At 39.8% G+C, this 243,793-nt stretch overlaps 3 protein-coding genes and 3 long non-coding RNA genes across 24 annotated transcripts; 3 read left to right on the top strand and 3 right to left on the bottom strand.

The window, feature by feature from the left end:
- Positions 1-18,951: 18,951 nt before the first annotated feature.
- Positions 18,952-41,657, top strand: PRDM1 (PR/SET domain 1). 4 transcript variants are annotated; one of them, XM_005596848.4, is made up of 9 exons: positions 19,457-19,661; positions 20,963-20,969; positions 21,055-21,121; positions 21,229-21,482; positions 27,940-28,059; positions 31,420-31,672; positions 36,612-37,720; positions 38,155-38,283; positions 38,668-41,657. In XM_005596848.4, the coding sequence occupies exons 1-9, from the start codon at positions 19,600-19,602 to the stop codon at positions 39,238-39,240; spliced, it is 2,574 nt and encodes an 857-aa protein (XP_005596905.1). In that variant the 5' UTR covers positions 19,457-19,599; the 3' UTR covers positions 39,241-41,657. The 4 variants fall into 4 exon arrangements, with proteins under 4 accessions (XP_001501874.2, XP_005596905.1, XP_005596906.1 ...); XM_001501824.6 differs by lacking the exons at positions 20,963-20,969; positions 21,055-21,121 and having other exon boundaries at positions 18,952-19,661; positions 21,234-21,482; XM_005596849.4 differs by lacking the exons at positions 19,457-19,661; positions 20,963-20,969; positions 21,055-21,121 and adding an exon at positions 20,722-20,956 and having other exon boundaries at positions 21,234-21,482.
- A 10,870-nt stretch (positions 41,658-52,527) lies between these two features.
- LOC138915808 (uncharacterized) lies at positions 52,528-72,517 on the bottom strand. The gene is made up of 2 exons (XR_011422118.1): positions 72,355-72,517; positions 52,528-53,355 (listed from the first exon to the last, which is right to left on the bottom strand). It is a non-coding gene; the product is annotated as an uncharacterized lncRNA (long non-coding RNA).
- A 6,020-nt stretch (positions 72,518-78,537) lies between these two features.
- LOC138915809 (uncharacterized) lies at positions 78,538-109,204 on the bottom strand. The gene is made up of 3 exons (XR_011422119.1): positions 109,060-109,204; positions 96,841-97,004; positions 78,538-79,067 (listed from the first exon to the last, which is right to left on the bottom strand). It is a non-coding gene; the product is annotated as an uncharacterized lncRNA (long non-coding RNA).
- On the top strand, positions 105,528-120,203 carry LOC138915810 (uncharacterized). Its single transcript, XR_011422120.1, has 2 exons — positions 105,528-105,601; positions 118,140-120,203. It is a non-coding gene; the product is annotated as an uncharacterized lncRNA (long non-coding RNA).
- ATG5 (autophagy related 5) lies at positions 110,895-233,012 on the bottom strand. Of its 16 annotated transcripts, none has more exons than XM_005596851.4 (9): positions 232,735-232,873; positions 223,871-224,036; positions 215,080-215,207; positions 206,833-206,911; positions 189,064-189,226; positions 169,304-169,357; positions 165,886-165,980; positions 130,533-130,650; positions 110,895-113,105 (listed from the first exon to the last, which is right to left on the bottom strand). In XM_005596851.4, exons 2-9 carry the CDS (start codon positions 223,976-223,978, stop codon positions 112,969-112,971), a joined length of 882 nt encoding a protein of 293 aa, XP_005596908.1. In that variant the 5' UTR covers positions 223,979-224,036; positions 232,735-232,873; the 3' UTR covers positions 110,895-112,968. The 16 variants fall into 16 exon arrangements, with proteins under 16 accessions (XP_005596908.1, XP_005596907.1, XP_014589823.1 ...); XM_005596850.4 differs by having other exon boundaries at positions 232,730-232,869; XM_014734337.3 differs by lacking the exon at positions 232,735-232,873 and adding an exon at positions 232,480-232,549.
- On the top strand, positions 231,200-233,523 carry LOC138915670 (programmed cell death protein 7-like). The gene is made up of 3 exons (XM_070222804.1): positions 231,200-231,311; positions 232,544-233,123; positions 233,285-233,523. Exons 1-2 carry the CDS (start codon positions 231,200-231,202, stop codon positions 233,119-233,121), a joined length of 690 nt encoding a protein of 229 aa, XP_070078905.1. The 3' UTR covers positions 233,122-233,123; positions 233,285-233,523.
- Positions 233,524-243,793: the final 10,270 nt, after the last annotated feature.

Consider the following 243,793-nt stretch of genomic DNA (forward strand, 5'->3'; position numbering starts at 1 on the left):
CATTTTAGAATTTAGCATTTCTCAAGATAGGACAACAAAATCCGTATAATTTTAGGAACCCAAATTATAAATACGATGGATGTTCAAAAAGCGGCGTTCTTCTGCTCCTTGTCTAATTTTTAACTTTTTTCTAATCATAAAAGTGATATTCTTTCTTTTTTCAAAGATTTGAAAAAATGCAGAAAAGAAGAAAATGAATAGTATTTTCCTCAACTACTTCTTTATTAATATTTTATGTATTTATTTCTAATCTTTCTTTAGATATATATACACATTTTCACCAAAAATCATTATAGCAATATGAGCTATGAATCCTAGTATTTTCTCCATTACTACATATCTTCTGCAACACTGTTATTTATTATAAAATTAAGACACATCTATTAGAAAATATTCTAACCATACATGTGGGCATTTATTAAGCACATCCTGTGTGCCAGGCCCTTTTCCGGATATTTCGTGTGTATTAAGTGATTTAGTCCTTACAACTTTGCAGTGAATTTAGTGCAATTATTGACTCCATTTTGTTGATGAAGAGAGAAGAAGAGAAGGTAATTAACTTGCTTGAAGTCAGATAGCATGTAAATAGTAGAGACAAGATCTTAACCCAAGCAGGGTGACCTCAGAGCCAATTCTCTTAACTGTTAGCCCAGTGATCTCATATAATTTGCTTGTATAAATAGTACATTTAACCTATTTTATATCATTGATAATTTGGCTGGTTGTTAATTTTCTAATATTATAAACAGTGCTTATGGTCAATAACCTAGTGGGTAGGTCTCTGAGTATATCCACAATTAGTTCCCTAGAATAAATTCTTACAAGTGTAACTTCTGTGTTAAAATGTATGTGAGTTAGCATTTTGAAAAAGCTAAATAGAATTACCCCATGACCCAGCAATTCTACTCCTAGATATCTACTCAAAAGAATTGAAAACAGAGATTCAAACAGATCTTTGTATACCAATGTTCATAGCAGCATTATTCACAATAGCTAAAAGGTAGAAACAACCCAAGTGTCCATCAATAGATGAACTTTTTAAAAAATGGAATACATGAATGGTATATACAGATAGATAAACAAAAGGTAATATAATCATACAATGGAATATTAGTCAGCCATGAAAAGGAATGGAGTTCGGACTTATGCTACACGTGGATGAAGCCTGAAAACATAATGGTAAGTGAAATAAGCCAGACACAGATGAATAAACACTTTATGTTTCTGCTTGTATCGGGAACCTAGAATAGGCAAATTCAAAGACAGAGAGTGGAATAGAGGTTACTAGGGCCTGGGAGTTGAGGCTAGGGGGGAATGGGGCCTTACTGTTTAATAGGCACAGAGTCTCTGTTTCAGGTGATGAAAACGCTTTAGAAATAGATAGTGGTGATGGTTGTACAACTGTGTGAATGTCATTAATGCCACTGAACTGGACACTTAAAATGATTGAAATGGAAAATTTTGTCATACGTACATATTTTACCACAGTAAAAAAAAAGTATGTTTTTCAAATTGCCCTGAATCAAGATTTAGTACATGTTCAGCTATATTATTTTTTTAATTTAAAGCAGTTTTTATATAATTTATCTAAATTATATCTGACTTATTTTGCATAGGTAAATATAGTCACAGTTCAAAAGTCAAAAAGTGCCAGAAGTTGTAGAATGAAAACTACACACACCCACAGCTACCCAATTCTCTTCTGCAGAAACAACAACTGTTTTCAGCTTCTCATGTAGCTGTATGAATATGCGTGCGAAGTATGCTTTTTCATGCGCTTTTTACAAGCCTGAATAAATGTTCCCTCTCCCATCCATAGTGATACAATTGAATGTTGTTATTAAATGGGCTGGGCTGAGCTGCGGGGTTGGGCCGAGAGATGGACACCCTTGTCTGCAAACAACGTGCCGTCTTGGGGTAATCTTTCCAACTCTACATATGATGATAGCCTAATGTCACCTCCTGCACAGATAAAACAAGCAGGCATTTTCTTTCCCCGCATAAAGAAATGAACACTATCCTCTCTCGTTTATTTTCTGATGAAAATAGGCAGGTCCTTTAGGAATTTGCACTTGATGAACATTCTCTGTTTGGAGACCGTGGTATGTCCCCTACCTTTGACCATTGTTATGTCAGCACGGACAGAGCCTTCCTCAGCCACAAGTGACTTCCCATCGCTGACCCATCTTTGTGCCTGATGGGCTGGCAGCATGGGTTTTCAGAAGGCACACAGGAACACGGGGCTAAAGACTTCAGATCTGGCACTAGCTCTGTTTCCACTAGCCACCACCTGTGGCAGGTCACTTAGCCTCTCTCATAGATGAGGGAGGAGATGACTGCGGAGTGTCTTCTTGGGTCTAGAGACGACTAAGTGTTTGGTAGCTTTGAAAATGTCCAACTAGTTAAAAGACTTAAGTCAAAACACGTGCAGCTTTGAACAAATTCAGTGACTTGATTTTATATAACTCGCAATAATGTCTATGTTTAAAATAAACAAGATAATAGTTCCTCATAATGCATAAATGAAGATACTAAAACTGCTTTATGATGCAGAGTTTTTTTTTTTAAATCAAGGTTATGAGAAATTGTTTACAGACTTATGCAACTCCAAAATAAGTGTTAAGAGGAAAAAATGGAAGCATCTTTAAAACTGAGGGAAAATATTACAAGTTTTTTTCTTCCAGCAGCGATGGATAGCTAGACTATCCTTTTATAACTGTACCTGTCATGGAGAGAAAGCAAACGGGAACCTGAGTAAAATGCCCAGTTTGTAAATTCAGGTCACGTCGTATCTCACGTCGGTAGGGAATGACATTACTCTTCCATAGTTTGGCAGCCCTCTTCACTGCTCGGACACCATGGAGAAAGAGACGAGCTTCTCAGATACTCTAAATGACGCGTGCCAAACACGTGGAAGGTAAATCCCCTAATTCAGTCCGTTCTTCCAGCATTCCCTGGCAGACAGCCAAGCTAAATATTTCTGCTGGATAAAAAATGCACTCTTGTGCGCTACACTCTTAACTGGTTGCCTGACTTCAGTGGAAGGGGTTGTCTCAGTGAGGAGAATGGGAAATGAGGAGTTGGCTTCCAACCGCCTGTGTGTGTTTTTTCACCTTAAGATATTTCTCTAAGCTATTTATGGGCTGTGATTGGATTAACTTATGCTTGAAGGAAGGAGAAAAATTGGAAAATAGATTTAATGCAATTCTTCCCTCTCCCCTCCCACCCCTTCCCCCTCAATTTGTTTTTAATGATTATCTTTTCAGATTTCCTAGGTCGCTGTCATTTTGTGTCTGATGCACGTTTTTTTAGCTAAATCAATTTTCAAAGGCTGTTACATTTGGTCGACTAAGAGTCCCAACATATGGACCAGCGGCTGTGTGTCAGATGGGGATTACAGTTAATTGTAATTTATGACAAAACTGCTGACTTCATTAAGACTAATTAGAGGAATAGAATTGGGAATCAGCATTCAGATATTCTCTTCTAATTGTTTCAGATTTTATTTTTTTGCATAAAAGACAGGACATTTTTATTGTATAAAGAATCTAAATGGAATGCTATCATAGTTCAGCTTTACATCTTGCTTTTTTCATCCAGTGGTGTATTATGAGATTCTCTCATATCACATTTACTTAAAACCTTTTTTAATGGCTGCATAATACTCATATCCTGTGGCCGTATCATAACCTATTTTCAATTTCTGTAAATTTGAATATTCAGGCTATTTCCATTGTCATAATTGTACACTACATTGCAATTAATGTTTATATAACTTTATTCAAAGTATTTTTCTGTCACTATATTCCTGTAAGTATAATCATTTGGTCAAAGGTTATGAATCTTTAAGGCTCTTGGCATATATTGCTAAATTTCTTTCCAAAAAAGTTATGCCAACAAAGTATAGTTTGTAAATATCTAGACGTTTATATTTAACTTAAATTTTCAAGAATTTCCATATTTTTATATTTTTCTCTATGTAAATGTTGGGGGCATTATTAATATTTGAAAAATTGCCCTATGGCATAGTACTTCTGTCATTTGTTCATTTGATAAACGTATTGGGCTCTGGCTATGTGCTAGGTACATGCCATACTCCCAAAAATAGTTTTTGCTACTTTCAAATATTTATTCTTAAGACACTCTTCCACTCTGTTTCTTTGCACAATCATGATTTATAATAAGTTTGAACCATCTGCATTAAGAATACATCTTGCTATGACCATCCGTTTATCTTCTATTTCTGAGAATGATCAGAATCCAGTTTGATCAAAGCATTAATATAAAGGCCAACAAAAAATTAATACACGAAGATGACAGTACCGACCCACTTTGAGTAGAGTGTTGAATTCTGAGTTGATTTTCTGGTATTGGGTGTTGCACTGGTGTTTACCCACCCACACTCTTGGTGGCGGTTTTCTTTCCCAGCCACAATAGTCATCCGTAACTGGAATGAGGGGCACAATCTGTGACCACAGACTCAAGCCAGCCTAAGTGACCCCAGCAAGTACAGAACGCATGCCCTTGGCCTCACTGCCCCAGTTCTTCGCTAATAGCCAAGGTAGATTGTCTATTACTCGGTGATCAACCCGAGCCATACGTTCATATGCCATTCTTGTGAGTGTTCCACAACCACAGTACATTTTCTTCACCAGGGGAGGATTGTGGAAGATAATATTTTAAGTGTAAATATAATCTAAAAGGTGGGTGTCTGATTAAGTAAAGCAGTTGGTTCCTGAACTTGGCAGCACATTGGAATCATCTGAGGATCTTTAAAAACTAGTGGTGCTGGCTCCCAGGCCAGCATTCTGATTTAATTGGTGTGAGGTGTGACCTGGGCACCAGGATATTTTAAAGCTCCCCAGACCATCCTAATATGCAGAAAAACTTGAGGACCACTGAAGGCTTTGGTGCGGCGTGTTTCAATGGCCTGTTATCAGTGGGTTCCATTCATGGATACCCTTGCCTGGGCTTCTGTCCACACCAAGTTATAGACAGGGGCTTTCTTTGCCTACTATGAGGAAAAGCTCTCCTTCATACTAATTAGCTATTTCTTTAGGGGCGGGGAAAAAAGGAGAGAAGTGAGGAGTAAATTCACCTTCTGAAGGGTAGCAACAAACTAACCTGGAAATTATTCTGCAGGCATATTTTGGGGAGTCATATTTGGGTCTTAGACAGAATTTCAGATTATAAACGAGATAGTTCTGGGAATTGTGACTTTCTTTGTCCTCTCTACAATACAGAGCAGCACACAGTTGGGTGTGCCTCGCTTGCAGCTCAAGTGTTTCACGTTCCCCAACTGCAACTCTCCTATTCTTTGTTACAGAGTTTGACTATTGGTCCAGTGCCGGAAGGGAGAGTGGGGAGGGAAGCAGAGAGAGAGAGAAAGGGAAAGAATAATTCCCTCTTCCTTCCCACAGCTAGTTAGTCCCACAGTTAGTCTCTTCTCTGAAACCCAGCTCTAATAAGAAGCAAGACCAGATAACCAGATTTCAGCATGTCCCATTCGGGAGCCTGTGCCCAGATGTGTGTGCGGCTCCTTCTGCCGTTTGTGGTGCTGTCTGCGTGGGGGAGCTGCGAGAGCTGCAGGACAACGCTTCTGCTGTGAGCCCTGAGTAAATGAGAACAGAAATATGGTGGGGCGGATTTAGCTCTTCCCTGGAAAGGGGATGGTTTCAATACTCCCACACAGACTTCCGGGGGATGCTTTGAAGGGAAGCTTATGCCAGCAAGCCTTTGAGCTTCCCAGGAAGATGTGGCCTGTGTTGTGTACAGATTTGACTCTGGTGGGCTGGGGAAGGGGAGGTATGCCCATGCTACAAGGGCAGAGTAGAAGGGATGAGAACTGGCTGCTGGACGTTCTCTTCACTATGAGGCAACCAACAGGAGTAGACCAATGAAATCCCAGTGATAAATGAATTTGTGTGCCTGTGTGCACATGTATCATTCTAAACCCACAGTTTCTGTCGATTTCCTTTTGATGGCTTATGTTGAGGTCAATATTATATCATAGCATATCATAATATTTCTTCCATCCGAAAAATGATTAAGCAAGGCCGGCCCAGTTTGTGGGTTCAGTTCCCAGGTGTGGACCTACCCACTGCTTGTCAAGCTGAGTTGTGGCAGGCGTCCCACATACAAAGAGTAGAGAAAGATGGGCATGGATGTTAGCTCAGGGCCAGTCTTCCTCAGCAAAAAAGAGGAGGATTGGCAGTAGATGTTAGCTCTTCCTCAAAATAAAATAAAATAAAATAAATAAAGTAAAATAAAAAATGATTTAGCCATTTTGTTGTCCCTGTCTTCTAGTCAGCTGAACAGTGTTAAGGAACTATTATTTTCATATATTGCTTTGCCTGGATAACATGTGGCTCAATATCTTATTTTTGATTAAAAATCATTTGTGATTTTTAAGTTTGCGTGAAAAGAGAAAGGATTAAAACTTAGTAACTGACTTCAACAAATATATGTGTTGAGCCACAATCGGTCACTATCCATGGGATTGTGTGGCCCCGTGGCCATCTGAGGAAGGAGACCTGGCTCGAGCATTGACCGTGATGCAGGTGCCACTCCCATGTCTGTGTCCCTCAGGGCCAGGTGTGACTTGGAACTTGGCATTTTTCAGATCTTAGAGAGGTAATATTGATGCCTATACACAGTGAAGTGTCTTATTCAAACCTTAGTGTTTCTGCAGCAGAAAACAGCATAAAGATTCACACTGTTTGAGGCAAAGATGACAGCCAGTCTCCGGTCAGCAGCGACGGGAGGCGTGCAAGGTTTTGGAGGAAGGCAGGACCATGGGAAGGCTGCGATTCAGAAAGTAATTCTAGCGACCATGGTGTTGATGAAAATTGCAAGGGAGCGAAACTGGAAATGGAGAAAGCAGTTAGAAGATCATTGTAGTATCTTAGTGATGGGACTTGGTGCATGGTGGCGGGAATAAAAACTAACAACTTTCCATTTTCAGTGCTTTGGGACTCAAGGATTGCAGATAAGACGCTGTAGACCTATGCCACTAACTAGGTGACCAGAAGAAAATTACATTCGCTCTCTAGGAGTCAGTTTCTTTCCTGTGAAATTAAGAAATTAGATCAGGTTTCTAGGAAATGTAACTTTCCATGGACTGGATGCTCCTGAACTTCAGACTCAAATTGCTAATTGCTCTCAGCATTCTGTGTAATAGTTTAAAAATACATTAGTAATGTGTGTTTGATCGTTGGTTAAATAAAACATAGTATGATATGTGCACTTTGAAATACCCCATAGCAATTAAAAATGATGTAGATATGGGAAGATGTTCACATTAGTAAGTGAAAAAACGGGTTATAAGACCCTATTTATTGTTTCCATTTAAAGAAAGGTACTCGGATAGACTAAAAAATCTATACCAAATTGTCGGCAATTCTTGGGGTTCACTTGGTAGCAAGGAATAATAAACCCATGTAAACTATCTCAGGTAGAAAACTTTTTGGTGAGGATTTCTGAACGAGACACACCAGGTCATCTCATGGACATCTAAAAGCAAATCCAGTAAAGTTGCTGTGATGCTTTAGGAAATATTCATTTCTTCTTTATTTACAGAAATTTTACCGTGAGCACTGATTACTTGTGTATTAAAATAGAAGAGTAATTTATTTTTAAATGTAAGTTTTTAAAACTTTGCCAGCTGAATATTTCCTTTATCCTTGAATCACTCTTGATTCAGTTCCCAAGTAGAACCTTACCTCTGGTTTGAGTTCTGCTAATAACTATTTGTTGTTAAATTCAATGAACGTGTCTCAGATAACTCTACATATGAAAAAAAGTACATGTTTTTGTATAATTCCCTCTTACCAAAGCATAGGTTTTATAGTTCGGTATTATATCCTTTTACCTTTTAGATCAGAATGTTTATTTTATGGAGTCAGTCTTTCAAGTTTACTAATTGTTAAAAATAATTTTTCATAGTTCAGAAGAAATGTGGACAATCAGAAAAAAATTGAAAATATTTTAAAATTGCAGCTCCTTTTTGGTTCTTTACATCGTCAGCTGCTTCAAAACAATTTATTAACCCAAGTACGGTGATATAGAAGAATTCAGTTATTGGCTGACCACTTACAAGTGCTCTTAACTAACTTCACTCAACCAACTTGCTGTATGTTTTATCTCCTCCGAGGCCACTGACTTTTTACTCCCATGCCTTTCTAGTTGGCTCCTCTCTAATATTCCTGAGCATTTCTGCTGTATATTTCCTGATTTGTGTGCTTACCATGAGTTGTTTGTATTCATTCCCCAACTTGATGATGCTACTTGTAATTATATAATTTAACTAAATATTATATAAATCAATGAAATGTAAGTATTAAGAGTTGGTTCCAATAAAACCAAGTTGAACTCTTTGGAAAGACTTGGTAAATACCAGTTGAAGGTGAAAACAGGTGTGGATGAAGTAATTATGAAATATTGAGGGAGTGACATAAATCTAGGAGGATTTTGCACTCCGATTACTTGACTGAAAGGCAATGCATTATGGGAGGGTTTATGCAGAAAAGACGTTGGAGACTGCAGAAGGAAGAGGTTCATTCTCAAACAGAGACCTTGGTCCTGCATCAAAGATGGAGAAATTGACATTCATTAATATGTTGTAGGTTTCCAATACAATGTTTAAGGTTAGTATTTATCATTTTTTGTGAATCTCTGAATTTAACTGTATAATTAAGAAACTGTTGGTCCCAATTACATTGAATAAGAAAGCATTACTGTATTGACTATTGACCAAATTTTTTTTTTTAAAGTAATTTTGATCATCATTACAGAATTTGGTTTGTATTATCAATGTCTCTTACTATATCAACATATCTCAGTTTTAGAAATTCTCTATAAACCAAATTTTTATAAATTGAGCCATATTTTTAAAGCAAGGACAATTTACTATTTAAAGGAGTCCTTCAGTGGCTTCATTTCTAAAGCAAACAATTTTCAGAGGTCTTCATTTCCTATACTAACTTAGAGTTCTAGAAGCTAAAGTAATATAGCTAGCTCTGGCTCTTCACAAGTTCTATGTATTTTGAGACAATTGAATTTTTATTGCCAGTGATCTGTGTCATTCAGAATAAAGACACAATACTTAGCAACAATGGCTTCTTGGGGAATCGAAGAGATAAAAAAGCTTTACATAGCCTTATATTAACCACTAAATGTCTGTAGTTCTGATAAATGTCTTCCCCAGCCCTCAGAGGCTATTGTGTTTGTTTTCCTGTAGGATTATCCCAGTTTTAACACACAGAATTTATTACTGTCAGATGCTCATCAGGACTTCTAGTGGAAAGGAGATGTAATTTTAATTGAAAGTAGACTGTCCCTTTTTTTTTTTTTTAAGATTTTATTTTTCCCTCTTTCTCCCCAAAGCCCCCCAGTACATAGTTGTATATTCTTCTTTGTGGGTCCTTCTGGTTGTGGTATGTGGGACGCTGCCTCAGCGTGGTTTGATGAGCAGTGCCATGTCCGCGCCCAGGATTCGAACCAACGAAACACTGGGCCGCCTGCAGTGGAGCGCGCGAACTTAACCACTCGGCCCTGGGGCCAGCCCCTAGACTGTCCCTTTTTAGGTAGAGTTGCAGAAAGCTTCTTTTTCCTTCATCACCATGCTCTTATTCCAAAAGTCATGGAGTTGTCATAAAAATCACTACAGGTAAAAAAATCAAATTAAAGCATATAAGACTCCAAAAACATGCTCAAATTCTTATGTAGCACAAGTATTGAACAATAAGCAAAACATTGGAATTGTGCTGCATTTTTTTGGTGTACAGAAAAAAGAATTTACAGTGATAGTGACTGAAAAAATTAGACTCGAGATCATAGTATTTTGTGTAGAAGGCATTCAGGAAATTGGGTGGTGTTGATTATGTTTACATCAATAATCTTCCATTTTAAAAACTGTTTACTTATTAGAAAAAAATGAAGCATTTGTCTCTGAATCATTTAAAACTCTATAGCACTGGAAAAAAATAATCCAAATTAGATTCATTAGATCTGAATTAATATCTGAGGAAGGCATAATGGTTAGGAAAATACAGCTGAAATGTAATGGTAATTTTAGACTGTAATATTTAAGATGGGGAACTGTGTTACTTACACACAGACGGATTGTATGCAAAATGGTTGCATAACTTATTTATCTTTGCTGTAAACTGCTTTGCACATCCTAAAACAATTTTGCAATCAGAATTATCAGCCACCAAGCAGCAAGGAGTTTGTTTTGGTAATTGCTCTTGTTAAACCTAATTACTGTGGGGTGGAGTGGCTGTGCGGGGAGGAAGGCCCAAAGACTGACTGGGGAAAATTCTAGGAAGAGGTCCAGTACTGGGATGTGCACCCGTATGAGAGTGGACCAAAGCAGACCCCACAAGAACAATGTAAATCACTGATGCTTGGAAAACTGTTCCTGTTCATTTTTCAGTTGGTGAACTTTTTTTCAAGTGCTATTGTCAGAGGTAGGTTCCTCCCTTCTCCCATAAATATGTACACTTTTTTTTGAGGAAGATTAGCCCTGAGCTAACTACTGCCAATCCTCTTCTTTTTGCGAGGAAGACTGGCCCCGAGCTAACGTCCATTTCCATCTTCCTCTACTTTGTATATGGGACAGCTACCACAGCATGGCGTGCCATGCTGTGCCATGTCCGCACCGGGGATCTGAACCGGTGAACCCAGGGCTCCTGAGAAGTAGAATGTGCAAACTTAACCCCTGCACCGCTGGGCCAGCCCCAAATATGTACATTTTTATGTCTGAGGCGTCTACCCCAGAACATTTTTTTAAGTTCCAACAACAAGGGCTGAGCAGCAATATATGCTTTCTTTAGAAAAAGAGAAAGTATCTCCAGAGCCTGCCACACTGCCTCATTCAAAGGTGGGACCTGAGAATGATTTGTTTTTGTTTTTGTTTTTTGTTTTGGTGAAGAAGATTCACCCTGAGCTAACATCCATGCCAATCTTCCTCTCTTTTTTAGCATGTGGGCCCCCGCACAGCGTGGCCACTAACAGAGTGGTATACATCTGCACCCGGGAACCAAACCTGGGCCACCGAAGCAGAGCACATTGAACTTAACCACTAGGCCACCAGGGCTGGCCCACTGAGAACCATTTTTAATGTGTTCCTTCAACACATGTTAATCAACCATCTAATACAAGCCAGGCTCTGTGCTGAGTGCTGGGTCTTCAAAGATGCCCGAGATTGCTCTCAGGCCAGTAGGTGCCAACCACAGAGGCAGATCCTCATTTGGTGCATGGATTCATTGGCATGAACAAAAAGTGGTACACATGAGGAAATGGAGCCCAGAGGCACAGCCTGGGCTGGAAGCCGGGTGTCCAGGGTGTCCAAGGCCGTGCCTAGTAGTGTTACCATTTCCCAAAAACTTCTTAGCAAAGCATGTACTTCAATAACACAATATTGTATGTTGACTGCCACTCTGGTCTTTGCTGATCGGGACTTCTAAAATTAAAAATATTTCAAAGTATGTCCAAAATCATATGCATGAATGTGTAAGTTTAAAATGCACAACAATTTTAAGAATCATTTCTCACGCTGTGTTTTCGTTCATAATGGTATTTTGGAAAACCTTGTCTCCTAAGGAACGGAGGAACATTATCACTCAAGAAAACTTTTGTTCAATGTGGCAGAACAAAAGGTTCGTAACTTGAACGTTTTTATATTGTTGTATACTAGTCGTTAATGAAATAGAGGTCAGTAAGGAAATAAACCTTTGATTTGTTTAAATATATTCTGGGTAGAACATCAAGATGAATTGGTGTCACTTGTCTGATGAGTGAAGAGCTTGGGGAGAACACTGAGTTAGGGAGTGAGGAAACTAGGCTTTGTCCTTTCTTGGTGGGTAAATGTGTTTACTTTTTTCCACTGGTATTTATACTAGTTAATGTGTTGCACCAGATAAATCTACTTCCTGAGTCCATCTTTCAGCGTGTTCTCCTCTCTTTGGAGCTGACAAATGGTTTGAGTTTGACACAGTTTATCAGTTAAGCCCCTGCTGGGGGCTGCCAGCCGCTTGCTCAGACTACTGCAGAAAAAAAGTGAGTCATCTGCAATATTTTGTTCCTAGTCCTTCTATCTGGAGGAGGGCACATCACTCAGGGACACACTCCGATGGCTGTGAGGAGTTTTGCCTCCCATAGCACACATGTTTCCAGACGAGCTCCTAATCATTTCTTGGTAGGGTCACCATAAAACTGCATCAAATAAGACACAATTTTCAATTTATTAAAAGACAAAATTAACCCTATGTGATGCTGAAGGGCACTGAAGATGCCTTACATCCGCCTGGCACTGAATAAACATGTCCCTCAAAATGATGGCAGTCCCCCACTTCTTTTGATGGGGGCAGGACAGCAAGCAGGTGCCTCCTTCATTTCATATCGATGATTCTCAATTTAATGTTCATTCACACTAACGAAAGACGATAAACTTAGGTTAAACAGTGTGAGAAACTGAGTGGGTCACACAGAACTTAAAGTTTTATTTTTTAACCTTTTTATTATCAAATCTTTTTTTAACACTAAAAGGAATGGTGTGATGCACCCTGTGACCCAGTTCAACAATGATCAACTCAAGCCCTGGCTTGTTTCATCTATACCCTAAGCTATCCCTGATGATTTTGAAGCAACTCCCAGAGAGCATGTAATTGTTCCCATAACTATTTGTGTATGTATATCTGAAATACAAGGATTTCTTTTAAAATCAACCAATACATTATTATTACATAATTACTGTTAATTGCAAAGCTGTATTTTTTTGTTTGTGTGAGGAAGACTGGCCCTGAGCTAACATCTGTGCCAGTCTTCCTCTATTTTCTATGTGGGATGCCCCCACAATGTGGCTTGATGAGCAGTGCTACGTCCACACCCGGATCCACACCTGCGAACTCCGGGCCACCGAAGCAGAGTGCATGAACTTAACCACTACGCCACCGGGCTGGCCCCCAAAGCTGTATTTTTTTAAAGACAGATTACTGCACACTCTTTAGACTACTGAGTGGGGAAGGGTTGGAAGAAATGGCTCTGTAGAGATTTTTCAATTGAAAAATAAGCCCTAGGGGCCAAAATTGGATTGCAAAGATAATTTTGCTCCTTTCGTAGTTTCTGGAAGGAGAGTACACACATGCAGGCAGGCACCAATCGGGCATTTAAAGCTCCGTTGCTTAGATAGAATTACATGCTTTGGGGTGCTGGGTGAGAATGATCGCTTTCCTCTGAGTAGCTGGTGGTGGCAGCGTAATTAGCAAGACCTCAGCTACAAATAGAATCACCGAGGCATACACTCTGCACACACGAGCGCATGCAGATTTGGCAGCTAGCAGTAATCTGACAGTTGGATCCTAGGTGTGCCCCGTGCCACTTGTTGAGCCTAATGCGAAGCGTGGTTTAGTCACTGGTGCGCCCGTGAGCATGATTAGCTGTTGGCGATTAGTGAACTGTCTGAGGCCCCGAGTTATTGATTTGGCTGCAGCCTTCTGTTCCACCACCCCGCTCGCTCCCCGCCGACACCCTTCCTTCTCCTCCCCTCCAGCTATAAGGAAGAGGAGAAAAGAAAAAGAGGAAAAGGGGTCCAGATGGGAAGAATGCTGAAAAGATCCTGTAGGAAGTAGGTCAGGTACTTGGGAGATTAGAGTGGGCTGCTTCATCCCTGAATGCTGGAGCCAGGGACAAGTAGCATACAATTAGGAGGAATTAGAACAGCAACAAGTAGCTTGGATTTATCAGCTTTAATTGTCTATTGTCAGGCCAGAGCTCTCCTCCCGAGGATCATGGTGGCAGTCTACATCCTAATACTGTTAATGGACCTCCACTGTGGGATTATCTCTCCTAAAGAGGGGCCTGTTCTTTTAAAAGGAGCTATTGGGAAGCCAGCCTGAAAAACACCGAGCTGTTGCTTTCTCTGTGATTGGTCCCATTCTAGGGTAATGCAGTGTTGCCCTTCTGTCCCCGGGGGCACACCTTAAGGGGGAAGATGCCTATTGAAAATTAACCCCTGTGCCCCAGCTTCCCAGTAGGCACTTGCAGGAAACAATGGGGTTGATGGAGACCAGATAAGCCAGGGCTGAGGGCTTCAGAATCTCACACTATCTTCCTGTTAAAAGGTTTCCTGGCTTATTCTTAGTCAACATTAGAGAGTTCTTCAAAAGATAAGGTGTCTATTAAATGAAGCCTGTCATTGTACTAGAGGCCTTCTTTCCTCCGTCACCTCTCAACCCCTAGGTGGAGAAAAAGGTGTTAAAGGGACCAATCACCTTTCTCCAAACCCAGGTACTGAATTTGGTTGGCTTAATTTTATTCATGTCACCACCAATTTAGCATTTAAAAGGTTCTTCCAGAGGCGCATCCCCTCGCTCCCTTCCCCAGCCCACCTGTACCTTAGGCCCAAGGTAGGTACTTCTTAATACGGGAGGATTCAGTCTGGAAGTCTGGCCTCTCAGAGGTAAATCTGGAGAGCCAAATTCTGGCTTTGCTCTCAGTCTGAGCAGCGGCCTGTCTGTGGGTTGGCATCCGCCAGGTTCCCAGTTGTACATAAGATCCAGATATCAAAAGCGGGGCCAGGAAGGGTGACCTTTCTGCTCCTGATATCTGGCCTTCAGTTTCCTCAGCAGGGAAATGTGGTGTTGGGCTGGATCTGTGGTCCTCAATTCAACCCTTTGGAGCAGAATTCAAGGACAGGAGGCGCATCTGTCTTTAAACAAATTACGGAGGTCCTACCTCTTTTCCCTTCTCCCTCTTTGGTGAGGAGGTTCAAAGGATTTCACTGTTAACCTTTATAATTCTGTCTCTTTCTCCTAACTCATCCTGGCATGTAAAAATCAAACCTCTACAATCTTGACTCTTTCCTTAGAAAAGAAGAGAAGAAGTCAGTGCCGTTTTTTTAATAAGGAAGAATTCCTCCTCGCTCCTTTGTGAAACATTCTGTGGTTTCGGGGATGCAGCCCGCGCCCGACCATGGGGCACTTCTTCTGTTCCGTGAGGAGAGCGCCTGCCCACGCTGGCTCTCCCGGCCTCTCAGCTGCTCTTCCAGCTGCTGTTTCTGCTCATCCTTTCACCTTTGTTTTTAAGCCAACTCACCTCTCTTTCATCTTACTCTAGTAAAACTCTCCTATCGACAACCTCCCTTTTTATTTCCGCCTTGGGTCCTTCGGTTTCTCAGTGTGGCCTCTCCTCCCACTGAAAGGAGGGAGCATGGTCTTCCTTCTCTTACGTGGAAGCCACTCTCTCTCCTCCCTAAATAAAGAGAAGCGGAAAGAAAAAGCTGGGTTTCAGAATGTGCACTTTCCCTGGCGGCTCCTTCCTCCCTTATGTACAGTCCACATTTTGCCTTTTGTTAGGTCAGTTTTACTGCTTTTTTCCCACCAAAAGTAAGATTCGAAAATGTGTTTTGAGTTCAGAAATGGTCTTCCTTCCCATGTCCTTCCCCACAGGCTTTTCAGAAATTTAAATCCCCCTCTTGTCTGAATAGTCACTAAAATAACAACATAATCAGGAAGAAAAAGAAATCTTGGAAACCTACTTTGGTTTCCCCACACATCATAGGAAGTGATTATAATTGCTGTGATTTATTAAGTTGGTGGATGTCAAACTCAGTGAATAATTTTAAAATATATAAATGATTCAATAAGAACACAAACGTCTGTCTAATGAGGGGCTAAAAAGACACTCAGGTACAATGACACGCAGGCGGTTCTGTAAATGCTGAGACCTCAGACATCGTGTGGGTTCTATAAAGTCCTCCGGCTGGTACTTAACAGATCTTTATTCCCAGGGAGGCAAGGGAGCTCAACTTTGGTTCTTCAGTTTACTTAGTTTTTGTTTCCCTTATTTGGGAAGTCAAAACACTGACCTCACTTCAAAACATCCACAGCCCCCTAGGATCATCAAGGTTTAGGCCCTGAATATGTTTGTCCAAGTGTGGGGATGCTGAGCTGTGTCAGGGGAAGGCAGGCTTGTGCTATTTTTAAATTGACGCAATACATCATTGACACATATCATACACATATCATACCAGTGACACACACGCTGCATTGTAACATAGCATGTGTCATGCATACATTCTCTCTCACTCACACACGTACTTGCTCTTCTTGTCCAACTTTAGAAAAAGAAGGCAGCCAGAAAGCCATGCCCAGCGATTTGAGTAGAAAAGGCTGTTAAAGTTTAAAAACCAAGTGTCCCTCTCATTCTCAGCCTGGCTTTGAGACATGTGGGAGGGTTTCAAAGCCGAGGTGCCCCTCTTTCAGAGCTCCAGCTTACAGTTGGTCCCCAAATGTTTACCAGCGTGAAGATGCCTAACTTACAGGAAGTGGGAAATGGGTGTGGGGGGTAGGGTGGGTGGGTGGGTAGGGAGTGGAGAGAAGAGGGTGGGGGGGGTGTTCTCTTGATGTGGTTAGTCTGTCATTGACCTTGTTTGGGTATAGCAGGAGTTGAATTAGAAAATGAAAACACATTTCATCTTGGGCACATTTCATCCTATTTTTTACTTTCTTTAGGAAAAAATAATTTTTTTCTTCCCAAGGGGAGTCGGGTCTCCAGATTCAGTGCTCAATTTCCCTTCATTCTACAATAGTCTTCCTCTGCAGTCTCTGGCCGCCTCCATTGCGATTCCCAACCCACCCGAGGAGAGGACGGACCCAGTAGCTGAGACGAAATGGCTTGGGCTTGCTCTGCATCGTGCTGATACGATCAAAGGGAATAGCCGGGGGTTTCTGAGAGCCCAGCTATTTGGATCATTCATGATTTGCTGCCATTGTGAACACTCTTAATGCGAGAACTCTGCCACAGAAATGCTGATTAATAAAGGTAACTGAGGGTTTTTTTTTTTTTGGCGTTCTAACAGGGAGGGAAATAATATAGTGACTAAAAATGCACCAAGTTATTACTTAGAAACAAACATTTTGAGACTTCAGATTCCAGACAGTGGCAGCCTCAGATAGCTCTCTCTGTGCAGCTGTACGGATGCCAACGTCTCCCTGCTTTAGTCAGCATTCTAAATGCAATGCTCGGGCCTTCTAGAAGGAGCGAATGAAGTTCAGAAGGTCACCTCCTTTTCTTCCCCTTTATAATTTTTGTGCTGGACAATACCTAAATGTGGCTGTGTACATGCTTTTTCTTGTTATGGGGCATGCCTCCTTTCCTTTTGTCCTCCTTTGTTGCATTTTTCATTTTGAATTACATTATTGCCTATCCTTGACTGCTATAATTGCAATGAACGTGGTTGGGTGGTTTTTGATAATCATTTTGAGACAAGAAGCAAACATGCAAAGAACTTTATATTCCAACACCCTGTGTCTCAAAATTTACTTAAAGTTCCACTCGTGGCCTTGTCCAGCTCAGCTGGAACACCTGGAACTAATTTTAGGGTGGCCTGGCTAAGCCCCATACTGGTATTTGAAGTTTGTGTCCTCCTTAGACTCAAGCCCGTTTCGCCACCTCTGAAGGTGAGTGCAGGCTGATATTAATTAACAGTGAGTTGATTCACTGGCATCTTCCAGTCATTAAAGTAAATATTTGGCTTGAAATAGCTTCTTCCCACCTCAAATATCCAACTTTTTGCCTATTCCCTTACTCCATCGGGGTTGACTCACCAGCCCTTGCATGGTGTATGTGGCCTAAGAACGGAGTTTGCTTCTAAAAGGGAAGTGAAATACTCTTTCACATCTGCAGGCGAGACTGTTTGAACAGCAGGCCGGCCTTGGGTATGACTACATTGTTTTTCTGTCCATTGTGGTGCTGACTCAGCGTCAGTTAATAAAGCCTCTCAAGAAGGCTGGATTTCTCTTGTTTAATTATCATCTTGGAGCTTTCTGAGAACTCTTTTAGGAATTGTTCATTCCGTTTCATACCCCCAGCACATCTGCCCCCTGAAAGCCCTGTTTCCTCTTGGTGCTAGCGTCCCCTCTGGCATAACGTGTCATAGCAGGTCACCAGGCATTAAGCGGGGAGTGTGTGTTACTTATGTCCCCTAGTGGGAATTTAATTGTTCTGTGCTACAGAGGTGGTGGGAGGACTTGAGACACAAATACCATTTCCTGGCAAATAATCTTTTGCCTCCCCCCCCCAAAAAAAAATTCTAGGAAAGTCTCCTAAAAGAGAGAAAAGAAAGTTTAAAGATAAACAGACATATTTTTATGACGGGATTGGGCTTTTATTTCTCTTTGTTTTGTTTCTTCCTGTAAACAAATACTCCAATGTCCACTTCATTGTATGACTAAGTTGGTATCATTAGGGTGGCACTGAGTGTGTGGATGTGGGTGTGTACGCACACGTGTACTTAAAATGTTAGAAAAGACAGTGCAGCCTAAGTTAGAAGGAGGGATGGTTTTAAAAACAAGCAGGAAAAGTGGGAGACTTGGGTCTCAGTGATCTAAACAGTAATTGTAGTGGGGTGCTTGCTATAAATGGATCCTTTACATCATTGTTTCTCTGAATTAGAGGATTCCTTGCTGAAGGCACAAGACCATTGAAGGAAGTAAAGCATCTGGTTTGTTTTGTAATGAGAAGCAGGAATGCAAGGTCCACGATCTTAATAATAAACAAACAGGACATTGTATGCCATCATCACAGGATGTCCTTCCTTCAACAGAGGACTGACGGGGGCTAGAGGAAAAGCCGGACAGGGCTCCGAACGAGCCCCACTAATTGCTGCCTCCGTCTGCCTTCCACTTGTTAGTGACCAGTTCAACATTCCCTTTAACTGAGACCGGTAATGCTCCACACTCCGCGTGCACGCTCCTCGGAAGTCTGGCTTCGGGTCTTGGGGTGGAGAGAAAAGGCAAAGAAATTGTAATCTGTAGGATTATAACTTTTTCCTAATTCCCTGTTTACTAAATAGTTGAAAGAGGGAAGTTAGTTCTGCCAAATTCGAACGGACGTTAGTTAGCAGGAGAAAAGGAAGCTTACAACTTTTTTTGTGCGAAAACTTATTTCATGGGCAACAGCTTGAGGACCAGACAGCTACATTTTATTACATTAGACGCAAAAATAATCTCACTTGCTCTTTTCAAGTAAGTTTTGTGTATTCGGTAAACTGTGGATTGGAAGCGAGGAACTAGAACATTTTTAGGTCATTTTCAGGCTTCCCTTGATTTAAGGAACGTGCGCCCCCTTAGAAAGCCTCAGGAGGAAGGAGGGCTGTCTGGAGTATTTAGAATACAATACAGCCCGAGTCAACGTTGAGGTTAAGCGCCTTCAAAGGGAAGTAGGAAGATTCCAAGTAAATGTTGAAATTCACATGCGGAGAGAGGAAGCTCTGGCGGCGCGCAATCCGGGGGAAAGCCCTGGGCTGAGCCAGGTGCGGCCACGCCCCCTCTTCAGGCGCTGGTGGGAGTGAATCAGAGGGATGGGAAATCAGCAGGGAGGGGAAAGGAGCCGCCGGTCTGGTTAACACAGACTGAAAGTGCTGCCGTGACACTCGGCCCTCCAGTGTTGCGCAGAGGCAGAGCAGCGCGCAGCACCTGTCTGCCGCCGACAGCCGGGACGCGGGCGCCCGGGCGGCCGTAGAAAAGGAGGCACCGCCGAGGTGCGCGTCAGTCCTCACCCGCGGGGGGACGCGGAGGAAATGCGGACTGTGTAGCGATGAGCGACACTCATCTCAGATGTTGGATATTGGCTTGGAAAAACGTGTGGGTACGATCTTGGTAAGGAACTTGATCTTGTTTTTAATTCTGAAATTGATCTGAAAACTTTTTTTTTTTTTTTTTTGCTGCTAGCGTAGTCTCAGTAGAAACCAGAAATGCTTCTGCTTTAGGGCACTTAGAACTGTCAAACATTTATAAGACTTTTTTCCTTATGAATCATTAACCCTTTCAGTTCTAGGCATCATTGTCAATTCGTTGAAATTTCGGTAGTGGCTCCTGCCCACCCCCCCGTCATACAAAGTAACTACGCCGGCTTGGCTTCATTTTTAAATTTTGTTTTATTTTAACATTTATTTGGCATCATGACTCTGTATGTTGGAACTAAATACAAATAAGCTTGTTTACATTGTAACTGAGGAAGGACAACTTGGCATCTGACTTTTTTTAAAAAAAGAGCATGATGTTTAGGGAAAAAAAATAGAAGAATGTAAAAGCTACCTTGAAGGACTTCACAGAGTGTGATGTTTATTCTTAAGAGGAGACGTTCTTACATGGGGATGATACCCATGTTCCTACTTTTTATCAAACATATCTATATGGGAAAACATTTCAGAAGTTGTTCACCTTTTTTTCCTTTGGAAAGCACTTTTCCTGCGTGTGAGGGGGAATTTGCCGGAAAATCCTTATCAATTTTCAAGTGGAAGCTCCTGGTAGTCTTCTGTATTTGTTACAACTTTAGTTACAGTAAACTGTAACACATCAGTGACTTCTGGGAATATGTCCACTTTCAGATTTAAATGGAAAGTGCTATTTGTAGCTGAGGGCTCCTAAAAGGAATTCTCTCCAGGGAATTCTATTGAACCATTTTGTGTTTTGTTTTTGCTTTTTCCATTTGTCGTCAGATGCCCACAAGTCAAAGAATCCTCGGGGAGCTTTCCCCCTTCACCCATTCTTCCTCCTCTTTTCCTGTGGTCCAAACGCTTTCTGAGAGGCTGCAGCTCAGTGATGCTGGCAGGATGCAGCCCTTTTCAGTGTTCCACGCAAGAGGATAAAAGAGAGCGGCAGCAGGGGGGGTGGGGGCACGAGTTGTTTTGAAAGTTGTTTTGCGTTGGGAGCTGGTGGGAAAGTTCAGTCTTCCCCATTTGGAAAAGGCAGGCTGGGTTCCGCTCCTGCACCACACGCGCTTTCCATTTTTAGCTTCATTCAGAGGCAGACAGAGCTCCTTCCTCTTCCTCTCCTTGTTTGTGACACTTTTCTGAGGCAGCTTTTCCATAGCGCTGAGGGTCTGGCGGCCATGACCCCAGGCGATCTGGGACATAGGACTGAGCGCCCACAACATTTTTCTGCTGTGAGAGGTAAAGCCAGGGAGTGTTGAGGTGGTTCTGTTCATTTTTTTTTTTTCTTTCTTCCCCAGTGAATTTGCTACACTTTTTTTTTTTTTTTAATCTAAGAGGAGCATTTTAAGACCTTGCTTCTTCAAGGCAATCTTCTTTATACGGCTTTTGGCTCTTACTCAACTGTACCCAGCGCTCTGCATCTGCTTTTAAAGTCTCCAGACTACTGTGTTAGTCATAACCTCTCCGAGGGAGCCACAGGACAATGGGGATTAAAGGCCTGCCTCTTCTCTTCCAGGCTGCCCCGAAGTGTAGTTTCAGTGCTGTGAGGTTTCAAGAGTTGGCAGAGGGGACCGAGGGGACCATGAAAATGGACATGGAGGACGCAGATATGACTCTGTGGACAGAGGCTGAGTTTGAAGAGAAGTGTACATACATTGTGAATGACCACCCCTGGGATTCTGGCGCTGACGGAGGGACTTCGGTCCAGGCAGAGGCATCCTTACCAAGGAATCTGCTTTTCAAACATTCTGCAAACAGCAAAGAGGTAAGCCTCTGGTTTATTGCTGTAGAAGATTGGCACCTGCCCCCAAATCTCCCTTCTTGCCCTTGAGGCCTCGTATATCTGTGGCAATCTGTAAGTATCAGTAAATAATTGATCACTTAATTCACCTCTTTCATTGCTTTCTCTTTCCCTAAGTTGGTCCCCTTGCACTTCCTCCAGCTCTCTGCTGTTCCATACTAATTAGTAAACAGTTCAGTCTTTTGGCAAGTTGACACGTCTTGGAAAAGCTGAACTACAGCACGGGGTGGGGAAAATTGTCAGTGAGCTTCCAGAAAGCTACTGGCCACTCTGGACTCACTGGCCCTCGTCCCGCCATTGTACAATAGCTTGTGAAAGAGAAAACTTTTTCTTAGAAAAAAAGTTTTTCCTGTTTCTTTTGTCTCCTTTTGGTCATTAGATGGCTTTATTCTTTTTAATGAGCCAGCTTTATTAGCTGGGTTTCTAAAAATATTCTCCTAACCTTGACGTGTTTATGAACTGAAGTGATGGTGTAAATCAAGAAGAGGCTCATGTAAAAGTGTCCTCTGAACGGGTGAGCTCAGAGCCAACCACCGTTTGTCTGTGGCTGCTCCTTTCCCCTGGCCAGGCTGGCAGGCCGATTCCTTATTGGCCTCTGAAGTGGGTGCACTCTTTGTTGTTTCAAAGGGGCTGAAACCCCGAACTTGGAATGAGCAAAGGATTTGTGTTTACCCTTTTATATAATGATGAGAGCGAGGCGTGATGTTTAGCTGTGAAATAACTTGCAGAACCACCTCTTGTTTTGAGAATTCAGCTACTGTAGGGGCTCTTAACTTGTCTACTACTGGGCTCAGTTGAAGGAATCGACCCCTCTCCATTACCACAGGTCACTGTCAGCTCCATTACTGCCTTCAGAAAGTAGTGGAAAGGGGATCATTTGCTGTCAGGATTCATAGTTTGATACTAGGACGATTCATTCCAGCTGTATCAGACCGCTTTCCTCCTTCCCCAAGAAACAGCATTTGAAGGAGTCGGGCAGCCTGTTTGGGAAATACCGTGTCTCTTTCCTGTTTGTGTGTCTGAGTTCAGTGTTTTTAGTTGGGGGGCAGACTTCAGCTGTCTGAAATTAAATAGAGCAACTCTGCTTTGAGCTTCATTAAAGCTCAACCTTTTTTTTTTCCTGCTGGGAGAGTGGAGGCAGATTTTATAAAAAGCAAAATTTAAGTGTGTTTGTACATGAACGTTACCAAAAATTGAACCCCAGAGGTCAACCTTAATTATACCTCTTTCTGAAAGTAACACTCTTCTCAGTAGAAAGTCTCTTAATATGTGGCCCATGGAATCAATGTAGGATTTGTTTGGGTATTTAAAGTTTGGCTGTGGCTTTAAAAGTTGTAGTGTGTTTTTTAGCATATCGCATTTGACCAGATACTGGTTTGTTCGTAGGATTCATTTGTGCTGTGTTGCCCTGTCCGGCTCATTGGGACTGAAATAAAGACCTCCATTCTGTGGGTCATCTTTGCCTTTTAATTCTATAATGTTCTTATCCTCGGTTCAGCTCTTAGCTTAAGTTTTTCAATTTCCATCATTCTACTTAAAATCATAATTAAGGGAAGTAATGCCATTGGATCACTTGGTCCAGGGTTCAGAAAGATAGTCACTTACTCAAAGTGTACAGTGAGAGCCAGAGGCCAGACTTGGAGCAAAATTCTTCTGACTTCCCCAGCCACTGCTTCTTGATTATGCTACACTGGCCCCTCTTGGTGTCACTGTGGTTTTATTTATCGTCTTAACATGTTTCAGACTGATCCTTTATTAAGCTTGGTTTTTTTTTTCTGTGCACACGTAACTCCCTATTTCAGTGTATTCAGCACCCAAAAAGCCACACAGTGCCTATATTCCCAAAGACGGTCCTTCAGAACGAACCTAGTAAGAAATCAGGGTTCTCTTAGCCTATTTTCCCATACTTTGTTTAACTGAAACACTTGAATAAAATAGTACATCTTCAGTCCCTAATCATGAAAACAACCAGAAAGCCAACTTAAATGTCATGCTGTCTTAAGCTTACTCTGGAATTTGTACCTGTGTTTTTTTGTTTCTCCTTTCTGCCTTTTTGGACTTTGGGAAAGGACAGCTCCCTTAAGGTGGTGAAAGAGGATTGTGGAATTGAGCCATCGAGATAGCTGCAAACCAGTTCTAGAACAGACACCTTCAGGATTGATGAAATGTTTACTGTATCATTATTCACTTAGCCCTTTCAGTCCCACGAGCTATGGAAATAGGAAAAAAACCTTCGTACGTGTAGTCTTTATCTGACTGATTTATCTTGCCCTTCTTTAAACGTGTTCATTTAAGTAGCAGAAGAGGTTACATTATGTACTGTTGTGCTGACAGACTTGGGGATTTTTTTTTAACAAGACCATTTTTCATTATGAATTTGTGCTATGTGTCAGCACCTTTTTTTTTTTTTTTTGGTTTAAAAACAAAACATACAGACCATATTTCTGATCTTGACCCTCATTTTTAGATTTGGTGTAGAATCGTTCTGTACTTTTAATGAGGTGGTTCTTACTTCCTATTTCCAGAACTCAAACCAAATATAGACATACTATTCAAAACGTTTAAAACTTTCTTAACTGATAGGTTATTCTTCTAGGGGGATTTTCCCCTTGTCCTCCTGAAATAATCTTCTATGAATACTTGAATACAGAAAGATCAAGTTAAACGCTTATATTTTAGAAGCAGTAGCCCGTACTGAGGTTGCTTGCATTCACGAGGCGCTGTGGTTCTGTGAGTCTGACCTCCTGAAGTCGTGTGGTGAGAAACATCAGGCCCACAGGCGACTCACTCAGTGTCCATTTTGATTGAAGTCCATTATTAACTCAAGCCATCTGTAAAAAGTATCTCCCCGTAACATACAATTCCCTCTTCTTCATACTGCCTTTTATTTGGGAGACAAACTACTGATGTGTTACCTTGTTTCCTTTAATATAAAGATAATTAAGGAGGAAACCTTCCAAAAACATCTCGATTCACTCCACCCCTTTTTAAAAAATGGGGTGAATTACAGGCTGAAGTCTTAGTCCACCACAGAGTTGTAGTTATCTCAATGCAAATATCCTTATATTCAAAATAGAATTTTAATGGAATGAGTCATTTTTATGAGGGGGGAGACTCCGGGAGGGGGGAGAGATAGCTAGTAATTAAAATGGTCTTAAGGTAATTTGGGGTGGGGATGTTCCTACCACATTTAGACCTGAGTGATGTTTCTGCTTAAAACCCACTGCTCTGTGTGTGTGTGTGTACGTGTGTGTGTGTGTGTGTGTGTGTGTGTATAGTAGTCCCTCAAGGAGGAATTTGCTTTAAAAAAAAAAAACATATTCTCCCTGCTTCTGACTTTCATTCAGCATCCCCACTCAACCTATTCTAAGTTGTGAAATCTTCATTTTGTAAAATGGAAAACAAGCCCTGTTTTTGGTCTGGAAGCCACAGACGTCAGGGTGTGTTCTGTCACTGAAGCCATGATGGAAACAAACCTGCCCAGGTGGCGGAGGGGTCAGCTCCACACAGAATGAGCACCGTGTAGGAGCTGGGGACAAGGGAGTGTTGAGGCCCCCATCTTCTAGCTGATAGGTTTAGGGAAGGGACACAGCATCCTGTCCCCAGCAGTCATTCTTTAGGACCCTGGTCAGTTCCAGTGAAGTTTCCTTTCTGAGCGAGGTGAACACGTTCTTAATTCGTCTTTTTAGCACTGCAAAATTCAAGGCACACTCCAGGCCCCTCTGTATCATGTGCTTGCTCCGAGGTAGAATGTTGCTGGCTAAGATTCACGTCTGGGTCTTTCCAGGCCCAGAGGGAGAGCTATGACTTGGTCTTCCGCTTCCCATTACAAACAACCCCAGTTCCTACGCCCCTCCACGGTTACCTGGTCTTAAAGTTGCACCTCTTATGTCCTCTTTGAATAATGTCTCAGACGTGGATGTGAGATGAAGTTGTTTATTGTGTATTGGAGTACAGGCTGGGAATGGGTATAGATGATGAATAAGCTACACAATTCCTTCCAACCTCAAAATTGTATGATTTCGTGTCTCTGTTTATCCATATGTGTGAATTTGTATGTACCTTATGGCTCTGTGTAATAGGAACTTAAAATATTAGGGTTCTGTCCCCTTGTAAAGATAATCTAATATCGAGGCTCTTTTATTTGTTTGGGGCTTGAGGATATTCATAGACCCCTCTTCCACCACAGACCCTCTTTTTAATTGTTCTCCCGTCTTGCCTGCTGAATTGCATTTGTAGGGTGATGAATGGCAAGAGCTATTTCTAGCACTGCCTCGTAGCTTCCCCTGTGATGGGCCCATAGCAGTGCTCAGATAGGTGTTGGGTGGCTTATGTTTTCCACAAATTCATTTGTAGGAACAAGATTCTAGTTGACTTCTTTTTGAGCATGAGGAAATGTTAATGTGCTTCCTTAGTGTAAGATTGATAACTGAAGACCAAGAGGCTCGTAGGTTAAAGAATGGCTATTCGGAAGAAAACCCTGAGCTCAATGTAATGCTACCTGTTGGTAATCAAGCTCTGACTCCCGAGAGGCTGTCTGCAAGAGACTGTAATTTAAAACAAAGTTGATGAACCAGTTGAGTACCTTTCTTAAAATTACTGCTTTAAAGTGGATATGTTGAAAATATCAACTGCTAATTATTGGCTCACCAACAAATGACATTATTTGTTTTTCTTGTTTGTCATTTTAATATTATGGAATAATCAGTCAAATATGAATGCCAAGTGATTTGCGTGTCATAGAAGTCAATTCCATGAATTTTTCCAATTAATTAGGTTCAATAATGTATCATAAGCAATGAGCCTCTGAATTGCTAAGTCTGCTTCAGCTCTAATATCTGCTTTTATCTCAAAACTATTCTGAGGTACTCCTGTGCCCACTAGTTGTACTGCCAACAAATACCAATAACGACAAACTGTTATCGAAAGGGCAGATAAATGTAAATGAATGCAGAGGAGGAGGATGAAATGAACATCTGCTTTTTTCAGCTCTCTGCCAGAAATTCATAAAGGACCAAAAATAACACTCTAGCTCACCAACCTTGTTTCAACTTGTGTTAGGTATAGGAAATTTGCTTTTTTTCTGTCTTTCCAGTCGGGTTATGCTCCATTGGCTTGTATATTGCATACTAAATTGTTAGAAAAAAAATCATTGGTTGATAAGAAATGTACATGAGAAAGACTGGTCTGACACAGCCATGTAGGTGTGCTCAGTCTGTATCCGTTTTAAACAGGGGTTTAAATTCTTGATTTCATGGGTATCAGTGTGTATCATAACCAGAATTTTGGATTCCACTGTGGACATTTATTGATTGGAATATTTGGGCCTACTGTTTCAGGTACACAATTACATAGGAGCCACCAGGGATAATAAAAACTGGAAATAAATATTATCTTTTACCTCCCCTCTTGGTCCATTTCAGTAAGGTATTCAGTACGTAATTCATAGGCTGTTTTGGATGAGAAGAATATAAAAGTGGAAAAGCGAGTGAATAAAAGCCAAAACAAAACTAACTGCAAAATGTTGTAAAGGGCTCCTTCCAGAGGAGTTCTTCTGAATAGTGATGAATTGCTTCCTGATTCGTGGTTGGTAATTTTTTTTTACTCCGTTAAAGAAATTTACGATCAAGGAGGAACCAGCATAGTTAACATGTTTCTTTAGTAAGGCCCTACAAAGTCAAAATGTGTGATACATCCAGTCTGAGAAGGTCATTTCCTTAGATCTTAGAACCCACAGCTCTCCTCAGTATAAATTTCATTTCAGAGGAAGACTTTTGACCACTGTTGAGTAGAAGATGCTAGAGAGGAACAAAGTTACTTGGAAGACCTTTATTTGTTAAAGAGAATGTACAAGCTATGAAAAAAAAAAAGCCTCATCTGGAATGAAAAAAATATGATAATGTGTTTGGTTTCTGGTTCCTTAGGCCTTTGTGGAACAACCAAAGAGCGTTATTTTGGTTTCTGAGGTTAAAACTATTTTATTCCCCTCAAGTACACTGTGTTTATGGTTTGAGGGAGAAGGAGAAATAGGAAACTAAGAGCGGACTGAAAAGGTCAGATCTTGACGGTCCTATTCTGCAGTATCTGACTGTTACTCTAAAACAGAATAGTTACCCTCTCTGTTCTTCTAGCATAGAAAGTAATAATAGAAATAAAGGACCCTCAGTCACTGGAGAATAATCCTCTAGACTATTTTAATGCTTGGTTGAGTATTTGCTTATGATCTGGAACTTTAAAAGGTGGTCTTCCCTAAGGTGAAGCTCTTTGTTAATTATGTAGGCACCGTTAATGCCTGCTCTCCCTATCGTAATTTCATCATTGTTGGTTGAATTGCCACTTGACGATTCCATTTGTTGAAATAAAAAGATTGGTTAATATCTTACAGCTAAAGTAATTGTTTTGTATGTTTTACCCCCTTTAGGTTATTGGAGTGGTGAGTAAAGAATACATACCAAAGGGAACCCGTTTTGGACCTCTAATAGGTGAAATCTACAACAATGATACAGTTCCCAAGAACGCCAACAGGAAATATTTTTGGCGGGTAAGTAGGGAAAAATGTCCCAGACTCATTATGTATTACGGAAAAAAGTGGAGCTAGAATTGCTGGGTCACTTCCTTTTTCAACCTGTCCTGGGGCTCACCACAAGTATTCAGGGTCCCCATGGGCATAGGGAATTCTAAGCATGATGAAACTGGTTAAATGTCTGGTCCTGGAAACAGAGCCTATAGGTAGGTGGTTAGGGCTAGAGATATGGACTATATGTGAATCTTAATTTTTGCAATTCATTAGAGCTTTGTGATGAAAGGAAACAGTTTGCTGCTTGCTTCAAGGGAAGGCTCATTTGCATTTCTCTGCAAGGAAGTAGTAATGAGTCACCAAGCCTTAGATGTCGCCCCTTCTTGATTTCTTGCTGAGTTAACTCTAATTGAATGGAAGAGTAATCATAAATAAATTCTCTTGAAAATATAAGTGCCATTAAGGAAGGATGGGTGGAAGATGGCACTAGGGGAATGGAAATGGACCACAGGACTAGTCCTGTTGAAATGCATCTGCACCATAAAACTATTGGATTTGACAGTATGTAGGTCACTCCCATAGCAGAAGGACAATGCTTACGATCATCCAAGATGATAAGCTTTCCTATAACATCCAGCCAAAAAGTCTGGCCAATACAATTTCGCTTGGAATATCAGGGTTAGAACGGTGGACTAATTAGACAGAATCCTTGAGTAAAAAGATCCTGAATTAGGAGTGAGCAGAGAAAAAACCAGACTGCTTTCCATCTTCCCATAGCTCTCTCTAGGATATTCAGTTTCCTCAATTGAAAAATAGAGATATGCTTACTACATTTAAAAGTAATTTTTTTGTATATACTTGCCTAAAATGTACACGACTACTAGGGAACCATTATTTGAATTCTTTTAAGAAACAGCTGCATGTTAACAACAAAAATTGGATTATACTTACTTTGGTCAATATTTACCTAGAACGTTTATGTCTTTTGGACAACTATCTTTATAAAAGACTTCTGTTTGGGGATCATTCAGAAGCTATTCCTAAGAAACAAGATTTTTTATAATCCAGGAAGTTTGTGTTTTTAGAAATTTATTTTACTGTTTACCGAGCAAAAGAGAGGACTCAGAATTGTTCGCTAAGAATGGTGTGCTCACAATTTTTTATTTAATGACTATTCATGCTTAAAATATATTTACTACGTGACTTATAATGGGCAAAATGTAAATGAGGGCATTTTTGCCTTTATTGCCAATAAAGCCTTCTCAGAAATGAGCCATGGAGGTGTGTAGCTCTTGGCATTAAAGGTGTGAATGAAGACACTCCAGGGTAAGTCTCATTAATGCATGATCATTTTGAAAAAAGGCAAGAATACTCGAGACCCTCCTATCTCTGTCCCAGTGCCCTGGTACCTTAAAGATTGACTGTAAGTAAGTGAAATGCTTTCCTTGGGAGGATTTATTTGAATCAGTCTTTCACATGCAAAGGATACTGTAGGAGATAACTTCCCACATGTTGTTAAAAGCATCCTGATCTGGCTGGCAGGAATATGAACATCTGTTGTGAGGAAAGAAAAAGTTTCATGCAAATTACACAGTCAAAGAAGAGAAGGGATGTTCAAGTTGAGAAACCAGTGACATTTCTTGTAACTGTACTATGAGTCAGCACGTTTTTAATCTTCCTGATAATATATGGAAATGCAGTGAGGTGACAGGGAGCAGTGTTTATTTGACGTATGCCTTATTTTATTTTCTGGTGGGTGTGTGCGTGTGTGACTTCATGGCATCAACATTTCTGTTTTTAAACGAGTATACAGTAAATTGTAGTCCGAGGAAGGCTGACTGGAATCAGCATACCCGTAGCTTTAGAAAGCAGTTTCCGCCCAGCGAAGAGTGCAAGAGAGATGGAACCCCGTGTTCCTGGAAGTTTGCACATCAGAGTAAACAAACTTGATAGCAGAATTCACCCAGCCTTGTTCCATTTTCTCTTAACAAAACACACCGCAAAAGCTCTCACAAGCTGCTTTGATGAAGCCACATGTATTTCCCCCTTCACAATTTACAGGAAGTTACTCTTAAAAGAAAGTGATTCTGGTGTTTACTGCGCGTGTTAAAGGGACAGAGTTCCTTTTCGTTTCTGATAACGTTGGAGTGAAAGACAGCAACGATTTATAGACTGACATAGTCAGTATGTGACTAAGGATAAAGCAGTAACCTGCTGTCTGTCGGGTTAGAGCAAACTTTCTGCTACGAACAGTGCCCAACTACTTGGAGACCACAAGTTGCAGATAACCAGGTATTGATTATATGGAAATATCTTAAGTCTGAAGAAAAAGTGGTAGGTCTTAAAAAGAGGGAGAAAGAGAAACTTTCTGTGGAAGGGGAAGGAGTTTATAAAGTAGTTTCAGTAGGAATGTGTATTTTCATTTTTCCTCTTCTTACCTCGCCTTTTTACCCAGTGGCCTGAGTGCATCTGTTAATCAGAAGGAGTATTACCATAGGGCAAACTTTGATTTCTTGATTTTGCGTTGCCTTTTCTTTTCTTGCGACGTTTCTTCCTATTTTTCCAAAAACTCATGCCTGTGGCTCTGAGTGACATTTTAGCCAACCTCCTCACAGATAAGAGGGTTCTCTCTCCCCTTCTTTGACTTGAAAGAAAAGCACAAGGCCCAACCTGTTTATCAAGAGGAAAAGTGACTTCTCAGTAGACTGTCAAACTCTGGCTTCTGGCCCGGTATTCACTTTGTTATGGCAGGTGAAGTTCACCTTTGCCCCACCCAGTGTTTCCACAAAAAGGCCAGGTTCCAAGTATTCATATGAGCAAGTGTTACTTGTGGACTTGGAGGCTTGGGGGTGGAGGATGTTTGCATAGTTGAAGCCTTGGGCGGGGGTGTCAGAAACGGCAAGTACAGGGGCCATAGAAAAGTGGAGACTCGGTGGTTTGACGTACTCAGTCGGCTTGGTCTTCTACCCAGTGACTCAAAGCATTCAAAGTCAGCATAATCAGAACTGAAGTTGGTAGCGTCGCCCATTTGCCATTCTTTGCTCTGGCAAAAGTAGTACTCTGCGGTAGTTTAACCCGTCTGAAGCAGCTCCTTAAATGAAATCTTGTGTTTCATTCTTCTGTTGTTTTCCCCCACACGTGAAAAGACCATAAAACTGAAATGGAAAAGGTAACTGACAAAATGTGCCTTACCTGTTTCCGCCCTCATTTCTGCTGATTCAAGACTACTCTGGCTAAACCGATTTGGTTCTTTTTCTAGCTAGGCAACAGGGGACCAGAAATCACACAGGGTACTTGCCGTGTTTATTCTTCGAGGTGCCGTGGAAGCTTTCCATTGCTTTGGGTCTGGCTTTCTTTTACACGTGTGTCTTCTCTTTGGGACAGATCTATTCCAGAGGGGAGCTTCACCACTTCATCGACGGCTTTAAGGAGGAGAAGAGCAACTGGATGCGCTATGTGAATCCGGCGCACTCTGCCCGGGAGCAAAACCTGGCTGCGTGTCAGAACGGAATGAACATCTACTTCTACACCATTAAGCCTATTCCTGCCAACCAGGAGCTTCTTGTGTGGTATTGCCGGGACTTTGCGGAAAGGCTTCACTACCCTTATCCCGGAGAGCTGACAATGATGAATCTCAGTAAGTGGATTACAGAACAAAAAAATAAAAAATGCCAGCAATGTCAGTTCTGCCCCTATGAGCTAATAACATGTTGTTTAATTATATGGCTTCATCTGTTTAGGCCAAGTAGGTGGCTTAAACTAGGGACTAGGAAGAGGAAAAAAATTTTTTAGTCCCTATTCCCTATTAGGAAACTTGATCATTTAAAAAATCTTAAGAGCTACTCTGAGTATTTAATTCAGAAAGTTAAAGGAAGGAAATAAACGTCCAATTCTAATCTTTTCAAAAGGGGGCAGGGAGGGGTATAATGGAGATTGGTCCTGACACGCCAAGTATGCAAGCACTGCCGCGTGTACCACAGACTGCCTGGTTTGTGGTAATTTGCTGGTGCTTAAAATGTGCATTGAAATAATGTAGACATGCACATTTGGTTATCAAGTTATAGTCTGATGTGGAACATGTGAGATTGTTTCTAGAAAAACTCACAGCTATAATTTTTTCAAATATTATTCTAAATGGGTAACTCTAAAGATTTTCTATCTTAGCTTCCTTCCTTATGGTAAAAACCTAATCATCTGATCTCCTGATCAGTATTACAATAGCCGCCTATCAGTTTATCTTCACAAATTCTCAGTTTCTTAGGTTTATAACCTTTTACTTTTTTATTTGGTTAAAGTTGCTATCATGACCTCATTGCAAAGGGCTACTTTATTTTAGTCATTCTCGAGTGATCTCCATGAATGACTTAAGAATTACCAGAAAATTCCAACCTGTTGTAACTATGGTTGTGTGTTCTCAGACTACTAAGTTTTAAAGCAATTTTAAACCTTAGCTCCTTTTGGTTTAAAAGTTTCAGCACTGAAATGCTGAAGTTTTTTGTAACTGTTTTGATATCATTTCAAACTTGAGAAGTTGCAAGAATAGTGCAAAGAATTCCTACATAGTCTTTACCCAGATTCATCCATCGTTGACATGTGGTCCCATTGGCTTTATCTGAAGGCTAAATTGTTTTAGGTCACAGATCACCTTTCAGACATTTGGAATGAATGTTAATATTAACATAAATTAGAATTTTGATTTAAACTTTAGGACAGGTTAACAAACCAGTTCCTTATCCTCGTTGGGTATAAGCCAACCCTATGGCTACTTGGCGCTCGTCCCACACTACCTAGGTCTCCCTGTGACCTCGAGACTGTGTTTGTAGTTCTCTGAAAAGCTGGGGCTATTTATGAAAGCTTAAGGAGCTCCCCCATAGAATCACCTTTTAAATTTGTGTTCAAGCTCCTTAGACACACACACACACAGTGCACCCTTGAGCGTCAGGAAGAAGTCTTAGAATATTTGGAGACAAACTGTCTTCCAACATGAGCACGCTGGGTATGATCAGGCCCTGGCCAAACGTGGTGGTTCCTTTCCCTCATCTCTTCAGTGCTCCCGAGAGTCTAGGTCATTCATATCCCTAGTTCCAGGCATCCCAGAAGCCCTTCAGCTGTTTCACCATCTGGATGTGCCAGGCCCGGTGCTGAGGGCCTGGTGGTGAAAGACAACTTATCTTCCAACGGGGCATCCCGCAGGAAGATGTGCTGCTCCCTCCTGACTTTCTCAGCACTGCAACTCACTTCCTCTGGAGGGTCTCCTCACGTTCCTTCAGCTTAATCATTCACAGCTTCAGAGAAAGTCTTTGATTTTTTTTTTTTTTTTTTTGTAAGCAGTAGCTCCACTTGAGGTGACCCATCTCAGTGACTTTGCACCAACCACGGAGCTTTTTGTATACTCCCTCCCTCTCTGCCAATCAGAGAAAGATTTTAAAGGCCTTGCCTTTTCCTCCAACAAAAGGCTTTGCACAATATTTTAAGATTTGAGTGCTTGTGCTTTGTGTTCAGAAGCCACTTTCATGTCTACTGTTCAGTGACACCTTTGTTCCCTCAAATAGCCCTTTTTGTTTATGCAGAATTTTTTCTAAATGGTGGTTTAACGTTTTTTGGGACTTTCATTGTCTGGTTTTCCTAGTAAAGAATGAGAGTTAACAATAACCAGTCACATTTAAGCCAACACTCCTGCTGCCGATTGTGAAACCAGTTGTCTTAGGTGTGGTAACTGATGATTGAGACTCCGATCAGGAAAATTTCCACTATTTCATCAGGCCTAATAGGTAGATTGTGTCTTCCAGTGAGTTGTGTTAGGTTTCTGCGCTTCAAGCACAACCGAGTTCTGTGCCAGAGTCTCCGTGGGCACTTCTAATGGCCATGATGGTTCAGTCGGTAGAGTTTGAGGACAGATTCAGAGCAAACTGAGGCCAAGGAAAATAACTAGCCAGAAATCACAAATTGGCATTTTTTTAAACAAAAGAAAAGGAGTAAGATCTATTAAGTTTGACTGCTACCCCACCAAGTTTTTTGGTATTTTTTTTTTCCTATCTATCTAACTAGCCCATCTAGAAAACAGTTGACCAAATTATAGACTTCTAAATGTTAATCTGCTTTCTCAGTTTCAGTTGAAAACAGACTTTGTTTTGCCTACTGCAGAACTTCTAGGTTCTTTCTTGTAGTCTTGGGGGTTCTTATTATAGATCGAAAATGTGAGTCGGCATAATTAAGCCATTCAGAGCCTTCAGAAGCAGTTCACTCTTGAAATGACTCCGTCCGCCTACAGCCATTTAAGATTTAAGAACAAAAACAGATCTTGATTTTCTTTTTCATGTTAACTCAAGCTGCTGCTGAGTGGGAGAGTCAGAAATGACACCAGCTCCGCTGATTAGTCAGCTGCTGAAGGAGGATTTTTTAAAATGTGCCTTCATATAGACTCCATGATTTCCACCTCAGAACATCTTAGTGGGGCTAGCGTTTCCCCCAGATAGTGTCTTGGAAGAAGATATAAATTTATTTTTAGGAAGGCGTGAGAGAGAGCAAACATGTATTGTGGGTTTCCTATATATCGGGCACTGTGCTAAATAAATACTTTGCATAGAAAATTGTAAATTCCGGCTTTCTTGCTTCTTGGCCTAATCGTTAGCTTTGTTTCAGTTCAATAATCGAATTATCGAGGTGCTTAGTAGGGACACTTGACTAAAGAGAGGGGGGACAGTGCTGTGGATGGACTTAAACTTTTTCCTTATGGCTTTCATTTGTTGAATTTTAGAACTAAGGGAGTATTGAAGCCACAGGAAAAGTTATGAGACTTCAATGTAATTTGCCACATAAAAATGGCAGAAAGTTATGACGGTGAAGTTTCTGTATTTTCATTTTATTAGGGAGATGTCTTTTTTTTTTTTTTTTTTTTTTAACGTGGGCCTCTGTGGATGTCTCCAAATCATTCTTTTTCACCTCCATAAAATTCCTTCCTCTGGCTGTGAGATGCCTTGCCTATCATTTTCCAACTCAGTTTCTCTCTCTTTACCATTTCAGCTTTAAAAAACAAAAGTGACAATTTGAACTTCCTGCCTGCTGGGCCTCACTGAAAGACTGATATTGGCCTGATAAGGGGGTATTTATTTTGGTTTAGTGGCTTCAGAAATCCCTCTCCCTCAACAAGCTTTCCATCACTGCCCCCATCGGCATCTTCCCTGATAGCATCCGGGCCCTGTTTATTCTGGGGCTGCTGGCTCACCCAGGAGTAACTGATAACAGCAAGCAGGAGATAACATTCTCTGCGGGGCTCTCAAACTGGAATCGAATCTCTCAAGCCTGTCAGCCTAGAGAATAGATTTGAAGAGTTCAGAATCTGGAGTTCCACAGGGTTCATTTCTAGACCTATCAGATATCAAGCCTGGAGTTCTTTCTCAGTTTAATCAAACAGGGACTTTTTTTTTCTTAAGACGACAGATGGTACTTTTACAGAGGCTTCAGCATGGTCTCCCAAACCTGTCCTCTTCTAATGCTGTGGCCAAGACCTCTCCTGCCTCTCAGGGCATCCGTACACACAGATGGGGATGCATTCAACCTGCTCCTCCTCCTCGGGCAGGCTTGCAGTACCTGCCCTCCAATAACCACGGCTCCGTCCAAGCAGGCTGTATTTTGCTTTTGATTGCCAGGGCAGGCTGAGCCGGGATTTTTGGGCTTTCCCTGCTCTGACGGGTGTTTTCCTGAAGGCATCGTTTGGTCTGGGTGTTTGCAGAGGCAGGGCTGGCAATGGCCTGGAGAGCCTGGAACTCTCCTCCTCTTTGCTGCTGTTCCTAAATAGTATACTTACCAAGTAATAATATGCCATCTTTTGGAATAAATGCTTTCATCTTCGCTGCCTGTTTTCTTTGGTGCTCTAAGTAATTGAACTGGCTTGGGAAGGGCCTGTTGTGGTTTGGCACGGATGACTGTGTCACGCCTTATGATTCCAGGGGACAGCATTGCTGGGAGCCTGGTTAGAACAGACAAAGCCTTGATGAAATTCTCATGTTGTCAGCAAATCAGGGGGAAGGGGTAGCATCCACGTTGCTAATCTATTTGGCACAGGCAGTTTGAATAGGCTTTTATCAAATTCGTATTAAACAAGAATCAAGGCGAAAATTGATGACTGCTTGTTACTTGAAATGAGTCTTAATCTTTCACATCTAGCTCGCAGAGTGCTAATTTCCTTTAGGTAAACTGTGAACATCAGAATGACTTTTATGAACCTATGACACCCCCCACCCCACTATTTTTCCACCTCCTTTTAATGGAAGTGCTCCTGTTGTGGCTTGAACAGCACTTTTCTATCATAAGGTTTTTACCAGCGGAAACGAAAGAGTCCAAATAGGGCTATTTGTTCGATCGACGCTGTCATTGTCCCCGTTTCACTGAGAAGCAAATGGAGCTGCGTTTTGGACTGAGTGGCCCCGAGCCCTCTAGAATGAGGGGCTGGTGAGAAGCCAGGTGTCTCTTGCTTGTGGCCAGCTGGGGCCTAAGTTTTGCCCGGAGTGAGCAAGATAGGCAATTTCACTTCAGTTCTCTCCGCCCCTCTGAGTAACCACCCTTCTTTCTTTCAGCACAAACACAGAGCCATCCTAAGCAGCAGAGCACTGAGAAGAATGAACTTTGCCCAAAGAGTGTCCCAAAGAGAGAGTACAGCGTGAAAGAGATCCTCAAACTGGACTCCAACCCTTCCAAAGGAAAGGACTTCTACCGTTCGAACATTTCACCCTTCACTTCAGAAAAGGACACGGACGACTTCAGGAAAAACGGGAGCCCCGAGGTGCCCTTCTACCCACGGGTGGTCTACCCGATCCGGGCCCCTCTGCCTGAAGACTTTTTGAAAGCTTCCCTGGCCTATGGGATGGAGAGGCCAACTTACATCACTCACTCACCCATTCCGTCCTCCACAACACCGAGTCCGTCAGCGAGAAGTAGCCCCGACCAGAGCCTCAAAAGCTCCAGCCCCCACAGCAGCCCAGGGACCACGGTGTCGCCCCTGGCTCCTGGCTTCCAGGAGCCCCGGGACTCTTACAGCTACTTGAACGCTCCCTATGGCACCGAAGGTCTGGGCTCTTACCCTGGCTACGCGCCTCCTCCCCACCTCTCATCAGCCTTCATCCCCTCCTACAATGCTCCCTACCCCAAGTTCCTCTTACCCCCCTATGGCATGAATTGCAATGGCCTGAGCACCGTGGGCAACATCAACAGCATCAACAACTTTGGCCTCTTCCCAAGGCTGTACCCTGTCTACAGTAACTTCCTCGGGGGAGGCAGCCTGCCTCACCCCATGCTCAACCCAGCCTCGCTCCCGAGCTCGCTGCCCTCTGAAGGAGCCCGGAGGTTGCTTCAGCCCGAGCATCCCCGAGAGGTGCTTGTCCCGGCGCCCCACAGTGCCTTCTCCCTCACTGGGGCCGCCGCCAGCATGAAGGACAAGGCGTGCAGCCCCACCAGTGGGTCCCCGACTGCGGGCACAGCTGCCACGTCGGAGCACGTGGTGCAGCCCAAAGCTACCTCAGTGGCGATGGCAGCCCCCAGCAGTGATGAAGCCATGAATCTCATTAAAAACAAGAGAAACATGACTGGCTACAAGACACTTCCCTACCCCCTGAAGAAGCAGAATGGCAAGATTAAGTATGAATGCAACGTCTGTGCCAAGACTTTCGGCCAGCTCTCGAATCTGAAGGTAGGCCTCGAAATAGAGCAGTCCAATTGTCTGCCAGGCCCTGTACCAGTGAGTGTAGATACATGTGGTATTTAGCTTCCTTTCCACAGGTTATAAATTGCATTTTCAACGGCATGAGACCCAGGCTGGGACTAGTCAGTGTGGCTTTTACTTTCCTTTTGCCACTTCTGGCTATGTGGCTTGGGACAAGTTAGTTGTTTTCCCCTGAGTTTCTTCTGGATAAAAAAATCATGGGGCTAGAAAATCAGTTGAAAGTCCCTGCTAGCCAGTGACTTTTGTTCCTTCAGCTCAAACTAAACAAAGTGTTCTGTTTAAGACTTTGTCTGGATGCTTTTCTTAAGATGTTTGCATCATAAGTGCCTGAGTCCTTGAACAGAAATGGTCGGGCTCCCAGCCGACTGAGAGCAGAGCTAACGTGTGTGGCTTCCTTCCAGGTCCACCTCAGAGTGCACAGCGGAGAACGGCCGTTCAAATGTCAGACTTGCAACAAGGGCTTTACTCAGCTCGCCCACCTACAGAAACACTACCTGGTACACACGGGAGAAAAGCCGCATGAGTGCCAGGTGGGCCGTGTTTTCTGGGTAGAACCCTTGACCTTTGTAGAAAATGTCTGAGGAGTTGCTCTCCCGTGTCATGTAGCTCATAGCTGAAACCAGAGCAAGGATCCTGCCCTCCCACAGGCTGACAGCCCTGTCCCTGCTCATGAACTGAGATAATGACACAGCCATCTTCCAGTGGGTGGAAAATGGTAGGGGAAATAAACAGCACCTCGTGCTCTGTGTGCCCACGTCGCCTTGTTTGCTTAAGGCCACACCATAGGTGCCACAGGGAGGCGTCTCGTGTCCCTCGTTGCTGGGCGTTGGTTGGCAAGCTTGCCCCTCCCATTGGCATCTCTTAATCTTCTGGTCTTCCCATCTCCCTCCTTTGCCCCGTTTCCCCATATGTAGGTTTGCCACAAGCGATTCAGCAGCACCAGCAATCTCAAGACCCACCTGCGGCTTCACTCGGGAGAGAAACCTTACCAGTGCAAGGTGTGCCCTGCCAAGTTCACCCAGTTTGTGCACCTGAAACTCCACAAGCGCCTCCACACCCGGGAGCGACCCCACAAGTGTGCCCATTGCCACAAGAGCTACATCCATCTCTGCAGCCTCAAGGTGCACCTAAAGGGGAACTGCCCTGTGGCCCCGGCCGCGGGGCTGCCTTTGGAAGACCTGACCCGGATCAACGAAGAGATCGAAAAGTTTGACCTCAGTGATAATGCCGACCGGCTCGAGGACATGGAGGACAACATCGATGTGACCTCTGTGGTGGAGAAAGAGATTCTGGCTGTGGTCAGAAAAGAGAAAGAAGAAACTGGCCTGAAAGTATCTTTGCAAAGAAACATGGGGAATGGCCTCCTCTCGGGGTGTGGCCTTTATGAGTCATCAGACCCGTCCCTCATGAAGTTGCCTCACAGCAACCCACTACCTCTGGGACCTGTAAAGGTCAAACAAGAAACAGTCGAACCAATGGATCCTTAAGATTTTCGGAAAACAAAAAGTGTTTTGTTTTGTTTCTTAACTTATGACTTGGCAAGTCAGGGTGCCTATGGCAAATGCTTGTACATAATTCCGGTTCTGCACAGCTCTCCTGATGGCAGACGGTGTCCCCTCACCTCTCTGGAATTAAAGAAGGAACTCCAAAGTTACTGAAATCTCAGGGCAAAAATGAGGCAAAGACAATATATATACATATTATATATACTTATTTACATCCCCATCTATATATTTGAACCTGTGTATTTTGAATATTTGTGTGGATATTTTGCATAGCCTTCCCATTGCTAAGACTATTGCCTAGCCATAATTATTTTTTCAATGATAATCCTTCATAATTTATTATACTATCTATCATTCAAAAAGCAATAATTAAAAAAGTTTACAATGACTGGAACAATTCCTTGTAATTTGAGTATAAATGTTATATTTTTGTCTTGTGGCCATTCTTTGTAGATAATTTCTGCACATCTGTGTGAGTACCTAAGAGTTAGTGAACAAATACATTACTTCAGTCCACCTCCCTCTCTGATAATGCTTTGAAAACGAGGTGTTGGTATGGCCAGAGTTAGACAGTTGATGTATTAATTCGTAGGACTGTAATATATGAACAGCATTGTATAATTTGGGGGTATGTGTGAATTACCCAATAATAACTTTAGTAGAAGAAACAAGAAAGGGACTCTTGTATGTTTCTGTAGATAGTTGAGATTTTTTTTTTTCCCAGCCACAGATTTACCAGAAAGGTGACAAGAAGGCTTTGCCAACCTGTCTTCCTCTCCAAAAAGCAGGGCCACCCCCCTCCCAAAGTCATGTGACCATCCAGGGCGGTCATGGACTTTTGCATCCCAATGTATTATCTGAAAATGTGAAGAAGACAAAATGCCATGTTGAAAATCACTGAGAAATGTTCCCAAAGCACAGGTGTCATTGTATGTGTGAGGTTCGGGAGCTTGAATCTGGGTGTTGTTTTTGTTGTTGGTTTCTTGTTGTTGTGTCAAAGTTGCACAAACATGGTGCTTTACCAGGAAGGATTGAGGTAGATAGGCCCAGGCCACACTTTAAAAACAAAAAAAAACGAAAAACGGGTATTCTCGTTGTCTTAGGGTCAAAGCGGGTAACGAACATTCCTATCCCCAACACATCAATTGTATTTTTTTCTGTAAAACTCAAATTTTCCTCAGTATTTGTGTTTTTGCATTTTATGGTTAATTTAATTGAAGACGAGAGGGCATTGCAAAGGTGTTCAACAACAATTACCTCATTAAGTGTGTCCAGTAGTGCAGGAAATGATGTCTTACCTAATGATTTGCTACTAGAGGAAAGTAAGTGTGCTCCAGAAAGACAGAATGGGTCCCATTCTATCTTTTACTCTGCTAAGCCCAAAGATGACCTGTCAGCATTCAAGGTGTAGCAAAGAATGATGTATATTTATAAATCTATTTATACCACTATACCGTGTATATATATAATATATTTATAACCACTTAAATTGTGAGCCAAACCATGTAAAAGAACCTACTTTTTCTAAGGAAAAAAAAATCGAACCCTTTCTGAGACTTTGCTTAACGCTCAATGACCTCACAATCACATTGGGGAGCTTGGGCACCCCCTTGCTGGTGTAAGAGACCCCAAAACCTTGTTGCAAAAGTGGGGACCGCGTAACAACCAGGGAGAAAGAGATCCGTTGCTTTTTCCTATTAAAGACGATCTAAGATGGCTTTATTTTTGTCTTGCCACATTATGATTATGTGTCCCACCCAACTCACAGGAATAAAAATCCCAGTATTACTCCCTTAACCACTGTAGCTTTTCTCTCTCCCTCTCCCTCCTGCGCACGTCACTGACCAATCACTAATCAGCGTGGTTCATAGAGTCAGCATTTTGTTCTTGGCGACTCAGGTCAACCTGCAGAAAAGAACAAACAAATTTAGGATAACCCAGGGAAACCTAAGAGCCTTACCAATCTGTAAGTTGCAAAACTGACAATTTTTTACGTATCGGTGTTTGACAAACGCAGTCCTTAATTGTAGGTGAACCAAAGCAACACACACTGACACGGACACCAAATACTTTCTATTCTCAGCCACTCGTTTGTTCTCTTTTCTCCCTTGCGGGCTTTCTTACGTGTGGGAATTCCTACCAAGACCTGCACAGTGGCTCGAAACCTGCCTCTCTTTATCCTCTGACTTTCCCTCATAGGCCTCTTACATGTGAACTTTGAGCCCACAATTAACAGTGGTTTTGTTTTTTTTTCTTCTACTCAAAGTTAAAACTGACCAAAGTTACTGGCTTTTTACTTTGCTAGAACAACAAACTATCTTATGTTTACATACTGGTTTACATTGTTATTTATGTGCAAATTGTCAAAATGTAAATTAAATATAAATGTTCATGCTTTACCAATGCTTGTCTAGTGTCTTGAGTGAAGGGCCAGTGAGCGACATCTTAACCACACCGAGAGGGTGGCCCCAGAACCAATTTTGAAGGTGACACAATTTGCCTCTTTCCCACCTCGCCCACCCCCCAGTGATGACTCCTTCATCTCCCACCTCCATCGGGGACTACACTTGGGAGTGGTCTAAAGAGTTGATCTGTTGTCTCTGTCATAACAGCATAAGATTTTTCTTTAATCATGAAGTGTTCTCTAAGGAAATATTCCAAGATGGGGAAGATTTGTTTACTTTTGTTGGACTTTTGTTTGTTTTACTTAGTTGGGCCTGGGGTGGCGGGAAGGTTAGGAAGACTTGAATCAATTCCAGAAATGCCTTCCTATGGGGCACTGTGTGCCAGTGTGTGTGTGTGTGTGTGTGTGTGTGTGTGTAGACTGAGTCTGCTCAGGGGTGAGGGGCCTTGGGGAAGCCCTGGGAAGCTGAGGCGAGGAAGACTGCCCATTAGTGACAGCGTTTTCGCTTCAATAGCAAGCGCTGAACGCGCCACAGGGAATAAGATCTTTTGTGCTTCTGCACAGTCTTCCTGCCTGACATCCCTTGGTAGTTTTTTTCCTTCACGTCTTGACCCGGAAAGTAGATACGCTACTTGTTCATTTAAAATGAATTTCAAGAAAGCTTCTATTTTACCAGAATCTGGGCATTGTTAGTGCGAAACCCAGGGGTCACGGTGGTCTTGCTGTGCAGTCCCGATGGTCATGTGGTGAGAATGGGTCTACTTTCTTGTCCGCTGATGCTCAAGCAGAAACTGTTCGAGCAGAAACCTGTCTCCAGACACAAATAAATTTTGAGCCTCATTTGGCAGATGTGAGTAAGAGATGCTTCTAGAAAAGTGTCACTGCCCTCAACGAAAAAAATTAAAAAGCCCTTTGCAAATGGTTTTCGTACTTACCGTGTCATCCGTTACCAAGTTCGTTATTCCATGCCCCTCCTAACTGCAGTTAAGAAAATAATGCTCCTTCTTACATTCGGATACTCAAAACTGCCTGATTTTCTTTTTTAATGTTTTTTCTTTACATTCACTTAAACATCTGTGCCAAGAATTTGAAATGTTGCCAACATATAACTGTGGAGTTAAGAAAACCAGAACCTTATTGTCATAAACGTGCCAAATGGTGCTGGTTGTACTACTAAATTCTACAGAACCATTATGGTAATAATTTTTCAAAACAAAGCCCGATAAGATCCAGAGTGTAACCGTTACTGCCATAAATCATGGTTCTTTATTTGGCAAAGCATATCTTTTTTTCTTGAGAGTTATATATCTTGGGAACACTTGTGGTCTTAGCTGTTTAATGAAACGTTACATCAAAAGATAATATTCACTGGGAGTTCAAGCTGACATCCATGCTGTTGGATCCAGGCTTCATGCTGCTGTTTGTAAGGCAAGGCGAGACCGAAGACATCATGTTTTTCTGAGTTTCTCCTTAGAATAAAAGCTCTGTTCAGAAATGATGCATTCAATTCTCCACCATAAGGGAGTGTACAGAATATACGGTTCCATGGGAGTTTATGGGCAAATTTCTAGATTTTTTTTCCATTAGGGGACAGGAAACCAATTTAGTACCCATAAGTTTAAGTGAGTTTATTTCTTCGTGTGTGTGTGTGTGTGTGTGTGTGTGTGTGTGTGTGTGTGTGTGTGAAGCCTTCTTTAAAAGGAGATAATGGGAAAAGGCCAGAGCAGAGAAATGAAAGTAATTAGAGGCACATGGTGGAGAATTTCTAATGTAAAACCAGGCCTCTAGGATAATCTGATCTAGAAAGGAAGGCTGTGCCACAGGGGGGTGGCAGCTAAAAGAATTAATAAATGGGAGAGAAGTTACATAGAATGTGATCACTGAACCAATCCAGAAGACACTGCTATTTCCTTTAGGAGAACATGGAGCTCTTTGTCCATTTCATTATCAACTTCTGGCCAGAAGAAATCAGGTCATTCTGGGCACGGCTACCTCTCGAGTCCACTTCTGGGTGTCCTGCAGCTGCAGGAAATGTTTCAGGACTCAAGGATAAGCCTTCTATCACACCCTTTTTCAGGCTTCAAGTCCTCAGAACCCCCACGTCCATTTGCTCAAAGTGATGCTGACAGCAGCTCCTTAAATAACTGAGAAGTGATTTTAATCTCAATACTGTCTTAATCGTGTAATTTAGGCCAAAAACACAGCAAGATTCCAAAAAGTTATTTTTAACCTGATTTATGCAAATAGTCTCCATGCCCAGTTTCACAGAATACCATCAACTAACACACTGTCTCCTAGTTTGTTCTTCCTTCCAAGTTCGACAAGCAGTGAACCAGAGTTGGCCATGTACACATTTCTTTCTCTCTGAATTTAAGATAGAAGCTTTTATTTAGCATACATGTGAATGTAGTCACCTTGTCGTTTTCTCCTACCCTCATCAAGAAAGAAAGAGGAAGTGACAGATAAGTGCCAATGGGTAATTTTGGTAAGAAATTCTTCAGTGTGTTAACAAAAGGCAGTTGTCTCATGGAATTGTGGCAAAACGATTTTAGGTATCTTAAGGATTCACCTGGGGATGATAGCAACCAGCTGTTCTCCCCTGCAGTGAAGAGCAAAGCGAAGGAAATGAAATTAAACCATACCAGAAGGAACTTTGGTTTAAATCACAAAGGCTAACACCTACCTTTAGGGTTTGTAACGCAATGGGTTCCTTTCTACAGGAAGGAGGGAGCTAAGTCTCCTTCCTGGGAGGGTTTAGAGAAGACTCAGCTTGTTTGAAAGCACAGGATGTACAAGACGTTCTGGCAAGCCCTTCCTAAGTCTGTAATTCAAAGATTTCTATCAACCTTAGAAATGATCAAGCACGTGGGGACAAGATAGATAAAAGGCTTCAGTAGAGAACTTGAATTTTCTTAATGTTCCTGAGGCCTCCTAGGAAACTATGTGTATACGTGGAAGACATCTGGAGAGCTTGTCTAATTCTAAGGAAGAGTCCGTGATACCATGAAATGAAGTGTACTGTATATTTTGTAAAATATTTGAACATATATTCCATATTTGAGTTCTTCCCAGGTATCCCAAAGCGGGATGGAAAATGAGACATGGTACCACTGTCACCTAGCACCTGGCACTCTGCTAAGCTACCTCCAGGCTAGCAGCCTTTCAAGGTAGTTACTCCTTGGGAGTGAAGGGACCATCTCCACGTTCCCTCTTCCCATCAGCGTGGTTTCCCTTGAGTTCTGTGTCCCATACACACAGGCAAAGGAAGTGGGACACAGCCTCATCCCCTTCCACGTCACCCTTTCTTGCCTCCCCACTTTTAGTATAAATAACCTGATAGTAATTTGCTATGAGACCACTCCACTAAGGAGCATGAATGGGGTGATTGAACTCCTTCTTCAGTGGCTCCCTGGACCAGAGTCTGGAAATACACCCAAGCTAGGAACTGAGGTTATGAGCTCCTGATCTGGTGGAAAGAGCAGTGACCCAGGGATTTAGAACTTATTTCCAGTCCTGGTTCAGCCCCTAGCAAACTGTGTGGTCTCAAGAGAGTCCCGGAACTTCCCTGGGCCTCCGGTTTCCTGATCCATAAAATGAAGGAGTCCTTCCTGGGCTATCTTTCCACTCTTTCGGAAGTATTACATCTCTTCACGTGCTAAGATTCCATCGTTTTCTCTTATTTCCTTTTGGTTTGTTTTCCTTGGAACTCTGACTGTTGCTATAGGCAGATATTTGTAATTTAGAGAGCAGATGTCAAAGAAAATGGAAATGAGGGGCAGGCTTATATGGAAACAACTATTGTGGCTTCTTTTGGCAAAAGAGATTGGACTCACAGAGGTCCTGCTAATTTGTGAGAACCATGAACTTTCCCCAGGAATTAATATGCTCATCTGAAAGGAATCAAGATTCTTTTAATGGAAATAATGGCTTGTGCTTAAATAAAACCTCTGCTAGAGTCAAGTACCGTGAATTCTAGGATGTTTAGTTTAGTGGGTTTTTGTTTTTTCTTCTTCGTCCTTTTTTTTTTTTTTTTCAAGGAAAGGCATGCTTGTAATAAGACTGGGAAAGATTTAAGTTTGTGGCCACAAAAAAAGGCAAGAAGGACAAAAATACCGGCAGCTCAAGAAGAGAATGAGAACCCGATGAAGAGAACCCAAGAAGACGTTGAAAGGAAACATTCTGGTTAGCAAAGCAGTCGAGGCCCCGATGCTGTTTTAACGGTTCAAGGTTTAAAAAAGGGAATAAAGAAACATAAAGCAGAGAGAGGGTGGGGGAGAGAGAGAAAGGTTAAGCCAAGACAGAAACTGTGAGTAGATAGATGTGAAAGGGCCTGAAAATAAGTGAAAAGTGAAAAATTGCTTTATGAATAAACCGTTAAAAAATAGTGAGTGAAAAAGCAATTGTGCTTCCAGTTATTACTGAATCACAAGCTCGTGGAAGCCAGAGGCTGACCTGAGCCACGGCTCCGTGCTTAACCTACATCGCAGCAGTTGGTGCAGGGCCGTTCCTGTGGGCGGACACAGTTTTCTACTTGAGTGTCAGTTTCATTGTGGTTGTGCTCCTTCACAGACACATGTGGGCCATTTTACCGCCTTGAGCACAAAAAACATGACTTGGTCATCTCTCCAACCTGCTGACGCTACAAGGCAGGTGACATCCTTCGGAGGACACACAGGGCACGGACAAGCCAAGAAGTTAAGGTCAGGGGATGGTGAACAAACCTTCTGACAGAAGGAGAAGCCAGGAAGTTAATGAGGCCTGAAGCCCCAGCCAGCCTCTGCCTTTTTCTGAGTATGAGAATGTGATTTCCTACCCGGGGCTCCTCGTCATTCTGGCGGTGTGTTCCCACAGGGACACAGTGGCCCTCTCACTGATGTCTCCTGTGCCAAGAGTCAATAGAATCCCCTTCTCAGGAACGCGTCTGGGCTCAGGCTAGCAAATGAAATGCCAATCATAGCAGGACTGCCTCTAGTCCTTGCATACTTGAGGACGGCCTGGCAGCACGGGGAAGTGAACCAGTTCTACCAGTGGCAGCCCGCCCTTCCAGCCTCTGGGAAGAGGAATGAGGAACGGAAGTGCTCGGGCACCCACCAGAAGACAGGTCAAACATCATGAGGAGTGGGAGAAGCCATCTCCAAAGCTGCAAGTTTGCTCCCTTCTCATTCCGAGCATAGAATATACTTCCATACCCAAACTGCCTGCACACAGCTCACTCTCTATTATCTGCTTCAACAGAAAGGAGGTGGGAGATGGGAGGTCACAAATTCCAAGCTAACTTGCATAGGAGTGCTTTATTGGTCAGCACTGGCCCTCCCTGAGCACACCCTCAGTCTCCCACACACTCCAGGGAAGCAGGAGGCCTGCCAGAGTTCTAGGGGCTAGAGTAAGCCAGCCCAGGGGAATATTGGACCCCAGTGGCCCATGGAGCAGCTAGCCCATCCACATAGCTGGCTACCATCAAAGAATGAGATACCATTTTAATGTATCTGTTTCATTTTTATAACCAGGGTAAGAATGTAGATCTGGCCAATGGGACTGAGGTTTTCTTCAAAGCCCCACACAGCTCTTGGTATCTGCTCTTGCTGTTACTGCAGGAGGTACCTGGCCTTGTGCTGGTGGAAGGTTTAAGGCAACAACGTACTTTCCTCCTTGGGTTTCTTCACGAAGGAGGTAGGTAGGGTTGGGCTTTGAGTACCTCCATCCAAAAGTGGGAATATCAAAGCATGGAAGGTCAGGAGAGATGCCCAAGCCACCTGATAAGTTCCTGCTGGACATGGAAACTGAATCTCAGCCTCCTGTGGTAGCAGATCAGACAATGCTGCTATTGCTAAGCTGGGCAGGGCCCCCAGGAGTCAGTGATGTGGTTCGTACTTAGGGCAGGCTTGCCAAAACAGCAGAGTTTTATAGCATTAAATTATCCTCTTTTGCCTTGTCAGGAGCTTGACTCTTAACTAGTTTTGCAGACATTTCAGAAAAGAAAGGAGGAGATAGGGAGTCTTAGAGAACCATGGCCTACAATGGCTCCCCATTATTCTGAATCCATCCCACTTTGAACTGCACACAACCATTCACATCTCTGAAGCTGAGCGCCTTCCAGATGCCCCTTTACTGAATGGTTTCCATCACTCTGGAGGTGGCCAGGTCCCCTGCAAAGAGCCAGACTGAGCGAGCATTTCCGTGTGTGTGTGCAGAAGAGTGGGTGTCAGGCTTCAGTGGTTCTGTGTCAGCCTCAAGTCAACAGTGTTCCAAAGAGGAAACAGGCACAGAGCTAACCCCGCCCTGTGAGAGCATGCCTCAGAGACCTGGCAGTGCAGCTGAAGGACAAGGTGATCCTCAGATAGAAGACACTGGACAACTGCAAACATTCAGCTGCTATTTTGGATAGAGTGGCTTTAAGTCCATTCCACTTTAAAGCATGGAGAGTCTGTGTTTTCTACAAAGAAGAGGAAACGTATCAACAGACATACTTGCTGCTTCAAGTGCACATAAAAGCTTTGCTGCTTCTGAGTTGAAGGAGGTATGCCCTCCGTTTTAAATATTGCCTGTATAGAGCCAACCAATGTCTCTGGAGGCAGAGATGAAAGTTGAGAAACAGCAGTCTGTTCTACGTTTTTCTTCCCAAGCAATGTAACCCCCACCGGCAGGATTCCTCTAAGAATTATCTGAAGATGTTCAGTATGCCCACCTGTTACACAGCTTTTGTTACCAACAGAAACCCTCCAAGATTTATAGTCGTGTTGCTTCAAATTGGTAGTTTTTGTCTCCTCTCGTTTCGACCTACACATGGATTCCAGACTGAAAATTGCATTAGCTGAAGCAAACCATTCAGCCCGTCTTAGATAGGTTACAGCTGTCTCAACCCTCCCTCCAACGTTAGTGTAATAACATAATGTATTATTGTCCATCTACAGCCTGAAGAGTTATATGCTCTTAAGAGGATTGGCTGGAAAAAAAAAATAAGAAAGAAAGAAGGAAGGAAGGAATCTTTTTAAACTAGCTATAACTTAGAAATAAAAGAAGCATCTTTTAAATTCAAGTCCAAATCTTGTTCACATCAGAGAAATGAGAGTTCGGAAGGGATGGAATGGAGACAATCATTTGCTAGTAGGGGTCTCAGCCCCAGTTCTCTGTGAGTTCTCCTGAGGGCCATTGGATGCTTGGTGGGCGTCTGCAAAAGAGAGGCATATATTTCTGAAAGACCAAAAAAAAAAAAAATGCAGGGTAAAAGCCTGTACTGAAGGTACACAGACTTCCTTCCGTACTTGGGTTTTTCTCCCTTCTAAGGGGTGTTTGAAAGTTTTTCCTGTGCTTCTCACTGAGAAGAAACCACATCATGTCTTTTGTCATCGTCTTTGCTCACCACTGGAGACCCTGGTGGTTAGACAGGGAAAGTCCCTTTCGATGGTGCATGTGGGGGTAGAAGGTGTTGGGGGCAGACAGAGAGGGTGGTGGGGAGAGGGGAGAGGAGAGAGCGTTAAGGTTTCCTCTCTGGCCTAGAAAGTGTACCCACCCCGGCTGGACTCTTCAATCCTCAGAGCATCTAAGCATATCTTCCTATGCCCCTGATCATCTCGGGTGATGCAGGAAGAGCTCGTTAAATAAAGGAAAGAACGTTCACTTCAAGAGCTCCGTGGTTCTGGGAAAGTGGCCACACAAAAGTGGCCACAGTGACCTCTGTGTAGCCTGAGAGTAGCTTATACCTGACTTCTCCACACTCGTCCCCATGGATTGGAAGGATGCGAGAGGTCAGGGCACGGCTGTATATTTGGTTGAGTGGTTTTAGGGCAGTCTCTGTAGGGCCATTTCTTTTCTTTTCTTTTTTAATTATAGTAAAAAAAAAACCACGTGACACAAAATCTGCCATCTTAACCATTTTGTGTTCGTGTGTGTGAGGAAGATTGGCCGTGAGCTAACATCTGTGCCACTTCCTCTATTTTATGTGGGACGCCACCTCAGTGTGGCTTGACAAGCGGTAGTAGGTCCACACCAAGGATCCGAACCTGCGAACCCAGGACAGCCAAAGCAGAGCACATGAACTTACTCACCGGGGAGGCCCCCCTTCTTAACCATTTTTAAGTGTACAGTACAGTAGTATTAACTATATGCACAATTGTTGTGCAAGAGATCTCTAGAACTTTTTCATCTTGCAAAGCTCAAACTCTGTACCCATTGAACAACTCCCTTTCCCCCACCCCCTCAGCCCATGTGTGGTGACATTTCCTGATCATGCTACTAAACATGAATGCTTTTCTTCGGTTAAATCTATAAACTTGATTTCATACTAAGACCTGTTTCGAGTTCACGCACCAGCCGACCTGTGTGGGGAGCAGTGCAGATTCACTCTGCCATGAGTATTCATCACTGGCCGTGGATCACGTTCCCAAATGCCTGTGCTCAGCACTCCGGCTGGGCTTCCGCACTTTATGGAGTTGTTATCTGCACCACCAAACCAGTCAGGAATGAAAATAACAATCAACTCCTTGAATGTTTACAAGCCTCCTGGGCTATTGCACATGTAATTTAGAGCTGCCATCTTGTCTCCCTCTCTCGCTCAGTGGAATGGAATGTCCTCTCCAGCAACTTGGTGGCTTTGGGAACATGGGGAGGAGAAGGTTCCTCGCCTCCAATTTTCTAATGGAGCCTGGGTTGCAGTCATCTTTGGTGGCAGGTTGTTTGGGTTCTCATTGCTCTGTGACGCTTCCTCATACAAGTCAGTCCCAAACAAATCCTCCCAGCAGGTTGTCCTCAGAGCAGGAGGCAGGCAAGTACTCTCACCCAATCAGCACAATCAATTTGTCATTCCCTGAAAATAGAGTCGTCCCTCCAGTCTGCCCAGTTTCCCCCCCCAGCACTTGGTCAGTGGGGATGGAGAGGAAGGCAAAGCCACATTCCAGGGGGAGTGGTTCCTCCGAGGGCGTGTTGTGCCTCGTGCCTGCAGCCATCATTGAAGTGTTGTTGTTCCATGAGCTCTGGAATGTCTCTGGTCATTTACAGCATGACCATGTCACTCCATAAATGACACTGTCCACCTTCAAGGCCTAGAATGAAGTTGGCTTGTTTTTCAATAGACTATTTTCTCCCACCCAGAAGGAAGCTTCCAGGCTTTTAGGATGTGCTTCTTCCTCTGAGACTCCTAACAGAATGGAAATTCAGGGAAATGAAGCACAGGAATAAAATACAAATCACCCTCCCATAGTTGTGCAGTGCTTAAAAACACACTGAACGATTTGACCATAGTATTGGCAGATAAAAAGCTTTCTAGAAATTAGCTGGGCACTTCTTAGAGTAACTTTTCGTCTTCTCTCACTCTGGCCTTGACTTTTTTCTTCTTTGGTTCATTTCCTTCATGAGATAAATGAAGAAAGCAACAGATTAAGGTTCCAAAGAGCATGAGTCATGAGTCATGTCTATTTTTTCTCTATAGTATTCATTTAAATGGCATTGTTCCAGTAGAAGAAACAGAAAGTAAAAATGTACCTTAAACACTGATTGAGGTGCTTCTTAATACAATCGTAACTATGAAAATAATGCCTTGCATTTGATTTATAATGTATAAGTTACTATGGTCTATTATGGTCATTTTCTCATCTTTGTCTCGTTTTCTCTTCGCAAATACCTTTTGAAGTAGGTTGTACTATCCCCATACAAGATAACAGAGGCCCAGAGAAGTCAAATAAATGAGGTGATGCAGGAAAAAAACCTTAACCTGGTGCATAGAGAAAGTACTCCAAAACAGTAACTATTCTTTAGTGACTTGCTTAATGTCACCCAACTAGTAACTATGACTGGAACTTTCCTAAACCAGGGCTGATAACCTCTCCCTCCACCTCAGCACAGCGGTCTTAATCCACAAAATACAAGAGATGTAATTTTAAACATATTCCGGAACCTCCGCTTTATTGTGCATTAGCTGTAGACGTAGAGAGTTTCTTGAGGATTCACTAAGTATAATTCACATCGTCTTGTGTACTTTTCACCCATTTCCCCCCAAGAAAACAATGCTAAGAAAATCTTCCCTACTGTTCTTCTTATTTTTAAATCCTTTCATCAGATAGGTTGATGTAACATATAGATCCTGAGTTTTGGGGTGGTTCTGTCTCAAATTGTGGGTTTTTTGATTCTAATAATGAAAGATAAATCCAGTGTTTTTACTCACGCATTCACTCATTTGTTCATTCAACAAACATTTATTGCCTGACTATTGTACTTCAAATACTGGGTCAGGTTGTGGGTGAGGCTCAGGGATGAATAAGATGAGGCCCTGATCTCAGAGAGTACCTGCCTCTGGAGAGAGAGCTACGCACAATTTGATTGATGTTACTGGCCTCCTTTAAACAAAGTAGTTCTATTAATATCTGCTACGAGGGATCAAATTGAATTAGAAACACTAATTCCTAGTTTTGATTTTGTAGCATCTAATTTCACAGATATTCTGGGGATCTTCTGCATATAATTCACCTTTGGCTCAAAAAGACTATTGAGTAAGAATCATGTGCATTCTGAGTATATTTCAGTTTGGGTGTCTACTAGAAAATTCTATGTTCACTGTGACCTTTGTACTAGGCCCCATGGGGCAAAGCTAGAAAGAATATCAACAAAACGTTGTTAAATCTGGCTATGCTTGCAAGAAATATTTTTGAAGTTTTGTTATAAATCAATGATAATTAGGAGCAGGTGGTTGGCCTCTTGAAATAGGACTACAGTATCATTTCTATACAGATCTTCAGAAACGTGAGTTTCTGGATAAGATCGTAAATAAAAAGAGCTCTAAGTTTTTTTTTAAACATATATAAAATACTCTATGCTGAGATCCTAGGTTTTGCTTTCAACCGTCCAAACATCTCATAAGGATTTACAAAATCATGTCAAGTAATTATTTTATTTTGAAAGAATGCACTCCCAGAACAACAGCAATAATGGGGGGGCGTTGGTGTCATGAAGCGGAAAGAGCACTGTACTGGGGGGGAGTATGGGGGACAGGTCACCTGGGTTTATTCCTGGTTTGGCCAGATGGGTGACTTTAGCAAGAGGTGTAACTCTCTAGGTCTATTTCCACATCTGTAAAATGCAGCAGTTAAACCAGATGACCTCTAAATCTATCTCTACAAATCAGTGGATATAAAAGCTTGTTGCTCATTTTAATAAAGCTGTATTCATGTTAAAAGGGTTTGTTGAAACATCAGCAGGTGACACTCCCTTCTAGCCACTCTGCCCAGCACGATGTTTTGGTCAGGCTGGCAACGGAAAACAGGATGGCATTGCCCTGTAGTTCTTGGCTCAGAGCTTTGGGAGGTATTGATGACTCAGCACGTGGCTCTCTGCCCTGTGGGTCAAGGTTGCAGGTGTCCAGGTGGGCCTTGTTATGAGGGAGCTCCCAGCACTTTGGGTGAGACAGGAACTTGAAATGTGGACCATTTATAACCACTCAGATTCCAGGACACTTTACTCAAGCTTAGGAATGTCAACTTCCATCCCTTCATCAAACTGCCACGTTGGATAATTATGCTTCTCAAACTATTCTTGCATTTCACCGCCGTGGGGCATCCACACTTCCTATCCCTTGGTGTTGTGTAGTTTGCTTGTTGTCTTCCAACCCATAAACCTGATGGCAAGGCTCTTATTGGTTGAGGGTAGGAATAAGAGTGAATTGGAATATTCTTCCTAGACCCAGTGGGTCGGCTCTTTCAAAGTCACTAAAGAGAAAAAGAGAGAAAAAGCAAAGAAAATAAGCAATCTAACACTCTTCCCAATTTGAGGGCAAAGGAAACTTACTACTTCAAAAACATTGGTGTCAATATCAGATTCATTCTAGGTAGGTAGGGATCTTGGAAATCCTGGAAAAGTTTCACAAAGATTAATACAACACTTATTTGTATGGAAGACTATTTCTGTTTTTAGGGGGTAATAAGTTGCGAAACTACAAAGCCGTATAATCTTTAAGCTATGAGATGTTGACATAATTGTTTTGAGATCAACCAATCAGACCACACATTTCATGCTACCAGGTTACAATGAGTGTTCATTAAACATCATGATAACAACGCCCTCCTTGTTGGCTAACAAAGGGGCATTCTCTTCATGTATCACTGATGACAGCAGATGTGGCACAGTTAAAGTCATCTACTCATTCCTTCTTTTTCCTGATTTATTCCAGAGCTTTCATATGGTCAGAGATCATTTTTCCTCCTCCCGATTTTTTCTCCTTCTTCTCTGCCTTCTCCTTCCTCTGGGCTGAACTCGATTTCCTTATGTGAGGAAATCTCTCCCTACTGACGAGTCAGGCACTTTGGGCTACACTTCCCTATTCCAGGTCACTGGGACACCGTTTGATGAACTGGAGTCAAGACTTACCAAGTGGAATTCCTATAGCTGGAGATGTCTGTCTGCCTCCCTCCCAAGATGACCAAATTTTCTAGAAGAGTATTTGCTTTCCTTGCAGAGCTAGCCAATGGATTTCTCTCTTCTAAGGGTGTGTGTAAATTTGGAAAAATATTTCACTTTTGGAACATATTCTAAATATCTGCTTTTATTTTTGTCTATTTTATCTTATTGATGTTTCCTATGACTGATGGGTTCTCTGTGATTTGGGGTAAGTCATTTAACCTTTGAATTACCATTCACTTATCTCTAAAGCATCATGGGCACAACAGAGGAGCTTCAATTCATTCATCCAGTATTTAGGAAACCCAAACAATATGCATGATGCTACATTTTGTGTTTTTGGAGACACAGAACAGCACAATGTCTGCTCCTGTTCTCTAGACGTTTACAATCTAATTGAAAAGTTAGAGATTTACACATGAAAATAAAACCAAGAGCTCAAGGCAACACATGCTAATGCCCAATAAGACAATGTTGTATGTACAAGGATATTCATTGCGGCATTGTTTGTTATAACAACATTTTGGAAAATGTCTAAATGTCCATTAATAGAAGATTGATTAAACAAATTATGGTCATCTATACAATGGAATACTGTGCAGCTATTAAGAAAAGAATGGGGTGGCTCTACATGTACTAACGGAAGAACTCCAAATACGGCTTTAAGAGAAAAAAGTAAGTGTGTAATAGTACGTACCGTGTTACCATTTGTGAAAAGAAAAAATAGGAACGTGTATGCAAAGTCTTATATACGCATTGAATATCTTTGAACAGACGCACAAGAATCTGGAAAAAAATGAATGCCTCTAGGGGAGAGATGGAAGGCTAAGGAATGGGGTAGGAGGAAGACTTACTTTACTTTCAACATCTCTTTTCTCGCTTTTGAATTTTGCACAAGATACGTATATTACCAAATTTTCTAATAAATAAAATATTTAAGGGGCCAGCCTGGTGGCGCAGCAGTTAAGTTTGTGTGCTCTGCTTCAGTGGCCCAGAGCTCACCAGTTTGGATCCTGGGTGTGGACCTACGCACCGCTTGTCATGCCATGCTGTGGCAGGCATCCCACATATAAAGTAGAGGAAGATGGGCACGGATGTTAGCTCAGGGCCAATCTTCCTCAAAAATAAAATAAAATAAAATGTGCCCTAATCCTCTGGCCAGTTCTCAACAGTGAGGCTGGTAAACATTAATGAGGGACAAATAAAGAACTTTTTCCATAGAGGTCTGAAAATGGAGTGAATTCTCTGCAAGAGCTTTTGAAATAGTTCTGCTCGAAGTTGTACAGCTCTGTCCCCTCAAGTCAGTTCCAATCTGATGCATCTGACATGTAGAGCAGGACAGAGAAGGGGTTTCTATGACCTGATGCTACATTGGACTTGGAGTTTTAGGTCACCGGTTCAACATGATTACTCAAAAGGATGTGGACAGCATTGAGGGAGGAATTGGGGAACAGGAGAGCAAGCCGGAAATGCCGTGAGCAGAAGATTCCTCCTTCCCTGAGAACCTCTGCTGACTCTGTCATCCTTGTGGGTGTCCTCTGTCACCTGGACATGTATGGCCAAGAAGAGGACAGGCAGCCCTGGCTCCTGGCATAAGAAGGGTCATGTCTTCTTGTTTCTAAGTTCTTCCTGGCACATTCCCAGAGGATGTGGCAGCTTATCAGACCTTTGTTACCATCTATGATAGCACTTCATAGACTAATAGCCTCTCAAAGGTAGGAGGGACTCTGGAAATTATCCTCACTCCTTCACCTTAAAGTCAGGCCATGGGGAAGATGACCCATCCAGGACACATCAGGCATCAGGTGCAAAGCTGGGACTATCCCCTTGGTCTTCTAACTCTGAGTCCAGTGTTCTTTCGACGACACTCCATGTAGTCATGGTCACCGCCATCCCCCATCCCCCAGCCGCTAAGGCCATGACAGCTGTTCCTCCAACACTGATGAACACTGTGAGGGAAAACTCCACGAGTCAGGCTCAGGGCTTCCCCAAGGCCAGCCTGCTGAGACAGGTTTTGGGGCCGGAGTCAGGGGACCAGGAGGTTCCCTTTTCCTGCTGGAGAGAAGGTGGGTCATCACAGGGACCTCCCAGCAAACAGCCAGGACAGGACTCTTCCGGGTACCCACACTCCCAGCAAACAGCCAGGACAGGACTCTTCCCGGTACCCACACTCCCAGCAAACAGCCAGGACAGGACTCTTCCGGGTACCCACACTCCCAGCAAACAGCCAGGACAGGACTCTTCCGGGTACCCACACTCCCAGCAAACAGCCAGGACAGGACTCTTCCCGGTACCCACACTCCCAGCAAACAGCCAGGACAGGACTCTTCCCGGTACCCACACTCCCAGCAAACAGCCAGGACAGGACTCTTCCAGGTACCCACACTCCCAGCAAACAGCCAGGACAGGACTCTTCCAGGTACCCACACTCCCCCCTCCATGGATCGAGTCCAACCTAGAAGTTTCAGCATGTCAACTTTTATCGATGATGGGTTATATAAAACCTCCTACAGTCTCAGATCTGGAAACCACAGTACAGGAGTACAGCAGTAAGAAAACAGATAACTTTTGTCCCTTTTTTCTGGAGGAAAAAAATTAAAAAACCTCAGTAACTGGACTAACTTTATAAAATGTAATAAGGGCCAATGTCCTCATCAGTGTAATACCCTTTTTCTTTCTGCTCTGCCTGTGCCTCCCCCTTGTCTATGGGATCAAGTTAAGTCTCTGGGCATCAGAGCCCACAGGGTAGGATTGGCAAATGCCTCATCACTCCCGGGCACTGACCTCTAACCCTGCTGACTGTCTCCCCTGTGTAGCTCTGAGGCCCTTTACTTTCTATTTACTAAAATGAATTTCCCCTTTCATGATGACTTCAGAAAATGGACTCTGGACTTAAAGTTTATAAGGACAAGAATCAGCCTATCTTCTTCCTGGCTGTGAATCACTGCCTCTTCCCACCCGTTTGCACAGACACCTGAGTTAATTTAGTCTCATCTAATTCCTCCTGCTGTTTTCAGTGGGACTTCCGCCACCTTGGCAGCATGAGTCAAAATGGGATCATCCTCCTCATCTGACTACTTAACGAATTGAGGTATTTATTTGGAGCTGAATGTTTACAACGAAAGTCACCAACCATCTTGTTTTTTCATGTTTTGACAGCCCGGAAGCTGAACAGCAGGAAGAAGGCCTCTTCATTCCTGTTTAGAAGAGAAGGATCTTGTTGCTTGACTTTTCTTGACTATTGTCTGGCTTTCATTGAAAGCTTTGGAAGTTCTACCCTATGTCCGGCGTCCCAGGTCTTGATGAACAAAAAGGAGTCAGCACCTAAGTTAATCTTCCTTCTTCATTTCCAACCACAGCTCAAGGGTTTTGCTGTCTGTCTTTGGAAATGACTCAACTAACAGATGGGGGTGGAAATCTGCACCACGAAATTAATTACGCCGCGTCTTCAGGCTTTGTCCTCTCATTTACTGAATCGTGTTTAATTAACAACTCAAGACTGCACCTCCTTGCAGATGAGTTTGCATTTCATGAGATCATAAAATTAAAGAAAAAGTCTGCCAAGCTCACTGCTTGTTATAGTCCTTGTCCCCGGCCTGACCCTGATTACTTTCATTTCTGACTCCTTCTCGCTAGGACTTCCCTGCACATACTAGGAGAGTATTCCGGAAGGGACAGGGAATTCTCACTGCTGCTAAGTCACCTTCGGAGAACTTTCCTTGTTGGTTCTATTCCCAGGCCTGATTTTACTACCCTTTCATTTTGTCTTCGTCTTTTCTACATTTTTATTTGCTGGATATTGACACATCATGGAGTTACCATCAGTGTTTACATTACAGTTCTGTTTTAGGTAATGGTCATTTTACAAGTAGGCACAAACAGTCACAAAGCATCTCCATGGCTTCTTTCCTTCTTCTTCATTTTTACTTTCCCCTTTTCTTTTTTTTTTCTTTCACCGAAGCAAGAAGAAGGCGGGGAGGAATTTACTCTTGTTCTGATCCAGAACCAGCCTTCTCCCTGCCTACAATTAAGAGTTAGTGCTTACCAAGTGCTTCACAAATGCCAGTTCATATAACAGCTAACAACCATATGCTTGGCCCATTTTACCATGGAGTGGGTCTGGCTCTCAATACTGTGCTATGCTGCCTCTCACCTGTGTGCTGTCCAACCACCTCTTGACCAATTATAACACACACACACACACCCTTACATTTTAAAGTAATTCATCTGATGTAATTTGGATACATGGATGTTAACTCCCATCAATAAGTTGACATCTTTGAGTCTGAGCATTGTCTCCTGTGATGAAGTCTGCTGTGGAAACCACTAAAATGTTGATAAATGAAAAAAAAAGCAACATAGAACTCAAAATATAACACAGAATGGTTACACTTACCAAAATCATTTAAGTTATTTTGTTGGTCAGACTTCATCCACTCAGACCACTGGCCTCCAATCCACCAGACAGTCATCAAAGTTCACTGCTAACCCCGGTACTTGGGTTGTTAGCTGAGCTCCTCATTCAGAGTCACTTAGATTCTATTTACTCTGACTTTCTACACAATTCTAAAAGGGCCAGGGGACTTCTTTCCAGTCCATAGAAGTCTAGAGACAACAGATCAAAAGGCAGAGCCAGATGGAAAATGCTGAAAACCTGCACCTTGGAGTGGATAGCAGAGGTAGCTGATACCTGAATGGACAGGAAAAGAGCTTTACAAAGGCATAAATGGAAGACCATTTAGTGTAGGAGTTGATAGCCTGTCCACGGCTGCCCTGACATCGAGAAACACAGTCACTGTGTTCAACATCTCTTCCCCAAGTCACCAAAACAAGGACAGACCACAATTAACTAAATCACGCCGAAGAGGTTCACAACTTTTTCAAGGCATTCCTCTACATGATAGTTAAAGTTTCATTGCCTAAAGGATATCAGTAACACGAAGATAGTGAAAATGACTCATTCGCCAAGATTTCTGGATGACCAAGTTTTACTTTGTGTATTTACATGCAAGTCATCCCAGAGATAAGCCACACTGTCACTATTAAACTAGTTTCTGATTAACATAATTTTATATAACCGAGTGACAGGTTCTCAGATTATGAAACACTAATTAGCTTTGACTCCATGCGTCTCTAAAGCATGCATGACTATTGCAGGAGACCCTGCATTTCTGCAAGTACAGGTTTCGTGAATGCTTCTGGCAAGAGCTGGAGTCAGCCTGGCTCTGTGGTTAGTTTGCATACATGAAAAGTCTGGTAATCTCTTTGGAGGGTTGGACTGTGTACAATCCTTTTTGCATAATGATACTTTACTTCCTAGATTATAAAAATGCTATTTTCCTAGGAACTGGATTTGTGGCATATTTTTGTGCAATGATTTAACTTAATTCCCCAGGTTCGAAAGGAACCTGTCAGTTATGAACTGACTAAATAAAATCCCATGTTTCAAAATCAATAGAATCTTTTTATTTGCTCTTCCAATCTACACACAGTCAAAAGCCCAACATAATTACCACCCCAGTTTTTGGTTAAGAACATTTTAAAACTTTCTATTATGGAAATTTCTAACCATCCACAAAAGTAGAGACAATAGAATAATGGACTTTTATATACCCACCATGCAGCTTCAACTATCATCAATACTGTCTCAGTCTTAAACAGTACGCCTTAGTGTGCCCACATGAAACTCCTTCTATTTTAATTTCCCAGCAGGCTGGAAATATCTGGGGCTGGCCTCCAGCAGAGCAGAGCAGCCAGGCATCCAACCATGAGGTGTGATTGGATGGATGTCAAGGGCTCTTCACCCCACAGATGATGAATGCGATCATTAGTGACTCATTCTCAGTTCTAGCTATTTCTCTCTCGCACTCTCTTTCTCTCCTTTTCTCTTTTAAAATACAAATTCTCCTGCTGGGAGGTGTGACTGAAATTCCTAAAATCTAGTTGGTTTAACCAGAATAAGTTGGTTTTATCAAATATTTTTCCACTATAACAGAAGATTTGGGAGGGACTGACAGGGCCCTGAAATGGAAAAAGGGAATAGAAGACTGTGAGGTAGGAAATCCAAATTCTCGGAGCCATCCAGGATTAGTCCTGGTAGTATTTCCTTTAAGCGGCTACATTGGAAAAATTTATTATTGCAACATTTTTATTACCAGTGATCAGGATTTGGGAGTGGTAGAAAGTCCTTTTATTATTTTTAAAAAATGGTTTAAATCTACACCATTTTAAAATACTTTTTAGTTAAGAGGACGTTCAAAAGTCGCCAGCCACCTCTGTTTTGAGCAGCTGTGACAACTGGTTAGTCACCATAGGAAGAATCATTTCGGTGGTCCTTTTCATTTATGTTTTGTGAAAAGCGGTTAGCAGGACTTTTTCAGGGGGAGCTGGACAAAGGTGGTCTCTCTCCATGTTTTAGGACATCTCTGCTGTGGGCAGTGGACACATTGTCAGAACAGCCAAAGAGGAAAGAGATTGAGTTCTTGGCTGTCACTCTTTGAGGTTCAGTATTCTAAGAGCAGCTCTGATGGACTGATGTAGACCTGACTGAGATCAGCCTGTGACAGAGCATCTTGGAACTCTGACCCACGAGAGAAATGAGAACTCGCCATGAATTCTCGTTGAGAACTTTACCATGAGAACTCACTATGAGTGAGGAGGAGTCTGAAGTGGTGACCCAGACTTGAGCCTGCTTTGTTTGGGGGAACACAGATCTGTATAGAACCTGTAGCTGGTATCAGAACTCCGGGGGGTGGGGGGGGGTGACGGTGTATGTTTGTGTGTATATGTGTGTGAGTGTATGTGGTATGTGTCTGTGTGTGCTGTGTCTATGTGTGTGTGTCTGTGTCTATGTCCGTGTGTGTCTGTGTGTGCATGTGTGCGAGAGAGATCTGGGAGCATGGTGTCACTGATGGCACTCCATTTTGTTGTGGAGTAACTGGTTTCCCAGAGGTGTGTTATGGAACCCTCCAGCCTCAAAGGGCACATCTAAGCTCTAGGTGCAGCAAAGGTAATAGAGGCCACTTTTTAAAATCAACGGGACCACAGGCAGCAACAACACATCCCAACATCTCTATATCAAGCAACAAAACCAGGGTAACAGTGCTGGGACTGAGCAAACCTCTTGGTTCTTAAAATTATCACAGAAAGAGACAGACTCACAGGCAGGAAGGAAAGACAGACTCACAGACAAGACGGGGGCTTTCTTATTAGTTTTAATGTTAAAAGAGTAGTGATCATTTTGTAGCTCAAACTGGTAAGGCAGAACATAATGGTCACAAATACACGACAAGGAAAAAGATTCTAGGCATGTTTATTCATGTGTTAATTGTTATTCTATGGTGTGAGTTTGTAGTAGATTTTTTGTTTTCTTCCTTATTCTTTTTTGCGTCTTTTAAGTTCACTTTCTCTAATGCATTGTTGGCTATTTTGAAAATATAAAGACAACAGGAGTTTTGTTTTTTAACCCAAGTACCTGCCAGGGTGGAATCTGCCCCTCCCACCATGTCTCCTGTATCCTCTCCCCTCTCCAGGTCCCCACGACAGTGGGCACTCACTACCAACGAGCAACTCTAGCAAATCCAGAAAGTTCGGGGTGACAGCAGGGTGGGCAGTTTTGATGGCAGACAATAAGTTTTGGGGAACAGGAGAAGCAAAATGTCATCTCCAGGGCAGATCAGGAGGCAAGACTGACAGTGAGGGAAGCGAGAGGTAGGAACGGAGGGAAGGGTCAGGGCCGGTCACTCCCAAAAGCGCTTCTCGAATGGGGGTGACTTTGCGCGAATCCCCTGGGGCTAGGCAGAGTGCAGATTTCTGTGTCTTACCCCATTCCTGGTTTGGAAGATTTGCGGTGAGGCACAGGAATCTCTAGGTGATTCTGGCCCTAAAATAGCCTGAAGGCCTCTCTTTAAAAACTGTTGCATGGCCCAGGGAGCCCACATGAAGGAGAAAATGCAAGTTCTGATTTCATAAGATTGCCTTCACTTTAATTCATGGAACACCTCACAGCAGCGAGCAAGAAACTCACTCGTTCTGGTTCCACAGAAACTCCTCGTGGACGTGGATGATGTCATGCTGTGTCTCAATGGGTGATGGTGTCACCTTGGTTCCTGCTCCGCATGCTCCTTGGCTGACAACCCAAGGGCGGGACACCATGACTTTGACAGGCATCACCCACCATACTCCCCATATGCTCACCATCAGGACACCTTCCATGTGGTGTCTGAGCCACACAGAGGGTCGGAGCCATCATTTCCCTTTCAGTGCCCTCCCTTTGAGGGGAGGGTCTTACTGGAAGCAGTAAGTAAGCATATTCTTTTAGATGTGTCACTCCTCAATCAAAGTACTCTCTCTACTGAGTAAAATCATCTCTATGGAGTTGGGAAAAATTCACAGGAAAGGACTGCCATCGAACGCCTTGCACAAAGCCTGGCAGGAGTGGGCCATAGTCCACAGCCTGACTCTTGCTTGCTGATCTGCTAGGCACTTCTGAGTCCTGAACTACTGGGCAAAGATGTGGAAAATCACTGACTACATGGCTTGGAAGAGCCAACCCACTTCCAATATTTCGTCACCAATAATCTCAGCCTAGAATTCCCTGAGCAGCCCCCACGTGCTGAGCAACCTGGTGGGTCCTCCTGGGGAGGCAAGACATGAGTCTCGTCAACGAGCCTCCTCTCGAGGGGGAGAGCAAAAGCTAAGGAGAGCTGAGTTAGGCTTCTCCAGATCACTGTACTTCTTCATAGCAGTTACCAAGAGAACGATTATTTGTGTCACTATTTCCTGACTAGACAATAGACTGGGGAGGTAGAAGTAGGGTCTGTTTCTGTATCTCCAAAGCCTAGTAAAGTGCAAGACACATCTCAGCCTTCAATTCACGTCTGTGGAATGAATGAATGACCCATCAGCTGGGTTGAACTGTGTGTGGGATGGTGGGAAAGAGAGTGAGAGAAGGAACTGGGGGCCAGAGCACCGAGAGCCTGGAGTCCTAATGAGTTTGGGATTTATCCTTTGGACAACAGAAACTCATCGAAAATTTCTGAGCCAAGGAGTCCCGTGGTGCCCACCAGGTTCAGGAAGACTCACGTGCAGTGAGGCTGACGGCTGGAAGAAGGGGGCCTGCAGACAGAGCGGCCAGGGGCAGCTGTTCTGGGAGGAAAACAACACCTGGAACTCCTCGCCAGGAACTATCATAGAGTCGTGAGCCGCGTAAGTGGGTTTTCAGCCACTTCTGCGTTAGAAGAGATAACACTACTGGAGCTGTTTTTGATACACCCAAGAAGTAGAATTGCCTAGACACGTTTATAGCAATTTTTATATCCATACATGTGTGCCTATGCACACCCACCTGGAGTTAAAGAAACATTGCCTAGCAGTGCATTCCTTCCCATTAACTCTTTCAGGACTTCAAGGTATCATTTAGTTCCTAGAAGAGCCAATTTTCCAAACACACACTCCAGTGCCCTGAGTTAATGGGTACACGTCTCACTCTCGTGGAATATTTTACTCACTCTGGCTCAACAGATGATTATTATGGCTACTATTAATGTTGGGCCTAATAATAGCCACAGTAATAAACATGTTTCTTGGGGGCCACCACATCGATAGCAATTATAACCTAAAAGAACATAGTCCCCAGAGACCTATAATATAAGTTAATCAGGCAGTCAGGAAGGACTTTTTTTTTTTAACTTTTTTCCCTTAATCCCATCTTTATTGTGTGGATGAAGCCTCAGCCTTAAGGCCATGTTCTGGAGCTAGTTCAAAAAGGCCAGGTAGTGGCATTGTGGTCCCAACAGCCTTGTGAAGTAATGGCTAGTGTCTCACCCCAGGCCAGTGCTGTCCAATGGAAATACAATGCTAGCCACACGTCCCTTTAAATTTTCTAGTAAGAGGAGCCAGCCCCATGGCCTAGTGGTTAAGTTCAGCACGCTCCGCTTCAGCAGCAGGGGTTTGCGGGTCCAGATCCCAGATGCTGACCTACATCACTTGACAGCCATGCTGTGCTGGTGACCCACAAATAAAATGAAGGATTGGCACAGATGTTAGCTCAGGGTTAATCTTCCTCAAGCAAAAAAAAAGTAAGAAGAAACATGGGAAGCAATTTTCATGTTTTATTTAACCTAGTATATCCAAAATATCATTTCAACATATAATCAATATGAAAATGATTCATGAGGGACCAGCCCCATGGCCTAGTGGTTAAGTTTGGCATGCTCCACTTCGGTGGCCTGGGTTTGGCTCCCAGGAGCAGATCTACATCACTTGGTGGCGGCCATGCTGTGGCAGCAACTCATATACAAAATAGAGGAAAATTGGCACAGATGTTAGCTCAGGGCAAATCTTCCTCAGCAAAAAAAAATTCATGAAATATTTGAAATTCTTTTGTTGTTGTTCTAAGTCTTGAAAGCTGGTATATATTTTACACTTATAGCACATTTCTCTTGGAACCAGCTACATTGCAAGTGTGGCTACTGGCTGCCATGGTGGATGGCACAGGTGGAGCCCCTCTGGGAAGATGCTGGTGTGTCACCCAGGAGAGAACTCGGCAGGCCAGCGACATGAGGAGGCCCCCTTTAAGCACTAACCAGAGGAATTTAGTACTGGGAAGCAAACTCAGGGAAAATGTCCAATGCTTGCGCCTCCTGGTGCCAGCCGAGCAGAATAAATGGTTTTGGGGTAGAGAAGGGTCAACGTTGAAAGAAGTGTTGGGGCAAAGAGGGGAGAGAAAGCGGGGGAAAGCCCTTTTGTTGGTTCAGAGATTCTGAGAGTTTGCGCATCTAAGTCACGCTATTAGGACTCTGGGCAGTCAGGGAAGAGGGTGACAGGCCCAGGCAAAACCAAGAGAGGAAGAGGAAGTGAGGCGGCCCAGGGGGGATTTGCTACGCCCGCATCTGGTGGGGAGGGATTACCGACATCAGGGCTTCCTCAGGCTCAGGAGCTTGCCAAGGAAGGAAGGACCAGAGAGAGACTCATCTGAGGGCTGAAAGGAATGCCACTGAACAACCCGAGGGCAAGCGCAGACTCACGGGCTTCCTGAAACACGAAGACGCAGGTGAAGCCGGTGGTCCAGTGGCCACAGCTCCAAGCGCCCTATCTCCAGGGAGAAGACCTTGGTGGTGGTGGTGGGGGGGGGGGGGTCTAGTCTCCCCTCCAGCTTCCATAAACAAAATCTGAAATAACACATTGTAAAACAATACAAATTATGTCAGACGAGTCTAAGTGATTAAATGTGACAGAGAGGTGCGTAACAGAGAGTGGCTGCGGATTCCCCCATTTTCTGTATCACTGCCGTGAATCAGCTTTGAGACTCTGAGTAATGCAGGGCAGGGCCACCACACTTGGGCTGCTGTTTTCTAAAGAGAACTGGGATCTTTCCCAAATTTCACAGGTTCAGCCAGGGATCTCAACGCAGGTAAAAGTGCCGCATCACGCCCTGTGACCACAAGATTTGCCTTCTGCTGCTTGGGAGGAATTTCCCTGTCAAAGGCCACAAGTGTGAAGTGAGGCTTTAGAATTAGGCCTTTTAAAATGAAAGCAGAGTAGCAGGGTCACAAGGCATTGACCTTGGGGACAGAGACTTTAGGTCAAATGTCAGCCCATAAACTGTTCAGATGACACACAGTGTGGGCCTGCTAGACTCATCTGGTTCCCCTGATGCCAGTGGGACCGTTGGCACGTTCACACAGCTGGTTGGTGCATTTAGGTAGCTCTCTGTTTTCAGGCCAATTTCTAAAGAAATTCTACATTTCTGGGCTTTGGGTTGTGACTGACTTCTTGAGAGCCCAAGGGAGACTCTTCAGTCTTGCAGTGCTGGGGGTCCCACGCAGAGGCCCACTTAGTGTTATTAAGTTATGTTATGTTAGTGAGGCACCCATTCCAGGCCAGATTGCTTGGGAGTCACACATGTGGGAAACACACAGGAGAAAAACGTGGTCATCCTGGGTCTGCCCCACTCACTTCTCTCCCACAAAGGAACCGAACTCCGCTCCTCGACTGCGCAGAAAGTGGGACAACATGTGTTGGCTTAATGGGCTGTATCTGTTGGGATTCTGAAAAGCCTCATGCGAAGGACAGGTCTCTCCTAAGCGACGGTGAAAAATGAAGTCTGCAGCTGGCGATGAAGAAGCAGGCCAGAGGAAGTCTTGCTGCAGGGAACCTGGCTGACCAACAATTATTTTTTATGACATGGCATACATTATGATGATGGTTTCATTTCTGGTTATTACCCTCTATTAAAAAGCATCTTGAGTATCATGATTACGGGGGCATCTTATTCCCGCCTCAGGAATCTACTCTCATATTTTCAGCGAACTGTTGTTTTTCCTGGATGTATTATTATTATCGTTCTTGTTATGTGATTATATAAACTGCTAGCTGTGATTATGTAAACTGCTGGTTGTCAAGTAGCTTTTTTTATTATCCATTGCTCACAACCCCATTGCTTTGAGGTAAACAGAAATGGGGTGATGCCCATCCAGGGCACAGAGAGGTCAAGCACCCCCGAAAGTTCTCTCCTGGCAGGGGCTCATGTCCTAGACTAGGGTGCTAGCATCTCCCCAGGGGCCAGGGGTGCCAGAGGTATTCCTCTCCACCCCCTCCCCAACCACCCTGCCAGAGCCAGTCTTGGGAGATGTGAGCGAATGAAGAACAACAATCTGCCCAGAGTGGTGTCACCTCCATTTAGTTCTGGGGCCAGCCCTGGTTCCATGTGCCAGGTCAAGCTGGTGCTGGAGTTGTGTTGTGGGTCCCTGACACTATGGTTTGAGTGACCTAACTAGTGACAGACAGGATGGCCTGGATTGGCTGTGCCCCAGAATGAAGAGTCAGAACTGGGAACCACAAATGCGCCTGAATCTTGAATTGGAATTAAAACACTGTGCGCCATTGCCACCTGGCTCTCCCACCAGTGCCTCCCTCAACATGTCTAACCTGAATGTATTATTTTTACCCCCAAGCCCAAACGTAGCATCTACTGAATTCTGTCAGTGGCATCTCTCTGCCACTCAGGAGAAAAAAAACTTAGAATTATTTTTAAATAATTTAATTTTGGGGGGGCCGGCCCCGTGGCCAAGTGGTTAAGTTCGTGTGCTCTGCTGCGATGGCCCAGGGTTTCGCCAGTTTGAATCCTGGGTGCAGACATGGCATGGCTCATCAAGCCATGCTGAGGTGGCGTCCCACATGCCACAACTGGAAGGACCCACAACTAAAAAAAATACACAACTATGTACTGCGGGGCTTTGGGGAGAAAAAGGAAAAATGAAATATTTAAAAAAATTAAATTTTTAAATTAGAAAATTACACGCTTTTGCAAAAAGAAAATGCAGAAGCTACTAAAGTAACAAGTAAAAATGTACTCCCTCCCACAACACTCCATCCCACTCCTCAGAAGTAACACTGTTAACAGTTTGGTATGTATCATTCTAGATTTTTTTCTGTGCAACCAAGGCATGTTTTCTTTTGATGTGGTTATTATCTTTGACATTACCCTTGCTTCCTCCTAATATCCATTAGTCATCAACTCCCACTAATTTTTCCTTTATGTTTCTCACATCTGTCCTTTCTTTCTGTCCAAATTCCTATTGCCTTACACTTAGAATAGCAGCGTTGCATTGTGAAGTGAGCAGGGGCTGTGGAACCAAATGACTTAGGTTGTAACGTGCTAGGATGTAGTAGGTGCTTAATAAATGGCCACAATTAATGTTCTCTCCTGGGTGGCCTCAAGAACACACATTACAATTCCCTTCAAGTTATCTTGTATACCATGGTTAGGTTAATATTTCTTAAAACACTCTTTTTATTTTGATGGTGTCTTGCTCAAAACTTTTAAAAGGCTTCCCACTGTTTATAGTATGGGTGGCAAATAGTCTTTAACTCACATAGCAAGTGCAATTGATTGGTAGTGTCTGCTTGAGAGGTTGTTGGTTGGCCTCCTAGGAGAGAGCGCTGGGTTAGATTAGTAATGTCTGCTATGGAAGCAGAAGCAGGGAGTGGCAGCATCCCTGACCTACAGAATGAAATCCAGCAGCCCTTCATCTCCTCTACCCCTCATAGGCTTTCCCCCTTGCAGCTGTCTTTCTCTCCCTCTGGACTGGTCTCCCAATCTGCCGCTCATATCATAGATCCTCTGCCAGTGGAAATCTCACCCCAGATGTTGATGCAGCTGTTTGACTTTCCACCCCCAGAGCTTCTCCCCATAGACGCCAGGCACTCTTTATCACGTTACCATTTGTTTTCCTCGTAGCACTTCATCTCTGTCTGAAGCAGCCCTTTTATTTATTTGTTTTCGTGTTTATTGTCTGTCTTCCCCACAAGGATCTGAGCATCTGAAGACAGAGACTTTCTCTTATTCACCAGTGTGTCCTGAGAATCTAGACTATGGCCTGGCACACAGCGCTGTGTGTCCATCAAGAGTGGGGTCTCTTTGAAGATGGGCACGGATGTTAGCTCAGGGCCAGTTTTCCTCAGCAAAAAGAGGAGGATTGGCAGTAGTTAGCTCAGGGCTAATCTACTTCTTCAAAAAAAAAACTAAAAAAAAAAAGAGTGGGGCCTCTTTGAGGACCGAATCCTGTCTTCCCAAGCAGGTCATGACTTGAGGCCGATGACTGGCTCTGATTTTTCTTGGTACCTGCCACACATAGTCCAGCCTGGAGTATAAAATGTGCTCAGTAAAACCTGTATTGGCTAATTGCTGTGGCCTTCAGGGGAAACCTTTCTAAGGCGTTTGGGCCCATGAATGCATCAGATTCCGTGCCAAAGTCTGTGGGTCGTACCTGTGTCCAACCTGCCTTTTTTTTTTTTTTAAAGTGAGACTTTTTTTTTTTTTTAAGGATTTTATTTTTCCTTTTTCTCCCCAAAGCCCCCCAGTACATAGTTGTATATTCTTCGTTGTGGGTCCTTCTAGTTGTGGCATGTGGGACGCTGCCTCAGCGTGGTTTGATGAGCAGTGCCATGTCCGCGCCCAGGATTCGAACCAACGAAACACCGGGCCGCCTGCAGCGGAGCGCGCGAACCCAACCACTCAGCCACGGGGCCAGCCCCCCAACCTGCCTTTTATAGGCCACTTTGCACGCCCGCTGGTGATCTCTCTCTGGACCTTCTCCTTGGTAGTTTTCACAAAATCACATGTTACTGAAGTTTCCTGCTTCCCAGAGACACCTGGTGATGTGCTAGTTACCTATGCCATTTACATCTTGGCTATTACGGTTTCCTACTTTCTGTCCTAGCATCATGCTTCCGCAGGAATGAAAGCATACAAAGGTCTTAGAATGTTAAAATCCATCCCACAGAGGAGTAACACGGTCCTCAGAGAATCGTGCAGAACAGAAATGATGGGTAAGATGGACCGCTCAATCTTTTTTTGCCAATGTGGGTAAACTTCCAAAGGAGAAATGATGAAAGATTATTAAGTTCTCTGGGTTTAAATATATTTTCACTGGTCATTCTCCTACTCCCAGACATATTGTTTTAATTGAAGTTTTTTCTCAAGTTTATTTATGTCTGAGATCACATAACATCGACATTGAAGAGCTCACTACAAAGGAAAAATGTTTTCATATTCCACCCCTGCAACAACATTTTCATTTCTTCATATTTCCTTCCAATCTTCTTGCATATGCATATTTTTTCACATAGTTATAATCAGACTTGGTTGAGAAAGATAAATATTTTACTGCTAAGGCCAATAATAATAAAAGTAAGAAAACACCAAATATTCTTACGTTTTATAATAATATGCTAATTTGTTCCAAATGCCTAGGTTTTTAATTGCTGGGCCTTGAGCAAAGTCCAAAGGCATAAAATATCCAAGAAGAAAGGAATGGAAGTGCCTGGTAAAGGATACCCTTACCTTTCTAGAAAGGCGTTTTGCTCGTTCCTATTTCAGACAGGTTCCTATGGATTGTACAACACTTTACTTTGCCCTCATTCCCATAGAATTGGCTTCCATGGGGTTTGAATGCCTGGAAACTATACACAGTTAATCCCCATTCATCGCAGATTCTGTATTTGCAAACACGTCTACTTGCTAAAATTCATTGACAATCTCAAAATGGATACTCGTGGAACTTTTGCAGCCGTTTGCGGAATGCTCATGGGCAGGAGAGTGAAAAATTTGAGTCGCCCCATACGTACATTCCCAGCTGAGGTGGAACGAGGCAGCGTTCCATCTTCTTGTTTCAGCTCTCAGGCTGTAAACAAGCGACTTCGCAAGCTGTTTAATTCCGTGTTACTCGCCTCTTTGTACTTTTTGTTGGTGATTTCACTGTTTAGAATGGCCCCAGGCACAGTGCTGAAGGGCTGTCCGTGTCCTTAAGTGCAAGAGAGCCGTGATGTGCCTTACAGAGAAGGGATGTGTTGGATACGCTTCATTCAGGCGTGAATTACAGTGCTATTGACTGTGAGTTCTACGTTAATGAATCAACAACGTATATTAACTAAGGTGACTTTAAACAGAAACACACACAACACAAAGTTGTGTGTTGACCAGTTGGTGAAAACGTGGTGACCAGAGGCTTGTAGGAACCCAACTCTGTCTCTTCCCTCTGGCAACGGCTCAGCATTGTGGATCCAGTGTTCTCCGTGACTTATAGAACGCAACCACTGCAAAGAAGGCGAACGGACTGGATACACTTTGTGTGCATGTGCATTCTTTGAGAGGGAGAGGACACTGACTTTTGTCAAATTCTCAAGGGGGCATTGAAAACAGTTCGATCATTGCTTCAGACCCTCTATTATAAGAAAAATAATGCTGGTGCTCTTGAAAATCCATGCGAGTGGGCTCAAATGACTGGACGGATCAGCCCCAAGGGCGTACTGGCTGCCGTCCTGATCTGTGCTTCTCCCGAGGGAAGTGAAAAACAAGGGCCTTCTAGGCCCAGCAAAATCAGTCTGGTTTCATAAACTTGGATTTAGAGGGTACTGTAAACCAGCTGGGGACAAAGGTATGTTCTGGAGCCCTAAGGAAACAGTGCTCCAATCATCGCTCCTGTCATCTAGAAGAGATATCCTTTCAACAAAGAAAAAACAGGGGCTGGCCTGGTGGTGTAGTGGTTAAGTTCATGTGCTCCCATCAGGGTCTCAGACCTGCACACGCTCATCAAGCCATGCTGTGGTGGCATCCCACGTACAAAATAGAGGAAGATTGGCACAGATGTTGGCTCAGTGACAATGTTCCTCAGGCAAAAAGAGGAAGATTGGCAACAGATGTTAGCTCAGGGCTAATCTTCCTAACCAAAAAAAAAAACAGAAGTAAGAAAGAAAAAATAATAATATGTGAAACTTAAGAAGGTAATAGTAGCTGTTGTTCACTGAATGCTTATTAGGAACTGATATCATCGCATGTAACTCTTACAACCACCCCAGAAGGAGGGGCACGACTAGCCCTGCTTGACAGATGAGGAAACTGAGGCTCCAAGAGATTGAGCTGCTCACCAGGGTAACACAGCTCTGGTGGGAGGTGGGGCTGGGACTGGAGCTTGGCTCTGCAGGACTTCAGAGCCCACGCTCCTAACCACTGGGCTACACTTCACCTGCTCAGATGGGGTGATGATTTGTCTGCCTCGATTCTCCACCCAGGTCCTTCAAGCCCTGGGAGCGCCTGAGAGTTTAAGGTGTGATTCAGTTCACTAACCTCTGTTCGATACGCTTCTCAGAAGCCCATCAGCCAAGGCAGAGAGAAGGGCGACGCTGCACTCCAGGGCGATGAACTTTAATTCTTTGGCTCTTCTCATATCATGTTGAGAGGCAAATTATAGTACTTTCTAAAAATAGGTGGCAAATTCTAGGAGTTTCTAAAAATAGCACTGGGACTTCTGCATTGCTAGAGAAGGGATTATTCTGACCTTTCGCTTAAGAAGGCCTACCTCCTGAGGGTGACAATTTCACTACTTTGCATGACATTTGGCTTCCCTCACATGTGGCCGGCAGGATTATACTTACAGGAAATCAGAGAGAACCTCTAACCTCTTCCTGCGCTATTTATTGCTTTTTATTCTCTTTCTCTTCTACTCTTCAGCCCGCCTTTGGTTTCTTGAGTCTTTGAGGCTCTTCTTGAAACCCCCTCTCCGTGCCAGTAGCCACATTTAGTGTGTACTGGGTAACGTGTGTCAGGGGGAAGGTGGCCAGGTAACAAGGGCCTGACCGCCACTCACTGAGCCTAGCATCCGTCTCTTTGCTGCTCCCCTACTTCAGAGGTAGAATTGCTCCATGATCTGGCCCGAGGTCTTCAGGGGAGGTGCTGCCTGAAGAAAGTCTTTTAATAGCACCATGTGCCCCCATGTCCCAATCTATAAAAACGGGGTAATCACACTTACCTACCAAGCGCAGGTGTTGCGAGGATTAATTACTGTCCATAGGTGCTTTGAGATCGAAGGATGAGAGGCTTTCTATAGGCAAGAGTTGTTATGGGCACGATTCTTCTCTTCGGCTCTCAGCTTCCCTGCTGGCCACTTTGCCAAAGCCACTCTTCAGGGGAGAGGAACACGATAGCGTGGATGAGGCACATGTGAGATAGGACCAATATTCAGGGCAGAGTCCAAAATTCTTAAGTGGTGTAGAGCTGCATTTTCTACTGATGGAACGGAATGTGAAGTGCTCAGCTGGGTGGGAGTCAGCCAGAGGAGGCAGAGCCAGGTACAGCCAAACCAAACACAACAGCCTACACAGAACCCTCCAAACATGTGGGCAGTGTTTCAGAAATCTTTTCCTTCCAGAAGCTATGATGTTCAACGGATTAAAGTCCATAAGTGGATTCTGAAGGAAGTGGAAATCATGTTGAGGTGTTCCAATCATGGGCAACTAAGCCGTTCTAAACTAGTCTCTCCATCTGCTGAGAGCCTGGCTTTCTGCAACCTGAGCGTGGGGGTTACACACAGACACCCACCCAGATGCCACTCTATTAGCAGCAAAGCTCCTCGGCTCGCTCCCTTCTTTCCCCAAGAGCAGCATGTCTGGTAAGATGTCCCCCCTCAGGTGACTCAACCAGCAACCTCTGCCTTCCTAACATCTCTTGGGCAGCTCTCTCAGGATTACAAGAGATCCTGGAATATTTTCCACTTCCATTCAGTCCTCAGACTGAGGGCTGCTCTGGCTAAAGAAATGTTGGTGAGATTATGGTCTCTAAATACCAAAGAGATGAAGAGCAGGGCCTTGGAAGATAGGACCATACAGCTCAAGCCCCAGTTCTACACTCATACTGGAGTGTCCCTGGGCAGGCCTCTTAATCTCCCTGGGCCTTTGTTTCCTCATCGGTAAAACTGAGCTCCTAGGCTGACAGGAGGGGTAAGTGAGAGACCATATGGAATAGCACCTGACACATGGAAGTGCCCCATCCATGTTAGCTATGCCAAGAGAAGAAGAGAGGGGTGGCGATTCTAGCTTTGAGAAGCTAATACTCCTTTCTGTCACTTGGCCATGTGAATTATGCCATATTCATGCCAGAAAACCCCAAAGAGGGTATTGGCTTTTCTGGGAAATGCTTATCTTACTTTCTACTTGACCAGTGGGTCTGATGCCTTTTACTGGGTCAGCCTCACTGGTGGTGTCTCTCCCCTGGAGGCTGTTTCTCCTCTGCTTTCTCCAGATACCCCAGAATTCTTCAGGATAAAGCATCTGCTCAAAACTCCATGAAAAAATTAAATCTACTGGCAGTGCCCACCTTATCCAGCCCTGTGAGCAGGGCTGTGACCCTACTGGGGCAGTGCAGCTAGAAGCAGCTCAAGGGGCTGCTCTGAACTGAGAAAGGGTCAAGAGAGGGTGGAACCCAAGGCACCCAGGGCTGCTCTGCTTTGAGCTCCACTCCAGGCCGGGGCTGCGATCTTGATTCAGGTTTGAACTTCAATGCATTTTGAAGCTGCAGTTTTTAAAAACACAGCTACGTAACACACTCACTATTTAAAAAAAGAAATCCCACAGCACCTTAGGCCACAGCGCTAGGCCACAGACCTTGGTCAAAAGAGTGCACAGTGTGTGGGGTTAGTTGGATCTCATGGTCAATGAAGAGCCCTTGAAATGGTTTCTGAAGCTGTCATCACAGCAGTAGTGGCCACTGCCCCCCCCCCCAGACAGGTTGCCCCCCCAGGCTGTAGGTTCACATCAACCATCTCTGCCACCCCCAGGCCCCACAGCCCCACCTTTGATGGCTCAGACCCAGAACCACTTTGCAGGCCTGCTGAAAGGCCTCCTTTTGGGGAACTAAAATGGGAGAAGATAACCAGTGCTATTGTTTGAACGTTTGTGTGCCCCCTAAATTCATATGTTGAAATCCTAATGCCCAATGTGATTGGGTTAGGGTAGGTATTGGGAGGTGCTCAGGTAACGTGAGTGGAGCCCTCAAGAATGAGATTAGCTCTGTTATCAGACCCCAGCCCCTTCCGCCACATGAGCACACAGTGAGAGAAGTCTACAAACTGGAAGAGGGACCTCAGCCAACCCTGCTGGCATCTGGACCTCAAACTTCCAGCCTCCAGAACTGGAAGCAATGCATTCCTACTGTCTATAAGCCACCCAGACTGTGGCATTTTGTTAAAGGAGCTCAGACGGCGAAGACAACCAGCAATGTCCGAACCCTCAAAGGAGCCTCCGTTCACAGAACCCCTGTCAGTCTAAGGGAGCGTTCTGTGTTTGGGGAAGAGAAATGGAGTCCTCCACACCTGCACGTCTGCTCACACTTATACACATAAAACCATCATTTGTTTTCTGATCACTTTATGACGTTTATTTCAGGAGGAAATTTTGAAAAATACGGAAAAGTACAAAGAACATGAAACCGCCTGAAACTTCACCACCCAGCCGTGGCTCAGCCGGTGCTGGGGGACGGCTGGCCACTGAGGACGAAGCCCCTCGGGGGAGCAGGAAAAGTGCGCCACTTTCCTTCAGTGGCTCTGGCATTTTGGACGAGTAACTTGACTTCTCTGGACCGCAGTTTCGCTGTCTAAGGGAAGGCGTCACAGGATGGATTCTGAGGTCTTCCTGGCGCTGCCGTTCTACAGGACGTCAGCTTCCAGGATCACAAGCTTCGATCAGGACACAGTGAACTTCTCCACGCTGGTGGGTAGCGGGGGCTTCAGGCCGGGTGACTGCAGAGACCAGTGGCTCCTGAGAGAGTTTGCTTCGGGTGAACATATCACAGAGCCTCTGTAACATTTCCTCGCACATCCTGCCAGGTGTCTGGAGTCTGTTGCAAGCACAGCCTGTGTTGGAGGGCGCCGCTCAGCCCGGGGCTCGGGAGAGCTGGAGTGAACCCTGGCCCTGTCACCAGATTCTAGATGCCCTGGAGCCTCTAATGTCCCTGAGCCTCAGGTTTCCCGTCTGTGAAATGGGGGGAACATCTCCCTTTCCTAGCCAACAGATTTACTCTATCACATGAGCAAATGTACAGAGAAGCATTTAGAAAAAAAAAAATGCAGCCCTGAAAACACGTGAAAGAGATAAGGATCATGTGTAGACGTGAGTCCATCCACTCAATGGAAAGTGGGGCTTCATTTGGGGCTCCATCCTGTGCTGAGATAGAGACAGGCTAATCACCATAATCAAGGACTCAAACAAACAGCAGCCGACTTACTAACCAGGTGAATGGGAAATAGAGAGGCAGTTTCAGAGCCTGGCTTTCGGTAAATGTTAGCCCTACTGCCGCAAAGCCGGCAGCGAGTGCTTCGAGAGCAGGTGGGAGACGAGGAGAGGTTTCCTGGCCCTTGCCCTTCACCTTGGTCACTGACTCAGTGCGAAACAGCGCCTGCGGGGAGGAGCAGAGTTCTCATCCTGGTTCACAGCTCAGCCTGCGGCCACAAGTGGGGGCAGTGAGCTGAGTTCACGGCAAAGGATGACTAAACAGCCTCCTCATCGTTAATAACAATAATACTTGGCATTTATCTAGTTCTTTATGTTTTCAGAGTGCTTTACAATCATTAACCAGTTAGCTAGCACTCACCAGCACCCCACCATCTGCCTGCTGTGCCGAGGAGACAGGAGAGCCAGGTGGGACTGGCCTGTTTGCCAGTTTGCAGAGCTGGGGAAAGTGAGGGCCGGGCCACGTGGGGTGAAGACAGTGTGGGGGGTGGGGGTGGGTATTAACATCAAGGACTAAATTTGGAAGGAGACAGTTACGAATCAGTGCAGATAGATGTGAGTTGATTTGTGGACGAGGATGTCAAGCCCACAGGCAGGGACAGGATCTGCCCTTGAGCAGCAGGCCTCAGTCCTGGGTGGGGGGGGGGGGTGGGTGAGGATGGGGCCTCACAGGGGGCTTAGGATTTCCCTAAAATCGGCCTGCTCCGGCCCCTGCCAAGTGAGCTAATATAGGAAATCAGTTGCATCTGCGCCCTGGACAGTCAGCTTCAAACCTTCTGCAGAGGGCCAGCCCCGTGGCGTAGTGGTTAAGTCTGGCGTGCTCCACTTCGGTGACCTGGGTTCACGGGCCTGGGTCCCGGGTGCAGACATACACCACTTGTCAAGCCACGCTGTGGTGGCAACCCACATACAAAATAGAGGAAGGTTGGCACAGATGTTAGCTCAGGGACAATCTTCCTCAAGCCAAAAAAGAGGAAGATTGGCAACAGATGTTACCTCAGAGCGAATCTTCCTCGGCAAGAAAACCCTTCTGCAGCACTTGGATTCCCCCGCTCTTCAGAACGTTCACGGGGTCTGGCCTGGTGGCACAGTGGTTAAGTTTGCACGTTGCACTTCGGCAGCCTGGGGTATGCAGGTTCGGATCCCGGGCATGGACCTACACATCACTTGTCAAGCCATGCTGTGGCAGCATCCCACATTCAAAAAAATAGAGGAAGATGGGCACAGATGTTAGCTCAGTGACAATCTCCCTCAAGCAAAAAGAAGATTGGCAACAGATGTTGGCTCAGGGCCAATCTTCCTCACCTAAAAAAAAATGTTCGTGTATTTGGGCATTGTTTTCTAAAGCCCGGGGTTCTGCACATGGACAAAATCCAAACCTGCTGGAAATGTTTATCCAACTTGCACTGGATTCGTGGAGATTAACCTCTCTGCAAAGGGTTAAACACAGAGTGTCTCCTGGATACCCAACTGTGGTGCTGATGATGATGGAGATGCAGATGGTGACTGGTGAGGTGAGGTGAGCTTTCTCTCCTTCACCCGTCTCCTGAACTTTAAATGAAGGTGGGGAGAAGTACAACCAAGCAATTTGGACTAGGTGAAGCGGCAGAACTCACAAGTATACTCAGGGAAGCTGGACGTACCAATTGTCAGCTCCCTACTTACATGGAAATCTGATAACTGTTGTACTTAGAGAGTGGAAACCAAAGTCATAAGCCAAATAAGTGGCCAGAAGAAAGCGATTAGTCATCTTTCCTCATGAGTGATCGCAATACTTCTGAAGCTTCTCCACCTGTAACTTGCAATTTAGGGCCTTGTCTAATGACAGGGTGAGCTCCTCTTATTGATCTTCAGACTTCTTAGTAAATTAAATGGCAGGTACACAAAGAGGAAGGGGACAGGAGTGTGGCAGCAGCTTCACAACTCTTGCTCTGTTACAATGAGGTTCTAATAAACCTTGTGAGTTTCTGGGCTGTCCCAGCACCCCAGAACTGAAGGCCTGTGGTTGGCAGAGCCTTCCAGGGCCAGTCCCTTGTGGCCAGATAAGCAGAATCTGCTGATGAGCCTTGATTTATGGCCCTCTTCATTGCCTTGGGCTGTGTCTTGTCAGATCTCAGGAACTAAAAGCAAGGCAAGGGCTTGGCTTAAACTTGGCTGGAAGACCCAGAAATGATAATAATAATTAACACAGCTCAACTTCCACTTGCGCTACAAACAATAATTAATTCACATAGCAGCCCAGGGAAGCATCTAAGTTTAGATTATGAGCCTTATTTTGCAGACAGGGAAACTGAGGCCAGGAGGTTAATGGCTTTTTCAACGCCACACAGGGACTCAGTACCATCCCTGAAATTAAAATTTGGGCTTCCGTGTCTCCTACTCTGAGGCTAGGATCACACCTGTCCATCAACAAAGACTTAAGAACAACATCAAACTCACACTCCAGGAGTTCAAGCAAAAGTGATAGGTTAATTGTGGCGCTGGCCTTCCAGTCCAGACCAAGGCAATCACCTGCTGCTAGCGGCCAACACCTACGAGATAAGAACTGACAGTACCACGTCCGCTCTCTGTAAGGAAAGGCAGCATTTCTAACAACTGTGATGTAATGTCATGTAGTCAGTCGGTTATACCTCCTTTCTTTGCCTCCTTCATTTTTGTAGTTTGATCTAAGGAGTTGATAGGGTTAGTTAATTGCCTTAACTTGTTGTATACTAAAGAACTGAAGATGTTTTCCCCACAATTTAGACACTACGTGGGAAGCACCTTTCCTCGTGTTTACCTCACCCAGTTGTGGCTTGAATCTTATAAAACTTGCATTAACTTAAAAACTCCAAATATTGCTTGTACAATACACCAAAATAGCTTCATTTGAACTATCCCACTCAAACACTCATATATCTGACAATTGATACATTCAACATAGAATAATCAAAATACAACTACCAAGCCATTTATTTTTTCCAGGAAGATCATTTTTAGTGGAGCTGTTCAACAGTTAACTTTATTCTGGTCTCTGAGTTTGCCATGCCAGAATCTCCATTCAAACTGGCTTGGATGGAGAATTCCAGAGACAGCTTCAGGTACCACTGGACTCCTGTGAGCCAACGATGTCACAGGCACCTGAGTCTCTCCATCTCTCGTTCTGGCATCATTCTCAGTCAGGGCTCCTGTGTGTGCAAAGCTGGCCACTTGAGTTCAGGCTGACTTACTCCACTGGAGCACCCCCACAGTGGAGAGCTCCGCTTTACTGATAGCACAGGCAAAAGCTCCTGGGACTGACCACGGCTGGCCCACTGGACCCGTCGATCCTCTAAGGCACTGTGATAAGAGGACACATCACACATTGTGTAGGCCTAGGTCATATACTCGTCCATGAATCTGGGGTATGAGGGTGGCTCCTCACAAACCACTGGGGTCAAGTGTGGGGGCAGGAGTGGTTCTCCAAAAGAAAATTGGGGTGCTGTTTGCAAAAGAAGAGGGAAAGAATATAAGGCAGGTAAAAGTAACAGATCTCTATTACCTTACTTGTAGAAATTTAAAAGCCAACATTTTACCACATATGCTAACAGAATATTCTTCTAAATGCTATTTCCATTCCCACTCATAAAACCCTAGCTCGGCCCTCAAATACTATTGCTAAGCGACAACTGTAGCTTGAGGAACTTAAAAGCAAGTGTGATTCTCCTACTAGTTCAAATGTCTCCAGCTATTCAGGATGCTTATGGCCATGGACCTCAGGACCACACTCTAGAACTGGGAGAGGGAGCCAGGCCAGATAAGAAGACAGATCTGGTTGTCAAATAGATCTGCCGAATGCCATAGGCCTGGTGCATCTTGATTTTAGCATAATATTTGCCAAAATATTTTCCAATATATGTCTGCATCATTTGGATTTTCATGAGGAGCACAGATTACTTTTGCAATTAAAAAGAAACCCCCTAAATCTGGAGAAAATAAAGAAGTAGACAAGTGGGTAGGATAAAAAAACAGCTAGAAGTGTGTTGGGCTGTTTGAATTCCCCAGGTATGAATCCACACACAAAGCATGTTGCTTAAATGCCAACATTAAATGTTAAATTGGCAGTGTCTGAAAGATGTCCTCCTGTGGCTGAGCTCCCGGGTTCCTGCCTGCTCACTGTTAGTAATGCCTTGTGGAACCTGGATGTCCCACGTCTCCAGCCCTCGCAGGTCACCCTTTCCTGAATAAGCCATGTTGGAAAGTCCAGCTGTTCCTCCTCTCACCTTCCAGGGACTCCCTAGGAGTATGTCCTTGTTCTCCAAATCCATCTTGATTGTTTCTTTTTTTTAAAAAAAAGATTTTATTTTTCCTTCTTTTCCCCAAAGCCCCCCAGTACATAGTTGTGTATTTTAGTTGTGGATCCTTCTAGTTGTGGTATGTGGGATGCCACCTCAGCATGGCCTGATGAGCGGTGCTAGATCTGCACCCAGGATCAGAACTGGTGAAACCCTGGGCCGCAGAAGCAGAGTGCTTGAACTTAACCACTCAGCCATGGGGCTGGCCCCTTAATGAATTTTATTTTTATTTATTTATTTTTTTTGAGGAAGATTAGCGGTGAGCTAACATCAGCTGCCAATCCTCCTCTTTTTGCTGAGGAAGACTGGCCCTGAGCTAACATCTGTGCCCATCTTCCTCTACTTTATACGTGGGACGCCCACCACAGCGCGGCTTGACAAGTGGTGCGTGCGTCCGCACCTGGGATCCAAACCGGTGAACCCTGGGCCGCCGAAGCGGAACGTGCGAGCTCAACCGTTGTGCCACCAGGCAGGCTTCTTTGATTGTTTCTCATTGTCTTTCACTCCTGTTCCTCCTGGTCAGCGTCAGCTGCCTCTGTTTCCCCAAAGTCCCCTCATGGTTCTCCGAAGCACAGTGCAAACAGCAACTGTTCAACAGCATCTACTGAGGGCTCCAGCATAACATAAGGAAACTACAGAGCAGAAAAAGAAATTTCGGGTAGATATCAGCTGCCCCACAGGCCACTGGCCCTCCTCATCAGGATCGTCTTCCCCAGCTACCTCTTACTGAAGAACCAACCCATCCCCCTGAAGGCAGGACAGATAATCTCTCCTGGAGGTTGTCCCATAACATCCAGCCTGACACCTGATGACTTTCAAAAGAAGAAAACCTTCATCAAAAGGGTTCCTTCCAGAAGAAAAGGACAGATTAACTCCAAGGGCTAATTTCCTTTTCCCCTAGAATGCAAAAATCACTCACAAATCCGAAATGGAAATTTCTCGGTTTCAACCACGTCAGGGTCCAGACTCAACCTTCATTAACAGGAAAAAACTGCCAGTAAGTTTGAAAATAGAATTTTTGGTTCCTGCCACATCAGGACGAAGACAAAGAAAGGATGTTTGTCAAGTCTGCAGATAGCCAAGCACGGAAAGGACCACCTCTGTCCTGGAAGACAGATTAGGATCTTGACAGGACTGTCATGAATAAGTTGAAGAGGACACACTATGTCTCTGTGTTGAAAAGATCGATGGCTCGGGCAGAGATTGGGAGAGACGGGCTTAACTTCAGTTTGGGAGAGGAACAAAGAACCACGGGGCTTCATTGATCACAGGGTTCAGGTGTGTGCCAACCATGTGATCTGTCTACTAATAAGCGGAACCAGTGCAAGAGCGACATTGTGGTAGCAGAGGGAACAGGTGTGGTCAGATCAGACCACATCCAGGGGCATCGGCCCTTGTCCAGGGGATGGCACTCGGCAAAAAGGGGTGTATAAGTCCTGTCACACGAGATCTCAGGATGCTTAATTTGGAGCAGAGAACTTGGATTGAGGACTAACACTTAGGAGTTGTCTTCTGATATTTAAAGGACTTAAAACTTGCTCTGTGTTGGTCTAGTTGGGCGGAATTAGGAGCATCTGGGGAAAGCGACAGAGTTGCAGGCTTTCGGTCAGGAGCTCAATCTCAAGAACTTGCTTATACTTAGAGGGGCTGTGTGGATGCCCTGCCTGGAGGCGGAGACTGCATGGTCCCACCTGACCAGGCCTTAGTGGGATTCCCGCCTGCATGGGATGGGGCACAGATGACCTCAAAGTCCCTTCCTTCCCCGGGAGAATAAGCCCTAGACGAAGATATATAAGAAGCCATGCCCCAGTCCCTCCCAGGTTACACACAGTAGGCTCAGTGCCAGGGCAGAAATACTTGTAGGGGAGTCTATGAAACTGTTTTAACTTTTTTTTCAAATCAGAAGAAAATGAGACTTTAAGGGTCCACAAAAATCAAATTTTGCCTAAAAGAGAAAAAATGTTGAAGTTTTTAAAGTTATATTAAAAATGATTTTTATATCGTTATTATTATGGTGAGAGGGGCCCACAATGGCAACAGTGCCCAGGGTCCCCAGAGGTCATAAAGTGGCCCTGGCCCCTGTGGAAGGCCTGGCCGCATCTGTGCCCTGGCTCCCTAGAGGGTCCCTTTCTGGCTTAGGCTGGCTCCAGCTGTACACTGTTGCTTACAGCCCAATTCCTAAGCTGCCCAGTCATAACGCTTTCCTCCCACTAGTCTGTGGATCTGGGGATGATCTCTGCCTGTTCAAACAAAGAAGGACATTCTCCATGTCAGAGGCAACCACTTGGTCTCAGCAAACTAAAAGGAAACAGAAGATGCCCTTGACCACACACATTTTCCCTCCTCCCTCTCTTCCTGTGAAACACTGAAGGACAACCAGCCACCAAACGCAGCCTTCACTAGCTGGGAATGTGGAACTGCAGTGGCTTACCACACCCCTGAAGGAAGCTCCACCCTCCTAACACCCTCCGGGCCTCTCATCCCACCTCCCTAACCCATCCCTAAGGTTCAGATGGGAGGAAGTCGGGGGCTTGCTTAGCCCTGTGTCCACGGACTTGGTTCCACCACACATGGGACCCCATGATCACACTCCACGAGGCACACATAGGTTCTCATTTTGTCGCATTGAAAATATTCCTGGAAATGATGGTCCCAGACTACAGGACTGGATTGAAAAAAACTGAAGTTTAGATACTCTGTGGGGAATTAGCAAGGATAATTTAGGAAGACATCTCAGCAAGGAAAAAGGATGCTGTGCACTTATCTACCTTCCCCCAGTATCATTTTCCTCCATCCAGATTTATGTCCTTCACAGTGCTCTGTAATTATATGTGTTTTTTTCAATTTGGTAAAATATACATACCATATTTATCATTTTTACCATTTGTAAGTGTACCATTCAGTGGTATTAAATACATTTACGATGTTGTATAACCGCCATGCTATCTATACCCAAATCTTTTTCATCATCTCCAACAAAAAATCTGCACCCATGAACAATAATTCTCTCTTCGGCTTCCTGCAAGGCCTTGGTAACCACCATCCTACTTTCTCTCTCTATGAATTTGCCTATTCTAGGTATCTTATATAAGTGGCGTCATACGATATTATCCTTCTGTGTCTGACTTATTTCACTAAGCATGGTGTTTTCAGGGTTCATCTGTGTGTAGCATGTATCAGAACATCATTCCTTTTTATGACTGAATAATATTCCATTGTGTGGATATGGCATATTTTGTTTATCCACTCATCTGCTGATGGACACTTAGGTTGTTTTCACTTTTTGGCTGTTGTGAATAATGCCACTGTGAACATTGGTGTGCAAGTATCTGTTTGAGTCCCCGCTTTCAATTCTTTTGGACATATCCTAGGAGTAGAAGCGCTGGGCCATACAGTAGTTCTGTGTGTAACCTTTTAAGAAACTGCTAAACAGTTTGTAATTGAGTTTTAATGGGAATGCTCAGCAGTTACGTAGTTTTCTTGGGTACAGATGGTTGGGATGTTTGAGCTGGGAATAGAGATGAATAATTGTTGCAGCTGGACATCAGGCCAAAGGACCTGAGAAAAACATGGCTGCACCTCAGGCACTCTCTAGGCCACAGTGCTGACAGGCCACCCCAGCCACTTTCCTTGTCAGAGTGGTTGTCACATGGATAGAAACCAGAAAATCATTTGACAAACAGAATTACTCACTATCGTTCTCTGAGCAGGAAAGTACTTCTCTGCTTACCATCACCCAGGGCAGGGAAATGGCTTCCCTTAGAATTCTTGCTTCATGGCATTCATTTATATATTTTTTTAAATTGCAAAAGATATCACATAAACGAAAAGAGTACATAAATATAGATTAAATAATAACAAACTGAATGCTGTGAAATCTACCACTTGGCTTAAGAAATAGAACATTACCAACCAGTTTGAAGCTCTCCGTTGATCTCTTCCTGAGCACATGTCCATTCTCCACTTCACGGGTAACCACTATGCTGCATTTCATCTATCATTCTCTTTTTTTTCTGTATAGTTTACCATATACATATATAACCCTATATAATGTATTGTCTGATTTTGCACATTTTTGAACCTCACATAAGTAAAATCATCTGGTCTGTATTTTTCTGTTTTGCTTTTTTCATGCATCATTATACTTTTGAGACTCCTCCATACTGAAGTGTGTAGCTGCAGCTCATTAATTTTCACTGCTGTGTTGTGGGTTCCATTTTATGCACATCCTTATTGTATTTGTCGGTTCCATTGAAGATGGGCCATTTTGGTTATTTCCTAAGAGTTCATTCTAATCATGGTTTTTATCCTCATAGTAATTGGCACTAAATGATTTTAATGGTTTGTCTTCCTGCTTGTGTGGGTTTTGTCTCCAGATTATGAGCACGAGTGGGACAGGTCCCATGTCCCTTTTCTTTTGTTGGATTAATAAACACTGAGTGGTCCTACCGGTCACCCACACACTTTCCCTGAGCACTTGCTCTTGCTGGTCCAGCAGCTGTATTTATACCCATGACCCCACCCTCCCTTCAGAGCTAATTGGGCCAGAGGCGGATACTTGACTCAAGCTGGGCCAATCAGACGTTCTCTCCTGAGGATTTTAAATTAGTACCAAAAGAGAGTGGTCTCTGTTTCTTTGTGGTTGGCCCTGTAAAAGTGGAATTCTGGGAGCCTGGTCAGCTGTGCTTTCCTTATCCTGTCTATGGAGAGGAAAAGAGAGGAAATGGGGGAGAGCTAGGGTATAAACAAGAGGACTGAAGAGGATGGATAGATTTAAAGAAAAAAAAGGTGGGGGGAGGTGGGCTGAGAGTCCTAAAGCCTTCCAGGTCTCAGCAGAGCCCTTGGAAAAGGCTGGGTCCTTGGATCCCATGAGACGCCCCTGCTGGGTCTCTATAATAAATTGACCTCTTTGGCTTAAATTAGTTTCAGTTGTTTTCTATCAAAGACCCTAACTTATCTATTCAATTTGCTTCTTCCTGGCCATTCAAAAGAACTGCAGAGCCATCCAGGGACCCCTATTAACCCAAGAATGAGTTAAATTCTCTCCTGGCCTAACTAGAGATAGGAAATTCTCAGCTTCCACAGGCCTTGGCTTCAGAGTTCAACAATGGAGTGGCTATTTAGCCCCTATGCTAGTTTTATGTCGCTAAACTTTGAAGCACCATACTTGTTTTTATCTCATCAAGTTATTTTGACCAGCTCTTAGAAATGACTCAAAAATTTTGCTCTTAACTTCCCAAAAAAGAGCGCATGATAAAGATAACCTCCCGCTCTCCCATTATCCTCAGGTGATTGGGAGGGTAACCATGAATAAGTGAATTTTACAGATAATCTTTAAACCTTATCTCAACTCTTATCTTGGCCAATAGCTTCCTCTTCTTTTACCAGAGCTGTTGACAAGAAGCAAATGGACTGTGACAAGCAGAGTTTTTATCTCCTTTTATTTCCCTCACACACCTCCAGTGGAGATGCTAATGAACAATGACAAGGAAAAAGACAGGTGGCAGGAGGGCAAAAATGAGAAAGAAAAGCCTGGATGGCTCAAGCACTAGCAAGACAGCTCCCAGGAGTTGTCTTCAAGAAGCTGGGGGCTTCGGGAACCTATCTCACTGAAGATGGGGAAGAGAAACGACAGGAGGCCAGCACGTGGTCATGCCTGGGAGCCTTGCTCACAAAACCCTTATCCCAGGTTTGGATTGCTGCGTTTACATACCCCTTCCAAGCATTTAAGATCCTGAAGATGTGGCCCTCACTTAAATGGAAGTGAAGCACGCTTTCCTCCTAAATTTGGTTTTGCTTAAAATCTTTTATCAGTCTGTGCCGCCCCTAAAGGCATCAGAGTTTTTATTCTAGCAGCTGCCAAGTAGTGACATCACTCACGCTGCAACTCATCTCACTTTAGAGGTAACCATTCGGCTTTGATGTGTAATTTGAGGCAAGCTATCTTCTGCCTCCCGCTTCTTTTTTCAGGGAAAACCAGTGTACAGCCACAAAACTGAAGCATGGAGGGGAGGACAGTTGGCCAGCAGCGCCATCTTAGAACGGGGGCGAAAGGATTCATTTGCTTAAACCTCAGCCAAGTGAATCCGACAATACTTTGTTGTGATGTTTCAAATGTAACATTTCAAACTTGCTCTCAGAAACTTAGATCCTCCTTTTTGAGAACTTGCATTTGGCGGGTAAGACCAGAACATAAGCTTGCAAGCAGAGGAAGACAATGGTGGCTCATTATTCATGGAAACATGCTGCTCGTGCTTCAGTGTGAGCTTTTGATGAACAGAAAATGTGCTCTGAACTTATTTTCCTTTTTGTGAAATCCTGACACAGCATTTCTGGTTTCAAAGGAAGCTGTATAAAAAGAGCAACAGAAACCCCACAAAATGAGACCACCTTAAAATTAAGTTTACTGGCTAAATGGGATTAAGCTAAAGTTGTGTTTTAAAAAGAATAAACCAGAAAAAACAAGTCTTTGCTGCCTGGTGCCCACTTCTATCTAAACAACTCTGAAGTCCAGATGCAAGCTGTCACTGGAGCATCTCTGGAGAGAGCGTGGGAAGTTAAAAGTCAGTGTTTTTGATTAATTAATAATCATCCTCAGCTGTGTTGGCAGATGATAAAAACAAATTGTCTGCCTTTAAAGTAAGGGTGGAAGATGTGTGCTTACCCAGAACCGAGGGGGAAGGAAGAGCCCTGTTGGCCTATTCTACCCTTGACTGGTCTGCTGATGGCCAAACAAAAGCGACGTTGTGCGTCTGATACCCTATGAAACCAAGATAACAGCCATAGCCTGGGCAGTCAGTCAGGGAGGGAGGTGAAGGAAGCCAATGACTAAGGAATTGCCCAAAGGACTATTTTATGGCTACCAAATTGTCTTCTAGAACAACACAACCAAGCATTTGCAGGAATAACTGTTTCTCTGTGTGTGTCATTGTGAAAGTCAATCAGCAGGCTCCAGCTGAGTGTGTGTGTGTTGGGACGAGGTGAAGTTTTATTGATAGTTTATAGGAGAAATGCACAGACCCCTCTCCTGTTAAATTTGCCACCTATAAATTTGACTCCATGTTATTCTTTCTTGACTCTGTGGCTGCAGCTGGGTGCCGTCTCTCTCCCTCCTACAGTGCCTGTCCTGTAGTTTTTTAGCCATGTGTCTCCCTTATAGGATTTACTATTTATCACCTGGTATCACAGTCATTCTCATCTCCTCAAAAGTAATGGTTTTGCCTTTTTGGTAGCACCTGGCACAGATTATTGGCCAGAGGAGACGTACAATACATCTTAAATATTGGGATAAACGAAGAAAGGCAGGACCGATGGATGGACCTGTGCTGGATGCTATGTTCATTTTGTGTCTCTGTCAATGGAAGTTCTATTTTCCCCATAACTGTGACATTCTTCTTTCTTCTGTCCCCACTGCCAGAGCCATGATGCGGGCTTTGACTGATCTTTGCCTATTCTACTGTATTGGTCTGCAAATAATCCCCATCTCCTACCTGCCTCTACTGTAATCCATCCTACACACTCAGTCCACCTTGATTCTATCCCACCCCAGCCTCCAGACTTTCCATGGCCCCTCATTCCTCACCAAATAACCCAAACAGACCTCTCCTTACAACTCAAGAGCCTTCATCCTGTGGACCCAGAACACTATTTCCATCCTAACTCATGCTATGTGATGTGTCAAATGTCGAACATGCTGTTTCTCTAAAAGTTCACTCAATTTCTTACCTCTGTCCATAGCGTAAAAGCCCATTCAACCTTCAGGTCTCAAGACCAGTGCCACTTCCTCCATGCAGTTTTTGGTTTCACTTATCGGATATGATTTCCCTTCTCTTGATCTGTACCTGGCATTCTGTTCCATGTCTTCTCCCTTCATATTAGACTCTTTATGTGCTGGTCTGATTCTTCAATTAGAAGCTCCCGAAAGCAGGAAGGCCAAGTTCATCTTTGCCTCCCACCAGCAGCAGAGTGCTGGGAACCAAGCACTCCCACTTGCTGCTGAATTATGTTCAGAGGGAACCCTGTATCCAGGCTCTCCTCCTGTGGGAGTCTGCAATCTAAGGCTGACAGTAAACACAAGTGTGGCTGCAGCCCCTCTTCTAAGACTCTGGTGACAGGATAAACATGGAAAATCCTCAACTCCAACACGATTAAATATTCGCCTATATTAATTTTCTACTGCTGCATAACAAATCGCCACTAATGTAGTGGCTTACAACAATGCCTATGTATTAGTTCACAGTTCTATAAATCAGAAGTCCAGCGCAGCATAACTGGGTTCTACTCAAGGTAACACAGTGTAGAAATCAAGGTGTTGGCCCTACTGAGTTCTTGTCTGGGGCTCTGGGGCAATGGTCCACTTTCAGCTCTTTGTTGGTGGTGGTAGAATTTAGCTCCCTGTGGTCACTGGATTGGGAACCCATTATGATTAGGTCAGGCCCACTGGGATAATCTCCCTTTCTTAAAGTCATAAAGCAATCATAGAAGTAAAATCCACCATATTCACAGGATGTGCACACAAGGGAGGAAACAGGAAATCTTGAGTGCATTTTAGAATTCTGCCTACCACATCACCTTAATATCAAGCTGAGGCTAAATCAATTTTGTGGGTAAGTGGTGGCTGGAGAGACCATCAGATTTCTTCAATGAGTATAGGAAGATATTGCAGGGAAGGGAAAAACAATGAGTTTTTGAAAAGTTGAGAGGGGCCTAGAATTCCTGAAAGAGCCTTGATGATATGGGAAGGAGAGGGTTTTCCAGGTAGAGAATAGACATAAGGAAGAGGGCGCAGGGAGTGGAGGGAGGAACTCTTGATCCTGAAGGAACCAGAGAGACCGGCGTGGGCAGCAGAAGCCATAAGTAAGGAAACGTGCCTGGGAGCCCCAAGGCAGGGCTATGTCTCTGATCCATGGTGTATGGGGAAGTTGGTAGCATGGCCAAGGCTATGGGCATAAAGGACCACTTCGTAGATGTGCTGAAGTGACTGGGGAGTCCAACCGGGACGAGTCTACAAGAAGCCAGCTGGACCTGACGGCCCACAAGATGGCCAAGGGGAACTATGAAGGGAGACTGCAGAAGGCAGGGCCTTGGGCTGTTGAGAAAACCTGCAGAGAACAGACAATGCTAGGGCAAGATTCAAGAAATGAGCGTTAGGAAGAACTCTTGCTATGCATAAAGCAGGAAACATTTTCCCAGAGTCCAAGGCAGAGCCAAACGCTGGCACAGGAGGCACAAAGTTTGCATCTTGGGGCCCAGTTTGCTGCTGACTCACCTGTGACAGTGGGCACCTTACTTGACCTTTCAATGCCTTTGTTTCCTGATCTATAAAATGGAGACTAACAACATTCCTGCCAGGTGCTTAGAAAATACTTTGCTGTCACTGGCTGCCAGGAACATGCCTTTTCCATTCCAGGGCTCTGCACTGTGGCTTCTGCTAGTGACTTCAGTTAACTAGTGCTGAGGGGGGAGCACAGCACAGGTGCAGGTTAGCCTGCAATGGCCCACCCCTGGGTCAGGCTTGTTCAGAGACCCCCTCCCAACTGGACCTACATCCAAATAGGGTGTAAATCAGATAGCAATTCTTGTTCAGGAGACTCCCTCTAATTTATCTAGTAATCTCTTGTTAGATTATTTTTTAGAGGAGCTTTCCTGGGGTTTCCAGAGCACAGAAGTCTCCATAAGTCACATTTAAATCATCGCTCACTTTCAGGCCCAGTCATTCATTTTGTCAGGTGAAGCCCAAATGTCACTGTTGAAACACTTGTGAAACTGAGTCTACCATAAAGTCTTTGAACAAGAGCCAAGCATTAGCTTGCATCTCACATATCCCGTAGACATCCTCTGGATGATGGGAGAGGGAGTAGCAGAAATCCGCAGGCAGGCAGAAGACTATTCCTACACTGGGCTCAGATCAAGTCTTAAAACTCTCAAGACAATATCAGGCAGTCATTGACGTGTCCTAGAATTTTCCAGCCCCCAACAAAGTGCTTAGAAAGAGCTGGGCTGCCTTTTCAAGGACTCTGAGGAGTGGGCAGTGATTTGAACTGAGAAAAACTCAGAGTGAAAGGGTTGGGTGACAGCTGCCACTTCCCAGGAGAACTCAGGACAAACACTGGCAATGAAATGATGTAGCCAAGACTGCCTGATGATGGACCAAGAGAGCAGTCAAAACCAACCCATGGGATTTAGTTCCAAGCTGATGGGTACACAGTATCAGGGGCTCCTTCAGTCCTGAACAGGAGGATCCTTCTGTGATGGAACACACCTTGTGGCCTGAAGGTGCTCCACTGACTGACAGGCATCCCCTAAGGACTGGGTCTTCTACATGTGGGGTCCCAAGCAGTTGTGCCAAGGAGTTGGGCAATGAGGTCCCAAGATGAGAGTGCTCTCTGTGGGCCTACCTGCCCCTACTCCCGGGACAGACCCAGGGCCTGCAGGGCTTTTCTAGAATGTACTAATTGGCCTGGATCAGGTCCAGAATCTTCTGGACTTTCCAGGTAGGTAAGCCTGTCTTGATCCAGAGCCCAAGGTCTCTTGTAGAGTCTCAAGGAATCTGTGGTGACAGCCAGAGCTTATGTTAGAAATGACCCTCTTCTGGCCTCTCTGTCCAACCTGGAAGTTTCTTGCAGCATTTTTCTAGAATTGAGCTGTATCTGGCCATATCTTCAATTCCGAGCGGCTTTGCCTACAATAATTCTTGGTGCCTATTTTTGTTTCTGAACACACTGCCTTTAACATCTAGAACTCCATCATGCCTTTGCTCTATGAGTAGCAAGAATTAGCCATTTAAAGAAAGTCCCATCTGCAGCTCGGGACTCTGCTTTACTGACTAGCTTAACCCAAGGGTTGGTTTACAGGAAAGAATCTTTCTGGGAACTTCACCACTAAGGGGCTCAGTGACTTTGGGCAAGTCACTCCATTGCTTTGGACCTCAATTTCCTCGTCTAGATAATGAGGAAACTGGACTAGATGAGCTCTAAGATGCAGTTGGGTCCTAACAGCCCATCATTTATGATCAAGCATTCTGAGTCTTCCCTGGGGAGCTCCATTCGGCACATGTTCATTCAGCAACTATCGTGTGACAACTTCTGTTCAGTTCTTGGGGATATACTGTGAACAAGGTGTGTCCACAGGCCCCAAGAAGTTCACAGTCTAGTAAGAAAGTCAGCAAACTTTCCTTTTTTAAAACATATGTAACTGTTTATTAAACAACGCGAACTCGTTGTCAGCTGAGACAATGGGAGGTCTCATGAGTTTCCTGACCTTGGGCGTCTCTTCATTGCCTGACATCCAGTGTCTTGAAAATTGTTCTTTCATATATTTTGTCTGGTTTTTGTGGGGGTTGTTTCAGACTGGAGAGTAAATTGGGTCTCTGTTATTTATATTGGTCAGAAGCAAAAGTCTCACCAAACATTTCTGTTCATGTGATCCAATCCAAAACAAAGTTGAACCTGCATCCCCATCATATTTATATTTGTGGATTCTGTACACATATACTTGTGACTATGTATAGTCAATATTAGTCATATTTATTACTATTGCTATTAGTAACAGTAAAGCTTAATTTCTTTCTTCACTTTTAGAATGAAACATAGGTACAAATAAGAGTTTAAATATCCTCTCCCTGTGCTTCATTGGATCATCTGTGTACGCTGCAGGTCCAGGTCCGACGGCCTCAGGAAGTCCAGTTCTGTGAACTTTCAAAATCAACTGAAAAAGCTATCCAAGCTACTTGATATGGGTGACATTATACCTTAGTTCTGAACTAAGGCAGGCAGAAATAGGAGACTGGACACCTGGGCTGATACCAACTAAAGCTAATGTTCTATAAAAATAGTTCTTTAAAATAAAGTTAAAAAAAAATGCATTCCTTCGTCCTGTGGCAAAATTCCCATTATCTCTTCCCTTTACCTTGGTCAGCCCTTACTTGAAGGTCAGAATGGCCCACAAATATTAATTGCATTCTTAGTACTACACTAGGTAATGTTGGAGGATGCAAAAGATCTTTGAAACCAAATGCCATCTTGAGCTTAGCTGTATTTGCTTTTCCCCGTGTCTCATGGGTGAGACAGAGCAGCTTTGCTGCTTTAACCACTTGCACCTGAAGAGAAAGAAAGATGGCACCACGATTCGGTCTGTATTTTCCTTCTGGGACTTGAGAAGATACCAAGAGACCTGGCTCACTCCTTTCCTCAACCAGCCCGCTCCACCTGGCTCTTGAGCTTGCCTCCCCAGGCAGCAGCGAGACAGCAAGGGGAGGGCCTGCTGGAGCACTGTGCCTGCAGAGACCCAGGCTGACGGTGGAGCTCAGGGTGTCAATCACTTTCACTCTGCTGCTGCTGCTGCTCTGGCTGCTGCTCTGGCTGCTGCAGGCTCCCCCCACGCTGCCACCAGAGGGTCAGTGCAGCAAACCGGCAGGAAATAGAACGGTCGGCAGAAAGGGTAAGAAAGAAACCTATCCTTTCTCAGGCAGGAGCTTTATTGACACACTGGTCCACAGCTTCAAGGGCAGCTGCCTCCCAGGGAGTGTTTGATCAAATCTGGTTTGCATGATTGAAGTAAGGAGAACATTTCTTGATCTCTGAAACTGAGTTCGAGACGGTCCCATTCCCGGCAGCCTTGACGTCCCCTTTTCCTCCCTCTCTGGCAATCCAGGTTGTTCCAGCTGTCCGGGCTGACTGCTGACCCTCTGAAAAGGAGGTATGGCCGAGAAACCCCGGACCTGTCCTGCACTTGGACAATTTTACAAACCTTTGCATAAGAACAGATTGCACAAGCCTGCATGTGCAAGATTGAGGGAAGAAAAAGGGAAGAGCGTTTTCTGCTTATGACTGAGACCCTGTTATTTATTGGCTTGGGTGTTTCAGCTGAGTTTTGTGGATTAGAGGCCAAGTCATGTCAGCACTAGAAGCCTCCCTGGTCTCAGTCATATGTGCTACCCCACCTCTTCCCCGCAGCCCATACCATTCCTTTAAGAGAACCCTCCCTCTTTCACGATTTCACAGAGTAAGGCTGTTCTGAGTGGTGTCTTGGGTCACACCCAGCTCACACTGCCCAGCAGAAGCTGAGAAGAGGTTGGGGTACAGCTCTGTGACCTCCATCTTCTGCCCTGGCCTTTCTTCCTGAGGTGGGCAGGAAGCAGGACCCGCTCCTAGAGCTGGGCTCTGGCGTCTGGCAGAGGCAAAGCTTCCATCCTGCCTGATGGCTCAGGAAAGGAATGTTGGTCACATGAAAGCCAGGGGTGGCTGTGCAATGTGGGAGACAGTGAGTGCCATGTTCCCACACTGTAAGTCATGATGACACTGTTAAAAACTAGTGGGTGGGGGAAAGTGAAAGAAAAAGAATGGGGGAACAGAAACCAAAGTGAGACATACAGAAGGATCAAGCAAGAATAACGGCCAATGCATGAACAGAGGCCAGGGGATGGATGAGCCTGGAAGAGAATCAGGGAAAGGTAGATGAATGAGAATGTGTATAGGAGGAGAGAAATTAGACCTAGGGAAACACAAAGAGACATGAAGAGAAGACCTGAGGAAATGGCAGGTAACCTGCCAATACATATACCAACAGGTGTTGGAGGCCACGTCTAAGGACCCATCTGGGTGCATCACTTTCAAAGCCCTAAATACAGGACAGACCAGCCCCTGTCAATGAAATCTGTGTCTCTGCTTGTTCAAGGCCTAACTCCATTTAGGCAGAAAGGGCCTGTAAGACTCTTAGGAGAAAAGAAAAGGGATGCAAACAGAGGGAAAAGATCAGTGAGATCCATATATGCAGTCACACCGCTGCCATGAGTTAATCCTCATGCAGACCTGCCCATGGTCTGGCAGGTGATACAAAGAAATAGAAGCCATGACTTTTGGCCTGAAGAAATTCACAATTCAAGGGACAAGATGTACATCCACAAAGCAATAAATGGCAGCAATATTATTGGGACTGCTCAGATGAACACAGAAGAGATTACTGGTTAAAAGAAAGAAAGAAGGAATAAGATAATCAAAGAAATGAAATACAGAGAGGCTTTCTTGACAATGTCACCTTGTGGAAATAAAAACAACAATGCAAGAATTAAGTTAAAGATGTGGGTTGAACCGGATGAAAAATTTTAAACTGGGCCGAAGTTACCTGGGCTTGACTACAGCATGGCAGAGGTTCCAAATGAAAGCAAAGAACAGGAGGCATGGCGGCCACATCCAGTCTTCCAGGTAAGTTACATCTACCTAGACATGATATTCAATTCAATATTCAACATCCCTTTGGTTTTTTTTTTAATTGGTGCCCCTAGGAGTCATATTTAGTATTAAAAGGCGGCAAGGAAAGATTGGTGAGATGGCCCTAGAGGAGGCCAGCTTGCTCGCATGGAAGCAAGCCTTGCCCTAGTCTGAGACAGATGTTGGAGGACAACTTGAGATCAAAGATCAGATGAATAAGAGGTTGGAGGGAGGCCAGGTAGGGGAGGAGGTTGATTGCATGTGTGTGAGTCAAAGGGGCAGGGGCATTCAACTTGCAATTGAGAAAAATGGATAGTGAAGGTGACGATGTTTACCACAACTAATGTTTATTGAGTGCCAATGGTGCACCAGGTGCCCTTCTAAGCACTTTACATGTATTCGTTTACATAACCCTCCCTAGCACCCCATGAGGTATTTTTTATTATTATGATTTGCATTTTATACATGAGGAAACTTGGACACAGAGAGATCAAGCGATTACACAGTAAAAGTTAGCCTAGGACTCTAATTAAATTCTACAACATCCTCTCTCTGAAGCCACGGAAAAGTCAATGTCTCTGTTTCTTCATCTGTAAACATTTATTTAACCTGTTTGTAGAGATGTTGTAGGTGACAATGCCATTGTGAAGAGACTGCTGTGTTGTCATTATGAGAGTATTAGCATTATTATTATTATTTTAGATTGGCACCTGAGCTAACATCTGTTGCCAATCTTCTTTCTTTTTCCTTCTTCTTCTCCCCAAAGGCCCCCAGTACACAGTTGTATATTCTAGTTGTAGGTCCTTCTGGCTCTGCTATGTGGGATGCTGCCTCAGCATGGCTTGATGAGCGGTGCTAGGTCCACACCCAGGATCCTAACTGTGAAACCCCAGGCAGCTGAAGTGGAGCACGCGAACTTAACCACTTGGCCACGGGGCAGGCCCCAGCATTATTATTAAGGCAATGATTTCTCCAGAAATATTACATATGTGCTTACCTTTAAGAAATTGACAAAGACCCCTCATATAAAGAACCCTCCCCTGTGTTCACAGTAGACAACAATGCCAAAGGAATCTCTCAAGAGAAGAAAGCTTTCTTTCTGACATCCCTTGACAATTCTTGTACGGTTTGGGGGATGGCACTCCTCTTTCTTATAAAAAAGTTTCCCACTGAGAAGAATAGCCAGGTTCTTGTCCTCGCGGGAGCCTCTCCCACAAGGACCCAACCAGAGGACCAAGCCATCTCAGAAATGGGGTTTTGAGTCTGAGAGGTAGCAGATAGAGAAATAGATAGCAAATACATCTGTTTTCACAGGAGCGTGTTGTTCTCTGTACTAACTGCTATAAAAACGACATGAAACTAGCCACACATTAGTTTTGGTTCTCGTGACTAAATCAAGGAATGGCATGATGGTGCTGCATCATTAGAAATGAAACCAGTTCTTAAACAAGAGAACAGGGCCGACATTTTAATAACCTGAACGATTTCATAGAAAAATCAAAGCTGAAACTTCAACACCCTAGCCCTGAACACCTGCTACTTAAGTTTGGTTCTGAACCAGTGAAACTTCTTTCTTGGGATGAAGACATGAGACAGGCCCTGACTTGCCCAACACTCATGGTGGCCAGGGAAGTCTTCCTTCCACCTGCTGTCCTGCTAAGTGGAAATGTGGACTCAATCTTGGCTTTGATAGGACTGACTGTAATTGGCACTTCAATCCAAAAAGCACCTCATATTTAATTTTTATTTTTTCAAGCATGTAACCTTATGTATTTTGCTACATATATGACACATTTAAACAGAGGAATTTGACTTTCCCTGAGGTATTGTCATCCACATCTTTCAGATAAAGAAACTGAGACTTGAAGAGGTTAAGTGACTTGCCTAGAAGCAGGCACACTGGGGTTCTGAACAAAAGTTGTCTTACCCATACCTGCATTGCCTCCAATTTGACCTTTATCACAATAATAATGATGTTGATATAGTAAACACTCATAGGTTGCACACATTTTGCCCTTCCATGCCATAGCACCCACACTTTGCCTTGAGGGAACCACCCATTCCTCTCTTCCTCCCCTTTCTCTAAAAGGTGGATGAATCCAGTTCCCAGGAGTGGGCCCTGATGTGCTTAAGCCAATGGGAGAACCCATCACCTGGACATGGTGATTGGTTCAGGGGTAGGCATATGGCCCCATTGGGCCAACGAGGTTTGAGGAAATGTTTGCTAGGCTTCTGGGAAAAATGTTCCTCAGTCCTCTGCTGGGTTACCAGAGGGGACAACCTCTCTTTTCCTAGATAGTGTATTGGAGAATACAAAGTCCAAAATTACCCCAGTTGTTTGTGTCACCAAGAGAAGTGCCAGCCTGAGGATGAAGCCGGCGCACAGAAGAAGCAGTACTGTGAACAAAACAGACATGGAGCTGGTATTGTGAGGAGGGTGTAAATTCTAGATTGTACTCTGGAATTTTGGGGCTATGAGCCAATGCAATCCCTTTGTTTGCTTAAGCCAGTTTGAGTTTGCTGTTCTGTCATATGAAAATTCTTAACCAATGCAAACACCACTGGCATCACTCCCAGTAACATCTGATTGTTGCTTTAGCTTCTTGGTCAACAGCATAAAACCCACTTAACCAAAATGACCAATCCTTCAAAGTTAATCAGCATTTCTGGAGCACACCCATTTTTGGTGCCTGACTTTCCAGAGAGGACTCACATTTTTCTGTTCCCCGGGTTTGTCTCCCTTGGTTTTCTGCTCCATGTTAGCTCAGTCTAGGCCTGTCTTCTTCCAAGTCCCTCAACAGTGACAAAGATGGCTGCCCTCTGCTGAGGAAACCAGCAGGGGAATGGGCAGCCAGCCGCAGATCTCAGGTGCCAGCACTGTCAAGAAAAGTAAAGTCAAGAAAGGATTTTACCACAATATATTTTCAATATAATATGAAATCAGGTGGGAGATGGTTCTTTGGAACACAGTTAGTTTTATAAATACCTCACCAGCTTCCTGTCAGAATGCTGAATCCCAAGGAATTTTGGCACCCCTCTGAGAAGCTTTATTTGCTGGTGGTTGGCTTTCATAGAGGTTCAGAGATTTGGCATCAAAGATTATAAAGTCCTGTGGGTCTGAAAATCTGCGATAAGAACTGGTTTTTGCAATTCTACTCAATCTCGGTTTCTCTTGAAAAATTCTGTTATTTCCACTTCTGGCTAATATGACTAAGCACAGAGGCAGAAAGACAGTCTAAACAGTAAAAAGAATCCTGTAACTACCCTATGCTGTCCAACAGTAGAGTAAGAAAGCGTAAGCGAGTATTGGCAGAGTTAGATGGGTGAAGGAGAGCTCACTCTCTCCCTTTCCGTTTCCCCCACACCCAAGCCACCAGCAAGACTTGCCATTTTCCAAATGTCTGGACTCATCCATTTCTCTCCATCTGTACCACAATTGTGTAATTTTTTCTTTTAACACATATATATTGAAGGTCTACTGTGTCCCAGGCAGTGTTCTGGTGGCTGAGAGAACCAGACTGACAATGGGATGTGAATTCACGCACATTCTAGTGACTCTTCTCGCCTGGGCCACTGGAAGAGCCTTCGCACTGGCTGTTCCCCACTTCCCCTTTCGCCCTCTCTTTCCATTCTCCACACAGAAGCCCAAAATATATTGTTAAAATATCAATACTTCCCTGTTTAAAACCCTCTCATGACTTCCCATGACTCCTTAATTCAAGTACCAAGGCCTCCCAGGTCCTGCTGGTGGCTGTGTGTGTGCCTCCTCACCTCTCTGGTCTTTTCTCACATCCTGTGTTCATTCCCCACAGGCCCACTGGCCTCCTTTCAGATCCTCAAGTCTCTTAAAGCCTTTTCTCTTTTCAGGCCTTTCAATCCACCCTTATTTCCTCCTAAAACAGTGGCTTTCAAATTTTTTTTTGACAATAATCCCCAGTAAGAAATGCATTTTATGTGATGAACCAGTAAATTCATCAACCCATACATAAAGGCAATATTAGTTTTATATGATAATACTTCTGGTATTTTCTATTTCTTTTTTTAAAAAGCTGGTCAAGATCCACTAACCTGCAGTTTGAAAACACTCCTCTCTGCTATTTAAATGGATGAATCTTTCTCATCCTTCAACTTTCAATCTAAATGTTGGCCACTCACGAGGAACTTCACGAGCCAACTGACCTAAACCAGGTCCCTGATTTAGGTTAATTTTCATCTGAGTCCCTTGTTCCTTCCCTTCACAGCACAGAGCAGAGTTATAATTATATATTTCTTCATTGAGACTTGCTCATTGTCTTGCACGCGGCATTTCTAGCTTTTGAAGGCAGGACTTGGTCTGCTTTGAGCCCCATTGTATATCCAGCGTCTGGTTCCATGATTAGCATCAGAGTAGAATATACATAAATATTGATTGACTGACTGAATGAGTGACTGAGTGGGTGGGTGGGTAAGTGATGCTGAGGCCTGGATTTAAAAGTAAGCCTCTCCCATGAAAGGAACCAGGGCTTCTTGGAGAAATGACTGATTCTAGGACTGGGGCAGGAAATATACAAGTAGTGCCAGAAAGTAAACAAATGCTCAAAAAACAAAAGGATGAGGCATGTCAAAGGGACACATGAGCCAACCTGCCAAGCTGAAAGAGCTCCCAATGGCCAAAGGTGAAGGATTTGAGCAAGAAAATAAGTAACCTACTATCAGATTATAACCCAAAGCATTAAATAAATAACTACGGAAGTCCATACTGACTAAATACATACATGAGGCAGAAGAGAGAAATCTTCCTTATAGAAGAATTTCCAATAATTTGTATAGATGCTACCTTCCAGGAGGGAGAGCTTAATTCTCCCCACCCTACCCCCACGCCCTTGTGGGGAGGAGGTGCTGCATTGACTGACTCACTTCCAAACAATAGAGTAGGGGAAGGAGGAAAAAGGTGACTTTACAGTGGGGAAAACCTGGCAAACAGGACCTTGGCCAGGTGTTCAAGGTCGATTTCACCATCATGCCATGTGCACAGCACATACTTCCTGACATGATATGATGAGAAGGGCACTTCATCTCTGTGGGCTTCCTCCAATAACTTATAACCTGGTATAACCAGATAAACCTGAATAGAGGGACATTCTACCAAACACCCGACGCGTACTCCTCAAATCCGTCAAAATTTCATGAAACCAGAAATTGTGATAGACCAGAGGATTAAGGAGACATGACAACTGCATGCAAAGTGGTATCCTGGATGGGACCCTGGAATAGAAAAATTAGAAGAAAAACTAGGGAAATCTGAATAAAATATGAACTTTAGTTAACAATAACATATCAACACTGGTTCATTAATTGTAACAAATATACCATTATAATATACGATGCTAACAACAGGAGGAACTGGGTGAGGGGCATATGAGAATTCTGTATATTATCTTTGCAACTTTTCTATGAATTAAAACTGTTTTAAAATTAGAAGTTTACTTAAATAAAAGTTCAGTCTTATTGCCAAGAGCAGGGCCTCCATTCAGATGATTTTATGGAGCACTCTCAAAACACCTTGAATCCTTCTGGGCACAAAGAAGACACTTGGAAGATGAGTAGATTGATATAGACAAGGCATCCAGAGTGGTGAAGACCGTGGGCAAAGAATGAAGGTTTATAGATTGACGAGAGAGGAAGGAGAGAGGGGTGTGTGTGTGTGTTGGGGGCAGTGGGAGGGTAATGAGAGAAAGTGTGGACAAGAATGAGAAAGATAAGGTCTGGTTGGTGGACTTGGATATTCCTCACTGGAAATGTAAGCTCCCTAAACACAGGAACCTTGTCCGTCTTTTCATCCTTATATCCTTGGAATCTAGAACTGTGCCTGGAACATTGTAAATGTTCAAAAATGTGTGTTGAATAGATGAGTGACTGGATAAATGAACAAGGTCCTGCTGGGACTCCACCTGAGCTCCAGAACCACTTCTGTTAGATCTCCCAGGTGCCTCCTGGATTTGCATTTTTGTACATGGTGATGATGGTGTTTGCATCATCAGGTCTTCTGAAAAGCATGCAGATGTTAGCATTGGTTTTGAATGGCCCTAATGCTCATCCGCAGGCAGTGAAGTGCTAGGACATAAGCTTGGTTTCTTGAAGCATTTCTGGATGGTATTAATGGGTAGGTCTGCTGACAAGCAGGAGTGTATGGCCTCTTCCCCTTGCTCTGTTCTAGTGTCCTGTTGACCTAGCAGGGACTCACAGCACAGTGGGAAGGAATAGAGTTGGCAGGGGCTTCAAGCTTTCAATATAGTCTTGGGAAGTATAAGATAGTTAAGAGGGATATTGAATTTCCTCATAGGCATCTACTGACATTCCTCCTTAATGGTCCTAAATGCTCAATATATTTATTCACTTGCATATAAATTTGTTTATAAAAAAAATTCAGGGGCCAGCCTGGTAGTATAGCAGTTAAGTTCACGTGCTCCACTTTGGCAGCCCAGGTCTGCCGGTTCGGATCCCAGGGGCGGACCTATGTACCACTGTCAAGCCATGCTGTGGCAGGTGTCCCACATATAAAGTAGAGGAAGATGGGCACGGATGTTGGCTCAGGACTAATCTTTCTCAAAAAAATAAAAATAAAAAAGTCTACTTCTTAAAAAAAAATTCAAATTTTGGGAAAATTATGGAAAATCATACCTGATTATATACCTATTAACAAGAATAGGGCAGACTATGTGTATTAATATGAAATAATCTCCAAAATATACAAAGTGAAAAGAGGAATTACAGAACAGTGAGCATAGTAGGTCACTATATGTGGGGTCTGTGCATCCCACACACAGGTGTATAAAGGCCTAGCTGCTCTCTGAAATATACACAAGGAACTGGGGAGAGGGGAGAGTTCTGTGAAGGAGGCACAGGAGGGGGGTGAAGAAAGACTCACTGTGGGCTCTTGGAATCTTTTGAATTTTGTACATGTACAACATATTTGAAACTAAGAAAACTTTTCAAAACGATTCCAGAGAAAGAAAAATCCTTTTGGCTACAAGTTACAATAATCTCCTTTTCTGATTTCTGCAGGGATTGTCTTTGAGCCTTTTGCTTTCTGCAGGATCTCTCACATGCTGGGTGACAGACCAGTAGGCTACCTACTCATCTGTCAAGTCCCTGCTTTTAACATCATCTTCAAATGAGGCTTTACAATGTAGTGACAGAAGCACACTGACAGGATTGAAAAAGGAAGGCATTTATCATAGTTTACATATTCTAAACTAGGCATTAATTTAAAAAATAAATCCTACAGTTATTTTGTAAATAGCATACAAATTATATTGTGGCTTTCTGTTAAAAAGTATTACTTTCTTAAATGTAAACATTTAAAAATCATCTCTAGACCATTAATAATGAGTCATACTAATACCCTACAAACATCTGTAGAAGAGATTTCTAAGTCCCTTGTGAATCAACAAACAATAGATCCCTCAAATAAATAAATGATCAATAATTCACTGTGGGTAAATATTTCAAGACCACTTCCGCTTTTAAGCAATTTTCTGTTTTCTCACATTCCAAAGCAATGTGGTTTCAAATCCAAAGATAACTCCTTTCTTAGTTCTGAGGGAATTAATGTTTGAGATACACACAAGCACTTCGAGTTATTTAAATCTAGAATGCATTTGTGAGAAGATACATTTTTATCACATTTCAGCTAACTTCAGGAGAAAGGATGATTAATTTTTCTTGCATAGATTTCACTGCAAGGTTAAGCCAAATGTAAAACATTTACATTCAGCTGCCATTGAAAAAAAAAAAGCTTCACAGAAGCAAGGAAGGAAGAGCTAAGAACCAGGAGCAACAGCATCCCCTGCGTTTGTTGGAAATACAGAATCTCAGGTCCTGTCCCACCTGCTCATCACAACCTGCATTTAAAGAACAGTCTGAGGTGATGATTCCTACGCCTGCTAAAGTTTGAGAAGCTCTGGGCTAAGAAACCTTAATTATGTTGAAATTTAGGTTATACTCTTCAGTGAACACTGCATATAATCTTGCGTGATAAGGACAATGTGACTTTTTTTGAGATCAACCAGAGAGTCACACGCATCAGAAATGACTGTAATAATCATTGTTCCCACCTCCTTCTCTTATTTGGGAGACATCCTTCTTCTTTTCAGAATCCAGCCCCTCCTCTTCTTCCTAGACCACCTGTTACCCCTTCTGCCAGGATGATGACCCTCTTTTTCCCCTGGTTCCTTCCCTTTCACCAATGACACACTGAGGGCTCCCTTATGCCTTAAACAAACATACACACACATTTCTCTCCCCCATGCTAACGGCTCAGCTACAATTTTTTTTCCATCACTAAATTTCTCAAGAGCAGTCTGCACCCTGATGGCTATCAGGCCTGAATCAGCTCTCTTGAAGGTTTCAAGAATTTAATAGCCAAATTCAAAGGCCTGGTCTCTGTTACTTCCCTAGATCCCTCTGTAGATTATGACTCCTTTCTTTAGCACAATTGTCTTGGCATCTACCCTTCCTCCTCTTTTTGCCACCCAAGACTGGGCATTCCCCTCAGCCTAGCCCAGGTTCTTCTCTTCGACTCTATACCTTTGCTGTGTGTTCTCGCCTCTCCCCACTGCCCTTTCTGCTTCAAAGTTTCCCACCATGCAAGAAACTTGCCAGACAATATCTTTAGTGCTGGCCTCTCTCTAGAACTCCAATAGTCTCGCATTGTTTTCATTCATTTAATATTTATTGAGGGCCTATGACATGCTGTTGCACTGTGCCAGGCATTGGTGAACAAAGCAGACCCATTCCCACCCTTATGGAATTTACAGCTTACCAGGTAACACAGATATGGAACAATTAACATGAGTGAGAGAAACACTGAGGAAAAGTAGCGTGAACTAGGGGGGGTGTAACAAAATCTAGTTCAGGAAGTAGGGTTTCAGACAAAAGACAAGACATCCAGTTAAAGTTGAATTTCAGATACACGACAAATTCTTTTCAGTGTAAGTATGCCCCAAATATTGCAGGGGATATAGTTATACTAAGAAATTCTCTCTATGTACCTGAAATTCAACTTTAACTGGGTATCTTGTATTTTTATCTGCTACATCTGGCAAGGATGGGAAGGGATTGGTCAGCTGGAAAGGAAAGTCCTGAGGAACTGAGAGAAAGGAAGAGTGGGAATTAACAAGCAAAAGGGGGTGACAGGAGAGGGGAGACATTCCAGGGAGAAGGAACAGTGGAGGCAAGAGTTTGTAATAAGGGAGAGCTTCATGCTTTCGAGAATCTGAAAGAGATACAGAATGGTTGGATCATGAAGAAGAGGAACAGTATTGGGAAATAAATCTAGTGAGGAGAAGCCAGCCCTTGCAAAGCTTGTATCACGCTAAGGATTTTGGAGTACCCTAAAGACAACAGGAAGCCATTTAAAGATTTCAAGTAGAGGAGAAAATGGACCTAAAACGGTTCTAGTACCAATTCCAGTGTGAGGGGTGGGGTGCCCCACACCACCAACAAGCAAGTCTCCAGACCCTAGCAGGGTGTCCCACAATTCCACTCAATTCTGACACTATCTAGTGGGAGAAAACACCAGATTCCATAGGTTAAATGTTCAGTCCCACAAGACTGTACCCCATCTGCTCACTTCATATGCCAATTGCAAGCCCAGGTTGTTGGCTGTGTTTCTGACCAACCAGCTAAAGATTGGGAGTTCCCACAATGCCCTCCTCCTTGGGTTCAATTAATTTACTAGAGCAGCTCACACAGCTCAGAGAAATGATTTACTTACTAGATTATCAGTTTATTATAAAAAGATATAACTCAGGAACAGCCAGATAGAAGAGATGCATAGGGCAAGATATGTTGAAAGGGGTGCCACTCTCTCCCAATCTCAATGAATTTATCCACCCTGAAGCTCTCAGAACCCTGTCCTTTTGGGTTTTTATGGAGGCTTCATTACATAGGCATGATTGATTAAGTCATTGGCCATTGGCGATTGATTCAACCTCCAGCCCCTCTCCCCTCCTGGGAGGTTAAGGGGTACGGGACTGAAAGTTCCAACCTTCTGATCACATGGTTGGTTCTCCTGGCAACCAGCCCCCATCGGTAGGTGTAGTCTAAAAACTCACCTCATTAACATAACAAAAGATGCCTCGATTGCTCTCTTCACTAGGAAGTTCCAAGGGTTTTAGGAGCTCTGTGCCAGAAATGGGAATGAAAACCAAATACATATTTCTTATTATAAATCACAATATCACAGGACCTGAGCTGAAGTTTTAAATGAACTTTCTGGCTGCCAGGTGGGGAAAGGAATTGAAGCGGCAGGAGTTCACGTAGGAACTCCATTTCTAAGGCTACTGTGATAGTCAAGAGATGTTGGTGACTTGATCATGGCAGCTTTCTCCCATTGGTCTCCCAGACTCAGCTTGTTCCAAACCTCCCTACACACAGCCACCAGAGTCATATTCTCAAAAGGTTGCTCTGAGCATATGATCTAATTACTAAAAATATTCAGAGGCTCTTATTGCACACCAAATAAAATCTCATCTCCTTAGCCTGGTACTCAAGGCTTTCTATAATCTTGCCAGAACAGAACACATTTTTCCTGCCTTATCTTTCACTCTCTTCTTCAAGTGACATGTTCTAGCCCATTCGGATAACTTTTTCTCTGAGCTTTTCTACCTGGCTCAGTCACTCACTTTCCTTCCCTCTTTTCCCAATTTCTTGAAGAATTTCCCTTTCTTCAAGCTCCAGCTCAAAAGCCTTCTTCATTGAAGCTTTTCCTAACCTACTCAAATAGAAGTTACAGAAACTTATTCATTCAACAAATATTTAGTAAGACCTTGTGATGTGTTGGGCACTGTTAGACGTGGAGGGACAAAGAAAAGAACGTCCCTGCCCTCATGGAGCTTACATTCTTTTGTGAGACCAAAAGCAAGCCAAGTCAACTGCAGGAAGTGCGTAAGAGTGGGGACTCTGGGCCCATTCTGCCTGGGTTTAAAACCTGCCTCTATCACTCACTTCCTGATGCTAGTAAAGTTACTTAATTGTCCTGTGCCTCAGTTTCCTCATGGGGATAATATCAGTAACTATCTCATGTAGCTCTGAAATTAAATGAGTTTATACTTGAAAAGAACTTAGACCAGTGCCTGGGATACTGTATATACTCAAAAGCTGTTAGCTATATAGCCATATATAGTGCAGAGTCCATGGAAGGAGAATGATCTTGGCTTATCCAAGGCACAAGATGGGCAAGGAGGCCAGTGTAGACATGATAAAGTAGCAGAGGCAGAGAGTGATGAGGTCAGAAGCAGGGACCAGATCAAGCAGAACTTGGCAAGGATGATAGATCTATTTTGGGTGGGATGGAAAGACACTGGAACGTTTTTGATCAAAGAACTGCTGTGACATCATTTATGTTCTAAGAAGGACACTCTATTTGGAAGAAAAGAGGAGAAAAGAATGGAAGTAGGTAGACCAGAGGAGAGACTACTGTAGTAGTCCAGGTGAGGTGATGGTCGCTTAGTCTTGGGTGGTAACAGTGGAAGTGGTAAGAAGTAAACATTCAGAGTGTGTGTATATATATATGTATGTGTCTGCGTGTATATATATATAAATATATTTATTTATTTAAGATTGGCACCTGAGCTAACATCTGTTGCCAATCTTTTTTTCTTCTTCTTCTTCCCCCCAAAGCCCCCCAGTACATAGCTGTATATTCTAGTTGTAGGTCCCTCTGGCTGTGCTATGTGGGATGCTGCCTCAGCATGGCCTGATGAGCAGTGCTGTGTCCACGCCCAGAATCTGAACTGATGAACCCTGGGCTGCTGAAGCAGGGTGCACAAACTTAACCACTCAGCCACAGGGCTGGCCCCTAAAGTATATTTTAAGGTAGGCTCACTAGGACTTGCTGATGAGTCAAATACGGATGTGAAGAGAAGAGAGGAATTAAAGATGACTAGGTTAGGAATAAAAGAAACTAGGCTTTGGGTCTGAGTACTTATTAAGATGGGAAAGAGTGAGAGAGGTATGGGTTTGAGCAGAAATTCTACTTTGACCAAATAAAATTTGAACTATTAGACAACTAAGATGGACGTCCAGCCTGTATGTTTGGAGCTCAGGAAAGTTAATACTGGAGAAAACATACGGATGGTGTTAAAAACCATGGGATGGGGGCTGGCCCCGTGGCCGAGTGGTTAAGTTCGCACGCTCCACTGCAGGCAGCCCAGTGTTTCGTTGGTTCGAATCCTGGGCGCGGACATGGCACTGCTCATCAGACCACGCTGAGGCAGCGTCCCACATGCCACAACTAGAAGAACCCACAAGGAAGAATATACAACTATGTACCGGGGGACTTTGGGGAGAAAAAGGAAATAATAAAATCTTTAAAAAAAAAAAAAAAAAACCAACCATGGGATGAACTCACATACTTAGTGTAGCCAGAGAAGAGGACCAAAGCCTGAGCCATGGGGTATTTCCACATTTAGGGTAAAGGAAGAGAATCATCAAAGGAAATGAGGAAGGGGCTGAGGCAGGAGGAGTATCAGGAGGGTGTGGTGCCCAGTGAAGAAAGTGTTTCAAGAATTAAGGTGTGATCAACTGTCAAATGCTTCTGAGAGGTCAAGCAAGATACTATCTAGTTAGTGCAAAGTAAATCGTTCTCTGAGCTCCGTTTTCTCACAGTGCTTTATTTGTACCTTTCTCACCTCAGTTTCCACCCATTACGTTGTATAGTTATTCTGCGTGTGTGTGGCCATAATAGCTTATCATATAGTGAGATTTCAGTAGTACCTTATTGTTTGTCATGCTGTATAGTTCTTTTTGTCTCCTCTCTTCTTAGAGAGGTTGTTTAAGGTCAGAGACCACGTCGTCTTCTCTCAGAACATCCACTACCCTATTTGCTCAATAAATGTTTGAATGGATGAATGAATCATGTGGAATTCTATAAAATCTGGGAGAACACACCCAACACAGAATTAGCAATCAGAGCTGGTTTTACTGAGATGTCCTCAATGTTCTGTTTTAAGACCAACACGTGGGCTTTGTTCTGCCTAGAATGAAAGACGTCCACCATATATTTGGAGTTGGACTGTTGCTAACCACAACCTATCTGGCATTTCTATCTTCTATTCTAACGTTTCATGCATGGTGCAGTCCGAAAGTATCTTAGCTTTTACCTGATTTGCTCCCATAAATAAGTAAATAAATATATATATTTTTCCCCTGACCTGGCTATTTTTCATCTAAAGTTGGCTCCAGTTGATACCTTCAGAGGTCATCAGTACCTTTCTCTGTCACACTTGAACTTTAGCATCATTACAGTACATCAGAGACATCAGGATAAGTTGACATTTCCTATTATAATTAATTTCAAAACCACAACAAAAGGAACTATGGAAATACAGGCACTAGGAATGACCAAATTCTTAACGGAGGCGTGGTTGAGATGGCATGCCCAAAAAAAAGCTGGTAGTCAGTGGATGAAATTTTTCCCTAAGCCTGCACAAAATGAATGAGATACAGCTAATAGGTCACTGAGTTACTGTCTCTGGAAAAGAAAGACTAAAACCAAGAGTTTGAGTAACAAGACTATCAACACCCAAGTTACAGATGTAAACTTTTGGCAACATCACTTGTTATCTTGAAAATGTGCATTAGACAACACAAAAAGACAAAATCATCACATCCCAAACAAGTACAGTATCCCCCTAGAGATCAGAAATGCCTGTCACCTGTGCCAAAGCCACAGAAACCCACCCATCTGGAAAGCCAGCCTCTCTCAGCTCAGCCTTTGGCACTCCATTTGGGACTCTTGGTGATTTTTTCCTAGAATGCCACATTTACCTCCATGGCTCTTTCGGCTAGCCTTATGGTGGCTCCCTGAGAGCAGTTACTCACCTTTGACTGCTACTTAGTCTCATACCTAAGGATTGAGAAGCTTTCTCCAGTCCACTGACCACTTACCATAATGTTTGTTTATCTTTGGATGGATGTATTTGTAAAGAGAACCGTGGCTCACAGCCCTTTTACTAAAACTTACTTGAATGTGCCCTGTCAAAGTACGGCACTGTTGAGCAGCCAGACCATCCACCCAATACTGGCGCTGTGATTCTCAACTACTGCATCCTCCGCACATGATACACTGCTTGGCACGAATTAGATACTCAGTATACACTTGGTGAATGAATTTCAGAGAGACACTGACAAAACAGGACATATCTGGAGAATGGAATAAACAGGCTAGAGATATTTTGTTTGGAGTCAGAAGCTTTACAGCTTCTTTCAAATAGAGTTGTCAGAAATGGAGGGATAAGCCTTATGCTATAAACTCTAGGTCATTATGACCTAATGATCGAACGCAGCATTTCCTAGAGTTTAACATGATGTGGTACTAGGGGGAAAAAAATCCTATAATCAAGAAAGTTTGAGAAATGCTGGATCAAATAAGTCTTTTAACCTTAGAACTCCTCAGAGCTTTTAATATGTCAATGTGCTTTGGACTCTAAAAGGGAGACATTATACAGCTTTTCCCAAACTTTTATTCAAGTATTTAGTACGGTCCCTTATATTCCAGGCACAGAGCTAGGGCCTAGGAATACAACACTGAGCCAAACAGATCCAGTGTTTGCTCTTATGGAGTTTATGCTCAGTGTGAGAAACAGTCAAATACCACACAAATATTTATTATAAACCACAGCAAACGGTATAAAGTTCATCAGCATCTTCTAATATGTGAAGCAGACAGATACCTCTTCTACTCAATATAAAAGATTGAAAGCCAAATCTCTCTCTTAAAGCTTTTCATGAACATGGTTCTAACAGTCTACTTTAGTTTGAACAACCTTGCTCAGAGGTCTAACACATTACCCTTGCTAAAAATGCGTTACATTTTCAGAAGTCAAGTCTAGAGGCAAAAGCAAGACACAAACCACTCATTTATGAAAAGGTCAGAATTAATAAATACCTCCAGATGCTTGATGAGAATAGCTCCAACTTTAGGGGCTGCTTAAATTAGAGTGATGTTGAAACAGAAGATATGTACTGCGGTCTATGCTGCACCTAAAATGAATGTGGACTGACGCAAGGATCTGATCCACAGTGGTTCCTACTGAAAGTAGCTGATTTGAGTAAGCAGGTTTTCATCAGTAATGCAAACCTGAACCAACTGCACTTTGTATATTGATTTCTAAACGACAAGGTTCTTCCTATTTTTATAGCTGATATTTTTAACAGGAAAATACAACACTGATGTTAAAGTACCATTAAATAATCCTGAGTTAACTTTTTCTTCTTTTTATGCATACTTTCAAAGCACCAACTATGTGCTAGACACTCCACTAGGAACCCGGGAAAACAAAGAGGAAAAAGCCTGGTGATGTTTTATTTATCCTTGTGATGTGGGGGTGGGGAAGCTACAGAGGGAAAGCCAAATTAATCACTTTCAGAAGAATCAATCCGTAATGTCTAAGCATGTTGACATTCCTAAATCTTCACATTTGTCTTTACTTCACTTGTTCATTCCAATGCATTCTCAGTTAACAAAAACAGTTAAGTATTTAAAAACCTAAATACTTAAACCACTTAAAGGATCCAAAAACTGAGCCCTTTTTCACTCGATGGTTCTATACTGTTCCTACTAGATTCCATAGTAGTATCACATGTGCTAATAAGTGTGGAGAATTTGCAATTCACATTTGAGAACATTTAAAGGATACTTTTGTCAAATAAAGCTATATGGTAAATGAATTTTTATAATTATAAAGTGCCATTTAATCTCAAATTAACTGAGAAGAGACATGCCTCTCTTCTCTCCTCCTCAACATGGGTAATTTTTAATTTTCAGACCAGGAAATGAACATACTTAGAAAACACTTAAGAGTATGACAGAACTCAAAAGACAAGTAAGTATTTTGACTTACTCCATCCCAGCGACTGACTACAAACAGGACTGACTATAAATATCGCACTTGATTTTTTCCTATAATAGCCAAAGATTCTACACTTCTATTTCAACTACGTTGGCACATCTAACAGGAAACCTGACTTACCTCAGACCTAAATATCAATAGCATGATGAATAAAGTGAGACTGTCACTTTGTAATGACCCACATAAACCAAATTTCTGAAAACTGAAAGAAAAGGTTATTTTACATAGCCTATAAAAAATAAACATACTCTAGAAAGATAGTCATTAAAAATTATTGCCACTCAGTATCAAATCTTGTATACTGTTTTCCTAGCAAATGATCAGTTCCCATCTAGTTTCTAGTTGAATGGGGGGTAATTGTACCAGGACTAGTCCATTCATGGGTTGGCCTCAGACTGACTGGAATATGGTCCATCAACATGCTATAAAGACTGGTAGGTCAACCTTGTGTAATTATGAGCAGGCTACCTTTTTGGGACTCTAGATATAGAAGATGCATATAAATTCAACTCCATCCATGGACAGAACTTAGGTCATCCAAATGAAAAACGACATTAGGAAGGCCAAGCAATGATTTACTTTATTTAGGCTGAATTTATTCCTTCCTAGTTAACAATGCCAATAATTCAAAAACATTCCTTTTACTTAGGGGAGTTACTACCAAGGATGAGTTAAACAGGCACATAGAGATTTTTGGCCCTCTCCAATTTTCTTTCATATGTTCTCCTTTATTCCTCATACCTTTTATTATTTCTTTGAGAAATTCTTATGACAGGTATAAGACTAAGGAAATTTTAGCAATTTCCCCAATAGGTAACTTGCTTTATATAAATTTCATTTCCAATTCCTAAAAATAACGACAGACACAAAATTTACTTAGTTTTTTAATAAACCATAAAATTTAAATATTCAAATAAAAAGAAACAAAAATAGATATTTAAGCCATCACTAATCTCTGTTTTTATTCTTCCTCTGGGTATCGGAGGCTTGACTTACCTGGGACTAGAGTAATACAGTTATGATGCTGGTGTAATAACGAACAAGTGAGTAAAAGTGGGCAATGGCTTGATAAAATTTACTTTCAAATCTGGAAGTAAAGACCAGTGCTCCCTCGAGCCCACTGCGAGACCTTGCGCTGGTCTTGTCGTCTGCGGAAAGCTACTAGGGCTTACCGTTCTCACCACACTTTCTTCTTCACCGCTTAGCACTCCCTGGCATTGTGATCCTTTTGCTTGCTGAAGCTCACTTCAGTCTGTCAAAACATCAAGGGGGAAAACCCCCAAACTGAATAGACGAATAAACACTTTTAATGTGAACAATCATACTCAGATCAACCTCTTTTGAAAAAATACAAGTCAGTGGGTTTTTTGGCCTTAAGTAACTCAAATATTGCTATTTTTTCTTCCTTTACTAAAACAGCACTTTTCATTTTATTGACATTAGCCAATTATTTGCCATTTCTCTGATCACATTGGTACCCTATGTTCTTCTTTTTGATTCAGCATTAAACATTCCATTCCAGCATATTTGATCTTTGACTAATTTTATCTCATTCTGTGAATAAATCTGCTACTAATCAGTGAAAATCACAAAAGGAAAAAGGAAGCAGTGAGCACCAGCAAGGCTCTCACTTCAAAATTCATACAATTTTTTTAATAAGAAAAACATTCATTTTTATTACGGAATCTAAAACCATTATTGCATGACCTTTTAGCATACTCAAATGGGCTGACATTCAATATGGACAGCAAGCTAGCTCACAAGAAACGAAGTGTAATGCACAAGTACGTTCAGCTGGTAGAATCCCAGCAGTGCGGCAATAAAGTGCAGCAAAAATTTCCTTATATTGAATAAGGACTCCAGTAACCTCGGAATATTTTTGGTAAAGTTAAGGAAAAGCTACTGCAGTCAGGAGACTGGTAATCTTTAGACTTCAAAGACTGGCTGCCAGGGACCACAATGAAATATTAGACCTGAAGCCAATGAGAAACACTAGCTTGGAAAGGAATAGGTCTTTCCAAAAATGCAAAATTATCTTAAACAGATGCTTAGCATACTATGATTTGACAGGTTTACAGTGATAAAATAGCAAAGATTAATGATAACATTATTTATATCTTCAGCGTGTAAAGAACACAGATTTAAAAATGCAGCAAGAAACCCTATGACAGCTCCTGAGACAAGTTATCCTATGGCCTATGTCCACTCCATGCCAATGATGACTAGCCTGAATGGTAACACATAGAGTAAAAACAGTGATCTACTGTACGTGAGTCAGAAAGTACTGGAAAGTGACAAAATGGTATGTTATTAAATGACAAAACATATTTAGAGGCTTTATTTAAAAATCTCTCACTGTTCATTATCAAAGTTACAAGATTGTTTGCATACCAATAGACAGACTGTAAACATAGGAAATTTTCATTAAGGAAAGATGGGTTTACTGTAATTTGATCTTTTACAAAAAATTACTGCAAGTTATTGATAACAGAATTTCTCTTTTACTTTCTTAAGTCTAATTCTCTTGAAAATTAAACCAATGTTTCCACTCCCTCAAGCTAAAGTTCAACCATGGTCACCTTAGGAAATACCCCTGTTTATTTGTTAATCAGAAATACAAATCGAGTGGCACATATTTCCATTTTCTTCTTAGGCCGAAGGTTTCGGCTTCATTATATTTTACAAGAAAACAGAAAACTTGCAATGGTCCTGAAAAGTCTTTCATGTCGCAGCTGAGGTTTAATGACGGCAGTGGAGGAAAGCAATGGTGATGCAAAGTAAGACCAGCCCAAGTGCCCTTATCTGACATGGAATCTTTTTCCTGTTTGGCTTGTACTAGTGTTTCTGGTCAGGCTGCCTCCACCAAACCTGATTGAAGCAGAAGGGTGACATGCTCCGGTAAGTTCTGTTTAAGGGCAATTCCGTTCAGGCAAATAGTTGATCCTTCAATCTGTTGGCTGCGGGATGATACTAATATGAAGGAAATTATCCGGGTAGCTCAGATGTTCACTCAGCCATTGCAGAGGTGTTTCCAACATTGGCTCAATTCCATGAATCATCACTTGGTTCTTTTTTTCCCCATCTATTCCAAGAAAGAAATCCAACAATAATCAGTTAAGAGTCAAAACAGTCCAAGAAAAAAAATACTGTTGCTTTTTGAGAATCCTTCGTGAATTAAATGGATTTTACAGCTTTAACAGGTTAAACCTGGTCTGTCTCCTGAGCAGGAAATGTGGACATGGAGAAAGTTCAAATGTTGCAATATGTATCACCCAAAACAGAAACCTGAGGGTTACAATGAATTCTGATAAAAATTCTGTTGCTATATGTGAAAGTATTCATTCTTTCTTAATTACTGTGCTTACCTAAGATTGACGTTAATGAAACTATAGTGGAGAAAACAGCCCATTTGTACCCATTGACCAAAATTTATTTTAGTTACACATTAAAAACTGTACTATCTGGCTATTAAAAACAGGTCAAATGAAGTGGGTCAATACAGATTTAAAATATGTAAAGTAGAAATGTGACTAGAAATCATCAAGAATAAGATCAGTGTTTAGGAAGATGCTTAATAAAACAGATGGGAGTTGTACGTTAATTTGCAGTAAAGTTGTTTAAATATATATCAGAAAGTTTTAGAAACACTATAGAATAAGAGTTACAGTCTTAATGAGAAGGAACTAAGAGTCTGACTCAGGGATTCCTGATTTGGAGTCAGGAAACTTGATTGATATTTGTTAACACCCATTTGCTAATTAAAAGGGTGGTGTAATTCACACTTTTCTTTGAAATTCAAATCTTACTACAAATTAAATTTAAGGTTAGTTTTGTATCTTTTATGATTTTAGTATGATATACTGACCATCTTTAAAGTAAACAGCAGCACTCTTGGTTTTTATAGGAAAACAATGAGAGCAAACCAAACTCCTTTTGGAAAACAAAACATAGAACTTTCAAGAAACTTTGTGTCACTCCTTTAGTACAATTCTTGGTTTGTCTCTTTTAATCTCTTCAAAATACAATGTTCAAACTTCAACTTCCCGGAGACAGAAGATAACAAGGAAACCGGGAATTCATGGAACTATATGACAGGGAAATATCCTACTTTTCCCTTCTGCTCTGTTCAAAATGACTTCTGCATCCCTAGTGCTCTCATGTCTAGGCAAAATGGGCTGATGATGTATGGTGATAATGGCTTGGCTGGCACCTGAAACAAGAGATCCTTTTAAAGAAATATTTAAACTTCCTGTTAGAGGCAGCACAGCCCTGGGAGTTGACAGTCAACAGACTGACAATAAGAGAGGACACAAAAACACTACAGAGAATTGATAAAAAAGAATGCCAAAAATAAAACCCTAAAAAACATACTATCAATCCCAAAGATAACCAAATAAAAGTGCCAAACAAACCCCTAAATCACTGTCATAGTTTAAAACAACTTTGGAAAAAGACATCATCTCATAATACTAACCTAAAAAATGCTTTCACCGTTTTGATTTTTCTGCCAATCTTTGTTGCATCTACACGTATTTTTACACAGTGGTGATCACAGTGTTAATATAATAATTGGTTTTCACAATGATGGGAATCATCTATAAATAAAAGATGAAGCAACACACAAAATACTATAGAAAGCATGGTATTAGTACTCTGAGAAGATTTTAAAATGTTGGTATTCAAATGGATAAACCCTTAGCTATCTGGAATGATTCATTCTTCGTAAGTTCTAGATTATGAAGGTTTTACTGTATTAAATCTTTCTTAGAATATTTGAAAACATTTCCGCTGTAGTTTTCTTCATATACTTATTATATATTTCTCTGAAATATTTTAATATTCTCAGAATCTTCCTCCTACTTAGCACTGAGTCAAAAAATGAAAGAGCAGCGGTGTAAGAGTAAAAGTTCCTTATTTGTAAAGTTTTTCCTTAAGCCAGAGTTGCCTTCGGATACTCTGAAACAGAGTGCTAGAAGAAACAAGTCACAACTCAATATCCAAAATACTGTGCCTAAAGCAATATTTACACATGGGAGCAAATACAACACGGCATACAATCCACGCATGCACAGTGTGTTTGAAAGGCAAAAGATCAACCCTGTCCACAGAAGGGTAGATGGAGTTTATGAGTTGTACAAGAGAAGGCGGAGAACATAAGCACTATTCAAACACTTTGTATAACAAACCCAATAAATCACGATATCAGAGACCTGAATAGGTAGCACTGATTCTCTGGTTTAAATTGGGGCCACTTTTAATCTGTAACATAAAAGTGTCACTAACTAAATTTAGACAACTAAGGAAGTGGATCTAGGATTGTCATTTCCCTCAACACAACAGTTTAAAATTTTAAATACATTTATTTTGTCACTGCCTACATTTGTCCAAATATTTCATCTGTGTATATTTATCTTTTTTGTGTTTTCTGACTTTCCTCAAGAACACAACTGTCACCAGGCAGATTCTTAGAATGGGACAGTGGTTCTTTTGGAACTAATAACTAAAGTTTCTCTCTTATTCCTCACGATATCCCCAGTGCCTCGCATGGTGTCCAACACTTACTAACTAGTCAATAAATGTTTTCAGAGCTTGAATAGTTTTATTGCTAGTAGAATATACTACCAAAAACAATTTTTTGAGAATAGTTTCTGATGGCTGTCAGTACACTAAGTAAAAACAGCTCTACCTATAAAGACTGTTTTGGTTATTAAAACAACAAAAAGTCAAAATGTTTCCAGATAAGTCCAGAAGCGTATATATTATCACCTAAATTCATGCTGCGATAAGTAACAATAAAGCATGACTGGACATTTTGGCAATATCAGAACTAACAAAATGAAGCAGTGAAAAATTAGCAGATGTTTCTTTTATTTTCTAACAGTAGAAAGGAAACACTTGATGATACCGCTAAAGTAAATCATGTTTTTGGTAAATACATCTTTGTGTTTCAAAATAGGAATCTAGAATTTAATACTTGGGAATAAGCAAATGACTCAGGAGAAAAATGTTACTCCACACCTCACCCACTCAGATTTTTTTAAAAGTTAGTTTGATGCTTTAAAGTAAGCAAACATTTGAGGCAGTAATTAAGTGAAGTAGTTCTATATGAAATTCTCTCATACATGACACTTTTGGGGGGTAACTCTGATATAATTTCAAACTTACAGAGAAGTTGCAAGAACAGTACAAGGAATTCCCCTTCACCCGGATTCATCAATTGTTTACATTTTGCCCCATTTGCTTTATCATTCTGTGTGTATAATTATTTTCTGAATCATTTGAGAGTAAATTACAAACACTGAGTCCTTTACCCCTAAATATTTTAGCTTGTACTTTCTAATAAAGATATTCTTTTACATAGCCACAGTACAATTATCAAAATAAAAAAATTTAACACTGACATACTACTATTACAGTGTAGAACTTACAATGGAATAGTAGAATTTACAGTGTAACACGACTACTACGGTGTGGAATTTTATCAACTATCCCAACTATTTTTTTTCTCCAGTATAGGACCAGTCCAGGAATCACACATTGCATTTAATTTTCATGTCTCTAAACTCTCCTTTAATCAGGACAGTTTTTAGCCTTTCTTTGCATTTCTTTTTTTTTTTTTTTTTTAAAGATTTTATTTTTTCCTTTTTCTCCCCAAAGCCCCCCGGTACATAGTTGTGTATTCTTTGTTGTGGGTTCTTCTAGTTGTGGCATGTGGGACGCTGCCTCAGCGTGGTCTGATGAGCAGTGCCATGTCCGCACCCAGGATTCGAACCAACGAAACACTGGGCCGCCTGCAGCAGAGCGCGCGAACTTAACCACTCGGCCACGGGGCCAGCCCCTCTTTGCATTTCTTAACCACGACAATTTTGCAGAGTACATACCATCATTTTGTAGAATGTCCACATAATGATTTTTAAACCTGATTATTTTAATTCTTCTTGTAAATAATATAAGGATAGTCATTCATAAATATTTGGGGTTTGTGAATTAAGGAAAAGGCCAGAAACAAATGTTAGAAACATGTATTTTCTTTAGGTAGAGGAGGAATTCAATTCACTTTTAGAGTTAGATATTAAATCTGAGGAGATCAAATAGCAATAAAGAGAGTATCACAACAAAATTTCATTTCCTAAATTTATCTTATTTATAAGTCCAGGTATTATAAAAGTATCACATAATTTTGTATTAGTACCAACAGCCTAACAAAAATTCAATTCTTAACTAGCATCTACTTTAAAGTGAGCATTTTAGAGTTGTATGACATTTTAAGAAAAATACATTCAAACAGATTTTGGTTGCATGATTAGAATGGTAAGAATTACATACAGAAGCAAAAAGAAACAAAAGAAAATTCACATTATCCACACAAGTCATCAATGAAAATTATCAACTTGAAACAATGGTAACTTACGTGAATATATATAAAAAATGATGTCTACACACACACACACACACAATGAATATAATGATATACAATAATATAAATGAGACATAAAGGAGAAAGGGCCAACTAGGCACTGATAGTCAACAAGGTGCTACTGAAAGACAAACTGGGAGGCAGGCAACCTGACCTCTCATTCTGTAATGAAGGGCTCTGGGCAGGCCTCATAGCTTTTAGGGTATTTCTGTATATATAAAATGAAGGTGTCCGTCTAGATCCATGGTTTGTAAATCTGTCTGACCATCAGAATCATTTGGAAGATTTTAAAAAATATATAAGCTGGGACCCTCTCCAGACCTTCTGAGTCAATCTCTGGAGTAAAGTCTGTTTTTAAATGTTTTCTTGAATAAAGCTTACGATAACACAGGTGTAGAATTTTTCTTCAAACAAAATCTTACACAGAAACCCAATATAAAACACAGGAGGAAGGTGGGGCAGCTTTGATGTGGGACTGAGCCCATCTCCCAAGTCCTGCTGCTTCCTGATTTACGATCCACGGTGGTTTCTGATAGAACTTCACAGGTCAGTTTGCAAACCGCTGGCCTAGAATACAGGTCTTCCAGTTCTACTCTCTGAGTCTTTTATGCCTAACAGTTCTAATCAGCATAACTCACTAGTTTTGAATTATTAGGCAAATTGCTTAAACTCCTGAGTCTCAGTTTCCTCCTTTTCTAGTGTGGACGAAGAAGTCTCATCTCCAGTGTTGCCTGGAGGATTGAATGGGATGTCTGGGTGGAGCGCTCAGCACAGAGCCCAGCCCAGGGCTTGGACACAGGAGGGATTCAATCGAGTGAGTGACTCCTCCCCACACCTCCTTCCTGTTCACTCCCTAAAAAATAAAAGTATCAAAAAACTCATAGAGTAAGCAAAGACAGAAGACCAGTTGTTTTTTTTTTTTTTAAGATTTTATTTTTTTCCTTTTTTTTTTTCCTCCCCAAAACCCCCTGGTACATAGTTGTATATTCTTCGTTGTGGGTCCTTCTAGTTGTGGCATGTGGGACGCCGCCTCAGCGTGATTTGATGAGCAGTGCCATGTCCATGCCCAGGATGTGAACCAACGAAACACTGGGCTGCCTGCAGCAGAGCGCGCGAACTTAACCACTCGGCCACGGGGCCAGCCCCCAGAAGACCAGTTTTTAAAACATCATGATTTAGCAACAAAAATTAAACACTCATTGTAATTCTCTTCCTACACACACAGTGATGGGAATAAGGTAATTTTATTAGTACTAAGTACATCAAAAGGTATATAAAAACCGTGGATTCAATTACGTGACTGGCATGCAAAGCATTGTGAGAATTTAGCCTCATGTCAATATATACACTGAATTACTCAGCTCCATTATTATGCAGTGTGGCATGTAAATTTCATGAATGTGTTAAGGAAGAAAAAAAAAAGACAACAAAACCCCAAAGACTCAATCATTATGCAGACAACAAAATGAATGACATTTTAAAAAATTCCTGAAGTTATCTAAAAAGGTCTGGATTAAGTTAGTAGTGCTCTCAACATGTACATTTGGTGGAGCGCATCGTCGACAAGTCAAATGAGCCCTATTGTACTGCCGTGATGTTGTTAAACAGAGTTTAGGTAAGGTTCTTAGTTTTCAAAAAAGATGAAAACATTCAGGTGTGGGGGGGAAAACCCAAAATCTTTGTTATCTATTTTCAAATATATCATTATTTGAGAATTCATAGTATGTGATGACTGCCTTTTAGAGAGTTCTATTAGCGATGGCTCATAACATTCCCCTTTCCAATCTGCCTTTCAGTCCTTATTTTTTGGCCAAACTTCAGCAAGGAATATGACCTAAATGTCTTTAAAAATAGGTTACTTGAGATTCTAGAGAATATGTATGAGTTTCATTTTTACTGTTAATAAATATACTAAATATGTGAAATCTCCTTGAATTTGAAGCTAAAGAAATCTACAGTATACCTTCAAGGGAAAATGCTTTTAATCAGAAAATTTCAGTTTAATAACATTTGTTTTTACTTTATTCTTGTGAATGTGGAAAATAGAGATGTAAGGCCAAACGTTATAACCATGGTGTTTAGTTTTGTGGCTTTACATTTATACTTCATAACTATTATCTGCAGAAAATGACTTGATTTGCCATCTTGGAATGGGTGATGCTGAAGGTAAAACTTCTGAAAAATACTGAACATTTCTGAAAAAGTTTTAAACAAATAAAGAGAGGAGCTTTTTGATTACCACTAGTTGGAACAATTTTGTTCTGTCTGACAAATTCTTTAACCTCTGATATGTTCATTAGTAAAATGCCAACTAATTGAATCCATCGACATGAAAAACCACAGGCAGAAATCTGAGGTGCATACATCATGCTGAAGGATTTTGACTCGGCCTCGGCCATAATAGTCAGTGAGGTCAGGTCAAAGAGGGTTAAACCAAGCCAGGATATAGCCAAAGGAATACATCAAACGCTGATTTTAAAAGGGCAATTAATCTTAGACAGAAACGCTTCCTGGGGAATGAGATCTCAATCTTAAGAGCACACTACATGATGTAGCAGTAAAAATGAACATATACAAGCGCACAGGGCTTTTATCCTATGATCACAAACAGAAGGAGAGTGCTGTTTATCAGAGAAATACAAACCCATTTAAAAATACTTACATTAACTTCTTCCGGATCTATACTCACTTAGCAGTCCAGGTCTTAATGAAAATACAATATCACAGCTAATATATACTACATAGGTCCTTCCATGTATAAACTTTATATTTTATATACTTAAAAAAATTATTTCTGCCCCAAATATTTCCGGAGCCTCGGTTCTTAACATTTAAAAGAAGATTTTCAAAACACGCGTCCATGTTAATTCTTTCATTGACTTTTGCTTGTAATCTTTGTATTTCTTAATGAGGACATAAACCAAAATTTAAACTAAAAAAAAAAAAATCCCATATAATTAGCTATAATTATAAAAAGAAAATTGTATTAAGTGACTGTAAGACCATTTTAATAAACTGATTAAAAGCCTCCTGATAAGATAAAAATGTGGTAAAAGTTAGAAATTAAAACTAGTTCATTTAAAAAACCCAAAAAGCAAAATAAAATTTTGATAATATAGGTTCAAATGTTTTTGATCTGCTTTCATAAAATGAGCCACTAATTCTAGTTGGGTTTAATAGGGCTCATTCACATTTGTCAAGTATGCATCACAGAATAGTTCAGAATTAACTGTTTTATTTAAAATACAGGCAACAAATACACTGTTGAAAGGGGCAGACTGAGGTCTCACAGGACTTGTTTTAATGAAGAGATGTGTAGCTTAAACTGCCTGTATGTGTTCATTATTTTGTTAAGAGAATTTTTTGTCTAGTGCTAAAGATGTAATATGAATTGTGCAAGTGTCTATTCTTTGGAAAAAGTCACGTTAATTCACTTAACATCTTGAGATTTAGATAAAGAACAATAACTGAGGAGAAATCAGAAGCATCTTCTCACAGGTTGGGTAATCTCATCACCTTTTTTAATGGAAAATAACAAAAATAATCAGTTTATTATTTCTATGATTGTAGAAAAGACATAATGTCAATGGATTAAGTCATTAACAGATTCAGTATCATCAAGATTGCCCATGTGTCGGGACAAACCACAGAGATAAAGAGAGAAGGAAACAATCAAGGCAAAGAATTGGACTCATTTTAGTTTAGAATTTGACAGCACAATGATAAATTTAAGAAAATACATCATAATTAACAAGTTTAAACTGAGCCTAACAAACTGCTTCTATCCAAACTTGAGTATTGTAATCCTTGCTCACAAGGGCTACATTTGAAGAACTTTTTTTGAATTCCCACTATGAATGGCACTATCTTTTTTTCATATATACACAAAACACACATCCTATGAGGGAGAGAAAACAATGAAGAGCAGAGAGCGTTAGGATGACACTGAAAGGGCGAGTGACCAGTGATGCAGTCCCACGCGCCAGGCTCTCAGTAGTTACAAATGGGCCTTCCAGGGTTACTTGTGAATAGCTGAAACTTCAAACAAAGGTGCAATCTGTTGCTCATAGTCTTCAATGAAAAACTTTCACTAGCAGCAACACTTTCAAACCTCTTGCCTTGAGATTTTTACATTTAATATATTTTAACAGGTCTATGATAATCGAGCTGGCTACATCGACTAGGGAGATGCCTTAGTAAAATACGCTTGCTTCTTCCTTGTCAGAGCCATACTTCCATCATCTCTAATCATGTCCAGAAGTTACCTTCCAAAAAAGAGTAACAACCAGTGGCACGGAACTCTTGCCACAATCAGGTATAAGCAGTTCTAATATCAGTTTCGTCGTGTATTTATACCTTCTGTGCACAGGCTTGAACATCAAGTCCTTGTCTCTTCGGAGTGGGATTATCTACAAACAACAACAAGAAAAACAAAACTACTTCTTTCTAACCTCACTTTGTAAATTTCTTAGGAGTGTAGTTATTTTTTAAAAAAACAACAGAACTGTAAAAAAACCAAAAAATATGCTCACTGTAAAGCCTTGGAAAACCATGAGACTATAAAAACTCACTTGAATTTTTTGTTCATTTAAACCCTACAACTATCCTATGAGGCTACTAGCAGGAAACATCCTTACTTTACAGAATAAGAAACCTGGATCCATTAAAAACAACAACAACAAAACAACTAAACGATCTTCCAAATCAAACAGTGAGAAGGTACAAAGGGATACAAGAATGAAAACAAATTCTTCATGAGTAAAAGAATTACTGAAATTGTAAAACCATTATTATTCTTACTCCTAAACCCTCATTCTGATGAAGTTTGGGTGTCTGTAGGTTTTATGTTTCTGTGGTGAGAATCTGTGAAATGAAATGCTACCTCTTGGGGGGTCAGTGTCATCATGCTGACAAAACTGACTATTTGCTGGTTCAAACTTCAAATCACAAGACATCAATCAACCAGCTTTAATTCTGACACCTGATGTATCTGCCTTGTATGAATAACATGATATTTAGATTTTCCTTTTCTCTAATTGCTTTATGTCTAAAAAAATCTATTGTAACATCAGTTAATTCACTTTATAAACACAATCTAATCATATGTTATAAAGCAAAGGAGAAAAAATGTGAATACATCATCTTTTCTTACTTTTTATAAAACCTATTCTTTGGTTTCTCATAAAGCATATCTAAAATAAAGCAGTATAATTTAGACTACCTAAATGGGATATTATGACTTCCTTAGCCTCAAGTTGTTATAATTATCTTTCAATGTACTAACCAAGCAAATAACAGATCAACCTTAGTCACTTAGTTCCTCAGTGCTTTTCTGACATCATTGAAAATTTTCTGCACATTTATGGGAGAGGAGTAGAAAAATATGACTTGTTCCTCAGCAAATAAAATAGGGAAATTCTAGACCAGCATTTCTTTTTTTCTCCAAAGCTCCGGTACACAGTTGTATACGCCAGGTGTAAGTCATTCTAGTTCTTCTATGTGGGATGCTGCCTCAGCATGGCTTGATGAGCAGTGTGTAGGTCTGTGCTCAGGATCTGAACTGGCAAACCCTGGGCAGCCGAAGCGGAGCGCATGAAGCTGACCACTCGGCCACAGGGCCGACCCCATAGACCAGCATTTCAGATCAGATTTGCCCCTTAGCAACCAGTCCCTGGGTAGCTGGTGAAGAATTCTACTTCTACAGTGGTCATGTGGTATGTATGACCTGGTCCCTCCTTTTCAGCTAATTTCTGCTCATCTTTTAAGACTTAGCATAGTATCCACTACCTCCTCTAGAACAGATAAGATAGCAATTCTAGGTGCTTCCTAATATTCTTTGCAAATATCTCCATTACTGCACACACCACATCTCGGCATCTTTTTGCCCACTCCAATGGTACCAAAGTTTCTTAAAAGCAGGAACTATGTCTTACACATCTTAGTATGCCCAGTGCCAGAAGACAGTATAATGCAAAGCAATTGACTGACAAATAATGAAATCTACAACATCAAATGGAAACTCAAAGTTAAGTGGTAGTTGGGAAAGGTCTCAAGGAGTAAATAAATTCCCAGTAAGCAGAGTAGCAATGGAAATGGAAAAATGCAAATGGCTACAGGGTACTTGCTGGTAGGAGAGATGCATGGAGGCTTTACTAATCTGTCATGGAACAGAAGCCTTTTTGTACGATATTAAATGTGGACTCAGGATTACAACAGCCCAACTGTCACAAAGGACTGACAACCAGAACCTTGAAATAAATTTATAAAAGCAAAAACGGACATTTTATCCTAAGTCTAACTTACTAGGTTTTTATACGTTACATTAGAATGAGAAATGAAATATAATCGGGCAAAACTTATAGATGTTTTGTACTCTCCAAAGTAAAAGAATAAAAGATACAGTTTCAGGGGCCGGCCTGGTTGTGCAGCGGTTAAGTGCGCATGTTTCGCTTTGGTGGCCCGGGGTTCGTGGGTTCGGATCCCAGGTGCGGAGGTGGTACTGCTTGGCAAGCTATGCTGTGGCAGGCGTCTCACATATAAAGTAGAGAAAGATGGGCACAGATGTTAGCTCAGGGCCAGTCTTCCTCAGCAAAAAGAGGAGGATTGGCCACAGATGTTAGCTCATGGCTAATCTTCCTCAAAACAAACAAAGAAAAAGATAAGGTTGTAAATTTTTGGGTTTTGGTATGTTGTTTTTAATGAACAAAGAAAAAAATATTTTACTTCAGGTCTGGTACAGAAGCTTAGCTGAGTCATTTTAACTGCAGCTAACACCACAGGAAAAATTTAGCTGAGCTCACCTTTGGTTATTCCTGGTTCCCTCTAACTTGGCTAACTCCTCTAGCCACTTAGAAAACAAAACAAAACAAAAAAAGAAACAAGCACAGCAGCTCATCATTAATTACTCCACAAGAACAATGACCTAAAGCACGTCTTCATAAATATTAGCACATTCTACTTTCATATGATGAAATAAGCTAAAATTCTTTCATGCATGAATCACTTGTTGCAAGGAGTAGTAGACAATGGTGCCACATAACTTTTATGAAGTACTTTCTCTTTTTATCATGTGATGACAGCCAGTTCTTATCCATACACACCCAATCTTAACGTCTTTCGCTTTCAACTTAAGTTGGGTGCAGGTGTTTCAAAATGCTTCATGTTTGACAATACCACAGGTGTACTGAGCCGACAATAAACAGTTCTTTACTGAAACAGTGACTTGATGTTTTGGATACTCACCAGAGATCCTGAAATGACAGTTATTTTCCAGTATGAGGTGACAAAAGGAAGAGGCAAATACAAGTTTTTCCAGATGAGATACTAGTGTTAGAAATGTGGCCTCCTCCTGGTGTGGAAGTTACCATCAAAAGTATAGGTGCTATTTATATCATTTCAATGAAGGGTGTGTGGTATGTGTGTGTTCTCCGATCAATATAAGCACGTGACCGTTTGGGTAGGAAGCAGTCTGGCACACAAAGATAACCACGTACAGTATCTGAAATCACCTAAGAGGCAGGTTTGTGGATCAGAGTTGTGAGTGGCTGGCCACCTCACAGCCCTCGCTTCAAAAAAATGCAAGGGAAATGACAGTGTGTCTTCTTCAGGAATAGATGTGCAGGTAGATACAGCACACCAAAATTTAGGAGAGAATAAAGAGTCTTTAAAACAATAAAAATAAAATAAAAGCAATAAAAAATAAAAACAATAAAAAGCCACACAAATTTGCATGCCACTCTTGTGCAGGCCCATGTTAATCTTCTAAGTACTGTTGTGATCCGGGTGCAGGAATGGCAAGAGAGCATGCAGGTGCGTTCCGACAGAGTGTATCAGCTCAAAGCACATGACTGCTTTCCATCTACATGCCTGAACGTCACAGCTACCCTTTTAATAAATTCAACGAGAAGAGTGACCGGAATTATATAATCCAGGAAATCTAAAATAACAAAAGTAGAAGTCCGGGCTAAGATAATATCACAAAATACTATAAAGGCAAGATTAGGTACTAAAACACAAACCACAGAATAAAGAGTTAGGAAAAAGAAAACATTTCAGAATGTTATTTTAAACTAAACAAAGAAGTTCAAAGGTTGCAAAAGTGAAAATGCAAACAAATGGTAGCACAGTAAAGTGGAAAAAACAATGGACCAGCAGATGGAGACTGGAGTTCTAAACCCAGTTTCTGCAATTAAGTAGCTAAGAGACTTTTGACAAATCTAAAAAATTGAGACTGAACTAAATTAACTCTACGGTTCTACAGTTATATGATTCTTTAAAGATGTCAAACACAAAATTAACACCCAACCAATTGCTTCCCGCTCTCCTCTAGTAAGTTTTCTCTTTTCATTCTGTGTTTTTGTTGACAGTTATGCTGCTGATTGGCGGATAGATCATTACGGTAGAGCAGTTTTCTTGAAAGGTTTTGAGTTCCATTGTGATGTTCTCTTTCAATAGTCAAAGATCTTATAAAGAAGTAAATTTTAAATGACATAATGTTTTTGAAAGTAGATGGTCAAAAAATATCTATGAGGGTCCAGCTCCAGGGCCTAATGGTTAAATTTGGCACACTCCGCTTCGGCGGCCTGGGTTCACGGGTTTGGATCCTGGGCACACACCTACACGACTTGTCAGCCCTGCTGTGGTGGTGACCCACGTATAAAATAGAGGAAGACTGGTACAGATGTTAGATCAGAGATAATCTTCCTCAAGAAAAAAAGAGGGAGATTGGCAACAGATGTTAGCTCAGGAATAACAGTCCTCAGCAAAACACAAAAACAAACACCAGGGGCTGGCCCAGTGGCACAGCAGTCAAGTTCACATGCTCTGCTTTGTCAGCCCAGGGTTTGCGGGGTCAGATCCCAGGTGTGGACCTCCACACTGCTCAGCAAGCCATACAATGGCAGTGTCCCACATACGAAAAAATAAATAAATAACTTAAGGAAGATTGGCACAGATATTAGCTCACTGACAATCTTCCTCAAGCAAAAGGAAGAAGATTGGCAACAGATGTTAGCTCAGGGCTAATCTTCCTTACCAGAAAAAAAAAAACAAAAACCAAACACCAAAAACATATCTAAGAAAAGAACAGAGAGGTAGCAATTTGAATATTAAGCTTTAGTTTAAATTTCAATGACCCAATTGATAAAAGCAGTTTTTCAAAGTTCTTTAAGATACTACAAAGTACTCAAAAAGGGATAAAAATACAGTACAGAGAAATGAATAACTGAAAGCCAGTGCTTACAGTGGGGTAGGTACAAGGCTTGTGGGTCCCATTTCTGTTAGCAATAAAAATGATTAATCTCTTAATTACACTTCAAATGGAAAAACTAGTCTATATTCCCAAATCCTTAAGAATGTAGCAAAATAGACGTTAAATAGATTAAACAAACACTTACAGCATGGAGAAAATGAACTGAACAGTAAGATTATTCAGGAATCAATAAAAGTTGCTGGGAATTTCCCACTCAAAATATCTGTAACTTGAATTCAAAAATAAAAAGTTGACCTTACTATCTGTGTAAGGACAAACAGGAAAACGGCAACACTGGGTGTTTCTGGAAAGGAGAGCTGGATTAGGGTTTGGTGGATAGAAGCTGAGTGAGAGACTTTTCACTAAATTCCTTTATATACTTTTTGATTTTGGAACAATATAAAACAAAAAAAGATTTTATTTAACTGAACACAACACATTAAAAAACCTTGATAAATAGGACATCATCAAAATTAAATACTTTCACACTGCAAAAGAAAACGAAAAGACAAGTCACAGGCTAGAAGAAAATAACTGCAAATCATATGTCTGATAAAGGACTTGTATCCAGAATATATAAACAACTCTCATAATTAGTAATAAAAAGACAGTCTGAAAAAAAGAAAGAAAAGGATTTTAATAGATATATCATCAAATATATCCAGAAACAATAAGCACATGAAAACACACTCAACATCATTAGACATTAGCGAAATAAGAATTAAAACCACCATGAGATACCACTACACAACCACCAGGATGGCTATAGTTAAGACAAAAAACATATGCTTGTGAGGATGTTAAGAAACTAGAACCCACATATATCGCTCACAGGACTGTAAAACGGCACAGCCAGTTTGTAAAAGTTTAGCAGTTTCTTAAAAATATTAAATACAAACTTATCATATGGCCCAGCCATTCCACTCCTAGGAATCTATCCAAGAAAAATGAAAACATATGCCCACACAAAGGCTTGCAAATATTATAGCAGCATTATTCATAAAGGTGAAAAGCTAGAAACAATCCAAGTGCCCGTCAATTGGTGGATGAATAAACAAAATGTGATCTATACACCCAATGGAATACTATATAGCAACAAAAAGGAACAAACTGCTGATACATGCTACAACATGGATGAAACCCAAAAATATGCAGGGTGAAAAACCATTTGCAATTTTTTTTATTCCATTTATGTGAAATACCCAAAAGAGGCAAATTACAGAGACACCAAGCAGACCAGTAGTTGTCTACACTTGGCAGTGGGAGCAGAAACTGGCTGCAAGCAAGCACAAGGGAACTTTTGAGGTGACCGAAATGTTCTAAAACTAGACCATGGTGATGGCTGCAGAACTCTACAAATTATTAAAAATAAAAACCACTGAGTTGCCAAATAAATTATTTAACTGAAACTCTTACTAAAAGCTAAAATTAAACAGCAACAAAGATAAATTAAGATTCTACAATAGTATTATAATCAACAATGCTAATTATGCCACAATTTAATGATCATAAATAATATTTTAAGTAGAGACACAAAGAAAGAGTTCAGTAATCGGAAGATTGAGTGAACATTTACCCTAGCACTAGAGACACAAGGACGTGTAAGACACTATCAAAAATCTTGACTACAGTCTAGTAGAGTACAGGGACGACAAAGGACTCAGTAAGACCTCATAAAATATGCTGATAACCTCTTAAATCAATGAAACCTGTTCAAGCTCAGTAATTTTGGGCAGTGGTCAATGATCTTTGGCATCAATCCCTTCTGCTGGTTCTGACGGTATTTTGGATACCCCTCTTCACCCCTCCTATTGAGCCTGTGTGCATAGAGAAAAGCTAGATCACACAGCAATGCCAGGAAAGGCAAGCATATTTGATTAAAGAAAATAGTCGTATTCGCAGATCAACTGACATATGTTTTCAGCTCCATATTTTTTGTTTAGTCATTTAGGCTGACATATCAACATTCCCCCCAATCCCACTCTGTTTCTATTACTATTTATTAGGCAAACCATTTCTTTAGATACTGCATGCTTCTTGAACTGTGAGATATAGTTTCAAGTCATGTAAATAATACTGCAATCACCCCATTTAGAATATGTTAATAAGAAACAGAATATTATCTATTAAAGTATTAATTTTAAAGATTTTATTTTTTTTCTCCCCAAAGCCCCCCGGTACATAGCCATATACTCTAGTTATAGGTCCTTCTAGCTGTGCTGTGTGGGACGCCGCCTCAGCATGGCTTGATGAGTGGTGCCATGTCTGCGCCCAGGATTTGAACTTGGAAAACCCTGGGCCGCCGAAGCGGAGCATGCAAACTTAACCACTCGGCCACAGGGCCAGCCCCTAAAGTATTAATTTTATATTTATTAACGACTTACTTCTTTCCATAAAGGATTTAAAAAAGTAGCAAGTTTTGAATTTTTTTTCTATACAATCACATGTCACTTAATGACAGGGATACATTCAGAGAAATGTGCTGATAGGCAGTTTTGTCTTGTGCGAACATCATTGTGTGTACTTACACAAACCTAGATGGCATAGCCTACTATGCACCTAGGCTCTATGGTACTAACTTTACGGGACCACTGTTGCATATGCGGTCTGTCATTGACTGAAACATTGTTTGTTATGTGGCACATGACTGCATAATAAATACCATATATTAACAAATACAGTAATATGCCACTGATATTTCCCCCAGAGGTTAGTAATCAATTAATAGGATTAGGATTATAAGTCTTTCAATAATAGAGTGATGATCAAATGATGGTACATGGATATGAAGGAACTTAGTGCTATTTAAAAAAAATAGCTGTAAAAGAAATTTTTTTTTTTATGCCAAGGAAGATTCGCCCTTAGCTAACATCCACTGCCAATTTTCCTCTTTTTGTATGTGAGGATGCCACAACAGCATGGCCACTAACAAACAAGTGGTGTAGGTCCATGCCTGGGAACTGAACCCAGGCTACTGAAGTAGAGTGCACCAAATTTAACCGCTAGGTCCTTGGGGCTGGCCCTTAAAGAATTTTTAATGATTAAAAATATGCTCATATTATGTTAGGTAAAAAAAGCAGCAGGACATATGATTTTATAAATACACACACACCCCTCTCAAATATTCAAGTGTACATATGCGTGTGCATGTGTCAACAGTGGTCTCTACGAGTTATGGGACTGCGGCGTATTTTTTTCTTACTGTTTCTGCATTTTCTTAGTGTTCCTCATGTTTCAATTAAGAAAACAGAATTCAGCAATTTTTATATTTTTCCTTTGCCTACTGGAAAACAATTTTAAACTAAGCTACAAAATGAGGACTATGAAACAGGACAAGTTCTTGACTGGACCTGTGACATTTCAAAGCCTAAGAGAAAAATGCTGAGTAAAACATCAGAAAGTAGTAGAGAACTGAAATAATATACATATCCACTATTCAATATTTTATACTTAAAATAGCAACAAAAGGTAAGAATTTTTTTTTTTTACCATCTCTTGTTCCTTTAGAATGAAGAAATACAATGCAAGATTTAAAATATTTACCAGAACTGAACTCACAAATGAAAGACTCAGGGTACCAGAGATGTGATGAGAGGGTAATTTAAAAATGGTATATTTTATTTTGCCAAAGAGAATCCATTCCTTATTTTGTTAGTGTCAACAATTTCCAAAATAATAAATTAAATATAAGGTGCTTCTGTTTTAAAAGATTTTTCCCTACAAAATAATGAAAATATTTCCTGAAGTAATCAGTAAATATTATTTTTAAGTCCAGAATGCTTATGTTATCTCAGGAACAAAGAGAAATGAAAGAAATGTGTTAATGTTGCAGATTATATTACCTTCAGGAGCAAGTGCAGAAGGACAGACTTCTCTGAGGAGATCGCCCAGCGTATGCAGTTGTCCATCTGCAGCCACAGGTCGAAAAAGCTTCTGAATGAAAGGGCGTTCGGTCGTTGTCTATTTGAAAAGTGAAAAAAGAATTCAAACAATTAGGTCTTCAGTGCTGAGAATTGAAAATTAATAGATCAGAAATTTAAAGCTGGCATTAGATGCCTTCTAATATAGTGTAATCAGAAGCAAACATCATCACAAATATCATATTATTGCCAAAAACACTTAACATAAACTCAAGTAAATCTAATCAAGAAGAAACAATCAGATTCGGAATGCGTGCCATTCTAAAGACAACTGGCCTGGACTCTTCAAAAAAGTCAAAGACATGAAAAAACAACACAAAAAGATTAAAAAAGATTGGCAAGATATAACAACTAAATACAAAAGAATAAACCTTGACTGAATACTGTATTGGAGAAGGAAATTACAAAATGAAAATCAGCTATAAAAGACATTTTTGGAATAACTGGGGAAACATGGAATGCATAACAGATAACGTTACTGAATTAATGTCAAATTTCTTAGGTGTGATAATAGTTACAAGGACAATATTCTTATTTTTAAGAAATTCAGGCTCAAGTAGAGATAAGCTACCAAGATGTCTGAAACTGATCTTCCAACAGTTGAGAGAGAGAAAGGAGAGTCAATGTGGAAAAATGTCCATTACTGGAGAATCTAGGTGAAGGGTCTTAGTATTTTAGTATTTTAACTTTTCTATGTTTGAAAATTTTAAAAATAGTAGATACAGCATTTCCTCTGACAATTGTTATCAGCACTATGTCATAATTTACTGCTAATAATTTCAGTGTTTTACCCACTTTTAAAATTGTTTCACTTTCCTAAACTACCTGTATAGGAGCACGACAGCAATGACGGCAGCCTCAGCACTGCAGAGTTAGGAGGCGCTGGCATCAGCCAGTCTGTGAACAGCACTACAGTTCATAAGCTCTCTGATCTCGCACCCAGTTTCTTTGGAAATTTGGGAATTTCCATATTTCTTAAGTTTGTGGTGAGAATAGCAGAAGAACTGCACTACGCACAGAGGAAATAAACAAATAAATGTGAAAGAGAATAAAAACGCTCTTCAACTGTTATTTCATTTTAAGATGTTAAGTTTTTATTTTAAGCTTCCAAGAGTCAAAAATCATAACAACTTAGAAGAACAGAATAATGTCTCATATTTCATAAGAAAATGATTTCAAATACCTGGCCATTAAAGACAAGTTTGTCTCTTTTTTAATACCTCAACTTCTTTGATATAACTGTCACCGATTTGGTAAAAAATAATCTAGTTTTAAGTGTGGACATAAACTAAAATGTAAGAAAACACTGACATGGTGTAAAAGCATGTGAGCTACCTTTCCTCCTTACAGTGTATACTCAGTGGATACCTATTAGAAGTTAAAAATGGTACTCCAATAATACAGTTGTCTGTGGCCAAGTATGGAAAAAAAAACCTGTAGAAACTAAAATCTTTTTTTGTTTTTTTTTTTTTTTTTGGGGGGGGGGGGCGGGTGAGGAAGATTGGCCCTGAGCTAACATTCCTATATTTTGTATGTGGGTCACTGCCACAGCATGGTTTGATGAGCGATGTAGGCCCATGCCTAGGAACCAAACTCACGAACCTCAGGCTGCCGAAGCAGAGCGCACTGAACTTAACCTCTATACCACCTGGCTGGCCCCCTAAAATCTTGATAATTCATATGCACAGAAGATAATGTAATGCATTTCGCTAACTGAACTCTTTAGGGATTATTTTATTAAAGTATGATTGATAGCCTTCAATTTAGGAAGCTCATACTTTTCACACAAGACCAAACTGAGAATGGTATCATGCACAACCAAGGATTAACTATGTGAAGATAAGAAGAGTTAGGAGAGTTCGGAGAGGAAAGAAATGAATAGGGGACTGTAGTAATAATTTAAAACAGCCACCACCCACTTAGGGCTTTCTATCTTCCAGACAATGAGGAAGCTGTTAAGACTTTTTAGCAAAGGAAGTGACGTGATGAAAGAGGCTTTTTCTGAAGGCTAATGGAAAGCAGCACTGTGTGCGATGACTTGGCTGAGAGGTAACATCAGGCTGACCAGCGAGCTAACTATTAGGTTGACCAGTGAAAGGCTGTCTGAATAATGCCAGCCTGTGTGATGACAACTGGGTCTGGGTAAGCAGAAAAAGAGTCAGGACTGTAGACCCAATTAAAAAAAAAAAAACTTAAAATGTATCAGTCATAGTCTATTCTGAAAATACCAAGGTTTACAGCAAAGTCAAAGAAATCTTAAGATTCATTCACCTCCTACTTAGTGACAGAATTGTGAGGTGGCTGAGGTATAGGAATATAATATATAATACAATAACCTGAAAACAATACGCTAAACAGGAAAGGCCAAGTAGTCTTAGCTACATATTAAAAAACAGATATTCTCTACCCCCATTCCTAGAAGAATGGCCTAGAATTTCTCTGTACCTCTCTTTTTTCCACTCTCCCAAATCTGAGGAGTTATAACAAAGATATAACTTCAAAAACTTTTGTAATGATGTTATTTGCTTGGGGGGAAGGAAGAAGCCTCAGTATTATTAACATGTTCTAGGTAAATCCTTTAGAATGGTAACCAAGAAAACTCTCCTCAAAGTAAAGTGCTGTTTCTCATACAACAAAAACCTTATTTTAAAAGATGAAGACCCAATACATCTCAATCAAAAATCTAACAAACATTTTGTTTAATATTTATTACAATGCCCTTAAAAACTTATATTCTTATTTTTTTTTTGAGGAGGAGGATTAGCCCTAACATCCGCTGCCAATTCTCCTCTTTTTGCTGAGGAAGACTGGCCCTGAGCTAACATCCATGTCCATCTTCCTCTACTTTATATGTGGGATGCCTATCACAGCGTGGATTGCCAAGCAGTGCAATGTCCACACCTGGGATCCGAACCGGCGAACCTCGGGCCGCCAAAGCAGAAGGTTCGCACTTAATGGCTGTGCCACCGGGCCGGCCCCAAATATTCTTATTCTTAAAAATTTAGTATTCTAGAAAAGAGCAATTAAGTGTCTGAGTAAGTCACACCAAAGATTATGGAAAATACTCAATTTTGGGGGTTATCTACCCTTAAAACAAAAGCCCTCCACAGATAGCTCACGCATTCAAATACTCTACAGAAGTTCTGAAGGGCAATGAGAATGGATGATAGGTTCATGCAAATTTCGTGCAGATCTCATTAAGTCTAAGTTGGAGTTAAGCAAAGACTAAATTATGCAAGGAAGTACTAAACCGCTATCTTTCTTTTGAATATAGTGAGAATTTTAAAAATACGAAAAGCTCCGGGAACATGAATTCTGTGAACTTTGATTTAGTATACATGAAACCAGACTATGCTAACAATATTCACAGTAATCTGAATCTTAGTCTGACAGACAAGAAAGCCACTAGAAAAGCAATACAGCACAATACTTACTTAGTCATTATTTGTAAATATGTAAACCATTTCAGGGACTTCCAAGAAACAGCGTTACTCTCTCATGAGAAATAATATGACTTGGTAAAGTCATCTTTGAAACTGCCTTTGTTACATTTTAAAATATATATGTTAGTCATTTCTTCACTATACCAAATAGAATACAAAGTTGGGGTGCTCCTGGCTGGCTGCTCCCCATCCCTCCTCTACTCATGCACCCTCACCAACGAACAATAACTTTGTCCTATACGGAAGAGCTATATTGCTCATTTACCTCAGAGATACTTTGAACAGAAGCAGAGGAATCAAATTTGTAAAAATTTTAAGTTAAATTTATAAAATTTTAGGGAATATATTTTCTTAAACTGACAGTTCAAGAGTGACACAAATTCTTAAAAGACGATGTTACAACAATAGTGTAAACTGGAGGATGATCATGATTTTATTAAGTTTATATCTAAGAAACAAAATACAGAGAAAAGGTCTATTTCCAATACAGCCAAACAGGCTAACCAAATAGGTTAGCGCTCAAGCTGATAAAACAAGAAATGCTGACTTACTGCAGCAGTTTGAAAATCAGACAACATACGGACTTGAAGGGTAACAGGCGGAACCGCATCACTAAGATCAGGTTTGATTCTTGAGAGTTACACAAGGTACACAATGCAACAAAAGACGCAGTGCAGCTGTTAACAGTGTAGGCTTCAGAGCCAAAAAGAACGGGCTTTAAGTCCAGGTTCGCTCATTCATTATAGGACCATGTGCAGAATTACTGAACTTTCCTGGACTTCAGTCTCCTCAACTGTAAAACAGGAACAACTATCTATGTATGTGCACACACGCACAAGTGTAAATGGAGATAAGATCTACATCGCAGAGCTTCTCAGATGATAAAATACATGCACAGAGCAATTACGGTACACACGATCACTCACACACACCCTAAACCACACTAACACCATCAGCAACAATTTCAGAACAATGTAATGGATATTTTAACTGAATACTATCCCAATTTAGCAGACTCAAGTTTTATATCCTTTTAGTTTCAATCTATTTTCTCTAAGTCCACTTGTCCGGATGCTAAAAGGTCCAAGAGCATGAAATTCAACGTTATGTTCTAACATTTATTTATACAGCAAGGGGAAAAAAAGGCAAAGTCATTTTAGGACTAAATTCAATATTAGTCTAGAATTTAACACCTAAAGCAAGATCCATAAAAGGAAATACTCATAAATTGGACCTCATCAAAATAAAAAATGTATGCCTCTGCAAGAGATCCTATGAAGAAGATGAAAAGACAAGCCACAGACTAGGTGAGAATATCTGTAAATCACATATCCAACAAAAGTCTTGTACCTAGAATACATAAAGAACTCTAAAAATTTAAGAGTCAAAAAAAAGCAAAGAATTCAATTAGAAAATGGACAAAAGACACAGACAGACATCTCACCAAAAGGAAACACGGATGAAAAATAAGCATATAAAAACATGTTTGACACATCATTAGCCATTAAGGAAATGTAAAGTGCAATACCACAATGCAATATCACTACACACCTACCAGAACGTCTAAAATAAAAAACAGTAACAATACCAAATGCCAGTGAGCAGGTGGAGAAACTATATCACTCATACATTGTTGGTACAAATGTAAAATCATATAACCTCTCTGGAAAAAGTATGGTAGTTTCTTATAAAACTAAACATGCATCTACCATATGACCCAGGAATTGTACTCCTGAGTATTTTAAGAGAAATGCAAACTTATGTTCTCAAAAAAACTTGCACACAAATGTTCATAGCAGCGTTACTTCTAATATCCCAAAACTGGAAACGATCCCAATGTCTTTCAACAGGTACATAGTGAATACTGCTCAGCAATAAAACAAAACAAAACAAAAATCCCACTAATACATGCAACAACTTGTATGGAGCTCAAGGGAATTATGCTGCATGAAAATAGTCAATTTCAAAAAGTTACATATGGAATGATTCCATTTATATAACATTAGTAAATGATTAAATTTTAGGGGCCAGTCCAGTGGCGCAGCAAAGTTCACACATTTCGCTTCTCAGCTGCCCACGGTTCGCCAGTTCGGATCCCGGGTGAAGACATGGCACCACTTGGCAAAAGCCATGCTGTGGTAGGTGTCCCATGTATAAAGTAGAGGAAGACGGGCATGGATGTTAGCTCAGGGCCAGTCTTCCTCAGCAAAAAGAGAAGGATTGGCAGTAGTTAGGTCAGGGCTAATCTTCCTCAAAAAAAAAAAAAAAAAGATTAAATTTTAGAAACAGAAAAAATTAGTTGTTGTCAGAGGTTAGGGAGGGGGGAAGTGAGGTAGGAAGCTGTGGCTATAAAAGGGTAGCTTGTGTTGGAACAAACGCAATGAAATATGCTAAGGTTTGTGGATTGTATCAATGTCGATTTCTTGGTAATGATACGGTGCAACAGCTATACAAGCAGTCACCAGTGGGGGCAACTGGGTGAGGGATATCATAGATCTTTCTGTACTATTTCTTGCAACTGCATGTGAAGATTACACATGGTAATTCATGTAAAACATTTAGAATAATGCCTAGCACAAAGTAAATGCTCAGTAAGTGTTGTGACTGTTCTTACTGTGACCTGATACTCAACAGAAATTTACTGACTACTGATATGTATTTTGTATTGAGCCATAATAGAAAACATTTATGATTATAAGAAGATATTCTAATCTTGCAGTCATCCTGTCACTACATGGCATTAGTGCTAATTTTGTTGTTTTGGTCATTAATACTGTAACAACATAAAATATGGATTAGAAATGTGTGTTTTGTTAAAAATGACAGTGATTATATATACTGTATCAACATATAATATGGATTAGAAATGTCGGTTTTCTTAAAAATGACAATTTATAGCTACAAGGGTATCTATCTAGCTCATTGACCATGGAGTCAGTGACCATAAAGAGGAGGAAGAATCCTGTCAGATAGTAAAAGAAGATTCTATTCAGCGAAACAAAGTGATTAAAAGTTATAAAACAGAACAACATAAAAATTCAGCAAGGATACAACCTAAAAGGCATCCAGTAGATGCAGAATGATTCACTGGGTTTTGAAACTTACAAATGGCCTTAATTAAAAGCTGGGGGTGGGAGGGGTGCAGTGGAAGGGGAGGGGCAGGCTGGGGGTCTCCTATTGATACAGCAGTAGAACCTGATAACGACAAGGGGCACACTTTGTTAAAATGGCTTGGACAAAATCATCAGAGGAGTGGCACCTGCGGTCAGGATCTCCCACCAATAACCTGAATCATTGTCAACTGAATCCATAGCATCATCTGCTCCAGTGAGCCTGAGACAGGCATTCTGTTCTCCTTGGTTGGGCTGAAGAAACAAGTTATCATATTGATACTTCACATATGTTGTATTTTTCCAGGTGTAGCAACAAGTTTTGATATCGTCAGCTACTCTGTGCATATGCTTTGCTTTTAAATCCCCTGAAATAATCAGGATGACTGATTTCCACACCTAGAAGTAAAATTTATTTGATTTAGAAGAGTTACATAAGCATATCAAAGGATTTCACCTGTTAGATTTGTAGGTGTTTTAAAAATAACCTATTCTGAACCATAACTGGAATTAGCAATGTCTATTTAATCATTAATAAAGAATATAATTTGATTGTTTCACTAACTATGTAAGTAGTACTGTGTTTTAGAAGAATTAAATCTAGAAAAGGATGAATTATAGAAATAAAGAAGTGAAAAAGACTGCTTTCATTTTTCTACAAAAATTACATAACTAGCAGAAATTTAACTGAAAGGCATTAGAAAAACTAGATTTTACAATTTACAACTCTAATAAAACACAAATAACTCTAAGTATGCCGTCTATGTACAAAAGCTACCTCCAATATCAAAAACCCCACCAACAAAATCAGTCTATTTTTGCTTGGCATACAATTTCAAAATCATGAACTTATTATTTTTGAAAAGTTTTACAAGTAAGTAGTAAAAGCTTCATTATTACCAAAATGGTGACAGTGATGACCAATAAAACTTTTCTTATAGATCCTTAGTAAAAAAAAAAAAACCACAATGTAATTCTTCAGAGAATCACATAGTTGTGATATTCAATTAACAGTGATGACAGGCATTACAAGGATATAAAGATAAACAAATTGCAATGAATAATATTAATTTCCTGACTATGTTAAAAAAAGATTTGAGGGGCTGGCCCCGTGGTCTAGTCGTTAAGTTCACACGCTCCCCTTTGCTGGCCTGGGGTTCGCAGGTTCTGATCCTGGGCACAAACATAGCACTGCTCGTCAAGCTATGCTGTGGTGGCGTCCCACATAAAACAGAGGAAGACTGGCACAGATGTTAGCTCAGTGACAATCTTCCTCAAGCAAAAAGAGGAAGACTGGCAACAGATGTTAGCTTAGGGCCAATCTTCCTCACCAAAAAAAAGAAAAAAAGAAAGAAAAAAGGAAAGGATTTGAGACTGCTTATAATAAAAGCATGCATATAACAACAACAATAATTATTAACACATATGTAGGTTAGATAGAATTATCCCAATAGTAGTACCCAGGTCCAGGATCTCTGACTAATGACCAGAGGGTCAGGGGTAAATTATATCAGAAATCTTCATTCCTTAAACATTTAGTGAACATTTACTAAGGTCTTACTGTGTTGGTGGATACAAAGATGAATAAAGTACACATACACAAATAATTGTAATATAGTGTTAACTGTTTACAGAAATATGTACAAAGTGCTATGAGAGAAAATTCAAAAGCTTAGGCACAAAATTTAACTCAAACTTTTTCGGCAGCTAGAGCAAAAACAAAAATAGAAACAAAGAAACCATAACTGGTTACATATTTTCATTTTCTAAGAGTGGAAGATATACTCGCAGGTATAAAGTCAAACATGCTAAGTGTAGCAGAATGTCATGTATCAGCAAGGCGTTTCAAGAGGATGAAAACAAAGGGGGGAATACAGAAGGTCTTCAAGCTTCCAACCTGAAATACATTAATATTTTTAAAATAGAGAAAGACATAAGGCCATTTCAGGCAGAGTGCGGTCCAAACCCTTTCCTTTCATATGACCCCTCCACTCAAGTACTCAGAGGGTAGCTGGAATGTAACACTATCTGTGAGAAATTAGTGGACAAGGGGAGAAAAGTAGGCTAAGAGCTCAACACATAGAGCTTGGAATGTCAACTATAGTGGAATTAGCAAAAGCTCAGCTGGAATCCCAACTCAACAGAAGTGACTGCACCTGGGGCGAACTACGTCAATCTTTGAGAGTCTGTTTCTGAATCTGAAAACTGGGAACAATAGATATCTTTGAATGAGTGCTGCGATAATCAAATGAGATGAGACACAAGAACCATCTAATGCAAGAGGTGCTTAACAATGATTAGTCCTTTTCATCCCTCCTTTTCAAACTACTGTTAAATACGGAACCAAAGAAAGGTTAGTCTATTTACAGAACCAGTAACAGAGAGAATGAAAAATAACTGGTATTCAACCATCAGTTCCCTTTGAAGTCTTGTTAATTAGAATAAATATGTGGCACAAAGAAAAAGAAAACAGGGGTTTACACAGGATATGCAGCCAGACTTTACCAACAATGACACATGATGTGCTTCAAACTGTCACATGCATATTTGGCCTAAAATATATTCATGCATATCAAATTTTGCATCACATGCTTTTCAAAAGAAGTCTCATATTAAAATTAGCTTAAGAATATACACAATTACAATACCTCATTAAGTAAAAAGAACAGACCATTTCAAATGAATGCTTTTAGACCTTTACAGTAAACAGTCCTTTCCGTGGTGGGAAGTGAGGGAACAGGAAGGGGAGCGGGTGGGGGGAGTCTGTGTCACTTAATCAGACTACTTTTATCCTTTATGTAGGGAAATAGGAGACTTGAAAATAAGCACTTTCTGTAGTTATGCTACCAGAGTCTGAAGTCCACTTTTAATATTCCTGACAAGACTAAAAAATAATAATTAACATTCGAAAAGCTGTCATTATTATAGTCAGGGACACAATCCTCAAAGCAGTACTGTCTTAATTGAGACTATGATTAAATGAAAGCACCCATCAGAATTATATCCACACATCTGGTTTGAAGTTTATGTTTTGTCTTATTTAAATTGTTATATTTATTATAATTTTGTCTAGACAATGCCAAATATATTTTGTCACATAAATAAGGGAAATTTTCTTCAAACACAGGTAACAGTTTGTGTCTTCCTCATATCCTTTCACTGAATAAAATACGATACAGGGAAGCACTATTTCTCTCTTACTCAAGATTGAGATCAATTTGATGCTGTTTACGAGCCAATTTATAAAACAAGCTATACATTGCTTTTAAATTTTTTGTATGAAATTATCAACACAGTGGCCAAACGAAAAGCTTCCTATAAAAGTGCTAGGATTGACGTTTTTAGTAATAATTATTTTACTTGTTCTACGGTTTCTCTGCAAAAATTTCAAAACCAAGGGAATCATAGCAGAAATTTCATGATCTACAAGAGCTTTAAAACATCTTTACTAATTTTATCCAAAGCCACACTAAAAAGATAGGCTAATACAAGAGTGATATAATCAATGAATGAACTGTTTTCTACTGAAGAATCAAAGGATACTTTTATATATCGACTATTATTTTAACCTTTACAGTATACTTACATGAAATAATTAAGCATCGCTTTTAATCTGTACAAATAAAGAAATCAAAGTAGCAACAAGAAAACATCTGAGTAAGACAGGCTGTGCTGCCCTCAGAACTGCACTTCTGTTCTCTTGACGTCTAGTCAAGCATCTTATCTACCAGAACAGTATTTCTAAACCTGGATTAGGAGCCAGTGAAGCTCTAGGAAGAGCCTAAGCCCTCTGAACATAGTCTGTGGGTTTTTCAATGAATGCTAAACAGAGTTTATAATATGGAAATGATGATAATTTTGTTACTGACATACTAATAATTTTTTAAAAATTTATCCCATCAAAGTATCATCAAAAGCAGATTTCATAAATTCTTAAGAATTTTTTAGAAGTAGAAAATAAGTGACAAATATTTTACAGATCTCCCTGATGAAGTAATCTGCTAATTAAGAAATTCAAAATCACAGCACTTGACTACTCTGAAGAACATATGAAAAAAGGCAATGTAGTTAACACTATAAAGTCCTTAGAAGAAAACACAGGAGGAAATCTTTATGGCTTTGGATTAGGCAATGGTTTCTTAGATATCACCAGCCGAAAGCACAAGCAACCAAAGAAAAAATAAGCTAGACTTCATCAAAATTAAAAATCTGTACTTCAAAGACACCATCAAGAAAATGAAAAGAACAAAGCTGCAGGTATCACAACCCGATTTCAAAATATACTACAAAGCTATAGCAAGCAAAACAGCACTGGCAGAAAAGCAGACACAGACATCAACAGAACAGAATCAAGAGCCCAGAAATAAACCCACACATCTGTGGATGGCTAATTTTTGACAAATGAGCCAAAAACCTACATGGAGAAAGGAAAGCCTTCTGAATAAATGGTGTTGAGAATACATGCAAAAAAATTAATCTTACATCATACACAAAACTAACTCAAGATGGATTAAAGACTTGAATCTAACACCTGAAACCATAAAACTCCTAGAAGAAAACCTAGTCAATATTTCAACATGAGTTTTAGCAGTATCTTTTTGAATATCATGTCTCCTCAGGTAAGGGAAACAGAAGAAAAAATAAACAAATGGGACTACATCATACTAAAAAGCTTCTGCAAGGCAAAGGAAACCAAAAACAAAACAAAAAGAGAGCCTAACAACTGGGAAGAGGTATTTGCAAATCATATATCTGATAAGGGGTTAATATTAAAAATATATTAAAAAACTTGTACAACTCAACAACAAAAAACAAACAACCCATTTAAAAAATGGGCAGGGGGCTGGCCAGGTGGTGCAGTGGTTAAGTTCATACACTCTGCTTTGGTGGCCCAGGGTTCGCTAGTTCGGATCCCAGCTGCGGACCTACACACCACCTGCCAAGCCATGCTATGGTAGGCATCCCACATAAAATAGAGGAAGAGAGGCACAGATGTTAGCTCAGGGCAAGTCTTCTTCAGGAAAAAGAGGAGGATTGGCAGCAGATGTTAGCTCAGGGCTAATCTTCCTCAAAAAAAAAAAAAGGGTGCAGAGGATCTGAACAGACATTTTTCCAAAGATATACAAATACCCAACAGGCACATGAAAAGATATTTAACATCCCTGACTATTAGGGAAATGCAAATCAAAACTACAATGAGATATGATCAGAGTGGCTATAATTAAAAAGACAAGAGGGGCCGGCCCCATGGCTGAGTGGTTAAGTTTGTGCACTCGGCTTCGGTGGCCCACGGTTTCACCAGTTCGGATCCTGGGTGCAGACATGGCACCGCTCATCGGGCCATGCTGAGGTGGCATCCTACAAGGCACAACCAGAGGCACTCACAACTAGAATATACAACTATGTACAGGGGGGCTTTGAGGAGAAGAATTTAAAAAGAAAAGGATTGGCAACAGCTGTTAGCTCAGGTGCCAATCTTTAAAAAAAAATTAAAAAGACAAGAAATAACAAGTATTGGAGAGGAATGTGGAGAAAACGGAACCCTCGTACAGTGCTGGTGGGAGTGCAAACTGGTGCAGCCCACTATGGAAAACAGTATGGAGATTCCTCAAAAAATTAAGACTAGAACTACCATATGATCTAACTATTCCACTTCTGGGTACTTACCCAAAGAACACGAAAACACTAATTCCAAAAGATATATGCACCCTTATGTTTATTGCAGCATACTCACGATAGCCATGACCTGGGAACAATCTAAGTACCCATAACGAATGAATGGATAAAGAAAATGTGGTATGAGGCCGGCCCAGTCACCCAGCGGTTAAGTGCTCACGTTCTGCTACAGCGGCCCGGGGTTTGCCAGTTCAGATCCTGGGTGCGGAAATGGCACTGCTTGGCAAGCCATGCTGTGGTAGGCGTCCCACATATAAAGTATAAAGAGGGCACAGATGTTAGCTCAGGGTGAGTCTTTCTCAGCAAAAAGAGGAGGATTGGCAGCAGTTAGCTCAGGGCTAATCTTCCTCAAAGAAAAAAAAAAGAAAGAAAGAAAAGAAAGGAAAATGTGGTATATACACAGTGGAATACTACTCTGCCATAACAAAGATGAAATCTTGCCACGTGCAACATGGATGGATCTAGAGGGCAAAAGCCAAATGAAATAGGTCAGAGGGAAAAAGCCAAATACCATATGATTTCATTCATATGTGCAAGATTAAAACAACAACAACAAACAAACACATAGATACAGAGAACAGATTGGTAGTTACCAGAAGGGAGGGTGAAAGGGCACATGAGAATGTTCAAGGATGGCAATTAGACTTTGGGTAGTGAACACAAGGTAGTCTATGCAGAAATCAAAATATAATGTACATCCGAAATTTATGTTACAAACCAATGTTGCCTCAAAAAAATTAAAATTAAAAAAAAGGAAGAGGTCAGCCCCATGGCTGAGTGGTTAAGTTCACACCCTCTGCTTCGGCAGCCCAGGGTTTTGCCAGTTCAGTTCCTAGGCAGAGACCTAGCACTGCTCATCAAGCCATGCTGAGGCAGGATCCCACACAGCAGAACTAGAAGGACCTACAACTAGAATATACAACTATGTACTCGGGGGGGGGGGGGGGGACGCGGGCTTTGGGAGAAGAAGAAGAAAAAAAAAGATCGGCAACAGATGTTAGCTCAGAGCCAATCTTTAAGAAAAAAAAAGAAAACCCACAATATGGGGAGAAAATATTTGCAAATCATATATCTGATAAGGGACTAGTATCCAGAATATATAAGGAACTTTTACAACTCAACAATAAAAAGACAACTCAGTTAAAAAATGAGTGAAGGATTCAAAAACATTTCTTCTAAGATGATATACAAATGGCCAGTAAGCACATGAGAAGATGTTTAACATCATTAGTAACTAGGGAAGGGCAAATTGAAATCAAAATTAGATGGCTATAATGGAAATAATAGAAAGTAACAAGTGTTGGCAAAGACATGAACAAATTGGAACCTTTATACATTGCTTGTGAGAATGTGAAACGGTGCAGATGCTTTGGAAAACAGTTTGGCAGTTCCTCAAAAGACAGAATTACCACATAACCCAGCAATTTCGCTCCTAAGTATCTAGCCAAGAGAACTGAAAATATATGTCCACACAAAGACTTATACACTGATGTTCACAGCAGTGTTTATTCATAATAGCCAAAAGGCAGAAACAATCCAAATGTCCATCAACTGGTGAATAAATAAATGAAATATATCTCCACACAATGGAATATTACTTGGCCATAAAAAGGAATGTACTGGGGGCCAGCCCTGTGGCTGAGTGGTTAAGTTTGAGCACTCCACTTCAGCGGCCCAGGGTTTCGCCAGTTCAGATCCTGGGTGCGGACATGGCATCACTCATCAGGCCATGTTGAGGCAGCATCCCACATGCTACAACTAGAAGGACCCACAACTAAAAGTATACAACTATCTACTGGGGTGATTTGGGGAGAAAAAGCAAAAAAAAAAAAAAAAGGGAATGTACTGAAACATGCTACAACATTGACAGGCCACAGAAATATAATGCAAGTGAAAGAAGTCAGACACAAAATGCCATATACTATAACATTTCATTTACACAAAGTGTTCAGAATAGGCAAATCCATAGAGACAGAAAGTAGAATAGTGGTTGACATGGGTTGGGAGGGGGAATGAGGAGTGACAGCTAACACAGTATGGGGTTTCTCCTTGGGGTGATAAAAATGTTCTGGAATTACACAGTAGTGATGAGTGTACCAACTCTGTGAATGTTGTAAAAAAAAAAATCAATGAACAGTACACTTTAAAAGGGTATCAAAACTATACTTCAATAAAGTTGTTATTAAAAAGAAAACGTAATGTAAAGGGGCCGGTCTGGTGGCATAGTGGTTAAGGTAATGCACTCTGCTTCAGTGGCCCAGGGTTTGCTGGTTTGGATCCCAGGCACAGACCTACATACCACTTAACAAGCCATGTTGTGACAGGTGTCCCACATATAAAATAGAGGAAGATGGGCACAGGCGTTGTTAGCTCAGGGCCAATCCTACTCAGCAAAAAGAGGAGGATTGGTGGCAGATGCTAGCTTAGGGCTAATCTTCCTCAAAAAAGGAAAAAAGAAAACATAACGTAAAAAGTCCTCATATGGATTCCCTTCTGAAGTGATAGCTCAGATTCATCACAGTTTAATTTATAACTATTTGTACTATATGTTTGCTTCATGAGTTTAAAAAAAATTATTTCCCGCAATTTTTTTTAAATTTAAAGGAGGTTGAGAGTCCCCTGACAATAAGGATCAGAGAAATATTCCTGCGCTCATCAATTCAGAAAAATTACAGGTTTTAAAAAGTTGTATAGCATTCATGGCAATTTTAAAGTTTAAAGTCTGTGGGAATTTAAATGACTTTGCCTTAATTCTTCACCAAAACGCATTTAAAATTAATGTTCTGACACTTAAAATGAAGCAAAAAAATTCCAAAATTAAAAAACACTAGTTAAAAAGGAGGAAGGCTTACTAAAATAGATACAGAATTCAATAAAGGGTTATATATGAAGTGGAAGTAATCTATCTTACCAAATACAGTGTCTAGATCATAAAAAGCCTCCTCACTGATAAACTGTGGCCCCGACTGTGGGCTCACCTCTGCTGCCTCTGGGCTTTCCCAGAACCCTCTCCACCGGTCAGGGCGGCAAAGGAACGCCTCAGCTTCCCACTCTCCCTCACTAGCTTGGACCCTCGGATTCCCACCCACACTGCTGTGACCTGAAGGGGAGAAGTGACTCTGCAGTAAGAGGAACTCTTCCTCTTGCAGATTCTTGAGTTAGATCTGGAATGTAAAGGAACAATACTATGAATGCAGATTAGGATTTACAGCACTGCTGTCATAGTTCAATTTCATTATTAACTACATGGCTTATCCTAGGAATTTTATCATTTATAATATGTCCACAAAAAATTCAAATTTTTGGAACACGCTATATGAAGAGAGCACTGTCTGTAGGGTAGGCTGATGTATCCCAAGAGTATTTTATTTCAAGATAATAATCCAATACTACCAATTCAGTGAGGCAAATTACAGGTTTCTTTTCCATAATGGAAGTTTTAAAATAGCATGAATGTTTTGTTATTTAGTACACTGACGTGGTGATTTTTAAACAGGATTCTAAGAGGATCATATACAGCCAAAGATTAATTCTTACGTAATTTAAGTGACAGTTTATCCATATGAGAAATGGAAAAGAGACTGTGGTAAGGAGTTGAACAAGAGGCATTCTGCTTCAAAGAATTCACTAGCAAGTTATAATCATTGCACTTATTTCAAAGCCCTCTTAGGAATCAGGTCTTAAAAGATAACTTGGCCTCATGAATAGGTATCAGTCAAACTACAAATGAGTGAAAGAATGTGGTATTCCAACTTAAAATATAGTGCTTTATTTAAGGAATTTTAATTACTGTTCCAGAAGCAGCATCATTATTCTCCAGAATTTATTATAATTAAAGGAAACATTCCTTATCACATAGAATATGAATTACAATAATACTTAATGTGGACGTTGTTCAAACATTCCAAAGTAATAAAACTACTTAAAACTATAAAATGATGTGTTGGGAGAAAAGCAAATTTGTTAGTTCTACTCCATTAAGAACTCCTCAAGCAATGTAAAAACCAGAGTTCAAGTTACACTTTGATGTGTAGATCCTTTTGAAAGCTACTCTACCCTGTTTTATATGAAGCATCTGTAGCTAAAATGAACACCTAGCGAAGAGTATGGATGCTGCATTACATAAGCAGACGTCAGAACTGTCCCAAGCTGATTCTAAGTTACTTTAAACATGTACTCAGAGTCAGAAATTAGCTGTGGCTAACTTCTGAGAAGTAACAGATAATTACCCTCATCATGATGAAAAGGATTTTAAAAGTAAGCTAATAGAGGTATTTTTCCTTTAGCAAAGCTCTGCTTCTAAAAGTAAACTTTAAAACTTTAATTACAATTGGAGATGCTTTACTACTTAGAAAAAACACTTTTCAGATTACTGAGGCAGGAGAAAGGAAGGACTCTGTAAAGGAGGTTAAGGTGGGACAGAAAGATGAAGAAAAAGAAAAAGGAAGGAGGAAAAGAAAAGAGAGAAAGGAAGAAAAGACTAAAAGGATAGAAGGGCCTACTGAAATATTATTTCTTTCAAATTTTAAACTAGCTGGAGAAATTCTTTCCTTTTGTATATCTAAAATAACCAATGTTCTTCTTAACTATGCTTTGAAAAATCTAGAAAATAAAATATTAATAAGTACTACATTGGATTTCTGAGTCTTTAGCTTTGAAAACATGTTATTTCTTAGTATATGTTACTTTTCTACATTTCAAATGTAATTTCCATTTACAATGACGTTATGAAGACAAGTTTAACATGGTGTAAAACATGGTTAAATGAAGTTCAATAATAAGTAATGTACATTAGTTTGACTTCTCAAAGTTTCATGTACATTAATTCAGCCACATATCTAATATACAAATCACTCATCAATGAACTCAATAATCATTTGAAATCCTTAGCTCATTAATTTCTATAATTTCACAACTAGTACAATTTTAATTTGTGTTGTGTACATAACTGTGTCACAACCTATGCATGCACGCAGATGACATTAATGAAAAGATCACACCCAAGGTACACATTTGGTCTACTCAAATATTTTTGGTTTCCAAACGTAGATCCAATTCTGTTGAACTTAAATATGATCAGACTCATCATTCCATTGATAGACAACTCACCCTACCCCTACCCCTCTAAGCAATACTCTCAAACACGGCTCTTTGAACCAGCACTGACTTTCCTTTAAATTTATAGCCTTTTTGAAGCAGATCTTTGAGAGATACATCCTGTTTAGGACAAGATATATTCTGTAAAATGTTCCCAAGGAATCAAAGTAGGATAATACAATTGAATGTTTATACGAGACCATATCTCTTAACTGGTAAAATTAACATTTTCATATATCACAATCTGCAAAAGCAGCAGCTTGCCTAGTTAAAGATGAGGAGTTTCAAATGTTTATATCAATATGTGCATCTATATGTAATACAATATAATTGATGCACATATTAACATATCTATATATATATCTGTATTTATATCATCTCTTTAGTATTTGTCTTATAATTAACAACAATCTGCATGTATCATAAAGAAGTAGTGTTATATAAATCCCCCCAAGGCCTTGAAAATTAAAAATAAAACAAAACAAAAATAAGTATGATCCAACGACTAAGAGATATACCTCACCAAAGAGTATGATACCAGGGTATGAAATGTCAAACAAATTCTCCAGGCTCCAGTCAGATATAAATAGGATAGTAGTCTTTGTATTTTTTAAATTGTTTTTTCCTTCTAATATTCCTAATTAACCATTCTAGATAATACCTACTTGAAATTATTAGTAATTAGTTATTTTAAAAGTATGAGTAATTAGACCAAAAGCAACTCTCATATTTACCCAAAAGAAGGAACCAGTACTAAGAATCAAAGCCTAGTAATTCTGTTCTTAACAGACAGGTGTTGTGTGTTCTGGCATGTTATATGAAAATCATTTATGAGAAGAACAGAAAAAAAAATCAGAAGGTAGTTTGCATATTGGAATAGGTAAGTGATTAAGCAAATTTTCTTACACCATGAAATTGTCAACTGATTAAATGATCACTGTATGGGACATCATTTCTGGATGTCAACATTCTCTGGGATGGAACAAAAGATTGAAAGAAAAATGTGATAGAGACACAAAGAAGTCAATTTGGGTCTTAGAGATCTTTTTGAATAGTAAGGTTGAAAGAATGAAGGTTTTTTTTGGACAGACTAAGCTTAGGCTTAAACTGTCTAGACCTTATTAGGCCGGCAGTAAATTGGGCAACCAAAATCCACATCAGTTAGGGAAAGATTGGAAGACTCTAAGTCAATCATTAAAGCAGTAGCAAGACCCTGGCTGACTACCCTGGGGTATAAGTTATCTCTTTTGAGTATATTATCAGGGTGTACAATTCCTCCAGGAAGCCCAAAAATTAACTATTGTCCAAGGTGCCTTAAAAAATGAATAATACCAAAAAGTAAACTTAATTTAAAAATATTCTCTTAGAGTTACATACTAAGACTTTATTTTGTGATATACATATTATTCAATACTTCAAGTATGACACTGTTCTATTTTCATTTTAGACAACAGTTATAATCTCTTAAGCCATCTCACATTTAACCTAAGCTTTTGTCAAATTTCAAACTGACCAATTGGAGTCTAACTTATTTGTACTATGTCTAGTCATATTCCCAAAGCAGTGTTAAGGAGAGGCGAAATTATCAAAAGGAAAGAATGAGAAAGAAAATAAATACGAATAACTCATAGTAAAGTTAATTTTTATATATGTTAGAACACCATAATAAAATAATAAGCATCTTATTACAAACAAGAATTTCTTTGTGGAAGGATCTAAAAATAATTTTTAATGAAACAATTAAGACCATCTTATCACAATCTGTTTCTCTTTTAAAATGAAGTATCTCATATTTTGCTTCTAAAATTACCCCATGGTACTACATGCTTAAGCATAGGGAGTAAAGTTCATTCTATTCCTAAATTTGAAAACTCATGTCTTAATTGCTTAATTGCTAATTGGAAAAAGAACATTCTGTAAATAAAAGAAAAAGAAAACCGCACAATTTTAGCTATCTGTTTCAATCTCTTCGCACTCAAGGGAGGATGTTATGTTTTTACTTTCTGCCATGCATTTTCTCTACTAGAAGAATAAAAGGCCTGAAAGCAGGAAGCAACAGAAAGGGTGGTGTAATAAGAAGCCTGATGTGTGTAAAAACTGGAAAATAATCTCAAATGGAAAGTTATGATAGAAAGGAGTAAGAAAATAAAAGTAATGAAATTAACAATATATCAAAGGGAATAGTGATGAAGAGTGTGGGCTCTGGCGCCAGACTGCCTGGGTTCAAATCCCAGCTCTTCCACTTACTAAGCTGAGTGACCATAGGTAAGTTTCAATAACCAATCTTCATCTCAATTACCTCATCTATACAACGAGGACCGTGCCAGCACATCCTAGAGGACCTGAGTGAGGATTAGATGAATTAATACATATAAAATATTTAAAGTAGTATCTGGCACACAATGAAGTACTCAATAAATGTTAGCTATTATTTGTTTATAGGTTACTTTAATAATCAGCAATATTTTTTAATCTTGAAAATATTAAATGAAACAATGACCTAGCTTAGCTTAGTGTAACAAATTAGTAATGAGAAAAGGTTAACTTCACTTAATAATAACTTTAGTAGTTCGGGATAATAAGCAGTTTGCATATTTTAATTTCTCTTGCAATAAATTAGGGACACTTGCCATCAGCTTATCTGTGTTATTTTGAAATTAATAAATAAAGCAAAATTTTAAAAAGCTCCAATAAACACCATTTGCTCTCATCTAACGCTTTAAAAACAAAACAGCAAGTCATCTACATCAAAAAGTTCTCGTTCCTATACATGACAATTGTTTTAAAATATACCGCCAAATAAGCTTCTAACAGTTGCTTTCATTTTTCAACAATCCACGTAAGTCTAAAATGATAGAGAGCAGCTTTCAGCAAGGGCAATCAGAACTTGCTGTGTTGGGCTGCCCCCTGCAGGCCTCACTTTATCAATTTCTTTTAAAAGGTGTATAAATCATTCGAGTTTTACATTAAGAATATTAATACTAAAGCAAACTAGCAAACTATTATTCATTCATTGATTCTAGTAGGAAATAGTCTCTGAGAAACATCTATAAAGATACAGAGAGAAATGAAACAATTCCTTGTCCTCAGGAATTCATAGGTTACTGCTTACAGAGAAACCACACAGACTTCAACAGATCCATGGTGAAATACTGCAAAATGGTTTAAGAAATGTCTATATTACATTACAATGCTGCGTGTAGAAAAAGAACTAGGCTGGAAATCCAAGACCCAAGTTCTACTTCTGCCTTTCCCATCAAATATCCAATTGAAAAATGGGCAAGAGTTTTGCGCAAGTTGTCCTATTCTAAAATTAGGGAGTTGAATTAGGTAGTTCCTAAGGCTTCCTCCAGCTCTAATGTTCTATAATTACGTTTGCCATGATAAAAGTTAGAAGGGAATGTTTTAAAACAAAGTTCAGAGAAAAAAGACATAATTTCTACACAGCATGAAGGGCCGAGGGTACATATGGAGAAGTCAAGAAAGACTTCTTGATGGAAGTGACATCTGAGATGAGTTTAGAAACATTCCGGGAGTAGGGGCTATTTCTAACAGGAGTGAGCAGAGTAAGAAAATAAAACAGCAAGCATGTTTTGGGGAACACATGATGTTATGTGGTTGGAGTCCAGCTATGTTTTACAAAAATCAAACTATCAGGTACTAAAAGTGCAAATGGCAAGAAGGGGATAAATGTTAATAGTTCTGGTACATTATAACCTACTAGTCTAAGAAACAGATCGAAACTGGTTCCAAGGTATTTAGTCTAGGAACTTGAAGGAAAGGGGTAAAGAAATAGGAAACTGAAACAGAAAGAGCAAGTTATGCTAGTGTTTGGTAGTGATGAGAAATAAGATTTTTGGGACCAGATAGAGCCTCAGAGAGAAGACTATGCTAAGACCAGAAATACACTGATAAATGGAGTGAGCTATTTGTCAGATATGTTCCACTAGTCATAAAAATAAAAGAATACAGCAGGCATGGCAAGCCACCATCATTGCTGATAAAATAATTCACAGCAGAACTGTAATGATTTAAGTCAATAACATCTAAGAATAACAGCAAATAATATGCAAATTATTTACTATACACCAGACACAACACTGTATTAAAAATATTAACATTGAGTCTTCACAAAACCCTATGAAATATTATCCCTATTTTACAGATGATAAAATTAGAGTCCAGAAATGTAAGATAAATGCCCCAAATCATACAGCTAGTTGGGATATAAACTTAAAATTGCCTAAGTGAAAACTTCTCCATCTTAACCACTTGCTATATTAATGAATGTTACAGATTCAATTCTTCAAATTTTTCAAAGTTCTTTATCAGAGAACCAACCCATTTGGGGAAAAAACTCCAAAATACAGTTACACATCACTTAATGAAGGGGATAGGTTCTGAGAAAATGTGTTGTTACGTGATTGTACTTACACAAACCTAGGTGTTACAGCCTACTACGCACCTAGGCTATATGGTACCAATATTATGGACTACCGTCATACATGCAGTCCATTGTTGACCAAAACATCATTATGTGGTACGTGACTGTAGTCAAGAATATACAACTTTTGCAAATAAGTAATCATCTATCATTTATACAATATTCACACTCTTAAGCAATACACTGAGTTAAAATTTTTGTATTTAAAAGTAATTAGAAAGAACAGATTTAAAAACAAAACAAAACAAAACAAAAACCTCAGAAAATACCTCAATCTTTCTTCTCTTGCCCAAGTTTCTACAAAAATCCACCTATCAAACTTTGAAAGTTAAGAATCATTAGAAGTGTGATGTCATCAGTAATAGTGGAATAAGGACCTCAAATATCCTCTCCTCCATAAAAGCAATGAGAACACTGGCAAAAACTGTCAAAATTTTGAACATAGGAGATTGAATTCGTAATTTTAAAAACTTCCCATAAAGAAACACCCAGGACCAGATGACTTCATGGGTGAATTCTACCAATTATTTAAAGATTTAACACCAATCTTTCACAAATTCTTCCAAAAACTAGAAGAGGGAACACTTCCCAACTCATTCTATGAGGCCAGTATTATCCTGATATCAAAACCAGACAAAGACATCACAAGATAAGAATATTAGAGACCAATAATCCTTATGAATATAGACAAAAATCTTCAACAGAAACTTCGCAAACCAAATCCAGCTACATGTGTTATATATTATGACCAAATAAGATCTATCCCAGGAATCCAAGGTTGGTTCAACAAAAAATTCAACCAATGCAATATATTAATAGAATAAAAGGAAAAAACTCAGATAATCGCCTGAATAGACACAGAAAATGCACTTGACACAAGAAATCCAAGACCCTTTAATGAAAAAAATACTCAACAAAACATGAATAGTAGGGAACTCAATCTTATAAAGGGTATTTATACTTTAAATACTTAAACATCATACTTAATAGTGAAAGACTGTAAGCTCTCCCCCTCTAAGACGAGGAATAAGACAAGGATGTCTGCTTTTGCCCTTTCTATTTTGACACTGTACTGGGGGTTCTAGTCAGGGAAATTAGCCAAGAAACAGAAATAAAAAGCATTCAAATTTGAAAGGTAGAAGTAAAACTATCTCTATTTGTAGTGACATGATCTCCTATATAGAAAATTCTAAGGAATCAGCAAACAAACTATTAGAGGTAATAAACAAGTTCAAAGAGGCTGCAGGATACAAATCAACATTAAAAAAATCAGTATTATCTACACACAGTAGCAATGAACAATCCGAAAACGGTAATAAAAACAAGTGGATCAAAAAGGAAAAATATATAGGAATAAATTTAACAAAGAAGTGTGAGATTTGTACACTGAAAACTACAAAACATTGCTGAAACAAACTGCAGACTTAAATGAATGGGAAGAAATCCTGTGTTCATGGATGGGAAGACTTAACACCGTCTGCCGAGGCGGCCATTCTCCACAAATGAACCTACACACGCAACACAGTGCCCTCAAATCCCAGCTGGCTGTTGTGCAGAAAGTGACCCTAGAATTCACATGGAAATGCAAAAGATCCAGAATAGCCAAAAATAATTTTGAAAAAAAAGAGCAAAGATGAAGACACTTCTCACTTTCAAAAATTACTACAAAGCTACAGAATTCAAGACAGTGTGGTAATGACATAAAGACAGATTATCAGTGGAGCAGAACTGAGTTTCTGGATATAAACCAGTACGTTTGTGGACAATTTTTTTTTTATTAAGATTATGATAGTTAACAACCTTGTGAAATTACAGTTGTACATCATTATTAGTCATGTTGTAAGTACACCACTTCACCCCTAGTGCCCTCCCCCCACCTCCCCTTTCCCCTGGCAACCACCGATCAGTGCTCTTTGTCTATATGTTAACTACCACCTATGAGTGGAGTCATACAGAGTTCGTCTTTCTCTGTCTGGCTTATTTCACTCAACATAATACCCTCAAGGTCTATCCATGTTGTTGTGAATGGGACGACTTTGTGGACAATTATTTTCAACAAGTGTGCCAAGACAATCCAGGGAGGGAAAGAGAAGTCTTCAACAAATCATGTTGGGAGAACTGGAATATCCTCATAAAAAGAACGAAGCTGGACCCCCTACCTTGTGCCATATACAAAAATTAACTCAAAATGGATCAAAGATCTAAATTAAAGAACTAAAACTATAAAACTTTAGAAGAAAACATAGGAGAAAATCTTCATCACCTTTTTATTAGGGAATGGTTTCTTAGATGTGACAACATAAATGCATAAGCAACCAAAGAAAAAATGAGCTGGACTTCATCGAAATTAAAACTTTTCTGCTTCCAAGGACAGCATACCAAGAAAGTAAAGAGAAGCCCACACAAAGGAAGAAAACATTTGTAAAGCATCTATGTAGTAAGGGTCTAGTATTCAGAATATATTAAAAACTCTTACAATTTAACAAGGAAAGAGAGAACCCAATTTAAAAATGAGCAAAGGATTTAAAGAGACATTTCTCCTAAGAAGATATACAAATGGCCAGTAAGCACATGAAAAGATGCTTGACATCATTTGTCACTAGGGAAATGCAAATCAAAATCACCCCTTCCTAAGCACATAGGATGGCTATAATCAAAAAGATGTACAATAACAAGTGTTGGCAGGGATATGGAGAAAGTGAAACACTCATACATTGCTGGTGGTGTGGCCAATTTGGAAAAACAGTTTGCAGCTCCTCATAAGATTAAACATAGAATTACCATATGAACTACTAGTTCTACTCCTAGGTATATACTCAGGAGAACTGAAAACACATGTCCACCCCAAAATTTGGACATGAATGTTCATAGGAGCATTATTCCTAACAGCCCAAAAGTGGAAACCACCCAAACAGTCATCAAGTGATGAATGGATAAACAAAATGTGGTATATCATACAATGGAATGTTATTCAGTCATTAAAAAAAAGAATAAGATGCATGTTACAAGATGGATGAACCTTGAAAATATTATGCTACATGGAATAAGGCAGACACAAAAGACACATGTTACATGATTACCTTTATATGTCCATAATAGCATGTCCAAAGAGACAGAAAGCAGATTCGTAGTTGTCAGAGCCCAGGGAGAGGAGCAAACAGGGTTAATGGGTATGGGATTTATTTTTGAGATGATAAAAATGTTCTAAAATTAGATAGTGGCGATGGTTGCACAACTCTGAATGAACTAAAATTGTGCACTTTAAAGGGGTATTCTTGGGGCCTGCCCCATGGCTGAGTGGTTAAGTTCGAGCACTCCGCTTCCAGGGTTTCGCCGGTTCAGATCCTGGGCGAGGACATGGCACCGCTCATCAGGCCATGCTGAGGTGGCGTCCCACATACCACAACTAGAAGGACCCACAACTAAGATATACAACTGTGTATTGGGGGGATTTAGGGAGAAAAAGCAATAAAAAAAGGGGGGTATTCTCTGGCATGCGAATTATACCTAAGGAAAAAAACCATATTAGAATATTTGGGTAAATTTCATACAGGATTTTACATTTAAAGTTACATGGCAATTCTCTGTTCTAATGTCAAGTATCTTTTTCAGAAATCTTTAAGCTCACACCTTAACAGTATGTCATTCTAGTCATTTACTGCTATCTACAATAACCTCTCCAATTCCTGATCAGTACCTTGAGGCTCTGAAAGTGCTTAAGATTCTAGATGTTAGCCACACAAGACAATTAAGACAGGCTTGTCTGATAACTAACACATAACATATAACATTATGATTAATGTCAAGTATGACTACAAATTGATGACTGAAATACAAAATCCTCTCAAGTAAAATTAGAAAAGAAAGGGATTCGTTACAATTTTCAGTGGGGGAAGGGGATAAGGAATCAACTCAAACCAGGCAGTGAAGAATTTTTTTAAAGGTTAAGTAAAAACAAACAACAACAGGGGCCGGCCTGGTGGCGCAGCAATTAAGTTTGAGCTCTTTGCTTCGGCAGCCCGGGGTTCACCCGTTCAGACCCTGGGTGCCAACATGGCACCACTTATCAAGCTATGCGGCGGTAGGCGTCCCACATATCAAGTAGAGGAAGATGGGCACGATGTTAGATATCCCACATATCAAGTAGAGGAAGATGCGCACGATGTTAGCTCGGGGCTAATCTTCCTCAAAAACAAATACAAAAAACAAACAACAACAATGAAAAAACAAAACAAAAACCCAGAAACTAAGCATATGGGAAGAATCTAACCTAACAAGAAGGAGGGGCCTAAGCTGATTAATTTATACCTTGGCTACAACCATCATGTAAGAAATTCCCAGACTCTTCCCAGTCTGTAAACTGATTACTGAATTTTAAAACTTAACTTTATTGAGGTACAAAATTACACACAACAAAATGAACACATTTTAAATGTATAGTTCAAACTGTAACAAACTGTTTAAAGGTATAGTTTACACATTTTAAATGCATAGTTCAAACTGTAACAAACTTGTTACAGTTTCTTGTTACAGTTTCAGGACCATTGCCCTGACAATACAGAGGACATTTCCATCATCCCCTAAAGTTCCCTCTTGCCCCTTATTAGTTAGTCTATCTCCACCCCCGTCCTCCTCACTTGGCTGAGACCTGCACCCGACGCAACTACTTTTTGCCACTACAGATTAGCTTTGTCTGTCCCAGAACTTCATTAATTCAGTATTTTAAATAATTGAGATTCCAATTAATTTCAATTTGAAAGTTGGTATTGAGATACATTACACAAAAAAGAAATTTTAAATTAAAACTAAACCGAAAAAAAACACAAAAGAAAGCTGGACTGTATTTCTTTAATTCTGTAAAATTCAAATCACAATTCTCCAATGAAGTCTTCATTAATTGAAGCAACCTATGTCCATAAAACATTAATCTCACATGCAACTGCAAAAGCCTCAATTAACATTCTACTTCTAGCAAAAAAACTCCTTTATAATATGTGCATGTGTATACACTAGTTTGAGACAAATCTGCACTCGAGTCCTTTCTCCACTGCTCACTAGCAGAGGGTGCTTTATCTGATTAACTTCCACCTTATAAAAAAGAAATAATATTTGTCTTGTCTACACAAGGGTGTTGTAAAGATACAATGAGGTAGTACGAAGGTATTTTACAAAATACAAAGTATACAAATATAAGATGACTTTTTATTATTATACATCCCATATTGTTTTGTTCTACAATGTTAGAGCAATAGTACAAAATGATAGCTATGTCCTAACAGAAAATCCAGCCCAGAATTCTATAGTAAAAATGTATGGTATGAACATAGTATAATTTATTATGAGCCCAGAATGACTTCCATTTTCATGGGTGATTAGGACTTCCTTTGTTTGTTCATATAGGCTGTGTATTTATTGAGCATCTATTGTGTGTAAGGCACTGTGAGGAGCACAAAGATATAAGCACACACTGTGGAGGCTCAGCTTCTTCTCTGTGTTTACAAAAGAAGAATTCTCCTTAACTGTTTAGTTGATGTTTAAAATACTCTGGGAAGAAATGAAATTTACTTCAATATGTCTTCAACTTACAAGTTATCGTTTTATAACTGTTATCTTCACTTCGATCAGAAGCGAAGTTATTTTAAGAACCAAGCATCCATTCTATACTCACAGATGTCTCAACGTACGTCTTAGTATTCTCCTGCCATAGCTAGGGTGTGAATTATGTATTAACACCTTTCCCCAAGGACTGCTGTTACATAAGTCTTTATATGAAAAATAACATATTAACAACTATACATGGGGGGGATTCGGGGAGCATGGAAGCTTAATGCCTCGCCCTCTCCCTTCTACTCCCACCTCTATCCTCCCATCCAACACAGAGCTCTTCTGAGCTAAAGCAGCTGCTGGGGTGAGTGGGAAACCAGGGCCTACATGGACGGAGCTATAAACCTCTGCACTGTTCTCCTTTCTGGGTGGACATGAGCCTAAGGACCAGTGAGCATATGGATCCCCAGAAACCAAGGAAAAGCTGAAAAAGAGACTGAATCCTTTTCACCCTTGAGACAAGAAAAGAAAGAGAAGACCAGGAACAGCAAGACTTCTACCAAGAGCCCTGTCAGGAACTGATACCCTGGATATTGACAGAATACCTGGGATATGAAATATAAATGCCAAATAAGTATCTTTGAAACAAAAGAGTTTGCGAGGGAAAATCTAGTAATAGCCTAAAATCGGAGGTACTAAACTATTTTAGCAAAAACTAGGTTTTAGGAAGCCAGGAAATAAAAGCGGTATAAAGGTTTCTGTAGAGTAGCAGACTGGAGGGCCCCAGGGAAGGAGACTATTCTAAAGGTTTTATCTTCTGGGGAGGAAAAGTAGTAACAGTGTCTCAGTGAGGAAAATGGACAGTATCTTATAACGACATGATTATGAGCTTCAGCAAGGGGGAGGTCAACATTAAAGGAAGGAAAAAATAGAAGCGCCAAATAAAAAAGGACAAAAATAGTAACAATTAAACTAGTAAATAATTTAGCATCCATTTCTAATCAAAAATTCCAGAAGGAAATTACTTAGATCTACTAAAACAATGTATCATTCCAAATGATGTAATATTAAAACCACATCAACAACAGAAACCAAACAGAAATGTCTGCTAAGATCATTATTATTCAAGACTGTCTTGGCAATGCATACTAGCAATGCAATAAAGCAAGAAAAAGAAATGGCTGATAAAAAGAGTGGTAAGAGGTTTTTTTTTTTTTTTGGCTGATGCCATAAATAAATATCTAGAAATGGAAATGAAGAAAAACAATTTACAAAACTCATAGAAATAAAAAGAAAGGCATAGGGCTTATTTGAAGAAAACTTAAAAATCTACACAGAACATAAAATCTGAATAATAAAGATGTATCATGGTCTCAACTGGGAACATTTAATAACATAAGAAGGAGAATTCTACCAAAATTAAAAGAGAAATTTAATGTTTCCACTTATAATTGAACAGAACACTATGGGGAATAGAATAAAATGATTTTAAAAGTCACATGGAGGGGCTGGCCTCATGGTGTAGTGGTTAAGTTCAGTGCGCTGTGCTTTGGCAGCCTGGATTCATGGGTTTAGATCCTAGACACAGACCTACACCACTCATCAGCCATGCTGTGGTGGTGACCCACTTATAACAGAGGAAGATTGGCACAGGTGTTGGCTAAGGGCTAATCTTCCTGAAGCAAAAAAAAAAAAAAAATTACAGGCTACAGAAAAAACTCCTTAATGTGGGTCTGACCCTTACCTTTGTAGCCTTATTCCTCCTGGTCCCCCAACTCCGTGCTCAAGACCAAGAGACTGTCATACTTACGATGTCCCCTCTACATAGAAAGGTCTTCTCATAACTCTGTGCCTACCTTAATTCCACCCATTTGTCAGATCTCAAAAGATGTAACACTTCATCAAGGAAGCCTTCTCTGCCCTCCCAAACTAGATCAAATACCCCTTAGAGGAATCAGGCTTTTACTGCACTGCATTCCTGTCCTTCACAGCACCAATCACAGCTGCGATTTTCCATCATTAGTATACTTTTTTGATTGGTTTCTTTCTATCATTAGACCAGAAGCTCTTTAAAGAGTGATGTATATTAACCACCATTTGTATCCCCTGTGCACAGCACAAGGCATGGCATGCAAATACCTGTGAATAAATGAACCTGTTGAACGAATGAATGAATGAATGAGACAAACTTTTCTTACACAAAGTATATTGGCAAGATAACATTTATGAATCCATCACTTCTTGAAAAACAGAAATAATGTGCCTAATTTTCACTCTACAACCTAAACACCAATGCCTGAGGACTTCAGTCATTTTACAAATCTTTTTAACAGATATTCTCATTAATCACCATCTGTTTACATGTGCTATTCTAAATAACATTTTAGTTACATTTCTGAAACACTTCCTGCCATTAACTTCATCTCTAGAACACTAGCTACCTATGAAGCACCTGGATTTCAGGAACACAGACCCGAAACTCACACACCAAACTAAACTGTTATGTAAATGACAAATGACACATTTTGGTCTGTAATGGATCTCTAGACTACTTTTGGACCTATTTTACTTTTACCACTAAAACTCTGTCACTAGATTATAATCACTTTGAGCCCATGAAAATGGAACTACAGATGAAAAAGAACTAAAGTTTTCCAACAATCTGCACAAAAGTCAGCCTATAAAGAGTATCATCAATTACTGGAATTTTATTAGGATTCTGCAAAGAAAAATAAATATTTTAGTAAAAATGATATCTTTCATTTATCTTATTAATAAACTTGGATTTTCAGGTTTTGTTTAAATTTACTTACTAATTTAAGGTCTCAAATAAGTTCAGAGATTTATATCTAGTGTGTTAAAGAAATGAAAGGTGCAAATCAATCAAAATGCCGCATAAGTAAAAGCTACTAAACTTAATCAATGGAATATCCAACCATCCAAACTAATCAACTGGAAAGGAGTCAGCAACAGAAATATAGTATTACCTTCAGATCATATAATCAGGAAAATGGAGAGCAGAGCCCATCTCACTTTGGTCAAGGCATGAATGAAGATTCAAAAGTACAAAATAGGGAAATATTCCAGAAAATGACCAATTGGCAACAACTAAGACTCCTAAATTTTTATATTCACTTACATATCTCACTTGTAAAGTTTTAATCAAATTCAAATAAAAACCTAATTGGAAAGAGGAAAGCCAAAAGGAAAGCTATGTAGGTCAACTGACAACCAATCAATCCTCAGGCTCTGTCTCCTATTTGAGGAAAAACTGCTAACTTCTCGACACAGGAAGACCATGCAGCAAGCTCTGCCCTAACAGAGTCCCCACCTGGCAGCCAGGTTTTGTCAAGCAAATTTTGAGAATTCTCTAGCTTCCCACTTTCTATCTAATTATAGAACTTTACAAAAACCATTTTTTCTCTTCACACACACATTCTCTCTTTCTCTTTCCCCCTCTCTCTAAATCCTTCTGTGTTATGATACAACAGTAAGAGGTATGGATACATTTGACAATTTTCCCCAGAACAGAATGATAAATACAAAAAGGAAGACCTCTCCTCTGTACAGTTGCACTATTATTCTGACAGTGATAATCTCTACATTAAATAATAACAGTATAACACACTTTCCCTATAGGAGCTTAAAAGTATTTACAATATGTATACAAACTATATTACAAATATACATGCCAGAACCTAACCACCCAAATAAATGCTGGCAGGTACATACGTCAAAATAGTTTTGGAATTCCTCTTTGGGGAATGTCTGTGGTATACGTTATTCAACTAAAATCCACAAATAAGATTCTTTGCTAGGCTCTGGGGATGCATTATGGTATGTTACTATGAAGCTCATGATAGAATAGCCTCAAATCAACTATTAATGACTGATGAATGATTTAATGAATTGACAAATATTCACAAATGCTTACTATATGCCAGGCACCCTTCTAGACCCAGGACACACAGCATGAACAAAATAACTACCTTGCCTTCATGAAAAAGATGAACCACTTGAAAAGTATAAATCTCATTTTTAGAAGTGATAAAAAGTTATACGGCACCATAAAGAACTTGAGTCAAAACAATGCCATAATGGAAAGGACTACGTTTGTTGTAAAAATGATAAATTTGCTCTGAAGCCAGAAGTTAAAATGCTTTTAAAAATAAATGTCACTGATATGATTATATAAACCTGTACTATGGCATCTTTAAAGAACAACTTCAACCAGATGTATAAATTCACTCAGCCACGCCCCTTTCATTCTATGGATGAGGAAACAAAGGCCCAGAAAGGCTGAGTAACCTCCTATGGATACACAGCTAGTCAGTGTCAGACCTCCCACAGAGCCTTAGCAGTCTCCATTCCAGCTCAGTGTTCTTTCTAGGAAAGACAACTTTTTATTCAAGGACAAGGACGTTAGCCTTTATGTCTCAAATATTTTACAACCTTCCAAGCTCAGTAAGGTTTACATGCAGTCACAAATTGTCAGACCAGGAAACTGCAGTAAAAAGAGGTCAGAGTAACTTTCTACTAAGTGAATAAGGCAAAATTGTGATTGTGACTTATCATGCACTCTTTTTTATACAATCCTCCTGGCAGCTCTTTTCTACTTGCCTACTCTTCTCCCATCATTTTGGGCATTTAAAAAGTGTTTTGTTTTCTTCAACTACTACAATAGCACTATTCCTGTTAAAGCCACCATACATTTAAAATCAAGGAAACTGACAGCTTTTTCAGTTTTGGATCATTTGAACTACAAAGTCTTTTTTCAGCTTTAAAATTATGTGATCCTTGGTGCTTTTAATACCCTACGATTCAATTAAATAACTACTTATGAAGCACTTAAGAGTGTACGAAACATACTACACAGATTTTTTGCTCTAACCTTGCCTTCAAAGATCTCAGTATCATGTTGAGGCTATCAGCATATCAGAGTGCAAGCCAGATCAGGAACTAGCTACCGTGGGCAAAGAAGTGAACCTGTCCAAGCCTAGATGGAGAGGTGATTTTCAAACTGTGCTGAAGTATTTCCATAAATATTTGATGCCACAACTACTGGCTGAAGGAGGAGAGGAGTCAAGTGACTTGAGCCAACCTCACCTGTTCCCACCCAACCTCCCTCTCCAAGTTCAGCCCTAAAGTGGTCTGCTGCTTAAAAAAAAAAATCAAAATCCACTCAGAGAACTTAAGGACTACTCTAAAATTCTGTGATAACCTGTTATTGTTTTTCATCCATATTTTAATCCCCGATATCTTTGTCAGTGATGGTGAAGAAGTAGCCTCTCCCACTATGAGATTTATAGACTACACGAAGACTCCTACTCACTATAAGTATTCTATTAGTACATAAAATCTGGCTCTATTTTCACTTTTCTCTGTGGAATAACTAAGGCATACCACCACTGACTCTAACTTTGTAAAACCACTCCCAAAATTTCTCTTAGGGAATACCTAGGTAGTCAGGACAGATTCATTTAATGTGAGATATTTCTTCTCTCAATACAAACAACTAGGCTTCCTGCCGTCTTTCTCACATTATTTTATGCAAATACAGGAACTGTTCTATTTGCCACTGTCAAACAGAACAGTTTCCAAACTGTCGCACCCCTCTTCTCAGCAGATGGCTTATTTCTTACTGTACAGAGAAGGCTGAGGCTTTCCCCTACAAGCAGAAACAATTTTCCCCTCCTTTTTCTTAAGAGTTCTCTGTAAACTTCTCCTCTGTTGGTTAATCCTTACTGCTAATTAATCCCAATCCCTAATTGCCTTGCTTCATCAATTATGTTCTTTCTGATTTGATAAAGACATTCTTCCATATAATAACCTAAAAACCTGTTCAGTCTTAGCCTTCTCATTACTTTATCCAATTCTTTACTATACTATGGAGGCTCTATGGCTTATGATACATTGTCTTTAGCTATTGCTGACTGACACTTTAGGAAGCAGCTTTAGGGAAACTATTATATTTTTACCATGGGTAACTTATAAAGATATTGCTCCATCCCTCTAAATGACACTACATGAGAAATTTCTTTCCTGTGCAATTTAAGAAAGTTTAGCTTTCCATGATGACCTTGTAGGTTTTCATCTTATGATGAAACTATATTTCATCACATTTATTTCACATATATTTGACCACATTTTTTTCCCGTTGATCTGGCTACAGGGAAGCTCAGCATCAAATGTGCAGGCCAATTTTAATAAATCTGAGAATCTCACTCATGTATACCTTACATAATTTCATGCTGAGTTTCCATTTTATATTTTCAGTGGCTTTGATTTTAAATTCTTTTCTATTTCATGTAAATTGCCTCAGATTCCTCATGATATAAGATAAGGTATAAATAAATAAGCTACGGTATTTCCAAACCCACTGTGTAATATATGTGCTTAATAAAGACTTGTGGGGTGGCTGGCCCCGTGGCCAAGTGGTTAAGTTTGCGTGTTCTGATTCGACAGCCCAGGGTTTCACTGGTTTGGATCCTGGGCGTGGACATGGTACTGCTTGTCAGGCCACGCTGAGGCAGCATCCCACATGCAGCAACTAGAAGGACCCACAACTAAAATATACAATTATATATCGGGAGGATTTGGGGAGAAAAAGAAGAAAAAAAAAGATTGGCAACAGTTGTTGGCTCAGGTGCCAATCTTTAAAAAATAAAATAAAATAAAAAAGACTTGTGGAATTAAAATTTTATTTTCCTATTAAAAAAGAAAGCAGAGGAGTGTGGCTAATTAGATCATTTGGTCTTAGGCCATCAGGCATTTTTCATTTTATTTCTATTGTACATATTATGAATCCATACTCTAAAAATAGTCTATTTGCCATTATGTTAATGAAATCAATGAAAAGTAACCTTATTTAAATAAAAAATACTTTTCATTCTTTGAGTATACTGGAATTCTTCTTTGTTTAATTGTTTCCAATTAGATAATTTTTCCTCTTTGAACACAGTTATGTGATTGATGGCTCTATAAAAAATTAAAATATAACTATAGAAGTAACTATGAGTAAAGACTGCGGGATTCTGAAAACAGCTAAAAGCAAAGTTATGACACAAGTTCTCTGCGTTTGAATGGAAGTCCTGTTAGATTAGAATCTATGTCTGTGATATTAGGCTTCCAATTCCTATTCTCGACTGCTTTTTCATTATAGTAGGCAACTTGCTTTCTGGAATATCATTCATTCAACAAATAAGTCAGAAACATGGAATTTCTTTACCCCATGAAAGTGTGCTGTGAGGAAAGCCTACTATCTGTTTTGTTGCACAACCCTGAAGATTCACCACCTCTAAGAACACAGTCGATTCTCCTTATGTGAAGTAGTTACGTTTTATAGTCACTGCAAACATTGAAGTAGCTAATCCTGAACCCTTGTTCCTAGGGGAAATACAGGGTTGGGTTACTGCAGGCCTCTGGTCACAACATGTTCTTCAACTGATCAGTACATAAGCTTGTCTTATGTGTGTTTCTCTGTAAGGACAACACGTCAGCACCATGCTTGGGAGTCATTTTAAACATCAAAAAGCACACAAATGTGAAAAACATGGCACTCAAAAGACTGGGAAAAGTCACTTGTTTACAGTTTGAGAGCAGAAACAAGAAGGCACAGCATCACCAGGAATGTGGGTATTGGGCAAATTAAATTTGTCATAGCTCTGTACATGTCCACGAGAGTACTGTTGAGTACTAACTTTGGAGTTACAAATAAATTTTAGGAAGGAAAAGAATCTGCAACTACACAATCTGTGAATAGTGAGGATCAACTCTATATAAGTCGAATATTTCAGTGCCGTCTCTGATTTGATTGCCACCAAAAGACAGAGATCAGGAAAGCTCAAATAAATATTCTTCAGTTACTATTCAAACTTAAAAGAGTTTTGACTAGAGTGCTTCAAGAAGTAAGATGTTTGAAGCTTTCACAAGTTGGTATTGTTAAAAATGTTGTTTCTTACCTGATATATTCTAAAAGGTATGTAACGAAATCCATTTTCTTCTGCAGGATATTCCATGAGTTTCCGATTGATGGCCCAAAACTGGTCAAATCTATCTGTAAAGGTAAATTATTTGTCATTAAAAATGAACAACATTAGAATTTAATATCTCACACAAAGAGATCAAAGTTGTTAAATATCTTCTTAGAAGTTGTGAAAGGGCTTCATTTATATATTCTTTTTTCTTAAACTTACCTTGCCATAACTAAACATAAAGCAAAATATAAAATCAATTTTTTCTACATTTTGCTTCCTCTTCCCAGATATTTGCAGACATTTTTTTCTCGTAAGAGAAACCATGAACAGATTATGACTACTTGTGGTATCAAGGCAAAAAAAATCAGAGACGGATGAATGTCTTGATTTCCCTGGTCCTACTGTCTACATTACAAAGGCACAACCTAAATTTTAACAAGAATCTGTTTCAAGAAAAAAAGTCAAAATACCAAACAGTAAACATTAAACAGCAAAAAAAGATAAAATTATAGGAAAAGCTTTGAAAGAAATGTGGAACTGACACTTAAGAAATGACTTTCAATTGCAGGTTAATCTCAGACTGATTAAACAACTCCTTTTTAAATTTTTCAGTCTCAATTTAAAAAACCTCACTTTACTGAAATATAATTCACATACTATAAAATTCACCCTTTTAAAGTGTACAATTCGGTGGTTTCTAGTATATTTGGAGTTGAGCAACCATGAGCAACATCTAACTTCAGAACACTTTCATCCTCCCAAAAAGAAACCAGTACCCATTAACAGTTACTCCCTTCCTCCCTCCCCCATCTCCTAGAAATCACTAATCTCTATCCTATTCCAGATATTTCGTATAAATGGAATCATACAATATGTGGTCTTTTGTGCCTGTTTTTTTTTCTTAGCTTATTTTCAAGTTTCATTCATGTTGTAGCATGTATCATAACTGCATTCTTTTTTATGGTTAAATAACACTTCATACAATTTTTTTGCTTACCCTTCATCATTTCATGGACATTTAGGTTCTTTTCACTTTTTGGCTATCATGAATAATGCTACTATGAACACTCATGTATAACATTTTGTGTGGATACATATTTTCAATTTTCTTGGGTATACACCTAGGAGTGGAACTGATGAATTATATGGTTAATGTTTAATTGCCATATGGTAACTATGTTTTCAGGAGCTGCCAAAGTGTTTTCCAATGAGGCTGCACCACTTTACATTCCCACCAGCAATGTATAAGGGTTCTAATTCTTCCACACCCATGTCAACACTTGTTATTGTCTGTCTTTTTCTATTATAGGCATCCTAGTTGGTGCGAAGTGGTATCTACTTATGGCTTTGATTTGCATTTCCCTAATGCGTAATTATGCTGAGCATCTTTTCATTTGTTTACTGCTCGTTTATATATCTTCTTTTGCGAAATGTCTATCAAATCCTTTATACCCCTTTTAATTGGGTTGTTCGTCTTTTTATTGTTGAGTTATAAGAATTTTTATGTATTCTGGATACAAGCTCCTTATCGGACAAATGATATACAAATATTTTTTCCCATTCTGCACGGTTTTTTTCAAGGTAACTCACCCAGAATCCTACCTTAAAATATTTTTTATACTCAGAAATTTATCTCAGAATCAAATCTCTGTAAAGCATGTGAATAGCTCCAGAATTTCAGCTCAGCTTGGTATTAAAAGCACATTCTCTACCACTATACTCATCTCGATCTAATTTACTGGCAAACGAGTGAAACTATGTGGGCCTCATAATTATATAAAAGAATAAAGTCTAGTTGTTTCTTTTTATACCACTGTGCTAGAAGACTGTGACAGGCTCTAGGCCTTCTCTACTCTCACCCTCAACTCCAGTCTGGGAGTTCATACTACAGTAGGACTGGGAAGATGGGGAATTTAGAATCTAGTCAGTCCAGTGTAATTTCACAGATTAGAAATAAGGTCCAGGTTGTGAGGAATTTAATAAAGAACCAAGACCAGATTCTTGGTCTTCTGACTCAAAGTCCACAACCGTTTTAACAGTTGTAACCACAACACTGCATCTCAATGCTAAGAGTAGCTCCTTTGACCACAGTCCTTTCAAATATGAATCAATTATTCTTTCAATGCTTTTTAAAAAGGATCTCTCTATCATCAAGTATCAAGCAAGAATGTGACAGCTAAATAAAATGAATCTTCATGCATACCTGAATTTTACTCACTGCCTCATCATTAAACCTTTGCACCTATCACAAGGCATGTATAACATATGCTCTTGAATCAAAGAATGAATAACAGAACACTACGTACATAACTTTTTATTGAAATAATCTGGGGTTCTAATCCTAGGTCTGCAACTAAATAGCTAGGTTACTAGAAACAAATCAATTGAAAATTGACTAATTCACTCATAGATGAAATAAAGCAGTTAGATTAGTTTCTAATGCCCCTTCCAAAAATAAAATTTTATAATTATTTAAGATATCCTCCTTTTTAAAAGTAGAACTTGTTAAAAACCACAAGCAAACCTTTATTAAAAGAGAGATGTACACTGTTTTTAACAGAGAAAAGAACACAGTGTAAAGCAGTGGTTCTTAACTAGGGAAGATTTTGCTCCCCAGTGGGTGAGGAGACATTTTTGATTGTTACAACTGTTATGTGGGTGTCACTAGCATCTAGTGGGTAGAGGCCAAGGATGCAGCTAAAAAGACTACAATGCACAAGACAGCTCCCACAACCAAGAATTCTCTGACCCACAGTGTCAACAGGGCTAAAGGAAGAAAAGCAAACACAGACAATAAAAAGTACAGAAAGGTAATTAGTAAAAAGTTTGTACACACTCACATGGCAAAAAACTAAACTAGAAAAAGGAATATTATTGTGCCTATTGCTGATGTTATGAATGTCAGCTCCAAATTCACCCTTCCATGTGTGTACTACCACAAGGGACAACTTCTTTAAGCATCTAACTGTGACAAGCACATTAAGCCTTCTCAATAGAGTGTAAAAGGACGCTGCAGGAGAAAGGGGCTCCTGCCTGCATAGGCACACTGAAGACCCCCTGGCCTTGTCAGCACCATGATTTCCTCTGGAGGCCCACACAGGCAGCTGGCCTGCAGTTTCCGAGAGCTGCCATTCCCTCTGCACACCCATGCCACTTGTTGCTGGTGGCCTGCACTCCAGATTGTCCTCACTGACCAGCAACTGCAGAACAGCAAAACAGTGAATTTCTCTACTAATCCAGTGGGCTGCACTATACCTTTTCCAACAAATTCTAAAGCCAGCCTTGGGAAGGGGCTCGTTTAAGTGTGACCTTCCTCCCTTAGCCCTAGGGTACACACACAGTTTTCTTATATCTTATAGTCACTCCTTTATCAGAGTTTAATAATTCTTTATATAAAACTTACCCTGTTTAACCCTCTGTGTGGTTTCTATCTCCTGACTGGACCAAGTCGATACAACTATGTTTAAAAGGAATAAAGACATAATAAAAGATCTATATTAATTAATATTAGTTTTAATATTCTTATAAAAATGTTATGTTCTCACATAATATAGGCATTTCCTCAACAATACTAAAAACATTCCAACCAAGAATAATCTAACTTTTATAAGTCAAAGTTATTAATAAGAAAGATACAAATAGCAGGAATGAAAAGAAAATTGGTGCTGAGATTGAGTGTATAACAAAATGTCTTCCATGCTGGATTTTGTCATATCACTTACCTAGTCAACAGTTAAAATAAAACAGGAGTAAGGGTGTATCACTACCTTTCTACATATTAATTAATCAAGGACATATTGGTCTATTACCAAGTAATATTTGAATATTGGAACTATGCTATTAGTTATTATAATTAAGTCATAAAATTAGTTATTTATCAGCCATAACAGTACTTACAAGTAAAAGCAACATAATTTAGTAATGTGGTACTGCTGGCTGGGCCCCTCAAACTACAGTCATGCGTCACTAACGGTGGGGACAGGTTCTGAGCAATGTATTGTTAGATGATTTCGTTGTTGTGTGAACATCACAGAGTGCACTTACACAAACCTAGATGGTGTAGCTTACTACACACCTAGGCTCCGTGGTTGACCCAAATGTCGTTATGCAGCACACTGTATAGGATAGAAGGGAAATGGCCTCCACATGCACATATACCCGCTTCCTGGTCTTTAACATCTGTGATGTCAAAAAGAACAGATTTACAGGATCCCAGATAAATGTCAGATCACAACAGCACAAGCACGACTTCAAGCATTTCTTTGAAGAGAAAAGCAAATGGTTGAAAATCACTACCGAAGGGAACTCACTCTTCACAAAATTTTGCATTTATCAACAGTATTATTCAAACCAGTACTACAAGTGGCCATGTAATATATGTAATGTTTTGACCAGAGGCTTTCAAAACATGTAACAAAAGCACATCCAAGTATAGCCCTTTTTGAATTAATTTCTTCATATATAATATGTTAAACATCTTTGTACAGCAAAACAGGAGGGGAAAAAAAATAGTAATTATTGGTAGAGTGCCATATGCAGGTGTGTTAAACAAGTGACCTCTGTCTTCAAACTAACTCATCTTCTGAGTCAAGTCAAATTATGTTGATAAGGCAGTCAGGCTGAACCCGGGCAGGGAGCGTTCTCTCTAAGGCAGCACGTCCACTGGGGCTTGGATGCTGCTCAACAGAACTACACCCACACATTTCCCTCAGCCCTTCTGTTTGAGGTTTAAAGTTACTGAGATGTATCTCGTGGGGAGGCCCTAACCAAAGCAAAGAAGCCTTGAAAAGACTTCAAGGCTCCTGAAAACTCATCATGAAGACAGAAGTAGGCAAGACCAGCAGGCTGGCCTCTGCATTAAGGTTCAGAGGAGTGCTAATCCTGGAGAAGGTAATCCTTGATCCTGTACACAAACACTCATCTTGGCAGTAGGATTGTACCCTGGGGGATTTGCTGTTTGAGTGAATTAAAAGAGCAAAAAAACCCTGGGTCCCAGGAAAGTTCTGCCTGGACTGTCACTGTCTCAGGATAAACTGAGAAAGGACGTTTACTCCTTTGCCCTACAAAAGAAATGCTACAGTCTGGAAAGTTGGCATCAAGGAGAATAATCAATATACATACATATTTAGAGTGCAATTAATTCTCTCTGTATTCACTGCTACAACTTTCACCTAAATCACTATCATTTCTCATCTGAACAATTGAGACAGCCTCCTAATTAGACTCTCTTCTTCCACTTTTATCTCCACTACACAACATCCAGAATGCTCTTTTAAAACATAAATTGAATCATATCATTAATACATTTCCACACATTTTTCTAATGGGCCATAAGAAACAATGCGTTATGACGTACTTTAACAATATGAGTATTTGAAGTTAAGTACTAGAATCATTATTTAAAAAAAAAAAAAAATCCACTGCACCTCCTTCTTGCCTGCAACTGGGGCAGACTGCTCCCTGCCCCAACTCTGCATACAAACAACCATAACACCAGTAATAAAATACAGTCAGCCCTCTGTTTCCATGGGTTCCACATGAGCAGATACAGAGGGCCAACTAAGCGACTTGAGTATACATGGATTTTGGTATCCTCAGGAGTCCTGGAACTAATCTTCCCAGGAAGACCGACTATGCCTCCCTTCTGGGAAGCAGGTGCCTGGCAGCCCCCTCTCAGCCCTTGGAACGCAGGGGGCTCCTGCATTCCTCTGAGATCTCGCTGCCTACCAATCTGCTTGCTTCCTAAGCTCCAACTCACGCTATTTTTCTTTTCTGTCCTAGGAAAATCCAAACTTGTTCCCATACTACAGTTTTAGCAGCTCAATCCTCACTTCTCTAATTTTCACATAGTTGCTTCTTTCTCATCGTTGAAGTGTCAACAGAAGTGTCACCTCCTCAGAGAGGATGTCCCTCATAATTCTAGCTAAAGCATTATTCTATTTTCTTTTAAACACTTTTCATTATTTGAAATTACTCTATTTACAGGTCTAATTACTTCTTGTCTCTCTCCTCCAACTAAAATATAAGTTCCACAAGGGCAAGGCTTTTGTCTTCAACCCTAGAAAGTTCCTGGCACAAAGCATATGCTCAATGTCTGTTTGTTAAATGACTGACTAAATGAATGACTGATTTAGGCAAATGGGGAACAAGAAGAAACCCCAAACTGCAGACAATCCTGGTGGAAAAAGCAAGACACTGGAGCCACACTGCCTGACTTTGCTTCCTAGCTTTGCCATTTAATAGCTGGGTGAGTTTAAACAAGATACTTCTAAACTGTGTGTTTCAATTTCCTTATGGGTAAAATGATGATATTAACAGTGCATATTCACAAAGACATTGGAAGGAATGAGTTAATACATGCAAAATACAATAGTACCTGGCACAAAGTAAGTACCACATAAGTGTTTTATCTCTTAGGCTGTTAATATATGTAAAATACAACAGTACCTGGCACAAAGCAAGTGCCACGTAAGTGTTTTATCTCTTAGGCTGCCTCAGATTCAACATGAGAAGACATTGAGCTTCTAGATTTAGAAACAAGGTAAGTGAAGTTCAAAACCAGAATGGGAAAGCAATTCTGCCAAAACTCCATCATCCCAAGATTGCTGGAGTGCTCAGACTGGCTCAGGGCCAGGGAGTTTGTACCACTCATATCAAATTCTATGTGAAAGCTTCCTCCTGGAGTTATGCAATTGAGTGGTCTTTGCTAGGCAAGGTAGGGAGAGTAAGAGCATAACAATGCAGCTGCAACACTTCACAACACCAAACTCCCTTCATGTCCTCTTTTGCTTTCTCTAACCCTTTCGACTACCACATAAGGCCCTATCTTCTCACTCTGTTGGAACAATTTAGCTGCCATTTACCTTACATCAATTTCAACTGCTTTAATCTCCAGCCATATCATGAAACGGTGATGGAGGCAGGAATGGTGGTCCAAGAACATCTAGGTCAACATCTGAGGAAACCTCCAGTCTTGGCAGGCTACTCTGAATTCCACCTCTACCACCTTTAAGATCTAATAACCATTCCTTCTCAACCCCTCCCTCTCCTAACATGTCTTAAAATATTAAGAGATGGGGCCGGCCCAGTGGCAGTGGTTGAGTTCATGCGTTCTACTTCGGCAAGCCGGGGTTCACAGGTTCGGATCCTGGGTGCGGACCTAGCACCACTCATCAAGCTACACTGTGGCAGTGTCTCACATAAAATAGAGGAAGATTGGCACAGATGTTAGCTCAGGGCCAATCTTCCTCAAAAAAAAAAAATATGTATATACATACACACATATATATATTAGGGAGTGGGGATGAGCATGGGGAAAAAAATGAGGTTTCTTGTTAATCTGGGAAGATAAGAGGTTCACAATTGTTACACCTTTACAGCACAGGTCTATAAACAGAGCTAGTAAAAACTAAATGGTTAAAAAAATATTGCTGGAAAGTTAAAAATAATCTCACAAAGTACTGGCAAAAGCAGACTGTAAATTTTAATTTCAACATCACAAGCCAATAAACCATAACAGCAAGTTTCAACATCTTTAATGTACTCCAACAGTCGATCCCAGTAACTGACTCTATATTTAAGTAGACAGAATTCAATTACTGTACTGCAACCAAGTAAGTTTATTTCAAATTTATTTTGAAATTAGGGGAGTAATAACATAAAAGGAATTCAAAATTTCCATAACATTAAAAAACCCAACTTATTCTATGTGCTCATGTTAAAAATAAAAAAGGGAGAATGATCTTCAATTATAATCAACTCTTCACTTAATCCAAAAGACAATCTTTAAAGTAGCTTGTTTGCCAGAGTTACCGAGCTGTAGCACAGTGGGAGGCCAAGACTAATTAACTAAATGAATCCCTGTGTAAATCACCTATAGATTTATAACCAATAATCTGATTTATTACCTATCAAAACTACTGTAAATTGAGAAAATGTTTTTCCTCTTAGGCTAAAGTACAGTTTATAACCTTCCTAAACTTAGAGGGCCAGAAACAAATTTAACAAGTAATCAAGCTCATTTGCACTTCACTCAGAGAGCACGTCAAAGTCATAAGATAAAAACAAAAATCTATTTTAATTTTCATAGGACTGACAGAGAAAAAGATACTTTATCACATTCACTGTTATCTTTGTAGTGTTTAGTATGCAGAATATTCGGTCTTTATTCTAATACAAATCCCTCATGCTTCTGATGAGAAAATGTCAATGCTAAAATCCTGATTAAACTTTTGTGCCTTACAGGATACATTATGTACAGCCATATGCTGTACAGCAACGTTTTGATAAACAATGGACCACATATATGACAGCAGTCCCAGAAGATTAGTACCGTATAACCTATGTGTGTCAGGCTGTGCTATCTAGGTTTGTGTAAGTGCCCTGTTGTTGACAAACAAAAACTTCAAAGGGGGCAGGCACCAGTGGTCACTGGAGACGCAGTGTGTAATGCAATGTTTCTCAGCTTTAGCTGCTCACTTGGATCACCCAAGGAGCTTTAATAAAATATTAATGCCAGGGACCCACTCCAGACCAACTGTTTCAGATTCCCTGACAACTGTACTTTTTGGAAGCTCCTAAATGATTCTGATAGGCAGCCAAAGTTAACAACCTCCAGGTGTAATGGAAAATACACTCACTTTAGAATCAGAGATCCAGGTTCAAATCCTGGTCCCATCTCTTACTAGCTCTGTGAGCTCATTTCCTCATTTTCAAAGTCGACAATGTTTATCTAATTCATGTGAGGAATCACTGAGATAATGCATATAAAACTATCCAGGCCTGGGACATCACAGGAATGCAGTAAAGGTAATAAAATTCCAGGTAAATTCTGTTCTATTTCAAATCCATCTAACCTGTCCATGGTGGCTCCATCAAATATATCCCTTTAAAAGAAGTTCCCAATTTGCGAACAGTTCATATTATGAATCTCCAGCTTAATTCCAGGCAAGGAAAAGAAAGAAGAATACAACTGATAGAAGGAACAGTATGCTCAAACAAGTTTTTACTTTGTAGGATCTGGGTAGAGTTAAATCTACCAAACTATTTATCTGCTCCTATTATATACCTGAGTAGTGGGAACTCCGGAGAATTAAAAAACAAAAACAAAACAAGTATATAACAGGTTTTTTCCCTCACTTAATATGTAGTTGGGGAAGCCAAGGTGACACACATAAACTGATGACAGTTTCTAATAGGTCCGAGGGTCCTTCACCTTGAACTGGCAGTGCTTCAAGTCAGTCCTTCCCACACCCCGCCCTTCTCCTCCAGCGAAGACAACCAAGTGACAGATGCTTAAACAAAACGCAAGTTAGAGGTTAGGCTTGTAGAGAAGTGGTATTAAACAAAACAACACTAACGTGATGCTCGAGTGAAGAGTTGCAGGTTCTGATTACAGTAGGACCTTGGGGATCATTTTTATTAATAATAACCTACCTGCACAGAATTTAGCCGTTTTTAAAACCCTGTGTAGGTTTTGTATTGTTTGATTTTCACAGAAACATACTGAGGTAGCTTTCCTCATTTTATATATTTGAACTGTGGTTCGAAACAGGTAAATGATTTACCTGAGATCACTGGGCCAGCAGACTCTCGGAGATGCTACCACACCACAGAAAACTGTTACATTTCTATACATAAAAACTCTGCTTGCTTGGTAAAACTCCAAGTTGAGTCAATTCAATGACCTACGATTATCAGGAATCAGGGAAACTATTAATGAATGGAATGTTCACATTATCAAAAATTCCAGAGTTCTATATTTGAAAACTCATGGCAGTGTCAGGTGTAATAGTTTAACAAATCTTGTCTTCTGTGGCAGTTACAGATGACAAAACTGAACAGTTAGCAGCAGCTGCTGCAGAAATAAGTACTATTGGCTTCAACATGTTCATCAAGGTATAATTTTTCATTGACAACAAGGAGAAATGCACTGTGATAATAAACTGAAAACATGACTCAATTAAGAACTACCTTGAAAACGAAGACAAGCACAACGATGAGTGAAACTGGAAAATTCAGTCACAGTTCAATTTTTAGCTACTAAGATTATTCAGGTGGCACTTACTACAAAATTAATTTATTATAATAAGTCATTCATTGATAAAACAAAGTTGATTCTTAAAATTGTGTACATACCTCAAAAAATAGGGCCAACTCAATGTTTTACAAATTATATTTTATTACTTCCTATAATGAGTTTATTTTGGACTAAATACTATTATTTTAAACATATTCAGTAGCTTTTAGTGATAAGTGATGTACAGTCATGTGTTGCTTAACAATGGGGATACATTCTAAGAAATATGTTGGGCAATTTCGTCATTGTGTGAACACCATACAGGGCACTTACACAAACCTAGATAGCACAGCCTGACACACACAGGTTATACGGTACTAATCTTCTGGGACCGCTGTCATATATGTGGTCCATTGTTTATCAAAACATTGCTGTACAGCGTATGACTGTACATAACGTATGCTGTAAGGCACAAAAGTTTCATCAGGATTTCTAAGAATCTTAAGAGTAAAAACAAGAATAAAGTTATTAAAATTTAAAATTCTTCTACCAGTGTTTCTCAACTTATTCATTTACAACTTAAATATCTAAATCCCACACAGTATTGTTTTGAGTGTAATAACACCTAAAAATAAATTATAATAAAAATATTGGGGGGAAAAGTTCTAAACATAAAGCCTTTCCCCTTAACTCAACAAGCCCCATGAAACTGTCTTCTTTCTCTTCCCATTCCTAAATATTCAATTTCCACTGAATGTTTTCTTTCTTCTGCTCTTTCTTTATACTCTGAGTAGACAAATATCAATACTGGTTATCTTGTAAAAAAAAATTTTAATGATGTTTTTATAGAGTTTTAAAGTCCTATATAAAAATAACTTCACTCTAAAATAAATGAAAAGTAAATGCAATTTAACATGCATGTAGAAAAAAAATCTAAGGAGTATATTAACAAAAATAAGAAGCTAATTTAAGAGCCATAAAATCTTGAAGTTTAGTTTTGAGTGTCGTTTATGGTAATTTAAAATAATGTGAAATCTTTTTGGTTAAATCTTTTATGGAACTTAACTCCAATCAAAAATACTGTCTGGAATATTTTATTGATATCCTTCCACTGGAAAGAAATAAGCTAGATGAAAAAAGCCCAGGAGGAGTCAAGGATACTCGGGATCCTAAAGGCACCTGTGGGAAGAAATGCTTCTTAAGCAGAAAGCCACTCTGAAGATAATAATCAAGACTTGACTGAACATGCTACATCTTGGATGAACAAATTTGTTTATTTTGCACTCATTATTTTATGGGCTGTTTCTTTGCTAGTTTTCAGGTTAAAACTTGCAACTCTCTGAATGCTAATTAAAACACTGGTGTAGTTTAATAATATTTACATGTGATTTTCATATAAAAGGATTTATGAATCTTCTATAGTTTCTAAAGCAATAAAAGAGAAGAGATATGCAGTGAATAATAAGAAATTAGTACTGCTATAGAACTGCACTTACTTCTTTGGTTCAGGAAAATACATCATTAATATACACAATTCTGACATCCAGAACTCATTATTACAGCTACTAGTCAGGACTGGTCTGCATAGGCAGTGATGGAGTGAACAGAATATCATGGGAGTTGGGGGTTGGAGAGTGGGGGTTGAAATTCTGAAATTTTCAATAAGGTCATTGCTAGGTCTTTGTTAAAAAGTGCATGAAAGAGTGACCTGGGAATAGGTAACACACTGGCCAGCGTTAATTATAGATTGTTGAGCTAAAATATGTATCTGGTCATCCAGACTCTAGAAGGATAATGAAGGAATGGTTCAGAGACTAGGTAAATTTAAATGAGAAGTAAGACAGAAGGACAGATGTGTTGGTAAGATACACAGAACTAGATCAAGGGCCACACAGAAAGCTGAACAGGGAGATGAAAGGAAGCAAAAAAGGAAAAGGAAAAATATAGAAGACACATACTACTTCAAACATGTAAGCACAATTAGTGTTACTGAAATGAGAGCATACTATTTATTCATTTGTCATTTCATAGTCACCTCAGCAAAAACAAAATAATCACCATTATCCAGAAACAGTTATGGCCAAGTTTACAATAAGAAGTTCACATGGTTAAGTTTACATGTAACAGTTAACTGGTTAAAAGAACTTTGTTTATACACCAAATTCCTTTTTTTTTTAAAGAATATGGTTCCAAATACAGCCTAAAGGAGTCACTGTAACAACTGAACATACTAGTTTTCAAGGGCTGAGCTGGTGAAACAGATGAGAAACTTCCTAAGTGGGTGGGCCCAGGCTTTCGACTTTCAAACATATCTTGCAAGGCTGCTGTGATAATGGCAATAATCCACGTAAAGTGCACAGCACAGAACTCGGGTATTCCTCAAGTGGTCACTGCTACTCCAAAGGAGACGCGGTTTTATCCATTAGCTCTACATCACCTCTCTCTAGAGCAGTGGTTCTCAAATGGGTTGATCTCACCCCTGAGGGGCACTTTGGCAATGTGTGGAGACAGCTTTTAATTTCATGATAGAGAGTGGGGAGTAGTGTGCTACTGGCATCTAGTGAATGAAATAGAGGCCAGGAATGCTGCCAAACATCCTACAACGCATAGAACAGCCTCTGCCCTGTCACAGCCCCAACATCAAAGAATTATCCAGTCTAAAATATCTATACTGCCAAGCTTGAGAAATCCTGTTCCAGAACACTGGTTCTCAATCGTTGGTGCATCACAACCACCTGGAGGGCTGTGGAACCACAGGCAGCTGGGACCTCCCCCAGAGTTTCTGATCCAGTTAGTCTAGGGTGCATTTCTAATCAGTTCCTAGGTAATGCTGATTCTTCTGGCCCATTGTCTACACTATGAGAAACACTGCTCTAGCAAAAATTGATGAGGAGCTAATGGACAAAACCAAAAAATATGAGGAAAGTAAGCACATTTGGGGTTTTCTGTTCTCTTAAGGAGAATCATGAAATTCTTAAGTTTCAAAACAAAACATTCATTTAAAAACAAAGTAACGTTAACTATATATGCTTATATACCTTTGTGTGTATGGTGTTACTTTTTTTAAGAGGAAAAGAGGAATTGTTTTCTAAATTCAAATAGTAATGATAGGTTATGGCTCCAAGAGTGAAAATTATTTATCAGACAGATGTTTGTCTGCATTTTCTCTATATAGGGTACCAACATTCGTAAGGAAAAGCTTCTTGTACCTTCCCAAATTTAACATAAAAAAAAATTACAGTATGCTAGAAGGCATAAATTTTTTAAAAGTTTTATAACTGAACCAAATATAAATGAAAGATATGATAGTCTTTTTACTGTAGATGATTTGAAATTTTACTTAAAAACTAAACCTTTGTATTCCTGTATTACTAAGAGTTCACTAAAAATATTTTCAATTACCAGAGTTTAGACTATTAACCTAGTCATATAGATTTATACATACATCAACTGAATTTCACATATAAAACATATTCTCTACCATTGATGAATTCTGGGACATACGACCACAATTCACTGTTATTAATGGACTCTTTCCAATAAACTTATGTTAGTATAATTTGTAGTGTATTACGAAATACCTGTCTAAATGTCTTCACCAAGTTTTATTATCCATGATGTTCACTGCCAAGTCTACTCAAAGAACTGTAAGAGGCTATGATCCAAATTATTACCAAATTTAATTATTCATTTAAATCATGTAATTTCAAGAGCAATCTTTCTCCAGAAGCCTAGCAAAGTAGCTTTACAGTAAAACACAAATAATAAATTTTTTAGATTTCCATCATTATTTTTAATTATAGAAAGTAGAACACTGAGAGATTGATTTAAAACACATAATGTAATATAGTAAAATACTCGTTTGTTCCACAGTAAAACTTAAGTGAATGCTCAAGTAGGTTACCAATTTGCTTTAAACAACTTTCTCACAAAGTTGTAGATTCCTGAAGACCACACACACACAGCTTCAGACTGAACTTATTCATCTTATGGTATCGCAGGCAAAACAATAATGGAAATCACTAATTCAGCTGCATACAGAAAGAAAAGCACATGATGGTTAGTGGATATAAAGAACTGCCAAACATCTGGAATATCCAAAATTGCTTCATATTTCACTGCCTTGTATCACTGGGAAAATTAACCGTCATATCCTTAATGAAGACGCACTTATGAAAGTAAATGAGTATGAAATCAGAAGCTGCAGCATTCGATTCAAATCTATCAAGTCTTTTCCATCTACTGATCCATACTCACAATCCTTAACTCTAGCAACACCTGACTCAATACATCTCCACAGGAATGTTTCAGAGATATCTCGAACTTTTGGCCTCCAAGCTGACCTTCTCAATTCGGCTTTGTTCCCCACCCCAAACTTATTCTCTATCTAATTATTTCACATCGCAGTATAAAGCAGCACTATCCATCTAGCTGCCCAAGTCAGAATCCAGAAATTATTCTTTGCTTTCTTTCACCCTAACTTTACATCCAATCTAATAATAGACTATCAATTCTAGCTCAAAATAAACCCCCAAGTTTATTGACTTCTCTCCATCTCTACCATCGTCACCCTAAAGGCCACCATCATCGTATACCTGAAGCTACTGCGATAGCCTCTCCACTTTCACTCTTGACTCCTATTCCATTCTCCTTTTAGTAGACAAAATATTCTTACATTGTATTCTGCATCTCACCACTCTCCTGCTAAAAGTCCTCCACTGGCTTCCCATTGCACTTATCATCTAAATTCGTTTCCTTGGCCTAAAAAGCCCTACATATCATCTAGCTCTTTCCCACCTCTCCAACTTCACCTCATGTCACCTTTCCTTCTTGGTCTCTATATCTGAGACACACTGGCCTTCTTTCAATTCCTTAAAACACACCAAACTCTCTTTTGCCTCATGTCCTTGAAACATGCTATTTCCTAACATGACTGGTTCTCTCTCATCCTTAAGATTTCAGGTTAAATAGACCTGAAATCAAAGAGGTCTTCCCTAACTACCTTAATATAAATAAGTCCAATCCCTACAGGTCTCTTGTTTACTGCTTTCAAAATAGTGTAAAGTCAACTGTGAAAAGGATGTTTTGGGTCCCACAAGACTTATGAAAAGAACTAGATACAGAAAAGTGTCATTCTTGCTACATAGAATGTTTAAAAAAAAAAAAAAGTAGTGAGACTATACTACAGATTGGCCTCAAAAGTAGAGGGAAAATACGACAAGGACACTAGAGGAGAAGGATATCCTAGCAAAAAAACCCTATGTGATCTATAACTTCAAAAAGCTCCAAACAGTATTTTCTTCTTCAACAGTGTCTAGCATTTTCCCACCTCAGGGCCTTTGCCCTTGCTGCTACCTCTGCCTAGGAAGGTATTAAGCCCAGATAAAGGCATGGTCCTGCTTCAAATCTTTACTTAATGTTATACAATCAGTGAGACCTTCCGTTTATGCTTCTCCCATAGCACTTATCATCATATGACACATAAAGTAGTTTATTTATACATATACTTCTTGTCTGTCTCCCCCATTGTAATTAAACTGCATAAGGGTAGGAATTTCATCTGTTTTATTCACTACTTTATCTCCAGTAAGAATTCAATAACTACCTGTCCAACGAATTAACATTAAAATGACACCCACAAAAGATAAACCAAGTTATAGCAGGATTGTGATGCGTAATTCCACGGGTCAACTCGACTGGCCACAGGGTGCCCAGATTAGACATTATTTCTGGGTGTGTCTGTGAGGGTGTTTCTGGATGAGATTAGCATTTGAATAGGTGGACTTTCGGTAGACTGCCCACCTCAATGTGGGTAGGCATCATCCAATCAGGATGATGGATCATCCTGAACATTGGGTCCTATTGAGGACCCAAACAGAATAAAAGAAAAAGCAGAAGAAGGAGGAATTCACCCCTTTTTTTCCTGCCCCGTTGATTGAGCTGGGACATTTCATCTCATCTTCTCTGGGATTTATACCATCGGGTCCCCTAGTTCTCAGGCCTTCCAACTCAGATTGAATTACACTACTGGCCTTCTTGGGTCTCCAGCTTATGGAGGGCAAATCATGGGACTTCCAAACCTCCATAATCACATGAGCCAATCCTCATAATAAATCTATACAGACACACACACACACACATTTTTAATTGGTTCTACTTCTCTGGAGAACCTTGACTAATACAAGGAACACGTAAGAAGAGTGGCAGAAAGGCCAACACTAAGCACAAGATGACGCTTATAAAAAAAATAGTAAAGAAAACAAATGAACTTTATAAACTATGTTGGGCAAAGAAAGAAGGAACACATGGAGAACACTATTGGGGAAGATAGTATCATATTAAAAAATGGAAAGAAAGCTCAACTATTCAACTTCTGTTTAGCTTCCATTTTCTCCAACAAAAGAATGGTCAAACAAGAAAGAGAGAAAACATAAAGCTAAAGTGAAAATGATGCTTTGAGAGGCTCAGACATAATAGTAGGTACTCTGCTGTGGTAGGTATGCTGCTTTAAATTAATGCAAGTCTTCAGATAAAGGAGAATTAGAACCCTAAAAGAACTTAAAGATAGGATTACAAAACCAATGCCAATAATCTTATGAAACAACGGAAAGGAGAGTTGCCTGAGGTCAGGAGACAAGCAATTGTTTCAACTTAAAAATATGAATGGATTTTATCAACTAATAAGCCTAAGGCTAATCTCTAGCAAAATTTTAGAACCGTTTCTGAACATCCAGAAAGTAAAACAGTAATTAGTAGAAACCAGCATAAATTTTAAAATATGTATGGTATCAAAGTGACCTACATTCCTTTCATGATAGTAATTATTAAGTGACCGGATATCAAAGAAGTGATTTACCTTAAATATAACAATATAACAAAGATATACTTCTGGATACTATGTGTAAGCTAGATGAGGGTAGTTAGGCACACACAATGGTTTCTGAAATGTCTGGGAATCAACCTTGACAGTTCTCATTCTATCACCCATCACATTCAACCCAATTCTAAGTCCTAGCAATTCTCTCAAATAGTTCTCAAATCCATACACTTCTGTCTACCCTCAAGGCCACCATCTGTAGTCTAAACAATTACCATCTCTTGCCTAACCACTGGAATGGATTCCTATTTGGTCTTTTAATTCCATATTTGCTCCCTTCTAATTCACTAACCATACTGCAGCCAAAGAGATGTCTTAAAACAGAAAATCTGACTGTTATATTCTTGCTTAAAATCTTTCAGTAGCCCCCTGCCTACCCCACCTCACTCCCTGGGGATTAAGTTCAATATCATTAAAATGGCCTACAAGACCCTGAATAGATAGGGTCTCTGCCTAATTTAGAGAGTCATGTACTTGCCACTCTCAACACTGATCACTATGCTCTAGTCAGAATGGCCTTCTCTGAGCTCCCAGGACTTAAACTCTTTTCTGCTTCTCAATCTAATTCCTGTGCCTGGAACACTTCCACCACAACCACCCTCCTCTCTACACCTTCTTCCTTCCTCTACAACTCAAGTTATAAATGTAATAATTATTTAAAGGATATCTGTTTAATGTCTGCCTCCCCTACTAGACTGTAAACTCTGAGGGAAGGACCACACCTGCCACGTTCACCCAGTATCTCCTGCCCAGCACAGTTAGGTCCCCTGCCAGCACATGACAGGTTCCTGTAATTGACTAATCCATACTACCAGGATCTGAGCATGACTCTCCTATAATGAATGCTGTTTCCAAGACCTGATCAAATATCAGAGTATAAAATCTGTAAAGAATATAAACCTGTGAGCAATATTTGTGGCAATGGATATAAGAATAAAAACTTCTATAAACTCAAAGTGGGGAAGGGTTGAAAAGTAATAGATGAAACAAGACAGGCCACATGTTGATAACTGCTGATGCTGGGTGACAGGCATGTAGGGCTCATTATACTATTTTCTCTGCTCTTATTTACACAATGTAATCCCAGTGTTCTCACGACTGGGAAAAATCTGAATTTTGCTAAAGAAAGACAGGAAGCTTATTAAATGCCAACCTTTCATTGAGATAAAAGATTCAGGAAAAGTACTTATGCGTCCTATTGACAGTTCTACTTAGGAAACTCCTTCCATACCACTTACACCTAGAATAGTATCTGACACTATAACAAAATCACAGAAATGGAAGCTTCAAGATACAGAGCTGAGTCTCAAAAGCTCATCTGTTTTAGTAATCTTTCTATGACACCACACTTATTTCTGTATAGTAGTCTATTACCTTCCACCTAAATCCTGCTTTAAAGGGACAGGGAGGGAGGGAGGGAGAGAGTAATGGAGAGGGAAAGAAAGGAAAGAGAAAGGAAGAGAGAAGGAAAGAAAAGAGGAGAGAGGGAAGAGAGAGAAATCACTGACAACAATTATTCTTCCAAGAAGTCCTTCTGAAACAAATGAGAATATCTAATCTTCAGAATTCAGGTATATGTGATTACTACTTTACGGTCCCTGAATTTGAGTCTTGTGAGCTATTAACACATTCATACTTATATGGAAACTCCAGCTTAGAGAGAAAAGTGGTCTGCCACGGCCAAACAGTAAGAGATCCAGCAAAGTAAAGATTAGGTCCAATGCTCCTTCTCAGACCAACAAACCTGCAGTCCAATACTTACTCTACTATATGCAACTGACAAACACAAAGCAATGCAGTTACAACCCAACTGTCTCTATCATACAAGCCTCCAAAGAGCTAGAACCATTGCATTCTTTATATCATGTATTGAAGTATTTTCAAAATCTTAGGACTTATTATAAAAGTCACCTTTCACTGATCACTATTTCCTCCTATAAACCAGTTTTAAGTTAAAATGGTACACAAACAATTGATTTCTCTAAAAATTACTTAGCTCAAAAAGATTAACCATAATTTAGAAACAATGTAAATTTTCAATATACTTAGCAGTCAAAACTTGCATTTATTTGAAAGTCTATGGAATTTATTTAATGCCATCTTTTCTTTTCTTTTTTAATATACTCAAAAAACCAAGGCTGAAAACTAAGTCATATATTCTGTTAAAAATATTTTTTTGGGATTTCCTCAAATCTCTAGATTATTAAAAAAAATAGCCTGACATTTAATAGAAAATAGCCTGCACATGTATTGACAACTGCCTCATAAATAACAAAAATGCTACTTTCTTTTTTTTTTTTGTGGTCATTAACTCTGTTTCACAGGGAGGCAAAATACTTTTATATCTAAAATGAAAACCCATAAAGAACACTGAAAGGCACAGTATGTCTTAAATGAGTTTTCTTGGTTTCAAAAGCTTTTCTTATTTCTCTTTCACAGAGATCTGAAACATTAAAATTAGCATTTGAAAGTATTCAAAAATTGTTTAAATCATGGCTGAGCTGTTGTGCTCTACAGGTGCAGTTCTATATGAAAGAAATTTACCATCTGCTATATCTCGATTTTGACCAATTTACAATTACACTAGCCAAAAGGTGAGATATCTTTGGCTTCACAAATAAATAAGACCTTCTTTTAGATGGAAAAATTCTTAAACATAAAATCCATTTCAATAAAGGAAAAAGAAAGGAATTTACTAGAAAGGAATAAAATAGTGATTCAGTCAACATTTATTTTGTCTACTCTATGCCTAAGACTAGACTAGGTGCTGGGGATATAAAAATGTGTAATACACTCCAACCAGGAGACACTTATATTCTGGCAGAATACATAAACCATAACTATACCAGACTGTGATAAAATATGAGAGCAAAAATGCATATAAATGGACAAGGAGCCATGACATCGAGAAAACACAAATAGTTCTGCCTCTGCTTGGCTGTAAGCTCCATGAAGACAGGGTCCATGTTTGTTCTGTCACTGCTGGATGCTCACTAGCTCCTAGCATAGTTTCAGGCACATGTTAGCTTTTCAATAAATATTTGTTGGCTAAGAAAATACAAGAGTAAAGGCTTCAGATAAAAGGTGGCAAGAGATATGAGCATTAAAACATAAGGAAGAGTTAGACAAAAAAGGAGGGAAAGGGCATTCTAGGCAGAAGGAACAAAATGAATTACCACACCCACCTTTCATCAATTTACCTTAATGTAGGTAACATTCAGACTTTTCCCTCCAAAATATATTTTCTACAACCTTTACCCAACTAAAGATTTCCTAAATGAATATTTTAATTTTTAAAAAGTAGAAAATAAACTATCAAGGTCTCCAGTATCCACATTTTGAGTGTGTAAGCTCAATCGTTACCAGTACGAACAAAATCAAGCATAACAGCTACAAAAATAATTTATAGCTAAAAAAATAAAAGGAATAAAACATATTTTAACCTCATACCATTTTCAGTCAGATTTAATGAAACTCAATTTTACATGTAATTCAATAAAACTTAATGAAGATAACTTCAAAAAGTCACATATCTAAGAAAGAATATGGGCTAAGACAAAAACAGGAAAAAAGGAATTTTATGCCAAAAATCAGCAATGAAGGCAGTTATTAGACTAAGTCTGATACATTAAGTTACAGCGAGTTCTGAATGTGTGACATTTTGAGTCATGCTTTAAGTCAATGATAAACATGAGCTGTTGGTTTGGTCAACCTTCTAGGGGCTGGCAAAGGTTTTCCAAAAGAGTCAGAGATGATAAATATTTTAGGCCGTGGACTACATGGTCTCCGTCACAACTATTTAATTCAGCTGTCACAGCACGAAAGTAAACATACACAACACATAAATGGTAGGGTTCTAATAAATCTTTATTTATAAAAACAGGTGGCTAGTCCATGACCATAGTTTGCCAACTCCTGTCCTAGAGTCTCAAAGTGACTTCTCAATAATTCTTTTTATCAAGACAGCTTCACTTCCTTTCAAATACTTTCACATAAACTATATTAGTGTTTCTTTAAAGCCTCTAAAGACACCTATAAAAGAACATAGCAGATATTCTCTTGTTTTACAGATAAAGAAACTGAAGCTCAAAGGGATGGAGTGAGTTGCCCTAAGGAGCTACTAGCAGAGCTGAGACTAAAAACCAGGCTTTTGTTTTTTCTACAACTCGTAACCGTCATCCTACATATCCAATCTTCCACTGCCCCAACTGAAACATTTCAACCATTTTTAGAATCTTCTGCTGAATCTGAGCTCTCTAGAGGAGACTCATCACATTCGAAACAGATTTCAAAAGCATCTACTTAAATGTTTGTTTACATTATTTATTTCAATTCGGAAGCTAATTTATTCTCTGACCCCTTCTCTCTCTGCAAGAGTCCAGTCTTCTTCCATTTAGGCTATCTTTTTATTCACAAGTCACCTAATAAGTCATTTCATCTTCAAATAACTAGCAAGAAAAAGAAAAAAGTACACCCTCTTAAGGTGCTGTAAACTCTTTTAACCATTTATAAGAATTTGCAGACTGAGCAATATAAATAAGGAGAAGGGCCTGGTGCCTGAGTTTGCAGAGCTTATCGTCCGTTTGAGAAATACCAGACATATAAATATGAAACTAAGGAGCAACTCTATGTAACTCAGGTCAAAGCTAAGAAACTCACAAGAAATGAGGAAATTTAATTTACAGTAAACATTTTCATAAAATATGTGCCTTCTGTGCTACTGAAGTTACAGATAATGCCCTGTACTTTGCATAGTGAAAGTTTAATTAATATTTTAAAAACTACAAACATCTCTTTGACATCATAATAATACAGTCTCAAAGATAAAACTGGATCATACTTTTTTAAAAATTATTTTGGGGGGTGGTAATGAGCTGCTTCTATTTTATTCTCGTTATTGCCACGAAAGAGCAGCTTATATTACACTAACTCCCTGTCCAAAAGCAACTATCAAAGATGGACAAAATAGAGGCAGTCCTTCCTTTGTGTAGCACTGCACGACTGGAAAAGGGACTATAAAGCTGTGCAAAGTGATTTTAATAATTAATGAGAAAGATTATAATTGTTCGAGATCTTTAAAAAATTGTCAAAACATTAAAAACTCTCTCTGTTGGTTACAAACGTATAGCAAAAGCAAAAAAGTAAGAAACACTAATATTATTTAGTACACTGTAATTTAAAACATTAGAAACACTGAGAAGGTGCTTTATTTCTTTGTAAAAAACTTAAGCATAGTTTAAATTGTGCTTGCTTTCCTAACATAAAACTACGAGCAAGCATCCTTCCTAAACCTTGGTGAATTGCCATACTCCTTTCTAAGTTTGGATCAACTTCCAAACATGTCATCATTTGCACTTTTGATGACATGAAATATCTCTGAGAGTTTCTTTAACGTCAAGTTTTTTCATCAGCAGTGCTTGTTCTGGGATAACTTCATCCCTTTTGTCAAAACCACCTTCCTCATTTATGTGGGAAAGTTCACCTCCACTAAGTACCTGTGGCCACATATCTAAAGTCTCTGAAATGGCAGTAGTGCCAACATTCCCATAGTCAGCTATTGCTTCTACAATTCCATTACATTCTATTCAAATTTCCCTTCCAGCATTATCACTTGTTTCTTTGCTACACTTTCTTCTTTCCTGGCCAATTATTTAGTTTTATAAAGTATTGTGCAGGCTTATCACTGGAGACAAGGAGGCAACACAACTACATGCTTTGCTGTCTGTGGGTGAACTAAGTAACAGACGTGTAATGATGATTCACTGACAGACACTGAAAAAAGTGACAGGACTGGGCACTGAACACGATGCATATCTGTTATTATATAATGATTCGTGGACCGAAGAGCTGGCAATAAAGTTTGTACTTAACGTAATTATTCAGTTAATATATGGTAGTAAATGAAATGTGAACCACATTGCTGGGGAACTGGTGTTATTAACCAAAGCATGTTAACTGAAATTAACTATTCCACAAAGATCATGACTAGGAGTAAAGGTACTTTCTCCAGAAGCTAAACACAGGAACTGATACTGTCATATGTTATGGGCAAAGCAATCATTCTAATGCTAGGGAATCCATGAAGAAAGGGATGTTGTAAGGGTACAATGTAAGAGGTGACTAAAGGTAGCTTCTTTGCAAAATTTTGTGTGTAGAGGTCGGAATTAAACTTGTATAACCAATCCTAACATATATAATTACTCACAGGATTATAGTTACTTCATACTTCATAAAGTGGTTTTCTGAAATTAAACATTGTTATACTTACCATTTTGTAATCCCATCCAGAGCTGCTTGTGATCTTTTTTCTGCATTTCATTGATTACTTGACTTTTGTGCTTTAAAGCATCAGCTTCTTTCACACAAGACATAAAATGAGCTTCAACTGCATCCTTAGATGGACAGTGCAGAAGGTCCTTTTCCGGAAAACTCTATCAAAGGAAGAAAAATACACATATAAAACAGGCACACACATTACAAAATTAGCTCTTAAAGAACTGTATCTCCCTCAGTTATCCAATATTTTTAGCAAACTGTCTTCTACCTTCCCAGTAAAGAGATTTCAGTCCAACTCCAAGTACTTTTTAAATTAAACTGAAAATCTTTAGCTATCTGGTATATTTTGTACTTTTTCCAAATAATCCTTATGTAATATGATATGTGATTACAACAACATGAAAAGATATGAAAGTAATAATTTTAAAAACAGCTTATGACTGACCATACTTAGTGTTGGTAAGAATGCAAAATAGAACTCTGTTGCACTGCTGGTGGGAATGTAAAATGGTACAACTGCTTTGGAAAACAATTTGGTAGTTTTTTAAAAAAGGTAAACATACACCTACCATCTGATCCAGTCATTCTACAACTAGGTAATTACCTAGGAGAAATAAAAGCATATGTCCACACAAAGATTTATACGTGAATACAAACAAAACTTTTTGGAAAATTAACAGCAGATGCCCTCCTACCAAAAGAATAGGCAGTTAACCACCTATGGCTATTTCCTAAAGTCTGCTTTTAGGTGCAAATAACCAGTCATACCTCCTGTTCTCCTAGAGTCTAATCTCAGAGATCTGCTGAATAAAAGGCGAGCCACTGTGTAATAACCCACTGGTCACAGCTGCCTGGAGCAGAAGACAACAGCTAAGACAATCAAATTGTCTCTCTAGGTACAAAGCGATTCCAGGTTCATGGTGCTCTTGAACTAGAAATTAATAAAGAACCAAGGTGGATGCTTTCAGACATATGCACACAAAGGCAAAGAATGTGAGAAAATATAAAAATTTTGTAAAAATGGAAAGTAAAAAGGAGAATGAGAACTAGAAAGGCCAAACTAAAGGTCAGGAGAGGATACGGGCAGCAGAGAGAGAGTCTCTGCCTTGATCGACTTTTCGATCAGCTGCATTTGCTTTGCTTAAGCTACATTGAGGGGATTTGTCCTGGTTTCCTGATGGGGGTAAAGAATTAAATGTACCTAATATCAATTGCTATATTCAAATGGATTAGCATTATGATGAGCATTTCTATATAAGAAAATTTTAACTTTGTTATACTTGATCTATAAATTTAGAATGGCTTTTTCAGATATTGCATACTTCCCTATGATGCTATCTGTCCACTTTGGTTATGAATGAGTGGCAGAAAATAAGAAAGTTAATATTCCAAAGAAAGTATTTTCATGTCATTTGAATGTATGACCTATTTAGACTTGAGTACTATTATAATTTCTTAAACTGTATGCCAGCTGATTAAAACAAAGAGGAGTTACGATTTTTCAAAACAGCGGTTTGAGAAGTCAGGGGAAAAAAATCCCACGACTTTTTAGTGTTGCTTCAACATAGGCTGCTAATCCCCTCAATGGCTTCTGTAACCAGAGAAGGTACTGAATTTCTGCTTTTCCCACACTTCCATCGCTTTGCAGGTTTCTAAGCTTAACCGATGTTAATACCTATACTTGACAGCTGACAATTACAAATAACTAGTCTTGATAGCAAATGAGAGGGTCCATCGAGAGAGTGCAGATATTTGCATATCTATGCTTCAACAGAGAATGCTCTACCTCTATCTAGAAGAGGTGAACTCTGTAGTGAAATGAACTCAAGGGAAACAGAAGAGGACATATCTGCTTAGACAGCCACAACAGCTGAATTAACTGTGACAACGAATAAAGTGACAGGTGTCCCAGCTAAGGCCCCCTCCGCTCCTACTCAGGAAATGCTCTCTTTCCATGATTAGCTTGGGGTGGGGGTGAGAAATCTTTTTTTAACAGCTTCGCAATCAAATTACGAACAGACTCTTGATTCATTACATTTCTAACCTCTTACATTAGCAGTTGTGCATAAGTGCATTTATTCAGTCTAAATTCTTGCAGATAAAGGCAGTGAGTTTTACATCATGCTTATTTGCTTTCATTAACCTTCCAAGTCTGAATGCCCAATAAACTAAATTCAATTTCACTTTTACAGAGGTGGTCCGAAAAATACTATTTACTAAGATATTACCTGTGTCCTTTAATTAAAATATTAATCCAGATGGTCTGGAATGTCCAGACACATTCGAGATAACCAAACAACACTGAACTAAGTGAAATAACAACAAAAAAAACCCCCTTCAATCTATTAATAATATTGGAAGCTCAACACCAAATGCAAAGGCAACACAAGCAAAAATAAACAAGTGGGACTACATCAAACTAAAAACCTTCTGCACAGCAAAGGAAACAATCAACAAAATGAAAAGGCAATCTACTGAATGGGAGCAAATATTTGCAAATCACATATCTGACAAGAGGTAAATATCCAAAATATGTAAAGAACTCATACAACTCAACAGCAAAAAAACAAACAATTCGATTAAAAAACAGGCAAAAGATCTGAATAGACATTTTTCCAAAGAAGACATATAGATGGCCAACAGGTACATGAAAAGATACTCAACATCACTAATCATCAAGGAAATGGAAATCAAAACCATTATCACTTCATGCCTGTCAGAATGGCTATTATTAAAAAGAGAAATAAGATGTGTTAGAGAAGACGTAGAGAAAAGGGAATCCTTTTGCATTGTTGGTGGGAATGTAAATTGGTGCAGCCACTAAGAAAAACAGTATGGAAGTTTCTCAAAATATTAAAAATAAAACTACCATATGATCCGGCAATTCCACTTCTCGGTGTTTATCCAAAGAAAACAAAAACACTAACTCAAAAGGACATATGCACCCCATATTCATTACAGCATTATTTACAATGGCCAAGACATATAAACAACCTAAGTGTCCATCGATGGATGAATGGGTAAAGAAGATGTTGTGTGTATATATACAATGGAATATTATTCAGTCATTAAAGAGAATGAAATCTTGCCATTTGTGAGAACAATTAAGCTCACAGATACAGAGAATAGATCAGTGGTTGCCAGAGGCAGGGGATGAGGAGGTAGATAAAATGGGTGAAGGGGGTCAAAAGGTACAAACTTCTAGTTATAAATAAGTCATGGGGATGTAATATACGCATGGTGACTATAGGTGTTAATACTGTATTGCATATTTGAAAGTTGCTAAGAGAGTAAATCTTAAAAGTTCTCATCACAAGAAAAAGAAATTTTGTAACTACATATGGTGACGGATGCTAACTAAACTTACTGTAGTGATCATTTTGCAATATATACAAATATCAAATCATTATGTTATACACCTGAAACTAATATAATGCTATACATCAATTGCAGTATTCTCCCTTATCCACAGGAGATATGTCCCAAGACCCCCAGTGGATGCCTGGATAGTATCAAACCCCACATATACTATGTTTTTTCCTATACATACCTATGATACAGTTTAGTTTATAAATTAGGCACCATAAGAGGTTAGCAACAGTAACTAATAATAAAATAGAACAATTATAACAATATACTGTAACAAAAGTTATGCTACTCAGAACAGTACGCAATTTAAAACTTATGAACTGTTTATTTCTGGATTCTTCCATTTAATATTTTCGGACCATGGCTGACTGTGGTAACTGAAACCACAGAAAGCAAACCATGGATAATGGCGGACTACCATGTATCTCAATAAAAAAAGCATTGCAACTTTATTAAAGAAAATAGGGTGAAACAAAAAACATTTTCCATATGATCCATAAAGACTCTAACATCCCATTAAAAATACAGGAGTTGCCAATACATACTGTTATAGACTCTATGTGTCCGCCAAATATTGACATGTTGAAGCCCTAACCCTCAGTTTGGCTATATTTGGAGATGGGGCCTCTAAGGAAGCAATTAAGGTTAAATGAGGTCACAAAAGTAGAGCCCTGATCCAATAGGATTAGTGTCCTTATAAGAAAAGACAGCAAAGGGCTCACTCTCTCTCTGTCCCCACACACAAGGAAAGGCCACGGTGAAAAGGCAACCAGAAAGAGAGGCTCACCAGAAACCAAACCCTGCCAGACCTTGATCTTGGACTTTCCAGCCTTCTGAACTGTGAGAAAATTAATTTCCTGGCATTTTGTTATGGCAGTCCAAGTAGACTAACACACATAGCAATGCCATTTTATTTTATAGTTGAGTTGCCTCTGATAGTAGACTCACCATTCTGACAGGGAAAATATGAGGCCACAGTTTAAAGGCTTACTTTCATAAAATCTAAAAATGTTCTTTCCAAGATCATTTTGGTGTGTGTGCATGTGGGGATGGAAAGGGAGGGAATTTTTCAAGTATTTCTTGCAAAGCATCATTTTCAGGATGAAAAAAGAGTATACCATAAAAAAGATACTAACAGACATTAACTCAATCAATGCTAAAATCAGCATGGAAATTTTTTAAACTTTTTTGATTTTCTTAAATCTAAGTTTACCACAATCCAATCTACAAACTTAGCTGCAACCAATCATCTCCCTCCCTCCTGGTACAATCTCCCATCCTGTTTGCTAGATCTCATTTTTTGGATCTTTGAAACCCAGCTCAATTAATTATTCCCCTCTCTTTCTGTAACATTATCTTAAGGCATCTTCTATCTAATTAACAATTCCCATTAGTTGTTCTTAAAAATAAAACAACCACACAAGGAAAAACAAAAAAACCTTTCCTTCAATCTCAACTTCCCTCTGGCTAGAGCCCTTTCTCTCTTCTCCCCTTCAGAGTCAACCTTCGAGCTCACCAGCCTGGCCTTCAGCTCTTATCATCCATACAATCTGTCTGCCACCCTCACCACTCCACTGAACCTGCCTTCTTCAAGGTCAATGATACCTTTCAGTTCTTAATTGTTGTAAGCCCTCACCAAACATCTAACCTTTGACTATCTTCCTTGAAGCAGTCATCCTCGAGTCTGTGTTACCATACTTCTCATTTTCCTCTTACCTTTTCTGAATCTCATTTGCAAGAGCCTATTCCTGAGCCATTCCTTAAATGTTGGTATTTTTCAAGTTTCTGGCCTAGGACCTCTTTGCTTTTTTCATTCCATATACTCACCTTAAATAAGCTTACCTACATTCATAACATGTGTGGACTAATGACTCTCAGTATCTGTCTCCAGCCAAGATCCTTCTCATGACCTTAGGATCCACACATCCATTAAATCTAGTAGATATGCCTGGTAGGCATATGAAACTCAACAAATCCAAAAGTAAACAAATGATTTCCCCTCCACCCCTGACTCCTCCTTCTCCCCATCTCCCACATCCAATCAAGTTCTGTTCAGTCTACATCCTACATAGACCTGAATCCATTCACTTTTAACATTTCCAGCGTCACTTTCCTAGTACAAACTAACAATTATCTGACATTTCTGAGAAACCTTGTACCTGGGTCCCATGCCCAAAGTCTTATCCATTTAATGCATTTTTCACATTTGGAGTCACAGTGATCTTCTTAAAATGTAAATCTGATCTTCTCACTCAGCTGTTCTGTTGTAGTTTTAGCATAAAATCAAGTTTCTTCTAAAGCCTTCAAGATTTCAAATGACATTTCTCTGCTAACCTCTCCAGCATAATCTCTCACTCCCACTTTACATACTCCATTCTCTTTCCCTTTTCCCACACACACATTCTCTGCTCCAGTGATCTTAAATATCTGTCATGTGCTCAAACATGCTTTCAGTCATACTCTCTCATTTCTGTGCTTTGCACAAACTATTTCCTCTGCCTGGAACACTCTCACTCCCTGCCTATCACTTGACCGCTTAGATGCCTACCCCCAAAAAATCCCCTGCAATCATCAGGTTCAGTTTCAACATCACACCCTCCAGGAAACTTCTCTTACTCTCCCAGTCTAGGCTAAGTTCACAAAGTCCATACACTTGACTCTATAACATTTATATTCTTATGTCACACTACTCTTAAAGCTCCATAAGGCAGAGACCATGACTGTTCTCACCTCTCTGTCCCCTCTCAATAAACTTTTTAAAATAAATCAACTTTATTGGGATATGATTCATGTATAGTGACATGCAGAACTTTTAAGTGTATAGTTAGGTGAATTTTGACACTGCATAACTGTCAACCCAAACAAGATATCGAATATTACCATCACTCTCAAAAAGTTCTTGTGCCCTTTGCAATCAGTTCCTTCATTTTGACCCTAGCTAATCACTGATCTGCCTTACAAGACTAGTTTGGCCTGTAATACAGTTGCATAAACAGAATTATACAATAAACAGTATTGTGTAACTAGCATCCTTCACTTAGCATAATGCTTTTGAGATATGTTACTGCCTGTATCAGCATTTAGTTCCTTTGTTGCTGAGTAGTATACTGCAGAATGAATTCACCACAATCTGTGAATCCAAAAGCCTGTTAGTAGACATTAAGATTGTATCCAAATATTGGTTATTATTAAGAAAGCTGCTATGAACATTAGTGTATAAGTATTTTGTGAACATATGCTTTCATTTTTCTTGGGTATATAGCTTAAAACAGAAATGCTGGGTCATAGATCAAGTTCATGTTTAACCTTATTTAAAAACTGCTAAATTGTTCTCCAAGGTGACTGTAATTGTACACTCCCACCAGCAATGTATGAGAGTTCTGGTTACTCGTTGTCCTCAAACTTGGTACTGTCAGTCTTAATTTTAGTCATTTTAGTGAGTGTGAAGCGCTATCTCATTGTGGTTTTAACATACATTTCCCTGATGACTAAAGACATGGAGTACCTTTTTATGTCTTAATTGGTTATTCACATATCAACACACACCCCCATATATAAACCGTCTATTCAAGTCTTTTGGGTTTGTTCCAAAGCAAATGATATATTAAGGGAACAATCTGAGCAAAGAGAATTTCATGTTTACTTATGTAAATATTGTCCACAAGAAATACTAAGTGAACACAGAAAACGGCACTCAGTTAAACTGAACTGCAAGGGAATACACAAAACACATATACCTCAAAACTGGACCCAGTACCTCAATTCACATTAAGCTACACTCACCCTTATCCGATGTTACAATTTTGTCTCATTTCAGGTAACCTTCCTTCCATCACATTACAATAACCGACAAGCTGTAAATCCTTCTGATGGTCATTTCTATAACCAAATTTCCGGTCTTTTTTCAATGTAAAGTGCCATATTTATTGTGGTATTTATGTATTTCTTAACCATTTAACATGTAAGACTGTGCTTTTATTAGGTTCCCATCTTTTTTGTCACTAATGAAGTTTTTGGGTTTTGTGCCCCTAACCCATTTTCCCCCTAAGTCCTGTGATTTTTAACACCTCATGGAGCTTTTTAGGAATACATATTTTGTAGTAGAGCAAAACTACTCTTGTAGAAGTGGTGGGAGCAGACATCTTTGCCTTTTTCCTGATCTTAGAGTGAAACATTCAATAAACCACCATTTAGCATGATTTTAGCTGTAGCCTTTCATATTTACTCTTTGTCATATTGAGGAAATTCCCTTCTATTCCTAAGCTTGCTAAGTGTTTTGATGATAAATGGCTAGTGAATTTTGTCAAAAGCTTTTTCTGCATCTATTTATCTCACAGTATGATTTTTCCACTTTTTTATGTTGATGTGCTGAATTACATTGATTCATTGATATTTCAAAGTTGAATCATCCTTGTATTTCTGAGATAATCTCAATGCAATCATGGTATACTGTCCTTTATATATATAGCTGGGTTCTATTTGCTAGTATCTTCTTGAGAGTATTTGCATCTATATTCATGAGGGATATTGGTCTGCAATTTTCTTTTAATATCTGCATATCAGAATTATTCAGGCTTATAAAACAAATTTGGAAGTATTCTCTCATTTTCTAGAAAAAGTCTTTAAAAATTGATAGTATTTATTCCTTTAATATTTGATAGAATTCACCAAAAGAAACTACCTAGGCAAGGAATTTTACTTTGTCAGTTTTTTAAAATTACAAATCCAACTTCTTCAAACACTAACGGGCTATTCATTATTCATATCTGCTACTTCTTGTGTCAGTTTTGGTAAATTTTATTTTCATTGAATTTGTCAAATTTGCTGGCATGAAGTTGTTCATAGTATTTCCTACTGTCCTTTTAATGGCTATAGGATCTACAGTAATATCCCATTTCCCATTCCAGATATCAGTAAACTGTTTTTTCCTATTACAGAAAGTTTTAAATTCCCTCTAAGTACTGCTTTGGGTGAATTCCACAAACTTCAATATGTTGTGTTTCCATTATCATTTAGTATGAGATATTTTTAAATTTCCCTTGTGACTTCTTCTTTGACTCATATCTACCTGAAGATTTACTGGCCCCATCCTTTAGACAATTTTGGTCATATATTTTACTTATACAGACATTATTAACCCTTCCTTAAAATTATATTATTCTTGCCTTAAAGAGTCATTTCTCTTTTAAAGAAATTAAAAGAGGTAATCTTTTATATTTACTATTTCTGGTGCTCTTCATTCCTGCCTGTAGCTTCTTTCAGTGCTTTAAGATGTCATTTCGGGGCTGGCCCCGTGGCCGAGTGGTTAAGTTCGCGCGCTCCGCTGCAGGCGGCCCAGTGTTTCGTTGGTTCGAATCCTGGGCGCGGACATGGCACTGCTCATCAGACCACGCTGAGGCAGCGTCCCACATGCCACAACTAGAAGGATCCACAACGAAGAATATACAACTATGTACTGGGGGGCTTTGGGGAGAAAAAGGAAAAAATAAAATCTTTAAAAAAAAAAAAAAAAAAAAAAAAAAAAAAAAAAAAAGATCCACAACTTAATCAGATCTGCAAACAACTTAAAAAAAAAAAAAAAAAAGATGTCATTTCATCATCTTCTGATCTCCACTGTTTGAAAAGGAGCCAGTCATCATTCACCTCACTGTTCTCTTTTATGTCATGTGTCATTTTTCTGTGGCTGCTTTCAAGATTTTCTAATTATAACTAGTTTTCAGCAATTTTATTAGAATGTGCCTAAGTGTGGTTTTCTATATATTTCTTTGCTTGGGGTTTGCTGAGCTTCTCTGACACAGAGTTTGATGTTTTCTCCTCTAAATTTGGAAAATTATTAATCATTATTTCTTTAACTGAGATATAATTCATATACAATTCACTTAAAAGTCACCATTTTAAACAGTACAATTCAATGGTATTTAGTATATTCACAAGGTTGTGCAGCCAACACTATCTTAATTATGTAATATTTTCATCACTCCAGAAAGAAATCTTGTTACCCATAAGCAGTTGCTCCCCATTCTACCCTCCCTCTAGCCCTTTAAAACCACTAATCAACTTTGTCTCTATGAATTTGCATATTCTGAACATTTCATATAAATGAATCATACAGTATGCAGCCTTCTGCATCCACCTTCTTTCATTCAGCATAATATTTCAAGGTTCTTCTATGTTGCAGCATGTATCAGTACTTCATTCCTTTTCAAGGCCAAATTATATTCCATTGTATGGATATACATTGTTTATCCATTCGTTAGCTGATGAGCATTTGCACTGCTTCCATTTTTTGGCTATTATGACTAATGCTGCTATGTACAGGTTTTTGGGTGAACATACGTTTTCAATTCTCTTGGGTATATAACTACAGGTGGAATTGGTGGGTCATATGACAAGTCTACGTTTCATCATTTGAGGAACTGCCAGACTACTCTCCAAAGTGGCTGCATCATTTTACATTCCCAATAGTAACATTTAACATATGAGAACACCAATCAGTCCACACACTCTCCAACATCTGCTACTATCCAACTTTTTGATTATAGCTATCTTAGTGAGCATGAAGGAGTAAATCACTGGGGTCTTTCTTCCCATTTCCCTCATGACTAACTATGCTGAGCATCTTTTCATATGCTTACTTGGCCATCTATATATCTTCTTTGGAGAAATATCTACTCAAATCCTTTGCCCATTTTTAGTTCGGTTATTTACCTTTTTATTATTGAGTTCTAAGAGTTTTAAAAAATATATTCTGGATACTAGACCCTTAGTAGACATATGATTTTGCAAATATTTTCTCCTATTCCATGGGTTGTCTTTTCATTTCCTTTGAACAATGAAAGTTTTTCATTTTGATCAAGTCCAATTTATCTATTTTTTTCTTTGGTGGCTTGTGCTTTATGTGTCATACCTAAGAAATCACTGCCTAACCCAAGGTCACAAAATTTACTCCTTTTTTATTCTTAGAAAAAAATTATAATTTCAGCTCTTACATTTAGGTCTTTGATCCATTCCTACTTATGTTTTACAGGGGTCAATTTTACTCTTTTCCATGCGGGTATCCAGTTGTCCACCACCACCTGCTGAAAAACTATACTTTCCCTCACTCAATTGTCTTGGCACCCACATGGAAAATCAATTGTCCATAAATACATGTATTTATATCTGGACTCTCACTTCCAGTCCATTGATCTGTATGTCTATCCTTATGCCGGTACCACACAATTTTAGTTACTGTAGCTTTGAAGGCAAGAAATGTGAGTCTAACCAGTACTTCTTAAAAATATTTATTTCTGACCCATTCCTTCTTTCCTCTCCTTCTAGGACTCCATTTACATGTATGTTAGACCGCTTGATATTATTCTAGAGGTCACTGGAACTCTGTCCTCCCCCTACCCCCAATTTTCTTCTCTCAGTTCTTCACAGTGGATGATTTTTATGGATCTGTCGTCAAGCCCACAGAACCATTCTTGTGCCATCTTCAATTTACTGTTAAGCCCATGCAGTGAATCTTTCATTTCAGATATTGTTCTTTTCAATTCTAGAATTTTGTGATCTTACTTTAAGTCACGAGAGTTAAGTCATTAGGATTTTTAATAATTGCTTTAATTCATTTTTTGGCTAATTCCAAATGTGTGTTATCTCAGGGTCAGTTTCTACCAGCAGCATTTTTTTCCCCTTGATATGGTGAAAGTTTCCTGCTTACTTATATGTCTAGTAACAACTGATTGTATTCCAGACATTGTGAATACAGTTTAAGTAAAGATACTGCTTTTCTTGTTGAGTTTTGTTCTGCATGGTGCCTTTCCTTGATCCTAAAAAGGCTTAATTTTAGGCTGTAATGGGGCAGATCCAGAATAATCCTTACTCTATAAAAGGAGTTGGCAAACTTTCTCTGTAAAGGACTAGAGGGTAAATATATTATTAGACTTGTGTGCCATACAATGGCAAGTGCTCAACTCTGCTGTGGTGGCCCAAAAGTAATACATAAAGCTTTTAGCATGGATGGCTACATTTCAATACAACTTTATTTATGATCACTAGAATTTATATTCCACATAATTTTTACGTCGCAAAATATTCTTCTGATTTTTTTTCAGCCACTAAAAAATATAAAAACCATCCTTAGATCACAGGTCATAGAAAAACAATGAGTGGACCAGATCTGGCACACAGGCCATAATATGCCAACCCTGCTGAGGTAGGATTCTTACTCCTCCTATAGCACGGCCTTTCTGGTCTCAGAAAAATGCCCAGTATATTAACTAGATCTCTCTCTGCACTCTGGATGGGCTGGAATCCAAACTTCCAGGCTTCATGGGACTTTTCCCACTCTTAACCCCCCTAAAATGCACTCTCTAGTACGCCTTGAGGAATATCACCTATGCGTGCAGCCTAGCCCTCAAGCCAAGTATCCTTGTGGAACTCACATTTATACTTCCAGTCTCTCCTCGCCAATACCCAGTCTAGCAAGTTCCAGCTGCTTCAGCAACCCAGAACTCCAGTACTTGCATCCTCAGCTCAGTAGAACTTCTTTGCTCTGCTTTGCCATATTCAGGAAATTGCCCTGAAGCAGAGATGGGCTGAATGTGTGGCTCACCTTGTTCATTCTCTTTCTCTCTAATGTCCAGTGCCTCACAACACCTCTACTTCCTATATTTTGTCCAGTTTTATAGCTGTTTATGACTGAAGAAAAAATCCAGTGCAGTTACTCTGTCACAGCTGAAAGCAGATGTTAACCTCAATGAATATTTGATAAATAAATTAATGACTGAACAAATTATATTTCATAAAGTTTTAAGTACACATGATCTTCTATCATCTCCACTTCCTCATGTTCACAACCTTCTGTAACCTCTTCCCCATGGAGTGTGCACAGGACCTTGGTTTGTATTTAACCAGAAGAATGTGGCAAAAGTTATGGGATGGTACTCCCATGATTAAGTCACGTTATATGGAACTGCAGTCTTGCTAACAGACTAGCACTAGAGAGTCTTTTTTGTTGACTCAATGAAGAAAGCTGCTATAATGGGGAAGTCCACATGGCAAGGAACTTCAAGCAGCCTATAGGTGCTGAGTGAGGCCTCTAGATGACAGCCAATAAGATAGGGCCTACAGTCCTAAAATCACAAAGAAACGAATTCTGCCAGCAACCTGAGTGGGCTTAGAAGCAGATTCTTAAGTTTCTAGGTAAGATTGCAGTCCAGCCAACACCTTGACTGCAGCCTTGTGAGACCCTAGGGAGAAGATCCAGATAAGCCTGACCCACAGAAACTGAGAAACAATAAATGTGTTGTTTTCAGCTGCTACATACGTGGTGATCTGTCACAAGGCAATGGATAACTAATATAACGTGCTATTGATAGATACTACAAAATAGCCATCAATATTAAGAGCTGGGAAGTATAGGCAGTAGAAGCATGGGAGAGACCATGAAGTGCACTCAAGAACAAGGAAAGCTACCTCAGACCTAAGTCATCAACACACAGTGGAAGAAGCAGAGATACGGTCAATTATCTCAGGGAGACATAGTGGCTCTTGGCCTAGCAAGAAACAACGTGTCCATCAGAAAAGGTGAGTGGTCTTAAGTATACAAGTAGACTTAAAGAACAGTCAGGACCAGTGGCAGGGTGTTTTTAAGCACCACAGGAAGGACTGAGTACCTTGGTCTCTAACTGTGTCTAGCCACAATTATTCAGCAGTGCTTTGCACAGAGGCACTTACCTTAATGCTGACCCTATTTTGCCTAGCAAATGTGAGTTCTTACCCCTAATAATGACTGTCAAAATTCAAATTTCTGCTCTTATCAAAACCAAAATACACCAATTTAGCAACATGTTATCAGGAGAGAAAGAAAGAAAAGCAGCAAGTTATTGTTCGTTTTGTTTACTCTATTAAACTTTATTTAGCATATGCAATAGAACTAAGCATTTTAAAGAGCCTGCCACCCTCACTTGATATTACTAAATTTTCAGATCACACTAACTTCCCTTTTAAAACATTCCACACACTTTAAGCAATCTTTTGATTACAATGCAGCTTTGCAAGCGGCATGCTGATGAAAATAATGGAAAAAAATCAGAGGAAAAAACGACAGAGACAGAGAAATAAAGCAAAGGTAGCAAAATGTTAATAGCTGCCAAATCCAGGTGAAAGGAATGAGTGTTTACTGGACACAACTCCCAACTTTTCTCACATAGGTTTAAATTTTTCAAAATAAAAAAATGAGGAAAGAGAAATAAGATAATTTTCTCAGTAGGCTAATCAAGTTTAGGAATCAAAAATGTCCCTGAAGCTAATTAGAAAAGCCTGAAGAAGATACCATTTTTACTCCTGTTTTGGTAAAGAGAGAAAGAAAGCAAAGCCAATGTTCAAATCTACACGTTTACAATCACATAATATTTCTCTCTCAGCATTCAACAAATATATAAAATTCCTACAAAAACATTTATTTTCTGAATCATCCTTACCTCCTTCTGGTTCTGTACACAATATTATGAACTTTTAAATCTGCAGTGTTCTCTAAACTCTTGTTATTCAGCATGTCGTCTGGTGGACAACAGCATCCCATTACCTATAAACTTGTTAAAAATGCAGAACCTCTGCCCTCAAGCCAAACCTACAGAATCAGATTAAAGCTTGAAAAGCACTGCTCTAGACATTAAAATTCATTTACTATAAACAGAAATCTACTCAAATACCAAGCATCAAAGTCAGTTAAAAATTAGAGAAAATACGTCCATTTGAAAATTTTTAACAGGTTTCCCCCCACCAAGAATTCAGTCTAAACTACAAACTGACCCAAAAGTGTTTGGGGGGTGTGTGGCTGGGGGGTGTCTTGGAGACTTCAGTATTGCACAAAATTTAATCAAAACAATTAATATCTTTTAAAACAATCCTAAAAGAAATAAATTCCAAGCAGTGTGGTTAAAACACAAACATCATTTGACATACTCAATACAACAACACAAAAGATAAACACTGACACATCAACTGACATAAAGTTGCTACTCAATAAATTCAATCTCTGCTGATGATAAACTGTTTTCTAGAAACTTAAAAAAAACCCTGCTTCCTCACTCTAAAAGCATTGCTTTTGTACCTGCAATTTTAACGCTTACTCAGTTCCATTATAATCAAGCAAAAGTCATAAGGTAGTACAACAGAGGTGGGCCTACATCGATCAGCGTGGAGACGACCTTTGACGTAAGCAAGGTCTTAATATAACCCTAACTAAAGGGAATTTAGTATATAGAAAGAAATCTAGGGGCTGGCTCTGTGGCCCAGTGGTTAAGTTCGCGCGCTCCGCTGCGGCGGCCCAGGGTTCGGATCCTGGGCAAGGACATGGCACCGCTCATCAGGCCACGTTGAGGTGGCATCCCACATCCCACAACTAGAACGACCTGCAACTAAGATATACAACTATGTATGGGGGGTTGGGACGATAAAGCAGGAAAAAAAAAAAAAAAGAAGATTGGCAACAGTTGTTAGCTCAGGTGCCAATCTTTAACCAAAGAAAAAAAGAAAGAAAGAAATCCAGGCAATAATTTTCCTCCAATATGGGCCAGGGTCAGAAAGAGTAGGCGCGCTGGATAGAAACACATTGGTAACCTGAACAAATTTAAATTTAAACACCCTTTATAATTTCCTTATTAGCTCTAAGATTCTGTTTTCTATTTGATTTCTCTGACAAACTTTCCATCTGGGAAAAAATGTATGACCTACTAAGGACTCCAACGAGAAATCCAGTTAAAAACAACAAGAATAAACCCATTACATGTTAAAGTAAAAATCATATTTTCATGAAAAATAACTATTTTCCAGAACAACAACAAAAATTTAGGAGGAAGATGGGCATTGTTTTAGTTATGTAAATGTCTTTAATGTCTGGCTTAATAGAAAATAGATGGATTATCTTATTTGCTTCTACATTCAATATTCTACAATGTTTTGGTTAAAATACATAAATATCCAGGCTTACAAAAATACGTAGTTGGAAAAAGTAGTAGTAGCTTAATAGCCTTTTCAGATTTCTGGATATTCTTCTTTGATACTATACCAAATTCCGTAAGTACAGTTTATTATAACATTAATGTGAAATCTGAAACCATATCAATGAACATTTCATACTCTTACAGGAAAATTCCTGATTCTAACCTTGCACTTTGGATGGATCTTTTACACATGCATGACTTTGCAACCTCACGCACTGGTCATGTGGAAAATATTTGTTTACTGAGTTAATGTAGGTTTTCCCCAAATGTTAACACATTTCATTATATAAAATTTCTTAAGAATCAGATTTCTTAACATGATCACCAATCTCATCAGAAAATTCTTTAAGAATAAGAAAGCTGTCAAGCTCATGGTGACAGATATGTGTTTTCCAAAATTCTAATTTTCCCTTAAAAGTTCAAATTTTATCATTGGCAACAAATACCGTCAGTTGTTTTCCTTATAATGAGAGGCTCACTTTGTTTATTTTCAAGAAACTGTCTGACAAATACCCAAGTCTAAACAACCGCAGTTTGCCTGTCAGTCACTCTTTCAAATAAAAGATGTTGTGTCATGAAAAAGTGACTCATTCAGGTTGCAACTCAAACAAAGGCACAAGAGCTTTTCCTTAAGAGAACTATCATATTTGGCATACAGTAAAAGTGTTTTATGTGTACTTTCAATTTCATCACATGGGAGACTAAAAAGACATGTACTTAAGAGTCAAGGTTAATAATAATTAATAATTAGTACTGTTTCATCCAGAAGAGCCTTAGTGAAACTGGTATTCCTTTTACCGCAAGCACGTGGCAGTGAAGAATATAAGGATCACTAGCACAGTTTGATGTACTGCCTTGCTTTGTGCTAAGGTGCCAAAAGTTTTACCCATCATCACTTTTGCAGATCAGTACAAAGGTAAACATAGTGGAAAGGGGAAATAGCATCTTAATATTATTATAGAAATAGATTTGACCTCATGGATCCCTTAAAAGGATTTCGGGAATCCCCATGGTTCCACAGACCACTTTGAAAACCATTACACTATACCAATCATAACAGATTGTAAGCCTTTCCTATCATTATTACAATCTATCAACTCATTCAATCAATAATTACAGAAGGCTTAGTATGTAGTGCCTGCTAGGTACCATAAAGTCTCTGAGTGTCTCTGTGTTATTCACTCATGTAACCGAGCCCCTAGAACAGTGCCTGGCTGGCACATAGCAGGCTCTCAATATTCGTTGTATGAATAAATAAATGGGTAACTATGATATATTTCAACCTAGATTTCAAAATCTTTTAGAGTGCATTACACACACACCCACACACACAAGTAATCTAATTATTGGAAGTATTTTTCAACATGACAGGAAACACTTGTTAGGCAATATGGAACCTCTACCCTTACTACGCTTGGAGTAGTTTTACCGTCATACCATTCTAAACTTAAATTATTATATGTACAGACAGTCCTTGCTTTGCATGGGAACTGAAACTCACGCATATTAGAACCATATCCTCACTCTGTATGGTTCTGTGGTAACTAAAATCTGTGGTAACGTGGTACTCTGCAAAGCACATTAGTGCAAATGATAGGGAAATAAACACCAATGACCCACATACTCTATTTCAGTAAAATAGGAAGGACAGCATCTTAGGAAGAATGGGTGAGCAGCCTTTGGGCAGTGACGGTGAAAGAGTGTCCCTTATGGGAAAGCAAATCAGACACCTAAGTGACTTTTCAAACTGTTAACATACCTCCCTCCCACTACCCACCATGATTTGAGAACTACTGCCTAGTGATCAACTAATAAATGTGTTTCGATCCTTCAGTGGTATTTGAGAATTGCTTGGGGGTTGGAGGATGGAGAATCAAGTTGGTTAGGGGGAAAGAGGGATCAGTAACTTTGGAAAATATGGAGACAAAATTAGATTACAATAAATCTAGCCTGGCTTTTAAAACTACAGGAATTAATATTTCCTGAACTTCTATCTCCTAATCCTTTTCTGAATTCAATCAAAATAGCCTTAGACTTATGAAGCAGTATTAGACTACCCCCTCCCCACTCCCACATCCACATCTACAGTTAGGATTTTGCTCTTCCTATTTGAGATTTTTTTTTACATCATTATAAATATCCAAAAATATTATAAATTATAAACATAGTGTATTCAGTTCCAACAAAAAATAAGCATTTATACATGAAATGTTTTAATGGTTCTGCCAAGGGTTAGGAAGAAATTGGAAGGTATTTTACAGACAAACACTAATGGAAGCTTAGCAATTAAAAAGTATCATGGGAAAAGCAATAAACAACTTCACTTAAAAAAAAATTCTACTCTAAGTCTACTCACTAAGTACCACAAGTGGGACAAATGGGAAATGCTATTTAAACTATACCTTAAAATGTACTGTGATGTTCCAAGGAAGAGCTGAACTTGATGCAAGAAGATCAAATAGCAAACCAATTGGATAATGCCTAAAAATGAAAGATATGTTTTAAGAAAAGAAAGAATAAATATTTAAAGTTATAACTACAACTCCAAAATAAATTTGTAGCACATGTTTTAACATCAAATATCAGGGGTCTTTAACTACAAATCACAGGAGGGTAACATTTTATGCAATGACTTCCCTGGGCTACTATGCTATAGTTTCCAGGCATCAGGTGGTTGTTCCTCTAACCACTTCATTCCCCAGGGAAGCCTCAATATACATAATAGGATTGTCCTAAGTCATCTTTTATCAGCCATGAGCACTGTTACATCACAGTACTGCAGTATCTAATTATCATTCCAGTATTGGTATTGGGCAGGCAGTTTTTTAAAGTTTATTTAAATATATGTTTCAATGTTTAAAACAACTTAAAATTCTAAGCACTGAGAAGAGCACCTGAAGAATACAAGCACCTATTTTGTGGTTATTACTAATAACATTATAGCATATAAATTCCCAGTCTTGTATTTATGCGTACATATCTAAATACAGATTAGGCTTATCCTTTACAAACTGCTATAATTTGCTTTTTTCATATAACGACATGTCAACATTTTCCAAAGTCACTGAATATTCTTCTGCAACCTAAAGTTTTTTTAAAAAAATAAACTTTGGACTTCCTAAATAAGAGAACATTTCCTAATCTAACAATTACTCACCAGTGAAGCAAATTATTTAGCAATAAACAAAGGTTAATAATACAAACCTTGCAGATTTCAATGGAAAAATCTTATTTTTTAAATCATCCTTTTAAAGAATATAAAATAGCTTAACTAGTGAATCAGAATTAAATAATACTCCTAACAAAGCCAGAAAGAGGACTAGTTGGTGTTATGTACAGTCTTGTTCTTTCCCATATAACAGTAAGGTTCTCCTAGATTTAAGAGCTGAAAAATCTGAAAATACATCTAATTTCCTTCAAAATGAGTGATGTAATACATTACCTGATCAAGATTCAAACATTAGCTAATACTATTTATGTCTACTTAAGTCTACATAATATAATTATGGAAATGTCATCAGTCACTGGAGATCACATATTTATTTAGAATGAATTTAGGATGAATGCCCTGCTAGCAAAATACAACGGTGGGTAGCTTTAGTTATAAATGTGTTGTATCTCTTAACGATAACCCTTAAACTTCTCTCTATTTGAAAATCAGCATCTAACATGAATCTTTGATAACTAGAAATGAATCTAAAGGAAATTTTGGACTACCTAAATAACAGAATGTTTCCTTCAAGAAATTCTGAAACCATAAAAAACTCTGGCCTCAGTCAAAAACTAAAATAAAAATAAATGAAAAAAAAACCAAAACTATTGCACTATAGACATATTATAGATTCTATCCAATTCTGGTCCTTCTCTCTGAATTCTTAAAATTGTATAAGCTCTACAAAATGCCCTGTACTTTTATAAAATAGACATTTTTTAGTCTTCATTCTTTTTTTTTTTTTTTCAGAATGTTCCTCTCAGGTATCTGCAGCTAGGTTAAGAATGAACGTGGGTACTTAAACTAACAGAGCATACCGCTTTCCAAATTCTACGCAGCACTGCAGATGTAATTACAGAACCCCTTTAACAAATCTAAGTAGATCTATTGGATACATTCAGCAGTAATTTTATAAAATAACTAGCAATTCAGTGTTGTACACATTTTCTGGCATTCACAAATGAAACTGCAAGCAAATTCTAAACTTAAATGTTATCTTAAAGCAGTTTAAAATGTCATATAAAATCAAGTATAATTTTTAACATAAATAATAAGTATTTGGGTCAGAATACAAGTTACACATAAAAAGACAATCTTCAATTACTTTTTACCTTCAATACTAAAAAAAAGACTGTAAGTGCACAAAATCTTGAACAAAGTGGATAATAAATAGCTATTGAATGCATAAATCAATAAAGATCCACAGAATAGTTAAATCCTTGATATACCATAAAGACCCAATGGACCCAATTTTAGGTTATGAGTTTCTGTTCTGAGCAGTTCAAACTATTTTAGGATACTTCATAACCTTTATTCTTTCTTAAAGGTCTTCCAAAAAGCAGAGAAAACTCATTTTAAAAAAAAAGGAGTAAAACTTATTATATCTAATAATTGCCATACGGATCCACTGGCCCCTTTTATAAATCTAAGCTATATCATGAGATCTTAGTGATCCTATTTTTTCCTATATCTTGAAACATTTGGCTATTTCATCATTCTAGGAATTATTTCAGCATTATTCATCAATTATTCCCAACTATGCTAAAAAAAGACTAATAAGAATATGGAAGAATAATGGCATGCCTAGAAGGATGATATAATAATGCATCCTTTTCCATTTTCTTACTGTTTTGCCTAAAATATTATATCATATTTCAAGAAAGTATAAAATAAGGATGCAGACCTCACCTTTGGAGACTGCTTTTAGCTATCATTAATACAGTTTAAAATTCACAATCTCTTACTTTCCACCTATAATGGGAAAGAAAAGAAACTGACAGAGGAAGATGTTACACAATTATTAGATAAATTAGATTTCTGCAAAGAGACAGAGAGCAGTACTTTAGACTTTAATGATAATGGTAAAACTGATCATTTAAGTGAAATCTCAGACTATGAGTCGTTAGATGATGATATCCTAGATGAATTTTATAGAACTCAAGAACTAATGAATGACCAATGTATTTCTCAGGACATATGGTATTCTTATCCACTTATCATTCAACAGAAAGAATTTAATCATATGAGATTTTATGACACGAACCTGGACCATTCTGTTTTGCTAAAAGGATGTGTGACAGTATTCTTTCATCTTTTATGCCATTTGTGTATTGCAATTACCAGTGGGCAAATATGCTAAAGGCAAATTTGTACAAAAAATAACTGGAAGGAATTAGATGATGTAGAAAAGAAAAGTATTGATTGGACTGATCATTCTAACTGGTGTTTACTAAAAAGGGAAATTCAATCCAAGCACTGCTGTTAAATGCAAGAAGAGCCAGAAATAATGATAAGCTATAACCTCTTAAGAGGTCTATCTGAATGTATAACAACTAACGAGCAGATACTTGCATTCAGAGGACGTTGCCCATTTCAGGTACATATACATTCAAAACCAGGAAAACATGGAGTGAAAGTCTGAATTTGCTGTATTTAAATGCTTATTAAAATTTCTAATAAAACTGTTACATACTACTCCTTTATTCTTACTTCTCTAAGTTATTTATAAAGTGACTTAAATATATACATTATTTTAAAGTTCATTGTTCTTAGATGGTAAATGACAACTTTTTTCCTGATATCCTAAGGATTAGGATGGAAATTTAATTATGGTTTCTAAAACATATTTAAATATAAATAATATATAATATTAATGTAAAAGCATTCTAACTATATAATGGCCAATAATTATCCTGTAACAATCTTTAAAAATAAAAGCCAGAAAAACCCAGGAGTAAAATAACTATTCACTTATTTCTATTGTCAAAGTCCACAGCTCATACGTAGCTCAATCCAGATGTTTATGTCAGAATAATTTTGAGACAAGGATACTAACTCCAAACAAATATACTATCTGAATTAACAGATTCCAAGATTGCTTACTGCTGACAAATCTATTAATATCCAAGAAAATATATAAAAGAAAACAGAACTGGCAAAAATTAAAAGTACTGAATTTCTCTTTATGCCATAATCCGAGTTACATTAAGGATTTCAAAAGTACTAATTTGCACAACTCCTCTGAACAGATATTCTATGTAGTTTTGTCAAGAGCCTCCTAACCCACAACACAGAAACCACATAAGCCATAACTATAAGTAAATCACAATGTAGCCATTTGGCTGTTACGTTGTTACTTCTGCCAATCTAACCTAAATGTAATAGAAAAGGAAGTGGTGAGGATCTGAATCTGGAATATATTCCAGAAGAGGACCCAACTAGCCAAAGGTCCGATCTATTGCCCTATAAAAATTGACTACACCAGAATATTGAGTGTTAGGTCTATTTTCACATTTGATTTGTTTTCTTTCTCTTCCTTAAATTGCTCTAATCTTTTCTAAATTCAATTCTCAAAATGACTATTTTCTCTTTCTTTGCATAAATTGTTTCTTCTTTACCCTTTCGTTACTGCTAAAATACATATATACATACTGGCACACGTGTGGCAATAATGGATATGCTCTGAAGTCAGCCAAGGGTGCTTATTCTAATCCAAACATCAGCTGGCAAACCAGAATTCTGAGATCAGCATTGAAAGCAATCTTCCCCAAGTGCTAGAGAACTATTGTCCCACTCTATTTCATTGAAACAAACCCATCCTATTCATAAGTTTGCTACATTAGCGATTCACTGGAAACAGGATTACATTTCGTTGAATAAAAAAGGCTGTAACTCATATGTAAACCAAAGTAATTTAATGATTACAATCAATTTTGCCTTACTCCATCTATGGTACAAAACAACTGTGGACTAGCACGGTGTTTCATAGCTTTCTAAACCTATTCTTACATATGACAAAGTACAACACTAACCAAGGGGATACCACATATATAAAATGCTAAGCAACCACAATTTCAGAAATCTAATTTACAGAATCATTTATAAAATTCTAGAAATTCACAACCTTAGAAAAATGATGAGACATAAGAGACAAGAGCCTGCACAGTACTGATGATTAAGATGTTAAAGTTATCTTGTTAAAATTTACTTTTGAAGTCACATAGCTACAGTATTGAATTCTCATTCACTCTATTATGTCTAAGATCAACATCAGTATTTGCTTTTTTTTTAATTCGAAAGGTAGTTTCAACTTCTTAGTTTCAATAACCAGTCTTGAAAATAAGCCAATTTACACAAAATAATAATATCACATTAGAGATACTCGTTTTATAGTTGACAAAAAGAAAAGCTTTTTCTAAATTTTGCACCTGAAGGCCTAAGATCTAACCAATATTAGAGTATACTAACAAAGTATTCTTCAGAAGAACCAGAAACTGTTCTCTTAAAATACGTCTAACATAAAAGTAACAAATACAAATTTTGAGCACTTGAGATACGGTAACAGGAAACCTCACCCTTTAAAATGCAATGTTAGAGCACCCTCTGGTGACTAAACTCAAATCACTCCAACAAAGGTGCCTTACATCTTAGATCCACATTTTCCATTTCTCATGTAATTTTTAAAAGTTTTTGAGGCAAAGGACTGTAGAGGATACAGCACTAATCAGATAAAATCTCCTTAGAATCTCTATAAATGAACAATATATTAAGTATTCACTATGTGTATAACACTGTTCTCAAATATTTTTCTATTCTAATATGGACAAATTCACAAAAGCAATTAGAGAGAACATAAGGATTTGGAGAAAACAACAACTAACAAATAGTATATCAGCATATGTCACAGAAAGAGCCCTAAACTGAGACTCAAAGTCTGGTCCTACTCGCTCATTTGAGTAGGTTATTTTATTTGAGCCTCAGCTTTCTCAACAAAAAGAAGAAACTAATTTAGATTCATTCATTCATTGAACATTTACTTAGCACTTGTTACGTGCACTGATTAAGGTACAAAAACACTGCTCAAACATCTCGTGCAGATAATTAAACAACTATAATAACAATAAATACGAACAGGAGAAGGAGTTATACAGGGAGAAGGAATATCAATTTATGCTTCTTTCTTTTATGAATTGTCTAAACTGGTGTTTGATTTCCTTTCTCACTTGAATTTAAAACTCCAAAGAATCAAATATAAGAAAGAGGTCATCTTCCTGCTCAAACAAACGCTCCTCTACTCAAAAGTCCAAGCCCTACACGGTTTCAGTGGTAGCTGCTTCCCTACAAAGATCATCCTATCCCATGAAGCCCCCTGCTTAGATGCCAGCTAGATACTGAGAGCGTATTCTCAGGAAGAGAATTCTTTCAAGACACGAAAAAATTGCTATTGTTTGGTTGGGAGCAAAGAGAGAAAAGAAGACTTAGCCTCTAGGCCCTGAATTACACTCACACCTCTGGAAGTTATTCATTCCTCAACTACATGGAGTACCTAACAAAACTACAGGAAAAGTTGTATCAAAAGCCATTAAAAACAATGAGCTTATAGCCAGACATAGCTATGAGAGTGATATCATGCATAAAAAGTTAACACCCCAAAAACTAAAGTGAAGATACATGAACACAATTACTTTCATATAAGCTCTCTAAAAGGGAAAACAAATTCACCCTTGAATGAAAGACTTTCAGAAGAGATAAATGCTGACAAAGTAGCAACATGATATCTTGGAGTCAAAATCATTACTCTGTACTAACAGGGAGAAATAGATCCAAACATTATTTATTGATATCATATGTAGAATACAAACCTATAGAATACAAATCATATCAAATACAAAAATAATCACCACACAGGATAGATTAAAACAGCAGCTGAAAGACAATGACTTAACAATTATTTACTATAAAAGCTAAACTGAAGTTTCTCATTTTTTCCAGAGTTTCTCAAGTGGGGGTGGTTTTGCACCCTCTGCCCCAGGACATTTGGCAACATTTTTTATTATCACAACTGGCGGGAGTGCTACTATCGCTAGTAGGAAGAGGACAGGGTTTTGCTGCTAAAAATCCTACAATGTACAGGGTAGCCCTCCCAATACAAAGAATGATCCGGGTCAAAATGTCAACAGGGCCCTTGTTGAGAAACTGTACTTTACAATGATAAAACTGAAACCTTTAGCGTCAGTCGCATGAATTCTTAGGATAATCTGCAACTAATACACACAAAGCCATTTCAATATCCAACTCTAACACGCATAGAACTGTGAAGAACGTAGCTGTTTCCTATGGCTACTCACCCACAATCTCCCCCTCCTTCTTTCCCTCTCCTCCTGATCCTCGCCCCTTAGCCTTCTTTCAAGTCACCTTCCCATTCCAAAACCTCCAACTGTTCTGAGAAATAAAAAACAAAAACACTGACTTGTCTACGCTGCCTGAAGTCTAGAACTATTCAAGAGTCAGAATGAGTCTGATACATGACCATGAAGCTCAGAACTGTTTCGAATAAAAATCGAACGCTATAAAAAGAGAACCTTGTCATCCCTTCCCAGAACCACATCAAAAGGTCAGATAGAGACATGACCCATACCTCAACACAAAACGTCATCTCGTAGGTTTCTAAACCATTATGAAAAATCTACTCACTCTTGGGAATTCATCAGCACAACGTGAGTTCCGAAAAGTTCATCCTTGTTTCCAAGCAATCCTTGGATTCAAGTCAGCTGCGCTTATTAAACACCTACTAGCTTCCTTTTGTTAGAGCCTCTCTTAAAACTTCTCATTTTAATATTCCCAGATTCAGAGAACAAGTCCATTTTTAACCTATTTATAATTTCATATTTCATTTCAATCTTGACTCAGTCTGTATCTTCTTCGTTCAACTACATCCATATGGCAGCATTTCGATGCGTACATCCCAGCATACCTTGAACTACTTTTTTATATTCTTCTCTCTGTAATTTCTCCAGTTTCAATAAATAGTTTTGGAAGCACAATGAACAAAACTTCCAGTAACAGAGGAAGTACAAAAATACATCATCTATACATGGATAAGCCCGGATTTAGAATTTATTTTCAATATCTTTCTTAAAAATGATATAATATGAAAATTATTTTTCATATAAAAAGGAAATAAATATATTTTAAATACTAAACCAGGCTAGATAAGATGTGCTTACAGCACAGAGATCAACTTAATGTGGCAATCAGAAAGATGCCACTTTAGGTTATCATGTCTATCTAAAAATCTGTTATAAAGATTTTGGAGACAGAAGTAAACTGAATAGTCACAGAGTGACTTATTCATAAGAGATTTTTAAATATATCTGCAAAAAAAACTCAAAAACCATAACCAAGTATACTATTAATACGCCATATAAAAATCTACTGCTGAAAATATACAAATCTGTCCAGTCTCCCATGCATCCAAATAGAAGGCAGAAATATTTTCAATAAAATACTCTAAAAATGGTTTAAAATTCACTGTATTATATGAGCTAGACTAGCGATTTGTTTCTTTATAAAACTTTTTAAAAATTGCATCAGGGCACTATACCTTCTTAAAGCTAGCATGTACTCAATGCTTAATAATGCAGAAAAATTCACTCACCATTTCAGTGGTGTGCCTTCATATTCAAACCATATCTCACTAATGTCTTCTTGTCTCATAACCTTCTGAAAGTGCTTTTTCACTTTGTCAGTTACCAACGTCAAATAACTTACTCTTGGCAAAAGCAACTGAAATGAAAATTTGTAAAACCATATTTATTTACTATTTAAAAAAATATATACTAAATAGGTTTTTGAATTTTAAGGAAAAACAGCCATGTTTTTGCATTATTTTGAATAGTCTACACAAAGTCAACTTTTTACAGAAAATCAAAGGTTAAAGATGAAGACGTTTTAAAATTTCTTATGAGATCATTACTTTAAACACAGCTTAAAGCATAAATGCCTAGAATAAACAACACAAATCTATGTACAATCTTTCCGTAATACTTTTCTCCAAATAAAAATACAACGTAATCAGATGTCATACTATTTAGGATAATTATTGGTTCTATCAAATTTAACTTAAAAATTAACATGATTCACCTGAGTTAATTAAACTGCTCTGAGAAAATGATTAACTCACTCCTAATACATCTTGACTTATCAATAAAGACTTCTCAACTGGTCCATCATGTTTTGATAAATTTACTGTGTATTAGATTAGGTGCAATGAAGAACATCAAGACAAAGACATAATCTGTCCTCTTCTACATGAGGCTAAAGTAAAGTGGAGGTAAAAACAAACAAAAAAACCCATAAAAAATACTTACAAAAATACTTCACGGCAGCAACAGAAAGACCTTTAAAGGTCAAAGAGAAATTTTCATTTTATGAACAACAGGGGCCCACTACTCTACCATGAATAAAAAATGGCATGATGAGAAACACTACTTGACGAATATTCCAGTAATTGTACCTACAAGACTGAAAGAAGAGATTACAAACTCTTAAAGAAATACTACACGAGGAGATGAGGAATGAAAGAATGGAAAAGTAGGGAAGGTCTGGAAATCAGAACAGATTTTGGTCATTAATAATGAAGAAATCGAAGGAGAGAAATAAGTTAAAGATGACTGACTTTTGACGTACACATTTAAATCTTTATAGTACAATAAAGCACAAGCTTAAGGGGTATAATGCTAGTAAACTGGCGATTCTGCCACCGTCAGTGAGCTTCCTCAATCCTGTCCTTGGAGCTGGACCTATGTGGACCTCGGACAGCGAAAAGTCTGGGAGGGAATGTTGCGCTAGGCAAAGCTTCAACTGGACTAGAATAGTTTTTCCTCCCCAGGAAAGGTACCAGAAAGAAAACATAAGAGAGCATTTTGGAAAACTCGTTAGGATTTATATAAAGGTACCACAGGTATATAAAAGGAGGAAAGTGGCAAAAATTCATGTTTTTTCCTCCTATGCAGCAGACACTAGACATTTCTTGCTCTCCTAAGTTTGTCTTTTGCTGGTAAAATTTCGTTACTCTCTTTCAACCGCTTCTGTGAGTCTAACTCTGCATCATTTCGCATGCTGCTGACTCAGAGTTAGGTCTTTTGATCAGTAAATCGAGTAGAACCACTGGCCAGAGGAACATATACAAAGAGAAATATTCTGGTTAAAGCAACTGATACTTAATGACTGAAGATCAAGACAACAGGCCCCAACTAGGGAAGAGAACATGACAGTGGTCCTAGGGACCACAGGGAAGGGGGTTGTGGAAGGCAGGTGGAATGCGCCAGTATGCAGCAGGGAGTACTATCACCTCTATTTTACATACAGCTTAAAAAACTTAAATAACTTGGATGAAATGTGTTTATAGACTGTAAAGGCAAGAACTGGAAGCCTCCCTCTGCAATTGTTTTCAGTTAGAAAGGGACATCAGCAAAATCATATTCTATTAAATAAACGGCAAAGGAAAGATTCATTAGAGTCAGAAATGACAGAAGCAAAGACAGATGTAACATGGAAGTCTCTAAGAAAATTAAAACAGCACAGGAAATTAGCCATTTTTTAAAAATAAATAAGTATAATCTATTAGTCTAATAAGTTCTATATTAGGAAGTTCAGAGCCTTAATTTAAAATGTCTGCTGGGTATTACACAGTAATGCCTTCTGTAGAGAATGATATTAACCTATGGAGACTGGGAGAAGGAAGACTCGTAAGGACTAGTAGGTGTGGATATTAGCTCCTGATCCTTGAGTGTGTTGTACTACATACCTAGGGTTCAATCAAAGTTTCTGAAAAATTCACAAATGATTTTCATGAAACAAAAACTTCCTTATAATAAGGAACGAGGAACATTAGAAAATAAGCTCCATTAAGACAGGGTTCTTCACCTGTTCTGTTCACTGCTACATTCTCATGCCTAAAATAGTGCCTGCTTTATAGTAGGCACACAATAAATATTTGCTGGATGAATCAGAGATACCAAAGGTTAAGTGGGACAAAGGGCCAAAAACAAGTTAAAAAAAATAGTGCTCAGGGGCCAGTCTGGTGACATAGTGGTTAGGTTCATGCAGTCCACTTTCGTGGCCAGGGGTTTGCGGGTTCGGATCCCAGTTGCAGACCTACACATCACTCATCAGGCCATGCTGTGGCGGTGTCCCACATACCAAGTGGAGGAGGGTTGGCATGGCTGTTAGGTCAGGGACAATCTTCCTCAAGCAAAAAGAGGAGGACGGGTAACAGATGTTAGCTCAGAGCCAATCCTCCTCACCAAAAAAAAGACTGCCCATTCTTTTTTGTTTTTTTTTTTTTTGTGAGGAAGACTGGCCCTCAGCTAATAGCCAAGCCAGTCTTCCTCTATTCTTTAGTACGCAGTTAGTAGCCAGCACAGCATGGCCACTAACACAGCGGTGTAGGTCTACACCTGGGAACTGAAGCCAGGCCGCCAATGTGGAGCAAGAATGCCCATTCTTAAGACAAAATCTACACTGAAATGTAGTTGGAAACTCCTGTTCCAAATTGGCCTGTGGGAGTCATGTGTAACTAATATAAATATCTATAGTAGCACTAAGAAATAACTGTAAGATTTAAGAATGACTATACTAGAGTAGGTACAGATGGGATTTATCTAGTAAGTATTTAAATAGGTAAAAATGAAAAGAAAGTAGCAGCAAAAAGACATCATTCTGCCTTCTACATCCAGACTGTCCCACTCATTCTTTTCTTAGGTATATCTCACTGGTTCACTTTAAGTTCTTTTTTTTTAATTGCGGTAAAATGTACCTAGCGTAAAATTTACCATTTTAACCATTTTTAAGTATACAGTTCAGTGGCATTAAATAGATTCACCCTCTTGTGCAGCCGTCACCATTATCCATCTCCAGGATGTTTCATGATGCCAAACTCAAGTTCTGTATCTATTAGACAATAACTCCACCATTCTCCTCTTCTCCAGGCCCTTGGTAATCACTTTTCTACTTTCTGTCTCTTTGAATTAGACTATTCTAGGTACCTCATGTAAGTGGAATCATAAAATATTTATCCTTTTGTGTCTGGCTTATTTCACTTCAATTAATGTCTTCAAGATTCTTAACTGGGGGCCGGCCCCATGGCCAAGTGGTTAAGTTCGCGCACTCCCCTCCGGTGGCCGAGGGTTTCGCCAGTTTGGATCCTGGGCGCAGACATGGCACCACTCATCAAGTCATGCTGAGGCGGCGTCCCACATGCCACAACTAGAAGGACCCACAACTAAAAATATGCAACTATATACCGGGGGGCTTTGGGGAGAAAAAGGAAAAATAAAATCTTAAAAAAAAAAAAAGGATTCTTAACTTGTTTTAATATGAAAAGGATTAACCCCCTCTGGTGGGGATATTGTCAGCTACATGGAATCTTTTGTTCTCATTCCTCATTTAGCAGTGTCAAGTACCCGCTGAGTATGACACAAGTGATTCATTTTTTTTCTATACAGCTTGTAAGAAATACGTTTTACATAGTTGTATAGATTGCTTATGTTTCTGAAAAAGGTGCCTGTAATATTGTTTAAGCCGAATCCTACTCTGTCCACCAATTTTCAATTAAGAAATTAGAGATTTACTTATCTAGAATTAAAATATAGAATTCTGTTCCACTTCAACTGGGAGGCTTCACACTAGGCATGAAGATAGAACACTGAGACAGCAAGAGTTCTTCCTCTCAAGGGCTTACAGGCTAGAGAGGAAGACAGAGGGAAAAACAAAGTTACAAACGTGATGAATGCCGGGCGGAAGTAAAGACTGTAACAAGAGCAAGCAGCAAAGGAGTTTAAAGGAATCTGGGGCTGCGGGAGGGCCTTGCCAGGAAGTCTATTTTAGGGCAAGAGCCAAAAGGTAAACAGGAGTGAGCCCACCAAGGGTGGGTATGGATGTTCAGGTGTGAGTAGGGGTGGGAGATACTGCTGCTCACTCCAGACAGAGGAAACTGCGATAAGGCATGGAGCAACACCAAAAGACAAAGATTAGCACATTTGAGGGACTATAAGAAGTTGACTATGACAGGAATTTAGAGGGTTGAGACAGAACAGTACTGAGGAAGCGAGGGACCAGATCAGAGTACTTTGTAAACTACTTTAAGGATCCTAAAGATGATGAAAAGCTACTAAAGGTTTTAAGCAGGCAGGTGACAAGATCAGATATGTGTTTTGAAAAGATTTCTCCAACTGCAGACTAGAAAATGGAAAGAGGGCAAGACCGAAACCAGGGAAGTTAGTACTATGCAATCCATCAGTTTTTAAGAAGTGGTCTGAACTACACTGTAGCAGTGGGTATGAAAGGAACTGCATAAGTTTGAGAGATATTTGAGATGTAAAATCAGACGGACTAAGTTACTGACCAAGTGTCAGGGATATGGGAGAAAAAAGCAACAAAAGATGAACTGGTAAGAGTACTCAACTGGTAAGAGTACTTAATTAGCTGGATGATAGGTCTACTTGCCAAAATAGGAAGGGAAGATGGCAGATGACCAGGCTGTCTGGGGGTAAAGAAAGAGTACAGTTTCAAACACACTCAGTTTGAGTTCCTTCAAGACATCTAAGTGAGGCTATCCAGCAGACAGACATATAGGACTGGAGCTCAGCAGAAAAATCTTCGGAGTTGTCAAGATGAAAATGCTCAAGAAATACACAAAAATGGATGAGAGCTCTAGGGGGAAAAAACATGAAGTGGAAAAAAAAAAAAAAAGGCAAAGCTTCAAGGAATGCCAACACTGAGGAACAAACAGAGGAGGGAAACGTGGCAAAGGAGACCACAAAAGACTGGAACACTAGGAATATGAGGCAGTGCAGAGCAAGAGACGGTGCCACAAAATGCAGCAAAGAGCCAATAACATCAAATACTGCTGAGAGATCAAGCAAATGAAAATTCAAAAACAGACTCTAGGTTTGGCAAAAAAAGACGTCATTAGTGACTTTGGCAAGAAGAGTTCTGTTGGAGTAGTGGGAAAAGTGATTACAGTGAAGTAAGTAGTGGGAGGGGGGAAGGAGATAATGAGTATGGACAACCTTTTTAATAAGTCTGGCCGTGAAGGGAAAACAAGAGGTTGAAAGGGAGGTGGGGTCAACAGAGGGTTGTTTTAGGATAGGCAGGATTTAAGACAACATAAATGCTGCAAAGAAGGATCCAGTAGGCTGAAGAGGTTGAAAGTAAAATAAATAGAGAAGGCAGGAATGGCGGTCGGAGAATATTAGAAACCACCAGCTTCTGAGAAGGCAGGAGACGATCAAGAACAAGATGGAAGGTTGGGCCATGCCTAGGAGGAAGGACACCTCTTCTACTAAAACCAGAGACAAGGAGAAGTAAATGAGTATTAGCACACACAGGTTTTGCAGACTTAATGACAGAAAGTTAAGGGAGGTCCCATCACATGGTTTCTATTTTCTTTGTGAAGTAGGAAGGGAGGTCACCTGTTAAGAGTGAAAGATGAGGTCAGGTGTCAGAGAAATAACCATAATGGAGAAGAACAGAGACAGCTGACTAAGGAAACATAAAAGGACTGCTGGGTAATGTTCAGGATCCACTCCAACTGCTGACCATGTGTCTGATGGTGTGATTTCCTCTGGTAAAAAGTCATACAATATGAATGCAAATTAGTTTCTATGTTTTTATATTGGATGATCTAAATGAAAAGCAATAGTTCAAATGAATATAACAGAAACAACACAAACTGAAAAGTTGACTACTTTCCAACAAATTTCCTTCCTAATATTCCCCGCAAAATAAGATATAGTTCTCAACTATATACATATAGGATGTAGGCTGAAAGAAGATTTATGCAGAGGCAACAAATCAAAATGCAGAAGCAAGCAGGAATATATTTAACATGAATATGCTTTTCCAATGGAAACAGAAAATTCCAGAAGACTCTTTGAATAATAATTAAATTATAAATTTGGTATGAGTAATTTTAAAACCTAGTCTCTGAGAAATAAGCTATAAGCATTACAAAAAGTAACCTACATTCCCATACATCTATCCTTATTGCACCGACACTGAACATGAATGGAATGAATTCAGGCCCTGTTGACAACCTTGTCACATCACCTCACCTGAGCTTTGAGAATGTCTGGGAAAGAGGTCTACCAGCTCTCAGGCTGTGACATTTTTACCTCATTTCATCCAGAATCTTTAAAACATCATCGTTATTATAAACCAAAGCAATTAAAAATACTTTCAAGCTTAATTTACAACCAAGACACAGGAGAACTAAAACCACTTTGGCACTAAAATGCTCACCTATAATTCTAAGACTAACCATTGCTGACGTTTTCGTCAATTTTCTTCCTGTATGTATTGACTTATGCTTAAGTATGTATGTATTTTTAAGAGCAAAATCTGGATTATGCTACATGGTTTTAAACCCCAGTTTCTTGTTTAATATTTATTATATGCCTGTCACACAATATTCTTCAAAAACATAATCATAATGACTATATTGGAGTTTCTTTTGGGTGAAGAATTAGGAAGAAATCAAGAAAAAAACCACGATTACCTATTAGACAAGACAATCCTCTTCCTCCAACGGTTATCCCCAACACCTTTTGCCATTTTCAGTTCAATTAGAAACAGCTAGAATCAACCTACACTCTAGTTCTCCCAACAGTCTTTTCATATTTAAACAGATTTGCATATAAAGAAGGGAAAATATTGTATTCTTTACTTGGATTTTTTTTAACTGCAGGACGTATGTCAAACGTCATATTCTGATTTAAAAGTAAACAGATCTAAATTATGTTTCTCAGTTTTTGCCACTTTGATCAACTCTAGACACACGTATTCCTTTGTTTAGATACTATTAGAAAGCCATCCAATGTTAAAAGTTTTCATTAAAATAGCAAAAAACTATTTTAGAAACAAAACATAAATGATATCCTAAACCATATTACAGAAGAATAGAAAAAATACATCTAACAAATTAAATGGTCCTAAAAATGAACTATTGACCACGCTTTGTTGTCAACTATGAAAGTTTTTCTAAAGGCAGAAAGAAAACTGTTGAGATTTCCAAAGTTAAAATGACTCAAACATATATAATCAAATATGATTACCTGAGTACTGGTAACAAAAAACTACCCAATTCCTCTGAAATCATCATTTTCAGGAAGAAAACCCAAAGAGACAAAACAAAATTCCAATGTGAATGTGGGGAGACTTTCATGCACTGAGTATCTACCAGCTGCATGATTTATGTCAGATGCTGAGGATGTGCAGAGATAAATGAAACCGTTCCTGTACCCAAAAAGTTAGTGAATGGGCTCCTTAAGCAACTTCCTCCAGCAGCCTGACTTCCCACCACTGGAGCAGGCTAAGGAGCAGTGCTGCCTCTCAAACAGAGGAGGGAGAAAGCCAAGGGCAGGCTTTATTAAAGAGAAACAAGAAACGGTCCAGCACCACAAATACATTTCCACTTTTCCAGGTCCTCTTGGGCAAACAGTATGTGTACCTGAGACACAAAAAGAAAAAACTAAAATAATGACAGCTGAGAATGTCTCCTAATGCCTATTAGGGGCTAGTCAGCAAATAGGCAGGATACTATTATCTCTGATGGACAGATCTGTAAGTTTGGATTATATATGCACTTAGGGAAAAAAAGCAGGCTAAAATCAGAAGATATTTGATACTCTTTTTTAAAACAGATAATACACTAACTCAAACAAGTCTACATATAGCAATTTATGTTATTAAATAATATATTTCATATAGTATATATTTGTTCATGAACACGAAAACACATACATTCATATGTTCATTGAGCTATAAAAAAGAATTTATTGGGGGCCAGCCCATGGCATAGTGGTTAAGTTCATGCACTCCACTTTGGCAGCCCAGGGTTTGCCAGTGTGGATCCCGGGCAGACCTATACACTGCTCATCAAGCCATACCGCGGCAGCACCCCACATATAAAATAGAGGAAGACTGGCATAGATGTTAGCTCGGGGCCAATGTAACTCAGGGCCAATCTTCCTCACCACTGCCCCCTCCAAAAAAAGAATCTGTTAAACAGTTGCTTGGAACCACCTAAATACAAAAGAATCAAATCTGAACCTATTATTTTCAAAATATCATCCTGCTAAAAAACAGCATATAACTTATGATCTCATTATCCTATATTATATATGCTTATGTGCATAAGAATAAGAAAGTCAAGAAGGTCCTACATCAGCATGTGAACAGTGGGGTTTTTTCCTCTGGGTGGTAGAGTTACAGGTAATTTTTATTTTCTTCTTTTTGCTCACCTGTGTTTTCTAATAAGCTTTCTTCTATAATAAGCTGTATTAAGTGTTTATAAAATGTTGAAAACCAGCCTCCAGGTGCTTAGAGCTTTATTTACAAAAATGGACAACGTTACATATCCCATTTACCACCATCAACATACTTACATAATATGGTTCTGCCTCCCGTTCAGTTATCTCATCCTGATACAGGGTGAAGCAAGTTGGAATTCGTCCAAACCACACATCTCGAAGCACATCTTTGTCATCTGTCATTCTTCCAGTGGTTAAAGCAGTACATATAGGCTAAATTCTTTTATCAACCAAAGCCAAACTGAAAATAAAATGAAGAGCATTAGTCAGATCCTTGCAAGAATGAATGAACCTGCTCTGAAACAAAGAAAGATTACAGGAAAAAATGAATGCCATAAAGATTATTCACTTCAAAAAATTGTGTGATCAGCATTCTTTAGAATGAATGCAAAAATGAGTACAACAAATTCTAAATGCAGAGCTACTATTTGCTTAAAGAGATCACAGAAGTAACCAATTCAAAATTACATATACTAATGTATGCAACTAATGAACCACAGCCAAAGTGAAACTACACTTGCATCATTCTCACATGCCCCAAGAGTCTACTGCTCATCTAAAGTGAACTCTTCAACTATGCCCCATGGTTCCTTACAGCCCAACTCCAAAATACCATCCCCATAATTATCTCTGCCCCATCTAATATATTCAGCCTCTCCTACTCCAGATAGTTCTGACTCTTCCTGCAAAAAAACACATCTCTCTCACCTTGGAAAAAATCTTTGTATGAATCTATTTCCATTCTAAATTTCATCCTGTCTACGATTTGATTCCACCAATATTTCCAGTCTTATTTACTACACTTTTTATAAACCCTCTAGCAAAACTGGTCCCTTAAACATTTTGCTGTCGCACCATTCCCCAACTAGTATGCTCTTCTCTCACTTGTTTAAATCCTATGCACTCTGCAAATCCAGCTCACAATCTTCTGCCCCAATGAAACAGTAAACGCTTCTACTTTGAGCTCTTATAATATTCCCTATACAATACATATAGCACTATATCTGCAAAGTGAAATATTCTGGGTGTGGCAGAAGGACATGACTTTTGACCTCCATAAATATCCAAGCATCTTCCAGAAGTAATATTCTACAACTGGATAACATCACAATATACTGCGTGAGTAAATGCTGAAAGAAATACTGTTGGCACCTGGATACTGAGAGCCAATATCCTTCTACTTGTATATTTATTTATATATATCTCATCTTTCTTTTTTTTTTTAATTCTTTCTCTTTTTGAGGAAGATTAGCCCTGAGCTAACATCTGCTGCCAATCCTCCTCTTTTTGCTGAGGAAGACTGGCCCTGAGCTAACATCCATGCCCATCTTCCTCTACTTTATATGTGGGACACCTGCCACAGCATGGCTTGCCAAGCAGTGCCATGTCCACACCGGGGATCCGAACCGGCGAACCCCAGGCCGCCAAAGCAGAACGTGCGAACTTAACCGATGCGCCACCAGGCCGGCCCCTATATCTCATCTTTCATAGGCTACCTAATTCATAATTTATCATAAAGTATCTTATGGAAACATTTTAAATGTTTAGCCAAATATCAATTATTAACACTGAGAGCTTTTTGCTCTCTTTTCTCTTCCACTGAACAAGGCCAAAATCAGTCAATGACCAATGCCAAAATGTTATTAAATATATTTTATATATTTAACAGATATATAATATATAAAATATTAACATTTTATATATTTGTAGAGTTCTGAATTTTCTATCACTATTCTTTTTTTATTTTTTTAGATTTTTTTTTATTTTTCCTTTTTCTCCCCAAAGCCCCCCAGTACACAGTTGTATATATATTTTAGTTGTGAGTTCTTCTAGTTGTGGTACACGGGATGCTGCCTCAGCATGGCCCAATGAGTGGTGCCATGTCTGCGCCCAGGATTCGAACCGGCCAAACTGTGGGCAGCTGAAGCGGAGTGCGCAAACTCAACCACTCGGCCACAGGTCCAGCCCTGTATCATTATTCTCAAATGCACTGTGGAGGTCAATTGGACAATGTCATCTACAGGTAAACAAACGGGAAGAGGTGAAAAAATCTGCCCAACATAACAAGAACACTAAGTAACAGTCAAACCAGGGTAAGAACTCTGGACACCTGAACTGAGTTCAGTGCTCTTTCCACACACCACAATGTTTCAACTTGTATTAAAATATATTCATAAAAGACAACATTTTAAGCAAATGATACATATATTCAAACTCCACATAACTCCACCTCCATAGGCTTCAAATTCAAACAACATATTGAGTTTCTGAACTCTACAGAAAATTCCGAAGTTTACAAATCACACAAAATTAACTCCTTGAAAAGAGGAAAGACCTCACTACTTCCTGATTACATTAATAGCTTGTTCTTTATGAGTAAATTTACTGGTGGCAGAAAATAAGGAAATCTGAATTATGACAAAAAAGTAAATCTAAACTTGAGTCTGATAAAGGTGGTAAACAGTGGTTTCTGTAACCATGATACATCCAATTAACCAAGAGCTAAAACTGAGATCCTCTTGCTCACAAAGAAAAAAAAGTTGAGGCAAAGAGCTACTTTCCTAAGAGATCTTAAAAAGATTCAAATACAATTTTAAAGTTAAAAGTTACAATCAATATTGTCACACTGGATGATTTTTCTTCCTGAGGAAAAATACATAGAAAATCTAATTCACAAGAAAATCAAAAATTGAAGTGGGTATGACCACCTAAGGAAAGGCATTTCTATGGGCATCTCTCCAACCACTGTCCTCTCAGGAAGGAATAATAATCTGGCCAGATTCCAGGACATCACTTGAGCCTCATTTATTGACAGGCAGGGGTCACCAGAAAGCAAAGTATCATGCACGTGGGTGTGGCTCTCTTCTCCCCCTCTACACTGCCAGATGACAGCACTTGACCCTTGTGTTCTTTCTTTCAGTGGCATTTTCTTCTGCCTCTTCCTTCCATGTGTCAGAACAGTAGAAAGAAATGGCCAATATCTCCCTCTTCTCTTTGTTCTGGGAGACTCTCCCCAACAGTGATACAAGTATGGACTTCTCTTTCACTGGTTTTGTACCTAAAATCCCACTGCAGAACTTTGGTAAGCTGGGCTGGACCATAAGACTTTACCAAAGTTCTGGGGTAGGACTTAAGATACAAAACCAGTGAAAGATAAATTGGTACCTTATTTCCCATATACCATTGTTTCTTATGTGTATATTTCTTGTAGGACCTCAAGGGACGAGCTAAGCCAAGGCAGCTAAAGGTGTAATGTGGTAGAGTCAATGCAGATTTCACAAAACAAACAGAAACTACAAAACAGATTTACAAAAAACTGCAAACAAGGCTACTTACTGCCTCAAAATACACAGACCCAAATTTACAGGATCACAAAATGTTAATCTTTCAATATTTATATATGTTCATTTATAACGAATTATGTAAGAAAGCATGTCTCTAGTCTAATGAATACTCATAACTAAAAAATGTACAAGAAAAACTGGCTGATACATGAATACAATTAAAGGATGTGAGTATTCAATCAGCCTTTTCAAAAGAGACGCAGAAAAACAAAATTTAACTCAAGAGGCACTACAAAGTGAGGGTTCAAAATGTAGACTACGGAGCCAGACTGCCTAGATTCAAAACCTAGCTCCACCACTTACTGTGATCTCAAGTAAGTCACAACTTCTCTGTGTCTCAGTTTTCTTATCTATAAAATTGGAATAACAGGCCTTACCACATAACATACAAAAACTAAATTAATACACATAAAGCACTTAGAACAATGCCTATAATATAGTACTATAAAGTGTATCTATCACCATAATTTACAGAACCAACAAGAGCATGTCTCAAAAAACGTTTAAAAGTCATTAAGACTTCAAGAAGCAAGAATAATCAAAAGCACTATATAGGGGCCGGCCCAGTGGCGCAGTGGTTAAGTGTACACATTCTGCTTCGGCGGCCTGGGGTTCACCGGTTTGCATCCCGGATGTGGACATGGCACCGCTTGGCAAGCCATGCTGTGGTAGGCGTCCCACATATAAAGTGGAGGAAGATGGGCACGGACGTTAGCTCAGGGCCAGTCTTCCTCAGCGAAAAGAAGAGGATTGGCAGCAGTTAGCTCAGGGCTAATCTACCCCACACACATACAAAAAAAGCATTACATAACATAAATAGGAATTATAAGAGTAAAGGAAAATAAAATTATGCATTGAGCATTGCTAATGACACGGACTACAGACTCAATAAACATTTGATCACTTGATATGCCCAACTCTGTGGGCAGGCCCTGAGGGCATACAAGATGATGACGATGGTGATAATAAAAATAACAACTTTTTAAAACCTCAGGCATGGGGCCAGCCCGGTGGTGCAGCGGTTAAGTTCCCACATTCTGCTTTGGCAGCCCGGGGTTCGCTAGTTCGGATCCTGGGTACAGACATGGCACCGCTTGGCAAGCCATGCTGTGGCAGGTGTCCCACATATAAAGTAGAGGGAAATGGGCACGGATGTTAGCTCAGGGCTAATCTTCCTCAAAATAAATAAATAAATAAATAAAACCTCAGGCACTGCTCAGAAGGTATTATCTCTGAATCTACTAAACGTATTATGTATGCACTTTCATTTCCTTTTCCATGGCTTTGCTCATGCTGGTGGTCCCGTACTCTAAGGTAGCCTTCCTCACCTTCTCTTCCAACTTAGACATCCTGCAGGATCCAGCTCAAAATAACCTTTCTTCAATGCATGACTCAGGCAGAACCTTTGTTTCCTCATCGCACCTTTACTTTTCCTCTACTACAGCACTTATAAACTTATAGGAAAGTTTTATCTGATTTCCAATCTCGTATTGTTTCCATCATACCATACCGACTGCCAACATCCCTTCCAACTCCAAAATGTCCACGGTTCTAATTAAATGTTACTTTGGGGGAGCTTTCATAAGGGAGAAGGGAAGAGGAAAGAAGTAAAATATTAATATATCCTATAGGTCTAGGGAAGAATTTTAAAGATATGGAACTTGAAGAATGGGGAGAATATGGACAGGCAAAGAGAAGATGACAAATATTCCAAGCAGGGCAAAACAACATCAGCAAAGGCAGGAAGTGTGCCAACTTTTTAGGAAACTTTGGGTTGGCAAGAGTAGTAGATAATGAAAGAGCTGACACAGTGACATGTTTTAATATTACTCACAATCCTAGGCAAGGCACTACTTCACTAAGCCTCCATGTCCTTACCTGTAAAATTCACCAGGTCGTTCTGGAAAAAAAAAGTCTATAAAGTGTCTGACATGGTACTGGACACACAGTAAGTGCTGAGAGATAAAAGCAATTACTATTCCTTTAATGTCAAATCTGTAAAGTGAGACTAGATCATGAAGCATGCCAAATGGAAGATGGTGGGTTCGCAACATCAACAAGGCTAGAGAGCCTATAAGGTTTTTATAATGGTGAAATAAAACCAATTATCTGGTAGCAGTGCACAAAAGGACATCCCGAGTCACAGAGAGGTTGGCCAGGAAGCAATTTCAGCAATTAAGGCATATACTAATGAGTGCCTGACCTAGACTGGTAACAGCAGATAGACGAGAGACAGATATGAGGTTTTTCCAAGGAAGAATGAAAGAAGTTGGTGAAAACTTTGCTAAGGGATAAAGAATAAGGACAGGGAAGATTTAAACGCTGACAGCAGGCAATACAGTAAGGTAGTTAAGGGGTTTTGAAATCAGACTGACATGGGTTTAAACCCTGACTTCCACCTATAAGCTGTGTGTCCTTGAATAACAAACCTGACATCTCTGAACCTCATATTTGCAAACTGAAGATAATTCTAATTTCAGGGGGCTGTTGGGTGTTTACCACCTGACAACCACTCAATAAATGGTATATGTATTTAACATATGGTTTCCTCATGCTTCCATGGCCCCCCTGCTTGAACACCCTCTTTCGGCCAACTCTTAATTCTCTAAGAGTCAGCTTAACATCAGCTCCTTGGGAAGCCTTCCACCAAGCAACCTCCAATCTAATGACTTCTATAATAGCCTGTTATAACCATGCACTGCAGTTATGTTTATCTTATCTCTCTCTTGCCCTTCCCCACATTGAACTGTGAGTTCCTCGACAGCAGAAATTGAGTCATATTTACCTTAGTATCCCCAATATTAGCATAATGAGTATAGAGCAGGCTCTGGAATTTCTGTGAAACAACTGAAAAAATATAAATATCTAAAATGTATAAATCCAAAAGTTATACTATCTACTTAGGAAAGTTTTCCACCTAAACTCTTTTCCAAATCAGTACAATCACACGTTAAATTCAGCAAATTTCATTATTTTAGAAGAATATTTTTCCCTCTCATACACACACTACACTATCATTGCCATGCATCCAATTTGAAGGCAATGCTTTGGAAGCATAGAAATCCCAACCTATGATGCAGTATACTAGAAGTAAGCTTGTTGAGGGCAGGTGCTGCTACTTCTTGACTGCTGTATTCTCTGCATCTAATTCCAGGCCTGAAATAAAGCAGGTGCTCAACCAACAACATGGAGCGAACAGCACAGTGAGTATGATAAAAATATAACGCACCATTAACAGTCCCTTTCACATTACCAACTAAGAAAAGCTAACCTATTACCTGAAGCTATTTTGCTGACAAAATCCTCAGCTACCTAGAAATTACTTAAACTATCAAATACCTACTAGTAGTGAACTTGTAAACATCTAAAAATAATAAGCTACGCTGGCTGGTCTCCCTTTAAATTCACGAACACTGACCTCAAAAGTGGGCCCTGAGTACTGCCCAGTGTTTCTACATTTCCCTAGTCCATTTATTCTCCCACTGTCCTAGATCGACCCTTCAAACCTTTTCTCTCTCCAAATTTTCACATCTCCTTCCTGATTCTCTCAGCTAATGATCTGACTTTCTATTTCCTTCTATGCTATTACTAAACAGCCCCACCCGCACCCTGGGGCATAGTTCCTTAACCTCTCCAACCTCCAAACGCTGAAGTGCCCCACCGGCTCAGTCCTTGAATCCTGCCTTTGGAGATCTCTGGCGGCTTTACATATCACTTATACATTAACGATTTCCTCATTTATACATTAACGATTTCCACATTTGCATCTTCAGCCCAGGCTTCTTTTGAACTCCAATGCATACATACTACTGCATATTGACATTTCATTTGAAAATTTAGCCTGTGCAAAACTGAGAACGATTTCAGATCTTCCACCCTCCTCTCCCTATTACTCTGTGGTCTTCCCCAAATCACTAAGTGGTAACTTGAGTTGCTCAGACCATAAACGTTGGAGTCATCCTTGACCCCTCTTCACATCTGATGGCTCTAGCTTAGACACAAGTCTAGAATCTGGCCATTTCTCACCACCTTTACTATTATCACACTGATCCAGTTCACCATGACCTTTAACCTGGATACATGTAATAGCCTAGTAACAGGTCTCATCATTTCTGCCTTTACTGTAGACAGACAATGTAGCAATCAGAAAGATGCTTTTAAAAACAAGTCAGGTAAGTTTACTCCTTTACTCAAAACCCTACCACCACATTCAAAGTAAAAACTAAAAGTTCTTACAAACTGCTACATGAACAGCCCCATTCTGACCTGACTACCTATTTCTCTCCCCTCTGGCTCACTCAGTTCCAACCAAACAGGCTAGTGTGTTCCCAGCTCAAGGACTCTGTGGTTGTTCGATGGCTGGTTCCACTATACCCACAGGGCACCCTTCTTTATCACTTTCAGGTCTCTGCTCAAGTATCTTTTCTAAGGCCACCACAGCAGTTTCCTTTCTCTGCAGGTCACCAGCATGCCCCACTCACCTTCACTCCTTTTTTTTCTCTCTAGCACCTTTCACCACCTGACATATATTTTAATTAATTTCTATATTAATGTCTCCCCCCCAAAGTGAATTTCATGATGGCAAGAAATTTTATTGTTTCATTCACCATTTGTTTTGTTTACTTGTTCAGTGCCTGGCATATAAGAGGCACTCAGTATTTGTTAAATTAACAAAGCTAACCCACACTTGAAATGTGTACATTATTCTAAAAACTCATAACCATATAGTACCATTCTGTTCACTTCCCCCAATTTTAACCAGCATACCTTTGAGCACTGACTTAACACCCTCAAATCTAGTGTAAAATTCTAAAATTCCCCCCAACTACTACCCTCAGCCCAACATCGTTACCTTCAAATTCAAAATTCAACCAACAACTCCCCCTATGGAAATCACAAATAATTCCATTCCGATTAAGTAGCCACAGTCCCAAAGACTCTTAGATTTATCAAGGAAATTCTGGAAGGCTTTGGACGTTCAGTGCTGTTTGAGAGTCTCGGGGTTCTGACTCTCGCTCAAGACATGCTGTGCCTCCCCACCCCTCAGAAAAATCTAGAACCAATCCAGTTTTCCTAGGTTCCTCAAGTTCAGGTCTGATTTGAAAACAATCCAAACTACAATTAAAGTATGTGAATGTGCTCTGCCAACAGAAAATGGCTTTGTCAGCACTAAATATTATCATTAAAATGAGAATGAATGCCACTGAGAATGGAGGAGATACCCATCGAATTCGGACAGAATCGACTGCCTGTAAAGTAACCGATTTAAATAACTGTTCCACGAAAATGCAGGTCCTGAACTAAACTCCAGAGCCTGCGATAAGACCCTGGGCTTCCTACCTTAGGAGGGACCAAACCACACTCCCAGAGAGACCGCACAGGCTACACCCTCCGGCCGGCCCAGGGCCGGGGGGCGGCGTCTGGCCAACCCCACCTCCCCCGGAGGAACCACCTTCCCCCGCCACCGCCCCAGGGAGCGCTTCTCTCGCCCGCCACTCGCCCCTCCTTCTTACCACACCTACCTGGCACCTCCCCAACCCTTCTCCTCCGGGCCCTTCCTCACCCTGGGGAGACACACACATACACATACCCTACCAGAAGCGCCGGCTCCTCCTCCGGCTTCCTGCACCGGTGAAGACGCCTGGGTCCTGGGCTGCGGCCAGGCGGCGGCGCAGGGTGCCTGACACTCAGTCCCGCAGAGGCGCGCGAGCCAGGAGTCCCGAGAGCCCGCGCAGCCGCAGAAGACACCAGCGCCGAGGTCGCAGCCTAGCCCTGCTGCACTTCCGCCCTCCGGGATCCAGCGAATTCAACCCGCAGCGCCGCGCAGCCCTGGAAGCCCACCGCAAGTCCAGTCACCCTCGGCGCCCGGAGATGACGTCACGGGACCCCACGTGGCCCGCGCTCCGCCCTCCGAGTTTGGCCCAACCCCGCAAGGAGACCCGAGCAGCCCTTGAGCATGCGCAGACGGAGCTGAGTTTATGAAGGTGGGGTCAAATCGCTGGCAAGTTCGCAGCTTCTACCCTCTTAGAGGAGTCCCGCGCATGTGGCATAGTCGTTGGTGTTTGGGGAGGTTAACGTGTCAGTTCTGTAAGACAGGGACTTTTTTTTTTAAGATTTTTTATTTTTTTCCTTTTTCTCCCCAAAGCCTGCCGGTACATAGTTGTATATTCTTCATTGTGGGTCCTTCTAGTTGTGGCATGTGGGACGCTGCCTCAGCGTGGTTTGATGAGCAGTGCCATGTCCGCGCCCAGGATTCGAACTAACGAAACACTGGACCGCCTGCAGCGGAGCGCGCGAACTTAACCACTCGGCCATGGGGCCAGCCCCAAGACAGGGACTTTTAAAAATACTGAATAATATTAATAAAACGGTTTTCAAAATGTTTTCATATCTATTTTCTCGTTTGATCTTCTCAACTTTGTCAGAGCCACGGCAGGGATTAATAGCCATATTTAACAGAAGAACTAAAATACAAGAGTACAGAAGCCCTCCCATCCACCCAACAACTTCCTGTTTGTGAAAATAACAAGCAATTCGTAAACTTAGTCCTAAAGAGTGTTTCAGTTGGATCTATTGATGAGGATTTTAGGCTAGTTATTTTTAAAACTACAGATGAGAAGCAGACTCCGAGGACTGGAATTTTGCTTGCCCTTTTGAGAGACATTTGCATTTGTGAAGGAAGGGGGGGATGAGCTTGTAGGGACCTGAAATTGGCCACCCCAAGATAGGTCTCTTTGGCATCAGGATTGTTTTGGGCTGATTGCTTTTGATAAACTGGGACAGGGAGGGAGGCTCTGGGGAATGGAACTTGCCCTTGTTAGGACACATTTACATTTGTAAGGTAAATCTCTATCTGTAAAAGGTGCCTCCCTCTCTACCAGGAGGAAAAAGAGAGATGACCTTATCCCTAGAAACTCTTAATGGGGAAGGCAAGAACTTAAGTTGGTTGCTGTCTGGCACTCATGTAACTGATTTAGGGTGGTGGCTTCTGACATTTACTTAACCCGATTTGATTCTTGTCTAAAAGTCATGGGATCACCCAACGACCAGACCCCACCTGCACTGATACCATTTTAACTTTCTTCATGTTCTTTCCTTTGTCTTGTAAAGAAATGACCCACATACCCATGCCTTATAAAATTAGCCCTAACGCTCAACTCGGGGCAGCAGCAGGAGCTCTGACTGCCCGTGGGTCCTGTCCCCACGCACCAACTCTGCCTGCCCATGGGTCCTGTCCCCATGCCAGCGGGGGCAGCAGAAGCGGCAGCAGCAGAAGCTCTGACTGCCCATGGGCCCTGTCCCCATGCTATTCCATACTATTCTCTAAATAAAAGAGCACTACTGCCAGATCTTGAGAGCCCAAGAAATCTTTCTTTCGACTCTTCGGCTCACCGACCCCACATCCCTATCTAGAAGTCTTGCAAATCATTTAACGTTTTTCTCTTAATTACGCATACCTTACAACATAATACTATGCATGTTAAGTACATACTGTGCTGAGATTCAAAATAGTTTCCTAATAATTGGAAAGATTGGGAAATCCTAGTAATAGCCACAGGATTCCTTTAAAAAGAATCTTCTTGGAGGTTAACTAGTCTAATGATTTTCAAATGGTGAATCACAACCCATTGGTGGATCATCAAATCAAGTTAGTGGATCACGACTAGCAGTTTTAAAATGATAGAAAATAAAATATTGGCATGCTTTCACACATGTTAAGGAAAATACTGTTTGCTGAAATATTTACTTCAGTATGTGATGTACAGTGGATAGGAATGTGAATTACATTTCTTGGTATGGATAGCAGTCAAAAATGTTTGAAAGCCACAGTTGGTCCACTCCACGTACTCAATGCAGCAATCTCTAAAGCATCCCCAACAGACAGACATTAGCCTCTGTAAAAAAAACTCTTTGGGCGCCAGCCCAGTGGCACAGTGGTTAAGTGTGCACATTCCACTTCTCGGCAGCCCGGGGTTTGCCGGTTCAGATCCCGGGTGCAGACATGGCACAGCTTGGCACGCAATGCTGTGGTAGGCATCTCACATATAAAGTGGAGGAAGATGGGCACAGTTGTTAGCTCAGGGCCAGTCTTCCTCAGCAAAAAGAGGAGGATTCTTTTATCTCCAACCTGCTAGTTCAGAGGATGAGTTAGTTAAGCCAGATTTAATTTTTCTACTTCAGCTATAGCTCCTCTGACTGTGCTCCAACCAATTACCCTGTCTCCCTGATCTCCCTCACTGCTGGTTTCTTCCTTCAGCTTATAGACATGCTCAAGTGTTCTCCTATCCTGCTAAAAGCCTTCCATTAACCTTCATCACTTCTTTTTTTTGAGGAAGATTAGCCCTGAGCTAACTACTGCCAATCCTCCTCTTTTTGCTGAGGAAGACTGGCCCTGAGCTAACTACTGCCAATCCTCCTCTTTTTGCTGAGGAAGACTGGCCCTGAGCTAACATCCATGCCCATCCTCCTCTACTTTATAGGTGGGACGCCTACCACAGCATGACTTTTGCCAAGCGGTGCCTTATCCCCACCTGGGGTCAAAACATGCAAACTTAACTGCTGCCACGGGGCTGGCCACCTTCATCACTTCTTATCTAAACTAGCAGGATAGCCTCCTAATAGGTCTCCTTGCCTCCAGCTTGTTCCACTTGCCCCAGGGGCCATCTATATTTGACTTTGACTTCAACCAGAGTGGATTATCTAAGATGCACTCTAACCATGTCATTCAATACTTAAAACCTTTTAGTGATTCCTTCTGGGCAAATTCTTAGTTTCTTATTCTGATCAACAAGGCCTTCTATGACTAGTTCCTTCCTTCTAGACTCACTTCCCTATACTCCCTGCCTTCAAACTCCCATAGTATCAAACATTTTGCAATTCTATGCACTCAGGCTACGTCTTGCTTCTTGCCATTGTTCTCGCTGTCCCTACTGCCTAAAATGCTATCCCTTACCAGACGCATCGCTAAATCCCTTTCTCCCCACTCACTCCCCAAGACTCAGTTCAAGTGTTGGAAAGTTTTCCCTGATCCACCCAATCTGGGGTAGATGTTCTTCATAGTTTCCTCAATCATTTTTTGAATCCCAATGCCAACACAATGCCTGGCATCCAATAAATGTTTGTTGAAATAAACTAAGCTGAACACGAGCTTTCTTCCATGATTCCCATCACTTTCGCCTTAGGAATTAAATTCTTCCTCATAGCTTACAGTTTAAGTAGAAAGCTGTGCTTTCCTTTATTACTTTATCAGTTTCAAAATTATCAGCAAGGAAAGTTGAAAATGATTGAGGTACAATGCTCTTAGCAGAGTGGGCGTCCCACAGTCGCCTGGCCATCCGGGGCCTCCATCACTACCACATCCTGTCTCAGCGCCAGTTTTGTGAGCTGCGTGGGGAAGGGATTGCTGCTTGTTCCATCTGGCTGCACAGCCTGCAGCGTAGTCCCAGAACACAATCACATCTCTGTTCTTCTATCCTTTTAGCCTTATTCAAACAATACCTCTCAAATAATGGAGGATGGAAACTCCTAGAAAACAGGGATGACTTCCTATATATGAAAGCCTGCAAACGGAAGTTCCACGGACTGGAACTGAACCACTGGTATGACCCTGTGATGTACTCTAACCTACTTTGGCATACACACTGTGATATCATGTATGTGCTAGAAGCTTCAGTTCTAATTGCCCAAACTGAGAATTCCATGCTCCAGAGGTGATTTGGGACACACACATCAGAAAGATCACTCTCCAGAAGCAGCTATCCCAAGAATGTCTGTTATCACTATCTTCATCCACACCACATGGTTTGCTAATTAGCATAGTGAATGTCAGAGATGGACTTTTACTTTCGACTTGCTGAAAAGTATGATAAATCTTAAAAATGGAGTCTCATCTATGAAATTAGCAGTATTTAAGATATATGGATTGACTAAAACATTTTAGAGATTCTGGTCATCCTTGCATGAATAGAATATAGGAATCCACGAGCCTGCAGCTTGATTCCTAAATTTTCTTATGTCTTCTGTAAAGGCTATGGAATTCAGTCTCAGGAAGGGTGTTACATCTGCCTTAACAGAAGCTTTCTTGCAAGGAGATAGTGAAAGCACCTTAAAGGGCAGAGAGTTGGGGACTTACCAAGCTTATAGAGCAGGTTGTATGAACTGTTTTGTTGTTTTGTTTTGTTTTTTAAGATTGGCACCTGGGCTAACAACTGTTGCCAATCTTTTTTTTTTTTTCCTGCTTCGATCTCCCCAAACCCCCCCTGTACACAGTTGTATATCTTAGTTGCACGTCCTTCTACCTGTGGGATGTGGGACGCCACCTCAACATGGCCTGACGAGCAGTGCCATGTCCGATCTGAACCCTGGGCCGCCGCAGCAGAGCGCGCGAACTTAACCACTCGGCCACAGAGCCGGCCCCTGAACTGTTTTGTTTAACAAATGTCTGCATGTGCATCAGAATTTGGTCTAAGACTGGCTTCCATTACAATCTCACATCCAGATTATGGGGAAGTAATTAATCCTCACCCACCTCGACTTCTTTGGTGGCTATAATTATCTATGGGAAAGAACCTGAGAGTTAGACCTGATCAAATTAGACCTGGTCAGTTAGCAAGAGTAGCAGATACATTCTCTTTGTCCCTTAAAACATTTTTAAAACTCTAGAAAGAAATTTTTAATGGTAACAGGCTTCAAAAATTTAGATTTCTGGTTTATCCTGAAATCTAACAACCCTGGGCCCACATTCCCACATGGCAACTGTGTGCTGGAGTGCAGCAGCAACTGCCCCCTTTTAGGTTGGGCGTGCCCTCTCCAGTTTGCCACTGTCCCCACACTATCACTTATGTGGACATTATATTCCCTACCTGGACACTAGAGGCACTGGAGTTGAACCTCCCTTATAGCTCTTTATATTTCTAAGGCACCGCCTACCTCAGTTCTTTGCACATAGATATTAATGTTGAACAAAAGACCAAAACAACCACTCCAGAATGCATTATACTGAATAATTTAACATGCATTCAATTGTGATTATGATCATATTTATGGTTCTAAGATTTTGCTTTTAAATAATTCTCTTTTCAAAAAAAAAGATTTTATTTTTCCTTTTTCTCCCCAAAGCCCCCCAGTACATAGCTGTATATTTTTAGTTGTGGGTCCTTCTAGTTGTGGCATGTGGGATGCTGCCTCAGCATGGCTTGATGAGCGGTGCCATGTCTGCGCCCAGGATCTGAACTGGCAAAACCCTGGGCTGCCGAAGCAGAGCGTGCGAACTTAACTACTAGGCATGAGGCCGGCCCCTTTTAAATAATTCTAAGGACACATGCTTGAAAGTTGGGAAAGTATCATAATAGAGTATTTTCTCTTATGAGGTGAAAGAACATTTGCAGGATCCAAATATTATTTTGAGACCTTCAATGTTCAACAGTCATAGGAAGTCCATTTGTATCTATTTAACTGGCATTCTAAAATCAATCCAGGAGCTGAATAGGTAGATTCTTTTAGCTTTAATGATAGCCTTTCATTCAGTGTGTCAAGTCTCCATTCAGTCATTTAAGCATGTTTTGAGTTGACATTATTATGTGCTTGGAAAAGTGAAAATAGCTCTTAAGCAACAGCAAAGAACTCAAAAAATTTAAATATATACATGAATATACATTTTAAAATCTCAATTTGGAGCAGTTTTCCCATGACTACCATGTCAACTATAGAGTGCCATATATAATTCTATCACTGCTACTTTATAAAATGTGGGTTTCTGTTGAAAATATTGTGTTCTAAGACTGTATGTGGGGGCTGGCCCCGTGGCCTACTGGGTGCTCTGTTTTGGCAGCCCAGGGTTTTGCAAGTTGGGATCCTGAGCGTGGACCTAGCATGGCTCATCAAGCCAGGCTGAGGCCACGTCCCACATAGCAGAACTAGAAGGACCTACAACAAGAATATATAACTATGTACTTGGGGGCCTTGGGAAGAAGAAAAAAGAAAGAGGAAGATTGGTAACAGATGTTAGCTCAGGGCCAATCTTGAAAAAAAAAAAAAGTGTATGATTCTGGTTATTCAGTACAATCTACCTACTTGCCTACACAGATGGATTCTGTAGGAGTGAGTTAAAGATTAAAGCACTACGTAAAATATTCTTTGGAGGGGCTGGCCCCGTGGCCGAGTGGCTAAGTTCATGTGTTCCACTGCAGGCGGCCCAGTGTTTCGTTGGTTTGAATCCTGGGCGTGGACATGGCACTGCTCACCAAACCACAACTAGAAGGACCCACAACGAAGAATACGCAACTGTGTACCCGGGGGCTTTGGGGAGAAAAAGGAAAAAAATTAAATCTTAAAAAAATATATATATATTCTTTGGAAATGTATATCTACATTCATAACTCATGCATTTGTGTTTTATTAAAAACTGGGGAAAATCAGTCAGGCAGTTTTTCAATCTGTTTTTTTAATGAGTATAGAAGAAAAATAGTCTGGGAAGTGTAAAACTTAAAGGGAAGTCTTGAAAAAACAAAATAAAAGTGAAAAGGCTGAGTCTCAAACCAGGAAAATAAATACTTGCAATAACATATTGTTGTCACCAGGTGTCACAATCGACCTAATGTAAAGCTCAGAGCTCCCAACCAGCAAGGCCAGTCAACAGCACCCTCAGTGATGTAAGAGCGTTTCTAAATAGGAAACTTCTGGTTATCTCAAGAGACCTTGTGAAATTCTACAAAAGTTCGCACAACCAAATTATTTTAATTTGAAAAAAAACACCCCAAAACCCACTATCTAAACCTTGTCAGTACTAACTGATAAAATCTTCAAATCCATTCTCTCTCCACGTTCTGTTCGTTCTTGGATCATAAACGAGTGCAGCCTGGCATAGCTGAGCATATGAGCTCTCAAATCCCACATTCGACATTTATTACCCGTGTGACCACAGGCAAAACTGTGTAACCAGTACTGGCTACATAATTCTCACACGGGCCAGTGTAAAATGAAAACGAGCGCCCTCTGTTAAGAAAAAGAATTCCAAGATGGCGACAGCAGAGCGTTCAATCAAACGCTGTGTAATTGAACAGGTGGGACGCGCAAGAACTTGGCTCTTATGTAACTTCTCCAAGCCTCCACTTCTCCATTTTCCCCGCCGTAAAATGAGGATAATGATAGCACTTGCTTCATAGGCTCCTTCTGAAGATTAGGTGGGATGATGCACATAAAACATTTATCACAGTGCTTGGCACACAGTGAACTCTCAATAAGCGGGAGCTGTTGTTTCCATGTCCCTCGTTGGACTCTGTGCCTGCTCGCCTCTGCAACAAACCATTTTATAGTCTGCTGCCGGAGCAATCTTCTTTAGCGCGGTTCTAATTATGCCTCTGCCCTATTTTTTACAAAAGCCGAATCCTCACTTTCTACAGAATAAAATCCAAATTTCTTGGACTAAGCCTAATCCAGTTTTACGACTCGGTCACCCATCGTTTGCCTGGCTCCGTGGTCTCTGACCTAACACCCTGTTTCTTCTGCTGGAAATGGTCTCCTCAGGACTGTAGGGAAAAAACAGAGATCCAAGTCACGGTTCTGCCTCAGAGTTGCTTACAATCCAGACTGAGGAACAGAGATGTAACAACAGTGCAAGACAGGATGAAAACAGTGGTCAAGGAAAAAAATGGCAAAGTTCAGAAGAAGTAGAAGTCATGACTGAAACGGCGCTGTTTTAAGCATTTCATTTTATAGTTTATTAATGGTTATTATATTACGTACAGACTATATGTCATGTGTATCAAAACCCATAGCTCCATGGAATCTTCTCCAAAAATATAATTCATACCTTTAAGTTATCAAACACTAAACTTAAAAGAGGGAGCAATATATATTTTTTAATTAATTAATTTTTTTAGAGGAGTTTTAGGTTCACAGCAAAATTGAGCAGAAAGTCCAGGGAGTTCCCATATACCCTGTCTACACACACACACACACACACACACACACACACACACAACGTCTTCCTATTGTATCCCGAGCTGCAATGGTACATTTGTTACAATCAGGGAACCTACACTGACACATCATTACCACGTAAAGTCCACAGTTTACATTATGGTTCACTTTTGGTGCAATACATTCCATGGGGTTGTCAAATTTACAGTAACATGTGTCCACCATTATAGTTTCATACAGAATAGTTTCACTGCCCTGAAAATCCTCTGTGCTCTGCCTGTTCATTCCAAACCCCTGGCAATCACTGATGTCTCCATAAGTTTTGCCTTCTAGAATGTCATATAGTTGAAATCATACACTATTTTCAGATTGGCTTCTTTCAGAATAATATGCATTTAAATTTCCTTCATATCTTTTCATGGCGCAGTGTTCTGTTAAACAAAATTTTAGATGAAAGTCACATTTAATTACACAGAGCAGAATATTTAGATGAGTTCTCTTTTTTACTTTAAAATATACTGGTTGAAATTTAATACAGACTTTTATTAAGAACTCTCGTCTTGGGGACTTTTCTGTCAGATAATTTGCCCACGTACGTTAATTGTCAGAATTGCCATCCCAGAGATGGTATATTCCTAAAGGCTCTCGGAATTTTAGAAACAAGCAGCATGGTTTAAAACTTATAATTAAAAAAAAAATTAAGATATTCAGTTTACTTTTTAAAAAGTGTGTTGTGTAATAACTGCTGAATTTTTGAAAAGCTGCTTTTTTTTTTTTTTTGAGGAAGATTAGCCCTGAGCTAACATCTGCCGCCAATCCTCCTCTTTTTGCTGAGGAAGACTGGCCCTGAGCTAACATCTGTGCCCATCTTCCTCTACTATATGCGTGGGATGCCTGCCACAGCATGGCTTGCCAAGTCATGTATAGGTCAGCACCCAGGATCCAAACTGGCGAACCCCGGGCTGCTGAAGTGGAACGTGGGAACTTAACCACTGTGCCACTGGACTGGCCCCGAAAAGCTGTTTTTATAATCATTACTTTTTCATATTCACCTTCCAGATCTGATGGCATAGCCATCCCCTACCTTTCTGTTTTTTCTTTCTCCTTTTGTGGTATCTCTACTACACACATGCCATGGCTTACAGTTCATGTTTTTCTAAACACTACAACTGAAACACTCTATAACTATCACTGTGTTTCTAAGATCTATTTATTACTCTGGGCTTTAAAGACTGGCATGATTTCAGAGGCTGAGAGAGAAGGGGAAAGTATTTCAGAAAAGGAATGAAGAATGATTGAAAGGAAGGATGAAACCACCATGTTCATGCTGGGTGTTGTGACTGTATTTTATTCTACAAATGTAAGACACTTTATGTCAAGAGGTTAGAAAGTTCATCATATATATACTATTTAGTTGGTTAACACATACACAGCAGACTGTGTGCTGGGCATGATTCTATAATATTTTCCTAATATTCTGACCAGAGTCTCAATGCTTGTACAATTTCAGGGGTCCTATTTAGAAAGCACACGTACTCACAAATAACTTACAGATATAAAATTAGGTGACTTGAAGGGGCCCAGGCAAGTGAAGGGCCCTGACAGTGTAGCTTCATAGTGAAATCACCTCTGTTTCTAATCATCGAGAGACTGAAGTTAAGAAGTGATCTTCAGGCAGCTGACTCTTCACCTCTCTCAGGTACCCAAGACTGCTTATTGGCCCATAATCAAAACTCCTCCAGAGAAAAACAGTTCATTTTGGTTGTATTGTCATTCGAGCAAAGAGCAAAATTGAACAGGAGTCTTTCATGTTCAGCCTGCCACACACTTCGGTCCACTATTTGTGTGCCCTTATTTTATTCCCTCCCTTATTCTAGGCAGATTTTCTAACATTCTTTTCACCACTAACCATAACATGAAATTTCTGTATTCCTAAAAGACAGATATGAAGTATCGTTTGCTTCCCTCTCTCTGCCCTTTCCTAGCAATTTATAAAATGATTAGTGTTCTCCCAGAACAGTGTGTTTATTTAATAGGCTTTTATGTGCAAGGCTGTGCGAGGTACTCAGGATACTAAGATGCGTCAGAAATAATTTCTTCCCTCAAGGAACTCACATTCCAGTGTGGCAGAGAACAGATAAGTAAACAAATGACTACCACAGTCCCTGATAGGCTGTAATAGGATTATGTCCAACTGCCATGGGAACCTGGCTTCAAGAACAACTAGCAGCAATGTATAAAAGAAATCTTAGAGGATGATCAGGATACAACAGGTGGACAAGGAAGGGGCTTTTACGCCAGGGGCTCTTAACTAAGGGGTCCATGGCTCGAACTGAGGGGTTTGAAGAATGTGGATGGGAAAACATTTACATCTTTCTTTTCACTAACCTCTAGTTCGAAATTTAGCATTTCCTTCATTGATAAATATAGGCCACAAACTGGAGTAGTATTAGCAATTCTCGTAACTCGGCACCAATACAAACACAGATATATGCAACTTATGTTGCAGTTGACATTTCAGATTCTTGGAGCCTCCATAGACTTCACCAGACTGTCTAAGGGATCCATTGCAAAAAAAAAAAAAGAATAAATAAGATGATTCACTCACCTGTTTTCATGTTAACTTATTAATCAATTAAAGCTTTCCTATTTGCCGGATTTCACGTATAATAGATATCATTTTTTGGGCACCCATTTTGGGCACTTTTATAGTCTGTAATTTGACTGTAGATGG

The sequence above is a fragment of the Equus caballus genome, chromosome 10 (assembly GCF_041296265.1).
Source record: "Equus caballus isolate H_3958 breed thoroughbred chromosome 10, TB-T2T, whole genome shotgun sequence".
NCBI lineage: Eukaryota > Metazoa > Chordata > Mammalia > Perissodactyla > Equidae > Equus > Equus caballus.

What these genes read in the sequence shown, in the direction of transcription:
- ATG5 (XM_005596851.4), bottom strand. Translation starts at nt 223,978, where the DNA reads ATGACAGATGACAAAGATGTGCTTCGAGATGTGTGGTTTGGACGAATT. An exon ending in ACATCACAGTACATTTTAAG is followed by an intron (nt 189,227 to 206,832) that starts GTATAGTTTAAA and finishes TTCCTTTGATAG; the next exon opens with AGTTTTCCGGAAAAGGACCT. An exon ending in CTGGATGGGATTACAAAATG is followed by an intron (nt 169,358 to 189,063) that starts GTAAGTATAACA and finishes TTTTAAACATAG; the next exon opens with TTGTATCGACTTGGTCCAGT.
- PRDM1 (XM_005596848.4), top strand. Translation starts at nt 19,600, where the DNA reads ATGAGCGACACTCATCTCAGATGTTGGATATTGGCTTGGAAAAACGTG. An exon ending in ATTCTGCAAACAGCAAAGAG is followed by an intron (nt 21,483 to 27,939) that starts GTAAGCCTCTGG and finishes TACCCCCTTTAG; the next exon opens with GTTATTGGAGTGGTGAGTAA. An exon ending in AAAAGCCGCATGAGTGCCAG is followed by an intron (nt 38,284 to 38,667) that starts GTGGGCCGTGTT and finishes CCCCATATGTAG; the next exon opens with GTTTGCCACAAGCGATTCAG.
- LOC138915670 (XM_070222804.1), top strand. Translation starts at nt 231,200, where the DNA reads ATGACCTTTAACCTGGATACATGTAATAGCCTAGTAACAGGTCTCATC. An exon ending in TGCTTTTAAAAACAAGTCAG is followed by an intron (nt 231,312 to 232,543) that starts GTAAGTTTACTC and finishes CGGCCGGCCCAG; the next exon opens with GGCCGGGGGGCGGCGTCTGG.